Source organism: Protopterus annectens, chromosome 8.part0 (genome assembly GCF_019279795.1).
Source record: "Protopterus annectens isolate FY-2018-M chromosome 8.part0, PAN1.0, whole genome shotgun sequence".
Taxonomy (NCBI): domain Eukaryota; kingdom Metazoa; phylum Chordata; order Ceratodontiformes; family Protopteridae; genus Protopterus; species Protopterus annectens.
The window spans coordinates 422,860,023-423,148,380 of NC_056741.1; the positions used below are offsets into that span (position 1 = coordinate 422,860,023).

The following is a 288,358-nucleotide window of genomic DNA, read 5'->3' on the forward strand; positions in this document are numbered from 1 at the left end:
GCAAGGTTTAAGTTCTTAGATTTAATAGTTCTGGTGCTGTTTGTTTTATGAATTTGCAAAAGGTCCAACAGAGAGGGATCCAAGGATGCCTCATGTGCCAGGCATAACTCACCTCTCAGCAGTTTGTAGGAAACAAGAGTATGGAGATAGGGCTCTGAGGAAATCTGCAAAGGTCATTGTGTTTATGGCCTGTATTCTTTTGTGAGGAAATGTGTCCTCTGTAGACATTCCACTTGTTTCATTGCCTGGCCAGGTACATACCAAAGGGGATTTTATTCACCAGGTTCAGTAGACATGATCTGCCTTTGATGAAACCAAACTTGTCTTGGTCCAGGGTCTAAACATTTCCTATGTCATTGTTAATCATTTGCATTATAATACTTTCCAGGGCTTTGCATATGGGCCTAATCAGACTAATGGGTCTGTATTTCTCAGGATCCATTGATGGTCTGCCCTTGTACAGAGGGATGACCATTGTAGCCTTCCATTCATTTGGCATGAAGCTAAGCAGAAGCTATGGTTGAATAGTGACTCCAGTGACTCTGACAGATCATATTTCAGGCTATTTAGGAGGCATCCTGGGATATTATCAGGGCCCATTGAAGTTGCATTCTTAGCCTTAGAGAGCACAGGTGAGGGTGGGAGGTTGGTGTAATGTTTGAGATGTTTACCTTACAGACACAAGATACAGGGTTTGATTCTTACATGGGATAACTGGCTCAACTTAAAATGGCCCACAAGAGCAGTTAGCCTAGTACTAATTTATGAACCTATTGACATTTAAGACCTGCTCCCTACTGATAGTTGGAGGGGTTATATTAGATTGGATTTCCTGGGGGGGGGGGGTGGTTGGCTGGAAATTGGGGGTGTAAAGTTAGAGCTGATTTTTTCAGCCAGATGATTTGCTATATCTCCCGGTTCTATGAATGTGGCTTGATTTATCAACAATTTGGCACACTGTTGTGTGTTGCCTTAGAGGTTGCAAACATAACTAAAAGAAGGATTATGATTGTTCTTGGTCTGGGACACTGTCTTTACCTCAAAATTTGCTTTGCTGGATGCAATTAGTCCTCATAATTCTCTATTCTGTTTGATGAGAGAGTTTTTTTTTAGCAATTTTGATGTTACACTGCCTAGTTATAGCTTTGACTTTTTTTCTTTTGTTGTGTAATCTGTTTAATTTTGGATTCTATCAACGTGTTTTTTTTTTTTTTTTAGTTAGTTTTGGGCTTCCTTTTGGTAGGTACAACAGCCTCTGTTGAGTAATTGACATAGTTGTACAGATCTTCAGTGTTATCTGGGTTTGGAGGGGGCATGATATGTTGACAGGATATCACTTAATAGCAGGTAGTTTGAATTGGAGAAGTTTCTAACTGTTACAGGGTTTGCTGTAGTTACAGAATGAATTCTTATTTTGAAGAAGACTGCTTTGTGGTCTGATCTTACCTGAGAGGACATGACACCTTGGGGGTGGGGTGCAGTGTCCTCTCATATAAATAAGTACCTGGTTCATTATGTTTGTACCTGTAGTAGGAACATGCACTAACTAACTGGGTGTTTATGTTTACAAAGTCTAAGAATCTCTGTGCCTGCAAATTTGAGGTTATGTAAGATTCCAAGTTTATAGAAGGATAAGTAAAGTCCCCCATAAGTTTGGTATTTGGTTGAATGGTGAGTGTCTCCAATAGGTCTTAGTATGCGCTATGGGTTTCGTGGAATATAGAGGGTGACATATAGCTTGCTAGGATATGGTATGGAACTTTGTCTACAGTAATCTGAGAATTAAAGAACTCCAGTGCATCACTCTGTTTAACCAATCTAGAGGTATGCTTATTATTGATGTAGACTGAGATGCCTCCATCTTTAGTCCCTATCTCTGCAGTTGCTGTCTATTTATGTGGAAGGCACTGAAGCCTTGCACTGCTGGGGTACTCTCAGAGGCTTTAAACCATTTCTTGGCAACTGCACAGGTATTTTCGTTCTCCAAGGTGAGGACAGCTTGGAGGGAGTGAAGCTTCTTGTTTAGACTCCTGGCATTGATAAGTAACATTTTTAGATTTCCTTGGGTAGATTTTGCTATTTAGCAAGGTTTGCCAATTTAACATTGCCTAAAAAAGGTTCTTTTGGGGAGGACAAGATTTTAGCCAACACTTGAAAGCCTAGAAAGTATAGGTGCAGACCATTCTTGGCAAAGCAATGTCATTTATTAACCAAGTCCTCACATGTTGACAAATATTATATCCCCACAGAATGACACCAAAAATAAGGCAAATATCTTCACTTCATATTGTGGTATCATCCTTGGGGAAGGTAGGATGCTGCTCAATGCTAGGCTCATAGCCATAGTCCAAGTGCTCCATAGTGTCTCTCTTTATATAGTGCAGGAAGTCTCAGGTCATTTATACCTACATGAACTATGCCTGAATCCTACTAGTACCTGTGGTTCAATGACGCAAATGCATGTGCTGAATCATACTAGTACCTTTGCTGCAATGGCGTGAATGCATGTGTAACCTGGCACATCCTGGCCCCTGATAGGCAACTATCTGGTATTGTCCTCCTTGTTCAGCTTGGAAAGTGCAGCCTCAATACATTGTACAGTGGAATCCCCTACACCCCATGTCCTGGGTAGTGCATTGGCTTGCCTTGTGGGCATGGTAGTTGAGGCTCCACTGGATATCGCTGCGTGTGCAGTATTAGGTGTTTCTATTAAATGCTTTTGGGTTTGCTGAGGCTAATTTTTGCAGGTGGAATTTTTGAGAAGTCTTGAGCATTTGGAAAAGTTGCATTTAATGGCCTCAACATAAGTAGGTCTATGTGTGGGGTGTGTACTATGTGTAGTGAATGTAGCGTGTGTGTTTTTGACAGCCAGATTATTTTTATGAGGGATAGTACAAGAGAGTGTTGCCTCTAAAACCATTGTGTATATGCATCTCTCACATACTGCATTTCTTTTTTAAGCTTTAAATGGTTGTCAGTGAACATTAAGCAGCTGTTACATTGTCTCAGTATACTCATATCCACCAAACTGGCTGCAGAGAAATTGGTTAAGTGCATATACATGATGTCAGGTCCTTTACTGGGTGAGCTACAAGGGTGCAATGCACTAAAGGTTAATAGTGGGCTGACTAAGAGTGCTTTTGGAGGTAGAGACTATTTGAGACTATATAATACTAAATTCAAGGGCAGTGCTCCTCAACATGGAAATTAGTTACTCTGTGCTACCCAGTGCTCAAAATAGTTGCTCTATACTATCAAAGTTACTGGTGCAGTTTCACAGCTGGTTTTATTTGGGAAATACAGGGCACTGCTATGCACCACTGCATGATGGGTAGAGATGCACAAACACACCAAATTTATACAGCCACTTAAAACATAAGAAACTATCTTTTAAGCCCTCTGGCCAATAACACTCCTTCACACACCATGCAGGAACTGTCTGGTAGGCACGAGTAGATAGAAGCTGCCATTCCCTGGAATCTCCTCTGGAAATGTCATCACGCTCATGCGCACCAAAATGGAAACCTCTAAATCATACTTACAACACAATTTCAGAATCATGAGTATGTTCATTAGAGTGACACATGCTCCCATGCAGGTTTCCTGTACAAGCTAGTGGCCACAAACTGTCAAAGGCAAGCATAGGCTGCTGCATTTTAAGACCCAAATGTCTGGCAGCAGCCTATGCTTACTTTTGACATAATTTGCCTACATGCCTCAAAAAAGGGTATAGACTTGCATTGTTCTAGAGGTGCACTGCTCTTTCGTATACTACTTTACACAAAATTTGAAAATAATATATTTTGCAGCAGTGCTATGAGGAACAGCAGCATTATGTGTGTATAGGTAGTCTGAGGAAATACACAATACTTAGAAAGTGCGGTGCAAGCTGTTTCTGTCTTCATTATTTATTTGTTTGTTTGTTTATTTGTTTGCTTTTGTTTACCTGGAAAGTCCGACTGGTTCACACCGACCATTTCCAGTGTCAGTCAATCAAGAAAGAGTAGATATTCAGTATTACAAAGTTTAGACAAACTCTAAAGAAGGGATGGTATACAAAATATAAAGACATTTATTAAAATGGAATAAACAGGAACTATTATGCAAAGGCATAAAGTGTAGTAACATTACAGACATCACTGTAACAGAAAAGTGTCATGATCTATGTAGTAACATTACTAAGTGGTAGAGACTATCAAAACTATGGGTGCTAAAGTAATGTAATGTGTGTCTATATTCACGGTGATATGTTAGCTGATAGGTGGAGATTAATATATACATATCTCATGGGAGTAGTGCAATAAACTCATTTCAGTAATATATCCAAAAGCCAGTTTGGGAAGAAATTGTTTACTAAGTGAGAAGAGGGAATCTTGACTATTAGGTCATCATTAATCTGTAGGCTCAGAGTAGTTGCAGATTCTAGAGTGATTTAGATGTAGTTTGAGATTGGTTTTAAAAGCAGGGCTCTTTTTTGTTTATCTGAAGATGAAGGAATGCTTATTGAATATAAGCAGTCCCCATATGAGTTGCTGGAATTTTGGGTTTCTATTAGGTGTTGACGCATTGAGTGTAGTTTTTTTTTGGAGGGGGTACCATTTTATCAAATTAATGATGGATGTTTTTTTTTGAGGGATGGTAAAATATCTTATGTGCCATTATGAGTTGCTTATCTGATATTTGGTGTGCTAGTTCTAGCCATTTCAGGTTATGCAAGGGAATGCGCAAACTTACTTATTTTATCACTGTTCAAGGTCATTCATTAGTGTAGCTTGAATATTTTTGAAAACTGTAGATACATACAGCAGACTTGGAAATAAAACAGATGTTGCTATTACCTTCCACTGTGGTTAGAGAGATATGGCCTGGCTTTGTGATCTAGCCTTAATTTATGAAGGGTTTTTGGGCCAACACCATTGATGTGCTGGTCAGATTTAATTTTGTCTTCTGTGGTGACACTCAGTAACTTGATTTGGATGATTTTTTCTATTCTGGTATTGCTAGATGAGGCTATATTTTAGCTCATTGCTAGTTGGTGTGAGATAACTGGAGGGGAATTTGATTATTTTTCTGTGGAGGTGGGGTATTCAGGCATAGCTGTGATCATTCTAACCAGATCTCAATAGAGGACAACAAGTCTTGGGTGATTTTTTTGTAGCTGGGTTAGTGTTGAGGCTGAACGTATATGAGTTCATTTGTATTCAAATTCTACTATCTCTAGAAAATGGTGCTGCTCTATATTCTGAGTTCTTCAGCAGCTAAGCCACTGTTTGCAGGACATGAGCTAGTATGGAAGTTAGACAGCTATCTGCCTCAAATTTCAAGTCATGTTTAAAAAGAAAATCTGAGGGATTTAAAGACATTTCACATTTCTGAAACCTAATCAGAAGCTGTTATACAGCAAAGCAGTAAACCCTTTTTATCACATTCAGCAAAATGATAGCTAGCTATGCTTATGAAATGATTATTTTAAGTCACAATGGAACAATTTTAAATGAATTAAGTAAAAAAATGTATCATACTTTGCTGTTGTACTGTCATCATGTCCTCCCATTGGCAAAACAAGATTAAAGAATTCTCCTACCCTCAAGTTTCTCAAGGATTGAGTAGACACTGAATCAGTATGTATCTGATAATGACATTGCTTTGAAAGTGTGCACCTGTGTAACACGTTTAAATCAAGCCATATCAAAAACATTACTTGGATTCCTGTTTTTTCTGTACCCCTTCAAAAGTGATTAGGAGAGAATGATGGAAGTGTTAACAATTTTTGATACATCCTCTTCTGGTCAGTGTTCTTATGTTGTCAGGAATTTTCCAGGAGACCTTGCATTGTGAATCTGCATGTCTCTGTTCCCTCTGCTTGGTGCCAATTCTGGTATTTTTGAGTGTAAAGTAAACACATATGAATATGAGACAAATCAAAAAGTAATTTACATTTCTCAGAAGTAGTGCCTAGTTTAGTCTTCTTGGTGCAGATGTTAGAAAGAAATCTGGTGAACACCATACCTGCCAAATGGTTCATCTTTTGGGTTCAAGCAACGTTCTTTCAGTTTCGAGATGAGAATCTGTCCTGTCAGCTCATTCATGTCATATACCATGGAGAAACATTCAGAGAAGGAGGAGGTGTCATTGAAGAGCTTGCATAACTGACAACAGAAAGAGAAAACATTATTAGTGAGCATTTCAAATGGTGTCTAACAAAACAACATATGAACTTATCTGAACAATGCAGAGTACAATTTTCAAGGGGCTGCTGGAGATACAGTTTTGCAGGTAACCCCTCTGAAGAGATACTACTATGCAGACAAACTAATGGTTTCAAGATTTTTTCCACAAAACTGCTGATTTCTCTGCATGTACAGTATTATATAGCAGGTCAGTTACATGTTATGGATCTACAGTGATGTTGTTTGGACAGCACTATAAATTAGGGGGGAAAAGCCATGGATTACAATCTCCTTAAAACATTATCTCATTGATGGGAATGGTGAATTCCAGAATCTCCCATTATGCCATTTACCTGCTTCTGCTGCATGGTATGTGTAAAAAAGGAGGTGTCACACTGATGCTGCTGATGCTTATTAATTGTAATTCATTCTCTCAAGCTCTGTTAATAATAAGATCAGGGAAAAGAATTTTTGCAACAGATATTTTGCAATATTTGACAAACAGTAAACAGCTTTGTTGCAGGTCGAAAATTTAAAAGTTCACAGATAGCAACAATTGATGCATCTCTGATGGTTGTTAATGCTAGGAGCATTAATAATAAAGCCTTTTCATTGGAAAATTTGCTGCGTTTCCAGAAGATTGGTGTTATTATTGTTTGTGAAACATGGTAAAGAATAATGATTGGAAACCAGTTCTGTCAAGGTATAAATGTTTTTACTGTAACAGACACGCTAACAAAAAATCAGGTGGAGGTGTTATGATAAGGATTAAAGATTGTTATGAGACCTGTGATTATTACATGTTCAGTGATAACACTAATACTATAGACTGCGTAACTGTGATAATAAATACAACTCTGGAACATATAACAGTTTTGGAGTGCATAGAAAACCAAAGTCAAGTGCTGATGACCTAGAGAAATTCATACATTTCTTGCATAAAACACAGGAGGGAAAAATGATATTAGCTCGGGACTTAAATTTACCAGAAACTGACTGGAATAATATTGATTCAACAACATTAGTAAATAAATTATTCACAATGTATGTTCTGGAACAATTACTCCAGACTGTAAAAAACCTACCAGGGAATGGAACATACTAGACACTGTGTTTCAAAAAAAAAATTACTTTTATATCAAGTCAAGTTTTAACACAATTGATGTGCAGTGATCATGGGGTTATAAAGATTAATTTGTTGCTAGCTAATTCTGCCAAACTGAAATCTAAATCCAATGCACAGAAGATTAATAACAGATTATATGGAAGTAAAACAGTCACTTTGTAAAACATACTGGTGTGATGTGTTCAGTGGAAAAAACTGCAGATGGAATGTAAAAAGTTTTGAAAGAGAAATTATTTGAGTGCAAAAAATAAAAAAAGAGTTTAACATCAGGATCTAGGCAATACATTTTCATAAGAACAAAAAAATGTTGCTAGAATCTCCTTGTGTTCTGACAGAGTGTGCTTCTCAGCTGATACGTATATTTTGGCACTTTTTAACTGTTCAGCGTTGAATAAAACAATAATTGACCAGTTCAGAATACAGTTTGAATAAATTGCATTTATTTAAACTGTATTTGCTTTAATATTGCTACAGACTCAAGTGTGCTAGCTTACAGTGCACCTGAATTGTTTTAGTACTGTTTTAGCTGCTTTTCTGTAAAAAAAAAAAAAATAAATCTAAGCCTGTTTTCTGCCTTTCCTGTAACTAGTCTAGTCCAGATACAGATTTGCTGTATCCAGGACTGTTTGTAAGCTTTGAGCCCCCCCCCCAAGCTTTTATGTGTTGGAGGGAAGCCTTCTAGCTTATCAGTGGGAGAGGTAAGCACTAGGTAGCCTGTCTACCACAAGAGGAGTGGTTTCTGGTCCAGAAATTGTAGTTTATTGGCCGTTTGGGCAGTTTTTCCATCTCTTTCAACCTTCTGTTTTAAAAGCCCTTGTTTGCGTTTGTTTCCCGCCTTTCCTGTAGTCCAGATACAGATTTGCGGTATCCATGACTGTTTGTAAGCTTCTGAGCCACCCAAGCCTTTCTGTGTTGTAGGGAAGCCTTCTAGCTTATCAGTGGGAGTGGTAAGCACTAGGTAGCCTATCTACCACAAGAGGAGTGGTTTCTGGCCAAGAAATTGTAGTTTATTGACCATTTGGGCAGTTTTTTTCCATCTCTTTCAATGTTCTTGTTTAAAAGCCTGCATTTCCGCTTATTTCCCGCCTTCCTGTAACTAGTGTAGGCCAGATTTTCTGTATCTAGGACTGTCTGTAAGCTTCTGAGTGGTGCCAAAGTCTGCTCTTCAATTTTCCCTTTGATCTGCTAGTTCTCTTCTCTCCTGCACTTTTACTAGCTTATTAGTCTAGCACTTTACAAGACTTCTTGTAGCAATTATTGTAGCACACAAAAGTGCTACCATCACTAAACGTTCTACAAGGAAACAGTTCCAGTACTTATTATTAATGGTCACCCCTCCAGGCATGTCTAGAGGTCAGTTCCCTGTGCTTTCTCCTATTAACCTTGTGAACTTGGGCATCCTGAGGCAATGTAGCAACTGCCTCATGTACACCGACAACCCTCTCCTCTTACCTCCCAACACTCAGACTTGTGAGAGATGCACTTATATATCCAAATTGGAAGCCAAACACTCTCCAGCCAAGACCGGACTAGCTGGTCAGGAGGAGAAGGTCAACACTTGCAGCACACCACATGGAACACATAGCCCTCCAGAAGATACACCAGCACTGTCTTCACATAAAAACACAAACCACACACCCACCTTCATGGAGGCTCTCAATAAAAATCTACCTAATCAGCAGAGACCTCCAAGGCAGAAACACACTCGACCACCACAGCACAACACTAATCATGAGGCACATAACTCTCCTAAACAGTGTGACACTCAACCAAAGCCCCTAAGGCAAAACAGAATTTCCAACACACTAGTCATAGGTGACTCAATAGTGTGGCATGCTGATGTCCCACTCACTAGGCTGAATAAAGAGAACGTAACAGTCAGCTGCTTGTACTCTTTCCATCTGTCAACACACTCTCCTCACTTGTGAGTATGCTTCCCTCACTATCCTTTACCACTCTTACCTGCTGCACATATTTTCCAGCATGGTCCCCCTGTCTAACCAATCAGTACATGTCCTTTTCTCCCTCTTTAGTGTCCAACCTTTCATACAACTCTCCATATGCCTTATCCTTAGGCTTTGCCACATCTCTCTTTGCCATGCGCCTCATCTCCTTATGCTTCTGTCTACTTATTTCATCTCTTTGACAATCCAACCAGCCTCTTCCTCTGTATACTCTCCTGTACTTCCTCATTTCACCACCAGGTCTCCTTGACCTCCTTCCTCTGTCCAGATGTCACACCAAGCACCTTTCTAGCTGTCTCCCTTACCAGCTCTGCTGTAGTTACCCAGCTATTCGGTAACTCTTCACTGCCTGCCAGTGCCTGTCTTAACTCTTCCCTGAACTCCACCTCACAATCACCCTTTTTCAACTTCCACCATTTAATCCTTGGCACTGCTCTCACAATCCTCCTCCTCTTCTTGATTACCAATGTCATCCTACACACCACCATTCTTTGCTGCCTAACTACACTTTCCCCCATCACCAATTTACAGTCTCCAATCTCCTTCAGACTGGCCCTCCTGCATCAGATATAATCTACCTGTGTGCATCTTTCTCCACTCTTGTACCTCACCCTATGCTCCTCCCTCTTCTTAAAATGCGTATTCACCACAGCCATGTCCATCCTTTTTACAAAATCCAATATCATCTGACCTTCTGCATTCCTCTCCTTAACACCATACCTACCCATCACTTCCTCATCCCCTCCATTGCCTTCACCAACATGCCCATTGAAATCCACTCCACTCACCAATCTCTCACCCTTGGGTACACTCATAAGCTTCATCCAACTCACTCCAAAATTTTTCTTTCTCATCCATCGCACACCCAACTTGCACTATGCACTAACAGCATTCATCATTGCATCATCAATTTCCAGCTTCATAAACATCACTCTGTCACGCTGGAAATTGATGGTGTAATGATGAATGTGAGGTGAAGTTCAGGGAAGAGTTAAGACAGGCACTGGGGGGCAGTGAAGAGTTACCAAATAGCTGGGTAACTACAGCAGAGCTGGTAAGTGTGACAGCTAGAAAGGTGCTTGGTGTGACGTCTGGACAGAGGAAGGAGGTCAAGGAGACCTGGTGGTGGAATGAGGAAGTACAGGAGAGTATACAGAGGAAGAGGCTGGTGAAGAAGAAGTGGGATTGTCAAAGAGATGAAGAAAGTAGACAGGAGTATAAGCAGATGAGGCGCATTGCAAAGAGAGAGGTGGCAAAGGCTAAGGATAAGGCATATGGAGAGTTGTATGAAAGGTTGGACACTAAAGCAAGAGAAAAGAACCTGTACTGATTAGTTAGAGGGATTGAGCTGGGAAAGATATGCAGCAGGTAAGGGTGATAAAGGATAGTGAGGAAAACATACTCAAAAGCGAGGAGAGTGTATCGAGCAGATGGAAAGAGTACTTTGAGGGGCTGATGAATGAAGAGAATGAGAGTGAGAGAAGGTTGGATGATGTGGGGATAGTGAATCAGGAATTGAAACAGATTAGCAAGGAGGAAGTAAGGACAACTATTAAAAGAATGAAGAATGGAAAGGCTGTTGGCCCAGATGACATAACAGTGGAAGCATGGAGGTGCATAGGTAAATGGCAGTGGTGTTTTTAACCAGATTGTTTAATGAAATCTTGGAAAGTCAGAGGATACCTGAGGAGTGGAGAAAAAGTGTTTTGGTACCTATCTTTAAGAATAAAGGTGATCTGCAGAGCTGTAGTAACGACAGAGGGATAAAATTGATCAGTCACATCTTGAAGTTATGGGAAAGAGTAGTGGAAACTAGGTTAAGAAGAGAGGTGATGATTAGTGATCAGCAGTATGGGTTCATGCCAGGAAAGAGCGCTAAAGATGTGATGTTTGCTCTGAGAGTGTTGATTGAGAAATATAGAAAAGGTCAGAAGGAGTTACACTGTGTCTTTGTGGACTTAGAGAAAGCATATGACAGGGTACCTAGAGAGGAGTTGTGGTATTGTATGAGGAAGTCAAGAGTGGCAGAGAAGTATGTAAGAGTGGTACATGATATGTATAAGGGTAGTGTGACAGTGGTGAGATCTGCAGTGGGAGTGATGGATGCATTTAAGGTGGAGGTGGGATTACATCAAGGATCAGCTCTGAGCCATTTCTTATTTGCAATGGTGATGGACTATGATGTTTGCAGATGACATTATGATCTGTAGTGAGAGGAGGAACCAGGTTGAGGAGACCCTGGAGAGGTGGAGATATGCTCTAGAGAGGAGAGGAATGAAGGTCAGCAGGACTAAGATAGAATATATGTGTGTGAATGAGAGGGAGGATAGAGGAATGATGAGGATGCAGGGAGCAGAGTTGGTGAAGGTGGATGAGTTTAAGTACTTGGGATCAACAATTCAGACTAATGATGAGTGTGGAAGAGAGGTGAAGAAGAGAGTACAGGCAGAGTGGAATGGGTGGAGAAGAATGTCAGGAGTGATTTGTGACAAACAAGTACCAGTAAGAGTGAAAGGGAAGGTCTACAAGAGGGTAGTTAGTCCAGCTATGTTATATGGGTTGGAGATGGTGGCACTGACAAAAAGGCAGGTGTCAGAGCTGGATGTGGCAGAGTTAAAGATGTTAAGATTTGCACTGGGTGTGACGAGAATGGACAGGATTAGGAATCAGTATATTAGAGGGTCAGCTCAGGTTGGACGGTTTGGAGACAAAGCCAGAGAGGCGAGATTGCATTGGTTTGGACATGTGCTAAGGAGGGATGCTGGGTATATTGGGAAAAGGATGCTAAGGATGGAGCTGCCAGGTAAGAGGAAAATAGGAAGGCCTAAGATTAGGTTTATGGATGTGGTGAGATAGGACATGCAGGTGGTTGTTGTGGCAGAGCAAGATGCAGAGGACAGGAAGAAATGGAAACAGATGATCTGATGTGGTGACCCCTAAAGGGAACAGCCGAAAGAGAAGAAGAACAGTCAGCTGCCTGTCAGGTGCCAAGATCCACCACATAATGCATGCACTCAGGTCCCTCAACAACAGGTACAAATATGAATCTGTCCTTGTACATGTGGGTGTGAATGACCTGAGACGTACCTCCCTGGACTACATGAAAAGAGACATGGAGGAGCTCTCGGAATATGTAGCACAGGTGGGTATAAAGCTAGCCCTGAACAGCATCCTACAATAACCCAGAATGATACCACAGTACAAGCAGAAAATGACTGATTTCAACAATTAGCTAAGTTTCTGGTGTTATTCTAAGGGGATCCAGTATCTGTCTGCCTGGGATGACATGATTGACAGACCTTGATGCTTTGCCAGAGATGGCCTGCATCTGTCACCCCTGGGCTTACAGATACTGGCCAAGGTTCTTGCCACCCCTGTAGTGCCTTTTTTAGGTGGTGTTACAAAGACCAAATTACCACCATAACAGCTACAAACAAATGGAATCTGAGGGTCATGCTGTTCAATGCTAGAAGTCTAAATCTCAAAATGCACTCACTCGAAGCACTCCTTGAAATGGAGAACATTGACATTTGTGCTGTAACAGAGACCTGGTTCAAGGCAGCAGAAAGCACCCCTGCACTACCAGGCTATAAATCATTCCACACCTTTCGGCAGAACTTAGACTGAAGCTCCAAAAGCAGTGGTGTTTCCATACTTATAAAGGATGTGCACACCTCCAGACTGGTAGCCCAACATAATGCATCAGAGATACTTCAGGTGCAGCTAATACTGGGTGAGACAACATTTCTGGTCATAGTCTTCTATAGGTCCCCAACTATATCCCAAGACTCACACTCCATGTTCCTAAGCACCCTGGAGAAAATTAAGGTCCAACCTAACACTCCAAGAAAGGTCCCTGCTTGTGGGTAAATGCACAGCTCCAAAAACCAAAGTATCAAGGAAAAAATAAGCCAGCAACTGTAAGCTGTAACAAATATCAAAATATATTTATTAGATTACATAAAAAGAACAAAAAGAACAGACCAGTTTCAGCTAGAATGCTTTCTTAGCCTTCATCAGTGTTGAAAACAGAAGCATTCATTTGTTCGTTTTAAACAGTAATACAAATTAATTACATACCGTGATTGGTTGCCTCATAAATATTCATTTCGCCCGGGTGGAAAAAGTCCACCCAATTTAATGATCCATTTTTTCTCTTTTACATCCAATATAGAGTGCCATCCCACTTTATTAGATCTCTAACCCAATATTCTGTCAATAATCATAAAATTGAAAGAGACTGTAGGATGTTTCGTAGTATGCTTATACAAGGCATTGTTGTTCCTCTTGTGTTTAATGTCACTTAGATGCTCAGAGATCTGCAATCTAAGTGGCCAGGAAGTCTGTCCTATGTAAAATGCAGAACAACTGCATGAAGCCAAATAAACTAGCCAGTCACTGCTACAGTTGGCAAAGAAATCAGTATCGAAAACCACACCACAATGTCTACTAGAGAATTGTTTAGACTTGGTGACCTTATTAAAGTGGCTGCAATGACCACAGGACATGCATCCAGTCAATATGTCCCCTGAAATTGTTGTTTGAATGCTGTCTGTGAAAGACGTCCTGTGTGGTCATTTGTAATTACTCAAATGTGAACCCAGGTTCTTGCCTTTACGAAATGAGAAGTGACATATGTCTCCAAGATATTGTGTTAGGGTGTTATCAGCCAATAGCATGTTCCAATGTCTCCGTACAATGTCCATCAGTATATTAGTATTCCTACCATAAGTGGTCGTAAACCAGATGACATTGCCAGTGCCCCAATGCTTCTTATATTTGAGTAGATCCTCCCTGTTGAAATTATCAGCATAGTTGCTTGCTAGACTTCCAGGCCACTTAACATGCAGGTGTGTGTTTATATGTGTGTGTGTGAGTCTGTGCATGTGTGTTTGTGTGTGTGAGTACATGTGTGTGTGTGTGTGTGTGTGTGTGTGTGTGTGTGTGTGTGTGTGTGTGCGTGCACGGACACGCGCGCACGCCTGTGTGTGTGTGTGTGTGTGTGTGTGTGTGTGTGTGTGTGTGTGTGTGTGTGTGTGTGTGTGTGTGTGTGCATATGTGTGTGATACTTGTTCATATCACACTCCAGTTTGGAATTAAAAATAGGATTCCCTGCATCAAAAATCATTATTGTTGGCTGACTGGCACATCTTATTCTGTGTATACATTTTGGAAAAACTAGAATGTAACAGTCAGTCACAACTGTGCAGAAATAAGACCATCTCCAAATGTTGAAGATCATTAACAAAGTATCAGCATTGTGTGGTTCTGGGGTTCTTTCTTTTGCTGAAACACATGTCATCACACTGTACAAACATAAGAACTGTTTTGAATGGCATTCTTACACTTTAACAAGTGTACTTCATCAAAACCACATTTACTTAGATTCTGTGAGCCATTGATGCACTATAATGTTTTTCCCCTTTTCCATACTGTAGTGTGATCATGACATTGGTATGTATAAGTTAAGGGGTTTGGGGGATTGCTCCCCACATGAAAAGTGCAGGGAAGCTTCCCCTTCAAAACTTTGTGTTTTCAGCATTTTTGACTTACTTTTCTTCATACAGAAAAAATAATGTGCAGTCTGTGAAGAAATTCAACGCTGTCATCTGTGCTAGCATGTCTGGCTGAAGTTCTGTATATAATTTCAGATTAATAAGTGCATTATGTGCCAGCATGACTAGCTATTATATTGTAAATAAGTTCTTACATGTTGATTTATGATCCGTTTAAACAGAATGGTTTAAAAGACATGAACAGTGTCCTTTTACATTTCTAACTGCACATGTTTGTGAAGAGAGTTTTTAAAGGCAAACTGTCTCAGATTCAGCTGATCAGCAGATGATGCCATCAGAATGTTGACAGTTGCTATGTGTTACTGTCAGAAGCTGAAAGATAGGAAGGAACATTTAAAAAACAGCTGTTGGCTGAATTTAAAAAATATGAAGTGAAAATTAGAACTCAAACAGTTGACATTTAGGCTAGTCTATAAAAAGGCTGTTGTAGTCAGTTGTCAGTTGATCACAGATGTACTGTGCAGTGGATACCCAAAAAGGATTCACCAAGAACTGTAAGCATGCCTTTGCTCTGGTGTAGTAATGTAGTTTAGCTCAGGGACAGTGTTCTTTAGTTAGTTAAGAAATTATAACTAATCAGTTAGATCAGTTAGAGTTTTTTCTGAATGTTGGATTTCTATACTATAGTATTAATTTCATTTTTCTTGGTGACTGAGTTCTGATTGTTTATAGGAAATTACTATTTTATATTTATTTAATAATTTTGTCAGTATTAAATATTTTTATTAATTTACACTATGGCTGGACAATCAGTGTTTTGCTTTAGTGATTTGAGAGTGCTTATACCTGCTTTGATTACTTCCCGGGCCAATGAGAAAGCCTGATTGCTTAGGTCATTTGCTAGTATTTTTTAATATTTAATTTTCATAATTGGACACCCCTTTAGACAGGCATGAGGATACTCTGATTGGTGGCAGCATTTCAGTATTATTTCGGGAAAGGGACAGAGCTGGAAATTTGTGTCAGGCTTTCCCAGGAGTGTTTGAATGTGTGAGATTTAACTTATTTAAGTGTGAGTATGTCAGAGGTCTTAGATTGGGAAACATTGCTCTGAAGTGTGTAATAAGGAGTTGCATTAGAGGTGGACAGAAGTATACAGTCCAATCCCAGAAAAAAAATGCTTTGCTGTAATATTCCTGCCAATCAATTGTATACTTATGTAATTATTTTGTATTTCCACTTTTCTTGTGGACTATTTGTATAAATTTTTTTTTCTTTTATTGTCTCAAAGCTTTTCTCCTCGGGCCTCTACTGAAAATGGACATATATCCAATTAGTCTAGCCCGGTCAACAAATGTAAAATAAATAAATAAATAAATTATAGAGCATGTTCCTGTTGTGCTCTTATGGGAAAATTGTGAAATATTACTCCTGTTTAAGTGACAGTCTCATATTGAGGTCAGTAGTGGGGATTGAAGCTCCTTAGTTACTGACCCAGTATAGTAAGGGACATCACATTATCTGGTGGCATTTCAGGGGGATATTATCTGGATGTCACATTAATTGGTGGCAGTCTGATGAGATGTTAACTAGATGTCACACACAATCCATTTTGGAAGGGAAGGGAAACATTAAAATCTAGGCTCTAGGCATACCTCTGGTGCAAAAAATCTGGATGAAGCCAACAATAATGAGGGGGACAAATCCCCAAAAATAAGAACAAATTTTAAATATTGCTCTCATAAACTTTAAAAGTTGCTAGAATAAAAGGTATTGTGTCATGGTGCATTTTCTAAAGGATATGAAGTCTGAAACTCAAATGGTTGTCAGTATTTAGTGAATTTAATCCTCACTGACTTGCCACAAAAACCCAGAAAAACACAAATTTTATGAGGAAAAGACCAAAAATATGAGGCAAAAATCTGGACATTCTGTGAAAATCTGGACAGTTGAGAGGTATGCCTGTAGGCACCACCAAGCCGTGAACCATACCATCAGTACTTTTTTTGGTGACTACCACTACAGATACTATAACTTTTAAAATATGATTCCAATTGAATAACCAGCTCCTTGATTTCCTTATTTTGCGAAGCAGAAAAAAAAAATAATCTGTCAAAGACACCATAGCTCTTATCAAGATTATGTATTTTAGTTTACTGCCTTGCTTCACATTTATTTATTTCACACTTTAAACTTCATTTAGTAGACCTCACAAAATACCTTCCTCATCCATATAACATTTAGCACATTACAATACAATCCCTGCAAAATATCATTGTAGTATTTATAAATAAAAAGAGACTCAGGCTTTCAAGCTGTTCTATGTCCTACCTTACCTTAAGCACCACATACATTAAACAACTTCAAATTTCTATAAGTATTATGGAAATCAATAAATCTTAATCACCTATATCTTAATCAGTACCCTTATACTTCAATTAATATGACCCAAACCATCTTTTTTTGTCCTTCAAGCTTCTGTTGTATATATGTTGAGGGTTTTCTGTACTAGTAAAATACTAGAATGGTTGATAAGGGTATGTATGCCATGCTTTGATATGTGAACATTAAGTGTTTAATTGACAGCTCTTTAGTGGGGAGTGTATATTCCATTTTTTTCTCCTACTTTCATTTTACATTATCACTGGTTTTCATTTCCTAAGTACAGTGTTGTCCTCTTCCAAGAATGCAGATTAATTCTACTCCTGTACATTTTCTTAAGTGATTAAGAGTAATTAAATACAAAACATACAATTCACGTGGGAGGTGTTCTACTGAACTTGGTTCTTCAGAAGTATATACCAAGTACACTGATTTATTTTTTATTTATTTTTATCATGCGGATTAGTTTCAGAGAGTCCATCTTCTGTTTTCATGGAAGACCCAAAGTAGTATTTATACTGACTGGGAGTAACTTGGCTGAGATACTGGAAAAATATAAAATATTTGATTAGAAAAAGTAAAACAGCGAGAAAGAAAGTAAGACGAATAAGACAATGCCAATGAGTTGGTTTAAATAAAAAAGGAAGAAGAAAGTGAAAAAGATGAAGAGCAAGTGAACAAAAAAATGGGATGGGAAAGAAAGAGGAACTAGGGAAGAAAAGCATGACATATCGGTAGTTCCCCAAATAATGGTGAGAAGAAAACATTATGGGCAAGGAGATGAGAATAAGCATCACACATTGTAAGAGGAAGAATGTGAAAAAGATGAAGTGGTTGAAAAAAAGAAGGCAGGATGAGAAGAAAATAGAGATGGTTTATACAAACTGCTATTTAAGGACTGAAACTTCAAACGAAAACATGAAATATGAGAAGTATGAGCAATAAAATGGGTAAACATAAATCAGGATGATTTAGGAAATGATATATTAGGTTTTGCAAGAATTGTATATAGGCAAAATTCAAGGAAAATGAATATGTAATATACAGGAGGAACAAGTAATTGAATCAAGTAAGAAGAAGGAAAGTGGATAGTATAGCTATTTTGTAGCATGGCAAGGAGATACTGGTGAATAAGATAAGAGAAATTAGCTAAGAGGTCACTAGCAGTATAGAGTGAGAAGTATGCTTTCTTGCTAATTAATGTGTATGGAGAATTGAAAAAATACTATTAATTTGCCAGTGTGAGTTAGTAAAATGTTTCTTATTCTCAAGGAAATTCACAGAGTGAGGACTTTAATGCTCATATGGCAGGGAGAACACCAGAATTAAGGAAATACTATAGTGATGCTGCAATATTAAGGGACTACGTGGAAGATTTTTGTTTGAGGAATCTTCTTCTTCTTCTTTCGGCTGCTCCCGTCAGGGGTCGCCACAGCAGATCAACTGTTTCCATTTCTTCCTGTCCTCTGCATCTTGCTCTGTCACACCAACCACCTGCATGAACTCTCTCTCACCACATCCTTAAACCTTATCTTAGGCCTTCCTCTTTTCCTGTTACCTGGCAGCTTCATCCTTAGCATCTTTTTCCCAATATACTCTGCATCCCTCCTCAGCACATGTCCAAACCAACGTAATCTTGCCTCTCTGGCTTTGCCTCCAAGCCTTCCAACCTGGGCTGACCCTCTCCACTATCTCCAACCCATATAACATAGCTGGTCTCACTATCCTCTTGTAGACCTTCCCTTTCACTTTTACTGGTACTCGTCTGTCACAAATCACTCCTTACACTCTTCTCCACCCACTCCATCCTGCCTGTACTCTCTTCTTCACCTCTCTTCCACACTCACCATTACTCTGAACTGTTGATCCCAAGTATTTAAATTCATCCACCTTCGCCACCTCTACTCCCTGCATCCTCACCATTCCTCTATCCTCCCTCTCATTCACACACATATATTCTGTCTTAGTCCTACTGTCCTTCATTCCTCTAGAGCATATCTCCACCTCTCCAGGGTCTCCTCCACCTGTTCCCTACTCTCACTACAGATCACAATGTCATCTGCAAACATCATAGTTCACGGGGACTCCTGTCCGATCTCATCTGTCACCCTGTCCATCACCATTACAAATAACTTTAGTAACAAAGCTGTTAATGTGAATCTAAAGGTGTACACTGTAGGACATATACAGACTAGGTATATGTAAAAATAGAAGTGGAAAGTTCCAGAGTGTACATATAATTAAAGGTACCTTAGTGTTGACAGGTGGTATTTGGGAGACTGGAATATGGAAAAATAATTGCATGAAGCAATCTGAGTAAGTGATGTGCAAGAAACTAAAAGCATGGGTAGGTGAAGAGAAGTGAAAAACATAAATAATTATTGTAAAAATTGGAATTTGATGTAAAAAATGTAAGGGGAACAGAGTGAAAGAAATATATGGCAAGGGAGAAAAATTTGCAAGCGCTGTAGTGAAGAATTAATAAGAACTTGAGTCATGATGTTTTTAGAAATGTTACATTTTGGGAGGATTCCAGCTGAGATCTGGGATATAACATGGCTAGCAGTGAAAAAAAAATCTGAAGGCAAGTTGGTCTGGATGTTGAAACTGTATGTGTTTTAATATCTTTAAACTAGCTAGTTCTGATTATGTAAACAATGTATTAAAATTATGTAAAAACCTTATATGCAGGTATCCAGCTTTTAACAAATAGATGTTTTCAAATTTTCCCATCAATTTTATATCAGAAGTTATAGAAGGAATGCCATTAATCTTCTTCTTCTTCTTTCGGTTTTTCCCAGTTAAGGGTCGCCACAGCGGAACTCCAGTCTGCTAATGATTGGCACTAGATTTTTACGGTGCTGAGGTGCCAGCCCGACGCCAAACTTTCAACGAAGGCACGCCCATTCACGCATGTCTTTCAAACGCCACTTAACTGCAGGGAGGAAATGCAGACTCCACACAGTAGGTGCTCCAGCCGAGAATCGAATGGGAGAACCTCTTGCTGTGAGGCAACAACACTACCGCTGCACCACCGTGGCTTTGCCATTAATCAAAATGCTTAAATTAAAAAAAAAAAGAATTATTAAGGGGATGGTAGGATAGTGACAAGCCAGAGATGGAGAAAGGACCTCTAATGGTTAGAGCAGCGACAAGGCAAAGGGAAGAAATGATAATTTAATTTATTTATTTATTTATTTATTTATTTTGCATTTGTTTACTCAGATAGTCCGACTGGGCTAGTAGCCTGTTTTCAACCGAGGCCCAGGAAGAAAAGCTCCAGAATTAGTAATTAGTTATGCAAAGATAGAACATTGGTAGTTAAAGCAAAAACATAGATACCAAATGTTACACACACATTACAAAAAATAACAGCAGGTAGATAGTAGAACATGGTAGTATAAAGCTAAACCTTCCTAGAAAATATTACTCTCACATTACAGAATAACAGCAGGTACATACCTTTATCAAAATGGCAACTAAGACATGTAAGTACAGAACTGATATACAATGTTTGTGATTACATATGAACTACTGTAGGGAGTGAATGAGGCAAGCAAGGGAGGTGGAAGGAGATTATCCAGGGGTAATACAGGTGCATAGCCAGTTATTGAAGAGGTGTTCTTCGAGTAGTTGCTTAAATCTAATGTTGGTGGGGGTTGGGGTGAGTATGTTTTGTGGAACACAGTTCCAGATTTTAGCAATGTGATTAGCAAATAGAGCGTCACCCAAAGAATTACTAGATTTGTGGCTTTTTAGTAGCAGTTTATTGGATGAGCAAAGTGTATGGGAGGTGTAGTAGGGTTCATCTAGGATTTTTAGAGCTGGACAGGCATCTGGTTGATAAATGACATTATGAGCAATTGTCAGTTGGCTATGTGATAGAAGATGTGATAATTCTAGCCATTGGAGCTGTTTTAGGGCAGTGAAGTGGTATGTTCTATTAGGGAGGTTGGCAGCAATGCGAGCAATTTTGTGGTAGCAAGTATCTAGCTTGGAGAGTTGGTTAGTGAAGATGGAGGAGGCATACAGAAGTGTGGACAGAAGGTGGGTTCTAGCTAGGATCAATTTGGTGAGAGGGGTGAGGAGTGTTCTGGACCTATATAAGCAGCTGAGTTTAATGTGTATCTTCTTGACAGTAAGGGCTATGTGTTTGTCATATCTTAATGAGCTGTCTATTGTGACCCCTAGCAGTTTAATGTTATCTACTGGTTTGATTTTAGTACCGTTGGAGGAGAGGATGTAGAGACGGGAAGTGGGTTTTGAGGATTTATTATGTATAAATATCATAAGCTTTATTTTGTTGGGGTTTAATATGAGTTGGTTCTCCTTGAGATATAGTTCTGTATCTGAGAAGGCTTGATGGGTTTTGAGTTGTAGTTCTGGGTAGGAGGGGGCTGTGCAAATGACTGTGGAGTCATCTGCATATTGCACTATGGTAGGGTTTTAGTAGATTTGTAGTTTAGTCATGTACTGTCTCTTTGTTTCATGATATTAATTGTATCCTTGGTTAGCCATGGAGTTGGGGTGCTTTTGCAATGGGTTTTTCTGTTAGGGAAAGTGAGTTTAGGATATTTAAAAAATGACTTATTGAAATATTTAATGGCTTTGTCAAGGGGAAGGTGCCTTAAGGGGGACCAGTTGTGATGGTTGAGGAGGGAATTAAAAGTTTCAGCAGAAATGTTTTTTTTTTTGTTGTATGAATCTGTTTATAGATTGTGCTTTTGGTTGCATTAGCTTTTTGCCTAACTAGGTAGGTGGGAGAGTGATTGCTAAGTGCATTGGGGTACAGACATCAGGGTGGTTTGAGAGAGTCCAGTCTAGAATAGAGTGTTTATTATGTGTTTATCAATTATTGTAGGGGTGGTGATTAGTTGGGAGAAGCAAATGGGTTGACAAAGTTAGTTGGACTAGTGGAGATACATGTGGTCCAGTCTAGAACGAAATCACCTAAGATCAAGGTTTCGTGATTGAAGGTAGAGTTGGCCCTGCTAAGCAGATTTTCAATGGTAAGGTTATTGTTACCTGGGGGAGGTATATGGCTATAATTATAATAGACTTGTTTTTGTTGATGTGTAGATGAGAGACTATGATTTCAGAGTCAATAGTTACAGGGGCAGAAGTATCTAGTTGCTGGAGGGCAAGGTAGTATTTGTATAGGATTGCTAGACCACCGCAGCATTATGTTCTCTCTGTCTAATCTATGGATGTTATATCCTTGGGGAAAGAATTCATTGCTTTTATTCTGGTCTTTTAACCAGATTTCAGTAAGTATAGCTAAATCTGGAAAGTACAGGGTGAGTGTTGCTTGGAATTCTGGAATTTTGTTTACAATGCTTCTTAGATTAATATTTAAGATTAGCAGGTCAGAGGTGGAATGAGTAAGATAGTGGTAGCTGTGAGAGAGTTTAATATTTGGAAGGGGGTTCTGCAGATTTGTACAGGGCCAGGATTAGGATGTATGTCCCCACAATGATTATGCAGAGAGGGCTTGGGCAAGTGGTTGTGTGTGCCTTTATAGGTTGGTTTGCAGTCTTTGTGGATTAGGAGTGTAGGTTTTTGTGTGTGTGGGGGTATTTTAGTGGGAATAGGTGCATGTAATGTGTAGTTGAACAGTTGTGAGGATATGTAGATATTGGTCTTTAGCCAGGATCGTGGAGGGTGGTGAGTACTAATGTGTATGTGTGTGTGTGTGTGTGTGTGTGTGTGTGTGTGTGTGTGTGTGTGTGTGTGTGTGTGTGGGTGGGGGGGATGTTCAGGTGGTGATAGGAGGTGGAGTAGTAAGAGGATATGAGTAGTAGGATTAGCAAAGCTGCGAGTGATTGCATTGTGAGTAGTAGGGAAGGTGAGTGTGCAGTGTGTGTTAGGAGAAAATGTGGGTGTATGGTGAGTAGTGGGAGGAGAATAGGCAGGGTGGGGATTGTAGGAGAGTAGAGTGGGTGCAGTGTGTGAGTGTGATGCTGCAAGTGGTTGATGTGTGCAGGGTTGGGTTAGAGGTGGTGTAGGAAATGTGATTCGGTGAAAGAGCAGTGGGGTGTGGTTTGTATGAGTATAAGTGTAAGCAAAGAGGGGATGGGTGGGAATGGGGGTAGAGTAGGGGAGCGGAGTGAGCCTGGAGTGTAGCGGAGGGCAAACGGAGCAGGTTGTGCCAGATCTTGTGCATACTGGGATAGGAGAAAACCAGTAAAACCTTTCAAATAAACTATCTCCAACTTAGAAAGGCAGCAGGTAAGTAAAGTAGGGTAAGAGAGGATGTGCACAAAGTGAGAGGAGGTTGTGCCTGGGGAAGTAAATGTAGCTTAGTAGCTGCTGAATAGAAGAAGGCCATTTCCCTTGTACTGCTGCACTGCTGAAGGTTGCTGTGAGGGGATAATAGGGCTGAGAAAATCAGAAGGGTTAAGTTAAGTTTTTGAGTCTATCAGGCTGGGCAGGGCTGCTAGGATGTTAGACTAAGTAGAATTTCCATAAACTAGTATTTATTAGGCATATGCATATCTAAAAGAGCTATTAACTATTAGTAAGTTACACAACTAAAGAAGCTAAAGGGAGGGAAGATTTTGCAGCATACTGGATCTGATGAGTCAGGTATGTTAGAGGTGACCAAGTGGCCCTAACAGCATGCTCCCAACAAAAAAAACATAGGTCGATGAAAATAGTCAGTATAACAGCAAAAAACATACATCAGTTTTATTTCTTGGAGGGACTGTTTCTCGTGTTGTGGGAGTGGCAACTGTGCACTGGTAAAACAAAAGGCCAGAGCCTCTGGGAGTGATTCCTTGGACTTCAAGGGATAGCACAGCTGGAAAAAGGTTAAGATGAAATAAGTGGTTGATCGTGAGGCAGTAAAACTAGTTTATACAATACATCAGCATACAGGCACTACATACATAGTATTTACACATTCAACTAATTTATACTGTGGTGCTGTAACTCAGAAAGGTAAAACATTGTAGGCAGCAAATTAACTACATAACGGATAAACTACATTAGTGTAATGAGCACTACAGGTAAAAACTGTAGGCAGCAAATTAACTATAGTACAAGAAAAACTACATAAAAGTAATGAGCACTAGAGGTAACACAGTACTATATTATTGTATGAACCTGAAAACACCAACTAAGCACTGGCTCCAAGGCAATTGCAGATCAGGAAATTTTCACAACAGTATTCTAGAGCACCAGTTAAATGGCTTTATGTCTTTCACCAGTTATGGTGAGGAGTTAGCTAAGGATATACTTTATGGCATGTATACATTCAGGTAGCACAATTACAATGCAGAATACAGAATACCAGTAATACAGTCATTCTGTGGCATACAGTACAGGACCATCATATGTGATTACTCTTAAGTTGTAACAGTTATATGTTGCTTAGTTAACTGTTAAAATGCAGTAAGAAACTGTATAGATGCAGGTATCAGGTGCCCGGTAATGTAGGACTGAAGCAGTAAATGCCATGGGTGGAGCAGCTCAGTTAAGTTGTTCATATTTACTTAACAAGAATAACAGTGACCAAACTGCAGTACAGTTGTGATTACTGATGTAAATTACAGCATATTCAAGACGTACAAACCAATAGTAACTTACTGGGGAGCATGCTGGTGGGAGAAGCTCAGCACCGCGTGTATGTAGGATTTAAAAATGGCGCCCGTGGGTTCTCCAGGAATAAATAATTTTCAAAGGGAAATTGAGTGAACGGGAAATGGAAATGGGGGCAGGGTAGCCTATAGTAGGGAGGATAGGAATGCAATAATTGCACAAACCAAGCTCCAGATCTCGAGCAAACCGGGATAAACCAGTAAAACTTTTCAAATAGACGATCTCCAATTTATAAAGGCAGCAGGTAAGTAACGTAGGGTAAGAGAAGATGTGCACAAAGTGAGAGGAGGTTGTGTCCGGGGCAGTAAATGTAGTGTAGTAGACTGAATAGAAGAATGCTATATCCCCCGTACTGCTGCACTGTTGAAGGTTGCTGTAAGGGGATAATAGGGCTGAGAAACTCAGAAGGGTTAAGTTGAGTTTTTGAGTCTATCAGGTCGGGCAGGGCTGCTAGGATGTTAGACTAAGTGGACTTTCCATAAACTAGTATCTCTTAGGAGTGTGCATATCTAAAATAGCTATTAACTATTAGTAAGTTGCACAACTAAAGAAGCTAAGGGGAGGGAAGATTTTATAGCATACTGGGTCTGATGAGTCAGGTATGTTAGAGGGGACCAAGCGGTCCTAACAGCATGCTCCCAACAAAAAACCCCGAAGATTGATGAAAATAGCATAACAGCAAAAAACATACATCAGTTTTATTTCTTGGAGCGACTGTGTCCCGTGTTGTGGGCATAGCAACTAGGCACTGGTAAAAAAAAGGCCAGAGCCTCTTGGGGTGATTCATTGGACTTCAAGGGATAGCAGAGATCAGTTTTATTTCTTGGAGGGACTGTTTCCCACGTTGTGGGCATAGCAACTGTGCGCTGGTAAAAAAAAAAATATGTAAATAAGAACTTTTTAGATAGAAAATACTGAGAGCATGAAGAGATGTAAAAGGGCTATAGATGTATGTTATGCAATCATTTTGCTATGTGAAGAAAATAACTTAACTGTGCTATATATAAATAGTTATGCTATATGCTATAAAATATTAAATTATCCATTATCTGCAGGAATATTTTCAAGATACTGCTGAGAAGACTATAGAAAATGAACTGAGTGCTACTGAAGTGGAAGTGCTTCAGAGTGAAAAAGATAGGGACATGATGGCTGAGCTGTTTGTGTAGAACAAATGAATTCTAAGTTTTATTGTAGCTGGAAAGAAGTTGCAGACAACTCTGAAGCTGAGACTATTGCTTTATAGAAATTATCCCCAGGTTCTGTTGCTGAAAATGTGCCTGGAATGAATGGCATTTCTTCAAATGTAATTGTTGAAAAGAAATTACTGTAAGCCTATGTGGCAGGACATGAATATGCATGAAGTAGATGGTGACTTGTTGCATGGAATATGTTAGTAGGATGGCCTCCAGAGACTGCACTCAGCAATGCAGGATGGAACAAACTACCTGATCATAGAGAAAAGGAGTAGCTGGAATAATGTTGGTTTCTTCCACTTTACAACTGAAGGCTATTTCTGCAGAAAAGGTGAATACTAAGAGCTATCAGCAGCAATATTAAAAAAATATAAGATTTAAAGATGGCTTCCAAAATATTTCTTCAAGACTGGTATTTTAGCCCAGTAGATATTTGTGCAGTTTTGTACAACAATAGGAAAAATTAAGCAATAGTAATTTAATAATTATGAAGTGGTAAAGATACTGAGTAGTTTTTGATGTCATAGGACTTCTACAACCAAACGTTAAATTACAGACTGCTGTTTCCACTGCATTGGCCAAGGAAAGTATCTTTTGTTTGGGACAGAAATGTATTTTGTCAGACTTACCCTGACTTATACTTCTATGGTTTTGTGCTTTTGTCTTGTTATACTTTGTAAAAAAACAACGTATTAGGTTGTTGTACTGTGTATAATACAAGTTTCCTTACAAGTATTTATAACAAAAGAGAAACAAGAACATACTTCATCAGATCGAAGGTCCTGGATCTCAGCTGGAGGAAGAAACACCACATATCTTCCCATAATTCTGAAGAAATCCAGTGACATCCACTTTGCTGGTGGGGAACCACATTTTCCTAAAAGAAAAGAAAAAAAGAAGCATTTTTGCACATTTACTATTAAACTAGGAACAGAAACATAAAGAACTGGATTCAAAGATGGCTGCCATGCTGTAAACACTGCTAAACTGCAGCTCTTCAATTAACCCGAGGAAAATCTCTGATCTGAGTGGATATCAGGAGGTTTAAACATCAAATTGATGATAAAAAGTTGCATTTATACTGACCTAATCTAAAATCAGTTAAAAAAGTGAGAAAAAAAGTATTTATCCATCAGGATTACAAGTGATTACTTTGCTCTGAAGAGAGAAACAAACAAAGGACCGTGTGCTTTCTTTATTCTGCCTTTCTGCTTGGGGAAAGAAAAATCTTGCAACAAGGAAGAACCATGGAAACAACTACTACTAAGACAAAGTTGTCAGAACTACAGTCGCCAGTAAAGGATGGAACTGCGAAAAAACAAAGGATTACTAGACAGCAGGAACAACAGAAACCAGAAACTAGATCCAGGACTGATCAGCCACTAAACATGGAGGATATCAAGCACGCTTTACTACCTATACAGGAAGCTCTAAAGGACTTGACCTCACAAATACAAACATTTGGAGTTTTATGCAATCAATTGCTTCAGAGAATGGACAAAACTGAGACCAGAATTTCTGAAATAGAGGACAAAATTGACATGCTGGAGAAAAATCAAAGGTATGTGATGTGGATGTACAAGCCATGCAAAATAAACTTATTGATTTAGAAGCAAGGTCTAGAAGAAATAATATTATTATAAGAGGAATCCTGAAAACATCCAGTATGCAGAGCTAATACCAGCCATAACACAAATATTTGAAATACTGTTAAATGATGCTGATGGGGTGAAACAGATTGTAATAGAAAGGGCACACAGAGCTGAGAGAGGTACAAGCTTCTACTATGCCTAGACCTGTATATGTTAAGATATTGAACTTTCAAGATGTTAGCAAAATACTGTTTACTGCAAAAAAAAAAATGGTGGCTATGTTATGTGGAAAAATGTTAAAATATTTCTGGCTCAAGATTTACCATTACAAGTAAGGCAGGCTAGACAGTCTTTATCTGCTTACTGTAAATTTCTGATTGATAAACAAATTAAATTCCAGATGAAATACCCCAATATGCTTACATTTATGGTGGATGGCGCTAAATATTCTGTTTCCAATAAAAATCAGGCAAAAGGAGTGTTTCTGAAAGTTTTTAAAGTTCTACCTGCATCAGAGGGCTGAAAAGAACTTCAATTGAGACTGGCATGTTCCTGTAGTCAGATCCAGCATGTATTTTACCTCAAGGCTTTTCTAATCCTTTGTTTCTTCACTAAACTGTTCAGGCCTCTGAAAAAGCAATAAAACTGTTTGTTTATGCTAATCTGAGGGTCTGCTGTCTGGTTTCCAGACTTTTATGGCCTCCAAGGTCTATTTCCATTGTGTGGTAAACAGGAAATGCCTGGATTTCAACTGAGAGTGTAGATTTGGATGTAATACTTCTTGTGGTCCTGCTGTGAAAGAGGTCCCTTGTCGTGAGTATTTCTGATGGTTTCCTGGCTTGAAAAGACAAAGAGAACTGAAAATAATATGATAATGTTCTTTTTATAACTAAATAACATTACAGTATGTACTTAAAGTACATAATAACATGTACTTTTACTGTTTTTTTCTTCTTTTATAGGTGTGAACCAAAATTGTTTTTTTACTATATGCAGTGAGTGGCAGGCACTGTGTAGGGTACAGATCTAAAATGTAGGATGTATTTTTTTTTTCTCTCTCCTCTCTTCTGTAAAAAGTTTATGTACATAATGATTGCAACAAAACAGATACTTAAGGTAGGATAAAATAAGTACCCAATCTACTAAAACTTTCCTTTACACAGTACTAACCTTAGAAATGAGATTTGTTTAACTAATAGTTAAACCAAAGCTGTAGTTAAGTAGCGGTGTTTGGTAGGGAATGTGTAGTTTAGACTTTGATGTAGATATGCTAGAATATATAGGTTGTATGTTTAGGAAATGTTTTAAATGTTATTACCTGAAGTTTTTCAATGTGTTGGTGTGTTTAACCTTGTTTATATTTTCTCTTATACAAGACCTATATAAATCCTGGTCCAGGGGTAAAGTGGGTAAGCACTGGTTAGGGACGGGATGTAGGAAATGCTTCCAGATTAGATATAGTGTACAGTCAATACATGTCAATTTCATAATTCCCTCTTATATTGTTATTTGATACCAAGACCTGTGAATGTGGGAGTTGAACTCATGGAATGTTAAAGGGCTCCAGAACTTGAAGAAGAGAAAGCTGTTGCTACACATATTATTACAGGACAAAGCACTGTTTGTATTTCTACAGGAAACACATTTGATGAATGAACAATGGAATGATATTAGAAAAAAGAACTGGATTAGAAAGCTAGTGACATCAGAAGGTAAGACAAACAGTGCGGGAGTGGCTATAATTATCAAAACCCAATACAAAGATAGGATTTTAGACTCCAAAGTGGATCCAAATGGGCGATGGTGTTATGTGATTTTATCGGATAATGCATTTGATAAACCTATCCTACTTTTGAATATATATGCCCCATGCAATGATCAACACAGTTTCATAGCATCATTATATCCAATATTAACACAATATGATGGTTATTATTTTGTTGTGGGTGGGGACTGGAACACCTATCAAAATCCAAAGTTGGATAGGTCTTGTCCACAGAGAGCATTTAATAAGCAGGCCGGGATAGCATTAAATGATTTTAAGGAAGATTTTCAATTATATGACCCCTTTTCTTATTCACAAGATATTAATAATGCAAATAAATATACCTTCTATTCACCATGCCACAAAATGTGGGCTAGAATAGATTACTTTTGATATCTAAAGCACTAACGAATTTAGAACCAGTGGTGGTTATACATACTGCCATCTATCAGATCACTCAAAAATTTCAAGTAAAATTTTCTAAAGATTTAAAAGACACAAGAAGGCATAGGGGTTATAATTGATCACTCAACCCAAATCTTTTAAGTAAAAAAGAGATAGCAGATGGAATTATAAAATATTTGAAAGAATTTACAGATAGCTTGAAGCTCCAAAAACATACCCCTGACATTGAATGGGCAACAGCTAAAGCTCAAATTAGAGGATTTCTTATACAAAAAGCCTCATATTATAAGAAAATTCATAATAGCGATATTCAAAAACTAGAAATAAGAATAAAACAACTTGATAATGAGCTGATTCAGAATTTTAACGCTCAAACTGAGGAGGAAATGTTGAAGCTTCAAAGGGATCTCTTTTGCTTCATAATAATAAATTAACACTTCAAGAACATAGGTGTTTAGTGAAATATGCTAATAATGTTCAAATACCATCAAAAGCACTGGCAAGGATTATAAATCAATCAAAAACAACTGGATATATTTCGGAAATTCAGTATAACGACACAATATATTCTAAAACTGAGGATATTGTTGATGTTTTTGGGAAAATCTATACTAAGGTGTATGAGGGGCAAACTGATAGGTCTCTACATAACCAGAATAAAAGTTTTCTGCAAAATTAACTTTCCAGAATTAGAAGAGAGCCTGCAAAGTGACCTGATTAAACCTATTTCTAAAGAAGAAATAGTATATACAATTCAACATATGAAAGTACATAAGTCGCCAGGGCCTGATGGTATTACAGCTGAATTTTACAAAGAGTTTGCTGATAGTTTGGGAAAAGAATTGTCTCATGTATTTAATTATATAACTAAAAATAAAATTAGTGACCCCACCTCAATGCGTCAAAAACAATTTTCATACATAAAACCAATTCGGATCCCCTTAACCCAGATAATTACAGACCAATAGCACTAATGAATGTGGATATGAAAATTTTAACATCAATTATAGCATCGAGACTAAAGAAGGTTTTGATATATCTAATTTCTAAGGAACAAGCTGGATTTATGGCAACTAGACAAACCAGCGATAACACACTTACACTGCATAATATGATGACGTATGCTAAAAAAAAACAACTTTAATATCTATGCTCTTATAATAGATGCCCAGAAAGCATTTGATAGAGTAGACATAAATTTTTTGTTTGATGTGTTACCCTATTTTAACTTGCCCCAAGAATTCATTCAGATGCTACAAATATTATATAGTAATCCATACACTACGCTATACATCAATAGGACTTATTCTAACAGAATACAGATTAAAAATGGTACTTCGCCAGGGTTGTCCCATGTCCCCTTATTGTTTAACCTATATCTAGAACCCCTATTTTTATATATCAAGCAAAATTTGTATCATAATGCACCAATAATTTATAGGAATAAAATATTAATGTCAGCATTCGCCGATGATCTTATTATTTATTGTACAACCCCAATTTCAGACAGTGAAAAGATATTAAAGCTCATAAACGAATTTTCAGTAGTTTCTAATTATAAAATTAACTTACAGAAAACGAATATCTTCCCATTAAGAACCCCAAAGCCTTTTTCACTAATGGCCCTGATGGGGAAGTTAACATGTAAAGAAAATATTAAATATTTGGGTATCAACTTCTACGGATAATAAGGACTTTTATAACAATAATGTTAAACGAGTATGGGAACACATAATAGCTGATTGTGACAGATGGAAGAATTTAAAACTACCGGTATTAGCAAAAGTATCAATAGTGAAAATGAATATACTACCACCTAATGTTATACATATTTAGGTCTGCCCAATTATCAATTTCAAAAACAGTTTTAAACAAATGCATAAAGATCTAGCTAAATTTATCTGGAACCCAAAAGAACTAGAATATCTTATGAGAAATTAATGACCCTAAAACAAGAGGGGACTTGAACTACCAAATTTTGAAGCATATTATTTGATTGTAAACGCTAATAAAATTTTAAGAATTGCTAATTATGATGTAACGAATACAACATGGATACTAACTTGGGTGGTCTTGAATCATAAGCATATTTTGGATAGGAAAATAAATCCTAAAGCATTGCCCTTTATGGACAAAATTAGTCTGATAAAATATGGGGTCATGGACCACATAATAACCTGTGTCTCATCTTTGCAAACTTTATTTCAGTCCGTAGATTTATTGCAATATATGATGGTTCTTCAACCTTTCCACAGGAATCCTAATTTTAAACTAAATAATCAGCTGATCGATCTCAGCAAATTTCCATTAATACTTAATCTGACTCTATTTGATGTTTTTAATAAACTTGACTTATCGGCTTTACAAATTAGACAGGAAATGAATCTACCTAGAAGTTACATTGTTATAATGAGACAAGTTAAAGAACTTGCCTTGAGCTACTTTAGGAACTTTAAACCTGCAGCCGGATTTGTGGATAAGTGCTCTGAATTGTGGCAAGCTATCCAACAAGACACTAAATTTATAGCAACTGCATATAAATTAATTAAGGATTTGAAATTTCAGGACAAAATTTTGCTTTCAGAGTATTGGGTAAAAAAAGTAACAGTAACAGACAATCAGATATTAAAAGCAATTGATATAACTAGGAAATCAGTTTCTTTTCAAAACTGATTTACACGCAATTGATGATTTGGAACAATGCATATTACACACATCTTAGATTACATAAATTTAACCCTAGGAATTCTCCAATTTGTCCATACTGTGCAGATCAAACAGCGGATCTTCTTCATATGTTCTGAAGTTGTAAATGCGTATATAAACTTTGGAACTCTCTTAAAGTACAACTGCAAAAGATGGGTTATCAAAGTTCTACACTGTCATGGTAATTTATGATTCTACACATTCCTCCAAGAGAGCTTTCCAGATCGCAAACTATTATTTGTATGAATATTTTTTGCTGATGAAACTCTATATAGCCACAAATTGGCTAGAACCACATAAGACATCATGGAATAATTTTAAGCTTGTGGCTATAAAGCATATACTAGCACATAAATTACTTCTGAAACAAACTAACAAAAATATTAATAACCCGAAAATATGGGAAAAGGTCTTCAATATTATATTAGCATGATACTGATTTTAGGAATATATTAAATATAGGAAGCATTTCATGTAGATATTGTATAAATGGTTTGTAGTAGTTATAGTGTATTATGTGTGTGATGTTTATTTTATTTTTGTAATGTTTTTGGAAAATATATTTCAATAAAAATTTATTATGGAAAAAAAAAAAAAAAAAAAAAGAAACATAAAGAACTGAATTGTTATATATTTAGTACTGCTTTGCCTGCTTCCTATTCTCCATAGTTTGAAATCAGCAGTTCAGTTCTTTTACATAGTAACAGCATTTATAACTGATTAGGCTGAAGTTTTAAATAAAAAAAACATTTTTTCCAGAATTATGAAAAATAAAATCCATGCCCTAAACTCACATCTTGCAGAACCTGCATCTGTCTCCTCCTAATTGATGCATTATGCATGGCCTTAACATTCATTGTCTAGGCAGGTGTCATGAATTAGCTGCACATCACCAGCAGTGAATTGCAGATATTTTTTTCCTGCATTTCCTTAGCAGCAGAAAGAGATAGAAAGACAAAATTTTCCTTTTCAGTTCATTTAACGTTTGACCTTAACTCCATTCCTAACTTCCCCACTACACTTTTTCCATCTCTCCCATACCTTTTTGAATCTTTACATGTTTTCTCCACTATTCATTCTGGTGGTTCATTCCACAGGTCCATAAACCTGTATGTGAAAGCCGGGGAGTAGCTTGTGTCTACAGTTTGTTGCCTGTGCCTGGCAATTTTCTCTCTCTCCGTCTCTGTCTCTCTCCACCCAGTTTAAGATGACCCCTTCACATTTCTTTGATGTGATCTTGTCTTAATGATCATAACTGTAACTAGGGTTGTGCAAGATGGCAGCTGCCCTGGGCACAAGTGTTTTGGGATGGTGATTGACACTTGCCAATGGAGCATGAGTGCACTACAGACAATTATTTAAATAGTCATGAGTGATATTGTGGCTTCTTAAATGAACATATTTAGTAGCTTATCATGTTAGTAACTCCAACAGTGATCCAGGTATGCTGCTACAGTAAGTAATACATTTACGTCCTTTTGGAGTATTATTTTATTTTTTTTTTATTAAAGTTCCTGTTTGTTTGTAATTCGCATTTGTGGTCTGTTCTTCAGTTTGCTGTGCCTGACCCTGTAATGGTTTCCCTTTAGAGGGGAAGGTTGACAGAATGGTTAAGATATTTGCCTTGCAGACACAGGGTGCAAACTTTGATTCTCACATGGATTAACTGGCTAGATCTAAAATGGTCCACAACGGCAGTTAGCCTAGTACTAATCTATGAACCTATGAACCTCTGACCCCTCTTGATGTTGATTCAGCCGCTTAGAATTAACAGCAGTGAGAGGGTAGCAGAGCTTAACATTGTCCTTTTTCCATTCACAATCACTAATATCTTTGAGTGTCTCATGGGGCAGGAATTATATCTCTCAACTCCTTAGTGCAGGAAATTTGGACAAAGGCTAAAATAATGGGGGACAAATGCTAAAAATAGTGACAGGTTTTAAATACTGTTCTTATAAACTTAGAAAGTTGCAAGAATAACAGGTTTTGCATTATCATGCATTTCTGAAATATATGAAGTCTGAAAGTCAAGTATATGTCATTAGTGATTTGCCAGAAGACCAAAAATTTTATGAGGAACAGACCAAAAATATGAGGCAAAAATGTGGACTGCTGAGGGGTATAACAGGAATAAATCGAGCTTTGGTTTAATTTACTATTGACATAAGAGTGTATTGGCATTTCTGCTTCATCAGCCTCCTCATGGATTCTGTTCTGATTCACCTATCTGGATACTCCTGGGTAATTTCAACATCTGGGTCAATGCCAGTTCTGTGGTTCTTGCAAAATATTTTGTAGGCATTATGAAGGATGTGGATTTGTACAGGTTGTTATCTCTGCCATCAGTAAGCATGGGAATAGTCATCTTATATCTGGGTTTGGACCAGTCTCCTGATCTGATCAGCAGTTGGTCTGGTTCAGTCTTGAGCTACCCTTCCTTATCCCACCTGAAGCTGAGATAGTCAAGTTCAGAAATGTATCAGACATGACAACTAAAGTTTCATCTTCTGTCCTTGCCCAGCTCATCTTGGACTGTAGGCCAGATGATTCAGTGCTGTTGTTCACTGTAACACCTGTGGCATTTGCGCTTGAGTTTACTGCTATACGTCTACACCCATCTTCTATCACTACATGACTCTGAGCTCAAGTCTTTTCATAGGGCAGGATGATGGATTGACATTATTACAGTATTGGTTAGCGATCTTTCATAAGAATACACATTACTGGTAGAGGACAAAGTCTGCTGCAAGGAACTAAGCAGCTATGCACCCCTTAGTGATCAACAAGCAGAACAGTCCAGCCTATGTGGTCACTCTGAAGGATTTTAATTCCCATGGGAGTGAACTGCCTAATTCTTCACAGACAAGGTTGACTCCATTCAGCAGGGCATGCATTTGACCATGACAGTCACTTGCCAGACTGAACATGGGGGTGGGGGTGTGGGGTTCCATGACCTTGACTTTAAGAGTTCAGGTAGATACTTTGAAGTTTCTATGTTACTACATGTGAGTTGGATATTGGGTTAACCAGGTTATTTTTTTCTTCTCAAGAGATCTTGGCCCATCTTATTTTCAAACTGTTACAGCCACTCCAAAGACCTCTGTATTTCCATCTCTTTTAAGGTATGCCTTAAGTATACTAAAATCTAAATAATTCAAATCTGTACAGGGTTTTCTGAAAAGCTACTGCCATATCTCTCACCCTCTCTGGTTTAAAAATCATAGCAGGAGGCCTTCAAAAATCATAGCAAAAGGTCCAAAGTCACACTTACATATGCTTATGCCTACATTTGAACCTCTAGTGAAGGATGACACAATGCGGAAAATTCATTCCTCTAGGAGTGGGGCCATAATGCTTACATTTGTTCCCTTGGGGGATACCACCTGCAGAATTTGGATCCACATGGTTCTAAAAAATGTTTGACTACATAGCTGCACCAGAAATGCATCCTAACTGCATTGTCTTATTTTTAAGTTATACAAGCACACTTCAATACAGTACAAAATAGCAAAGTAAGATCTCTGCAATCAATAACCAACAGTCAATTCATCATAGTAAATAGAATGCAGACTGCATTTGATGTTTGTTGATTCAAAACCATTTCATAGGTTCATAGGTTCATAGGTTCATAGGTTCATAGGTTCATACTATCTGCAATCTCCCATCCATTGGTCAAGATTCCTCTTGAACAAGACCATCAAATCTGGGTTTGACATGGCCTTATATGTCAGGCACAGGTCACCTCTGAGCAGAGACCCTTTATCCTTTTGGTGAGGAACTTTATCCCTTCATGATCAGGTGGGTGATATAGAAGGTTTTCCTAACTACTTTAGCAACATGAGTGTCAAACTGACTTTTCTCTGTGCTCAGGATTGCCACCTATATGGTAGCTAGGAAAGGGTATGACTATGCATTTTTGCATGCTTAACTTCAGGCCATGGCTCTGGCACCAGTTATCCATTTCTGTGAGGCCCTTCTGGGAGGATATCTGTGTCAGATGTGTTTGAATTGTCTGGTGGCCTCTGCTGTTTTTTTAAATTTTTGATCAGAGCCTCCGAAAGTGTGTCTTTGTGTGAGTATGTATGATTTGAAGTTGTGATGGTACCATGTGTGACTGGGTATGTATTGTGTGTGGTTACCTTCTCCTCCTGTCTGGTCTTGCCAGTCCTATGTTGAGTTTTAAGGAAAATTGGAAATAAGGCAATGGATCAGTAACAGGAACTAAAACAAAGCCCAGGGATCAGCAACTCTGAAACTGGACTACTCTAGTTCAGTGTGCAATAAACAGTGTAAAATGCAGAAATCACTTAAATAACAGTGGGAAAGCCACAAAAATACTTTATATCTTGTAGAAAGTCACTTTAGCTCTCTGCTAGGATCTGTGCTGAGTTGGTACAAGCTGCTAGTTTCTGGCTGAAACTTCACCAAATCGGACAGAACCCACTGGTAAGCAAAGAAACTTCCCTCCTCCCTAATAAGGCAATGAATCAGTAACAGGAACTAAAAACAAATCCCAGGGATCAGCAACTCTGAAACTGGACTACTCTAGTTCAGTAAGGCAGGAAAACAAGAGATTTTTTTTTTGTTTTATTACAGAGACAAGGAAAAAAACAGACAGTAAATGCTATAAATGCTGTAAATCGGCTAGCGCACTTTAGTGTGTAGCCTACAGAAACAATTTGCAACAATTAGTAACTTAAAGTGCAATAAACAGTGTAAAATGCAGAAATCACTTAAAGTAGCAGTAAAACCAAATCTCATTGACTTGTTCAATATTTAAGTTTTCCTCACTCCTCCCTAGTAGGTCAGTAGCCATGGACATGCACTTCCCGACTCTCTCTGTGGTTAGTCTGGTAGAGATGGATATTCTGAGGCATTGTAGAAATTGCCTCATATATGCCAACAACCCACTTATTCTTAATAAAACAGATAGTGCATGTGAAAAATGTAAATACACTTAAATGCTGGGGGCAAAACTCTCTCTCATGCAACCATAACTAATCATATAGTGGTTGTCACTGACACTCGCACCATGCCTACTGCACAGGATAAAGACCCTACACATAAAACTACTTATGCTGAGGCACTTACAGGTAAGTTTCCTAAAACACAAAGACCTCCCGCACAGTACAATCAAAGAAAGGGGCATCACATAAACACTCCATTAAAACACCACCCACAGCTACACGTAGTAACACTGTATCCAATGTCTCCACTGCTAAGCCCTTAAGATAAACCAGCACAGAGCCAAATTTCCTGGTCATTGGTGATTTTATAGTGAGGCACACTGATGTCCCCCTCACCAGACCGAGTAAGGAGAGAATCACTGTTAGCTGCCTTTCTGGGCTAGTATTCGTCAAGTCACACAGACACTCAGATTATTGAACCACAGGTACCAGTATGATTGTGTTATAGTCCATGTGGGTGTTAATGACCTGAGATGTACCTCCCTTGACTATAGGAAGCAAGACATGATCAAGCTTGCTGATTTGTTTGCCAGGAGTGTCCAGCTGATCCAAAAGAAAGGCCTGTTTTCAGAGGAGGCCCGGGGGATAAATCCCCATGTTACATATAATAAGCAATGTAAACAATAGTATTTTAAAAAATAGGTTACATGGTAAACAATGACACACTTTCTACAAGTTTCATATAATAAACTGTGTAAACATAGACTTAAAAGGCAAGGTTGCATAGTAAAACAGTAATGAAAATTTCATAGAAAAAAATGATATAAATAGCAATGAAGACAAGAAAAAAAATAGAATAAGCAACACTAGTACATATAATCAGTAAGGATTGTTAGTCACATAGGCTGCACATTATAATTTCAGGTTTATGATGGAAACAGTTCCCCTTTATAATCTCAAAATACTGAAATCTCGAAATTTAGTATCTCAAAACCATAAAGCCGAGCGCTCAAAATCCCGAACCCCCAAAACCGTGAAACACAAAATGGCCAAAATTGACACATCATACACTACACAACACATACACCATCCAGAAAAAGACAACAAACTCACACCCAGACATTCTACAGTCCATCGCGCGCGCGTGCGTGCACACACACACACACACACACACACACACACACACACACACACACACACACACACACACACACACACACACACACACACACACACACATCCAACACTTACAAACAAATATTTTCACCTGCCTACCCTAACCCAAATGTAGAACTTACAAACACATACATTCAAACTCCTACCCAAAACCCTTTCAAAACACTCACTTACCTTAAACTGCACCTAAATCCACACACTACACCGGACACCATCCACACAAAACACCGCACGTAATGTAGCTTAAAGCCATGAATTTGAGATATTCGAATTCGAGATTATGTACTTTTGCTATTTTAAAAATTCGCCTTTATGGTCTTGAGATATTGAAATTTGAGATTTCAGTATTTTGAGATTATAAAGGGGAACCAATGGAAACACATAAGAAATGATACATTAATAAAGCTTCAGTGATATGTATATGTATGGTAGGTATGAGCCTAGCACTGAGCAGCATACTACCTTCTTCAAGGAAGATGCCACATTATCAAAAGAAAATGATTGATTTTAACAATTGTCTTAGCTTCTGGTGTCAATCCAGGGGGTTACAATATTTGACAGCTTGGGAGGACGTGGTTGACAGACCATACTGCTTTGCCAGGGATACTCTGCACTTATCCCCTCTAGGATTTCACATATTGGCAAAGACCTTTTCAACCCCCCCCATAGCCCCTTTTTTAGATAATGCCACACTGATAAACCTACCAACTTAACTGAACCTATGAAGGAATATCTGAAGGTGATACTCCTCAATGGTAGAAGTCTTAACAAGAAACTCCACTCCCTGTAAGCCTTCCTCTCCTTGGAGAGTGTAGACATCTGTGTAGTAACTGAGGCATAGTTTAAAGTTACTGAGAGTTCCCCAGCAATGCAAGGTTGTAATGATATCCACACCTTTTCAGCAGCTACCGCACAGGAGGGAACTAAAGGTAGAGGAGTGTCAGTCTAAATTAAGACTAATCTCACATCCAGACTAGTTAAAGTGTATAATTCACTGAAACTCATACATGTGCAACTCAGCATAAACAAGGGGCTGTACCATATCCTTACAAGATATAGGTCCTCTGCATGTCCCAGGAAACCTATACTACCTATCTCAATGTGAAAACAAGAACAGGATCACAGCAACTCACCAAAACACACAACACAGTGTAAAATATTGCGGCAAGTGCCATAAATATAAAACCAGGCAGCCACTCGTGTAATAAAGATAACCATACAAATAAGGCTGAAAATAGGTAAACGGACCATAAGAAAAACTTAGTCCAAGCCAAAGCAGTCAAAAAGGTACGACTTCTGTTGTACGTTTTGTAATAAATCCAAAATGGAACAAATGACATTAGCATAAAAAATCAAAATTAGTGAGCTTGTCTACAATACTAGCTAGGACCCAGGAGGTCAAAACAGGTGAGGCTACCTCCACCAAGAGGCCAGTCACTAATGGAGTCCCCAGGGCTCAGTATTTGACCCACTCCTTTTTGGCATCTCTTTCTCTAAAATGGAAGCAAATGCTGGATGTTTATGGCTGAGAAAGTTTGCAGATGATTGCAAGCTGAGGTTATCATCAACTCTCTTGTAGACACTAGCATTCTTTAAGAAGGCCTAACTATGACTAATAAATGGTGCCAAAGCCATGGTCTTAAACTCAACGCTTAGAAATGCATAATTGTACCTTTTGGGAAAGCAATACTGGCTAATTACCGTGTTGATAATACACCCCTAAGAGTCAAACAGTGGTCAGGGATCTGGGTACACATGTAGACAGTAATCTTACCTTCAACCACCATGTGGCCACATAGGTGAGGAAATCCTTTTATGCTGTGCAACTTATAAGTAAAGGCATGGCATCTAAGTGCAAAGAGGTCATTATCCCACTATACTCTGCCCTTATCAGACCAATCAGAGTACAAAGCTTCCTTTGGTATGTATATGAATAGGCATACGCAGCAACTAGAGTGACCTCAAAGGTTCCTTACAAAAAGAATACAAGAATACAAACTTGTCTTATGCAGAGTGGCATAAAGCCCTTTCCCTCTACTCAGTCTCCTATAGATAGCTGAATGGTGATCTATGCCTGGCTTACAAGGTATCTGGAAATCCCACACTTATGAATCTCCTACATATGTGTAAGTCAAAGAGTACCACAAATACAAGGTCTAAGGACCTGAATTTTGTCTGTGACATAAACAGAACATGCTAGAGAGACAGATATGTGTCCCAGAGACTGCCTCATGCTGGAGAGACAGATATGTGTCCCAGAGACTGCCCCTCCTGTGGAGCAGGCATCCAAGTGAGGCTGATTTCATTGATTACCCAGTGTCACTCGTCCTTCTATACACAGAAGATGAAGCAGGCAGGGTAGTTCATTTAAGAAGCTTTATTACATAGGAACACATCAGGATGGATAGCAGCATCATGAAATATAAACAAATTATTAACAGACAGACCTTACATACATGCATGCTTACATCTCAACAGTTTACTACAAAATAGCAGTCAGATTTGCACTTGCTCAGTATTTATACACTTGTGCAAGCCCTTGGATAGGTTCTTAAAGAGACATGACCACACTGATCTACATCCTCCCTCTTAAAAAGATTGTCCTTAAAATGGCATTGCAGTTTGACATGCATCAATATAGACATTAGAAACAAGCACAGTGTTCATGTCCATGTTCTCGTGTATCTGCAACATGGTCTGGAGATGCGACCAGATCTCGTAACATAACAATCAGGACTGTGTTTAACCACAGGGACAGTCTTTGGTGAACAATTTGTACCAGGAACTTCAAGACTCATCACAGGAATGGGAATATTCTCTGGAACTTCTTCTGGAACTGGAACACTGGACAACTCACTCTGAGATAAAAAGTCTTTCTCACAAGCTAGATGCTGTGGTATAGGCTTGGAAACCTGTATCAAATGTTTCCAGTTCCGCCAAAGTTGGCTCCTTATGATTCCACAATGTACAATTTCAGCTCTGGGCAGATGTTCTTCAGAACTCCAGTCTGATCATAACCTCTGGACATTTGCATCCTTTCTACTTCTTCCTTTCGTAATGGATTGAGCGGTTTGCTGGTCTTATCGTAATACGACTTCTAGGCTAAGCACTTCTTCAACAGATTGGTTTTCACTGACATGTTTTTGACACTTGGAGCCAACAATTGACTACTGATTGGCAATGTGATTCTGGTTTGTTACAACAGAAGTCGCTGAACAGGTAAACCAAGATGTTTATCACGAGGAATGTTTCTAAGATTTAAGAGATTCAGGAAAACATCACTATTGTCTTGTTTTGATTTCTCTAGTAACTGCTTTGCACTTTGAACGTTCTGCCAAACCATTTGATTGTGAATATGCTGGGCTACTCGTAACATGAGTAAAGTCCCACTCTTCGGCAAATCTTTTGAATTGCTGGCTTGTAAATTGTGTGCCATTGTCAGGAAATAACTTTGTGTGGACTATTGTGGAATGAAAAATGATGCTTCATCTTAGTAATGACAGTATTGGATACTAGATTGGGAAGTAGGTCAATCTCGATCCAATTTGAATAAGAGTCTACTAACACCAAATAATGTTGAGCATTCCACTCGAAAATATCAGTGGCTACTGTTGACCAAGGTAGTTCAAAAATCTAGTTCAGCTGAAATGGCTCTTTCTGTTGATATGGCTTTGTACTATTACACACAGAATAAGATGAAAGTACTCTCTCAATATCTTGTGACATAATAGGCCAAAATACTAGTGCTGTCACCCTTTTTTGGTAGTCTGCTCCTGGGTGACTTTGATGTAAGATAGTGATGTACTGTTGTTGCAAAGACTTTGGAACAATAACTTTATGACCTTTCATGACAATACCATTGTCTGACAAAATCTCATCTCTATATATAAATAAGGTTGTACTTCTTGAGGTAAACTAGATTGCTTTGATGGCCATCCTTTTTGAGTAAGTGGTTGAGCTTCTGTAAAACTGGATCTGTGGTTGTATGATCTCTCAGCCCATCAAGATGTGTGATATTTCAATCAAGTTTGGAATGAACTTTCCTAGGTAGTTAACCATGCCAAGAAAATGTTGCAGGGATTCACTTGTGAGTTTTCTGTCATGCTCTGCTTCACCATTACGTCCTACTAGTATGTCGTCTACTATAATAGCACAAGGATGCCCAAAAAAAATGTGTTCCATTACACATTGAAAGACTTCACTTACAGAAGTTATCCCAAATGGCATTCTCAGAAATCTGCACCTTCCAAAGGAGTACTGAATGTAGTTAGCAACGAAGATTTCTTGTCAAGCAAAATTGCCAAAATGAACTCTTTGCATCTAAGACAGAAGAAACAGTGGCATTTGGCATGAGAGTAATGACATTTATGACTGTACGGATTGGATGATGAGATGTTTTCAGTGCCTTGTTAAACTCTTGTGGGTCAATACATACTCTGATGTCATCTGAGATTTTCTTATGAGCTACCACCATGGAAGATACCCACTCAGTCAGTTCATCTACTGGACAAATCACACCCTGTCGCACCATTTTGTCTAGTTTGGCACTGACTCTGGTCTGCATAGCTATTGGAACATTTATGGCTGGCCTAATTACTTGGCTGACATCTGGATCTAACTTCATGGAATACACAACTGGAAGCTTGCCTAGTTTGTCTTCAAAACGATCAGCATAGGTAGAAAAAATATACCTGGCGAAATTATAATAATGGTCTTTTAAGCTAACATGATGGACTTCCTTGTTAAATGAAAACAGTCACATTTTTAAACCATCTCTGAGCCCTAGTAATGACTGGACATACCTCTTGACAACATAAAACAATAAGTTGTAGCTTCTCCCGGCAAAGTAACATAAAAGCATCACTGAGCCTTCGGTTTGAATCTCTTCACCACCATAAGCAACAAGCTTTATGCACTTTGTCAAATCAAGCCTTTCACCAGCACACACTCTAGCAAATGTTTCTGCAGACATAACATTACACTTTGAGTCAGTATCAGCTTTGAGCTCTACAGGTTTGCCATTTATGCGAACAGTACAAAATACTTCATTCTTGTCCATAAATCTACTGCATTGACTGCTTCACTAAGCACTCACACGCCCTCAACGTTACAGCTTTCTAACTGATCAACTAATTTCTTAAAATGTTCCTTTTTAAGAAAAGAATGTGTGGCTTTTGATTTACAAATTATTTTGAAATTATTCCATTTCTTACATTTGTGGCATTGTTGACCAAAATCTATGCATTTCTCTCTTTTAGATTCATGGCTGCTACCACAACTATGACAGTTGACAATGAAACTGGGTGCTGGCCCTTGCTTTGAGTTTGCTAACTCATTCTTATGCTTTACTGAGGCTGTGCAAACTCTGGAACTTGCTAGAAAGCTCTGTGGTTTACATGTGAGTGTTGCAGGGGCTACAGTTGCTACCATGTGCCTGGGCTTGTTTCTTTTAACCATGTGGTGCTTGCTTATCAACGTGAGCTTTAGAAGTTACTGGAAACATGCCTTTCTCACTTGTAAGCATATTTGTGTGCTTTTCTGTGAGCTCATACATCTGACAAATCTCAGTGGTCTTATTCAAAGTTATATCACTGTCATGAAGCAAAATCTTTCTCACAGCATCATCTTAATAACTCACACGTCTGTCTTTTATCAACTCATCCCTTAAATCACCAAATCTGCACATTTTAGCCTTATTTCTCAAGTCAGTTATATATGCTGCAAAAGTTTCACCAGGCTTTTGATTTCTTGTGTAAAATAAGTGCCTCTTCATTGTAATGTTTGTTTGGGGTTACACATTTCTCTAAATTTATGTTTTAAGCATTCATGATCCTCCCATGACTCAGCTGGTACAATAATATGATGGATTTCCCCTTGTCCAGCAAAAATAGCAGGAGCATACACATATGAGCATTCCCTTTCAATGGCTTCTGACCCAGTTAAATCAAGCAGACTAAATACTGCCTTTGTATGGTCATCTTTATCAGAAAATGCTGCCTCTATGAAAATTTTGTACTCTTGCTCAAACACACTCCAGTTCTCTGCAATATTTTTATTTATTTGACATTTGTTAACCGGGTTGGTCCAGCTAGGCCAGGAGCCTGTTTTCAGTGGAGACCCGAGGAGAAAAGCTCAGATTACAAAACAATTAGGATAACATAGGTAACAAAAAATAGAAAGTACCATAACCAAGCATAACCCCAAAACATATTAATACAAATATGACTCAAACATATTTAGATTACAGTAAGAGGGTTGTCTCAAAGAAATGAGTATATGAACCCCTATTTTTTTTATATATGTACAAACAAGTTATATATAAGTGATCAAACAAGTGATATACAAGTGAATCATAATTCTTGTCCAGGCTTTGCAGGAAGGTATAGGTGCTTTCAGGAGTTCAGAGGGAAGAAGCACCATTGTATAAAGGGGAAATATCAGGTAGGTTCTAAGCAGAGACATGATTTAGTGTTGAGAAGATAATGTTTGATTTCCTTTTTAAAGTGTGCAGGGTGAATGATGGAGCATATGTGTAGAGGAAGTTTGTTCCAAGTGTGGGCTATAGAGCAGTTATATTGTAGCTTGCCTGTGTTCTTCTTTGGATGATCTACATTCAGAAGTTGTTGGTTAGAGGTGCGGAGGGTTCTAGAAGGGGTATAGGTAGATAAAAGAGTAGTGAGAGCTGGACAGGATGAAGGCCTGTATAGAATGGAGTGAATAACTTGAAATTGAGAAAGTAGCAGCAGTTGAGGGAATTCAAGCCATTGTAAGGAGTTTAGGGACAGGCAGTGATGGGAGTTGCAGGGGGAGTTGGTAATGAATCTTGCGATTTTGTGATGTTTGTTGCAGTTTGTTCATGGTGGTATCATGTATGTTGGTTAGTATGGGAGCTGCGTAGAGAATTGTGGGCAAGAGGAAGGACTGTGCTAAGGTGAGTCTAGCATTTGGAGTAAGAAATCTTTTGTTACGATAGAGCAAGCCAGGTTTCTGGTGTGTTTTTTTTAATTCCTTCCATAGTTTCATAGTTTCATAGTTTAGTACTAGGCTATCTGCCCTGGGGCATTTGTAAGCCTAGCCATAGTGATGTGGCTTTTGCCACCCCATGAAATGGTACAAAAAATGCACAGAATAGATTTAGAATACTGTGCCTCTAACTAGTAGTGACACAGTGAAGGTCCCCTTATATAATAGAATTAGTTTACTGTGCCCCTGTCTAGTAGTGACACAGATGTGACCCCTGGGGTAAACTTACGATCTCCAATCCACTCATCAAGATTTCTCTTGAAGAGACAGTGAGGGGCTCTGCCTAACATGAACTGGGATCTTGTTCCAGAGCATGGGAAGCCTCTGGGTTATATATCTATCCCTCCAGCATGTCCTATTCATACTTGTGCTGAGGTTTAAGTCTTTAGCTCTCGTGGTTCTGATGGATTTGGATTTTTTGAGGTGGAGCATGTCCATCAGTTCCTGATTGGACATGGCCTTGTACGTCAGGCAGAGATCACCTCTGAGCATGCGGTATGCTACTGAATAGAGCTGGAGTTTCTTTAGTCTGGCAGAATAAGACATATGTTGGAGACCCTTGATCCTCTTGGTGAGGTACTTTTGTGGTCTCTCCAGCTGTTGCAAATGCCGGGTGAGGTACATACCAAATGGGGCATTGTACTCAATCATGGGTCTGATGAGGGAGGAGTATAGGGGTACAATGACATCCTTGGATCTGGATGTGAATCCCTTCATGATAAGGTGTGCAAGGTAGAATGTTTTTCTAACCACTTTGGCAACGTGGGTGTCAAATGAGAGGTCACTGTCGACTTGGGTCCCTAGGTCTCTGATTACTTTTTCCATACTCAGTGGGTTGCTGTCTATGTGATAATTTGTGGGTACTTTGTTTTTCCCAAAGGGGATGACTATACATTTTTTGGCATTTAGTTTAAGGCCATGACTCCGGCACCAGTTGTCCGTTTCTGTGAGGCCTTTTTGTAGGATGTATGTGTCCGCTGGTGTATCGACTATGGCGCCTAGTTTGCAGTCATCTGCGAACTTTGTCAGCCACAACCCTCCCATGTTTGCTTTAACATCTCAGAAATAAATGCCGAGCAAGAGGGGTCCCAGGAAAGATCCCTGTGGGACACCACTTGTGACTGGCTTTGAGTCTGACATTGCTCCAGTGATTTTAACTTTATGGGTTCTGTCCCTTAGCCAGTTTGTAACCCATCTAGTGACATAAGGGTTTACGTTTAAGCTGTTGAGCTTATCTATGATGCCTGAGTGGAGTATTGTGTCGAAGGCCTTAGCCAAGTCCAGGTAGGCTGTATGGACTGCTTTGCCCTCATCAATGGCTCTAGTGACTGTTTCAAAAAAGTCAACAAGGTTCAAAAGGCATAATCTGCCCTTTACAAAGCCGAACTGGGTAGGGTCAAGTGTCTGTAGGTCCCCAATGTCTCTGTTTATGAGTTCCATAATGATTCTTTCCATAGCTTTGCAAACTAGGCTGGTTAAGCTTATGGGGCGGTAGTTCCCAGGGTCTGTAGAGGTACCCCCTTTGTGGAGTGGGACCACTGTTGCTGTACGCCAGTGTTCAGGTACATATCCTGTAGTAAGGCTAAGGTTAAATAGCATTTTTATGTGCGGGTTTAGCTCCTTTTGGAGTTCACGTAGCACGCAACCCGGGATACCGTCAGTGTAATTAGCTGTGCAGATGGTGGTAGAATTTTCTGCGTACTGTAGTAAGTTAGTACTCTTAGAGTCCAGATCAAGGCCCATAACAAATCTGCTGCACAGGATAGGTCCCAGTATGGATTCTTGTGTGACCCCAATGAAAAGACGAGATGTCGGTGAGCCATTTTACTACCTGGAGTCTGTTAGAGAGGTAGGTAGAAAACCAGGATTGAGAGGAATTGTCAAAGTCTAGACTGAAGAGTTTTTGTAAGAGTATAGGGTGGGAGACAGTGTTGAAAGCTTTGGAAAGATCAAGAAAGAGCAGATGCAAGTTTATCATCATTTCTCTCTGTCTTAACAGTATTAGTGAAGTTAATGAGAGAGGTAGAGGTACTGTCGTGGGGAGAAAACCATGCTGTGAAGGAGAGAAAGGAGTGTATTCTGTGTAATATAATGTAGGAGTTGGGTCTGAATGCACTTATCAAGTATTTTTGATTGGCAGAGGATTGTGATGGGTCTATAACTGGTGACCTTGCTAGAATGACCACCTTTGTGGTAACATTTTTTAACAGTAAAGGTACATAGAGAAGTTTATTAGAAATGAGACAGGATAAGCTATGGTAGATTGTTGGGTGCTTCGTAGGTTTTAGTTTAAGTAATAGTTTCTTGATTATAGCAGTGGGGATTCTCTGGAGAAACAGAGTGTGGAATGTTATTGGAATTTGCGAAGTGTTCATACCATTGTTTTGTGTAGAGCTGTTGAGTAAGGAAGAGACTGATTTAATAAAGTTAGAATTAAATTCATTAGCAATGTCAACTGAGTTATTAGATTTGATTGTAGGTGAAGGCCAGGATTTAGAAACCGATTTATGGAAAACCAGAATAATTTGGGGTTATGATAATTTTTATTTTGGAGGTTGATATAATATGTTTTTTCTCTAATTTAGTGTGGTATTTGGCACTCTTTCTAAGTTCTTTGAATGTCTGACAGCTTGGCTAAATTTGGTTTGTGGTCCAAGTTTTACAGCTACCATCTCTAGGTTTCATGGAGATATTTTGTCCTGCATAGCCAGGGTCCAGAATTTGACTTAATTTTTTTTTCCTATGGTACATATGGTGTTTGAAATTTTGGAAATTCGATTATATGACATAGACCCAAACAGCACAGCTAAATAAACAAGTATAGTTTAATTTCTAAGTACTTTCAACTTTAGTAAAGGCATCATCAGAGATAAAAACAGATCACAGGAAGCAAATCTGTTTAACTATACCTCTCAAAAGGTATTTAACTAATAAAAACCCTTATCTAGAATAAGTGTAGCAGCATTTAAAGTGACAGTACATATCTACGAAGCACAAATAATCAAGATAAATCAAATCAAAAATAAAGAACAATCTCCCCACACCACTACGTAATATACCTAACGACAACAATTTCAAATCCATGCTTCTCTCCCATCTCTCCTCCAAGTGGGCATGCCCTTCACATGCACCCACCTAAATCTCCCACACTACTAACTCCACACCTAAATCATCATTTCTTTGCCTACTTTAACTTAATTCAGAGATCTTGCTCAGAACACCTTTTCATAAATCTTTTGCATGCATGCCTCTGGCCTACCTTACTCATATTCTCAAACTTTCATTGTTTGTTTTTCTTATCCATTGTACCCATAATATTGTTTTCCTCTGTAATATTGTTAATTTGTCTCTATTCGTATGTATTTGTATGTCTGTTTGGGGCTTTTCCCCTCGGGTCTCCACTGAAAAAGGGTAATTCTTACCCAGCTGGACCAACCCGGTTAACAAATGCAAATAAATAAATAAATAAATAAATAAATACAAATACATATAAAACAGGGATAAAAGACATAAAACAATACTATGCTACATAAAAGTGTAAACATACTTAAATATTTATTTTAATTTAGCAGCTCTTGCTTTTAAAATGCAGTTAAGTGATAACATATCATTTAATCTGGGATTATTAGTTGCATTTAACCAGATTGGCCAGTTTAATTCCTTTTGTTATAATAACAGTTCATTGTCTTCCCCTCTGTCCGACATACAAACTCTGTAAATAACCAAAAAAAGAAATCTCTTGAAATCTGGACAGTACATAGTATGTTTAAAAAGAGCATTTGTAGATTTGGATTTTTTTATATCATAAACATGTTTACAAATCCATTCTCTAAGGTTTCCAGTGGTTTTACTGATATTGAACGCACAGCAAAATTAACATGTAGCAAGGTAAACAACCATCTTTGTATTACAATCACATACCCCGGACATGAGAGAGTCTTTGCCATTGGATCCACAGGAGGCTTAAACATTTATTTTAATAATATATTTAAAAAACAAAAACCTTCTTATACCACGGTGGCAGCATCTTCTCCTTTAAACAGAACCATGTGTGCACCGCACGTACACCACCGTGGAAGTAAACACATTCAACACTTGCACTCTGAATTTAAACAAAGACATTTTGTTAAAGAAAAGGTAAGAGTGTGTGTGTGTGTGTGTGTGTGTGTGTATGTGTGTGTGTGTGTGTGTGTGTGTGTGTGTGTGTGTGTGTGTAATTTAAACTAGAGCGAAAGTGTGTGTGTGTGTGTGTGTGTGTGTGTGTGTGTGTGTGTGTGTGTGTGTGTGTGTGTGTGTGTGTGTGTGTGTGTGTGTGTGTGTGTGTGTGTGTGTGTGTGTGTGTAATTTAAACTAGCTGTTCTGTTCGTATGAGGGATAAAGTGTGGTGTATGTTGCTGTATGAGAGAAAAGGTGTGTATGTGTACGTGTGTTTGTGTGTGTGTGTGTGTGTGTGTGTGTGTGTGTGTGTGTGTGTGTGTGTGTGTGTGTGTGTGTGTGTGTGTGTAAAATTTAAACTAGTCATTCTTTGCTGTATGAGAGAGAAAGTGTGTTTTGCTGTGTGACAGAGTAGGTGTGTGTATGTGTGTTTTGTGGTGTGAGAATAAGAAAAAGTAGGTGTGTGTGGGTGTGTGCATGTGTTTAACATACCTTTCAACTGTCCAGATTTAGCCTCATAGTTTTGGTCTGTTTCTCATAAAATTTGTGGTTTTCTGACAATTCCAGGAGGTTTGAAGTCACTAAATAAGGACATATGTATGAGTTTCAGACTTCATAGCCTGCAGAAAATGCATGCCAACACAAATGTTGTTCTAGCAACTTTATAAGTTAAAAAGAGCAATATTTAAACTCTATTCCTGTTTTTGGGCAAGTGTATCTCCATTATTTTAGGCTTTGTCCAGATTTCTTGCACTATGCATACCTCTCAACTGTCCACATTTTTGCCTTATATTTTTGGCCTATTCCTCATAAAATGTGTGGTTTCCTGGCAAATTACTGAAGACTGAAATAATTAAATGTCATATATTTGAGTTTTGGACTTCATTTCCTTCAGAAAATGAATGCTAAGACAATTCTATAAGAGCAATATTTAAAATCTATACCTATTCTTGAGCCTTATTTTAGGCTTTGTCCAGATTCCATATGCTAAGAGGATGAGAGGTATAGTATGTAATGCCTAGCTTGGGGGGGGGGCAGGTTAGTCAAGTAACTTTATCAGGTTCGCCCTTTAATTTGGTTACAGAAGACACAAGCCTAAATCCTCTACACCAGCTACCAGACTGCTGACAGAATTGTGAGTTTGAGTTTCAGTACATTTTCAGGGAATTGTGATTTCCTGCACTCCTCCTTTGTATGAGATGCCTAGTAACTACAAACCTGTCTGTTAGTCATTCCTTATTGCAATATTACAGCTTATCAATTTATTTAGTTACATATACAATTAATTCTTCAAGGGCAGCAGGCACTGAATTTGCAGATGAAACACTGAAATGTAGTTGTTTGTCAGCAGCATCCTTTTCATTAGTTACAGTTCTCTTTAATGTGGAATTATATGGATGACGTTTACTTCTGTGGAGATTGTGCTTATTTACTGATATTGGTGGATTGTAATGACACATGTCTGAGTGGCCTTTTTATGATTGACATTTTCTGAAATGGGTAGTTTTGCCATTATTGGTTCAAACATTTTATTTCATTGCTTACTGGAGGAATGTTGAAAACTACAAATTTAAAACACATTCTAACAAGTGGTGCTGAACTATAATTTAGTACAATCAGGAAGGTGAATCAAAGAATACATACATGTATGCATGGCCCTAAAATGTGTGCAAGGAGCCTGTGGTTTGAAAACACCCGAACGGTAAACTTAGTCCTCCACTGACCAGATGCATTTTCTGTGAATGTGGGTTTTAATGCTGTTTCAATGAATGTGCGTTTCAAGTGCAGAGAAGTTTACTGCTCATGCTAAGCCTGTTTTCATTGCAAGACCGTATTGTCTGTTTAGCAAATGGCTATTAGTGTTTCTGTTATTTTATTTCAATATCTGTACTCATTGTAGAAGTAAATAAGAAAGCAGTATGCACACTGACAGGTTTGAACAGTGTTTATGGTAATTGGAGAGAAATAGCCATGTAGTGCAACACTGGAATGGCTGGGGAGGAAGCTGCTGACAAGAATGGAAAAAGAAATCAGGAGAGCAGAGTAAATGGGCAGGGTTCTGGGAGTTTTGAGGGGTGCGTCATTGGTCCGGCCCTTCAAAACAATCCCAGTTTCTCATGTGGTCCCTTGGGAAAATGAATTGCCTACCCCTGGTCTAAAGAGTGATAGGTTGCAAACTTTTTTTTTACCCAAAAAGTCAATTTCAAAACAACAAAAAAACATACCCGTAGTACAAAGGACGGTACTTTTTTGCACCTTTAAAAAAATAAATAAAAACATTCTATTTAGTTTTAGTTTTGGTTTTCTATTAACATTTAGGTGTTTCGAAGAAGAAACTGTGAATAACTTTTTATAACATAAAATATAAGAATAGGAAATAATCCTAAAATCTCAGGACATTTCATTTTTTTTTTTTTTTTTGCAGGACACAACCGCCCAAAGAGGGACTGTCCCTCGCAAAGTGGGACAGGTGGTAACCCTAGTGATAGGAAGGTTAGGGAGGTCAGAGGGTAGTTTATTAGTATGTCATTATATGACGACACCAATGAAATTCTTTTATATACATTCAATGTGTCATGTCATAACATAGCATTAGCTGATAAAATGTTATAAGAACACTGCAGACATGTAATTGGAGAAAGCACATCATGTGATTAAACACAACAGCTGACAGCAAGACATATAGCAATATAAAAGCAAATGGAAATTAAGGATTATAAACGTAAAATCTTGCAAGCAGAAAAATATATAGTACTGCACTACTTGTATGCAGTTTTTAGAAGACTTATGTGACCAACAATAATGTCACAACTTAGCAGATCTTACCTTTAAAACACTGTTTATTGACATATATCAGACCATTCACTTCCTGATGGGGAGAGTCACCTGAGAGGGGTTATCATCAAGGCAGCCATTAGGAGTGGTTCAAAGTTTTTTTTCCTGTTTTCCTCCATTCCTCATGGTGTTCTTATTCAGCAAGGTATTAGGGAGAAGCTGTGCAATGGGCTGGTGGTAGAGGACTTCCCCTCACGTTTGCAAGGGGTGTTCCTTCCATGCAGCCCTAACCCCTCCCCTGCAGCATAAGTAGTGGCCTCTCTGGTCTCCAACAAAGAGATGGCAACATCTTGTGTGCTTCCAAATGAAGACCAACCCCACCCACTCCTTGGAGAGATAAGCAGGCCACACCCTTTATCCCACCCTCTCCTTTCTAACCAAAGAGAAAGGCTAGGGATATACTTATGTTTACAACTAGTCCTCTCTTCAGAAATGACATTCAGAAACTACCATGGCCTGCAGCAGGCTCCCTTAACTGGAAAGTTGGGGCATGGTAGTAGGTATAAAATACTCAACTGTGGTACAGTACATTTTGTTGGAAGGAGAGACAGGGAAAAAGAGAGAGTCCCTCACTCTGTTGCTTATATGATGTCAATATGATGCCTGAATGGCAACCTGCTGTTTATTCTAATCCTCAGAGTCCACTGGCAAGACATGTTTTAGACTCTTCTTCTGCCCAACTATGTTATTTTGGGGTTACACTGGTTATTTAGGGGCTACACTGGTGGTTGAGGGGAAAGAACTGGCCAGTGGGAGAAAGGCGTCTCAAAGCTTGATGGCAGACAAAGGGTGAAGAGGAAACATTTTATAGCTGGGCTAAGTGAAGGACTGAGAGTGAATGAATGGCTTCAGTGAGATACAATGCCATATCTGTTTCAATTCAAGCATCATTATGTTACTATCGAACTGTAGGACAATGTTGCAGAAAATTACATACTGTTAATCTATGTAAAATTTTCTGTCTTAGACACTGTATATCAATATTATATTCCACTGAGTGTTCTGATTTACTTTCCTCAGCTATCATTTTATTTACTTAACCATTTCTTACCATTCGTGCCACTTGCAGCCATAGAACACTGAAGCTGTTTCTTCATCCAGTTGTAAATCTTCTCTCTGACATCTTGCTTTAGGTAAGAATAATGGCTACTGAAATGCTTCATGCTATGGAAGAGAGAAAACAAAAAGTAGTGAAACATGCTCAGGGTAAAGCAGAAATAAACTAATCCTTATTTTTATAGGACTTTTAAATAACGGTTATATTAAACTATGGCAAAGTCATACACAGTAGTATTGATGTAACACAAGAAGGAGAAAGAGAAGCAGATGTGTACCTTAAAACTGTAAATTTACTATACACATTATTTGTATTAAGGGGCAGTACTGCTCTCTCTTTCCCACCAAGTCTACATTTCAGACCTCTCAACTGTTCCTAATTTTGTAGGCCATCCCTGACTTTGCCTTTGATCTACTGGTAAATTACTAAGGATTACAGTCAGTCAATACTGCCAGATATTAAATTTTGTACTTGTTATTAAGAAAATGCATGTTAATGCAAAACCTACTGTTCTGTTAACATTTTAAGTGAATTATAGTTTTAAAATTTCCCTGATTTTGGACATTTGTCCCCACAGTTAGTTATTATTTTCAGATTCTTATATGCCTAGTATGTTGTCTAGGTTTTCTACTTTTTCTTATAAACAGTCACTCAATCTGGGGGAGTTATTTGGAATGTATTGATGTGGGAATTGAAATGTAATGTGTGCAGGTTGGAAGTGACATCTAGAAAAGTCAAGATTAATGGCAAGTTATTCAAAGCTAAACAGTGTTTTAATTGACAAAATTATATGGTAGTTTACGCAGTTAAATGCACATTTTCAGGTACCAAGTGGCATACAGGGCCAACTAAAAGGAAAGATACAAATACAAGAACATGTTAGAGATGTGAAAAGTGACTTCCCCACCAGCAGTGCTGATTTGCATATTAAAGAGATGCATGGTGGGGATGTTAACTCATTACGGTATTTGGTTTTAATCACTATTAGATCTTTAAAGGGTGGCTGTAGATGTGCTATGTTAAATTAAACGGAAACTTAATTGATTTTTAAATATAATATACTTTTTCACGAATGTCTGAATAAAGAAATTATGTGGTCACATTATTATGAAAGCAAATGTATTTTTCATTGTCTAGCACAACATTTTTTATGCTTATGGATTTCATTACACTAATTAGTTAATTGAAGTATAATTGATTGATTTATGAAACTATATGTTGAAGTTCTCTTTGGTTGACAAATCCTAGGGGTGGAATTTTATGTCAGGATGTCCAGATAGCTAAATGGTCACAATTGTTGACGGTATGTTTTGTTGAAACAGGGGAGTGGGGTTTGGAGGCGGTGAAAGTGTTTGTGCATGTTTGAGAGTTAGGTTTACTAGGGTCTGAGAAACATGAGGGTACATATGTTGCATTAAACACCACATCAACAGAAAATAACATTACATATCCAAGAAACAATACAATATGTGCAATGTTAATTTTGAAAAGGTACAGTTTGGAGTTGAATTATTGTATTACGTTATTTATTGCTGTTAATTGGTAGATGCTGTTAGGCTTATGAGTTTTTTTCAGAAGAGACTTCATTTGATACTTATACTAACTATGGCAAATTCTTCTAGGACACCATGGAATGTCCGTTGTTTTTTTCACTAGTTGACACTAGACAGCAGCTAGTTTTGTCCAGCAGTGGTTCTGTCTCTGAAATATAGAGCAAATTACTCTGAAATATAGAGCACACCTCCAGGTTAGTGGCAATGCACGAAGCATCGGAGACCATCCAGGTGCAATTAACCATAGGTAAAACTGCCCTACAGTTTGTAACATGCTACAGACCACCTTCTCAAACTCAGGAAACCCACACAGCCTTCCTGAAGACACTGGAGAGTATGAATGTCTCTCCAAACACCATCATATTGGGTGACTTCAACTACCCAAACATAGACTGGGAACATTACTCAAGCCCCAACACCCTAGCCCAAAGGTTCCTGGAGTTCATAAACTCAAATGCTATGGAACAACTAGTCACCATTCCCACAAGAGGAGAAAATATACTAGACCTGATCATCACAAACATGGGGACAAAATGCTCCACACCGAAGTATATCCCTCATTGGTGAGATCAGACCATAAATTAATCTCATTGGAGATCCACATCCCGCCCCCACCCCAGCAAAAGACCACAGTGAAGAACTTCTCAAAAGCAAACTTCACACTTCTTAAGACTGGAGTGGTATCCTTCAAGGCCCCGAGCCAGTGGAAACCACAACCCACGCTGCTGAAACCCTTACAAATGCCTTCTACGAGCACCTCCAGGAATGTATGGATCAAGCAATCCCTAATAAAATCAAGACCCTTTCCACCAAAGGCAGGCCCGGTCTGGTGGACCCCAGCCATAAACAAACTCTACAACAAGAGGAAAAGCTACTACATGACAGAGCAAAATCCCTAAAGGGAAGGCATCTCTGATCAATACTAGCAAAAAACTACGATCAGTCATAAAATCATCCAAGGCCAACTTTGAGAGAAAAATTGCTAATGACACAAAAGACAATCATAAGGCCTTCTTTAGCTATGTTAGAAACCTGGGTGGAAACTCCCAGATATGCTCACAATTAGTCCAAAATGATAAATAATTCACTGAACCCTCAGACATTGCCAACATACTGGCAGACAGGTTCAGTGCAAATTTCTCCCCTCCCTCCCCCCCAAAAGGAGAAATATCAATCCCACCGGAGTCTAGCCTCCCAAACATCTCAGATGCCCAGGTGAGAGCTGCTCTCTAAAAAACACAGCATCAATGGGACGACGGTGTCCCCGGCTGTGTGCTACACAAACTCAATGAGGAACTAAACCCACACATAAGGCTGCTGTTTAATCTTAGCCTTACTACAGGATCAAAGAATGGCGTACGGCAACTGTGGTCCCACACCACAAAGGCGGTGTTTCTACGGACCCTGGAAATTACCGCCCCATAAGCTTGATGAGCCTTGTCTGCAAAGCTATGGAGAGGATCATAATGGAACTCATAAATAAAGACATTGGGGACCTACAGACACTGGATCCTACCCAATTTGGCTTTGTCAAGGGCAGATCCTGCCTCTTGAACTTGGTCGACTTTTTCGAAACAGTCACTAAGGCCATTGATGAGGGTAAGGCAGTTCACACAGCCTACCTTGACCTAGCAAAAGCGTTTGACACAATACCCCACTCAGGCATCATAGAAAAGCTCACCAGCTTAGATGTAAACCCATATGTCACAAGATGGGTTGCAAACTGGCTCAAGGACAGAACACACAGGGTTAGAGTTGCTGGTGCCATGTCAGACTCTAAGTCGGTCACGAGCGGTGTCCCACAAGGCTCAGTCCTGGGCCCCCTCTTGTTCGGCATTTATTTTTCTGAAGTGCAGGCAAACATAGGGGGATTGTGGCTGACAAAATTTGCAGATGACTGCAAACTGGGCACCATAATTAACACTTCATCAGACACAGACATCCTCCAGAGAGGTCTCATAGAAATGGATAACTGGTGCCAGAGCCATGGCCTTAAGCTAAATGCCAAAAAATGTATAGTCATACCCTTTGGGAAAAACAAGGTAACCCCTAATTACCACATAGGTGGTAATCCATTAAACACGGAAGAAGTTATCAGGGACCTGGGGACCCAAGTTGACAGTAACCTCTATTTTGACACTCACATTGCCAAAGTGGTTAGGAAGACCTTCTACATTGCCCACCTGATCATGAAGGGATTCACATCCAGATCAGGAGAGGTCATTGTACCCCTGTACTCTTCACTTATCAGACCAATGATGGAGTACAATGCCCCATTCGGAATGTACCTTACCCGACACCTGCAGCAGTTGGAAAGACCCCAAAAGTTCCTCACCAAAAGGATAAAGGGGCTCAAACATATGTCATATGATGCCCGACTGAAGAAACTCCAGCTCTATTCAGTCGCATACCGTCTGCTCAGAGGTGATCTGTGCCTGACATACAAGGCAATGTCCAACCCGGAATTAAAGGACATGCTCCACCTCAAAAAATCCAAATCCACCAGAGCCACGACAGCAAGAGACTTAAACCTCAACACAGATATAAATAGAATGTGCTGGAGGGACAGATTCATCACCCAGAGACTCCCTACACTATGGAACAGAATCCAAGTCCATGTGAGGCAGAGCCCCTCACTGACTCTGTTCAAGAGAAATCTTGACGAGTGGATGGGAGATCGTAGGTTTACCCCGGGAATCATCTCTGTGTCACTGCTGGACAGAGTCACAGCAAACTAATGGGTATAGTATTCTCATCCTAAGGGGTGGTGAAAGCCACACACACTCTGGCTAGGCTTATAAATGCCCTAGGGCAGATAGCCTAGTATGAACCTATGAACCTATGATTACAAAGGAGGAAAAGTATGGTGTGTAGCTTGAAGATGTGCGATTTATACTCACTGAATACGGACTCTATAGATATTTTGCTGTGAATGTGAACTAAAGTGAATTCGAAAATGATGATGATAAATAACTGTGGTTCAGCCATATGGAAAGAGCCAGAAATGAAGAATATAATGAAAGAGGGATAAAAGGTGAATGTGCATCAACAGACAGTAAGGAGCAGTTAAAGAATTTTGCTTTCCACAAAAAAGCTATAATTTGACTGAAGGCAAACTGAAGTTAATAGGCAAGATTTTTTTTTTTTAATATTTTTAACCCCTCTGCCTGCAGACCATCTGTTTAATCGCAAAGACAACACCCATTCATTTCCTAACCAGGAGAAAGCCAATAACCCAAATCCAAAGCAGAAAATTCCCAAAGACCCAGCATGTGAACAAACCAAACTATGAAAAACACTGGCAGCTACAAAGGACGAACAGAACTGTCTGTAGCATAAAATATTTTATTCAGTGCTTTCGTCAACCAGACTTCATCAGAAAAACAAATGCATCTCACAAACAACCTTCTCAAATACTAAAATCCATCCAATGGTGTCTACACATTAATTAATCAATTAATTAGACATAATAAAACTATGTTAAGTTTTTCCAAAGCAATTCAACACTAAAATAAGTACATGTACTCTTAATCATTTGAAAAATAATAAAATATTAAATAGTCAAAAGGTCCATAATAGTGAGGCTGACACTCAGGCAGTTGCAAAAGGGTTATTGTTACCTGTGTACTGTCCCCACTGTGCATGCTTGCCAATGCTGAATTATTACACATACAGTGAGCTTGTTACTTTGTGACCCCACTGTGCATGCTTGCCAATGCTGAATTATTACACATACAGTGAGCTTGTTACCTTGTGACCCCACTGTGCATGCTTGCCAATGCTGAATTATTACGCATACAGTCAGCTTGTTACCTTGTGACCCCACTGTGCATGCTTGCCAATGCTGAATTATTATGCATACAGTGAACTTGTTACCTTGTGTCCCCACTGTGCATGCTTGCTAATGCTGAATTATTACACATACAGTGAGCTTGTTACCTTGTGACCCCACTGTGCATGCTTGCCAATGCTGAATTATTACGCATACAGTGAGCTTGTTACCTTGTGACCCCACTGTGCATGCTTGCCAATGCTGAATTATTACGCATACAGTGAGCTTGTTACCTTGTGACCCCACCGTGCATGCTTGCCAGCGCTGAATTATTACGCATACGGTGAAGCAGACTGAAAGGTTGTCATTCATTTCCATGAATGACATAATCCCTCGGAAGACTTTGTCTTCTTGCAATAAGGGCATCTCTGTGATATCCAGTCTCCACTGGGAGTTCTAGACTTGTGCATCCCACACTCACATATGAGACAGGTCAGAAGGTGTTGCCTCATCACTCTCCTTCCTCACCTGCCTTTTTCCTTCAATACCTGTACCACTAATCAAACCCAGGATGTCTGGGTCACATTCAAGGCTTTGCTGTCAATATCACAGAGGTGGCCTAGTAAGGAGGAGTTTACAGCTGGACATTCTCAAGTCACAGTAAATGGAAACTTACAGGATAAGGCAATGCTGAAAGAAGTTGGAAAAAGAATGATCATGTTTAGGACATTTGTAGCAGAAAAGTAGCAATATTTATTTGCACGAGTTCAGTGTATATATTTTGGAAAGACCCTCATACAGGTCAGATGATAGATCATGTGGGCAAGAGCTACTCAGCTGAAATTACAGATGTAGCTGAAATACAAGTTGATTGATGAGAAACTCTCAGTAGGGTATCCCTCACTACCCCATCAGAAAAGCAGACTGGGGTTTAATTATATTAGGTTGGGGTGAAGACTTCACTGCCTCTCAACATGGAGAGTGTAATATACTTTGCTATTCAACTCTGCTACAATCTTTACAGACTTCCAATACCAATTTCAGCTAATAAAGAAATGGCTCACAGATAAAAAAAGAAAAAAAAAACTCCCTGTAAATCCTGCCAAAGTATATACCATGCTCTTTGGTACTGTACATTAGCTGAGCCAGGCGTAGTCTATGACCATCCTCCACCCCACACATAGTCCTCTACCTAACGCTATCCAGCAACGATATCTAGGAGTCTGTTTAGACCAACACTTAAACTTTAATTCACCTTCACACTTATAGGCAGATAAACTACTGTCTCTGCTATATGATGCCTACAAAATGTATAACTTTCTTAGCCCAGAAGCTACACATGCAATAGTAACCAGCACCTTCAAACCAAGGCTAGGATGTGCTTTCCCCATAATTCTGTGACCTCACAAAATGCAACTTTGCTGCAATCTATTGAAAACAAGATATTGCACTTCATTCAATTTTTCAATCCCAAAGAAAACCACTGCACTACTCTAAAGAAAAGCAGTTGGCTACTTGTTACCATGAGCCCTAACTATTTATGAAATACACTTACTTATAAACTACTTAACTCAAGTTACTGAACACCAGTAAGAATGGACAGACACATTCACTCTGAAATGGCAGCTCATTCAAATAGTCAGACACTCCCTTTCAAACAAAATGCCACAGAAAATGCCTTTACAAAAATTGCCATCTGGAACAAAAGTCAAAAACAGTGAAAACCTATATCAGTTTAAGAAAAACCTAAAAAACACTCTATTAGAATAAAACAACTGCAGATGCTTCAGAGATACAGCATAACATAGTTTAAACATTATACAGTATATATTAAAATTATCCTCCTGCAACAAGAACAGATAACATACTGCATACTCTTCCTGCTCAGCAGAATCTCCTATTTATTTTATGTATACAGCTTTCTGCACATAGTCACTGCCTACTATTCATTCTGGAAGCTGCATCCTGTAGCTAGACTACGAGACTTATAATGTAGTATGGAAATTAACTGCAGATAGGATGTGAGAACTGAGTTTGTGATTTTAGCTTAATGGTGCCTACTAATTACTTTGCTAGCTACATCCTGAGATTTATTGTGTATTATGCTCCTGAACTGTAGATAGCATATCCGAATCTATTCTATGTTCAGTTTACCATGCATAAAATATGTAATCCTTGTATTTCATATATATGTATAGATTATGAGACTTGTGAGTTTAGCAAATGAACTGCAGATAGTATGTGTGAATCTATTATGATATTCATCTCAACCATGTATAAGGTCTATAATCTTGCTGTTTTATATAGCTCATAGGCAACCATTGCAGGAAGCACAAACATCTATTGCTCGGCAACAGAATCAGCCTTACAACAGCTTATGCATTTTGTTTGTGGAAGCTATGTAAATCTCTTCTTCCTGAACACTGTATAATGCTTGAATTGCTTTCATGATGTGTATGCTTTTATCTTCTTTTACTGGTTGTAGTTGTTTTCGCCTATGAGCACATGTCATAAAAGTCGCCAGTGTACCCTTCATCAGATCTGGATACCAGCTAGGTTGTCTGCCTCCCTCACAAATGCTTTGCCCCTCGGTTCGTTTCCTCTGGGTCGGGTAAGTTCATGTATGTACACGCCACCAAACTCAGTGTTTCTTGCAATGGCCCCCAGTTTCTATTGGTGCTTTTCATATTAAAAGTACCACAGAAGGTCCCAGGGAAGTAAAAGGCAAGGGAAAATGCTTGTATAAATGTACATATATCCAAACAGGTAGGAATAACACAGTACCCCAGCTGTCTAGACATATATACATACAACCTAAATAATACCACAACACCATAGGTGGGTTTGCACAGCTGGCTTATCACAAAAAGACACCAGTTAGGATGGAGGGTACAAGGAAGAAATCCTATTGGGAGTAACTCATCTGCAGTCAGTACAATGGGTAGAGTACCCGCGTTAGGAAAGGGGTATGCCGGCAAGGAATTAGTAGCAGTTAGGTAATAGACAAGACAGCATACTCACAATTAAAGCTGGGGTAGTGGCAAGAGTCAAGTACGTTGAATAATGCCACCGGGAGGTCCAAGTAGTCCAAATAGTAAGTTATGTGCAGCCTTATACTGTAGCCTAGTTTACTTTAAGGCTGTCTGTCCATGTCCTTGGTAGCCTCCCTGGTGGAATTTTAAGCCATGTCCTTCCCTTCCAGTTTTGGCTTGAGCTCCTATCCTGTCAGTTTTCATCTGTTGAGAAATCTGTTCAGGGTCAATTCCTGTCCACTAAGCATCTATCTGCTTGGAAGTTGCTCTATCTTAGTAAGTTGGATCCCTATGTAGCGAGACCTGCTCGTGTACCCTGCCTTGTTGGTAGTCTTGTAGAAGCTGGTGACACTGTGGATTGCAGGGTCTCTGGATATGGTGGTTTAGAGACACCTGGATGTCTCACCGTTCTCATGCCTGTAGGTTCTTAGTGGGAAAGATGTTTTGCAGGATGATGGATGAAGGCCTGTAGTTGTACTGCCATCTCATGACTCAGTTATCTTTTTGGAAGATGCTGAAGTAATGGCCAGTAGGGAGTTAATGAAGTCCTGCTGAAGTTAAGATGGAGTGCTGCTAATGGTCCGAAATGGAAAGAGGATTTGATTCCTGGCAGAAGATCTGCTGTATTCCTTGTTCGTTTCTGATAGAGGTTGGTTGACTAGCTAGATAGGACAGACCTAGCTGAGCATGTAGATCAATACTCAGGGAATAGGAAGTTTATATCTTTGAGGTATCTTGATGCATGCCTCTTGATGCAGGAATAGGACAGGCCTGTATTTCCAAGATCTGCCAACACCACTATCTAATGTTTCTTGAAGGCCTCTTTGAGACATCTTTTAATCTTTCACCTCTTCCAATGACTAACCTTTCCCATTTAATGCCATAGGGATATCTTGTTTAAGGTCTGCGGGATTTAACCCATTTGTCTTTATATGTGGTGTCTTGTTACATCAAGGTTCTATGGCCTGGTGTTGGATTTCAGACATTAGGAGTTTTCAGGGATAGTGTCTCATGTTGTTGCCTGAAGGGACTCAGTCATGATATCCATAGTTCCATGCTTTGATTTTCAGATGCTCAGCAATTTATACCAAAAGTTATCCTTGGAATTCTGGAGCTATCCCTTTATCCTCTGCTCATCAAGTCCACCTTGTGTGCATCTGTGCATCAAAGAAGAGGTGTTAATTTCCACTTGAGTCAGGCCTTCAACTGAAGGATAGAGAGAGTCCACCAAGGTGTGGTGGTATGTATATGTTGTGAGAGCCTTGATGGTGATTGATAGAGTCCACCTTCCAATTATTTGTGGTAGGTATGTCCTTATTTAAATTGACTTTGCTATGTGTCCGTTCGGCATGTGAATAGGGAGCATTTGAGTATTTTCTGCTTTTGTGATATTCTATTGTGTTTTCAGATTGTAGCATCCATTCGTGAGCATCCAGCCCATATAGCACATGATGTACATATTCCCTGTGGTCATGTCATTCACCTATCTTCAATGATGTGCCCCTTGTTGCTCATGTACCATGACGGTGGTGTAATGTACTGCCTCCATGGGTATGGAGTTTTCTTGCAGGTGGGGCTGGAAATACTGGATTGTTATTTTTGTTGATTTGTCCAACATGTGATTTATTCAGGTGCAGGTGGTCTGGTCCGTTGTGATTGAATGCATTGCCAGCACATCTTTTTGAAAACCTAGGTCTGGCCCGTTGTGATGGTTTGGCTTGCTTTGATCTTTGTGGAAGGACAAAAATAGTGGTTTTTGGGTTGGCAAGGGATGCCATGGTTTGTAGAATTCTTTTCCATTGGATGGTGGGTATTTGTTGGGTTTTCTGGCATGGCAATGTTGAGACCATTTCTTTAGGTACCAGCCCAGTTGTATGTTTATACTCCTTAAGACCAGGATGCGTTGCTTTATGGTTAAAGAGTAAAGGCAGTACTTTCTTAAATCTAGTTTGTTTTGTTCTTGTTGTTCTGCTGTGTTAAAGAGGAAGTAAAGACCTGTTTTTCTTTCCCTAGATGCAGTTAGTTTGTTTAAATTTGTTCTGTATGCAACTCCAAGAATTGTCTTGTTGGTCTGCTTTGTGAAGTTGAAATTTTTCTTGCTTCTGTATCCTAGGGTCCAAGGATGTGCAATTGTGGTTGTTCTTTCTTGTGTCTCTTTTTTCTTGCTTTGTAATTGTCTGTGTATCCAAATGCGGTAGACTCTTGTCTGGTGTCCCTGTAGCCTGAAGTAGCTTGCAATGAGCAAAAGGGCAATCGTGAACAAAAGCAAGAACTTAGATAAGCAAAATAGCATGCTGAGAATTGAGGTATGCTCTGATGCTGCAATGCCGCATGAGATCTTAGCTAATTTGGTCTGTGGGGATCGCAGCATGGTACCTGTTTGAAATCTAGGGTTACCTCAAAAGTTTCCTGCCCAGCATGACTTGTTTAGAGCCTCAGGTCGAAGTTAGCCTCCAACGATCTTTGCCCAGCATGGAAGGATTTGTTTCAGGTATAATCCTTTGAATTTTTCTTTTATCTTGTACTTTAAAGTCTCTGGTGAAAATCCCTTTGAGCGTTTCTGTTTTGGTACTTCTTCCTTTCTGTCTTTTGGTGGGTTAATTGTTGTCTGTTTTTGTGGTTGTCTTTTTTTCGTGGTGCTTTGCTTGTCACTTGATTTACAAAAATCTGTGGCATATTTGTTTATACTTGCCAGTTTTTGAAAATCATCAAAACTTGTGATATAGTTTGGTGCTTTTGAAAATTCCCTATGAGATGGTGTCAGTTGGGAAATTTGTGATTAAGGCGTTGCAGTGTGTTGAAAACTGTCTGTTCCTGTTTGGGGTGTAAGTTGTTGCACCTGTGTCTGCTGTATTTGGTTCCTGTGGATGTGTTTGTGCCTCCTCTGAGGTATTCCTTGATTTACTGCCTTGCTGGATTCTCTATTCCTGTCTCTTCCTGATAGAGAGGTATCTGAAGACCTCTTGGGGGCTAAACCTGGTGGAAATATTTGTAAGGGCCTGACAAACTTTTTCCTTGAGGCTGATTTTCTGAAGTGTTCTTGCTGTTACTTTCTAAGTAGACTACCTCTTCCTTATCCCTTTTCCACTTGTGCATCTAATTTTTCCATTTTTAACATGATCCGCCTACTTGACAGGCCCACCATGGCTTCTTTCAAGACTGCCTCCCATCATATATCAAACCCTGAACTCTCTGCATCCAGTAGTGCATTTTTGTGCATGGTTACACAACCTAAGAATATTTTCCAGTTCACCATTTAAAAATGGCATATTTCTTATGCAAGGAATCATCACAATTTCTTTTCTTTAGTTAACATCTGATAGGTTATTCTCTTGGGATTGGATCATATGAAACATTCAAAATAAACAGTTAGCTGAGAGGAAAGTGGAACTGGTGAAGCCTTTGCTCCCATAGTAGCATAGGCCCTTTCCCTTTCAGAAGGGCTGGGACAGTAGGGTGAGTCTAAGGCTTTGGGCTTCTGAGGGTGGAGGCTACTGGATCAGGCCCAGGGAGGAGCCTTGAGTAATGATGAGAGAGGTGATGTAAGAGGTGCCCTATCCCGGGGCTTTGCAGGGCTGGAGGTAAAGTATCAGGAGAAAGTGCTGCCATCCTGAATTGCAAGCATCACAACAGGAAACTGGAGAGGTAATAGCAAAGGAGGCCTATGTAGCGGTGCTATTAAGTGTTGGAAGAAAAGAAAGGATCTGTCCTAAGCTTGTCCCGCTGATTGTGAGAAATCTTGTCCTCATCATTCTTTTCATCTCCCCAAAGAGAAAAAAGTTTTCTGCAAAGGAAAATTCAGAGGTGGAAGGCAAATCTTCATAAGTGCTTCAGCATCGAAAGAGGTTCATCTGTATTGTCTGAATCTGAATCATCAGTCTGGTCCTGAGGATAGGAGAGTCATCAGGGGCTGCTCAGGTGTCTCTTTTCTCTGAGGTTGAGAGGCCTGGTGGTCCAGGCCCTGGGATCCCCTTATTTAAAGAGATGATCTCCTGAAGATGAGTAAGGTTGGGATGGGATCCGAACTGGGGGTAGGAAGGGGGGGCTTTACAGGTTTTTGGGCTAGCTGTTTTGGCTGCTTTAGCCCTGGGCCTTGCCTGCTGCCGGAGGCCTAGGGCGCAGAGGCCTAGCAGCACCACGTGCTGGGTAGAGACATCAAAGGGATGGTGTCGAAAGATCTGGTGTCCGGCAATTTTAAGGCCATTCCACATAGGTAATTAGGGGGTCGAGGGTAGCTGATCTTGGGCTGAGTGGTGATAATTGACCGGTTATTCGGCCTTTGCCGGATTGAATGCGGGTGGTTTGACACTGGCGGGTTTCGGCCGAAACGCGCGTGAGTGTAACCCTGTCTTCTTGCTTTTCGTCTTAACAATTTGAGTTTTGAGATTATTTAATGCACGCAAATGAGAGCCTGGCATAAAATGCTGCAAAGCAAACGCGAAAGGGCGCTCACGGGTTGAAGCGGACTCACAGGCGGTTAAGGCTGTGAGGCGCCGTGGGCTGCTACCTGGTGGTCTGGGCCTAAAAGTAAGGAAAAACAAGGTGAAAATCTTTATGAGGTATTTGTTTCACAGGTTAAACAGTTATTCATTCTTTTTCTGAGTAAGAAAGAGTTTTCAAAAGAGTCCCCAAAGAGAAATCTTTGAAGAGCTAGTAGGTATAGTTTTAGAAGTCTTGTCTGACCAACCGGCACCCTTGCGAGCAACAGCTTCGCTACTGCGAAAGGCAAGAGCGGCGAAGAAAATGGAGAGACTGGGCTGATGCCATGCCAAAAGATACCAGAAGACCCGTCAGAGTGACGCCGGTGAAGTGCGAAGCGAGCCCACACCCGAGGGAATCCGGAACCCGGCCCGAAGGGCTGCCTGACGACAGGACAACCCATTTGTAAGGACTGCAGATGCATCCTTGAAGGACATCTGAGAATTGTCTACAAAGCAGCTCACCTACCCAGTTTCCATGGTTTAGTTAGCTTGACTGGCTTCAGGCATGTTTAGGCCTGAAACCTCCTGTCAGATTAACTTAAACTCTCTGTTTTGTGACATTAATAAAAACAGTGAAAAGAAAACTACAGGAAGTTAAAGGAGTAGTACCTTTTTTTCAAAACAACATATGCTTTGAGCCTAAAAATAAAGGAAGTAGTGGAACCTGTATTTGATCAATTTGAAAAAATAAAGCAAGAGACTCCAGGAAATTTATTTGGTCTGTGTAATTTATCTTTGAACAGGTACCATAATATACAACTGATGTTAAGAAACATTTTGTGTTTAAACAAGGCTTAGCAAAAGGATACCAAAGCTATTTTTCTTTACAACAGATTAGAAAATGCCAGTGTAAAGACTTTGGCTATAAATGGGATAGGCTTGGTAATACACTTTTCTTTTTCTTTGAACACCAAAGAGGGAAGACTGTGTCACACACCACACCAAATACATAGAGCAACTATAGTACAGTTTGCATTATTAACACTAGTTTCCAAGTTTTGGCTCATACATTTAATAGATGAGTGATTTGTGTACTACAGGTGGTGTAAGAGAGAATGCAAGGGGTAGTTTAGAAGGTATAGAAGAGTGGTGATAAGCCGGTGTTCAGCTACGGGGCTATAAGAAGGAAGAGCATAATGAAGTAAATTTGATGAGGTGTGTGGGAGAGAAGATTTAATGGAGGGGGTAAGAGAAGGTATCTAGGATGGGTGGCTGGAGAGGATTTGTAGGTAAAGGGCAGATAGCCGAAGAGGAGAGGTTAAAGAATGTTCATCAGAATTATTTTGTGTGGACAGATATTTATGGTATTTGGAGAATGAGGGTTATTGGGTGTTAAGGAACTAGAGGGATTACCCTGATGAATATCATGAAAATGAGCTAAGTACATCAGATGTTGTTTAACATGTTGTTTAAAAGTTAATAGGTGATGGGTTTCTTTTAAGCTGAGTGGGATGGAGTTTCAGATTTTGGATATCTAGGAGGAATAAAGGGATTCACCTGCAGATTTACATACCTCTCAACCTCTTAGAGGAAGGAATCTGGACAAAGCCATAAAAAAGTGGTACAAATAGGGACAATTTTGAAATATTGATCTTACAAACTTGGAAAGTTGATAGAATAACAGGTTTTGCATTAGCATGAACTTTTTGAAGGGTATGAAGTCTAAAACTCAAATGTCTGTCATTATTTTCTAACTTCAGTCTTTAATGATTTGTCACTAATTTGCCAGACAGCCACAATTTTATGAAAAACAGACCAAAAATATAAGGCAAAAATCTAGACATTCTGCAAAAATCTGTACAGTTGAGAGGTATGCATATGTATTAGATTTTATGAGCAGTAATAGTTGCTTGTCTGTGGAGTGGTGTGTTCTTTTGTTAAAGCAGTGATGAATTAAGTTGCTGAAGCTGGGGCATTTATTTGATCTCTAGATTAAGTTGTGTGTAGTGATGATTGAGAAAAGGTTAGGGTTTGTTGATATTCAGTCCACTGAAGTTATTTTACACCTAAGCAGTGTCATGTTCTGTATGGCATATTAGCAAAACATTTCATTACATTATTATAACATTACTCATGTGGTGGGATTGGGTACCGTATAGATGGATGGGGATTAGAGGAGTTGTGGCAATTATTCTCCTAGTGTCATTTGTAAGGTACTGTAGGTTTTTGTCATATACAGGGCACCAGGTTTTTGATGTTTTTTTATTGCTTGTTTTAGACAAAAGTCAAATTTCACATTGTCATCAATTATGATCTCTAGAAGTTTCATATGTTACAGGTTCAGTTTTGGTGCAATTGGAAGAGGTTATGTTGAGGATATTCTTCTTGTGAGAGAATTGCTTGGGGGTAAATAGAACTAGCTTAGAATTTTGGGGGTTTAATAGCAAGTGTAAGTCAATGAGCCAACTTTAACTAGATGGCATGAATTCTTGGGTTATCTGTTGTAGTTTTCCAGATTCTTTGCAGAGCAGATTAAGACTGAATCATTTGCATACTGAATGATGGTAGCATGTTTACTTGTAGTGTGGAGGTTTTTCATAAATATGTTGAAAAGGACTGGGCCCAGAATAGATTCTTGGAAGATACCCATTGCCACAGTTAAAAAGGAGGAGATGTCTGTTTGCCATTTCATGGCCTGTTGTGTACCAGTAAGATAACTGTTAAAGCAGAAGATACCATGTGGGCCCTGTCCTAAGGAAGAGAGTAGTGGTAGATGGGGTATGGTATCAAAAGGCATGGACAAGTCTAGGAATACTGCAGATATGAGGTTGCATTAATTTCTGCTTTGGTTGAGGGAGGTGGTGAATTTAAGAAGGGCAGAAACAGGACTGCAATGTGAGAGAAATTGGCATTGGTTCATAGTGTGATGAAAACTGTAAGGATGACTTTCCTCCATTGTAGAAGTCGTACAACCCTAGGTGTAAAACCAATACATAGTTATTTGATTAATAGTGTACTGCTCTGGGATAACCATTATTTCTTAAGCTGAAGCTTCAATTTTGGCTAAAGGTTTTTAATTTATTTGGGGCTCTGCTTTGTCTATCCCAGAAGTTTTATTGGATTTATGGTTATTCATTAGACAATTAAATCTTATATATTTTTGCTAATGAAACTGATTTAGGTTGTACCATATTTTGGACTTATCAAGTACATGCCTGTATATATAAAGCAAAGTTTAAAAGCCAGTAAGGCTTTTTCCTCCTTTTGCATGTTGGGCACCCAATGTCTTTTATGATGTTGTTAAAAGAGATTTAATTAATTACATTGAAGGTCAAATATTTTATTAAGTACAATTTAATAAAAGAGGAGTGGTTAGCCATGACATATTCAATAAAAACTAGGATTTGGTTATAAAACCAGCAAAGAAAGGTGGTAACATAGTAGTTATGTCTAAGCAGTTTTATTTAAATAAGTATTATGAGTTATTGTTTAACATAGATTATGAAACTGTTTCATATGATTACTTAAAAATTACTTAGCAAGCTTTATTGCAGAATTTTAGACTTAGCAGTGGATCAAGGTATTTAATCAGACCAACTTGTTTTACAGCGGTTATTAAGCAATCCAAGAATGCCTTTATTTTATAGTTTACAAAAAGTACATAAAAATGTGGATAATCCTCCTGGAAGACCAACTGTTTCTCAAGGTGGGGATCCATTAGAAAGAGTAGGTATTGTGATTGATTTATCTTTACAGGTGTATGTTTCTTTCTTATCTTCAGTTAATAGGGATAGTCAACATTTAATGCAAAAATGCATTGTATTACTTGACATGATGGTTATTATTTTGTTACTGTTGATGTAACTAGTCTATATACTTCTATTTTACATAAAGATGGTCTGACTGCTATTGCTAGTATTTGTGATCTGCTCTTTAAAATCTTATTTATATTTTATTTTTCATTTTTATGGGAAATGTTATTTACAACTTAGGGGAGCAGTTATGGGGATTAGATTTGCCCCCAGGTATGCTAATTTATTTATGGAAATTTTATTCAGATTATTATTATTACAGGAATCAATTTTTATTCATGTTATAGTGATGATTTGTTTTTTATATAGTCAAAGGAACTAGATATGAGTTTATTAGTGTTTTGATCATATTTAAAATAACAGAATTTTACTTGTAATTGTCAGCAAAGTGTTATTAATTATTTAGATTTATTAATGCTAAAGACACAAAATAACTAAGATGCTTAGGAAATCTATAGCAGGTAATACTTTTCTTTTAGTCTCAAGTTCACAGCCCCCACATCTTTTAAAATCTTTGCCCTTTGGGGAGTTCTTTAGGGCTGACAGAATAGATGGATGAGGATTTTTTGGAGAGCTGCCTTAAATATTTGGCAACGTCTCTCAGATGGAAACTATAAAACTAGGTGTCTCTTTTTCTTTGCAGCAGGCCTATTCCTTTAATTTGGGTGAGATAAAACAGAGGTTTGGAAAGCAAAACATAAATAATGAGGGTCATACAAAGGAAGATATGTATTTTATTACCAGGTATGTTCCTTTTGTTGAGGGAATTTCTCCTATTATGGGACAGCATTCTTTAAGTGAGAACATTTTGTCTTTGACACTAAAAACAGCTTTAAAACATCATATAGAAATTCTGCTTCCGTAATGGACAATTTGATCCATTCAGGATTATTTTTGGATATTGGTTTGGAGTCCTCTAAATGTAAGCAATGTTCTGTCTGCCCTTATTGGGATTGTCCGCACATACAGTACATTCATGGTCATATAGATGAAATATTGAGTTATCAATGTTATCTGGTAGGGCAACTTACTTTATAAAGTACCCTTGGAATAAAAATTGATATTGGCCAAACACTTAGGATGGCTAGAATAAGACTTTTGGAACATATTAGAGGTATCAGTAATGTTTCTGAAACAAGTTCAGTAGCTCAACATTTTTTGAATGTCACGGTTCTGATGTTTCTTTTTTTAAATTCTTTTTACTACATGATTTTCCTGCAACCAGTCTGTTGGTGGATAAAACTGACTTTTTATTACAACTAGAAGCTAAGTATATTTTCATGCATAACACTTTGCAACCCTTAGGCCTAAATGATGAGTTGCACCATAAGTATTTAGTTCTGTGTGCTCATCCAGCTATAGTCATTTTTGGTAATTTTTTTAATTGGTAGGTGTAATTTCTTTCTTTTATCTGTTTTGTTGTTTAATCATGGAACGTGTTAAGCCAAACTGCTAGTCAATTTTAAGTAAAGAAAGCCTTTTTATATGACTCCATTAGAGCATTATTATGATGTCTGCCTCATAGAAATGCCACATATGAAGGTTGAATTTTTGTCCTGTGAGATTTCTGCATATTCAGATTGCCTGCATTTTTTTTTCTTAATAGCTATCTGGCTGAGAAGCCAACCTTGTGAATCTGCTTATAAAGCTTTTTCATCATCTGAGAGGGAGGATGTGTATGAAATTTGGTGATACATTTGATGACATCAAATATTCCTTTCATCAAGTCTTTACCATAATGCATTTAAAAGCTCTGGCTGTGGACAGACCCAAATTTTGTTGGGTAGAGTTTTCTTATATTTTCTTATATTGACTATGACGAGAGCATGGATATTATGACAGTCTTATACCTTGCCAGTTACGGATTGGACCACACATCAACAAGGCTGGTTAAATCTTGTCTTGAATTTTTGAGGGCCAATGATTTTCCAAATTGTTTTGGCTTCTCTCATGACTGTACATTTACCTAGATTTAAAAGCTCTTATGTGTTCTGATGAAACATTCTTGCGATCTTTATTTCTTCCAAGTCTCTAACCTTTTTACTAGTGAAGTTATAAAGAAGGCAGTATTATGTATTGCTTTACAAATATTTACCATTCTATGAGCTTCTTGAATCACAGGTCAAATGGTTTAGTGGTACATTGCTCTGGCTATAGTGTGCAGGGTCCTGGGTTTGAGACTTGGCAGTGCCGATTATCTATGGAATAGACTTCCCATCCATGTCAAACAGAGCAACTCACTGGCCCTCTTCAAGAGAAATCTTGATGAGTGGATGGGCAATAGAAAATTCATCTTGGGGATCACTCCAGTGGCTGTACTCAACAGAAGCACTGGGAACTAAGGTTGGGTGGCACGATGCCAGGGTAATCATATGGGATAGGCTTGTAAAGGCTCCAGAGCCATCAGCCTATTAACACCTATGACTCTATGACCCATACAAGGTCTGGTTATTAGATATTAACACAACAATTTGGCTGTTGTAATTTGAGTGGTAAATATCCTCTTAGCGGTGAGGAATCAAAGTTCTTATTTAAGCCTATGCCTCCATGATCATGTGCAGGAACTGAGACTGTAGGTCATGGCATTCTGATCAGCCCTCTGCATGGCTCCTCTGGTCTTACATCTGCAATATGCAAGTTGTTTCTCTCCTACCTCTCAGGTCACTCCCAATAAATGGTACTGGACACTAATTTTTCTGATAGTTTCCTGCTTGTGTGTGTGTGTGTGTGTGTGGTGCTGCATGGTTAGAGCCTTTGTTGTTCATGTTGTGTAAGCTAGCTTTTCTAGAATTCAAATATTTGTTATTATTATGTCAGCAACACTCAGTTATGTTTCTCCTCAGAAGGATATGTTAGATTTTTCTAACATTCAAGACTAGTTGGAGGCTAAACAACCATGAGTAGAATCCAGCTCTCTTATACTCGACCCTTCAAAAACTGAGGCTTTCCTGGTGCATGCTTATGTGTATCCATCACTGGCCCCTCTCACCTCTACTCTTGTCTTTTACAGTGAGAACAGAAAACATGTAGAAAGCAGGCGTGATGGCAGGCAGAGGATTGCTATAATTGTTAAGGTGTTTACTTCACAAAACAAGGTACAGAGTTTGATTCTCACCTTTGGCTACTGCCTGGATACTGTCTAGGCATATAGCAGTCTGCAGACTGATCGTATAATATTTAACTCTGAACTGTAAATAGACAGTTTGCTAGCTATTACAAATGAAGTGCCATGTGTTGTCAAATTATCTTGTTTCCATATGAAGAACAATTACAGCTAAAACAGTTGATCCCATCTTGACACAGTGATTTATGCAATTATTTATTCCTACTTAGGTCTACTGCAATGCACTTTACAGTGTCCTTACCAATAGTGATGCCATCTATCTTAGGTGGATGTAGAATTCCATGCCCACAGTATTGACTGGTGGTTCTTCAACCAACTGCAATACCCATGTGATATGGATATTACATTGCCTATATGCTACAATGAGGTTATTCTTTAAACTTTTAGTTTTGACTTATTGTGCTATTTATAGTCTGTGTCGTATCTATCTGGAAAAGCTCCTATATTCCTATGTCCCTGCCTAGAAATCATCAGGTGAGAGGATGCTGGTCATTCACAGAACTCAGTGTGAGACCTCAGGTAGGCAGTCCTTTGTCAACTTAATTAGAACAGATTGAAAGATTAATGATGATGGTAGTAAGCTGCAAGGCTGGTCATTTCCAAAACATGGCATAGAATGAGAAGGTGGATAAATCTAATGGAAAGGAGGAATGGCAAGACAGCTGTAAGACAAGAAAATATCTGCACAACTTTGCAGATTCAGTAGTGCATGAGGTGTTTTTCTGATACTGTCCTCATATGTGACTTTCTGAAGTTATGTGCCTATTTTGGTACCAGTATGCATCCAGTTTTAACCTACCAAATCTTGTTCTGTAGGTCTATTTGTACCTTAACTTTTTCCTCAGTTTTGCTTACATGTTCCTGCTTGGTTGTTTATTAATAGCAACCTTTCTTCTCCTTGTACACCATGGACATTTTAATCACAGGTATATATCCATGTCTAAATGTTTTACTGATCACTTTCAACAGAAATTTGCCATCATATTAATGTCTATAGAGTCTTTCCCATTTACCTGTAATTCAAAAAAAAGAACAAACTTGATCTTGTTACTATACGAAAATGACTATGCAGGGATTACTTACAGTATTTTAGCATTTGTATTGTTGGCGTTGAGGGGCAGAGATTCTAACTTCTCTGGAGTCACTCCATACATCAGGAAAGGTGTAGATGCCCATGCCAGGAGGTCCACCTCATCCACGGAACTAGTCTGAAAGAGACCGTTTGTCAGGATCTCCCATGCTTTTGGAGAGGCGAAGCTCTTCAATGCACATAAGTGAAAGGCACTGTCAGCCTGTTAACAGCAAACGAGAAGATAACTTTACATTTTCTATTAACATTTATATTTTCTGTGTCTTAAATGATTATAATCAGTGGTGTGGGAGATTAAATGCAAGGTAAGAATATTATTACAACACAGTTCGCCACTCAGAGGGCCTTGTGAAAAAAAAAAACCTTTAGTTACCCCTTTGAAATAATCATATTGCCTGTTTGTGTTTACATTTTGAAAAGAATGCTGACTTGACACTGGCCTTTAGTCAATATCCAAGGTAAGGTAGGGTAATTTGTACACCACAGGGAACGTGCATTGCTTAGTAGTTTTGCGACCATTATTAATTTCTTTTTCCCCATGACTCCAGTACCTTTTGGCCATCTGGTCCCACCATTATGACCATGTTTATTTATTCCCCATCACTGGATGAAATGCACTTGTGGCATGGGCATCATTGAGGCATACCTGAAAGACTTTCTACTTTTTCTGCCCCTAATCCCATCTCTAGTGGATGATATGCATACTAGGTAAGGGAAAGGTGTGCCAATGCCTTTCAGTATGTGTGTACACGATCTTACACACATTCAAGGAAGGCTAGTATGTGAACAGACCTTGAAAGATTCAGATACCTATCTCTTAACACATATGCCGCATGCTATACACCTCTGTCTCCAGTAGGTGGTGATACTGATACAGACCATCCCCTCTTCACAGATAGGACAAGCTAGTGACCCCAATCTGCCTTACCAGCTCCCTCAACACACAGTTCACTACCCAGTCCCAGGTTGTCTGGGCAACAGTAAGGACTTTGTCCCTCTGTATCACAGAGCTTACTACTGTCCATTTGTTATTTAATTTTGAGGTTCAAATAATACTGGAATGAAATATTCATTTTGTCGTGCCAGCTCTAGTTTCTGAGCCTACATAGCTATGAAAAATTATTGTAGGTATGACTCCAATGGGACTACAAACAGATAACAAGCAAGAAAATCTAGAATCACAAAACATCCAAGTGAAATAATGAAAATACATAGTTGGAAATGCCAGATGTTATGTTACACTAAAAGTGGATTGAAAATTATACCTGTTGCATAATAGCATACCTCAAAAGTAATTACCTGCTGTTGGTTTGGATAGAAATAATAAAGATTGCAAAAAGTTATGGACAATATTCATCTATTTCACCTCTTGCCATAATCATATTTTTATTCACTTAGTTCACCTCAAAACTTAAGATGGTATTTTTAAGATTCCACTTCTTTAGAGCACAAAATAAAAACAGTTTTACAAATGGCTCAGAAAGCAGTTTTGCAAATGCATTTTGGCCTGCGTATAGAAATGACAGCTGCTAAGTTCATGAGGCGCATTATTGGTTGAAAACATGTGGAAAGCTGTTAAAGTTATGAGACGTACACCAAAGTGATTATTTAGCAACCTTCAGTAGTTTTGCCCCTTTTTCACCAAAAAAATTCAACACATCAGTTAAGACACAAATACATGCACAGAGAAAATATATCATTTTAGAAAATATGATTTTGCACTATGATAATAGCATCATCTTTTGGGAGTAAACATTTTATGTTGGCTTGGCTCTGAGAAATTACAGCTGCTACATTTAAATTCAGGTCTGCAGAAAAAGTTATGTGTCGCTCATCTAGTCAGGATACAATAGACGGGTCTTTGTGGTTTCTGTTCAAGCAGCTTTATTATGTACAAACACATCAGGATTGAGGCTTAATAACTTTAACTTCAATAAACCTATAAACAAACTAGCTATTACACTCATACGTGCTGACTTTCTGGCTGCACTCACAAAAAGGCACTGAACTAGCATGTGCTGGCTATTTATATGCACATGCAGACCTTGAAATGCTTCTTAAAGGTACAACATATGCCTACTATTCTATATCCTCCCTGTTTGAGAAATAAGTTATGCAATGTTAATGACATTAATTGACATGCAATCAATACAAATAATTCTTTGTCATGCAATTATACAAAACTAAATACGTATAAACAATTATGTCCAGGTTGCTGTGTATTTCACATTAGGTCTGGAAATATGACCAAATCATGTGACATGGAAATAAAAATTAGGTCTAGCAACTGGGACTGTCTCTGCTGAATGTTCAACCTTAGGGACATCAGGAACATCATCAAGAATGGAAGAAGTTAAGACATGTTCTGCAACAGGAACATTGTCTGGATTGCTCTGAGATCTGGAATCTGTATCACAGGAACAATGCTGAGATATCAATTCTGGTACAGGAAGAAGATGTCTGCAATTTCTCCTATACTCCACATCCTCAGATTCTACGAAGTAGGATCTTGGCTTGGTATGTATACCTTTTAATTGACCAATCCGGTCGAAACCTTTCGGCGTTTGTATCCTTACTGTCTCTCCTTCTTTCAATGGATGAAGAAATCTGCTTGATTTATCATAGCTGGACTTTTGGAAAGAACACTTTCTGAATAGTTGAGCTTTAATTGTCCTGTTGTTCTTAGCTTTATGCCTCAACAAACTGGAACTAATAGGCCATGTTGTTCTGGTTTGCCTGGATAGAAGTCTCTGAGCAGGCAAGCCAAGTATATCATCACAGGGTATGTTTCTGAGATTAAGTAAATTCAAAAAGACATATGTGTTATCAAACTTTGACCTTTCAAGTAATTGCTTTGCACTCTGTACTGCATATTCAGCTTGTCCATTTGATTGTGGATATTCTGGACTACTGGTAATACGTATAAAGTCCCATTCTTTTGCAAATTTCTGAAACAACTGACTGATAAATTGGGTACCATTGTCAGAAATAACTTTGTGTGGACTACCACGGACTGAGAAGTGATGTTTCAACTTAGTGATAATAGCAGTGAACTTTAGGTTCGGTAGTAAATCAATCTCAAACCAGTTCGAATAAGACCCTACCAACACTAAGTAATGCTGATTGTTCCACTTGAATATATCAGTGGCTACTGTTGACCATGGTAGTTCAGGAACTTGACTTAGCTGAAGTGATTCTTTTTGCAAATGCGGTTTAGTACTATTGCATACTGAACAAGATAGAAAGTACTTTATCGATGTCTTTTACTAGAGAAGGCCAAAATACTAGTTCTCTCGGTTTTGGTAGATTTGGAACCTGGGTGACCACAATAAAAAATCTGGTTATATTCATGTTGTAAAGAAGCAGGAACAACAATTTTGGAAATTTGAAAATAATGCCATCTTCCTTCAACATCTCATCTCATCTCTGTAAGGAAAATAAGTTTGCATTTCAGGTGGTACAATAGATTGCCTTGATGGCCATCCAACATTAATGTAGTGGTTGAGCTTTTGCAAAATTGGATCAGTCTTTGAATGATGTCTCAGCTCATCAAGTCTCATGGTAGAAAAATTACATACTTTCCTGATGTCAAAGTAAAATTTTTCTGGATAAAGCTATTCCATTGTATTTCTGGGTGAACTGGATAAGGTATCAGCCAGATATAGAAGTCTGCCTTTTGTATAGACCATTTGAAGTTGTACTTTTGCAATTTGAGCATCATTCTTTGTAATCTTGCTGTTGCTGAATGCATAGGCTTCCTTAGAATAGTAACTAGAGGTTGGTGATCTGTTTCAATCTCAATAGCTTGACCATAGATATAATCATGAAACTTTGAAAATGCAAGTACTATTGCCAAAAGTTCTTTCTCAATTTGAGCATATTGCATTTCAGTTTGGGTAAGAGTCCTAGATACATAGGCTACTGGTGTACCTTAATGAAGACTACCTGTGCTAATACCAAATTTGAAGCATCACAGGAAAGAGTTACTGGTTTATTGACATCATAATATTGTAATGTAGGTGGGATGGCAATTTTCTGCTTAAGGTCTTCAAATGCTCTCTTGTGATTTTCCAGCCAAGACCTTATAACATTTTTGCACGTTAGCTCTCTCAAAGGTGCTGTCAACTCACTGAAGTCTGGTATAAACTTGCCTAAATAGTTGACCATACCAAGAAAATGTTGTAGAGCCTGAACATTATCCGGTGCTGGCATCTCAAGCATAGTTGCTTGCCTGGACTTATCTGGTCTCAAGTCAGTGCTAGTAAATAAATGACCTACATATGTAACTTCTGGTAGTCTGAATTTGCACTTCAGAGGACTGAGCTTTAACTTCACTTCACATGCTCTATCTAAAAGTTTCTCAAGTTTCGCTCATGCTGTGCTTCAGCATTGCCTCCAACCAATAAATAATCTACTATTATGGTACAAGGATAACCTGAAAAAAATTGCTCCATTGCACTCTGGAAGACTTCCCTTGCACAATTTATTCCAAATGGCATCCTGAATAATCTATATTTGCAAAATGGGGTACTGAAAGTAGTCAGTAATGATGATTTGATATCAAGCATCACTTGCCAAAATGAACTTTTTGCATCTAAGTTAGAAAAAACAGTGGCACTTGGTATTAGGGCTGTGACTTCCTTGACTGTACGGATTGGATGATGCAATCTCCTTAATGCTTTGTTCAAATCTCTTTGGTCAATACATATTTTGATTTCATCTGAGCCTTTTTTGTGGGCTGCTACTATGGATGACACACATTCAGTTGGTTCTGTAACTGGACAAACTACACCTCTCTGCACCATTTTATCCAGCTAAGCTTTGACTTTATCCTGCATAGCTATCAGAACTTTTCTTGCTGGTCTGACTACTGGACTGACCTCTGGGTCTAACTTCATGGAATACACAATTGGAATTTTGCTCAACTTGTCATTGAAAACATCAGTATACTCTGAGAAAATAGCTTTAGTGAAACTGGAATTAGGATATGTGCTTATATGATGAACTTCTTTGTTAAAAGAAAGCAAATTCATTCTCAAACTGTCACTGAAACCCAATAATGACTAAACAGGTCTTTGGACTACATGGAATAACAACCCGTAACAGTTCCTAGCCAAATAACATAAAAACACTACCAAGTCTTCGGTTTGGATTTCTTCACCTCCATAAGCAACAAGTTTCAAACAACTAGCCACATTGAGTTGTTCACCAGTTCTCACCTTAGCAAATGTGTCTGCTGACATAACATTACACTTTGAGCCAATGTCTACTTTAAGCTTGGTGGATTTACCATTGATCTGGACAGTACAAAACACTTTGCTCTTTGCTAACAAATTAACTGCATCAACCTTTTCACCAATTACTGATACACCATCTACATATAAAGTAGAATTGCAAATCTCTATATGATCAACTTGCTTTCTCAAGTTACCCTTCTTTATAACTGTGTGAGGTTTACGTGATTTGCAAAATCTTTGAAAATGGTTCCATTTTTTACACTTGTGGCATTGCTGACCAAATGCTAAGCATTTTTCTCTTTTATACTCCTGTAATTGTGACAGTTAACAATAAAGCTGGATTTGGGTTTTGCTGACTCACCCTTGTACTGTACTGCACATGTCCTTTTCTTAGAACTTGCTGGAAAACTACAGGGTTTCCCAGGTAAACCTGTAAGGGTGGCAGCTGCCATGTGCTTAGGCCTGCTTCTGTTAGCCATGTGTTGCATGCTGTCTATATTTGCTCTAGTCCCTGCTGAAACCAAGCTCTTATCACTTGCAAGCATACTTGTGTGCCTTTCTGTAACTTCACTGATTTGACAAATCTCAATAGGTTTGCTCAGCGTTAAATCACTGTCACGAAGCAAAATCTTTCTCACTGTAGCACTATTAATACCACACACAAGCCTGTCCTTTATCAACTCATCTTTTAAGTCACCAAACCGACACATTTTAGCTTTGTTTCTCAGGTCAGTTATATAAGCTGCAAAAGTTTCCCCAGGTTTTTGATCTCTTGCATAAAATAAATACCCCTCTAATGTAATATTTGTCTGGGGGTTACACATTTCCCTGAATTTGAGATTCAGACACTTGGGGTCTTTCCTTGATTCAGCCTGTACAACAATATGACAGTTTTCACCTCACCCATATACTGGTGGTGCATACACAAATGACCACTCTCTTTCAATGGCCTCTGACCCATCTAGGTTTAGCAAAATGAATGTCCTGGTGTATGTGACTTTGTCAGAATAAGCTGCTTGTATAAAAATACCATACTCTTGTTCAAATATTCTCAATGTCTCTGCAATATTCTGATCAAACACCAATGGTAAGGGTTTTCGAAATCCATCTGCCGTATTAACACATACTAGTGAAGGCTTTTGCAAGTATGTATGCACATACACACATATACATATGCCAGAAATGTATGCCAGTATTAATAACTATGCTCAATAGCACAACAATCCTCTGAATAACTGTACTTTGTGAAATAAGCCTCTTGAGCACTGTAATACTCTTGAAATCACTGTACTGTAAGAAATCACCTCTTAACAGTGTAAGAAACATTTCAAAGAAACTGCACTTTGGGAATAAACTGTACACAGTACACTGAAACTTCCCCAAAATGGCAGTACTTAGCTAAATAACTCTTTACAGTGCAAGAAACACTTTGTAATGGTGGCACTTTGCGAATAGACACACCCAGCACAAGAAACTTTTCAAAATGGCTGTAATTTGACTGTACTTTACGAAATAGTTCATAGGTTCATAGGAAGGTACTAGGCTATTGGCCCAAGAGCCTATGTAAGCCTAGCCAACAAGGTTCCCTGGCTTACGCCACCCAAGAAAGTTATTTCCTGTGCCACTGTCAAGTAGAGACACAGAAGTGATCCCCGGGGTGTATTTCCTATTTCCCATCCACTCATCAAGATTTTTCTTGAAGAATGCTAATGAAGAACTTTGCTTGACATAGATGGGTAGTCTGTTCCAGAGTATGGGAAGTCTCTGGGACAGGAATCTATCCCTCCAGCATGTCCTGTTTATTGTGGTGACAAGGTTTAGGTCCTTAGAGCATGTAGCTCAGAGGGATTGGGATTTCTTTAGGTGTAGCATGTCCAACAGCTCTGGGTTTGACATAGCTTTATATGTTAGGCAGCGATCACCTCGGAGTAGGCGATATGCTACGGAGTAAAGCTGGAGTTTTTTGAGGCGGTCAGTGTAGGGCATTTGTTTGAGGCCAGTAATCTTCTTTGTGAGGTACTTCTGTGGCCTTTCCATCTGCTGCAGATGTCTTGTGAGATACATTCCAAAAGGGGCATTGTACTCTATAATGGGTCTAATGAGTGTCAAGCAGAGGGATGAGAACCCTTTTATGATGAGGTGTGCCACATAGAAGGACTTCCTGACTACTGTGGTGATGTGACTATCAAAGGAGAGACTGCTGTCCACCTGGGTCCCAAGGTTTCTTATCACACATTCAGTGTTAAGTAGATTGCTGCCTATGTGGTAGTTCATGGGTACAGAGTTTTTACCAAAGGGAATGACACTGCACTTTCTGGCATTGAGCTTGAGGCCATGGCTCTGACACCAGGCATCTGTCTTAGTGAGGCCCTTCTGTAGGATGTCAACATCATTTGGTGACTTGACTATGGCTCCTAGTTTGCAGTCATCTGCACACTTCGTTAGCCAGAGGCCTTCTGTGTTAGCCTGTACTTCAGAGAAGTAGATATCAAAGAGGAGAGGTCCCAGGAAGCAACCTGTGTTACTCCACTTGTTATTGCTTAGAGGTCAGATTTGGAGTCTGCAACTTTTACAGTGTGGGTTCTGTCAGTGAGCCAGCTGGCGACCCATCTTGTGACGTAGGGATTTATACCTAGTTTAGTGAGTTTAGCTATAATTCCAGAATGGGGATGGTGTTGAAAGCCTTGGGGAGGTCAAGATAGGCTGTGTGAATCACCTTACCCTCATCTACGGCTTTGGTGACTACCTCAAAGAAGTCGATCAGGTTCAGAAGGCATGATCTGCCTTTCACAAAGCTGAACTGGGTGGGATCCAGAGTTTGGAGGTTACCAATGTCTTTGTTTATGAGTTCCATGATGATACATTCCATGGCCTTGCAGACCAGGCTCATCAGGCTAATAGGTCGATAGTTCCCGGGATCAGTCATGGCTCCCCCTTTGTGGAGTGGGATAACTGTTGCTGTGCACCATTCAGTGGGCACAAAGCCTGATGCGAGGCTATTATTGAACATGGTGCTTAAGTGGGGAGCCAATTTATTCTGCAGTTTGTGTAAAACGCCACCTGGGATGTTGCCCGGTCCCATGGATGCTGTGTTTTTGGCTTTAGAGAGTACAGCTTTTACCTTGCACTTTGCACACAAATAAAATCTTCAGAATAAATGCACAGTAATAAGCACACACTGTAAGCACTTTTGCACACTTTGAGATAATTCGCATAACTCTAGTTATGCCCTGAATACAATGCAAAATAATAGTTATGCCAAAACACAGCACTTTGCCAAAACATGCGGTTGCCTTGCTTTATTTATGCTTAATGGAACCTTTTTTGCCCTTTGTTATATTTGTTTTGCTAGTTTAATCTTTTCCCATGCCCATTATACTTTTCTTGTGCTTATTTTACTCTAAACATGCCTGTTTTGCTTAAACATGCTCATTTTGCAATTCCGTGGTAATTTCTGACCCTTTATGTGCTTTTGATAATTGTTTTATCAAATATCTTAATTTTAAACATTTCATTTAATTAATAAACTTGTTGTGCCTCTTGCTTGTTTAATAATGTGGTTTGTGCACTTGTAATGCTCCGCTTTATCTTTTTATAAAATAAATAATTTGTGAAAGCTTTCAGTACCTTTGGTTAATTTCTGGCCCTTTTTCATGCTTGTTTCTCTTAGTTTACCTTCACTGTTAACTCTGCACCTTGTATCTCTGAAAAGCAGTCTCTGGAATCCCAGTTCTGACACCATGTCACACGTCTAGTCAGGATAAAATAGCAAGTCTTTGTGGGTTCTGTTCAAGCAGCTTTATTATGTACAAACACATTATGATTCAGGCTTAATAACTTTAACTCAGATAAACTTATAAACAAACTAGCTATTAGATTCATACATGCTCGCTCTCTGGCTGCACTCACAAAATGGCACTGAAACTAGCTTGTGCTGGCTATTTATATGCATGTGCCAACCTTGAAACACTTCTTAAAGGTACAACATACACCCACTATTCTACACTATGGTCAAAATTTAGATCAATGTGGTGAAAATTTGCAAGGTTTGGAGATAAACTATGAAGTCATAATTATGGAATTATTTTTTTAATTTTTTGCTTAATATTTCACCATATCTATCTATAGATGTTAAGATTAGTCAAATGGAAACCAAGAAGTTTTACATAATAACTGTGGAATTACTTCATTGTAGGGCAGAAGTGTGCACAGATAGTGCTATATCCTATGAAAGCAGATAAAATGTGGGGTTCAAATATTGAAAACTAGAAACGTTACATACATGTGTTTACAAAACTAAATGGTGTTCATGCCTAGCTGCACATCCATAATGCCAAGTGATGTGACACAAGATCTTGTATCTCCATAATTGCCAGTTCCCATACAGATTTTGGTGAAAAACTGAGTCCCAGGGGCTCCATGGTAAAATAAGTGACTAGTTGAGCATTTTTTACTGGAAAAGTAACAGACAGATATTTCTTTAGTTTTGTTTGTACTCACCCAAATATATATATATTTTTAAGAAGGGGAGTGTAAGGGTTAAAGGGTTGACAGTCTCCTTTACAAATGGAATTAACCAAAAAAAAGGTATCAGAAACTGTCAGAATGTTACATAGGCAATGTTAGTCAAACTACAATGCCGCCATAACATTTTGAGATGTACAGAAAAGTATTGGTGAGGTCCAATGTTCTGTGTAGGTTTGTTAAGCATAAATAATGTTGGACCATGTTTGCAGAGTACTTATGCTATTGTAACATCCTGTGAGCTATGGAAATGTGATTGTGCAATTCTTTTGCAAAGGCAATTTAGTAGTCATTGGACAGAAAACTCATGTTTTAAGACAAAACTACAGAATGGCAGTTAATGTCATCTTATTTCATGAAGTAGGGTTTTATACTGCATGTTAAAATCTGGAAATAAAATACTGAAACTTGCCAGTTCTATGAGCAAGCATTTACAGCAATGAAATTAGGTTGATAGGCTTGGCAGTTATATTTCATTTTTGTTTAAAATATCAGACTATCCAACTTAGTTCAGCATGTCATGAATTATGGGGCTGCCACCCTACTGTTCTGCTGGGTAAAGCCACAGTTGTTATATAAATTAACTTGATTGATGGAACTGCATAATGACAGTATTATATCTCATTATGTGAGATTGTTTCAATGAAGGTAAAATGTGCATGCACATACAACATTTTTAAACAGGCTTGAATAATAAAAATAAAAAATAAAAACTGACTGACTGTCTTCCCATAATAAATAACAAACTGAGGAATCATAAAGATTTACTTTACAGTCTTCAGCAAAAATACATAGGGTACCATTGTTCCCTTCCTGCTGATAGATTTCAATACTGCAAATACAAAAAAAAAAATTAACCCAGTATTTTAATTTACATACATTCAGCCTGGGTCTGATAAAATTTTCTCAAATACACAAAAAGCTAAGTAATTTTTAAAACTACAAATATGTCAGATCCTATACTATTTTCTACCAACTTCTGCTGAAACAAAAAAAAAATCATACCTTTTAGTGATAGGTATTCTCATCCAGTAAACATGTATGTCAGCTTACAGACAATTGCAAGTACTACTAAGATAAGCGCTTACAATTTAACAACCTTTCTCATGCTTTCAGTTATAGCATTGTTTAAGGCATTATCAAAATGCCAAGATGACTATAAAGTAATGTAGTTAACAATAGTTTCATACCCATTTAAATTTAAAGGCTTAATGCTCAAAAATATTTACAGTAGCCTACCAGAAACTATACAACAAACTAAGAAGTGGCACACTATTCCTACAAGTTTTTCTCTGTTTGGTTGTAACCAGGCACAACAAGAAAGAAAGAACCAAAGAAAGGCATGAAAGAAGGAAAGAAGAAATAAAGAAAGAAAGAAAGAAAGAAAGAAAGAAAGAAAAAAAATCACATTTAAATAGCATCTCAAGCTAAGTATATTCAACACTCAATAAATGTTGGCATGTATGACTCCCTGACTAGGGTGAGAGCCAGCAGGCTAACCAAGCCATTCTGAGGCCAAGCAGAAGTTCTACAAAAATCATCAAAACTTGTCATTTCAATGCTTGCTCCTTCTTCCATCTGTCTTTTCTGAAGATTCTGTGACCATGCAGTGTGTGTGTGTGTGTGTGTGTGTGTGTGTGTGTGTGTGTGTGTGTGTGTGTGTGTGTGTGTGTGTGTGTGTGTGTGTGTGTGTGTGTGTGTGTGTGTGTGTGTGTGCGCGCACGCATGTGTGGTGGGTTACTGTTTGTAGGTTCCGTGTGTGTAAACTGTATGTGAATGTGAGTACTTATTTGTGAGTATGTGTGTATGTTTGCATGTGTGTATACATGAGTGTGTGTGTGTGTGTGTGTGTGTTTAATGTAAGTATGTGTTTGGGAATTTGCATTATGGTGACAGCAGTGTACCTGTATGTATGTGTGTGTGTGTGTGTGTGTGTGTGTGTGTGTGTGTGTGTGTGTGTGTGTGTGTGTGTGTGCGCGCACGCACGCGCGCATGTGTGCGTGCACTCGCCCACATATATATGCTTGTGTGGCATCAGAAACTCAATTACATAGCCCCCGACCAGAAGCAAAATTATTTCAGAAAACATATTTGTGCTGGCTAGTCACATTTCACCCTAGAAATCTATGGGGTGACTCTTGATCAAAGTAAATATAATCTATGAAATCATGGATGCCTATTGCTCTAAAAAATCAGTGGTACATATCTAGATTTTTAAATTTTCCTTAATTAAAATACATTTTTTCTGCATTCGTCCATAATGGAATTTAATTTCCAAATCCTTTAACAAACCGTAAACTAAATACAATGCTGACAATTTGAAACTCAATTTATGGCAACCTTTTCCTAATGATCAAGCTAAAAATAATCATAAACCTGCAAACAGACCATCAGATGTTTTCATCTCTTGACCCTTTTCCTGTTCTCATATTACTAATCAATATTTAGAATGTATCTCAGAGCAAGTATAGGTTCTGAAACAGATTGCACTGACACCATATTAGCTTATTAACTCACTGCTTTCTTCTTCTCACTAAATCTTAAGTTATATTTTATGAGGATGGCTGGTGTATCTGTGTGAGTGTGTATCTGCATGTGTCTGTGTGTGTATGTCTGTGTTTGTGTGGGATGATGAAACATGGCTTCCACCAAAAAATAGTAAAGTTGCAATACAGTACACGTGCCAACAAATCTAAACATTCTGCATACTTGATTGACCAGTATCTCTAACTGGAGTCTTTTCCAGCACTTACTAGAGTTATCTGCAGGACGGTTAGAAATTGGACAAGATCTGCTTGGATGAAGCTGAAGAATGGCTTTGGGGGACCCATGGTATCATTCTTCATAGGTTTAGTCTGAAAGAGAAATCAAATAGGATAAATTAGAGATAACGATGTAACGTGACTATTGTTATATGCATGTATAGACTAAGTGCTGTCTATTGTCTTTATGTAAATTTGAATGAAAAACTCCCATCCAGATTATATTCACATTTACCAACCTAGATTGTTTTGTCTTTTCACAAAAACTCCTTCTGTTTAGCTGGAGTATTTGGACCATACATGTATATTAAATTAAACATTATTTTTGTAACCACCATTAATCAAAATACATTTTTTTGGATATATAGGAATCAGACCCATAAACTCACTATTTTTATTTTTGTATTAACATCATGGCAACATAACATTTTTCTTTTGTCAATGCCTCTATCAGTGTACTTTGCCAAATTGCCTCAAGTTCAGCTCTTCATTCCATGCTTGGTATTCTAACATCTAATAAACATATCATAGCACATGTTAAAGTCCTACATGGCTAGTCTTCAGAGGAAATATCCTATAATATTCACATTTAAAGAAAGAATTGCATATATTGCCAATTTCTTCCTTGTTTTCTTTTTTAACATCTATAAAGGTTATTTTCTATTCCATGTATTATCCTGATTACCAATGGTTCCCCTTTTCCCGTGAATTTTCATTTTATGCTTGATCTATTTCTGAAACTACTTATGCGTTTGCAAGTAACATCATTTCATCACATAAAGATTTTGCGCTTGAAATTTTTGTTCATTTTATTACTTTCTGTATTCTCTAATATTTCGTCTTCTTGCTCTGTCACTTCATCTTTCTCCCCACAGACAAACCAAATGTTAGAATTACTTGCACATTTAGTTAATATTACTTAACAATTATGCTTGGTATGCCCTCTCCCCCCACATTGTTTACATCTTTTTTTTAGTGCAATGTGGAATTAAATCACCAAAGACCTACAAAAATAGCATGCTTTATGCTGCAAGAGTATATCTCAATGTGCCCCCCTAGAACCAATTAAATTTACTATATTATTCAAATGGACCAACTTATCTTTTGAATGTAAGGCAACCCATGCCTCCCATAATTTTCTTTGTCTTCCTCTTGTGCCCTATAACTTTTTAAAACTCACGCACAGTTTCATGGTACTCCTTTAGAAAACATTTTATGTTCACTACTTTCAAAACGTCAGCCTCCTAACTCTCAGGAAAACCCATTTTCTTCTTTGCAGATGTAGATGCAAATTTACATAGTCACACCATGGACCCTTAATGTATACTAGACATAAACAAGGACATAAACGTAACAGTCAGTTCAAATGATTTAGCCCCAATTTAAATTATTGTGCAAAGCATTAAATTCCCCAGAGTTGTATTCCATTGTTTCATGCACTTTAGTGATCAAAACCAAGCTGTTTTGTTTAGAATTTTTACCAACAGACCTTTGCACTCAAGAAAAGTAAGCTGCCCCTCTCTCTCATCAAAAACTCCTACAGCTGCAGAAGCTATTTCTATATGTGTTCTCTTCTGTATTGCACTTTTCTCCTTGTTGATCATTATGGATATTGACCCATACTGTTCTTGCATATTGCAGGAAATATTACCATTTGCATGACTGTCATCTATTCCCAGACACTATGGAAGAAACTAGTCCTGGAGTTGAGCAGACTGTACTAGCACATCTACATCATTATTCCTTTTTTTGCCATTTTGCATGACCCCTACCTCTCTCAGCTGACCATAAGCTCTTTGGCTGTGCCATTTTACATTAATTGTCCCCAGTACTATTCCCCAGGACTGCGAACACACTAATGATACTATGGGCAGGGGAAGTGTAGTGGAATAGCCTGCTGTGTCACATGTACTGGCTCTGTAAACAAGAATTTTTTTTTTATTTTTTGGTACAATCTAACTGGGAGGAGCTGGTGATGCCATGCATAACATTACATCCACACCCTTCAGTGCTGTAGTTTTACCATCAATCTTCCCCACAATTCTGGCACAGCTCCATCCCTAGGTATATATCTTCATTACAGGCAGACCTCCGCCTTCTTTCCCAGAGCTGGTGAAATGGTCCAAATCATTATTCTCCATGACAGCACTCCAATCCTTATTGTCAGCAGATTCCTTATCCCATTTATTTAACAAACTTCAAAATACTTCACCTGGCAATCCATTCTTAGACAGTCATAAATAATACCCCTGATTTTATGTTTTTTTTTTCTTTCGGTTTCCCTGAGTCAGCACAGCACTCTCACTTCATGTACCCATACTGCAGAGTAGGAGAATTTCCTCAGAATCTTGGACAAATTTTCCCTATGCAATATGAGTATCCCTTCTAGTTTCCTAAAAAGGTAGGCTACAAACCTAGTGGGATTAACCAGTCAACAAAATAAACATGAATACATACATAAATGCATGCATACATATTTAAGTAAATAAGTAAATAATAATTACATTTCACTGCATATTGATAGTTTAGATAGAGAACTAAAAGTTGTATGGTCTGTATGAGAGCTACAACAGACAGAGTTCTGGGTTAATTACCAATGTCATACTTTTGTTATGAAAAAGTATACACAGTACCATGCACCTAAAGGTGTGTAACTTCCTAATGTTGCTACAACTAGAAAGTAGTATTTATCCTCCAATGAATCATCTGGTACAAATTTCCCACTTCCCTATTGTACATAATCTTGCACAGGAAAAAAAGCATATACAATTTTACCACCTAAATGACACCTTTTCAACATGAAGCTTAAATTCCAGTGGAGAGAGCTGTGTCCTCTTGGTAATGTCAAATGCAGAATGCCTTTCAGAAATACCTTAACAGGTGGATGTGCCACTCTCTGCAGGAAGTAGCACACAAGTATATTTTACAGTGGCATACACGTTGAATGACTGGTACACAAAGGGTTTCTCAAAATTATGGTGAAGGTAGCTGTGTGGTTAAGGGAGTCAGGCATTTGGAACTTGACAATTTAAACAGCCAAATACTTTATAGGATGGCCAAGAAAACCATTGTCTTTTATTTATGAAGATAATATTTCTTTATATATACAGCCTTTTAGCTGCATCTACAATATTCTATATATGCCTAGGGATTAAAACAATGCTTCTCAAGATGGAAGATCAGGTTCCTGAAAATGTAGTGCAGTACACTTTTCTGCTGCTCAGTTAGAAAAGATTCAAGGGCATCATCTTGTTAAACTAGCCTGGAGTTATACTTTCTGCTAATGTAGATCAAGAGTCCTCTTCCTTTTGTCCCTGTCTGTACAGTTGATGGTCTAAATGTGTGGAAGGCACTGAAGCCTTGCACTGCCAGAGTACTATCTGCACTTGTCTTGGTAATGGCACTGATGTCTATATTCATCAAAGTGAGGAGAGCTTGTAAGGTGTGGAGTTTCTTGTTTAGGCTACCAGCATTCAGCAGTAACACCTTTAGGTTTCTTTGGATTTCATTTGCATGTCAGTAGGTTTGCCAGTTTGGCATTACCTAAAAAAGGCTCTAAGGGGTGGATAACGTTTTAGCCAATATTCAGAAGCTGGTGTGTGGGGGGGTGTAGGTGTATACCATCCTTTGCATAGCAAGGTAGCTTGTTAACCAAGTCCGCCCATGCTAACACATATTGAATCCCCTGGAAAGACACCAGAAACTAAGCCAATCATTGAAGTCAGTCATCTTTTGTTCATATTGCAGCATCATTCATGTGAAGGTAAAATGCTGCTCAATGCAAGGCACATCACTGCTTGAGACACATATCTAGAGAGATCAATAATGTCTCTCTTCATAGAGTCCAAGGATTATGTCTGAGGTCATTAATGCCAACATAGACTATGATAGAATCATTCTGGTACCTGAGTGGCTTGAGTGCATGTGTAACTTGGCTTATCCTCGCTCCAGATAAACAACTAACCTTTATCTTCTTGTTCAGATTGATGATTGGGGCATCTGTGCCATACAATAGAGTTCCCTATGACAAGAGTCCTGGGTAATGTGTTTGCTTGCCTTATGGGCTTTGCTTTTGGGGGTTAACTGGGTGTAGGCATATATGTGGTGTTTGTTTTTGCTTTTGGTGAGTGCTTTAGAGATTGTTGAGGATAGGCATTCCCATTTATAAACTTAGGAGGTCTTTGAGACTTGGGAAGTTTGCTTTTTACTGCCTAAGCACAAGTTGATCTATGTGTATGGTGGGCACTATATGTGGTGAATGTAGTATATGTGTGTGTTTTGACAACCTTGCTTGTATGCATTATTTTTTGCCTCCAGTAAAATTGTGCATGTGCATCTCTCATGTACTATGTTTCTTTCTTTAAGGATAAAATGGTTGTCTGTGAACATGAGACAATTGCTACATTGTCTCAGGATGCCATTATCTGCCAAGCTGGCTGTGAAGACATTTGAAAATTGAATATCCATGCTGTCCAGTCTTCTATTTGGGTGGGCTCCTGCAGTTTGTGGACTGGGTTATACAGAGATCTCCTTGGGTGGTCTCCAAGGATTAGCACTAGACTATGTTAGATTGTGCTAAGATTTGATATTAGTACTGGTCAACATACAGTCTAGCTGCCCTAAGTTTGTCTCCTTGCAATGGCTTTGTTTCAGCAACACTCAGTTACAAGTTTCAGTTCTAAGTAGTTTTATAGATTAAAATTTATTCAAGAGCAGTACTGGTTTGGAGGGTGGGCACTTACTATTATGGATGTATGGAAAACAATGGATGAGAAAAGTATTTAAACAGCTCACACAACAGACAATAGCAATGAAAGAGGGGAGTGAGGGACTTTGGAAGTTAGCTTACCAGAGGGGCAGAAGCCCGAGACATGTTGTTTTAAAACCACAACAGCAAAAGGAGTGGGGGAAAATTCAAGCTGCAAGAAGCAGAATTTACTAGAGTGGGATCCAATCAAATGAAGCTGGTATTGGAGCTCTAGTCCTGTGGTTACAATTTTAGAAACTTTAATTTTATGTCTTAGTTGGGTTGGGGGCAGACTCAAAGAAAAGGTGAAAGCAGTAGCAAAGTAAACAGAAAGACACTGAAATGCAACCTTAAGCAGGAAAATAATAAGCAGAATATAAGAATTTAGCAGAAAAAGTGGAATATAAACTAATAAAAATGTACTGAAGAAAAAGTCCTGGGGCAGAATTCACAATACTGCAATCCCTCCACAGACCAAGAAACCAGACTTTGCAAAAATTTATCTGTAACTCTGTTTATGGAAAAAGTACTGTATTAAATGAGCAAATGAGGCTCAAATCTGGAAGTAGTCAACAGCTCTGCCACATCTGTGAATGAAGTTACAGATGTAAGGCCCAGACAGGGTTCAAATACAAACAGCTAATTCTTATAAGTAATTCTACTTGTGGGGGAAGAATTGCAATATAATATATAAACAATGCTAAAATATTGCAATAATACACAATCTTCCCACCATTACAAATTAAGCTACAAGACTAAGGTCTAAAAACAAACTAAAAATGCAAACTGATAACTTTTTTGGCTAAATATGCAAAAACACATAAAAATATAAAGAAAAGTATCAGGACACAGGTCACAACGAGTGAATTAAAATATTTAAACAGATTTTAAATGCAACCTTTTTTCCTTCCTTTTGATGATTTTTTTCTCACACTTTAGGGATTTCCACACCTCTCAGAGTCTTGAATAAAAGATTTAGCTCCATAAATAAAATCCTTGTATTTGCTAAAGGATCTTCTATTGTGAAGAAATTCACCCATGGAAGTGAGGTAGTGGTGTATTGGGGATGGTAACTGTACCACAGAAAAATTGGAGACAGTGCTATCTTTATTATAAAGTTTAGTATGAATGTTTATTCATCTTAGCTTAAACATAAAATTAACACCAAACCTGTTATTTTTCCATTTAAAAAAAGTCAAAATGATGGGGGTACCCTGATATTCCAGAGTAAGCCGCATATAGTCCACATAACATTTTTATTCTAATAAGCTCAGGTTGTTGCATATTTCCTATTTATACAAGACCCATAAAAGGATTTGAATTGGGCATCACTAATGGTGCCCTAAAGTTGATGACAATACTCACCAAAAATGTAATTTATGCAAATATAAATACATTTCAAGAAAAAAATTGGGAGAAGTATGAATCATCTAAAAAGAATGCTGATGGTTGCAAAATCCATCTTAAGAGAGATTTTAGTATATAAATTTATTATATCATTGGTGACATAATACTACTAATTTGACCCCTCAGCCATCTTCAGTTTTAAAAGTAATCTCTCTGAGTCTCTTAGAATGGATTAATGTTTATCTACAAGGTGTGCAAGGTGGCAATTCAGAAACAGGTCCATTCCTTCACAATAACTATCACAATGTACAGTAACTTGATTTTCCTATTGGATTAATTATGCATTTATACAGTTTAGGAAGATAGTAGAAAGAGGCAATATTGTCATTATAGACTATAAGATCATTAGTATTTTTATCTGAAAAGAAAGCAACTCTCTCTCCTTGGTAATATATTTTCAATACTGTGGCTAAGGTTTTAAATTTCCTTTTACTGGAGGCTTAGTATGATCCTAATATTCTAAGAATCTATATGAACTGTTGAAAAGTAACTTTTGCATCAAGACTGTTTCTTTTATCTTTTCTCTGGTAAATATTCTCATCATGAAGATGTTCAAGACACATTTCATAATGCTGCAGCACATTCATAATTACAACATTCCGCCCTTTTTTGAAATGTTAAATAATAGTACATTTATCAAGTTCAAGTTCTTTTAATACAAATCACTTTTTTATTCACATGAAAAACAATATTATATTAGACTCATTAAATTTACAGTTATTTAAGGATAGGATGACATTTTTGAAAAGCAGTGTTTTAAATGGTGGCATAAAATCACTTTTTAGAAGAAGAAGAATATACTTTTTTTTTCCCCTACACCTGATTATAGGTGCCAAGGACACATAGATTTGTGCAGAAGACTATATAGGCACCCAAGATGGACAAAAAAATGAATAAATGAAGGGGAGGAAAGAGAAGTACAATGAAAGAAAAATGTAAATCTGACAAGTTTGATTTTTAGATAAGAACATTACGTTACATAACCTGATACAACTTACTGAGAAAATGTTTATAAATATGCTGTTTAAAAATACACTATCAGTAGGAATAAGTCACAAGTTAAAAACCATAAATGCTGTCCTCTAATTGCTACAACAATAAGCTGTGAGTACTGTACATCAACTGCATTAATCTAATGGTATATTACTTTCAAGGTTGAGACTAGGGATATGACTCAGCATTGTTTTTTGTAGAGAACTAGTTTGTTAAGCTTTGTCCATATTGTATATAGTAACATAAGGGGGACACCATGCTTTAAACCTTTACATAAAGTGAAAGCATATTTCAACATTAGAGGGATATTTATTGTACATACTAAATTCTCATTGTATTCCCCCATTTATTCCTGGTCCAGGGGTATGGTGGGTAGGCACAGAGTATGGACAGGACTATTTAGATGCTTTCCAATGACACTTTACAACAACACATGCAAAAACCACAAAACTAAACTAACATACAGATCAAGTAAAACAAGCAAATTTATCGCATAAATGTGGGAAATTGAGATGTGGAATGTTAAAGGGCTCCAAAATAAAGAAAAAAGGAAATTATTTTTGCATTTAGCTCTGAAATCCAAAGCTAATCTTATCTTAATACTGAACCTGTCTGCCAGGATGTAACCACAGAACAATGGACAGATATTGATAGAAAAAAGTGGATAAGACAAATGATAACTTCAGGAGACAAAACCAACAGTGCCAGGGTGGCTATAATAATCGAAAACCAATTTCAGGAAAAAAAATACTTGAAACTAAGGCTGATAAGGAGGGAAGATGGTGCTATGTAACTTTTACCAATATGGTATTCCCAAAACCCATAATGGTGTTAAATATATATGCACCTTGCAGTAATCAGCATCACTTTTTTTATGCCACTATACCCAATTCTAAATCATCTTGAAGACCACTATCTAATAATTGGTGGTGAATGGAATACATACCAAAATCCAGAAAAGGATAAATCCAACCCGACCAAACTACATAATAGACAAGCTACAATAGCTTTAAATGAAATTAAACAGGATTTTAAACTATATGACCCCTTCAAATATGAGGATAAAAATAACAAAACCAGCAAATTCACATACTATTCCCAATGCCATAAAATGTGGGCGAGTATAGACTTCTTTTTAATCTCTGACATATTATTAACTTGGACCCTACAATAGTCATACATACTAGATTTCTCTCGGATCATTCCAAAGTTACACTGAACATTAACTGGGACAAAAAATGGTTTCTAAACAATAAAGGTAATAATTGGTAATTAAATCCCAATCTGCTGTCAAAAATAGATGTAATAAAAGAGATGGAAGATATATTAAGAACATATCTTGCAAATATCCCTGACTCCCAAGTACCATGGGATATAGAATGGGCGGCAGCAAAGGCACAAATCAGAGGAACATTCATTAAAAAAGCAGCATATCATAAAAAAATCCAACTAAAAGAGGAACTTACAATAAAGGGGAAAATAGAACAACTTGAAAGGGAATTAATACATAACCCTAATAAGCAAACGGAAGTTGATCTCCTAAAACTACAAAGATACCTTTACAGGTTCGAAAACAGAAATGTATCTTTCTTATGAGACCAGGATGTTGGCCAATTACGCAGAAGAAGCCCAAATCCCATCTAGAGCTTTGGCCAGAAACATCTCTCAACATAAATCCTCCTCAGATATAATGGACGTAAACTATAGAGACAATAACTATACAAGAAATGAGGAAATTGTCAAAGTATTCGAACAAATATATACCCAAGCATATGGAGAACAAACTTTGTAAGCCTCTAAGGAAGATAGGGCTCTTTTTCTTCAAAAACTAAAATTTCCCAAACTAGATATAGATCAACAAAAAAAAAATAAATAACCAAACCCATTTCCATTAATGAGATAACCACAACAATTAAACAGCTAAAATCACATAAGGCCACAGGACCAGATGGTCTTACATCAGAATTTTATAAAGCCTTCAATCCACTGATTGCCAAATTACTATACAATGTGCTGAACTACATAATGAATAACAACATACATGATATTCATTTCAATGCCTCCAAAACTATTTTTATTTTAAAAGAACAGGCAGACGCCAAAAACCCAGATAGTTACAGACCCATCTCTCTTTTAAATATAGACACAAAGATCCTGATCACTATACTCACAACTAGATTAAAACATCTGATAGAGAAAATCATCTCTCCAGAACAATCTGGGTTTACACCATATAGACAAACCAGTGATAACATGCTAACACTGGAAGCATTGCTATCCTTTGCAAATCAGAGGAACATTAACATATTCGCAATGGTTGTAGATGCCCACAAAGACTTTGACAGGGTCAACCTGGAATTCTTACTGCAAACGTTACCTTATTTTGACATACCCAATAATTTCATACAGATCATCTAAATTCTTTATAGCAATCTATATACATCCCTATATATAAACAAAACATAGTCAAACAGAATTTTGATTAAAAATGCAACAAGACAAGGCTGCCCGTTATCACCTTGTCTCTTTAACCTATACCTAGAACCCTTATTCCTATATATAAAGCAAAATACATATCACAATCCCCCTTCAATACATAATTTCAAAGTTGATCTAAGTCGACCTTTACAGACTATCTAAACATATACTTTACTACACCAAACCCAGACATGACCAAATAAAAAATACAATTGAAATTCTCATACATGTCTAACTATAAATTAAATCTGAATAAAACTAATATATTTCCCTTACGGCCTCCCAGACTTATCTCTCTAATACCACTATTAGACAAAATAAAATTAAATGATGAAACTAAATACCTGGGGATTACTTTCTTTCAGAACAATAAGGAATTCTACCAGCATAATATAACCCTTAAATGACAAAACATAACACAAGACTGTACAAGATGGAACAACCTTAAGTTACCGTTTATGGCAAAAGTATCAATAATTAAAATGAACATATTACCTAGACTATTACACCTATTTATGACATCACAGATAACTATACATAATAAACTCTTCACACAAATTCATACCTTTCTAGCAAAATTTATATGGGAACCTAAAAAGACCTGAATATCCTACGAAAAACTAACACTTCCTAGGTACAAAGGGGGTCTGAATTTGCCAGATTTCAAAATCTACTACTCTATTATCAACACTAATAGAATACTAAGAATAGCAGAATATGACCCCTCAATAAAAACTTGGTCACTGGCTTGGGTGGCAATATACTATAGGTACATTAAAACATTAGACATCAATCCCAAAGTATTCCCCTTGCTAGACAAAAAAGACATACAAACCTACAATAATATAGACCCTCTAAAACATGCTATAAATATAACACAAAAACTTTTTCACTCCTTAAACTTCGGACAAGCTATGTTAATGCTACAACCCCTCCACAAAACTCCTAACCTAAACAAGTTGCTAAACCTAGATTCTTTCCCTAGGTTAAAGGACAAAAGAATCCAAGATATTTACCCTTTCCTCAACTGTACAATCCAAGAAATGAGAAGTAATCTAAATCTACCTAAAGCATATATAATAATTTTAAGACAAGTTAAAGAGTTGTGATCCAGTTACCTCCAAAACCTTACCATACTCAATACTGACATTGGAAACTGTGCCCTATTTTGGAAGACTATTCTAATGACAAGGAAAACTATAATGAACTCATACAAAATGATAGCTGATATCAAATTCCAGAAAGACCTTCTTTTCTCCAATTACTGGAAGACACAAAAACCAGACCTGAATGACCAGCAAATAGAAAGGGCAATCAATCTAACATTGACAAGTATACCACTTAAAAAACTCTCTTACACGCAGCTCATGATAAATAATAATGCATACTTCATCCCGGCAATTCTGCACAAATTCAAAGCATCAAAATCCCCATATTGCCTACACTGCATAGATTAGATAGCTGACCTAATGCATATATTCTGGAGTTGTAAATGCGTCTATAAGCTTTGGAATTCACTCAAGCTACAACTGCAAAAAATGGGGTATCAATCATCAACATTAACATGGGAATGTACACTCCTACATATTCCTCCATCTAACATATCAGGTAAACAAGCAAATTCACTCATAATGATTTTCTTACTAATGAAGCTATACATAACTCGCAAATGACTAGACCCTATAAGTATCTCTTGGAAGGAATTCAAGAAAATTGTGATCAAACATCTGTTAGCTCATAAAATAGTAATTGACAAAAGAAACAAAAACATGAAATCCCGAGCAAGCTGGGAACAGTCCTTTAACATCTTACTAGCATAAAACACCATCCACACCATACCTTAAGGGAACCAGAATTATACCCACAATTTCACAGCTTAACTATGGACTTGGAATAACTTGTGTATGTGCTGTTTTTATATTAACAAAAATAATTGGAAAGCATATTTGTGCATAATGTAAATAGGTATGTTGTATGACCTACATGTTTCTATATTATTTACAATATATAACACTCAAGTATGGTCATATTGTAAGTATAGAATGTATATGGTTTATAGAAATGCAAAACAAAAATAAAAATTGTTGAAAAAGAAGAATATATTTATCTAAACAGGCAGAGTCATTAAAATACCTTTTCATAACTATGTCTAAAAAAGAATTATCAATGTTAGAAAAATCAAACTCAGACAAATCATCACCTGAAAGTGACATATGATTAACAGTCTTATTGTTAACAGTTGAAGGTTCCTGATAAAAAGAGAAATGCAATTGAACATTCTATCATTTAATAATATTTGTAGGAACAAGCTTTAGTCCCAGTGATAACACAGTTAGTACATGCTGTCAAGATGTCCAATCCAGAAAGCCTAACTTTGCTATTGATATCACAGGTAAAGAAATCTCAGGCACAGCAACTTTCTTCTTATTGATAAAGTTCAGAGAAACATTCCTTAGTTGGATCTCCTATGTTTGTAGCCTGGTTACCCTCCTTATACTGTATAAAACAAGTTCCTACTCCATCCTTTCCCTTAGTAAAAAAAAAGAAGACTGGAGATATGTCGACACACTTCCAGGATAGTTTTTACTGTTAGAGATTATAGTTAGTAATAATAGTATAGTTACTGTTAGACTTGTTTCCATGGAGAAGGCATTAATAACCTCTGCATTGGCATCAGTGCTTTAATTAGGACTTTACATACCGCGTGTATCCCTTCTATAATGCTTCACATTATATTTCCTTCTTTTCAGAAACACAGTTTTAATTTCATTGAACATATTAACTAGGCATATAGAATTATGCAGGTGATTGTCAGAAATCTGATCTTTAAACCTAGTGTAAATTTCTTTAATTTCTCATAAAAGACATCTATTTTGATAGTGTCCCATTCATTAGAAATCTGCATCCACTTCAAAGCATGCCTATGCACAGGTAATGTGTTCCTTTTCTTAAAGCCAGCTGTTTAGTTCATCTTTTTCTACAGGCACTGAGTTGCTTTAAAAAGCATGCAGTTGCCATGAAACTATCTTAAATTCTTTATATTTCTTCAGTGTTGAAACATTAAATTAAACACTGGTGACCCAAGTCTCTCTCTCCAGCTTACTGATCAGTTCCTGCTATACCTTTATTATCTCTCAGTAACAACCTTGGCTAATAAAGTCCCCATCCAAAATCGTATCAGGCCCAGTCCGACTGGTAGACTCAGAAGTTGTATCAGTACAAGAAAACATTTAGACTGCTTTATATTACGAAATTCTTATTGTTTCTTAAAAGATGTGGAAATGTGGAAATTCCTGCAAAGGGTAAAAATCAAAACCATGATGTCTCTTTCTTTCAGTTTTGCTGTTACTGTGACTCATTGTTTTGCTGGCATGAGATGTTTTCATCTTGTATATCATAAAGGCTTATTTTCTGGTTGAGGTGGTCTTGATCATAGTATTATTATCATTACATGATAATGTAAGATGAGACAATCAATGGGTTCAGCACAAACTGAGCAGCTGGTACTTTTGAACGCCTCCAACAAGTCTCGGTGTCCTCATTAGCGATGAGTAGTAGAAAGTCTTTTCTGATGCATTGCTGCAGGATGAAGTATAATGCTGCTCCTTTAAACGATAACCTTTGTAATGACACGCTCATGTTAAGTATATTTGGCCAACATTAGAACATTGATGGAGTTCACCTTTCCTGCTTTTTCATTTGCATCAAATCTATTTCAAAGGTAGTGGCTGCATGATCCTTAAAGTCCCATTGTGCTAATGGATAATTATGTAAAAATGTGCTAACTTCCCAGAGATTGTGCAACCTTGTATAATGCTATTATAAGTAATGGAGTGGATTGTTGGGGGCTTTCTATACTCTTCACCCAGTACCATTAAGTTGTTTTTAAATATGGTGACATTTGACTAAATGTCTCTTTGATAAAATGGAAATTGATACAGGCCAGCATATCCTCTGAAATACAACCACACCTAGCACTAAAATCTCCAGTATAAAGGATCTTGTCTTCTTTTGAAGAGTTGGATGGTGAAGAAGATGGTGTAGAATTTAATACTGATATTTTCATCCATATCAAGTGTTAGATATACTGTGATAATAGTGACATCCTGAATTCTTGTGATCTTATGTCAGGGGATCATAACAGATTTGATGATGGCAAAAAGGATCTCTGTAAAATGGTTGCTTAGTTTGTTCTTAATGACAAAGACTGTTACTATAGTCGCGTCTGTTTTGTTCAGGCTTTCATTCCCAGAATACTGTGATTCATTCATACCTGTCTGACAATATTGTAGCAATGCTGTAATTACTTCCTGGACGTTCAGTAGTGAGAAGAATAGTAATTCTTTCTGAGAGGACATTATAGTGACTGTTTATAAGAATGGAAATATTTCATGTTGCATAAATAACCATTATTTTGTGTTTACCTCACAGAAAGAGAGAGAGAGTGTGTAATTATTTACAAAGTAGAAGGTGAGATTACCTTACGCTAGGGCACATTTTCTAGTCCTTTTATCCTTTAGTTTGAGAAAGATTATCCTAGAAAGGACAGTTGAGCCACATTAGCACCTGTAAATCTGAGCCCCTATCACAGTCTAGGTGCTAGACAAACAACAACGTACTGCTACCTGTCAACAGATTTATGGCCAAAAAATTGAGGGATGAGTGGTGCCTTTTCTTAACATCATTAGTCAGTCACATCACACCTTAAAGGTTTGTGGGGACAAGGTGAAAATGACTAAAACTTGTACCAAAACTGTTTTAATTTGGAGAAGCTGGTAAACAACAACTTAACAAACTAGAAATCATGAGCACAGTGACAAGGAAGGTCAAAGAGAAATGAGATCTCCATCAAGATGAAACCTTAATATACCTTTACAGTAACTAAGCTCACATGATATTTCACCTAATCCATCATTTATTTATTGGACAGTTGGACCATTCCAAGTCTAGGGCAGCCTGTTTACCACAAGTGACATTATCTAAGGTATGAGGGTCTAGATAATTTAGCCTCAAAGACCAATGGAGCACAAAGACCTCTCTTCCATGACAATGTCCTGGTCCAGCAAGAGGGTAAGAAGTACAAAAGGGTCTGTCTTTTCAGAAACTTCTGTTAATTCATAGGTTCATAAGTTGGTACTAGGCTATCGGCCCTAGGGCCTATACAATAATCATTACATTTCTACTGTTGTTCTGAAACTACATCTAATAGCCATAACAAGTATCATATTCATATTAGTCTTTCAGACTGCATATAAACTGAAGGATGTATCACATTTTTTGAAAATCTTATTCCTATTGCATATTAAAAGAGTTTATGGCAAATGCAAAACATTGCAAAAAGTGGATGTTGAATTGATTTAGAGATTCAGTTTACTGTCGTCAGAATAAATAAAATGTAAGTCACAATTTATTTAATAAACTAGGAAACAATGTTATAGATAATCTTATTTAGTTTTGGCAATACAAATTACCTATTATAATTACTAAACAACTCAAAGCTAGTAGCATACTGTTAAAAGTTATTCTGTGGGTAGGAACTAATTTCCCATAAGGAGTAAGCTAGCTGTTTCATTTCCCTTTGTTAGATATAATTGTGCAGCATGCTGTTGTTTTAGAATATGTTGACAAACACATGCATACACACAAACACACACATACACACACATGAACTGGCATGAACACACACACACACACACACACACACACACACACACACACACACACACACACACACACACACACACACACACACACACACACACACACACACACACACACAAACACACAACAGTACCAAATAAAAGCTACTAAGACTGTAGGCTTCTCAAAGTATTGCAAAACTTGCGTGGACTTTGTATTTCTTATAGCTTGTTAATGCTGTGCTTTTTACTATGGAAGTGGCCAAAGTAGTCAGCTGATGAGGGAGACTTCAATGTAATGACAATGTTGGTGTCTGAAGAATTTCTACTGCACAATCAATAGCATTCTTAAATTAAAAGCACTGAGTAGATAGATTAAGATTACGGTGATATGTATATTAGCAGTTCAGTCATTTTCAAGTTATTCATTAGATAAGTTATATTGTAGCATTAGGTTATATTTTAACAAATAATGGTTGATATATACATTTATTAGAAAGGGTTGCTGGTTTCATTTAATTTAATGTAATTATTTCATTCACATATTTATATACATTTTCTATTATTTGTCCATTTTATATTTGATACACATTTAACATATTTTATGCATAGACATTTACATCGACTTGCTTTTTTAAGCTGCAAAAAATTATTAATTATGGTTGTTTTACATCATTTCCAGTTTTACATCATTTCTTGTTTATGAATGAATTTGGCGGCAATTTTTAACTATTTAAATGTTAGTAGGGCAGAGTGAGTGCAATGTCTGAGGAAGTTTACTATTTCATGTAAATGAAAAGTGCTTAACGACAATAAATAAGACTTTTCATTATTTTTGACTGCCATCATTATTATTTTGTATTAGTTTGTCTAGTCTTTGGGTGTATGAGTGTCTTTGCATATGATCAGTATGATAATTATTCATCACAGATGCATTTGACAGTCAAACAGCGTTTTAAAATTGTAATGGAAGTTTTCTTTCACTTCTGAAATATTCCATCCATGAATATGTTGGGTAAATCTTGTTAATATAAAATGTAACAAAAACAAAAATGGTCATGCATTATGAAGGCATTGCTGCAAAGAGTTGTGATTTTATGGTTGACAGTACCTTCTGGAACATTTCTTGCATGAATATTCCTTTGCTTACATCTTACTTACTCTGTGCCACATAAAAATGGACAGGGACAATATTTACAACAAAGCAGTAATATGTAACAGGACATTAAATTCCAGGGTATGCAATTCCTCCAGAACTTCTATGTGCAAGACGTGCATCAGTCTTTTGCCCCAGCTTTATGATAGTGCCATGGAACATATTAAGATGAAATCTAGAACTACCACTTCAGAACAAAATTCTTAGGCTTCTGTTCCAAACTTGGTATATTCTATTTATCAACTTTTAATTGCATATATCTTGTCAACAGAAATTCCACATACAGATTCCTTATCATCATCATCTTCAACCCCCTCTTTTTCCCATTTTCTTCATGGAGTTGAGGTGCCGTGTAAACTTTTGCCATCTCTCTCAATTCAGTGCTTCTCTCCTACCCTCTCTGATGGTCATCCCTGATTGTCACAGGTTTTCTCACACACAATGCATTCACCTCTTTTCAGGATGCTCTCGTTTCTTCTTACCTTCATCCTGTCTCTTCCAAATCATCATCACCGGATTGTCTTCTGCTTTTCTGCACTTATTCCTGGACCACCTTAATTTGTTGTCTTTGACTGTCTCCGCAACTGGAGCTACTTTGCCTTCTGTTCTGATGCCTTCATTTTTCATCTGTCCCACTGTGTGCATCTTCTGACTGTCTTATGTACTTCATCTACATCATGTTTAGCACCCTCAACTGCTCTTCCCTCACTGCCCAGACTTCTGTATCGTACAGTATTTCTGTTTCTTTGGCATTCTTCTGTCACACACTACGTCAGACACACTGTGCCAGTTGCTTGCAGGTCCTCTGATTCTAGTGTTGACCTCCTCATTCAGACCTCCTTCTCCTTGACCACCCCTCCCAGATAGTTGAAGCTGTCATTCTGTTCCACTATTTTCCCTTCTACCTCAGTTTTTAGCTTTTCTGATTTCCTCCATTTACTGCCACAACAACTACCTTGTTTGAACTCATTTTCATCCCATGTGTCTTCAGTTTTGCATTCCATTCCCCTATCATTTGCTGAAGTTCTTGTTCAGAGCCTGCATGTAATGCCACATTTTCTGCATACTGCAGCTTTGTTAATCTGTTAATCTGTATAAAGATTCTGGGCACAAATTTCTGACTGTTGTCTATTAATATATGTTAGTATCTGGTATGAGACAAAAGAAAGTAACCCTTTACCTCACAACGTTATTGCAAAGATTCTAGACTGGTCATTCATGTTCTACAGAGAACTGAATAATGCTTTATTAAGGTAAAACGATATTCCAAGAACAGAATTAATTCTCCACATCAGACCAAACCTTCAGGAGTAGGACCTGAAATGTAATGTTTTATAACAAATGCTAATTCCATTAACTCTTCACAGCTAACGTGGTAGTCAGCAAGCACTCATTGGGTGAGATTTCTACACATAGATTTCAACTTTTCAACCTGAAATTGAGTAAGTGGGCTTAGCCATAGCAAATCCCTGCTGCTGTGATCTTTATGCACATGGCAGTTGTGATTCTTTGCAGTTTTTTTTCTTTTCTTTATGCAATCATGGAGTCAGTATATTTAACAGGTGTAGATGAGTGTATAGGGGTCTTGCCCCTCTGAAAAATGCTTTATTTTATATTTTTTCATCAGGTAGAGTTCCCCACAATTTCAAATCAGTGAGTTGTGTCTTTACCAGGTTGGAACCAGACAAAACAGAAGTGGTTTTCCTTTTACACAATCCACATCTCACATATTATAAATGCTTTTAGACTTTACAAGGGCATATAACAATCTCTAACTGGGTGTGTGCATGTTGACACCTGTTTAATTACCTCTCTGCAGGTTTCCATAATGTTCCTGTAAGTCCCGTGGTTGAGAGGTAATTGAAAATGTGGTATTCTAGAAGCAATGTTACTGTGTTGTGCATGTGAAGTGTACTGGAGGGCTGATAAGTATGGATGTTATGAGGGGAAATTGCATGGGGGTCTGGGGAAAGGGGATTTGGTGTTAAAAAGAGGCCAAGGCCAAATACTTTATTCCTTGTTTTTTAGAAATTTGAAGTGAAACTTCTAATAGTATTAATACAGTTTATTTTTAAATATGTATTTTAATCATTTTTGTCAAAGCTTAAATATATTAAGCAATGTTTTCATGTACTATGGAATGTCTGTGAATTATCTAGCTACTTTGTCATGCTTGTGACCTTTTTTCTAAAATCTTATCAATGGTGCCTCAGAAATAATTGTCTTTCTCATCTCATTTTCAGAATGCTGTATGTTACCCTTTTGTCTTCATCACTTCTCTCATTGTTGTTGTGTCTATGTCTTTCAGCTTTTCTGTAGCTAAGCCTTTTCAGTATCATTCACATGTGAACCTTCTGATATATTCTTGCCACACACCCACATCTAGCTTTGCTTTATTGGCAGTCAGTAAAGTGATTTCATTACCACTATATCCTCCATTTTGGTCTTTCTTTTTCAAGCATTAGTCAGGACTACTGTATGTACGACTTCATCTGCACATCAGTTTCTTCTGTAATGGAGCAGATTCCAGGTTTATACTGATCTCACATTACAGGCTTGAAATCTATAATAGATCATGCATCTTCCTGTAAAGGGAACGTCAGTATGTGTCATACATATTGGGCAGGATTCACGAAGCCTCTGTGTAAGAGATACAAGGCTTACACGGAGGCTGCAGTTTATTTATTTATTTATTTTACATTTGTTGACCGGGATAGTCCGACTGGATACATGTCCATTTTCAGCAGAGGCCCGGGGAGAAAAGCTCCACAAAGGTATGAGACAATATAGTTACAAAACAGTGAAATAGTAATAAAAATAAAAATAAAAGAAAGGAAAAATAGGAAAATACAAATTACATACAAATTAGTTATTATAACCTAACAGTTTAACTACAGTTCTTAGTGCAATTAGTAAAGTAGTACAATAGGAAAATTAAGACAGATTTTAAAATATGGTTATGGTGGTGAGCAGATAGTAGGCAGATGGATTAAAGGTCCCCTCTCAAGTTGTCCTAAAGGTTTTGGATTAGTTATGGAGTAAGTGAGGCCTATGTTTAATGGAGGGCATCTAATCTGGATATATGCATGGGCAGAGCCATTTCGCCTTAAAATATTGTTTTAGAGTCTTTTTAAATTGATCAAGGGAGGAAATTAGCTTAAGGTTGTTGGGGAGGGAATTCCATAGCATTCCAGTGGTGTTAGCAAAGAGAGCTTCACCACCCATATTGTTGGATTTGGTGGTGTGGAAAAGGTGTCTGTTGGAGGAGCGAAGGCAGCTTAGATTGGAGTAAGGAATAATTATATTACTCAGTGCAGGGGTTTTTTCAGGTTGTTTTAGGATTTTAAATGCTTCTGTGAGTTGATTCAACTTGAGAAGATTGGGTAGTTCTAACCAGTCAAGTTTTTTCAGATTAAGGCAATGATGTGTTCTAAAGGGCAATCCAGTTACAAATCTGGCTATGTGATTATAAGAAGCAGAGAGTTTGTTCAATTCACATTTGTTAAGGTAAGAAAGAACAGGAGAGGCATATAGGAGAGTAGAAAGAAGGTGAGTACGGGCAATGGCTAATTTGGCAAAAGGGGTTAGAAAGTTTGTTATTCTGTATAAGGATCCAAGTTTCTTATTTACAGTCTTAATGGTTTGATTGATATGCATGTCAAATCTAAGTTTGTTGTCAATGACAACTCCTAGTAGTTTTGTATAGGAGTCAGGTGTGACGTCAGCATGTCATGCATATGCATGAGGGCATGCTGAATCACACCTAAGGCTAACACGGTCCATGGAAGACAGTAGGGGCGTGTCCGTAGGCCGAGCCCTGCAAGTGGACTTGCCCCCAGAAGAGTAAAAGTGCCCAAAGTAAACACCCACGACAGAGTCCATGGAAATGTGAATAAACACAACACAACACATGCCCCCACAGACTATGAACATATAATATATAAATGAACATGTTATATAATTTTTTTTAAATCGTAAAGATGTTTGCCCGTGAGTGCGCTCGTTTGCACAGGCGTGCCCGTAGCTTAGCCACAGTTAGCAGTCAGTGGAAAAGCATATAAGAACTAAATATACAAAGTAAGCCAAGAAGCAGTAGCGTAGCGGTAGATACGTTGGCTGAAGAGCAGGCAGTCATTGTTTGAGCCCCCACAACATCAATATTTATTTTTAGTAAAATAAGCATGAAACAAGTCCCTGACAAACATGTACACATATAAAATTATATTTTATGTAAAATGTAATGAAATAGGCCATTTATTTTGAAGAAATGTGAGATAACAAAATAATAAAAAATGCCAGATGTGCCTATAGCTGAGCTACAGTTTAACAAGGTGAGTGCATCTGTCCGTAGGTGAGCAGTGGTTTAACAGGTGTAAAATGAGTGCCCGTAGGTGAGCAGTGGTTTAACACGCTGAAACTGTGTGCCCCTAGCTGAGCTGAGCGTAATATGCATGCTGACAGCCAAATGAAGCGTAAACCAGCGTAAACCATTTGCGCGGAGCTGCGCACCGTGCCAACAAGCTAACCGACAGGCAACGTTGAGCAAGCTGTAACAAAACTGCCTTTACACAGACACACCCCCTAGCCTGTCTAGACAGTCATAAAATATAAAACGCAGTGGCCAGGTTCGAACCCAGGATACCATGCACCATAGTCAAGGTACTGAACCACTAAGCCATGACAGCTGTACTTAGAAATGCAGTAATAGCAAATATATAGGAAAGAATAGAAAGTGGAGCATGACAAAGCAGGTTTTGTGAAGTTGATACAAATCCAAAATGGCCAATCACAGATAAGTGCGGGAAAAACGGCATATATAAGCCCCATAGGCGGGAATACACAGCATAAACGATTGTAGAACTAACTTGCAGCCAGAAAGTCAGGAGTAGGTGAGGGTAGTTGCTTTCGAGCACAGAGGTGGGGCATTGAGGAGTCCAGATACATGGTCTGGCTCCTAGTCCACAATCATGAGGCCCAACTCATGCAGGGCCAGGTCCTGTGGGGAGCATATAGGGCTGAGGCGTGGGACCGGTTGGCTCATGATCTCACCAGTGCCACAGGGATTCCAAGGACTGGTGAGCAGGTCTGTCACCACCATGCGGACCTGAAGAGACGGAAGCAGGACCAATTGAACCTTTGGATCCAGGAGGCCCGGTAAATGCCCAACGCCCCACTACTGAGTAAGTTACATTTAATTATGTATGTAAGAAATGAAACTAGCTGATATTATGGAGATGTGTATTCCAATATTACTTCATTTATATTACAGCTGCAGGTGTCCGTTCTGCGAACCGCAGAGCCTATGGCGATAGGCTGGTGCGGTTGCGCCACCAGGCAGGTCAGTAATCCACTCCCTGTAACTGTAAAAAAATATAAAAGTATGACAGTTAGCAAAAGAGTGCAGTGTAGTCACTAAGTAATAAAATGTGCAAGTAACAGTGTAAGAGTGTTTGCAAGTATTGTTTGATTACAAAAGTGTGTTGCAGTCTGTAATCCAAACAGAAAAATGAAAATGTCTGAAATAAAGTCTGAAATAAAGATGCCCCACCTGTAATATAATAGTACACAACCTGCAGCAGGCTGAAAAGTACAGCTGCAGAAGATGAGCAAATCACATGTGTGAAATATATCCCTGTTGAAATACTGAAACATGACAGAAGTGAGACTGCTGGAAAGGATTGTAATAACTACAGGTAAAACATGTCAATAAAGCCTAGAAGTAAGTACCATCCTGAATAGTAAAATGAAAACAAGTGAGAGAGTGTGAGAAAGAGTTATGAATCCACCAATAAAGTAGTAATAACCCCTGAATAAAGTATACTGTAGTCAGTACAGAATGAAATGAATGTGACAAGTAGAACCAAACTGCGAAATGTGTTCAAAGTGTTGCTGCAGCTGGAATGTGTATCCCAAAATCTGGATATGTTGCTCTCAGTCTGCAATATGCAGATAGTATGATTGTCTGAAATACCAAACATCCAGTTGTCTATAGCTATATAAAGCAAATGTAGCAGGATGATGTAGCTGAACAAAGCCAAATATGAATGTGTATGAATAACAATAACATGTATATTGATGTAGCAGTAACAGTCCTATCACCAAATTGAAGTAATTATCATATAGGAAACTGTAGTTAGAACAATAGTGTGTATATATCTGCAGCTATTAGAAATGTACAGCATATGTATTGGTATTCAAAGGTGTTAATAATATTTACTTCACCCCACCCTACAACCACATATAATCCATTCCACGTGAAATTGGTATGTGCAATCACAATTAACACCCCTGGACATTTGTCCTGTTGGGTCATAAATATTTGCATGCATGTTGATGCATCTGCCCTGTTCATACATCCAAACCTGATGGCCTGTTGCCATCAATCAACCCTGCATGTTGTTGGACTGTGTATTGCTGTTCAAATTATGCATGTGTTATGCTCACTGTTCAATGGTGTGAATATCTGGGTGTTTGGTTAATGGCGATACTAATGCATGCTGTTACAACTAATTGCGAATGGTATTGTATGTTACTAACCCAAACTGTCATGACATAATGCAAAACACAGGCAACAGGGAAGGCGGGTTCCAGCGAACCCACCTCTCCCACCTCAGCTGGCGAGTGCACCTGGCACTAGTGCCCAGTCTGGACCCTTCTCCAGTGGCCCTGTGCCACCTGCGGGTGGAGGCGCTGCAGGAGATGGGGCACATCCCCCCTCTGCAAGTGTGGCCGGAGGAGAACCACCACTCACCCTCCATAGCATCTGGACTGTGGTGCATATGGAGATCCGGGACTCTGTTCTTCGGCCCCTATGCCAGCTTGAGGCACAGGTGGCACAACTTATGGGCATGCCTGTTGCCCGGCCTACACAGCCCCCAGCACAGCCCCATCCTGGGCAGTGAAGGAACAGTGGCAACTGCCCATGGATGGGGATATCAGTTCCACTGTTGCCATCTGTGGGCTCATGGGCTCTGGATATCCAAACATCTGTCCCCGTCAATTGTGTAACCCCCCCCCACACGTGTCATACACCGCCCCTGTATGTGTCTTGTTTGTCTTGTCTGTTGACCTACCCAACCTACCTCCCCAGCTATACCGACTTCCTTCATCTGACATACCACTCTCACCTGAAAAACAACAACAAAAAAGGGCACTCTGTACCCACAAAAAATTACGCCCCATACATAGCTGCCCATTCCGCACACATGTCTGCTGGACATGGAAACTATCAATTACAATTGGCTGTACAACAAGTATTATTGTTGTCCTGACACCTCTCTCAGGGGTGGAAGGTTTCAAATGTCACACCAAATTACATACATATGCACAGCTGTTGCTGATGAAGAAATGGGCAGCTATGGGCCTTACCTACATCCCTCCTGCAAAACCCAAGCTTGTTTCTCTACTGTCTTACCCTCTTTGTGACCCCTTTTTCACCACTTTCCTGTCTTCCCATTTTCATTTCTTTCAAAGAAAATAGCGCGGGTGTACACCAGAGTAAGCACTGTTAAGCGGTTGTAAGCAGGTGTGCGCGGAGCTGAACGCCAGTGCGCCTCCGGGAGATCCACGCAAACCAGCTCTAACCCGGTTACAACTGCTTAAAAGTGCCTTAGTCACTCTGATTGACAAGTCCTGTAGTCAGTTCAAAAGCAAAATAAAATCCCACTGTCAGTCCCAAACCCAAGACCTTGGAAACAGTAGTCTGCATGACCTACCACTAAGCCATGACTGTTATACAAGAACACTGTGCTAAAATAAATATATCATGTAATAGTAGGAATGAATGTAAAGGGAATATAGGATGTGTAGTACACAAAGCATGTCATTTATACTTACTGTCAAAACTAGTGGATTTCCATAATAGTAGTGTGTGAACAGAAACAGCCATGCTAGTTGGTAGCTAGTAGGTAATAATGTCAGTTAATGTACATATATAAATGTATGTATATTTACATATATATATATATATATATATATATATATATATATATATATATATATATATATAGTTGTAGGTGTCAGTGTGCATACACACTTACTACAGGAAACAGGAGAGAGGAATGGAGAAATGTGAATCTACAACACAGCCTGAATCATGAGAGAGATACTAACCTTTACACTCACAGAACAGTGTCCACAGCATACCAGCATGGTCCCCGCCCTTACAATCTGAAAGGGCAATGCCTATCTCACATACCCTTTTATAGCACTGTCCTGAAATCACAGTGAGAACTGCAATCAGTACACAACTGGCTGCATGCAATTAGCAAATGCTGGCTTACAATTAGTGCAGAGGCCATCACATGGACTTATGCAGATACCTACAAAAGCATCCTGTACTCACACTCCACACATGCAATACTTTCATTGCACTGTCTTGAGGCAGACAGAGAGAGAGAGAGAGAGAGAGAGAGAGAGAGAGAGAGAGAGAGAGAGAAAAAAAATAAGAACACAAACAACAACACACGGTACACAAACTAAGTTGAAGCTGTCAGCAGTGTCAGTACCAAGCTGGGCCAGCAGCAGCAGGAAGCTGTAGTAGCGGTAACGCAACCAGCTGCGACAAACACAGGTAATGTAAGGTAACAAGTTAATAGTCTACATACTGTGAACTCTCCATATGTGTCATAGGTCTGTATCTATAGGTATGTCCATGTGATATGTTGTGTGCACGTAGTTCCACCCAAAGGGAATGACTATACATTACATGTCATTCAGTGTTAGGCCATGATCCTGGCACCAGTTTTCCATTTCACTGAGGCCTGTCTGTAGGATGTGTGTGTCAGCTGGTGTAACGACTATGGCGCTTAGTTTGCAGTCATCTGGGAACTTTGTCATCCACAACCCACACATGTTTGCTTTTACATCTGAGAAATAAATGCCAAACAAGAGGGGTCCTAGGACAGAGGCCTGTGAGATACCACATGTGACTGGCATTGAGTCTGACATGGCTCCTGCAATATTGATATTATGGATTCTGTATGTCAAACAGTGTGCAACCCATCATGTGACATATGTAGTAACATGTAAGCTAATGAGTTTGTCTATGATGCCTGAGTGGAGTACTGTGTTGAAGGCCTTAGGCAAGTCCAGGAAGGCTGTATGGATTGCGTTGCCCTCATCAATGGCTGTAATGACTGTTTTGAAAGGTCAACTAGGTTCAAAAGGCATGATCAGCCCATCACAAAGGCAAACTGGCTGGGAACAAGTGTCTGCAGGTACCCAATATCACTGTATATGCGTCCCATACTGAATCATTCCATAGCTTTGCAGACCAGGCTGGTTATGCTTATGGTGCGGTAGTTCCCAGGGTCAGTAGAGGTGCCTCCTTAGTGGAGTGGAACCACTGTTGCTGTATGCCAGTGTTCAGGTACATATCCCGTAGTACGGCCAAGGTTAAATATCAGTCTTATATGCGGTTGTATGTCCTCTTGGAGTTCACATAGCACACATCCAGGGATACCATCAGGTCACATTGATGCTGTGTGTTCTGCTTTGCTGAAGGCGGCCCTCACCTGGACATGTGAGATGGTAGGGAGGTTACATTCAGCTGTGATAAGTATTTCTAAGTGTGGGGGAGAAGGAGGGGGATACGTGCACCGAACCTGTCTGCAAGAATGTTGCTAATATCTGTGTGTTCGGTGAATGTTAAGTAGGTGTGTAGTAACTCAGAGCATATCTGAGGTGTTTGGTCCATATGTGTAACATAACTGAAGAAGGCCCTGTGGTTATCTATAGTGTTCGTGGCCATTTCCCTCCCAGAGTAGGCCGTGGATGTTGTTACGAGAGACCGTAGCTTATTACCAGTGCTGACCACAGATGCCTTCCCTTAATGTGAATCTGCTCTGTCCTGCAGTAGCCTCCTTCTGTCGTTATACAATCTGCCTTTGGCTGGGGTCCACCAGACAGGATACCTAACCTTTGTGCATAGGGTCTGGGTTAGAAATGTGTGTGCATGTCGCATGCATTCTTTGGGATGTCCGTGGGAAGCATTCGCAAAGGGGTCAGCAGTGTGGGTTGTGGCTTCCACTGGCCCAGTGGGCTGCATGGATACCATGTCAGTCCTAACAAGTGAATAACTGTCTAATCACATACATATCAAAGTAGTCTACTATGCTGGTGGTGGTGGGATATGTATATCCAGGCCGAGTAACTTGTGTCCAGATCACACTAGTGGATGGCGTGCCACATACAGTACCTTGGTATGAACCCCCAGAGTGAGGTTGTGCATTGGACCCGTCGCAGTGTGCTGACCGATGGGGCATGCTACTATGTTGTATGAAATGTGGCAGGTATTGTTGCACAGGTGTTGGCTGAGCACTGATATCTGGCCATGTACTTGTGTATCCACCAAGAGACACACACATGCTACATATGGGAGTAGTAGTATATCACTACAGTTGAGTATCATGTATAGTATGTGTGCCATATATTGCTGACATAGTCTGCTGATATCCTGTTTGTGTTCTCTTCCAGGGACATGGCACATCAGTGTAATCCTGCCTACTCTGCAGCAGAAGATGAGGAGATACACCACAGCCTGGTGCGGGATTATGACATACTGTTTTCCCGCACCAGCCAGAATTAGCAGGAGAGGGCTGCACTGTGGCAAGACCTTGTCCGTAGGGTAAATGACATTGGCATGCATAATAGGACATATGAGCAGGTATGACATCACTACAGTGATTTAATCAGAAATGTCCATCAGCATGCGTCGGATATCCACAGGCAACAGGTTGCCACAGGAGGTGGGGTGGCCACACATCCCCCCCTCACCAGACTGGAGGGGCTACTCCTAAGTGTTGTGGCTCCAGCCCCGGAACATCAACAGCAACACACCTGCATCATGATGGAGGCTGGAACCACACAGCAACATGACATGGAGCGTGCAGGTAATATGCCATATGTACACTTGACTGTTCTGTACACTGTTTATGCATGTGTAAGGTGTGTCCGTGGTATGTAGCTGTCAACATAGTATGTAATTGTGCAGGTGTGATATTGCCAATATCAGCAGCTGACGTGTGAAAGGCAACTGGTGTACTACTGCACTGTATCATATGCAGTATCAATGGCACAGTTGTGCCCACTGACATTAATCTCCTCATTTCTGCAGGTCCCTCTGGTGTTACAGCAAGGCAGCCCATCCATGCTAGTGAGTGTGTTTTAACAATAACTATAATAGTCCTGATAGTGCTAGTAATACTAGTGTAACTCAGTAGTGCTCTGTGTGAATACTGCGGGGTGTGCATGTGTGCATGTGTGCCTGTGTCCATGTGTGCATGTGTGCATGTGTGCCTGTGTCCACGTGTGCATGTGTGCATGTGTGCCTGTGTCCATGTGTGCATGTGTGCATGTGTGCCTGTCTCCACATGTGCATATGTGCATGTGTCCACATGTCCACATGTCCATGTGTGCACATGTCCACATGTGCACATGTGCACGTGTGCATGTGTGCATGTGTGCCTGTGTCCACGTGTGCATGTGTGCATGTGTGCAAGTGTACATGTGTGCATGTGTGCCTGTGTCCATGTGTGCATGTGTGCACATGTGCACATGTGCATGTGTGCATGTGTGCCTGTGTCCATGTGTGCATGTGTTCATGTGTGCATGTGTCCATGTGTGCATGTGTGCATGTGTGCATAAGTGCATCACTGGTAACATTGTGTAGACATTGTAAGCTGTGTTTTCTGTCTTCGTCCCACAGGTTCTGGTGCTGCTCTGGTGTCCTGCAGCAGGGAACCTGAATCTGGTGCCACAGGTACTGATAATGATGATATCTGTGTAATGGCACAGGACAATGTGTCAGGGTCCGTCATTGGTCAGCCAATTGACAGTACACAGCTGTCAACCCCATCATTGCGCACAGTGATGGACAGGATACAGTGGGCATTGACCAGGGTAATGTGGTATCTGTGTCACATGCTTCCCCACACAGCAGCCATGGGCAGGGTCCTGCGATGGTACCACACAGACAGTTTCCCATGGGTTCTCTTGGGAGCATCCATGGGCGTACTGCCTCTGGCAGACGTGCCCAAAGAGGTCTGTCAACCTCAGCTATGTTTCGGGCTGTCATGCAGGCACAGTCGCGTATGGAAAGGTACACCAGACAGAGTCTGAGGGAGCTGATAGCATGTCACACAGCCATGACTGACAGTATGCGTGACATCGCGGATGCTATCTGTAATTTCACCGATGTCATAGACAGACGTTGTGGGGATATATTACAGCAGTTCCACAACCACATGTCCATTAGCCAGGACAATGGTGGACGGTTGCGGCATCGACGTGGCAGTATACCAGCAACAGCTGCAGCTGGCAGTTGGCGCGGACGACAACAGGCCCGTGGATGCCCACATAGTGCCAGCAGCAGCCCCAGCAATGCTGGGTCTGTGCTGTCATCGGAACACCCCAGGAGACTACGTGCACGTGGCTCTGGACAGTCCCAACAGGGACCTGTGTCCAGTCAACACACTCCCGCTTCTGATGACAGTACCCAGTCTGGCTTAGTACTGGATACGGTCCGTAGCACCCCTGTCAGGCACAGGTACTGTGTCCATGCCCACAGACACTGATCTGTATGACCTGCCAGGTGCAGTCTGTGGCTGTCCACAAACTCCTGTATATGGCAGACATGAGGTGGAACTGTGTGCGTGCATACACACATGCGAAATGTTAACACCTAGGGCTACCACATACACGCACACACTGCACCAACAGTGTCCCACCCTGTACTGCTGTCCCTCACCAACACACATACACACACATGTCAATTGGTGGTATCAGTGGCAAACTCAGGCATACCTAATTCACACCCTGTGCATATGATGAAACTGTGCCACCTCCTGCAATCTCCAACATCAGTGCAGGAACAGGTAAACACGTTGCTGATGCACAGGGTGACTACATAGAAGTGTATTAGTAGTATCATGTTGGTAACAGTACAGTGTGCTGATATGACTGTGTGTATATCCCAGCATGCCTGATGCAGTAACCGTATGACTGTCCTGAATTGTTATCTACACCCATAGTAAGTACCATAGTGTAACAGCTGCACATTATTGCATAGCGGTGGTAAGGATGTCAACAGATAGCCACATACATAGGTAGCACAGGGGGGAAGCTAATGCAAGTAGTGATACGCAATGATGGACATGTACAGTAATGGTGGCAAGTTGCCCACAACGACTATGCAATGTGGATGTTTGCACATGTTGATATGTGTGCAGTACCAATGTAATACAAATCACAATTAACTATGACATAATATCAGTTCTACCATGGACATCTGAGCTGTGCATTCCTGGGTACATGTTGATAGTGCCTACATATTTGCACTGTTACCTACTGTTAGTGTTACCCCTTCTTTGTTGTACAATGGACTACTTCCAGCCCTGCTTAATGTAGCTTTGTTTGCATGCATGTTCGCTTGGGGTTCCCTGGAACACTGCTTCCACCTGCAATGCAGAGTTACAGTGCTTCTGTGGACTCCTAGTGACATCTGCATAGCGTACTATATGTATGTCAAGTTTCCACATGACAGAACATCACTGTCTGTCCTTTTCGCATGTACGTTGCCTGTGACACATTGCACATGACTTACCTGGCATTTACCCATGTGTGCAGTCATATATGCCAGTGCTATGAAATCAGTAGCAATACACCCACACATACACACCTTCAGTATGTTGTTCCCCATTGGCCCTATGTGTTGGTAATCACCATGGCAATCACACTACTATGGTAGCATGTGCAAAGGTAACCTGTGAATCACCTCAGTTGTGGTTTATGTGAGCCATGTGGCAATGCCACAGCTGCCACATGTATGCAGTCAACCCTCACCCCCGGCCAGGAATGTACAACACATGTGTGGGATGCCACCACATAGCCAATCTGGGGACTGAGCACTCTGAACCCAGTACTGCCATACCCTGTCAGGTGGCATGACATACTACAGTGACTACAATACCAGTCTGACATAGACCCACACTGACAGCAATCTGAACACACTGGGGCATACTTGGAGACTCAGAATAGCATCCTGCCTGAGCATCACACACCTCCACAGCTGGCACACAGGCATACGTTACGTCGGAAAAGAGCACATGCCACACATGGCACACACATCCCATGTGCCACACACTCACAGCCTGTAGGGCTACACAGCACACATGTTACAGATGTATCAGATACCTCTCTTGGCCGCTGCAGTGGGGTCCCGCTCAACAGGCTGTACATGGTGAAGGTCACAGTGATATGCCTGTGGGGCACTATGGTCCACCACAAAACACATGCATACAGGTCAGTCAGAGGCATGGACACATATGACTCAGTCATTGACCATGCCACTATGGATGACCTGAGACATATCTCCCTGGACTACATGATAGGGAACATAGAAGGGATCTCTCAGCATGTGGCATGGGCCAGTATGAGCCTGATCTTGGTTGCCATCATACCCTCACCAGGCATGCTACCTCAATATGTAGGAAGGGTGTTCTATGTATACATTCATAGGGTATCCACTGGCTGTCAACGTGTGCTTACATGCTAGGGAAGCCACAATGTTTTGCGAGGGGCAGCTTGCACGTGACACCCATGGGCCATTGTATATTGGCGAAGCCCCTTGATACACACATAGTGCCTTTTGCTGCAGGACACGAATTACATAGCCACCTCCGCAGGTATCACACAGGATAGGACACTAACAGTGATGCTACACAACACCAGCAGTGTACACCGCAAGATGCATGCACTGGACACTGTCCTCAGCACGGTGAACTGCAATATCTGTGCAGTACCAGATTCCTGATTCACGGCTCACAGGTGCAACCCATCACTGCCAGGTTATACCTCATACCATGCCTGTCATCCCCTACACATGTAACACACATGGACAGGGGGGTGGTATCCCATGGCACCACAGATACACACACTTCCAGGTTGTTGGCACAGCACAAAGCATCAGGGCCTATCCATGAGCAGCTAACAGTGTGTTGGACTGCCTTCTGGTTCATAGCTTGGCACACACAACCCTCCCATACACAGGAAACCCACCTATCCTCCCTAACAACACTGGCAATATGACAGTCTCAGGAAATGTCTTTATATGGCTGGACTGCGTCCAGCCAAACATTGTGTGTGAGCATTACTGCAGCTACAACACACTAGCTGAAAGGTTCCCAGCATGTGGTCACTGAATTGCAGTGGAATAACATATTACCACTCCCACAACAGGTGGGAACATGCAGCACCTGTTCATTGACTATATGTAGACTATATGGCCCAGACCAGATGTGTATCCCCTGCTGTAGGTATTATACCATATACAACCCACACTGTATAGACACATACCGCATGCGGCCCCTGCACAGTAAGACACAGTCATATTGTTATGCATTGCGAATACCATTTATCCACTTGAGGCATGTGTCAGACATGGTAACTACTGCAGGTCACAGGTATTTATGTGTATGTGTCACACACATACATCATGTGTGCATTGCCATTGCTGGTTTAGGCAGTGGCATGCATTGTTATGCACAACAACGCACACAAGGTCATATTGTGTGACACAACCACACGTGGCAGTTGTGGGTTTCCAAAACATACCTATCTGTGCTCTGACAATGGTAATAGACCCAGTAGCGGAGCGCACTATTGGCATTACTGGCCAAGTAGCCCTGTTTGGCTGTACTGATAGTGTGGTGACATCCCCTTTGTTTACTGGGGGAATATGCAGCATCTGGTGTATTGTAGTAGTTGCCAAAAGGATCTGTTCTCTCACACTTGCTATTACACACACCCTACTACCCCCCTCCCCACACACACACTTGCCGGATTCATACCCCTACCTAACTATGTCACGACATGTGAGAAAGACATATTAATGAATCTCACTATTCGGATTACTAGGAGGTTCTTCTTCTCCTGCTGTACTTATAGGGTGCTGACATCATCAGTGTTTGGAAAGGAGAATGTGCATCATGTAGTGTGATCTCCTGATTGCCAAAAAGCACATGTCTTTCATACAGAATTGCACACAAACAAACTCCCCACATCTAAACACACACACACTTGCCATTTGCAGGTTTCATACTCCTACCTAACTATGTTATGACACTTGAGAGAGACGCATTAGCAGAGTGTGCTACTTGGATTACTGGGAGGTGTCTTTTCTCCAGCTGTACTTATAGGGTGCTGACATCATCAGTGTTTGGAAAGGGTACTGTGCATCAAGTAGTGTGATCTCCTGATTGACAAAAAGCACATCTCTTTCATATAGAATTGCACACACACAAACTCCCCTCATCCAAGCACTCATACTTGCCATTTGCAGGTTTCAAGTCCCTACATAACTATATTATGACACTTGAGTAAGACGCATTAGTAGAGTGCGCTATTCGAATTACTGGGAAGTGTTCCTTCTCCTGCTGTACTTATAGGGTGCTGACATCATCAGTGCTTATAAAGGGGAATGTGCATCCTGTAGAGTGTTTTCCCAGTTGCCAAAAGGGACACTTCCCTCACACAGACTTACACACACACTAACCCCCCCTCCACACACACTGGGCGGTGGCAGGATTCAAACACTCATGACAGACACATTAGCGGAGTGCACTATTCGCATTACTGGGAGGTTTCCCTTCTCCTGCTGCACTTATAGGGTGCTGACATCATCAGTGCTTAGAAAGGGGAATGTGCATCCTGTAGAGTGTTTTCCCAGTTGCCAAAAGGGACACTTCCCTCACACAGACTTGCACACACATCAACCCCGCTCACCCCCACACACACACACTGAGCATTTGCATGGTTCAAACCCTTACCTAACTATATTATGGCACTTGAGGGAGACGCATTAGCAGAGCGCGCTATCCGAATTACTGGGCATGTGTTCTGCACCTGCAGTATTTATAGGGTGCTGACATCTTTATTTCTACAGAGGTATGTACATCTAGTACTACCTGTCAGGTGGGGGATAGCATATATATGCATTTGCAGCCACCTACTTCAGGGTCAGATATGCACATCGCACTGGCAGGTTATGTTTTATACCATGCTTCGTGACCACAGGACCTGTAACACACAACACAACCAGTCCAGAACACCACTCCCACATCCAGGACACACACTTTGCTTCCCTGGGAACAGTGCCGGGATATGCAGGTGTTCACATACACCATTCCAGTTGTTAACATCAGGTACAGGCATATTGTGTGCGGGAACTACTCAGGCCTCTACAACTTTACCCTACAGCCACTACAATTTGTGGGTCCATGTGCTATGGCAGAACCACTCACCACAGCCACATGGGGGAATACATATTGCACCTGTCCATCTGCAACATGGGTACTCACTGTTCCACACCAGAGGTAGACCCGCATGTCTTTCGAGGTGTGATTAAGTCTCAATTTATTCGAGTGAGTAGGCTCAACACAGACGATATTGTCTTTAATGAACAGTTAAATGATACATTTAAGGATTTTGTTGATTGTGGCTATGCATTGTCTATTTTAAATGAGATGAAGAATCAGGTATTTAACAACTGGCATTCATTATATGCCCCATATTTCAGGAATTATAATCTTACGAACCCTGATGTTGTGATAAATCAAGTTGTAAACCCTACTGTGCAAAGATTTAGATATGTGACTGGTTTTGCAAGTAAGGTCTCCCTTGTTAAGCACTATCTATAAGTATTGGCTATTTTAATGGCATCCCTGAACTTACAAAGTTGTTAGGTGATAAGCCATTCTTTAGCTTTAGGAATATGAAAACCCTCAAAAGTATGCTATGCTATAAAGATTTTCGCCTCCTTGAATTTATGCTTTGATAGACCCATCTACTCTACATCTAATTTTGGTACATATGCATGTCTAAACTGCTCCTGTTGTTCGGACTTGATCAGATATGTGGAATCTAATAGTTATGTGCATACGATCACATACCATACATATACATTTTCTGTAAGAGCTACTTGTACCACTACCAATGTGGTGTACATGGCGTCATGTTCTGTATGTCCTGCATACTACATTGGTAAGACTACGCTTAGACTTAAGGACAGGATTATTGAACACAAGTCAGAAATCAGGAGGCAGTATACTCAGAATGCCTTGTATAAGCATATTGAGACGTATGGGGACAGGCATACATTTAGATTTACAGTTATTGATTTGGTGATTCCCTCACTCAGATGTGGTGATATTAATAATTTTCTTGAAACTAAAGAATATCAATGGATAGTACGTTTGGGAGCTGATAGTCCTCCTGGCCTTAACAGTACAGTAAGCATTAAACCTATTCTTGTTGGATTACAACGTAGGTTGAAATGATATTTTTATCAACCTGTGCACATGAGCATGTTTATACATTGATGTTAATAAGTGCATCTGTTGTGTACATGTATGTGTACACCTATGTTTTAATGTTTTTAGAGTTTGTATTAAACATATAGGTATATATGTATATTTTAAATTTTTATAATTAAGCATATATATGTGCTAGATTTAGATTCATATTGCTTTGAAATTTGATCATATATATGCATATGTGTAGCTTCTTTTTTAACAAATGTTTTCTTGCAGTATGTTTCTTTAAATAATTTTTTAAACTGCACATTTAAATAGGTCATGTGACTTTGGCTGCAGTCACATGACTACTAGGCCTGTATAAAAGCAGTTGCTTTGTGTATATGTATGTATTTAGTATTGAGAAAGGGTTCATACCTGAAAGCTTTGCGTTATAAAGTGATTTGTTCTCAGCATTCCTTGTGTGACTTTTGATATCTGACCATACCCAGCTTTTCCTGGACATCCATATCCCATCCCCACCCCCAGGCAAGGTTGTCACTGCAAACAAACTGTATTTAGCACAAGCAGACTCTACACTTGTGAAGACTGGGGTGGACAACTTCAAAGGACCCATGCTGGGGGACTATACTGGCCACTCTGCATAATCCTTGACAGTTGCATTCTATGAGCATGTGTAAGGTTTGCATTGATCATGCTATCCCACATATACCCATGACTGCTCCACAACAAGACACCTGTCAGGTGTACACCAGCCATATATGAGCCGTCCAACAGACAGAGTGAGCTAATACATTGCAGAGCTGTAGCCCATAGAGGGAGGACATCTGTGAACAGTACTGGCACGACACTTCAATCCCACATAATCATCACAACACAGTGTTGACAGTGGAATTGTCCAGACAATGCAGATAGGGCTCTCCTCAGTCTGTTATTGATGCCCACTTACTGTTAGAGGTCCTCAGCAACCCTCTTCCAGCACACACCAACAACATGGATGTGGCTTAGCACATTCAAACCCTGGGATCTCCACTGTGCCCCTGCTTGACAGAGGCACAGCTCACTAGCCTCACACATTGCCTTATGTGACATACTTTACAGTGGCACAGTAGCCTACTGTACTGGGGATGCAGATGCCAAGCACACTCTGGCTAAGCTGTCATTCCCTAGGGCAAACAGCCTAGTATTGACCTCTACACCCATATGTTTAATTATCAGATGCACAATATTTGTTGCTGTTAGACTGTTTGCAGGTCTTTATTGCCATAGCATTCCCTGTTCCTATGAACAACTTATGTATCTGTGGAAGATGTTTGAATATGAGGGTGATCCACTATATCACTTATGTCTCTGTAGTCATTTACTGTGTGCACTGGGCAGATTGTTGTGTTGTGGTTGGTTCCTGGAATGACACGTACAAATTACCAGATATGTGTGGGCAACTGCTAAATGGAGATATGGCCTAAGTGTGTGAGCATGCCCAGTTCAGCCTTTCCATGGCATGTTGTCTGACATATGCCTCATTTATCAAAGTGTGCGAGCATGCCCAGTGTGAGCTTTCCATATGTTGAACTCTGCAGTCCACCACATATTTGAGTGTGTGTGAACTTCAACAATATCTCACATTTATGGTTGTGTGTTGGGTGTCATGTTGTGTACTTACTGGCCAACTGCTTCGTGTCTGCCACAACAGGGATTATACTGTGCATGCAGGGATTACATGGGATACTTTGCATACAGTTGTCAACATCCTTTCATAATGACCTAACACTGTAGTACCGTATAGTGTACTGGTTCAGTACTTTCACTGTGGTGGACAGTATCCTGGGCTTTAGTCCTATCACTGCTTGACATCTTCATAGTGAGCACAACAGACTGTGTAGGGGCCAGTTGTGCACATATGACCATGTTGCATTATGTTCAGATATGGACTACCTACACCAGGCTTGTCCAACATTGGTAGTGTATTCCACAACATAGGTGGACATTGGCAAACACTAGCGATGTTCCCTAGGCCATTTCTGATGCTAGTCACAGAGTGTGTTTGTCCTTCGACACACATTGTAACTGGAGTTTGCCATGACATATGTCATGGTTAGCATACTGTGCCTCCGTCTACCTCTGACATAACAGTGATACCCAGGGTTAACCTACCATCTCCCATCCACTCATCAGGATTCCTCTTAAGGGGTGTCGATAGGTGACTCTCTGGCTAACCTGTACTGGGAGTTTACTCAAGAGTGGGGGTGGCTTCTGTGTTATGGATCATTCAGTACAGCTTGCCCTATGTATGTCAGTGCTGGGGTTCAGGTCTCTCATGTGCATAGCTCACTGCCATTCAGATTGTACAAGGTGCAGCATGTTCCTTGATTCCAGCTTGGACATGGCTTCATACATCAGGCACAGCTTGCCTCTGGGTGGGCAGTATGGCAGTGTGTGGAGCTGCAGTTTGTTTAATCAGGCAACACATGGCATCTGTTCATGCTCTTTGCTACACCTGGTGGGGTACTTTTGTGGACTTTACAGTTGATGGAGGTGTCTGCTGAGGTATATCCCACAGGGGCTATTGTAGTCAATTGTGATGCTGATGAAGGATGACTGCAGAGCCACAGTGACCTCCCCTTATCTAGATCTGACAACCTTCATGATTGGGTGGGTATATGGTATGTTTCTGCGAACACTACAGCCACATGTTTGTCCAATGCAGGATATCTATCACCTTGTGTCCCCAAGTCTCTCATTACATGTTAGGTACGTAATGGGTTAACACCTGTGTGGTAATTGGTGGGCACTTACTGTATATCCGCAGTGGTTGTCTATACACATTTCTGCAATTAGCTTGCTGACATGGCTATGGCTCCAGTTGTCTGTTTCTATGTGGCCCTTTTGTGGGTTGCTTGTGTCAGCTGGGGGTCAGATATGGTGGACAGTTTGTACTCCTCTGCATACATGTTCAGTCACAGTCCTTCCATGTTGGCCTGTACCTATGGGACATATATACGGAACGGGGGAGGTCCCAGGACCAAGCCTTGTGGGATGCCACTCATATTTGCTTTGTAGTCTGACATGGATGCAGCATGTCTGACTATGTCAGTTCTGTCCTTGGTTTGGTTTGCAACCCCTCTACTGACATAGGGGTTTATATTTAAGCTGGTGAACATATCCATACTGAACTCATAGGGTATTGTCTGGAAGCATATGCACGGTCCAGCTACGCTGTGTGGACCACATTGCCCTCATCAATGACCTTAATGACTGTTTCAAATGGGTCAAACATGTTTAGGGGCAGGATCTGCACTTACGACAGCCACACTGGGTAGGGTCCAGTGTCAGTAGGTCCACGATAGCTTTATGTCTGCGGTACATACTGATCCTTTCCATAGCTGTGCAGACCAAGCTTGTCAGGATCCTGAGGTGGTAGTTTGCAGTATCCATTCAGGCAACACCTTTGTTGTGAAGGACCACTGTTGTTGTACACTGCTCTTTGGGTACATACCATGTGGTAAGGCTGACATTGGGCAGTAGTGTGATTTGGCATTCCATTCTTCTTGGAGTCCATGTTGGCCTCAGCCCAGGACACCATCACATACCTTTGCTGCTGTGTGTTTTGCTTTGTAGATGATGGCTGTTACCTCAGCATCTGCAATGTCAGGGGGCCAGCAGTCTGCTGGGATAGATATTTTGCATTCTGGGGGGGGGGTTTGCACTGCACCTGTCAGGTTGTATGTTGGCAATATGTGTGTGTGTGAGTTTGGTATGTTGTTTGTAATATCTGTGTGATTCGGAGCATATCTGTGAATTCCCAACATGGTTCCTACCATCAGTTGAGTAAGCCTTGTGATTATCCTTAGTGTCCTGTACAATTTGTATCTTCATAGGTTCATAGGTTCATACTAGGCTATCCACCCTAGGGCATTAGTAAGCCTAGCCAGAGTGTGTGTGTCTTTTGCCGCCCCTTGCTATGTGACTATTATGGCCATTTATGATTTTCTTTACTGTGCCTCTGTCTGGGCATGACACAGTGAAGACCCCCAGTGTACATCTACGATCATCCATCCACTTGGCAATATTCCTGTTGAGGGGTGTCAGTGTGGGGCTCTGCCTAACATGGATTGGGATCCTGTTCCTGGGTGTGGGGAGCCTCTGGGTTATGTATCTGTCCCTCCAGCACATCCTATTTCATTATGTGTTGAGGCTGACATCTGTCACTCTCACAGCTCCAATGGCTTTGATTTCCTGGGGTGGAGCATGTCCATTACTCCTGTGTTGGACATGGCCTTGTACAACAGACATACAATGCCTCTGTGTAGGCAGTCTGTGACTGCATTCAGCTGGGGTGTCTACAGCCAGGCAGCATATGACATATATTTGACACCCTTTATCTTCTTGGTGAGGTACCTTTGAGGTCTTCCTAACCTCTGCAGGTGTCAGGTACGGTACATCCCATATGAGTCATTGTACTAGATTATGGGTCTGATAAGGGAACAGTACAGGGGCACAGTGACCTCTGTTGATGTAGATGTGAATCCTTTCATGATACGGTGTCCAATATAGACAGTCTTCCTAGCCACATTGGCATTGTGAGTGTCACATGACAGGTTACTGTCGACTTGTGTCCCTAGGTCCCTGATTACTCCTTGCATACATAATGGTTTACCACCTATGTGGTAATTTGTGAGTACCTTGTCTGGTATTTGGTGGGACATTCACACTGTCCATTGTCTTCAGGATGTCTGGGTGGGGTTCCTGTGTGTGAGAGTGTTGTCTGTCGCATGCTACAGACTGTACAGCAGTTTTGACTACACTTAGGTGCACATGGGTGGTCTCCGCTGCTTCGTGCATTGTCAGTTACCTGGCCGTATGGGTGTCTGTGTTACATATGGATACTCCCCCTCCTTTGATGTTTTGGTCCAGGTGTTGGGGCCATAACGCATGATATGTGGTATAACCTGGTAGTGCTGGTGTGCTGTCAGTAGGCTTGCAGCAGGCTTCTGTCACTGCACAGACATCGATGTTCTCCATACTGGGTATTGCCTCAGGAGCATGCGTATTGCAGTTTACACATCTGGCATTGGTCAGCATTACCCTTATGTTTCTTACCACTTATGTTTTCTAGGGTGGTGGGTTAGTCTTTTTGGCCTTGCCTACGTACGGCTCTATGGAGGTGGCAAAGGCCTTATCCAGTATCCAGACACCCAGGGGTAACAGGTGCAAGCCATCCCTGGAACAGCAGCATGGCTTGTCATGCATGACATCTCTAGCAGACAGACATTAGACCCTCTTGAACTGACAGCTGTAACTGTGCCACCTGTTAAAGCTGATCATTCTGTGTTTGTACTGTGGCATCATTCTAGGTGAGGGTTGGATGCTGCAAATGGCCAGTGTCATACCGGCCTGGAGTACATACTCAGAGAGCTCATCCATGTCTCTTTTCATGTAGTCCAGGGAGGTACATCTCAGGTCATTCATACCAGCATGGACAATGAGTGCATCATATTTCTGCTTGCTTTGGGGTGACCTGCGTACTTGTGTTATGTGGCATATTGTGGCAGCCTAAAGGCAGCTTACTGTACCCTTTCCCTTGTTCAGTCTGGTGAGTGGGACAGCAGTGTGTCTGCCTATACAGACACCTATTACAACTGTATCAGGCATGTTGTTTCTCCTTCTGGCCTGTAACTGTTTGGCACACCAGCTTTGTGTACTATGTGTTGCATGTGCTATGTTTGGAGGTTGTGGTTGCTTGGTGTCTGCTTTGGAGGCCTCTGTTGGTATGGTGTGTTTGTAATTAGGGCCTCCGGGAATGTTTTTCTGTGTTTATGTGTTTCGTTTACAGTTGTGATAGGTCTATGTGGGACTGGGTTTGTGGTGTATGTGGTTACCTTCTCCTCCTGAATAGTTTTGACAGTACTGAGTTGGGGGAGCTCAGCCTCCGGTTTGGATAAATGGTTGCATCTCTCACATATATTTGTATTTATTGGGGGGAGTTGAGGGTTGTCTGTGTACTTGGGGCAGGTGTCACATTGCCTCTGGATTCACAGATTCTACTTGTTGTGGCTGGCCTTAGTGGACTGTATGTGTGGACATATTTTATTGCCATACTACTGATCAGTGATTACTTCCCTTTTTATGTTTGCTCTATCATGTAGTAGCTTCCTCATTCTCTTGCATGGTTTGGTAATGGCTGGAGACCAGCATGCCAGATGCCTGTGTGTATGGCATTGTGTCTTGTTGTTATTTGTGATTGCATAATCCAAGCATTCCTGGCTGTGTTCATGGAATGCCTGTATAACATGTTCTGCAGTGTGTCCCATATTCTGCACCTGCACAGGGCCTTTCGTGGATTTCACATCGGTTTGGAGGGGTGCAACTTATGCTTTGCACATGTTTTTCACTGTGGTTTTCTGGCCAGGGACTGTGGTCAGTATGTGTATATCCGGTGTGATTACTCTATGGTCCGGTCTTATCAGTGAGGGATACACTTCTCATCTTGCCATCCAGTACGCATGTTGCTGATTATCACATCCAGTATGCTTACCCCTCTTGTGGGAGTGGTACTTTGTTCCTGGGCATTTTGGTTTATGGATTCTGGGAACTTTTCCCCTACTGTGTTGGTGCTAGTATAATGCTCCCAGTGTATATCTGGGTATTTTCAGTCAACCAATATAATGTGGTTTGGGGGGCTTGATATATTCATGTATTCCAACATAGGCCAGGTGCAGTTCCTGGTATTAGGACAGTAGTCTGCAGCAGGCTATATACTGGGAGGCAGTTTTAGCCATTGGTATTTGACCATGGCTAATCCATGCTGCTTCTTGTTGTGGTACCAACATGGGGGTGTGGTTATCCTTGACATTTATTGCTAGTAACCCTCCTTTTGTAGCTTGTTCCATGTTTTGAGGCTGTACAGCACAGTATGAGGTGTAACCTGGTAGTGTTAGGGTGCTGATGTGAGCCTTGACCCAGTTTTCTATTACAGGACTGATATCAACATTCTCCATACTGTGTGCGTTTACACTGCACGCATCTTGCTGTTTAGACTTCTGGCATTGGGTAGCATTACATCTAGGTTCCTATCCCTTGTGGTACCTATGAAGGTGGGTTTGTGTTTTGAGACTTACCTATTCAGGGCATGCTGTGGGTACTGACAGCCTTTGCCAGTATCCATCGGGCCTGGACTGATAGGTGCACGCCACCCCTAGCAGGTGGTGCATCATGTCATGCTCAGCATGTCTTCCTAGGCTGAAGCACATTGGCTCCCCTTTGACTAACTGCATTACTTCAGCCAGTTATTGCAATTGATCATCCCATCTTCATTTTGTGGCTTCATGCTTGGTGAGGGTGGATGTTAGTCAGGGTCCTCAAGTGTGCATATAGTACATGGTGTTACATTACTTAACTCATGGCATTCATGCCTCGGGTGGTGCTGCAGGGCTGCGTCTCTTGGATGCACATATTAAACTCCCTGTACATGTTTGTGAGCAGGTCATGTCATTTTAGGCATCCCTGTTATTATTTGAGTGAGTCAGAGGGAGTATCATTCCCAGGGTTCCTACTGAGCAGTGTATGTGCTATGCGTTGCCTCTTTGCCAAGGCCAGGGAATACTGGGCATGCCTCCTTCTGCCTACTGGGGCAGGCTCAGGTTGTTCCTCCTCCGAGTCATGCTCTGCTTGTGATGGCCTTGGCAATGGTGGGGGGCTGTTTGGCCCGGCCCTATGCTGGTCCTGCTGCAGCTGTTTTCGCAAGATCATATTATGTAGCATAGCACATACCATGACAATTTGGGTATATGTTGTTGGTGAGTACTACAAGGCTCCACCAGATGTGTCCAGACACCAGAACCGTGACTTGAGCAGCCCAAACACACTCTCTATTACATTACGTGTTTCTGCGTGTGCCTCATTATGGTGTTCCTGTTCAGGTGTGTGTGCATTTCTGATGGGTGTCATCAGCCACGGCTCCAGTGCACAACCTGCATCCCCCACTAGGTGTCCGTGTGGGATGTCCCCATTGGCAAATGTCTGGTACAGCTGCGTCAAATGCCAGATGTGGGAATCATGGTAGCTCCCAGGGCAGCCAGCAGACACATTCATTATTATGCATTGGGCATCACACACGACCTTGTAGTTGATGGAGGGGAAGCCCTTGCGGTTAATGTAGGCCCTACCCCACTCATCGGCTGGTGCTTTGATGCATATATGCGTGCAGTCTATTGCACCCACTACCTCAGGGTATTCCGCTATTTGCTGGAAGAGACGCATATTGCTGGCCAATACCTCACGGGCATTGGGGAAATATACATGATCACCGACATGTGCTGCCATGGCATTCAGGAACTGGTGCAGTACCCTGGAGGCTGATGCCTGTGATATCCCCATCATATCACCGGTTGGTCTCTGGAAGGTACCTGTTGCTAGTATTCTTAGGCCAACACATACCTTGGTTTCCACTGGGATGGGTTCCCCTCTGTTGGTTCTGTGTGTGAGGCGTGGACTGCACAGCTCGACTATTTGCTGCAGCAGCTCTCTGTCCATTCTATAGCGCTCTACTATCTCCAGCTCATGTAACCCGTGGTAGGTGACCCTGGGCCTGTACACTCTTCTCCGTATCCTCACTGTGGGTTGTCTGGCACCATCTGCATTGTCACCACCCTCAGCAAGTCACCTATGTCTCCTTATGACAGCTATGGCAGCCCCTAGCATTTCTGCTCTGAGTTCAGCTTTTTCAGTTTTCACTTCTAATAGCTTACTCCTGTCTTGCAGTGTCTCTTGAGAGAAACATCCTGCACTGCTGTTTGCAGAGTTTTAACTGCTGGGCTGGGCTACTATTCTGCCTGTGTGATTGCCTGCTTCTAATTGTTTTCACCTGCTAGCTCCAGCAGTATTCCCTGCTAGCTTCCTACTAATTCTGTTGCTTCCTTTTTCCTTTCTGTTTCCTCAGGGGGGAGCAGCGTGCATACCAGCAGAAACACGCTCACAGTGGCTTACATGTGCGCACACATGCTTACACGGCTCAGGATCTGCGTATTTGGGTTAAAACGTGCGCACACTAGTGCAAACAGTGTTACAAATCTACCAACACGCTCCCACATGCTCAGCCTGTCTTACACGTGCGCACACTGCCCTACTCGCACTTCATGGCACGCACTCGTGTGCATGCACGCCCAGCAAGAAACTTTGGTGTAAGTAACAGTGTACACCTTCCATTTCTTGACTTTCCCATGCTTATCTTGTGGCACTCCTCTTTCCCTGATCTGTGTCTGTCATCTGTCATGTTACACTGACCTCCAACGAACTGCATTTCTTTCTACCATTCCCCCCTGTGATGTCACCTATCTCCTACTCTATTCCTCCCCCTTATGTATCTCTTACACTACTCAGACTGTGCTCATTTGCTATGTGACTGTGGGATTCAGTATCCTAAACCTCATTTACATGAGATGGCCTACTAATGCTTAGTTACATGTCTTAGACTCAGCTTCCCCCCTTAGCAACCACTACACGGTAGCCATGTTGTTTTTGGTCTGCTAGTCCCTGCATTGTCATTCCATGTATTGCATAAAACCCACATTTGTGGGTTTATAACCTTCATTTTTATGTTTTATACAGCGCAGCCTGTTTGCGCAGGGCTGCGCTGCATTTAAACATCGGCGATCGCCGAAGAAAAAAAATTATATTTTTTTTATATTTGCATCGGGTTACCTTGCCAATGGCCACATATTTGGCCATTGGCATGCTGCCTGACACATATGCACCCTTTATTTGGAGCTGACATGGCTCCATTGTGATTTTTGCAGAAACGTACTCAGTTGTCAACTGAGTACATTTCTGCAGCTAAAACGGCTCTTACAAGGGCGTGTTTCTGCTTCGTGGATCGTTAATATACCTCATTTGCATACCTTTCAGCTGCAAGTGAGGTATTTAGCATATCCACACCCAGTCCGTGTAAGAGACGTTTTATCTGGTCTCTTACACGGAGTTTTGGGCTGTTCCTGGATCGCGAGGCTTGCATGGAGTGTTACACGTATCTTACACTCCGTGCAAGCCTTCGTGAATCCTGCCCATTATCTTTTTATTGTGTTTCTTTTTATGCATTCTTCTTATTGTCGTTTAATGTTACACAAAGCAGTTGCTAACATTATTTGATTTTGCAAAAACCTTGTATGCAATTGTGTGAAACATTGTTATATGACTTAAACTTTTGTTTTTTTGGAGCTTTTCTTCCCAGGTCCACTCTGTAAATAGAATCTGGCCAGTAAGGCTAACATAGTCAACAAAATATCAGGAAACAAATAAACAAACAATTAAACACATAAATATTACACTGAATATATCTGCCAATAAGATAAATGGACTGATCAGTCACTGATGCTTTTTCATCATTGCTAAAAATGTATTTGTTTCACTCTTTCCCTCCACAACTATCAACCCTTAATTGTCTATCAGACAATTCCTATCCCTTGATTCCTCCCATTATAGGGAGATGGAGGCACAGCGAGGGATACCATCCATCACCCAATGTGAGTTAGGATTTTTTAAAGTGCTGTACAGTGCCTACCAGTCTATTTAAGTGTGGCCACATGCTTCTGTTTCCAGTGATTTTCCCCCTTGGCAGGTTCATGCTCCATAACATCCTAATGCATAATCTGGTATTTGGAACTTTCTCCTAAATGGACCACTGTGATGGGATTCCACCATCTCCCTCCTATTATAATATGTGAGCTAGCACTGGACACTCACTCCCATCCAACTAGGCTGTATGGACTATCTTACCATCTTACCATTATCCGCATTTTGTGTGACTTTTTGAAAAAATGTACTTGGTTAAGCAGGCATGATCCACCCTTAAAAGAGCCATACTGTTGGGGGTCTGGATGGAGAGGTTAAATCATTGCAAAAAAGACAGGTTTTGTTTTGAAATGAAATCATTCTCAAGCTGTGGTATATACCTTCACATGGTAGACCCATTGTTTACTAAATCCCATCTAGGTGACACTGATATATATGGTTGGGTGCACTCATCCCAGGATAAAAAAAAGTGCCCAGCCCTGGCACTATGACCAGGGCTGGTAGAAAAAAAATGCAACGTACTCCAAGAATGAAAGAGATCTTGCTGCTGCACTAGGTCCTGATACAACAAATGATATGAGAGGCCCCACCGTGGTAATAAAAAAAACAAAAAGTTAAAAAACTGACCAGCCAGAAAGATGCCTGAAGATGGAAAAATGGAAACTTGAGGACAAAAAAGAAATTATGTTATTTTTCTTCTCTGCAACTTACCCAGAGTTTCCAAAAAGTTATAGTGAAAGAGCAAGGAAAAATAGAGAAGAGGAAAATCATTGAAATAGAAAAAAATGTCAAACATTACAGAAGCAAAAATTAAGTATTAAGACAGAAAGAAAAAAAACACAGCGGTAATTGCGACATTAAAGATGTGTGACGTCATATTTTTCAGCTTATACACAGATGAACAACCACTTACGCCATCCCTGGTCATTAGCTTTTAATAATATCTGTCATCCACTGTCTCAAAATCAACAACCAGCATGCATTTTGAGGATGATTGTGGTCATTCATCTTCCTGTAGCACAGGATCTCCACAATGATAAAGATGCCAAACTAGACTGAAAGACATTTTACACCTGAAGATGTCAGACAGACAGAAAATAATACTGTCAAAGTCCATCCATTTCTTGAATCACTTAAGGTGGGTATCACTTTGGAACCAAACTGAGCAAGGTATCCCCTGAAACAGTTTCTAACTCATCATGTGATATCCTAGATGTCCCCAACAGATGCTACTATCCTTTTAAATTTCTTTGGATGGGTCTGAAACCATCTGTCAGTGGGCAATGACTAGTAGACCTCCTATGGGAGGTGTCCAGGAGGCAACCTTACAAGCTGCTGAACTATGACTACTGTTTGTACTGTGAAATATTCTTGGGTTGCCATATTTATCACTCTCTAATGGAATGTGGTTCTAACTACCCTATAAAAATATGATCATTTTTATCAGTTTTAGCTAAGCTGATGTCCTTTCAGCCATCACTCAAAGCTTTCAATTACAGATGAGAATGGAAACAATAATTGACCAGTACATGGAGAAAGTCATATTATGGCTAAGTTCTTTCATTACTACCAAAGGGTGTGGTATGATTTCTGCATTTTTGCCATCATTACAACTAAACACTGGTCAGTATTTTGAGTTTCTTTACCTTCACTCAGAGCAAGACCCGACGTTACTTATATTCCTCCACCTGAAGTAGCTGGTCTACCCAAACACTCCAAGAGTCTTCACCTAAGAGAGTGCCATGACTGATGTGTTACTATTAATTTTCTCTGCAAGAGCTTTACAATAAGCACTGAACTGCACCAGTGCAGACAGGAGATGCGTTTTACTCTCAGCTCTGAACTACCCTGGTGGACATGGGAGCTTGGTCTTACACTCAGCACTGAACTGCTCCAGTACACATAGGGGATAGATTTAAAACTCAGTACTGAATTGCATCAGTGCACACTGTAGATAGGTCTTACACTCAGTACTGAACTACCCCAGTGCACATAGAGGATAAGTGTTACACTCAGCACTGAAGTGCGCCAGTGCATATGGGAGATAAGAACACTCAGCACTGAACTGCACCAGTGCACACCATGGATAATTCTTGCACTCAACAATGAACTACCCCACTGCACATGGGGATAAGTGTAACACTCAGCACTGAACTGCTCCAGTACACATGAGGGAATAGGTGTGACACTCAGCACTGAACTACTCCAGTACACACTGGGATAATTGTAACACTCAGCACTGTACTACACTAGTGCACATGAGGATAAATGTAACACACAGCACTGAACTGTACCAGTGCATAAGGGGATAAGTGCAACACTCAGCACTGAACTGCACCAGTGCACATGGGGATAAGTTTAACAGACAGCACTGAACAGCACCAGTGCACATAGTGGAAAATGTTTGCACACAGCACTGAACTGCTCCAGTGCACATCAGGGATAAGTCAGACACTCAGTATTGAACTGCTCCAGTGCACATAGGGGATAGATTTAAAACTCAGCATTGAATTGCATCAGTGCACACCGTGGATAAGTCTTACACTCAGCACTGAACTGCACCAGTGCACATGGGAGATAAGTCTTACACTCAGCACTGAACTACCCCAGTGCACATGGGGGATAAGTGTAACACTCAGCACTGAACTGCTCCAGTACACATGGGGATAAGTGTAACACACAGCACTGAACTGCACCAGTGCACATAGTGAAAAACTCTTACACACAGCACTGAACTGCTTCAGTGAACATCGGGGACAAGTGTAACACTTAGCACTGAACTACCCCAGTGCACATGGTGGGTTAGTGTAACACTCAACACTGAACTGCTCCAGTGCACATCAGGGATAAGTCGGACCCTCAGCACTGAACTGCTCCAATGCACATAGGGGATAGATTTAAAACTCAGCATTGAATTGCATCAGTACACACTGTGGATAGGTCTTACACTCAGCACTGAACTGCAAGTCTAACACTCAGCACTGAACTGCACCAGCGCACATGGGAGATAAGTCTTATACTCAGCACTGTACTACCCCAGTGCACATGGGGGATAAGTGTAACACTCAGCACTGAACTGCTCCAGTACACATGGGGATAGGTGTAACACATAACACTGAACTGCACCAGTGTACACTGGGGATAAGTGTAACATATAGCACTGAACTACCCCAGTGCACAAACTCAAACCATCTACTTGCGAATACCTTAAAATAGCTGCTGATAGCATTGCCCACCCTGTCGCAATCCCTATAAACAGGTCAATCCAGGAATTCTATGTTCCTTCTCTCTGGAAAAAGTCACACATTATCCCGCTACACAAAGGACTGACTTTAGACCTACAGCAATCTTATACTACTTCCCCAAAATACTTGAAAGATGTATTCAAAAACAATTGCTAAACTATATCCTGCAGGAAGAAATGCTATCCACCACACAACATGGTTTACATCCTTCCCATGGTACTAACACTACACTTCTAACCTATATAGATACTGTCAGTAAAGCTAAAGATAATGGCAAACTACTTACTTCATTTCTAGACTTGTCTAAAGCCTTCAATACAGTTTGTCACAACAAACTTCTACTGTAAATGTCCTCATTAGGTCTTTCTCAGACCACCCTTCTATGGGTCAAAGGTTACCTATCCAATAGGTAACAGTCAGTAAAATGGCACTCCACCATTTCTCCATATCTCCCAGTCACATTGATGTACCACAAGGCTCTATCCTTGGTCCCCTCCTCTTTAGCATTCTCACTAACATCCTCCACACATCCACACAGCAGACCTCCAATATAGTATAGGATAACTCCACACTCATTTGCATATCTGACAATATGACACACCTCCAAAAGATTACTCAGGAGCCTTTAACAGCAACTGAAGCATGCCTTTGTAACTCAACTCATGCTCAACCCTAAAAAAAACACGCTACAATTCTTTTTTCCCAAATCCCTCTCCCATGAAAAAAACAACATTTAAAAACCTCTCTTGATAGTGCAATCATTGAAATAAATCTATTATAATTGTAAATTACTAGGGATGGTAGTGAGAAACTTACATTTGACCTGCTTATACAAAATTGCATGAGAAAAACTCATCAAGAACTAGGGGTGCCAAAAAACTTTCTTAGTAATGCAACTAAAGGTACACTTACCACTACTTTTCTCCTCCCTGAACTTCTTTTTGGTGCTGCCATCTTACTAACCTTCAGACATCACAAAAATCAAAACTTGAGCAATCCTATGACAAAGTTGCTAAATTTGTAGCAAACTCACCACTAAAAAGCCTAAATTGGTTAGAACTACCCCATCAACTAACATATATACAGCTTTTTACCACCTATAAAATTATCCAGAATCCATCTGCTTGTCCAGCACTAAATAAAATTTAACACAACTATGTTCCTAGTTGGTCATTATGATCCAGTGACCAAAAACTCCTTATCTGTCCACAGACCTATTAATTTGGTAGGGCATTGTCTGTACTTGTATGATGTTGTAAAGTTTGGAACTCTTTACATCTATCCAGCAGGTCAATACCCTCTCGCCCATCCTTCAAAACCATTCTGGAAGACTTTCTAGCCAAAAACTGGTTATTATCTTGCTCAACACAATGATAAGCTATATCCTTAAATGTGGACAAACATCTGTTTATGTCTTACATCTCCTTACTCTGCCTTATTTACTCACTTCCTTACTTCTATCAATTTTTCTTCCCAGACTTTCTGTCTAAATATACCATAAGCCTGTTTTTCTCTCACTTCATATTGCAATCCCTGTTTGTATTATACTAACTTATCTTTAATTTCTCTATAACTGGCTAACATGTCTCTGTTAAATAACCATCATGTAACTTGTATCTATTCTTAACCAATGTTTTCATATTATGTCTAATTTGGTATAATTATTTAAACTGTATTTTTTTGTATTATTTTCAAAGACTGTAAAATTATTATTCTTAAAATGTTTTGCAAGACCTTGGAGCTTTTCTCCCCAGTCATCCATTGAAAATGGGCTCCTACCCAGATGGAATTTTCCAGTAATCAAATGTCAATAAATAAATACATGATTTTACCATTGTAGCTTTAAGTGAAAACATATTTTGAACTTTGTTTAATGTCAAGCTGTTTGTATACTATAAAATGAAAGCACAGACCCAAAGCTTCTCTCCAGTGATACCAATTAATGAGTAAGTATCTTCATCATTACCATAGTCATGCCATTGGTGTTGTTTTGCATCGTGGTATTGTTGCTCATCATATTGCCTGGATTGCTTTGCGTTGCATTGGCGGTTTTGTTTGACATTGCAGTAGGAGATGGTAATGATGGTAAACTGGAATTTTGAGGTGGTAAACTGGAATTCTGAGGTGGTAAACTGGAGTTTTGCATAGGTGGCAAACTGGCATTTTGCATAGGTGGTGGATTGAAGTTTTCACCGGGTGGATACATTGGAGGCCTCATCATCTCCATCATCTTCATTATCATATCCAAAGCACTATGGGAAACAAAGAAACTTAGTAAAGTTCAATATTGTACCAAGTATCCATCCAACCTTTGTTATTTACATTCATTTAAATGTGTAAAGACAAAGTATTTCTATGGTTTTCCTAAATGACTGCAGAAGAAATATATCTAGGAATTCATGACTGAGTAAAAAAAATTGGTTGTGAATGATTATTTTTAGGATTTTATCTTCTTAATAACAATGTTTACAAGCTGTAGTTGTTAGTACAATAAAGTAAGCATTTAGAAAACAACCATGAAGAATAAATGTGGGGTTTCAATCTATGGATTTGATCCAGATAGGCTAATGCAAAATTTGCATAAAATAATGAATATGATTTGCTGCTGGCTGAAAAGCATTAGTGCAGCATTTAGAAATAAACGTAAGAAGTAAAGGAAAAGCACTGTCTGGGCAGAATTATGAACTTTTTGTCAGGCTAAAGTCTCAGAAGGGGAGAATTCTAATTACCAGGTGAATGTTGTCAAAAGAGGTACAGATTATACCTGATCGGAGTTTTAACCTCATGTCTGAGAAATTCAAAGTGTATAGCAGTCCTGCATTATAGTTAATTAAGTCTAAAACATCTAGTTGAAGAAGACTGTAGCATGGAGAGTTCGAAGCTTTAGACCGTGTAAATTAATTATTTACATATTGTGTCATATGTAGGGTCAAACAAGCTAATATCGAGAGTATATGCCATGAATGCTGTACCAGAGTTAAAACTGGTAGAAAGCAGCAAGAACCATGCATCTTAAAGTCAGCAAGTAAAACCTAAGGTGACAGTTCAATGAGTGCAACAAAAACTAATTGTAAGAAGAAAAATATAATGAAAACTAGTTTTAAGGAGAAAGGCAAGTATCTCTTTATGAACACAGAGATAACAGTAACAGTACAGTGAAGTCAATGACAGCAGTAGACAGTGTAAGTAAAGCAGAAGCCTGTGAGAAAAGTGCTTTGGAAGGACAGCTAGTGATGTTCATTAAGGTTATCCAGGCAGGTAGTATGCAAGATAAAATACAGATGGTGCGCACAGCATTCTCTAGGGGATAAAACAACTGTAGAGAGATATCAATTAACAGATTTGATATTAAGGAAGTGGCTGTTTTTGTGTATCTGTACACTTTGCTGGAGACCCTTGAAAGGGGGAAAATCGCATTTAAAAGAGGCATAAACAACTTACAAGAGCAGTTGAAAGGGGTAAATCCCAGAACACATACACCAATTAAAGGGAAGTTTCTGTTAGGGAGCAGGATGTAGTGATAAGATGGATTAAAAGAAGCGACACAAAGCACACAAACCAGTACAGATGGAAGTTTTACTTAGGGAGCAAAACAGTGCAATGCTAATACAGTTCATTAACAAGTTATACTGTTTCAGAAGGGAAGTTTATGTTGAGGTCTTATAGGATACCCAAATCCAGAAGATGGGCTGTACAGAAAACAGTGGAAGAGTGCTTCAAGGGAGTCATAGTGGAAAATTCTGACTACTGTGCAAAGGATATAGTATCCCTACAACTGTTGCTAAGGCATTAGATGGGTCAACTTAGGACTGGCAAGACCAGACAGGAGGAGAAGGCAACTACACACACCACAAAACCAGCCTCACATAATGCTACCACACCACTGAATCAAACACATAAACACACAAAGACATACTCGGAGGCTCTGAGTAAAAATTTACCTAAACAGCAGAGGCCTCCAAAGCAGACACCCAAACAACTGCTACCTCAAGACACCCCACAAGCAACACATAAACCACAAAAGCAGTGTGCAAAGCAGTCACAGCCCTTAAGGCCAAATACAACACCAAACATACTTGTCATAGGTGACTCCATAGTCAGACACACTGACGTCCCACTCACCAGGCTGAACAAGGAGAGGGTCACAGTAAGCTGCCTATCGGGTGCTAGAATCCGCCACATAACACAAGCACTCTGGTCACTCCACGGCAAGTACAAATATGACACAGTCATTCTCCATGCTGGTGTGAACGACCTGAGACGTACCTCCCTGGACTACATGAAAAGAGACATAGAGGAGCTCTCTGATTATGTAGCCCAGGCAGGTATGACCCTGACCCTGAGCAGTATCCTTCCTTCACCAAGAATGATGCCACAATATAGAGACAAGATGATCAGCTTTAACAATTGGCTTAATGTCTGGTGTCATTCAAAGGGGATCCAGTGTCTGTCTGCCTGGGATGACATGCTTGACAAGCCACGCTGCTTCGCAAGGGACGGCTTGCACCTGTCACCCCTGGGATTCCGGATATTGGCTAAGGCTCTTGCCACCCCCATAGTGCCTTTTTTAGGCAAGGCTGAAATTCTAAACCTACCACCCTAGAAAACAAAAATGGGAAGAAACTGAGGGTAATGCTGCTCAATGCCACAAGTCTAAATCTCAAAATGCACACACTCGAGGCCCTTCTCAGTATGGAGAACATCGATGTCTGTTCTGTAACTGAAACCTGGTTCAAGGCTCCTGAGAGCACCCCAGCACTATTAGGTTTTACCTCATATCATGCGTTCCGGCCCCAAAACCCGGACCACACCATAAAAGGAGGGGGTGTATCCATATTCATAAAGGATACCCACACCTCCAGGTTGGTGGCAACGCACGAAGCTTTGGAAACCATCCAGGTGCAACTAACCATAGGAAAAACTGCTCTACAAATTGTAGCATACTACAGGCCACCCTCTCAAACTCAGGAACCCCACACAGCCTTCCTGAAGACACTGGATGGTATAAATGTATCTCCAAACACCATCATATTGGGTGACTTCAACTACCCGAATATAGACTGGGAACATTACTCAAGCCCTAACTTTCTAGCCCAGCGGTTCCTGGAGTTCATAAATTCAAATGCCATGGAACAGCTAGTCACTGTTCCCACGAGAGGAGAAAATATACTAGATCTCATTATCACAAACATGGGGACAAAATGCTCCACACCGGAAGTATATCCCTCATTGGTGAGATCTGATCATAAACTAATCTCACTGGAAATCCACATCCCGCCCCCACCCCAAACAAAAAAGACCACAGTGAAGAACTTCTCTAAAGCAAACTTCACACTACTCAAGACTGGTGTGGTATCCTTCAAGGCCCCTGAGTCAGTGGAAACCACAACCCAAGCTGTGGAAGCCCTTACAAATGCCTTCTATGAACACCTCCAGGACTGCATGGATCAGGCAATCCCAAATAAAACCAAGACTCTTTCCACAAAGGGCAAACGTCCAGTCTGGTGGAACCCAGCCATTAACAAACTTTACAATAAGAGGAGAAAGCTATTACATGATAGAACAAAATCCATAAAAGGGAAGTCACCCCTGATCATTATTAGTAAAAAAAATACGAGCACTCATAAAATCAACTAAGGCCAATTTTGAGAGAAAAATTGCCATGGATTCAAAGGACAATCATAAGGCCTTTTTCAGCTATATTAGGAACCTGGGTGGAAACTCCCAGATATGCTCAGAATTAGTCCAAAATGATACAAAAATCACTGAACCCACAGACATTGCCAACATACTGGCAGACAGGTTCATTGCAAACTTCACCCCCTCTGCACCCCTAAAGGAGAGATAACTATCCCAGCAGAGTGTAGCCTCCCAGACATCTCAAATGCGCAGGTGAAAGCTGCTCTCTCTAAAGCTAAAAACACAGCATCAATGGGACCGGATGGTGTCCCTGGCTGTGTGCTACACGAGCTAAATGAGGAATTAAACCCGCACATAAGGCAGCTGTTTAATCTCAGCCTTACCACAGGATACGTGCCCAAGGAGTGGCGTACGGCAACTGTGGTCCCACTCCACAAAGGCAGTGCCTCTACGGACCCTGGTAATTACCGCCCCATAAGCTTAACAAGTCTAGTCTGCAAAGCTATGGAGAGGATCATAATGGAACTCATAAACTCATAAACAAAGATATAGGGGACTTGCAGACATTGGACCCAACCCAGTTTGGCTTCGTCAAGGGCAGATCATGCCTTTTGAACTTGGTCGACTTCTTCAAAACAGTCACCAAGGCCATTGATGAGGGAAAGGCAGTCCATACAGCCTACCTTGACCTTGCAAAGGCCTTCGACACAATACCCCACTCGGGTATTGTAGAAAAACTTACCAGCTTAAATGTAAACCCATATGTCACAAGATGGGTTGCAAACTGGCTTAAGGACAGAACCCACAGGGTTAGAGTTGCTGGCGCTATGTCAGACTCCAAGCCGGTCACAAGTGGTGTCCCACAGGGCTCGGTCCTTGGCCCCTATTGTTCGGCATCTACTTCTCAGAAGTACAGGCCAACATGGGAGGACTTTGGCTGACAAAGTTTGCAGACGACTGCAAACTGGGCCATAGTGGAAAGTGCATCGGACACGGATATCCTTCAGAAGGGACTCACGGAAACAGATAGCTGGTGCCAGAGCCATGGCCTGAAGTTAAACGCCAAAAATGTATAGTCATACCCTTCGGGAAAAACAAGGTAACCCCAAGCTACCATATAGGTGGCAATCCACTAAGCACAGAAGAGGTTATCAGGGACCTGGGGACCCAGGTTGACAGTGGCCTTTCTTTTGACACTCACGTTGCTAAAGTGGTTAGAAAGACCTTCTACATTGCCCACCTGATCATGAAGGGATTCACATCCAGATCTAGTGAGGTCATTGTTCCCCTGTACTCATCACTTATCAGACCAATGATCGAGTACAATGCCCCTTTCGGGATGTATCTCACCCGACATCTGCAGCAATTGGAGAGACCCCAAAAGTTCCTCACCAAAAGGATAAAGGGACTCCAAAATCTGTCATATGCTGCCAGATTGAAGAAACTCCAGCTCTATTCAGTTGCATACCGTCTGCTCAGAGGTGACATATGCCTGACATACAAGGCCATGTCCAACCCGGAATTAATGGACATGCTCCACCTCAAAAAATCCAAATCCACCAAAACCACTAGAGCAAGCGACTTAAACCTTAGCACGGATATAAATAGGATGTGCTGGAGGGATAGATTTATCACTCAGAGACAATCTATGCTGTGGAATAAAATCCCGGTCCATGTGAGGCAGAGCACCTCGCTGGCTCTGTTCAAGAGAAATCTTGACCTGTGGATGGGAGATCGTAGGTTTATCCCGGGAATCATCTCTGTGTCACTGCTGGACAGAGGCACAACAAACTAATGGGCACAGTATTTTTTCATATAAGGGGTGGCGTAAGCCACAAAAATTTGGGCTAGGCTTATAAATGCCTTAGGGCAGATAGCCTAGTATAAACCTATGAACCTATGAACCTATAAGAACTGACTATATATTAAGAGCATTGGAAGGACCATTGGGGAAGTACTGAAAAAAGACCTGAAAGTGTGGACTGAGGGAAGGCCCACCCAGGACTAACCTATGGGGTGCAACTTGCCTGAAGAGGAGTTATATTCTCCTTAATAGAATGTTTTACATGGGGCAAATCCTTCCACACAGTACACAGGAGACTGTAATCCTAGGTGCCCTTTATTAATAATAATCCAGTTTGAGGTCACTGAATGCTGGGGAACATGGACATTTCAATAATTGTAGTGAACACAGTTAATGAAGAGTTGCAAAAGTGGTATTTGCTCTACTATTCTGTTCAGTACATTCAGTGCTGCACGACTACCCTGATACTGATGAGTTTGCTAGATTCATTTGTTGCACTTTTCCACCTCTGCACACAGTGTGAATGGATTTTGGAGTAGATCTTGTATGGTAGTAACTGTGTTGTGGTATCATCTGTGTCACTGGGTTTTTAGAATGCAGCAATAGGGGTGAAAGTGTTGCAGAGTCTGTAGGAACAATTTGGGTCTTCTGATTAAGTGATGAAGAGAAGGAACCCCCAATATTCTGCACTTTATTTGTTAATGTAGTTGTTTATAAACTGACTGATGTCTAATAAAGAAATTCCAAGGCAACTACAGCATGTTTTATTAAATGTAACATATACATAGAAAGGTTATGTTCCAGTGGATTTAAAATAGTTGTGATTCCTGGACTTATTTAATTCTCTTTTGGTTGAACAGCCCCTTAATAAAATATCTGCATAATTCTCCTCATTATCTTTTGACTTAGCTTTTATCAAGGATGAACTATGAAATTAAATCATCTATTGTGTATCTTACCAGAATATCACACTAGTTGGAATAGTTCACGTTACTCATTTAACAAATTCTGTGATTCATAGACAGGCCAGAGGTTAATGCTTATGAATAGTATGAGCTGTATTAACAAATGTAAAATGCTGCATTTAAATTTGTAGAGTATGCAGAGTACATGACCCTGAAACACATGATTACATTTATTAAAGCTGCATTCATCATTCATAAGATGCCGGTCCTCTGCAATAATCAATGTCTAGTTTTCACTTCAGGGCCCTTATCGTACCTCTCAACCTCTTAGTATAAGAAATCTGGACAAAGTCTGACAAAATGGGGGGACAAAGCCCAAAAATAGGGATGATTTTAAATATTGCTCTTATAAACTCAGAAAGTTGATAGAGTAACAGAGTTTGTTTAACATACATTTTCTGAAGGATTTGAAGTCTGAAATTCAAATGTATGCCATTATTTAGTGACTTCAATCCTCAGATCATCCTAGTGATTTGTTAGAAAATCATAACGTTTATGATGAATAGGCCAAAAATGTGAGGCAAAAATCTGGACATTCTGCGAAAATCTGGAGAGTTGAGAGATATTACCCAGAAAGGATACAGCACAGGGAGATGTATGATAAATTGTTCCCCTAATCAAGGCAGACACCTTTCTTCATAACACCAACCAATAAGATGCCCTTTGAGGAATTTTTCTGTGAGCTGAGCATAATGATACACAGAAGACAGATATCACTGACACCTAGAATAGTATGACAAGTTTTTATTCTCCTATGAAATTCACTGTAGAAGGCTATGGCTGCATTTATCTGTTCATTTATCTGGAACTCCCTAGGATTTTTTTCAGTTAAAAGCACTTTAGACAAAAGTTAAACACGTTTCAGTAAAAAGCAGAACTATGTTTGGCCATCAAAGCTTAGAAGAAATATGTGAAGTCAACTATGATCTGATCCTGCAAAACTGTTCCTTGCTGCTTTGTATCTGTGTGCTACTGTGCAATACACTAATTACAATGTGTATTTCTTAATGTTTTATGATCTTAATTATATCAGGGAAAGACCACTTTTTACAAGTAAAGTCAGTGGGCAAACAAAGTGTAAATGAATGTAAAAGTAAATAATTATTTTTTGGTCCCTCCTTTTGGTCATTGTTGCTGGTCTGGCACCCATGCCCCATCTGCCCTAGGTCTACCAACTAACTCATTGTCCCCACGGACTTATTCTGGTATTGCTGGAGCCAGTCACTGATCCTAAGCAATGGAGTCTAGGCACATCTGAGCATCCATTCAGTTGGGGGGTTGCATGACCTATCCATTTCCCCTTTCCTTTTATGGAAATGTGGTTTGGTCCAGTGTGGGCATTAAGCACAGATGGCGTATTGTCTCATAATCTAGAGCAGCTCAGTCCGACCCACTTCATACTTTCTAATCATGTCTCCTCTAATGACTAACACAAGTAAAACAAAAGCCAAAAAGGCAAACACACTAGAAAACCAAAACAAAATAGAGGTTGTGGTTTTATTTTATTTTGTTTTGGTCTCCTCTAATGATGCCCCTGAAATCCACCAGCGATCATCACCAAGAGATGGCCATATACCCCCAGGATGGTCAAGTTCATCCCTCCCTGCTAGTCCATCAATTGCCCCAGCTGCTAATAGAACCTGGGGTATGTAAGATGTATTCATGGCTTTAGACATGATGTCATGAATTTCCTGCTCTACAAAGACAAAAACTGAAAGATGTTTCATCTGTTTTTCAAGTGCCTCACCATCCTTCCACCAAAATGGTAGTTGACAGCATCACTGCTTTTTTAATCAATTCTTCTAGAATTGGGGTGCAAATTCCATCAGGTCACTTTGTCTTCCTTGGTGACGCCTGTATGATCATTTATGTATTCCTTTCCTTGCTGAAAAGACTGGTATCAATACTTCTTTGTAATGTTCCTGTTAATGCGGTGAGAGAAAGGTTGGAAGCTACAAATTATTAGGGTCCGATTTCCTTTGGTTTGTACAGATCTGCTTTACTGATTAGATTGCTTTTTCCTACCCTTTGTTCTTAAGCTCTACTTATCACTGGATCTAGGGTTTACTGTTGTCCTCCATGACTAGCCTGGAATAAGGTTACTTCTGTAGATACATTTTTAAACAAAAAGAAAATGTTCTAAGTATCTCTACACCAGGAAAGTAAAAATTGCATTGCACTCGATTTAGTCTAATATTCTGTCAGAATGTTTTTTATAACATTTTACTGTAAGTGGATTATTTTGTTCTTAAACTAAAACAGTTTGTTCAGCCAGCTAGTTTGTTTGTTTGTGTCTTTCAGCTTTTCCCGGTTAGGGGTCGCCACAGCGGAACTCCGGTCCGCTAATGATTGGTAGTTGATTTTTACGTGCCGAGTTACCAGCCCTAGTATTATCTGTAAATAAAGCACCACACTTTAGAACAGACCAGACCTCACACCACAAGTTCCAGGCCAGATGAATTCACTTAGTTTAGTACACAGACTGATTTATTAAAATAAAAAAATAACTTCTGCAGTAAAAGATAGCAGCAAAACTTCAAACTCTAATACCATTAAGAGCAAATAACACTTCTCTGGTGCCTTATTTTCAGAAAAGCCTCAGGTACTCTGAAAAGGCTTTTCTGAAAGCCAAGGTGCCAGAGAAGTGTTATTTGCTCTTAATGGTATTAGAGTTTGAAGTTTTGCTGTTACTGAGGCTTTTCTGAAAGCCGAGGTGCCAGAGAAGTGTTATTTGCTCTTAATGGTATTAGAGTTTGAAGGTGTGGTGTTAACTTTTACTGCAGAAGTTATTTTTTATTTTAATAAATCAGTCTGTGTACTAAACTGAGTAAATTCATCTGGCCTGGAACTTGTGGTGTGAAGTATTGTCTGTAGGTCATTGCCTGTCACTGTTTAATTTCTTCAAGTGGTTTAATAATACCATGATGGGAATGAACCCCATTCCTAAATCAGGGTACAGTTAGAGTTGATGAAATTAGTATTGTTTCCATCTTTGATATTAGCGAGTGCTCTTCTCAGCATCTGCAATGATCCCATATTGCCTCCTTTTGTAATTGATATCAGGTTACATGCGTTGGTAACATATTTAAGTACAATTGTAAATTCTGTTTTATTAGACCAGTTGCTCCTACTACTGTTGGAACTGGCTGGGTGTCTTTCTTACATTTTTCTGTCATTTCTGCTTGCAAGTCCTGGTATTTTATGACTCTGTGTCAATCTGTGCATAAGACACTGTAATCACTGGGTGTAGCAATTTCAATGAACAATGCTACGTTTGTCCTTTTTTCATGGACTACTATAAGCAGTTTTCTTCCGTCTATGTTTGAACTGTTGGTAATGGGTGATTCTTGTGAGATGTACTTCATTATTCTCTGTAATGCTTTGTGGTTCATGTTTCCTGTGATTCTGGACTATATCCATTTTGTAGTGTTTGCATAACCCCAGTGCAAGAGTCTTGCCACATTATTCTGTCTTTCAGTATATAGACGCTCTGCTATAAGTTTATCACAGGTTACATTCTTAATGCCAGATGGCAAAAAAGGCCAAATTTGAAAATGCCAGTGAGATCGCAGTACAGTGGGGATTGGTGTTTTCCCCTTTTCCCACTGTAGTGTGACCTCAGAGTTGGTATGTGTAATTAGCAGGGGGTGTGGGTGGGTTCTAGGGGGATTGTCCCCATGCATAGAATGTGAACTAAGTTTCTCAACAATGTCAGTTTTGACCTTTTCTGATTCAAGTAATACAGTTCACCATTTCAATCATTCATTATTACGAATCTGTTATATGAATCACACCAAACAACAAGATATGCAATTGTTTCCAGTTCTGTTTTACACACCCTACATGTATCTGTTTCTTCAACATTTTCAATGGACTTTGTACGCCAGCGTGCATGTAGTCCACTATCCTGTGCAGCCATTATTAACCTATCATCCTTTGGTTTTAATTTGCCTCTTCTTAACCATTGCTGTGTCAAATGTTGGTCAATATGAGGTTGCCCCAGAAGATTGCTCTACTAGATTGGTGGAGTTTCCATTTTTCCCTGATTATTTGATTCTTTCCTTATATGCTTTTTTTTTTTTGAGGGGGGGGGGGCACATTCACTTGCTGTCCAATTTTTGTCTACTTCTGGTTCGATTTCCATTCCTGCTTTATTTCAAAATGCTTCTACTAAACTAAGCAGTCATGTTTGACTTCTCCTTCACTGGGTTTGTTTGTATCTGTTCAGGTTAGGTTAGGTGATATATGTATGCATTTCCAGAACTGCAGATCTATACATGTAGTCAGTTTTGAGGAGGCCCATACTTCCTTTAGAGTAAGGTATATATGATCATGGTATATACTGATTTTACACATCTTTCGATAAGTATGAAACATTTTTCTTGCTTTTGTGCCCATTCGATCCAGTACTTTTTCCGGCCAATCAATCACCCTAAAGCTGTAAGTTAGAACAGCAGGAGCTAATTGATTTATTGCTTGGACTTTATTCATAGATATCAAGGCAGATTTTAATATTAATTTTATTCTTTTGAAGTATTTCTTACTGTGCTTTTTTCTCATTTGTTCATGTTTTATTGCTGTCCCTTTATCTATTCCCAGATAGTTATATCACAGTCCTGACTTAGGTTAATATTTTTCTTGGTGTTGCAGTTTTCCTTTTTTAAATGTTGCTTTTGCAAAACCAAATGCCATTCTTATACCATCTAAAAAATTCTAACCATTTGTAGTTGTGCTTTTAACTCCTCATCTTATGAACTACACAGTTTTAGACCATCTACAAAAAAGTAATGCCTTGGTGAGAGAAAGGCTGTGTACTACATGTTTTTAGTTTCTGATTTCATCTCTAGCTTGTTACAGTTCTGTTGATCCCCCCCCCCCCACACACACCCTGATCTGACTGTAAAAGACATTGTCTCTGTTGTTTTCAGATCCTTATGGTAATATGACTACCCAAATCCTCCCCTTCTCTTTCATTGCTAATGTCAGTAAGTACAAATTTGTCAGTTGTGTAAGCTATTTAAATTCTTTTACAGTCCCATTGTATTGCATGGATCCATAATACTGACTGCTCAACCCAGCCAACCAATGTTGCTCTTAAGCTGCCTTCCAGTTACTATAAATTACCTATGGAAGTTACTCCCAGTCTCATCTCCTCTGCTTATACTTGTGAGCACTATCACATCAGACTGGAAGTCCCTCCCCTTCGCCTGGTAACACTCCGTTTACACTTTTTCTTCTTATCTTCCTGCTGCTTGGTACACATTGCACTAACTAGAAAGTTTAATGCATTTTTCATATTGATTTTAAAATCTGTTCATCCTAGCGTTCTGGTATACAGACCCTTCCTACAAATTCAGTTTATTAGCTCTCATTAGTACTCTTTTTCTTCAATATCGTGAAGCCGCAGTTTACCTCACAGTCTTTTGCCAGCCTGATAGCAATGGGGACACTAAGGGAATGCAAGATCTGACTTATGCTTACAGACAGCTGTTTAATTCTTTCTATAAACAATCCATACTTGAGAGGTGCAAGTATCTACTAAACTTGGAGGACAACCTCTATTCAAAGGATATAGTCTGTAACCAGCATGTTATCAGTTCTGACATCTAGCTCACACATCCATACCCACTATGTCCTAGACAAACAAAAAGCCTTCTTACGGTAAGGTGCCTAAAAAAGTCTCAGTCTAAATAACAAAGGCTTCCTCGAGGAAGGTTTGGTATACAGGACACACAACATCACACTAACAGGCGAACAGCATACACAGACATTACTGAAAGCACAACTACAAAAAGAAGTTACTCAGTGGACAGGCTGAAGCCCTTAAGGTAGCAAGGCACAGCCAGCACATCAGTAGATGTCTTAGTTATATGTGACTCCATACTCAGGTACACAGATGCACCACTTATCAGAGTGAGGAAACAGAGAGTGATGGTTAGCTTTCTCTCAGGTGTCAGGATCTGCATCCTTTTTAGGGCCCTCATGTCTCTTTACCTTAACAAATATATGACATGGTCATTGTGCTCATGGGAGTGAATGGTTTGAGACATACCTTCCTGGAGCATATGAGGAGAATATGCGTCTGAAATTTTTATGAAACTGGTATTGACCAGTATCCTATCATTGCCAAGGATGATGCCACAATATAAACAAAAAGTAATGGACTTCATTAGCTTAGCTACTGTTGTCATTCTAATATATATCAGCCTGGGAGGAGACAATCAAAAACCCTGAGTGAGTTGCTAGTGATGGTCTGAACCTCTCCTTCTTCATGATTTCTGTATATTGCCCAGGACCTATTCCTACTCCATGCTGCCTTTTTTAGGATAAGTCATTCTCCTGAAATTACAAACATAGCTAATAAAACTCAAACTATATAAAGGTAGTACTGCTCAATTCTAGAAGTCTAAACAAGACATTTCACTTTTTACAGGCATTCTTAACTCTTGAAAGTACAGCTATGAAACATGGCAGAACAGTGAGAGCATCCCCCTCAAAGTGTAGGGTTTCAGTGTCTACCACTCTTTCTGACCCAATGAGTAAACTCACAGTGTTATTGGTGGGTCTGTGTCTGTATTCTTAAGAAGCCATTTGACCTCCAGACTCTTAAGCCAGGACAAAGGCCTTGAACTACTCCATGTCCTTTTCATGATAAACAGAACTCCACACCATATTGAAGCCAGCTATCATATCCCCTTCCATGTCACTTGGATCCCACAATGCATGTCTAAACAAACTGATGTCTCTCCCTATGGAGCTTAATTCTCTTCACTTGGGTGGCTTCAACTATCTCTCCATTTTCTGGGAAACCTACAACACCTCAAATGAATACACATAAAGATTTTTGGACTTTGTTTATGTTAGCTCCAAAGACCAACTGGTTCTAGTCCCAGCTAGGGAATCAAAAATATTAGAACTGGACCTCATCAATATTGCCATCCTATGCTCAACACCTATGGTTACAATGTCACTAATCAAATCTGACTTCACTCAGTACCATTAACTGTAAGTGTAAAACTTGACTTGCCACAAAACAAATACAAAAAATAAGCAAACATTTGTCAAGAATGTGCCCTATCATTGTTCAGCTGTTATAGTGAAACTTACTGTTATTTTAATATCAAAGTCTGAATGCAAAAGATAGCAACTTTTATATCCATAAAAACCTCTGAAGGAATTTCTGCTTTGTAAGTTTGGGTTAAAATGAAGTCACTCTGTATAACATTAAATTTCCAAAATCAAAATTGTACTTATAACTTTAGTGGCTTGGAATATTTTTTATTACAATTTCCAATAGAATATTCTAATGATCCTTTTCACAAATAAACTTAATAAATTCTTGCTTTTTTCAAATATACATTATATCAAAGCTATGGTCACCCAGCCTCTTACTTTGAGAAATTTGAATGTTTAGCATTATGATAAAATCTCCAGTTACCCAAGAGGAAGAAATAGTAACTATTCAAAGTCAGCTGCTCCTAACTGGAGGGAAAGCATTTCTTCTTCCAAATGTTTTGCTTGCTGTACTTAATGAATAAGCTGTGTGTGTGTGTGTGTGTGTGTGTGTGTGTGTGTGTGTGTGTGTGTGCATGTGCATGTAAGCCCGCACGTGTGTCTGTTAATATATGTATGTACGTGTGTGTATGTGTATCAGCTCAAGTGTGTGTGTGCATGTAAGCCCACACGTGTATCTGTTAACATATGTATGTACGTGTGTGTATGTGTATCAGCTCAAGTGTGTGTGTGTGTGTGTGTGCATGTAAGCCCGCACATGTGTCTGTTAACATATGTATGTACATGTGTGTGTATGTGTATTAGCTCAAGTGTGTGTGTGTGTGTGTGTGTGTGTGGGTGTGTGTGTGTGTGTGTGTGCGTGTGTGTGTGTGTGTGTGTGTGTGTGTGTGTGTGTGTGTGTGTGTGTGTGTGTGTGTGTGTGTGCACGAGCATGTGAGGCTGTCAATATATGTACGTGCATGTGTGTATGAGTATCAGCTTGAGTGTGTGCATGAGTGGTAACATGCTATTTTAAAATTATTTATTGCAGGAATTGTCTAATATACTGTATGGTTGCATGAAACATATGATATGTCTAGGTTCCCTACCTGCAGTATTCTAGTATTTTTAATTACATAACTTGGCACTGTGACTACCTTGTCTGCTTGAACAGTTAGTATCAATTTGATATCCCATGTGTAATATTTACAGCTATGTGGTTTTCCTGAGAAACAACTCAGAAATTCAACAGGTAAATGAAAGCAGATAGCATTCCTGTTTACAAACTATGAAAAGAATAACCATCTCAAATCAGTGTTTCCTGACTAAAGAAATAAATCACAAAATAGCATAGTATGTAAACTTAAAAATAATAAAAACGCTGCATCAGTAATCCCAGCCAAACATTTATTCACCACAGTTTTAGCTCTTTTGTTCCAAAACACAGGATCTTCATCACAAACTGTAAAAAAAAAGTAACTCCCTTCCTTTTTAAAACCTCAGAAAAAGGCACCATGCCTAGACCAGCAGCATTTTAAGGAACACACACTTGCAAATACACACTTAAAAGTAACACTAAAAATTCACACTTACAAAATACTTGCATAGAATATACTCACATGAAATATGTTGCATAAAATAAATATATGTCAATAAATGTTTCTTCAAATAATTTAACTCTAAAAAGTTGTTTAAAAACTTTCCTAAAAATAATTTAAGAAAAAGTTGGTGGATGTCATAAAAAGTATTCTGCCATAAAATGTTCATGTAAAGGTATTAAAAATTGCAAATATCCTTGACCTTGCAATATTATGACAGACAATTAGATTTGATTTTTAAAACAGGCTTAATAGATACTAAATCACTGATGCCGGGGGGTGGCATTCAATAAAATTTTACAGTTGTGTTCTCTCTTTTCAACAAATGTTTCCCCAGTCACCACCTCTTTCAGGGTGTTCCACTTTTTCCAAAATAGTGAAAATAAATTTTTTGAAATCACCAGACTGCATCGAAAGTTTGTAAAGGGCATTAAATTGATGTGCCTTACTGATGGCATATACATGCTGGTAAAATCTTAAAGGGCCAACAGTCTTCCCAACATAAAATGCTGGGCAAGATGAACAGAAGGCAACATACACAACCCCTTTTGTGTTACAGTCAAATCTGCCTTTGACTGTAATCAGTCTTAAAAAACATGTACTGGTAAACTAATGCCTTCTAGAATGAACATTACTTGCACGCTCCACACTGTTTCATCCCCCAGTTTTTGGTAAATTTACTTGTACAGCTTCCACTGGATTCAAATAATGTTTTGAATTTTTTGTTGTTCTTAAAATCAAATCTGGGCTGCTCTCGCAGTCTGTTGGTTAGCCTAAGACTTCCAAAGACAGCACACCAATGACTACTTATAACATTCTTTAAAGAGTGAATGTCTCTACTGTATGGTAAAACGCGTGCCTGTGAGTGATCACCCAGACTTAAACTGATGCTTTGCTCATTGATATTCCTTGTATTCATCATATGTTTAGACTGCTTAATAATGGGACCACAGCTAGAATTTCGATGTTCCAAAACAAATCGACCAACATTGTCCAACATATTCTGGGGGTAACCCCTGTTTCTGAACATATCACACAATACGTTGACCTCTATTTAAAATTGTGTGTCATCAGAAACCAATCTGCTGAGTCTAATTAATTGGCCCCTCACTAAGCTCTGTTTTTGCCAGATAGGGTGTTGACTGTCAAACTGCCAATATGCATTTGAAAAAGTGTTCTTTCTAAATATGTTGTATTCATACCTAAGTTTTGATATAATGTGATATCAAGAAAGTCTGTGGTCTGTTTATCATATCAATGGGTAAATTCTAAGAAGTCAGTAGAGTGATTTAGATAATCCATAAATGATTTAAACTCTTCTAAGTCACCCTTCCACAGAGTTAAAATATCATTCAGGTACCTTAAATAGGCTTCCAACTTGAAAGAAAAGGATGAGTTCAAAACCATAGAGGTTTCCCAAAAACATAAAACCATATCAGCAAAAATAGCGGCTGAAACTGCCCCCATAGCCACACCTCTGTGTTGTTTGTAATATTCACCCTCGTATGTAATTGTTTTTTAATTTTTTAACGTTTTTGTAATTATTTGTCAGCACTAACTGCATAAATTGTAGTATCAGACTAATTTCTGTCTTGCTGAGGTTGATACCTCGAACCGTTGCTTGGTGCAACCAAATCCAACTCATCCTCATGAGGGGTTCTAGAAATAAGTCTTTGATATCAATAGTGACAAATAAAGCCTCTTTACCAAACGTAACTTCAGAGATGGTCTTGAGAAAATGCCAGGAGTCCTTAAATAAGTGATGTTTGTCCTCAGGGAATGATTTGAGTTTGTAGTCTACAAATTTGGCTAGAGGTTCTGTTTTGGACCCCACGGATATGACAATGGGCCTTAGGGGATGGTCAGTGACCAATTTATGGATCTTCGGAATCCCATACATCCCTGGGATTCTTCATTTGTTGATCACTAGAAACTCCCTCAGGGTCAAAGGCAGGTCATAAGTGACAAAAATATCCTCCGGTAATAGATCAGTGGCATGGTATGCAATGTTAATTTCATTGCAAGATACTTCAATGGACAATTTTACATTATGCAAATAGTCCAACATCTTGGAGGAATAAAGGTGTTTGTCCATTATAACCACTCTCTCACCCTTATCCAGTTTCATAATACATAAGTTCTTGTCATAGGCCAATACATGTAACAAATCTCTCTCTCCTCATTAGTGTTATAAAACGTAGGTTATCTATTTCTGTTGCACCATTCCCTCATACGTCCTTCACACAATTGCTCAAATAAGTATATACTGGGTAGGACTGGAGGATTGAATGTGCTAGTTCTCCTTAGGCAAGAATTACATGCACTGTCTTCTCTGGGTGCCAAAATACAGTTTAAATTCAGCTTCCTAGTAAACAATTTAAGTTCACTTATAAGTTCTACCATATCAGGGTGCCTAGATGGCAGATATTTAAATCCTTTTTGAAATAATGTACCAAGGGTGTTAGTAACAGTGAGGGTAGAAAAACTGTTATCTTACAAGGTCCAAAATTGAAAAATAAAATACCTTGGTCTCCATCAATTGATGGTGTTGAAGAAACTACTTCCTGTACGGTCTGTTTTGATAAGTGGTCCTCTGAAATGGTGTTGAAGAAACCACTTCCAGTACGGTCTGTTTTGATAAGTGGTCCCCTGAAAATCCTGGATGTAATGACTTCCACCAGAATTGGAGACAATGTTCGCCTGTCTTTCCTTCCTTTCCTGCAATCTATTCAATCTTTGGGGACCATTAATATCCTCCACATGTGCCTCGTATGTTTCGTCTGAATTATGGTTGGAAAGCCCACTACTGTTTTCTTTAAATTCACTTCATCTTTGTGGGCTAGGGTAGACCTTTTTAGCCTTGTAATCATTAATGTCTCTTCTAATCTTTGTTTGCTTCCCCTTAAAAGAAGCTGCTTTGTACTCAGTAACTTTGTTTAAAACTGCCTGGAAATCATCCAGTTTGTGTTCAAACAACAAATGTTTTTTTTAATTTCCAGGTTCAACTTCTGAATCTCCTTTTCTAAAAAATGAAGCTGTCTCAAGTTATCTTGCACAATAATGTTCATATACTCGATGCTTATAGGGTCAAAAAATTCCACCAACGCCATATGAAAAACAGAACCATGTGTTACCCCATTGGGGTATTTCCAGATTCGTAAATCCTTTGGTACATGTTTATTGGCAATGCGAAATTTAAAAAAAATAATTGTCCATCTGTAAAGATTTATACTTGGTCAGTAACTTCTCAAACTGAATGATTCTGTTTCCAAAAGTAAGTTCACAGTCATTAGTATGTGCATTGCTCATTTCCACCTTCTGAACTGTTTCCTCCTCAAACAAATATTTTGGTGTAAATCAGTCCTGCATGTTAAAACAACCTCTTGATGTAGAGGCAACATTCACTCCACCTGGGGTATTGTTATTATTACATCCTGCGACAATCAGACCATTAGCACAAACTGCAGCATAAGTTGTAGTGTTTGCCATATCTGGACTGCTTCTACTGTTGTCAGCAACATTAATTCCATTGCCAGTGCTGCTGAAACTTGCAACCAATGAGTCAACACATTCTTTCAGCTGTGTATACACTGCAAAAGTATTGGAAGGTCCACAAGTGTATCATTGTGACTAAAAGGATAGAACTGGCCTCTGAACCGGAAAAAAGATTAGCTTGAGACATAAACTTTGAAAAGAGTAACCATCCCAAATCAGTGTTTCTTGACTAAGTAAAAAGATTGGTCCCTTTTATTGACATTTGGCAATTTCACTAAAATATTAGGTTGCATTGGTTGCATTGTTGTGTTTTTCTTTTGTGAATTAGTAAACATTTGTTGATCTCAGCTTTATAGACCATATAGTTACACCTTTAAGAAAACAAGCACAACTTTTCTTACCCCTTGTGAATATGTTAAAATATCTGCATAAGACCTTGAACAAATGACTTTTTATACCAAATGGCATCTTTAATTCAGTGATAAATGGTTCCTTAACTACCCTTATATGTATATCATTTTAGCAACTGCTAGTGATAAAGCTGTCAATTTTCAAAGTATTTTTGTTAGTATTCATAATGCCTTAAAGTTGAGAGCTCCTAGGCTGTAACATGTATGCTAAGAAATGGAGTGTTTATAATGACAATAAACTGTATTATTGTTTATATATTATGTGCATTTTAAGTGAATAGATTTTTTTTTTAATATTTTTAAATATGCGTAAGTTTGCACAGGCTATGTATGTTTCTTTAAGAAATTTTTTTTTGTCATCTGATTGACAGTTGGTTTAAACTTCTAAGTAGGTTTGATGTTTTGTTCTAGGTTCTGATGAAGTCCATTTAAGGAAGAAAGTGCTAAAACCAGCTCTCTGGATAGTAAAATTCTACCTTTTGAGAAGGCATTTCTTGTCTTTTTTTTTCTGATAAGATATTTCCTCATCCTATCTTTAATAGGCCAGTTAACTAAGACCAGCTTTCATGGGGTTGCTATGTTGAGTGATCAGAGCTGCACAGTTTACTATGATAAGATTCAGACAGTAGCACTTAGGCACACTGCAAGGTTTAGGTTTCTCATTGTTTACTACAGAAATATGTCATGTATGGCAACAGAACGTATCCCAACCTCTTTTTATTGCACAACTGAATTTTGTTGCAGCAAGTGTGTTTCATCCCATAACTCCTGCCAGGTATTTGATCCTGGAGAGAAACTTCCCTTCTTAGGATGACATATTTAATAGCACTGCCTTTACTAGAGACAAATCATCAGCACAAGAACTGTGGAAAGGTTTTTAGATAAGTACTAAGCTAGCTGCCCTTGGTGGCCATTTTAAGCCTAGCCAATTTTCCTTTCAAAGGTGAGAATCAAACCCTGTACTTTGTGTTTGTCAAACAGACACCTTAACCATTATACTAACTTCCAACCTACTAAGTACTAGACTAACAGCCAACATCCAGAGGTAAGAATCAAACCATGTACCTTGTTAGCTGTATGGCAAACCCTTAACCATTATGCCAGCCCTATTCCATAAGTCTTAAACAAATGCAGCATATAATCATTTTAGGCTTTCCTCTTTCAGAGTAAATGACACCATTGTGATTAAATGAAGCATTAGTCACACCAAGTCACGCTATATTGTTTAAACATAGGGCATTATTTTAAGAATGCGATTAAGTTTTCACTTCTATATAAATTACAGCTCTTAAATCTATGACGTGCCAGATGAATGGCATTGTCTTAAATGTAAGGCTAAGGGATTAAAACCTGCCAGTGTTACAAAGCTGCATTTGCAAGTTAAGTACCTTTTGAATAATTTGGCATCAGATTTTTAGCATACTTTTTATAGCACTACATCATGAACGAAAATGCATTTAACATCTAAAGAGGAAGCTATTTTTTTCAATAAAAAGTACAGAAATTATTTAGGGCAGAGACAAGTATATTTTGACCTGGAAAAAAAGACATCTAATATTTTAATCAGCAATACTGACAGAATGGCTTTTATGAGCAATGTTTACAAAATGGGTATAGTTAAATGATGGTATATTTAGAATTTCTATATTTCAAGCTTCATTCAAAATATTATATACCATCAAATGAGTGAGGGAATGTTTACAAATGAAACAGGCAGTTAATATTACATATACACTTGATTTTTTACCCAATATTTTCAAATTATTCATCTTATTTCTCCACTTCATCAACCTAATGGGTTAACATTGACATACTGCCTGGAAGCTGTTTATAGGCAGTGTAAAGTGCATTATTCTTTGGTTCAGACTTGTGCAATGATAGCACCAAGCTTGATAAGCCTGGGCTTGACTGTTAAAAAATAGCAAAGTTATGGCCATGAGCCACAACATAGATTTGGAACAGGCACAACTAGCCTCAGGGAAGAGAAGATGCAAAATGTTTTATAGGTTCATAGGTTCATAGGTTCATAGGTTCATAGGTTCATAGGTGGGTACTAGACTATCAGCCTTGGGACTTATATAAGCCTAGCCAAAAAGGTTCCCTGGCTTTCGCCACCCAAGGTTTTTCTTAAAGAGGGCCAATGAGGAGCTTTGCTTGACATGAATGTATGCCTCCAGCATGTTCTGTTTATTGTGGTGACAAGGTTTAGGTCCCTGGAGCGTGTGGTTCAGAGAAATTGGGATTTCTTTAAGTGTAGCACTTCCAACAGCTCTGGGTTTGACATAGCTTTGTATGTTAGGCAGAGATTGTCTCTGAGTAGGCGATATGTGATGGAGTAGAGCTGGAGTTTTTTGAGACAGTCTGCCTATGGCATCTGTTTGAGGCAGATAATCCTCTTAGTGAAGTATCTCTGTGGCCTTTCCAATTGTTGTAGGTGTCTTGTGAGATACATGCCAAATGGGGCATTGTACTCTATAATGGGTCTGATGAGGGATGAGTAGAGAGGAACAATGACCTCTTTTTTTCTAGAGGAGAAACCTTTTGTGATGAGGTGTGCCACATAAAAGGATTTCCTGACTACTATGGCAATGTGGTTGTCAAAGGAGAGACTACTGTCCACCTGTGTTCCGAGGTCTCTTATCAGACTTTTGGTATTTAGTGAGCTACCACCTATGTGGTAGTTCATGGATACCGAGTTTTTCCCAAAGGGGATGACAGTGCACTTCTTGGCATTGAGCTTCCCTCAGGCTAGTTGTGCCTGTTCCAAGGATTTCCTGACTACTGTGGTGATGTGGTTATCAAAGGAGAGACAACTGTCCACCTGTGTCCCGAGGTCTCTTATCACACTTTCAGTGTTTAGTGAGCTACTGCCTATGTGGTAGTTCATGGATATCGAGATTTTCCCAAAGGGGATGACAGTGCACTTCTTGGCACTGAGCTTAAAGCCATGACTTTGACACCAAGCATTTGTCTCTGTGAGGCCCTTTTGTAGAGTGTCTACATCATTATGTGATTCTATTATGGCTCCCAGTTTGCAGTCATCAGTGAACTTTGTTAGCCAAAGACCTTCTGTGCTGGCCTGCACTTAAGAGAAGTAGATGCCGAACAGGAGAGGACCCAGGACCTCGTCACTGGTCTGGACTCAGACTTTACTGTGTGGGTTCTGTCAGTGAGCCAGTTGGCCAACCATCTTGTGACATAGGGAGTTATGCCCTGTTTAGTGAGTTTATCTATAATTCCAGAGTGGGGATGGTATTGAAAGCTTTGGCGTGGTCAAGATAGGCTGTGTGCACTACCTTGCCCTTGTCTACTGCTCTAGTGACTGCTTCAAAGAAGTCTATCAGGTTTAGTAGACATGATCTACCTTTTACAAACCCAAACTGAGTGGGGTCCAGGGTTTGGAGGTTACCTATATCTTTGTTTTGTTACCAGTTGTCACAGTACAGGTAGCAGCTGACCTTTCACTGACAGTGACACATTAAACTTGGAATCCTTGGTTAAGAACTCTGCTGCAATGAATTTCTACTGGAGAAGCTTGTAACTCTTTCAGAGTTATTAGCTTACAGCTATGATCTCACGTACGCACTTCACATCATCACTTCTAGAGGATTATGACTGTTTAGGAAGACTAAAACTGTGAACTTCCCCTCAAGGCAGCAAGATAAAGTAGTTATTCATTTGTGCCAGGTGGAAAGGAGTAAACTGAAACAAGTTATCTTGTAAATGTCGGATTTGTTCTTTCAACTCTCAGGCATGATAACATGAAACATTTCTCCATTACAGACAAGGGATGAGTTTGATGCCGTGCATTTTGTTTTGCTTTTAATTGAAATGGCCAAAGAAATGCACTGAATCTGAAAATCCCCTACAAATATGCATCATATTTTTCAGAGAAGTCCATGTTTAGTTTCTGAAGGGTGAAGATATATCTGAAGATAGAAGGAGGTCATGTTCCTTCTGCATGAAAGGGAAAGAGTGGGGAAAGGAAAATTCCAGGTTGTGGTCCTACAGAAGAACAATTGGGAGGTCAAACAGACTATCTTGTTAAATTTATGAAGGAAATAATGGGTTTTCTTTATTTCTTCAGTTATATTATGGATTAGAATTTTAGGCAATAGTTGGATAATGAGGAAAGTTGATGAATAAAGGTAAACTGTTATTTATGCTGAATGGAATTTTCTTTACCAAAGGTACTGCACGCAGGTGGAATGGGCAGCCACCTACATTCCAAAATGGGACATTAGACATTGAGATTAGACACAGAGAGTGGCATTTTAAAGTCTTAATCAATGTCGGTTTACAGTCCCATTGAGAGGTCATCCCGACAGAATTCTCATCATAATTCAGGTCACAAATGGTCAACAGTAACTGGTGGAATTCTAATTCTGACAAAATACGTACTTACTTTTCCCTGTATTTGTGTGGCTGTTTAGTTGGAATTACTATATATATTAAGGGATGTGACATTCCACATAGGATATATGGGGCTTGTTCCACGCAAAACCACTATCAGCTACAAAATGTGTGTCGTTTTCAGGTAAATCAAATTATGACAAGCCATATGGAAATTTTTATGCACTGATGTGGAGCTAGTTGAAAGTTATCCCACTTTTCAGTGAGATAGGGACCTCATACAGCTCAAACTTGTAATTTTCTGATGGAGAAGACATTTTTCTTTATTTTAGGTACTGGTGAATGAATGGATTGGTACCCTAGATGTAATGCTGAAAATAGAAGACTGGGTGTACAGATGCATCTTTTGAGCAGAAATATCTTATGCCCTTTGGAGCACAACTCATGAGCCCTGCCACTCTTGGTACCTTCAAGAGTCATAACCATGTAGCAGGTCATAATCAAGAAAAAAACTGTAGTCCTCTCACATCCACATGTGTTGCTACTGTCAAGATGGGATGTGCATCTTTGAACTCCTCAATGGTGTGACAAATCATGGTGCTATCATTGCTTGGCAAGACCATACATGGCAAGGCAGGATGGTATTAGAGTGTGAAATATGACACAGAATTAGTGTACCAACAGCACAGAACCTACATATGCTTCTATATCTGTACTATAGCACCTCTACAAGCCATAATATGATAATAATTTTCCCCACATTCTCTCCAGGGTCATTGACCCTCTCACTTATACTTGAAATGCTTTTCTGGTGCTCACGACAGTGGATGTTGAAGCAACACATCCTAGGTGAGACAAAAGTGTGATATAGGAAAACTCACTTTAAATAGACTCATTAGCATAATGTGTACCATAACAGCATTGAAACTGCATGATAAAAACCTCCACATCCATTACTGTGCTCAACGTACTGCAGAAGTTTATCACAGAGCAATCTGTAGAGTGAGGAATTGTTAAAGGAAATAGAAAATATGTTACACACACAAGATCCCAAAAGAGGTAAGCAACTGGGGAGATGTTGATCAGTGGGAGGGAAATCTGCTGGGCCTAAGCACCAGCACGCATTTGAGGAATAATATGATGTAATTCACCACACTTGTAATCATCAACAGTTTAGACAGAGACAGTATGTTTGCCACTGTGGCCTATAGACATTTAGAAGTCATGAGCTGTCCCAGATACATCTGTGTTTCTGCAAGGTTCCCTATTCAGAGTAATGTGGTCACCTGCTACATGTAAAAGTTACACCAAGAAAAATAACATACATATTGTTACCACACAGATGACAGCAGTACATATGGCTCATCCCATATCACGTGTGGCTTGTAAAATGGGACATATCAACACTGGGCATTCTTGTCTGTAAATGAGGTAGGGTTATACTGTGTATGACATGACACCAGCTTGAACATATATTCCTTTGCTATTTTAGGTTGATATGCAAGATGGTGAGTATTACAGCAATGGAAAATTCTCTCAGGCAGAGAATGCTATCCTGCTGCTGGCCCTCTGTGAGCATGGGTGATGGATGCTCCAGAATGAGATTGGATCTTCTGTAAGCATATCTGATGAGACCTTTTATCAGAGATCAGAGCTGTCAGTTGCCAAAACAGGGTGTATAAACGGGACTTTAAAAGGGTTGCTGACATGATTGTGATGCATGCACCTAGGCGACCTATCTGGCACAGAAGTGGAGAGTCACAGGTTGGGGGGGGGGGGTCTACTCACAGAGTCATCATTGATGTACATGAAAAAGTTCCTGGCATCTCTGTCTTGACGTCCAGGCAGTTCCAGTATCTGTGGGAGAATTCTGAGCTTGGGTGGTGAACTACGCAGAGTGTCTCAAACATCAGCCTGTGATGACCCAGTTGAGTATGTTGTAACTTGCTGTATTGTCCATACTTTCCATCTGACCGAGGGTCATACAATGGAGTACAACTACAATGTTAGTCTGCTGAAATATATTACCATGTAGTCTACATAGCACTCTGTTGTAGGATTACTTGCAATGTGCTACAGACATTGGTGAAGGGTTCATCCATATAGTGGGTTATGCTTAAGTATTTGCATGGTGCTCAAGTAATTGCATAGTGCTGTGCTCCCAAATTCCACCAGAGTGAATATAGGCAAACATGATGCCAGAGAACTGTCTGGGCCACTAATGATAGTAGCCAAATCCTGGCACATTTGGAAGTCATAATTCATTGGTAGACAGAGGTAATAGGATGGTCATACTCACACCCCTTCCATGGAACCAGCTCCTGTGATAATACAACCCACCACTTGGACCCAAGATGCTACTATAGGAAAGGATGTGGTCAACAGAATTGCTCAAGGAGTGTCCTCATCACCTATGGCAGAGTGACTCTTGGCTGCCACAAGTTCTCTTGATTGAGAAGAAACCCTTAGGGAGTTGGAGTACTGGTGAGCAGCCATGCCATGGATACTGTCCCCTCCTGATTTAAGTGTCGCTATGACCACCACTCAGTCAGTGTGCAAGTCATTATACAGGGACAGGCAGAAATCAATGTGGCCATAACTGAGATGGTCAGGGTTATATATGGTCTGTATGATGACCTACAGGAATGTCTGGGCCATATATAGAGCATTATGGAAAGGCTCCATAGAAAGCCTGTTTGCTGCAGCTGCCCCTTTGTGGCCATCCATCATGGCCACTGCTCTTCATGTGGCCAATCCACCATTACGTCCAGTGGTGAAATCTACTGCAGGAGGGAGGGGGTGCAGTCTAAAACCCATAATACCACAACCTCCAGACCATCATCCAGTATTGAGGGTACTGTGGGACACTGTAGACAAAGACATGGATGGGGAGTTTGTGCTGAGACCACCCATAGCGCATCCTGCTATTCATGGGTAATAACCATTCCATCCTCTGTGAGTGAACTGCATTGTGTCTGTGACCTTCCCATGAGAGGCCAGATTGATGTCTGCATATTCCCATTGCATGGTGAGAGCCCTCTGCAACACCTATTTTAATATAATAAATTTTACAGTTACTGTATTTGAGTTAAAAAAAACGGAAACTTAAAATGGACGATATTTGCTTAAGTGCATTTCAGATGAGTAGTCAGGAGTGAAGCTAGTACTACACTTCAGTCCTAAGTCATGTGACAGGAGCATCTTTCACAGAAATGTTGTATATCCCAGAACATATATGCATTTCACTCTAGGCTGCACAAATCTAAACACATTGAGTATGCTGTTAAGTATCCTCAGCAAGTCTTGTTTCATCAAAACAAAATTTAAATATAGCTAAAATTAAATACTTGTTTAGCATGGCTGTGGTGATGATGGTGAAGGGTTGGGGGTAAGGCTCTGTGCACAAACAGCAGGGCTTTGATCCCTACATCCTTTATTTAATATAACATACTTTGAGGCCATACAACTTTTTGGGTAGGTTGTGAACTTTTGAAAAAGCAGAACAGAGTTAAGTGGCATGGAATCAACTAAATACCATTGCACACAAGCATACAAATTTGCTGTACACCAGACTGCATATTCCCATATAGCTGTACAATACAATAGGATAAAGATGTAATGAGCGTGACTCTACACACTTACCCGCAGATGCCCTGCACACTTCCCTGCAACATAGCACGCATATGTACTGCACACAAGTCAATATAGTTCAGCAGTTCCACAAGCTTTCTTATAGGTGTATGGCATACTAATGTAATATGTTTATGCACCAGTGTTTTAAATAGCAGTCAACATGTAATATAATGACTTGACATGCTTCTACACAGATGCACTGTTAACAAGTGTACATGTGCACTGTATATCCATGTACACACTGTTAGCAAATATATTGCATGTTAGAAAGTTGATGTAGTGTGCACCATTTTATAGTACTGCACACAGGCACAATGTATACCACAGATATATGTACTGTACACAGTCTGTACTCCATGTATGTCCACCTAGATGAACCATACATAGGTACCTAAAGATTTGCATTTCATTGTATTACCAATACACATATGCATGAATGCATAGTAAAAACAGGCATTTATTGTTCCCAATATACTTGACATTTAAAACAAAGACACCTCTACATTTACCTTTTAAGAATATCTTCAAATTTCTGTCCTGGACTTTGATCTACAAAAAAGATAAAAAGAAATGAAATTAGGAAAAAAATCATCTAGATCAAATTAATGAATGCATATGCACACCCATACACAATGAAGCACACATGCACACACACACACACACACATATGCATATTGATCTGTAAGAATGGTTATATTACTTAACATGTTCATCTGTTCATCATTAATTATTTTAGACATATTTATTAGGCCATCCTTAAAAAAAACATGATGGAACCCCACTCCTAAAAATGAAATAATAATTCACTTAACAAATGGATGTAACTACTAGTAACAAATGGATGTAACTACATCTTCTTTCACGTTAACTCAAAACTAGGTACAGCACGCAGTAAGACAATAACATTGAATATAACTAGTCAGCCATTATATGTTCAATAAACCTATATAGCCTTATATTTTAAGTGGGAAGAAAAACTCACAGGAATTATAAAATAAAATGTATGTTTGCAAGCTACTGTGCAGAAATACGTCTTTGACTTAGTGAATGTGATTATGAAATTGCAAAGAAAACATTTAAAGACATTGAATGTAAAATGTGCAGTAAATCTCTTACAGTTACCGTTACAAGAAAAAGAAAGAGAAGAGCATCCACGGTTAACAATAAGCACAAGCAATTGTTTGACGGTTAACAATAAGCACAAGCAATTGTTTGACCTAATTTTGCCATATTTAAGATTGCTTACTTTAGTCAGGTTATATGATTCCAAGCAGACATGTTTTAAATGCTGAATGCATATCCCAGAATCATAAGAAAATTTAGCCTTTGACTACATACCTCAGCGCAAGGGTTTTCTTCATATATCCTTGCATTTGTTTACCCCGGGTTGTTGATATTTAACTTTTTTTTTACTGTAATATGTCTTTTTAAGCAAACATGATGGAACCCCACTACTAAAAGTGAAATAAAAGATTTTTAGATTCCCAAACCTGCAGCTTATAATTTTAAACATGGAATTTCCCAACTTGAAAAAATATTTTATTTTCATAACCTTAATAACAATTATCCAGAATTCATTAAAACATATCTTGGTTTTACATGAAAATGGGATTAAAGGATACAGTTTATATTTGGGAAGATAGGTCATATATTCCTAATTACTTGATCTCTATATTAATATGTGACACATTACTTTTAAGGTATGGATGAGAAACAGGAATGCCTCAAGCATACAATTAGATTTGAATGGGTTCTAACTTTAAGAAATACAGAAATAGTGGAAGATAAAGTTACAGTGCTACAATGAATAATGTACAATGTTGTGGGATTGCTGAGTCACAAATTTAGAGTCTGTGAAGGAGACTCTGTAAGAACTTCTGTCTGTTTTTTTTTTTCCTAGACTGCAGTGTTGGATTACCAGCAACTTGATCCATCTTGTTCTTAAACCCACTTAAAGATCCAATATTTAATACAAAGATAAGAGTATGGAACTCTTGGGGAGCAGACTATAACAAATATAAACCTACACTTGCCAGGTACGAAAAAAAAATAATTTCCAGCAGGACTTGACAGGATCCCAGGCCAACAATTTATCATTATTTCTTGCACCAAATCAGTGGGTCTGGCAACATGCTCATCTGTTCATCATTAACTATTTAGACATATTTATTAGGCCAGCCTTAAAAAAGTTGATAGCATACTGATTACGAAAGCAAGTTTTTAACATTTGGAATATTCGGAAACCCAATGCCTGAGAATTCCTTTTATGAAACATCTCTGGACATATTTCTGTTCCTGTATGCTCAATGTAGACTGTATGTAGAATGAATCATTATATTCCAAAACTGGCCCGACAGGACACAGAGGAAAATAAAAAAATGTGGCATTTCTAGATGACATAACTTTATATATAGATAAAATAATTTTTGATAACGGGGGATAATTTTAGATTTGATCACAAGTTTGTTGTCAATGTGAAAAGATTGTTATACTCATTCTAAACAGGAGCAAAATTTTGGTCTAAAGTCTAAGACCAAAGTGCATAGTATTTATTAATTTGCTTGTTTTTATTTGTTAACTAGAGTAGAACACTGATCTGCCTAGAATAACTCATGAACTTACATTCACTAATATAAGAAACATACCTCACTTTGTATATCTAAGTCTTAATGTCTGCTTCCTCTGTTTTGCTTAATGTATATTCTGAACATATGTGAGCTTGGTGATTTAGCTGAGGTGAAATATGTATCCTCAGAAATAAAGTTTTATGGCTAGCTATATTCTTGGTAATCACATATAGGACATACAAAATACAGAAAAAATGATGCTTCCATGGCACAACAGTAAAAAATGGTCAACACCAGTGACCTGAGCCAACCTGGTTCATTTAGCATCTCAAGCAGCACTCATTGTTTTTGGTGCCTCAGCAGAGCAGAAGGACATGTCATAAGGCATAGTCATCTTATCTTTCATGGATATGAGTGGGTATGCTGCCTGTTTCTCTCTAGAAAATTGGAACTTATCATTAACGGCCTTGTTACCCCATGAAAATAAAGCAACTTCAGCAAGTCTTAGTCTCCAGAAAGGAGAGTGCTGAGCATTATCTGTCTCTTTCCCTCCCTTGCTATTCTTGGCCAGCTCCTCCATTGCCTAGGCCATTAACTGAATCCATGTCAGTTGGATCATATTCAGAGCTTCAACTCACTACACCATAGAGCTAGCATTAATCATTTCCCATAGTTCATTTGCTTCATGGTCTGCTCACCATGATTTCCAAAATGTTATCCTTATGCTAGCATTTGGTTGGATCAGCATGGACCACTGTGTGTTGGTGTGCATTGCCTCTTGTAGCTGCCCTACTCACAATTTGGCCTGCAAGATTTAATGTGACACCTGAGATTAACTCCATATGCACTAAGCATCTCTGTCCACCCAAATGTCCCACCCAGTTTCTCTGACATGACAGCACCCACTAATATGTTCCTTCCTCTCATGGCCTTCTAATTATCTTCATCCTTCTTCACCTCCTTGGCTGATTTGAATACTTTTTTCATCTGCCCGGCTAAGTCTTCTTATCCTTCCACTTCTTATTTGGTTTTTGGTTTTGCTACCCTCCTCCCTAAGTATGCCACATCTCCACTGGCATCATAAACTTTCTTTACCACTTTTGTGGTCTTTTTTTCTTCTTATACCACCGTTGTTTTTGTTCTCTTTTCCCCTTCAGCCTTTTGCACTGCCTTTTCTTGATCATCCCCTTCATCCTCTCCATACTATTCACTGACAACATTTTGCCTGTCCTGTTCACTTGACTTGCTGCTCTTCATTCTTGGTGGCTAGTTGTATCCTCCTTCCAGCCTTGCTTCTCACATTGTCACTCCTCTGACTATTTCTCCCTGTGTTCTATGCTGGGTACTTTCTCAGTTATTGCCCTTTTCCTGTGACTGCTCTCATCTAATTTCCCTTATTTCTGTTTCCCCCTCATCATTTTCTATGCAATCCCCTTTCTTTGGTCCTCTGTTCTGGATTACCATACTCTTCAGTACTCTAACTAGCTGTTCTAGCTCCTGAAATTGCCACTGCAATCCACCCAGTTTTCTAGCATACCCACTTTACCACAGATCTATAAGCTATTACTGCCTCCCATGGCCACTGCACCTAACCCATCTGTTCTCTTCTCCCTTTTAACCTTGCTCCTTCTTCCCTCCATTATTCTACTGTTTTATTACTCTATGTCACATATGTTCTTGCTAATTTACTGTACTTAGTTTTCCTGCAAAGCAGTATGTGTATGAGGAATGCTTGTGAGTCTTAAGCAGGTTTTAATAATTTAGAAAAGATGATCCCTTGTAATGGCTGTTAGCACTGTTCTCTGGCTCCTGCTGTGCTGTCTTATTCCAGGTGGTATCTGCCTTATGCTATAATCAGGCAGACAGATTGATGGCATACCTCTGTAAGTCCCACTGTTAAAAGTTATTATGCTTTGCTGTATCAGTGTCAACATAGTTAAGAATGCAATATTCATTGTTTTTGTATTTCTCTTTTCCCACCCTCTTTGTCACTATCCTCTCGCTTTTAAAGATTTATTTTGTTAATCATTTTTTCTCTCCATTTCTGTTAGTGTTATACACAGCAGCACAACAATCTGCACCTGAGCCACTGCCAAGGCTTGTCATCCTCCCACAGGAGGCAGCAGCATTGCTGCCTCCACCATCACTAGGGACAGCCAGCACCTCTGAGGCCTAACCTGTTACAGTTGTCTCCACACATTCTATCCTATCCACACCTTCTGCAGCTCTGCCTTAGGTAGCCCTGCACTGATGGGTAGTACAGTGGCACTCAATGGTAGCAGTCCAAGTGCAGATGACAATTTTGTCCCCATATTTGTGGGAGTGTTAGTAGACAGGAAGTTGGATGTCTGCATAGGCTGCATGGACACCATGGTCCAGTGACCCATTGAAATGGATCCCTGCCTAGCACTGACTTTACCTTCTGAGGCAGGAACCAGTGGTGACAATTTCCAGGGTGACAAGTAATCTCCCACTGGTTTAAGATGGCAGAGACTGCATCTTCAAACACCCAGTCATATTCCCCAACCTCATGTTTCCCCTCCCTTTTTGTTTGTGCCCATTCCTGTATGTTGTACAATCCTTCCTTCACCATTGTCTTCCCTCTGTTTGTCCTATGTCTCCTTAACCATGATGTATCCCCACATTCTGTTACATCACGCTCTATCAGCCATGTGTTCTTTCCCCTTGCTACCTAACCTTGAAATACAAAAATATAGTGTTTGTAACCACAAACAACCTAAAAATGTAAACACTATATATAGGATGCCTGAAGGAAGATGCTCACTCGCACCTGCTATAATACAACCTGTTTAATGTTTGAATAATAACACAAAATTTTAAAAAGTATGGATCTAGCGCTTTCATCAACTACAATGTGGACTTCTTCAGAATCCAATGTTGGTTATACCCTGTATTTTTTTGGTGAGAATCCTCTGAGGACACTCCAGATGTTGTAGGTCTGTGATGAGGGACATGCTAAAGACTGCATTGTTCTTGATTATTGGTCTGATGAGGGCTGGGTACAGTGGAACTATGGCAACCTTAGATCTGGATGCCATGCCCTTACTTATAAGCTGAGCCAGATAGAAGGATTTCCTCACTACCATGGACACATGGTGGTCAAAGTTCAGATTACTGTCTGCGTATCCAGATCTCTCACCACTCAGACAGTTCTTGGGGGGGGGGTTGCTATCAATTTTATAATTTGCAGGGATATTTGATTTCCAGAAAGGTATTATTATTATTATGCACTTCCTGGCATTTAGTTTGAGGCCATGGCCCTGATACCAATCATTAGTATCTACCCACCTTTCTAAATCCTCTTTATTTTCTTCTTGCACTCAAAAAAAAAAGAAAAAAAAATGGAACACCTGTTATTGTCTTACAAGTATTCTGTAATTATAGTTTACTACTCTGTTTTTGTGCATGTCTTTGTATCCTATAATTGTAGTTTACTGCTCTGTTTTTGTGCATGTCTTTTTATGGAGCTTTTCTCCCCGGGCCTCTACTGAAAATGGACATATATCCAGTTAGACTAGCCCGGTCAACAAATGTAAAATAAATAAATAAACAAATAAATAATAAATTAGTCTGTGTCAGACCTTTCTGTATAATATCAACATAATTTGGGGGGGGTCAATTATTTCCCCTAGCCTGCAGTCATCAGAAAACTTGGTCAGCCAAAGGCTATCTACATTTTTTCTTGACATCTGAGAAAAATATTCCAAACAGGAGGGAGCCCAACAATGAGCCCGGTGGTTGTCCACTATTGATTGGCCTCTTGCTGGATGTAGATTCCCCGATTCCCCTACTCTAACAACATGGGTCCTATCTGTGAGTCATTTAGCTATGTGTCTGGTGGCATACAGGGACAGTTATATCTCACAAGGGATACCACTGCTGTGGAACAGACACACCATCCACATAAAATAAAGATCATTCCTGTCCATATTCAAGCTCAACTTAGATCTATGGATGGGAAACAGAAATTTACTCTAGGACTACATCCTGTACTACAAATGAACAGAAGCAGCTCCTAAATCCTTTATCCAGTGCATGGGTCCCCTCAAATTATCTATGGCTTGATCCTAGTTATTCTCATTAGATGTAATACATAATCATTCCCATGGGATAGGATGGGTAAAAATAATATATATCCAGTTGGACAGGTTATTGTAGGCACAAAAAGGGAAATTGCTTAGGCTTACCAATCAACCTATGCACTTGTTAGGACAATTTAGTTGTAAATCTCTACTTATAATGCTAAAATTATTTAATAATATGATTAAGATATCCCTTGAGTATTCTGCAGCATTCTGGAGTCCATAGAGATGAATTATTTGAAAAGAATGTAAGAAAGATGGATCAAAAATATAACTGATATGATCAAGGTGAGATATTAAAATAGACTTTAAAACTTGGTCATTGCTCTATTTCTTCACTGGACTTGATTATCAAGACTACATGAATGAATGTGAATGGAGTCTTAAAGATTGGATTCCTATTAAAGAAAGTTGACTCAAAGGTTGTAATAGTTTTTCTGACAAGGGCATTATTTCCTGTAAAGCTCTGTCAGAAAGTTGTAGGAACTCTGAGTCAACTTTATGATTCAAAAGCAGCCTTGATACATTTATGAGGGAACAGATTGTGGGCAAATAAGCAAGTGGAAGACATCTCAGAAATCGTGTTGTACTTATGCATGCATGAATACGTTTCACATCATTATCATTCACACTTTATTTTCTGAACACCAGATAACCCCTTTAGAAGTGGCCCTTATAGTAGTATATGATAAATACACAGTTCCACCTGACTGCATCTAAGTATTGCAGACAACAATTTTTGTAAGGATATCAGCAGCTCACCTGTTTTAAAACTAATTTCACAGGAGTTATCTGAGATGACAAGTACAAAACAAAAGAAATCTGGGCTAATACATAATAAGAGAATTAGGATACCATTTAGCATAAATCTCTATATAGGGAGTGCTTCCAAACCTGACCTATACCTCACACTTTCATGATTTATCCTATGTGCTATAAGCTTCTCTTGGAGTCTATTTTCCATTTGCACACACGTTCCCTTTTTGTGCTTTGATCCCAGACTAGCTGTTTGCCTTTATTAATATCATCCATCGTTTCTGGTACTTTTTTCTCTGTTTTTCATTATGTCAGCCACCTCAAAGGAAGTTCCTGGATCTCACTGGTGATCTCCTGTTGTTCACCATATAGCACTTTCAGTGCTCAGAATATAACATATTACTTTGCCATCCTTTGGGATCCTTTCTTCAGCATCATTTAACCAACATCGTATCTTCCTTTTTTGATTTAGGATCCATTTCATGCTATTCTGCTACTTGCTGCATGTTTCTCACCATACCTCTCAAACTTTTAGCATAAGAAATCTGGACAAAGCCAAAAATAATGGGGGACAAAGGCCCAGAAACATGGACAATTTTTAAATATTACTCTTAGAAACTTAGAAAGTTACTAGAATAATAGTTTTTTTGTTACCATGCATTTCCTGAAGGATATGACATCTGAAATTCAAATGTTTGTCATTATTTGGTGAATTCAATCTTCACTGATTTGCCAGAAAACCACACTTTTTATGGGGAACAGTCTAAAAATATGAGGCAAAAATCTGGACATTCTACAACAATCTGGAGAGCTGAGAGGTATGTTACTCACTGATGCAGTATATGCTACCATTTCTTTAAGAATGAGGAATGATGCTGTTGAGGAAAACAAATTACATGGCCTTTCCTGCAGTACTTTTCAGTCACGGTATAGACCTAACAGAAGCTCAAATGCATCCACAGTGTACATTTCATTTATGAGTATTTTAGTAAATATTATAAATTTTCATGAGCTTGGATACACAGACAAATAGTGCAACATGTAGCACTAATTAGTGTGTGCACAGACCATGTGAATTTTGTGGGTGATTCTAAGCTAATGCATACTGTATGTGTTCTTCACTGTGAGCTGTTTCACACTGTGAACTAGAGTATTAGCACTATGTAAGTACTTGGAGCTCATCTATGATTCCCACACGTGCTGCCAGAAAGTAACACATGTATTTGTTTTTAAGTGGCTGACCAGTCAGAAGGTCAGGAATATAATTTATACTTTGAAATATATTCATCTTTTCAAACAATGCACAATGTTTATTTTGACTTGTGTAACTTGGCAGAAGCCCTCAGCATATTTATTTCTTTGTGCAAAGATGGTTTAATTGCAAACATCATGAATTCACTCACTGCAAGACAATTTTTCAGGAAATAGGAAGCTAAGTCTCAAGAAATTTGATTTATTCCTCCTAGTAAACAAAATAGGAGAGAAACTTGAAAACATACACTGCTCCACTTTTCTGCATGTGGTACAGGGAGAAGCATTGAAGGCATTCAATATGCGTGCCTTTCAAGAATCGACAAAGGCAAAATAGCAACAATAATGGAAACGTTTAGGAACTGGGGTCTAGAAAAATATAATCAGTAATCAAACAGTAAGCTAAAAGCTTACTGTTTGATTACTGCTTTGGCTTAGAGTTCAGTAATATGGCAAATGAAGCTACTGCTTCTGGATCTAGCTTTATGTCACTGCCTGCTTGATGTCTTTTAAATGACACTCTGGATGGTTCCTTCATTGTAAATCAAGAAGGGACAGCAATTACATCTATTGTAAGACACAGTACTATGAGTGCTGGGAGCAACATGAGTGATGAAGTACTTTTAGGTTGCCTGGCACCACCCATGAATCCATTTCAGAATAAAGAAAACAGCAGAAATGACGTTCATAACTTTTACTTGATTGATGCTTTTTTGCAGTTAGAAAAAGACTTAAGTAAGCTCAAATGGCTTCAATGGGAAAATATTTATTTTGAAAACAGTCTTAGAACTCAAATGGTACCAAAAGGTTTGAAGGTGACAAAATTACCCACCAGAAATGATTATACCAAAGAATTTATGGACAAATAGCTAGATATTAATCAGAAAGCCGGTTTGCAATATATGGAGCTTCTTATTTCTTTAAATAGAAACAATGTAGTTATTTTAAATGAAAAATACTCTCTGATTTCAACAAACTTATACAGACTACTTCATTTGACAATTTTGAAACAAAGATGTGTGCCATACAAGATCGTTTAATTAAACTTAATGAAGCTTTGTGTAAAATGAAAACTAAAAAGTATGAGAGACTGTGCTGATTATGAAGGAGGCGTGGCTTCTGCATGCAGCCTTGTTGTTCAGAATTAGGCTGAAGGGAGGTAGGAGCAACTAGATGTGGAAAATGGCAGCAGTGAAGCAAATGAAGTTAGGAGATCAGAATGTTTGTTGTATAAACAAAGGAACCAAGAGAAGACATTATCATGTGCCTCATACTCATAAACATCAAAATAAAAAGAAAAATGCTGCTGTGACAAAAATAAGTGGGGAAAATAGCAGTAATTCACAAGAAACAGCAGTTAGAAAAGAAAGTGATTTACTGGTAACTATGGATATAAAATCATTGTATACAGTAAATTTAAATTTAATTTAACAACAATAAATTTCTTGGATGTCACTGTCTTTAAGGATAAGAGCAAATTAGGAACATTTTTTTTTAAAAAAGATGTCCAAAATAATACGTACTTACATTATAGTAGCATACACCCCAAGAAGATCAAAGAAAATATAGTAAAAGGACAGTTAAGGATCAGCAACCTGACAGAAAGGGAAGAAGATTTTGGTATAGAAAGTGACAATTTTTGTGAAAAACTTTATCAAAGAGGTTATAGGTTCATAGGTTCATAGGTTTATACTAGGCTATCTGCCCTAAGGCATTTATAAGCCTAGCCCAAAGTTTTGTGGCTTACGCCACCCCTTATATGAAAAAATACTGTGCCCATTAGTTTGTTGTGCCTCTGTCCAGCAGTGACACAGAGATTATTCCTGGGGTAAACCTACGATCTATATAGAATATACAAATGAAGAACACCAATTGCTGTGCGTTTGAAATTTTAATTCTGGTACCTCGGCCTTCGCCTTCTCCTGGAATACGATCTCCCATCCACAGGTCAAGATTTCTCTTGAACAGAGCCAGCGAGGTGCTCTGCCTCACATGGACCGGGATTTTATTCCACAGCATAGGGAGTCTCTGAGTGATAAATCTATCCCTCCAGCACGTCCTATTTATATCCGTGCTAAGGTTTAAGTCGCTTGCTCTAGTGGTTTTGGTGGATTTGGATTTTTTGAGGTGGAGCATGTCCATTAATTCCGGGTTGGACATGGCCTTGTATGTCATTCACATGTCACCTCTGAGCAGATGGTATGCGACTGAATAGAGCTGGAGTTTCTTCAATCTGGCAGCATATGACAGATTTTGGAGTCCCTTTATCCTTTTGGTGAGGAACTTTTGGGGTCTCTCCAATTGCTGCAGATGTCGGGTGAGATACATCCCGAATGGGGCATTGTACTCGATCATTGGTCTGATAAGTGAAGAGTACAGGGAACAATGACCTCACTAGATCTGGATGTGAATCCCTTCATGATCAGGTGGGCAATGTAGAAGGTCTTTCTAACCACTTTAGCAATGTGAGTGTCAAAAGAAAGGCCACTGTCAACCTGGGTCCCCAGGTCCCTGATAACCTCTTCTGTGCTTAGTGGATTGCCACCTATATGGTAGCTTGGGGTTATCTTGTTTTTCCTGAAGGGTATGACTATACATTTTTTGGCGTTTAACTTCAGGCCATGGCTCTGGCACCAGCTATCTGTTTCCGTGAGTCCCTTCTGAAGGATATCCGTGTCCGATGCACTTTCCACTATGGCGCCCAGTTTGCAGTCGTCTGCAAACTTTGTCAGCCAATGTCCTCCCATGTTGGCCTGTACTTCTGAGAAGTAGATGCCGAACAATAGGGGGCCAAGGACCGAGCCCTGTGAGACACCACTTGTGACCGGCTTGGAGTCTGACATAGCGCCACCAACTCTAACCCTGTGGGTTCTGTCCTTAAGCCAGTTTGCAACCCATCTTGTGACATATGGGTTTACGTTTAAGCTGGTAAGTTTTTCTACAATACCCGAGTGGGGTATTGTGTCGAAAGCCTTTGCAAGGTCAAGGTAGGCTGTATGGACTGCCTTTCCCTCATCAATGGCCTTGGTGACTGTTTCGAAGAAGTCAACCAAGTTCAAAAGGCATGATCTGCCCTTGACGAAGCCAAACTGGGTCGGGTCCAATGTCTGCAAGTCCCCTATATCTTTGTTTATGAGCTCCATTATGATCCTCTCCATAGCTTTGCAGACTAGACTTGTTAAGCTTATGGGCGGTAATTACCAGGGTCCGTAGAGGCACCGCCTTTGTGGAGTGGGACCACAGTTGCCGTCACCACTCCTTGGGCACGTATCCTGTGGTAAGGCTGAGATTAAACAGCTGCCTTATGTGCGGGTTTAATTCCTCATTTAGCTCGTGTAGCACACAGCCGGGGACACCATCCGGTCCCATTGATGCTGTGTTTTTAGCTTTAGAGAGAGCAGCTTTCACCTGCGCATTTGAGATGTCTGGGAGGCTACACTCCGCTGGGATAGTTATCTCTCCTTTAGGGGAGAGGGGTGAAGTTTGCACTGAACCTGTCTGCCAGTATGTTGGCAATGTCTGTGGGTTCAGTGATTTTTGTATCATTTTGGACTAATTCTGAGCATATCTGGGAGTTTCCACCCAGGTTCCTAACATAGCTGAAGAAGGCCTTATGATTGTCCTTTGAATCCATGGCAATTTTTCTCTCAAAATTGGCCTTAGTTGATTTTATGAGTGCTCGTATTTTTTTACTAATAATGATCAGGGGTGACTTCCCTTTTATGGATTTTGTTCTACCATGTAATAGCTTTCTCCTCTTATTGTAAAGTTTGTTAATGGCTGGGGTCCACCAGACTGGACGTTTGCCCTTTGTGGAAAGAGTCTTGGTTGTATTTGGGATTGCCTGATCCATGCAGTCCTGGAGGTGTTCATAGAAGGCAACTGTAAGGGCTTCCACAGCTTGGGTTGTGGTTTCCACTGGCTCAGGGGGCCTTGAAGGATACCACACCAGTCTTGAGTAGTGTGAAGTTTGCTTTAGAGAAGTTCTTCACTGTGGTCTTTTTTGTTTGGGGTGGGGCGGATGTGGATTTCCAGTGAGATTAGTTTATGATCAGATCTCACCAATGAGGGATATACTTCCGGTGTGGAGCATTTTGTCCCCATGTTTGTGATAATGAGATCTAGTATATTTTCTCCTCTCGTGGGAACAGTGACTAGCTGTTCCATGGCATTTGAATTTATGAACTCCAGGAACCGTTGGGCTAGAAAGTTAGGGCTTGAGTAATGTTCCCAGTCTATATTCGGGTAGTTGAAGTCACCCAATATGATGGTGTTTGGAGATACATTTATGCCCTCCAGTGTCTTCAGGAAGGTTGTGTGGGGTTCCTGAGTTTGAGAGGGTGGCCTGTAGCATGCTACAATTTGTAGAGCAGTTTTGCCTATGGTTAGCTGCACCTGGATGGTTTCCGAAGCTTCATGCGTTGCCACCAACCTGGAGGTGTGGGTATCCTTTATGAATATGGATACACCCCCTCCTTTTGTGGTGTGGTCCGGGTTTTGGGGTCGGAACGCATGATATGAGGTAAAACCTAATAGTGCCGGGGTGCTCTCAGGAGCCTTGAACCAGGTTTCAGTTACAGCACAGACATCGATGTTCTCCATACTGAGAAGGGCCTCGGGTGCGTGCATTTTGAGATTTAGACTTCTGGCATTGAGCAGCATTACCCTCAGTTTCTTCCCATTTTTGTTTTCTAGGGTGGTAGGTTTAGAATTTGAGCCTTGCCTAAAAAAGGCACTATGGGGGTGGCAAGAGCCTTAGCCAATATCCGGAATCCCAGGGGTGACAGGTGTAAGCCGTCCCTTGCGAAGCAGCGTGGCTTGTCAAGCATGTCATCCCAGGCAGACAGACACTGGATCCCCTTTGAATAACACCAGACATTAAGCCAATTGTTAAAGCTGATCATCTTGTCTCTATATTGTGGCATCATTCTTGGTGAAGGAAGGATACTGCTCAGGGTCAGGGTCATACCTGCCTGGGCTACATAATCAGAGAGCTCCTCTATGTCACTTTTCATGTAGTCCAGGGAGGTGCGTCTCAGGTCGTTCACACCAGCATGGACAATGACTGTGTCATATTTGTACTTGCCGTGGAGTGACCCGAGTGCTTGTGTTATGTGGCGGATTCTAGTGCCCGATAGGCAGCTTACTGTGACCCTCTCCTTGTTCAGCCTGGTGAGTGGGACGTCAGTGTGTCTGACTATGGAGTCACCTATGACAAGTATGTTTGGTGTTGTATTTGGCCTTAAGGGCTGTGACTGCTTTGCACACTAATTTTGTGGTTTATGTGTTGCTTGTGGGGTGTCTTGAGGTAGCAGTTTTTTGGGTGTCTGCTTTGGAGGCCTCTGCTGTTTAGGTAAATTTTTACTCAGAGCCTCCGAGTATGTCTTTGTGTGTTTATGTGTTTGATTCAGTGGTGTGGTAGCATTATGTGAGGCTGGTTTTGTGGTGTGTGTAGTTGCCTTCTCCTCCTGTCTGGTCTTGCCAGTCCTGAGTTGAGAGAGCTCAGCCTCCAGTTTGGCTAAATAGCTGCATCTCTCGCAAGTATTTGTGTTATGTGGGAGGAGGAGAGGGTTGTCTGTGTACATGAGGCAGTTATAACATTGCCTCAAGATTCCCAGATTCACCAGCTGGACCGGAGAGGAGATTGACAACTGACCTTTGGACATGCTAGAATAATATTGGGAATTCCTTAATAATTGAAAACAAGGGCCAGTGGGGAGTGATGGTGTAGTGCTTTTAATTTTTAGTGCTGACTTATATAATTGCTTTAGTGAGCAAGTGCCAGGTAACTTGAGTGCAATGTGTTACAAGTAACTAAATGCAAAAATGACAAACAGTAACTTTCTTTCAAGTGAAACAAGGAAATAAGTACAGTAAGCAATGCAGATACCACTAGTGATCCACAGAAGCGCTGAGAAGCCGTGTATTAGGTGGAATTAGCGTTCCAGGGAAATAACAAGCAAACAAACAACAAGCATATAAACAAAGCTAGATTCAGCAGGCCTGGATCTAGTCTATGCTACAGCAAACAAGGTGTACCAATTTCAGTAAGATACAGTTCAAATATTCAGGCACTATAAACCTTTAACCAGAAATTCCCAGCTCAGAAGGGCAGAGTCCAGCCTCTTCTCCCACAAGAGTGCAGACCACGAACCTTCTTAATGTAAAATAACTGGCCTGAAGCCCAAGTGCTTAAACCAGAACTAATACACTTGGACACTGGGCTCTCAATCAGCAGTTCCCAACTTAGAAGGATGAAAGCTACCTGTCCTGCCACCACAGTGCTTGACACAAACCTTCCTAATGTAAAACAACTGGTCTGAAGCCCAAGTGCTTAATACAAAAGACTTAGAATGGTAGCTACACTTTAATCAAGTTACAACCAAGCAGTAATAAATACAATTGAATACTTTAGAGAATGTCTGGATTAGTGCTCAAGTTACACAAACAAAGCTAGATCCAGCAGGCCCGAATCCAGTCTATGCCACAGCAAACAAGGCGCACCAACTTCAGTAAGAAGCAGTTTAGATATGCATGCACTATAAGCCTTTAACCAGAAATTCACAGCTCAGAAGGGCAGAGTCCAGCCTCTCCTCCCACAAGAGTGCAGACCACGAACCCTCTTAATGTAAAATAACTGGCCTGAAAGCCCAAGTGCTTAAACCAGAATTAATACACTTTTAGAATAACAGACACTGAGCCCTCAATCAGCAGTTCCCAACTTAGAAAGATGTAAGCTACCTGTTCTGCCACTACAGTGCAGACCACAAACCCTCTCAGTGCAAAACAACTGGTCCGAAGCCCAAGTGTTTAAACCAAAAGGCTTAGAATGAGTTACACCAAGCAGTAATAAATACAATTTAGTATTTTTAAGATGATGCAAAAGTAAAATGAAGTAGGTAGAACACAAGTACAGTAAAAGCAGATGAAATTTTTTTTTTTTTTTTAAATCTTAACAAGTGCTGAGATCAAAGAAACAGATTTGAGTGCTGAAACTAGAAAACTGGCTAGTTATAAGAAAAAAACAAGCTAGAAGGCTTCCCTCAAACACAGAAGGGCTTGGGGGCTCAGAAGCCTACAAATAGTCTATACCACTTAACAGGAAAGGCAGGAAATAAGCTTAATTTTTTTTTGCCTGTTTCCCAGATGCTCTCTTTGTACACAGTAGGACTGCCTGAAATCAGAATATGATCTCACTGCACTCAGTTGAGTGAGCAAATGAGATGGGCCCAGAGGCAGGCTGAGGGGCGGGCAGTTTCAAGGCCACTAAGATTAACACCAAAACAAAAACAGGGAGGGTGGGTGGGAATAACTGAAGAGCAGAGTTTAAAACTGCCAGTTCAGTTAAATTTTCTACAACACAGTTTAAATCAAATTAAATGCTGTATTTTTTTTAAAAAAAAGTGCAGATAAAGGTACTTAAATTCTCTTATACGTCCAGTTGAATATAACCAAGTTCTTAGCTGGCCATTTATAAAAAAACATTAGTCACAGATATTAGAACTAAAGCTACAACTCAGAGTGGTACAAGAAATAGAAAAGAAGGTAGAGTAAATAAAAAAATAAAAACAAAGTAAGAATGCCTATTGTGAATAGTTTGGACTCAGGGAGAATAAAAGAAATAATAACAAATAATTTGAAATTGTTTGGGGGACAAACTGAGTTACTAGAAACTATAGGGCATAAGCCTCTCTTTACACAAAAAAGAGGGAAAAGTTTCAAAAACTTCTTTCAAAGTAAGTTGACTATACCAATAGTCAGGTCAGACAGAAATTGAATGGTTAAGTGTTACAACTGTAACGTGTAACTATTTGTTCACGGAAAAAACAGAATGCACTTTGAATAATGTTAAAATAACTGTCAATGTTTTTTTTTCATGCAAATCTAAGTATGTAATTTATGTCACTTTTTACTTAGAATGTAAATCTTTTTATGTAGGAAGAACTACAAGAGAATTGTACAAAAGAATATATGAACATAAATACACACTTTCTACTGGCTTACTGACAGAACCCACACTGTAAAAGTAGCCGACTCCAAATCCAGCTCCAGACAAGTGACAAGTGGAATACCTCAGGGTTCAGTCCTGGGACCGCTCTTGTTTGGCATCTATTTCACTGAAGTACAGGCCAACACTAAGGGACTCTGGATAACAAAGTTTGCAGATGACTGCAAACTGGGAGCCATTATTGAATCCCCAAATGATGTGGATACTCTACAAAAGGGCCTTACAGAAACAGATGCTTGGTGCCAGAGCCATGGGCTCAAGCTCAATGCCAAGAAATGTATAGTTATCCCCTTTGGGAAAAAACATGTATCCGTGAATTACCATATAGGTGGCAGTACACTAAACACCGAAAGTTTGATAAGAGAATTAGGGACACAGGTGGACAGTGGTCTCACCTTTGATAACCACATCGCCACAACAGTCAGGAAATCCTTCTGTGTGGCACACCTCATCACTAAGGGCTTTTCATCCAGGAAAAAGGAGGTCATTGTCCCACTGTACTCATCCCTCATTAGACCCATTATAGAATACAATGCCCCGTTTGGTATGTACCTCTCAAGACATCTGCAACAACTGGAAAGGCCACAGAAATACCTCACTAAAAGAATCACAGGCCTAAAGCAGATGCCCTACGCTGACCTCCTTAAAAAAACTCTAGCTATACTCTGTCGCATATCGTCTACTCAGAGGCGATCTTTGCTTAACATACAAGGCCATGTCAAACCCAGAGCTGTTGGACATGCTCCACTTAAAGAAATCCCAATCCCTCAGAGCCATACGCTCCAGGGATCTAAACCTTGTCATCACAATAAACAAAACATGCTGGAGGGATAGGTTCCTGACCCAGAGACTCCCCAGACTCTGGAATAGATTGCCCATAGATGTCAAGCAGAGTGCCTCTTTGGTCCTCTTCAAAAGGAACCTTGATGATTGGATGGGAGAAAAGAAATTCACCCCAGGGATCACGTCAGTCACCCTGCTAGACAGGGGTCCAGGGAAGTAAATAGTGTGGGAAGAAATAGCCAGGGAATTGTTATGGCTAGGCTTGTATAGGCCCTAGGGCTGATAGCCTAGTACCAACCTATGAACCTATGAAGTGAATGCCCTGGGGGAAGCATTATAAACATGGTTCATGTAAAGTTAACTTTAAATTCCTTGTAGTGGACAGTCTTAAAAATGTAGAAGATTCATTTAATCCAGAAGATGACTTGGGGTGGCTGGAATATAGTTGGCAGGTTAGACTCAATGCTTGCTACCCCCATGGTTTGAGCAATAGAGAAGATTTTATTATGTATCTTAAACATAAAGGGTTAAAACACCAAGTATCTGGTCATGTTATTTTTAAAGTATTTAAATGTGTGTTTTTGAATGTTAACTTCCAGTCTGAAGAAGTTTTATTACAGATGAAAGCACTTACTGGAATTATTTACTGTGGAATTGTCCTTGGATTTTATTAAAGCAGCTTGATTTCCTTTGGTTTTGTTTTTTGGTCTAGAAAAATAAGCCAGTTCTGTATTATTTCTCTTTTACAACAAGCACAATATACGGATGTGTTACTAAGGTAAAGAATTAACCAAAGGCTGTGAGTTTGTTATCTTGTACGATTTGCTGGTATGATAGAGAACAGTTTATGGCATAACAATTTAGCTTTTAAAAGATGCAGAGCTGACCTTATAAGAAGTCATTAATTTACGCAGAGTAAATGAAATCACAAGTACACACTCTTAAAGGAATGAAATAATATGGGAATGGTATTTTGTATGGTCCAACTGATTCAAGTATTAAACTGAGAATGACGTATAAAGTGATAATGAATTGCATCAGTAATGGTGATGATAAAGACAGCCATAAAATGCATAGGATGAATGACTTGAAATTCAAGTCTCATGTATTAGTGGTGACTAGGCATGAGAGGAAAAAGCATCCATCATTTAATCAGTTCTGTAGTAGCTGAGGTAGAACAAATAATTTCAGAAAATAGCTAACATATGTAAAAGAAAAAAAATAAGTGTCTTCAAAGAAAGTTGCATATTATTGTATCAAAATAAGAAACTACTCATATATTGGCTTCAGGGCTAGCCATACGCATAAGCAAACTAGGCAACCACATAGAGTACAGTGATGTAGGAGCTATCTTTCCCCGTTATTTTTTACAGCAATGTTTCTTTAGACTAAAAATAAAAAAATAAATGAAATACCCCTGCAAAAAATGTACCCACAGTACAGGGAATGCTTCATGGTGGTGATGTGTCAGGTGACAACACATTTAAGTCAGGTCATATCACCTTCACTTTAAACACTGAAAGGGCATGAGAGTACAGAGCTTGCAATGTTCAAGTGAAGGTACAAAGATGCCTGAAGGAGTTTCAAGAGATGTAAGAGAAATTGCTTTAGTTGGTTATTGAGAGAAAAATCTGACTAGTTTGAAGAAATGTGATAATATTAGAAGCAACATGATGTAATGATCACATCAATGGGTAAGGATATGAAATTCTTGGAGGATAAATTGTGCTAACAAGTTTAGCTGAGTCAGGGGCCATGGTGGCAGAACACATATAGGCATTAATGAGATTTCTAGGAATTCTGCAGTATTCTACTTAATTTGTACTTAATATTGTCTGTGATAACTATGCTTTTAGAAAGCTCTTTGAACAAGATGCAACCTAAAAATGGAGCTATGAATGGGAAAAGTTTTGAAAATGTTCAGGAAAGTATTAATTGGAGTACCTCATTTGAATTATTATGATTTAAAAAAGCCAGTTGTGTTGCAAACAGATGTCAAAGAATGAAAAATGAGCTATGATCTTACATGAAGATAAATTAGTATTTTGTGAGTCAAGAGCAGTTCTATATGTCCAGAAGTGATGCAGATTTGCTAGCAAAAGCATATTGATGAGATAAATTTATTGAATGTATTTATGGAAAAGAAGAACCAGTGGAGACAAAACATAAACTAATAGTTTATTTTCCATTGCTGAGACTTTCTTGTGGAACCAGTCAAATACTAAAAAATAAATCTCTAGCCCACCACATGATGCCCTGCATTCATAAGCAATCATATATTAGACCCCTCCAAAAACACCCACACCTTCCTCCATCTCATACTTTTGCCTCAAATCCATCTTGCCTTCTCTTGGCAAAATATTTGAAAAATTAATTTACATCCAGTTATATGACCACCTCCAAGAATCCTGTCATCTAGACAATATGGCTTTTGGACCCTCTGAAGCATCTACACTGCTATATACACACACACACAGATGATATCATAGGTAGGTACTAGGCTGTCGGCGCAAGGGCCTATGTAAGAGTAGCCAACAAGGTTCCCTGGCTTACGCCACCCAAGAAAGTTACTTTCCTGTGCCATTGTCGAGCAGAGACACAGAAGTGATCCCCGGGGTGAATTTCCTATTTCCAATCCACTCATCAAGATTTTTCTTGAAGAGTGCTAATGAAGAACTTTGCTTGACATAGATGGGTAGCCTGTTCCAGAGTATGGGAAGTCATCTTAAACTTTGACAAAATAAACTTAATGCGAGCTTTCTTCATTGACCTGACAAAAGCCTTCAATTTTCTTGACCATCCCCTCACACCTTGCTCACTTTTCACTGTAGGAATTAGAAACTATGTTCTCCAATGGTTTAAAAGCTTCCTATCTGACAGACAGTAAACTCAGATGTACTATGAGGTTCAATCCTTTCAACCCTGCATTTTTCTGTTTTCTAAAATACTCTGCTGACACACTTACCTAATATACTTTTTTCCAGTGATAAAGTGATCAATAGAGCTCATCTCTCCTGGTATGTAATCAGAAAATAATTACAAGAAGATACATCCCAAACGTTCTAACCAGCTAACAGAAAAATACTGATAAACAAAAAAAACCCCACAAAAATATTTAATATTCAGAGCCAGATTCAGGCTTGACATAGTCCCCAGCAACTGGCATATATCGTTCAACAATCTAATCCACCACCAAAAAGTTCCACAACCTAGGAATTTAGTTAGATCAACATTTTGGCTTTCAATTTCATGTACAAGTAAACAAAGCAAAAATCACCTAACAACTGTTCTGGGTAGTTACAATTTCCAACTTTCACTTTCTTGAAGTTTGGGTAGCATTGAGAAAGGGGTCCTTCTTTCACAACTCAAACATGAACTACCTCTGGTGACATCAGACTCCAAGAAAAAACTTCTCTTTACAAACCTCTGACAATGTACTACACTCTCGCAAGACATAACATCACTGCCAGTTTCTTGCTAAAACTTATTGGCTGCTGACCTGTCATACGATAAAGTGTGGAAAGTAAATATTGTGGGAAGAAATAGCCAGAGAATTATGGCTAGGCTTGTACAGACCGATAGTCGAGTACCATCCTATGAACCTAATCCTATGATAGGCTCCCCACTTTTCAAATTTGTCAATCTTTTTTTTTTTTGTAGACTCTGCTATGTACCTCAGACTGCAACTTTAGATCTTTTTACCCCAATCATAACCACTCTCCAAAAAAAAAAACCTGAACTACTCAGGACCATGGCTTCTCCAACCCAAGACTACCAGTCTGGAAATCCCTTCCAACCTCTTTTAAAGAATACGGCTGCTTTGAAGTATTCAGAAAAGAACGGAAACATTTCCTCTTTAAATATGCCTCTTGCATCTGTTATATAATGGTTACAATCATCTAATTCTCCCACTCTTCCATTTCATCTCTTAGTCGTCAGTGTTTGGATACACTAAACCTCTGTAAATAACATTCAGGACTTAAGCTGTATATATGATGCACATAGGCAAAACTAATTTCTCCCACACACCCTACTATCCCTGTTGGTGATAGGTTCATAGGTTCATAGGTTTATACTAGGCTATCTGCCCTAAGGCATTTATAAGCCTAGCCCAAAGTTTTGTGGCTTATGCCACCCCTTATGTTAAAAAATACTGTGCCCATTAGTTTGTTGTGCCTCTGTCCAACAGTGACACAGAGATGATTTCCGGGGTAAACCTACGATCTCCCATCCACCGGTCAAGATTTCTCTTGAACAGAGCCAGCGAGGTGCTCTGCCTCACATGGACTGGGATTTTATTCCACAGCATAGGGAGTCTCTGGGTGACAAATCTATCCCTCCAGCATGTCCTATTTATATCCGTGCTAAGGTTTAAGTTGCTTGCTCTAGTGGATCTGGTAGATTTGGATTTTTTGAGGTGGAGCATGTCCATTAATTCCGGGTTGGACATGGCCTTGTATGTCAGGCACAGGCCACCTCTGAGCAGGCGGTATGCGACTGAATAGAGCTGGAGTTTCTTCAGTCTGGCAGCATATGACAGATTTTGGAGTCCCTTTATCCTTTGGGTGAGGAACTTTTGGGGTATCTCCAATTGCTGCAGGTGTCGGGTGAGATACATCCCGAATGGGGCATTGTACTCGATCATTGGTCTGATAAGTGAAGAGTACAGGGTACAATGACCTCACTTGATCTGGATGTGAATCCCTTCATGATCAGGTGGGCGATGTAGAAGGTCTTTCTAACCACTTTAGTAATGTGAGTGTCAAAAGAAAGGCCACTGTCAACCTGGGTCCCCAGGTCCCTGATAACCTCTTCTGTGCTTAATGGGTTGCCACCTATATGGTAGCTTGGGGTTACCTTGTTTTTCCCGAAGGGTATGACTATACATTTTTTGGCATTTAACTTCAGGCCATGGCTCTGGCACCAGCTATCAGTTTCCATGAGACCCCTCTGAAGGATATCTGTGTCCGATGTACTTTCCACTATGGCGCCCAGTTTGCAGTCATCTGCAAACTTTGTCAGCCATAGTCCTCCTATGTTTGCCTGTACTTCTGAGAAGTAGATGCCGAACAACAGGGGGCCAAGGACTGAGCCCTGTGGGACACCACTTGTGACCGTCTTGGAGTCTGACATGGCGCCAGCAACTCTAACCCTGTGGGTTCTGTCCTTTAGCCAGTTTGCAACCCATCTTGTGACATATGGGTTTACATTTAAGCTGGTAAGTTTCTCTATAATACCAGAGTGGGGTATTGTGTCGAAAGATTTTGCAAGGTCAAGGTAGGCTGTATGGACTGCCTTTCCCTCATCAATGGCTTGGTGACTGTTTCGAAGAAGTCGACCAAGTTCAAAAGGCATGATCTGCCCTTGACAAAGCCAAACTGGGTCGGGTCCAATGTCTGCAAGTCCCCTATGTCTTTGTTTATGAGTTCCATTATGATCCTCTCCATAGCTTTGCAGACCAGGCTTGTTAAGCTTATGGGGCGGTAATTACCAGGGTCCGTAGAGGCACCGCCTTTGTGGAGTGGGACCACAGTTGCCGTACGCCACTCCTTGGGCACGTATCCTGTGGTAAGGCTAAGATTAAACAGCTGCCTTATATGCGGGTTTAGTTCCTCATTGAGTTAGTGTAGCACACAGCCGGGGACACCATCCGGTCCCATTGATGCTGTGTTTTAGCTTTAGAGAGAGCAGCTTTCACCTGCGCATTTGAGATGTCTGGGAGGCTACACTCCGCTGGGATAGTTATCTCTCCTTTTGGGGGGAAGAGGGGGGTGAAGTTTGCACTGAACCTGTCTGCCAGTATGTTGGCAATGTCTGTGGGTTCAGTGATTTTTGTATCATTTTGGACTAATTCTGCACATATCTGGGAGTTTCCACCCAGGTTTCTAACATAGCTGAAGAAGGCCTTATGATTGTCTTTTGAATCTATGGCAATTTTTCTCTCAAAGTTGGCCTTGGATGATTTTATGAGTGCTTGTATTTTTTTACTAATAATGATCAAGGGTGTCTTCTCTTTTATGAATTTTGCTCTATCATGTAACAGCTTTCTCCTCTTATTGTAAAGTTTGTTTATGGCTGGGGTCCACCAGACTGGACGTTTGCCCTTGGTGAAAAGAGTCTTGGTTTTATTAGGGATTGCCTGATCCATGCAGTCCTGGAGGTGTTCGTAGAAGGATATCGCTTTACCTCTCTACTCTCATAATGACAATTTCTCATCTCCTTCCTATCTTTATTGTTTCAGGTTGAATTTGCATTATGTCTACTAATTGTCTGTTACTTTTTTGACACAGTGCATGCTGTAATAACAATTTATATTCTGTATTTTATTGTATTTTGTATTTTAATCTGCCAGGTTAAACCTATAAACACCCCAAAGAGACCTGTGTTCTACCCTAGTTAACAAATGAATGCATAAACCTTTGTAAAGTTAAAGCAAAAAAAAAGTAATTTAAGGTATAAAGACTCTTCTGAAATTAAAGTGGATGTCAATCTGCAGAATTATGACATGGAAGTGAATGTAGACCAAACAGAGAACTACATAGAGCTGATATGCTGAGTGGAGTAGAGGAAAGATCTTTTTTTGTAGTATGACTGTCGCCAATGACAGAAAAAAGTAAAATGTGGAATAACACCAAAAAAAAAAATGAAGGAACTGAAAGGAATCATAATGGAAGGGTGGCCAGTTCAAAAATCATTGGCCAGATCAAAAATGATTGGTCAGAAAGGAAATCCAATGCTACTTTTTATTCAAAGAAGAAACACTTTCTGTGCAAAGTTTCATGTTCAAAGCCAACACAATTATTTTACTCAGCCAGTTCAGATAGTGGATATTTGAGAAAATACGTCAGTTACAACATGGAGTACAGAATTGTGAGGAAACAGCTAAGTATATAATATAATGGACAAAAATGTTTACACGGAATAAATTACATAAATCTGCAATGTGTTCAGTTCATGTCATGAAAATAAAACGGGAGCCTATGAAATACCACCTCTTTGAAGGAACGCGCTGGACACAGATGTTTTATTTTAAAAAAGCAGTACATTAAATGTATGTACATTATTATTTCAAATACCTTTAAGTTATTACATTTACAGATAGTGAATGTTCTGGTGAAATATATGTATTCAAGTCCATATTTTCAAGGTAAGGCATACTTGATATTGTCATACATGATATATGGTCTACAATATGTGGATCAGAAATGTAAAGGTCTGCATGAGAAGTGGCACTGAAGCTCATAGCTTCAGATTTGTGTTACCCACAATGAAATGAACAGGTACTGGGATCTATTCCAGCAATGAAGATCCTGATGAAAAAAAGAACCTCAACAACAGCTATGGCATTTGTTAATCTGCAATTAGTAAATAATAGGAATACAATAGTACCGTGACATCGTTGGCATAATGGCTGAGAGCTAAGGTCTTTGCCTCACATTCACAAAGTACAGGGTTTGAGCCTAACTTCTCATCACTGTCGGAGAGGAGTTTACATGTTCCCTCAGTGTCTGAACTGGGTTCGTCCCACTTCTCAAAACATGCTGGGTGTTACTTGAAGGACAGAAGGTGTTAGGTTCAAATCCACATTTCCAGTTGAACTTGAGATATATCACTAGAGTCCACCAGGGTAGTGGCACAGAATAAAGGTGGTACCTATAGGATGAAGAATTTTGTAGAACTGCTTTTGGAATCAACTGTGATGCACAGTATCCTTTATAAAGGAGCTCACAGACAGTGGACCAGGTCAGAGCTAGCCAAGCTGCAGCTCTAGGCATAGCTGTCAACTGTACAGATTTGAACGGAATGTCTAGAGTTTCACCTCATATTTTCGGTCTGTTCCTCATAAATTTATGGTTTTCAAGCAATTCACTGGGATGATCTCTGGACTGAAGTCACTAAATAATTGCATACATTTGAGTTTCAGACTTTATATCTTTCAGAAAAATGCATGCTAACAGAAATCCTGTTATTCTAACAACTGTCTAAGTTTATAAGGGCAATGTTTAAAATCTCTCTATATTTTTGGCCCTTGTCTCACCATTATGACAGGCTTTGTCCAGATCTCTTCTGCTAAGAGGTTGAGAGGTATGATTCTAGGTGATTTGATCATGTTAACTGATGCCACAAAAATCAGCATGGGTATTTGCCAGTGCTAAGTGAGTTGAGGACCTGGGCTACTCTAAGGGTTGAAGGGTTTTATGTTTCCCTATTGGCCAGTGCCCATCATAAATCCCAGCAGCCCTGGCTGGTGTCCAGTTTCCAGCCTGGATTACATGGGATAGTTCTGTTGAGCAAAGGATACTTCCCAAAAATAAATATTGGTTCATTGACAGGATGCAGCTTGGGAGTGGATGACCTGATGGTAAGGATGAGACTGGATATTCTGTATGTCCAGTAAACAAGGAAAAAGGGTAGTGCAGCAAAGACACTTGGCTTGGGATCAAGAGCCCAGAACAAAAAACGTACTACTCAGAGGGAGGACAGTGACAATAGTGACAAACTTATAGCAATTAGACCCCAGTGCAAAGACAGGGTAGTATTCATAATCTCAGCCTGTGCCTCACATCAGGGATGTGATGACAAAGTAATGAGTGCATTCAGGCAGCAGGTGCAGACCCTACTAGATAAAATGGGATAAAATCTGTTAGCGTTACTAATGGGGGAATCTGAATGCTCATACTGGGACAGACAGAACAGGATATGATGACTGCCTGGTTTCACATGGGTAGGACAAATGGAAAAAAAGGAGAGGGTTCTAGGGTTCTGTCTCCTCCTAGTAAGAAAAGGGAATGGAGATGGAATCGGGGATTGCAAAGTTATTCTCAGTGATACTGTCAACTCCAGTCATAGAACCCCTCATAATTAGCTGCAAGCAGTGATCAAGGAAAGGATATAAGGAAATTGACTGGAGTAAAATCACAGGAAAAAAAACAGTGGCTCAAGGCATCATGTGTGAAGTCTATTGAAGAGATATGCAGCCCAGTCAGGAATGGAAATAAGGTACATTATGAAAGTTGGTGATGGAAGGCAGAAGTCCAGGAAATTATCAAAGGAAAGAAGGAGTGCAGGAAAATGTGTGGAGATAGAAGAGATGGAACAGGTTAAAAAGGAATAATGGTTGTCTAATAGAGAGACTAAGTGTGCAGCTGCAATGACAAAAAAACAGAGTCACAGAATATTTACCAACTTCTTGAAAGTTGTTTAACAGATGGCACAGAGAAAGTCTATCAAGGCAAAGACAGAAAGATAAGATAGTTATCAGGCACCATTCATAAGGTATGAATGGCTGGACATTCTTGTCTGCAACAATCATCTGACCAGTATGGAGGATATCAAATGCAGATAGAAAGGATACTTCCAGCAGTTTCTGACAAGAAAAATCTACACAAGCTGTATTGCTCCATGCACTGCCTTTAATGAAAGAGGAAGAAGAACCCATTCTAGAAAAAAGTAAGAAAACAGTATTAAGGAAATTGAAGTCATGCTCAGATGAAGTCATGGCAGATATAATGAAGATGTTGGGTGAGTTAGGAGAAATGACCCCTGAGGGAACTCATCTCTGTATGTAGAAAAAGCAGTAACCCAGATGACTGGAGAATAAATATTCTATTGCCAATGTACACCAACAATGGGGGCATTCACAACTTTGGAATGTACAGATGTATCAAACTCCTTTCACAAATTAATGTGGTGTAGACAGTGAGCAGTAAATGAATATGCAGTGTAGTAGAAAGTAATATGGGAGATGAATAGATCTTCAGATCAGGATACAGCACAACCAAACAAATGTTTCCACTGAGATAGTGGAGAAGAAGTTGGAGATGAGGAAAGAGCCCAAAAGGACATTCCTACACTTGGAGAAAACATTTGACAGCATCCCAAGAAAGCTGATTTCAGCAGTCCAGCAAACACTAGTAACATTAGTGTAGCTTATGTACAAGGTTAAGTAATGCAAAGTACAAACAGTGTGCAGGATCACTGACATCTTCCCAGTTTGAGTGGGTGTGCATCCAGTTTCAGTTTGGAGCCCACTACTGTTTATACCAGTGACAGACTACATTAGCAAAGTGATCAGAAGGTACAGACTAACAAAGATGTTGTATGTAGATGATATGACACTACAAAAAGATACTGAGAAGGTTCTTCAGTAAATGATTGGGAACTAAATGAAAAACTGAAAGCACATGGGATGAAACTGAGTACAGACAAGATAGTTGTCTGTTAGCAAAGGGAGGAAATCAGAGGAAGCTGAAAACTGAGATAGAAGAGAATATTCAGGAACAGGTTAATGGCTTCAAGTACCTGGGATGGATGGTTGAGAAGATGGAAAATCTAAATGAGGAAGTCAAAGCTAGATTCAGAGGTGCAGCTGCTACATGGCACAGAGTGTCAGAGGATTATCTTTGACAGAAGAATGCCAAAGAAGCTGAAAAGTAAGGTGTACCAAACGACAATATGGCCAGGACTTCTGTATGACATAAAAACATGGGCAGAGAAAGCAGAGCATGTGAGGAAGCTTGAGGTGATGGAGATGAAGTGGTTGATATATATATATATATATATATATATATATATATATATATATATATATATATATATATATATATAATCTCAAGATGCACACTGTGGGATAGACAAATAAATGGAGACATCAGGAGCAGAAATCACAGTAGTCCAATTGCAGATAAACTCAAGTAGAACATATTACAATGGTTCAGTCAAATGTGCAGGAAAGCAGAAAGTGATTTGGTGAAGAAGATTTGAGAAAGATAGAAGGAAGAGTGGACAAAAATGTCCAGACAATAGATGGATGGAGTGAGGGAAGACCTGTGACAGTCAGACATAACTACCAAGGAAGCTAGTAGAGTGGCAGTGAACTGAGAGAGTTGGCAAGACTCCTCTCCCCACGTAGAAACATGGTATAAAGGATGTCAATGATGACGATTATTATGAGTCGTGCACAAACTCAACTGCTAATAGGAAGAAGGATTAAGAATAAGTTACCATTTTTTAAAGAATAAGTTAACAATATCAACACTTTTGTTGTTGCCTGAGTATCAAGCTAGCATCAAAGAAATTGTGGAAAGGAGTAAAAAAAAAAAAAAAAAAAAAAATCTTGCGATACACATTCCAGGAAATTATCTGATTCAAAGAATGACAACAGTATTCCAAGTACCTTTAAGTTATTACTCTTACAGATGCTGACAATTCCAGTATAATGTATGCATTCGGGTCTAAATTTCCAAAATAAGACATGCCTGATGTTGTCATATCTTACAATGGTCCACACAACATATGAGATAAGAATTTAAAGCTTTGAATGAGAACGAGCATTTAAGTGCATATCTTCAAATCTCTTACCCAAAATAAAATGGGCAGGTAGAGAGAACTATTCCAGCAATGAAGAGTCTAATGGAAAAGATCAGTAGCAATAATTATGGCATTCGTATCCTGCAAGTTTGAAATATAAGAATACAATAATGTAGGAACGCAGTTGTGTGCAAATTTATCTATTAATAGGAAGAAGGCTAAAGAATAAACTACTAATATCAACTTCCCTATTAAAACCTGAGAATTAAGCTTGAGTCAAAGAAATTGTGGAAAGGAATCAGAAAACACAGAAACAGTGTTATAGACACTCCAGGAAATTATCTGATCTTAAGAAAGTAAACGGTTATAATTCATCAGTCATGGAAAGATTAGCAAACAGGAGCACTAGTGATCTTTGAAGTCCCTGATATTCATGGAGGGATGAAAGTGCTTAAATGCAATACAGTTTCTTGGTGTTTCTTATGTTGTTTTTTAATTTTTCACCTGGATGGTGTTTTAAACTTACTTGAGCAGCTGTGAAATTTGCTAGGTTGTCGCAAGTTGCAGTCGCTGCCTCTTAGCTATGCTAAAGAAAGCACTGGTGATTGGTAAGGCAGCAAAGCCCACATAATTTACTACTCATAGAATTGATGGAAAGTTTTACAGAAAGAATGAAAGACATATGCTGAAGACAAATATGTGCAAGAAAGAGGAAACATAACCATAGAGAAGTGTCTCACCATGAAAAATAGCACCATGAGCAGTCAAAAGAAAAAACCTGAAATTATATCAAACTATCAGAGCATGAAGGTATGGAAGACAACCCAATATATGGACAGAAATTCATATGGTACTAATGTTTCTTTTGCCTATGTCCCATTCAGAAACTGCATGAGAGACAAATGCCTCCTTAAATTAAAAGACTTATGTAATTATTATGTTGACATAGTTTACTGCAGTTACAAATAGCAAAACTCAGCTCACATATATTACAACACACCTAACCACTACTGTTTATTTAATGTTGGGCATCAAGAATCTATTGAATAAAATAATATGTTATGGCCTAACTTTGATTAAAATTAGGTTATACCATCTGACAATAAGAACAGCAGCCTTAGTCTTACTGTTATGACCCTTAACTCTTTATGTGGAGAGTATATAAATAAATACCTACGGGTATTTATAGTTCTGTTGTACTACCTGCTTGCACACATTAACTAGATTAGACTTGGTTTGCTCTGAAAGCTGCTCTCAGGTTTTAGTAACTGACTCCTTTTGCTTTTGCTAACCTATGGTCTGCCACAATAAGCGTGGCACCTGTGAAATGTATCTCCGAGTGGGGTTCTAGTTGATTTTACACTATTTACATATCTGATGCGCTTAACTTGCATGCTGACTCTACCTCCTTTATATGGCTGTTTTGTCAGGTTTAAGGGGGTTAGGCAAGTGATTTAGGTCACCGTTACAATATTTTTTTTCCTGCTTGCTAAACTTGTGTTAGTTATCATGAGTCTACTGTTTTTTTTCTCCTGGCTAAGTTGACTATATCCTGGGCATTGAGTATTGTTTTAGCGTATCAAACCAAAGTATCGGTTGCAAGTTTTATACTGATACTAATAAAGTTTGTAGCGACATTTGTTTAATTAATGTTAAGTACTGCCCTAATAATCACTGACCATTACTTAGCAAGTTGATAATTCCTGTTGAACCAAATCAGGATTGCTAGCTGCATTTCTTTTTTTTGTGAAATATTTTATAAGAAAGGGATTACCTGCGGAATTAACTCTTAACGTCTGTGTGTATTGAATTTTACTGTATGCATTCCTATTTCCTGAACTGCTAGCCTTATATCTCTCTTTTTTTTCCATTTGTTTCTTACATTTAACAGCACTGTGTTCCTGCCTGTCCCAGCTCTAATCTACCTGAATGTACCCTGCAGGAAGCCAAAAAATTTGAGTCCTGAATAGTGACATAATCAACCTGCTCCCTGAGAATTTATTCCCTGAAAAGAATATAGTGAAAGTATGTCTTCAAATGGTACTATTGCCTGTTGACTACTACTGCTAGGTAAAACAAGCATCCCAGCCAGGTTAGCTAGCAGCCAAATCTTCCCCTATTAACCTTCTCAACCCGTACTTTCAACTTATAACCCCTTATTCCGAAGTAGGATTTCTCCCTACTGTAACCTAGTCTCTTATCCCCCTTAGGGGACCTTTTTCTTTTTCTCCTGTTGCAATTACATAACTGGCTACAAGGTAGTAGTCTAAATACAGCTAACTGCCCTGTATTTATTCGCCTTCTTCTCTACAGTTTTCTTCCTTATTTGAGCGCCGAGCCTTTCCTGCTGTCTTCTTTACCCTATAATTTGTCCCAGGAGATTCTTATCCCATAGAACTCTCTTCTATTTAGCCTAATCTGTCCCTGCTACCCTCTTTACTATTCTCCTCAATTCTACACGCTTACTCCCTTTCCTTCACACTGTACTGATTGTTCTCCTTGAACTTTTTTCCCCTCTCTGGCTCTACCCACTCCATTCGCCCTGCAGGCTCACTCCGCTTCCCTACCCTACCCCCAATTCCCACCAACCCCCAGTGGTCCTACACTTTTACATCACAAACCACATCCCTCCCCTAATTATCCACTTACCAATCCAATTTTTCTCCTGAAACTTCATTTACATACAGACCTATACTGTCATAACTCTTCATAATATCTACCCGAATATCCTATTTCTTACTCCAGTCTGAATCCATCCTCCTCATTAATTAGGCATACTTCATACTGGTACTATATCTTTCTTTATTAAAATGCCCTTATCTTACCAATCTAAACTAACAAATCCTGTTCACCTACTCACTGCTTTATCTATTCTATCTATATCCTTTGTTCTGACCTCATATGAAAATCTACATTTTAAGTAATTTCTCCATCCCCTAACACAAACACAGCCTCCAAATCAACTGAGCTCTCATAGCCATGCTAACATCACCTCTACCTCACACTACCTCTCCCTAAGTATCATAGATTAGTCCATATTTCCTTGCAACAAACTCGAAAGTCTCAAAATAATCTCTACAAACTCCTAACATTCTTGCTTATCCCTCATCAATACCCTTTACTTCATGGTGACATTCATCCCAACCCTGGTCCATACAACACCCCCCCACTCAAGCTCTACCAACCCCAGGCTACCACCCCTTTCACATCTACTAAAACTCCAAACACATTTCTTATAGGTCATCTCAACATCCAGAGCTTAAATAATAAAACCAGCCAACTCCATGCTCTACTAGACACCTACTTCTTTGATATCCTATGTCTAACAGAAACCTGGTTTAAACCAGTAACAAAGGATAATGAAATTATCCCACCAGGGTATAATATAATAAGATCAGACCATACTACCAAAACAAGTGGAGGGGTAGCAATCCTGTTTTAAGTCCAGCCTACAGGTTTCCTCAGTAGATATACAACTACCTATAGGTAGTAACACTGAAATCCTTATCTCTAAACTTCAGATCAATGCTAGTAAGTCCATCTGTATAATATGCTCCTACCTACCTCCTGGCAATAATATCAACATCCTTGAATCTATCCTCTGCTGGCTTTTCACATCCTTCTTACAAGAAACCATAGTTCTTGGTGATTTTAATATTGATTGGAATAGCTGTACCTCATCCAAACCTACACTCCATATAAATCTCTATAGCTTCTCTCAAATTATCACCACCCCTTCCAGAATCCATAAGCCTAGTAAAAAAGAAAGTACTTTAGACTGAATCCTAGTAAATGTTATCCCTTCTCTTACAAAGCAGATACCCTTCCTGACGATATAAGTGATCATTTCCTTACTTACATAATCGGGGAAAAAAAATCTTCATTCAGCACCAAACTCTCTCTAAAACTATTCGGAACAAAAAAGACTTTAATTCGACTAGCTTCCAAGCAGAGCTGCAAGCCTGCAACTGGTCTCTCTTAACTCCCCCTTGAAGAAGCAGTATGCTATTTCAACTCTAAATTCCTACAAATCCTGGACTACCATGCCCCCACTAGATCTATAAGAACTAGTAGTAAAGCCGCTCCATGACTCACTAAAGAAACTAGACAAAAAATCCTAATAAGAAATAAGATTTGGTCTAAATGGAGGAATACCAAAAACCTAACTGACCACCAGAACTACAAACAGTTAAGAAATGCCACAAAATAATCAATACTCCATGATAAAAGAAACTACTACTTTAAACTCCAGCACAAGCATCAACAAAAACCTCAAACTTTCTGGTCAGCTATAAATAAACTTTTACACCCAAGCCACACCAAGACTCCAGCCCCCGCAGGTCTCTCCTTAAACTCCCCTAATGATATTGCCAATGACCTAAATACCTTCTTTACAGAAACTGTTCAATCTCTTGCTAACTCCTTACCTCCTGGTAGCTCAACCCTCCCCTCTTCCCTTACTAAAACACCCCCTACCTTTCACTTAAAGTCAGTTCCTACATCTCTCATCTTTAAACTACTTACCAAGCATAAACTATGCTCCCCCTCTGCCAATCACCTACCAGATGAATACCTACAAACTGCAGCAAAAGTACTGTCCTACCCTGTCTCCATACTAATTAATAGAACTATTACCGAAGGCTCCATCCCATCTCTCTGGAAAATCTCTCAATTAATCCCACTCCATAAGGGTGGTAACTCAACAGAACTTTCTAACTATTGCCCCATAGCCCTACTATCCCCTCTTGCCAAAGTAATGGAAAAATGTATTCATCAACAACTACTTGATCACCGTCTCCAAAATAACCCACTTGCAGACTGTCAACATGGCTTCAGGCCCTTTCATAGTACTACTACTACTCTCTTATCTTTCTCTGATTGCATCAACAAACATCGTAACAATAATAACCTCTCTGCTGTAATCTTTATAGACCTCTCAAAAGCCTTTGATATGGTGAACCGTCAAATACTTTTAGACATACTAAAATCACTCTCATTCACCTCACAGGCACTTCAATGGTTCAAATCCTATTTAGGAAATAGACAGCAAGCTGTCGTCTGGGACAACAACCTTTCTACTCCTCTTTCTGTTGCACTAGGGGTCCCACAAGGCTCAATCCTGGGACCTCTCCTCTTCTCAGTATTCATTAATGATCTACACTTACACATTCCCCAAGCCACCAGCATTTAATATGCAGATGACTCGACACTAGTCTGTACTGCCCCCTCACCAGCTGCGCTTAAAACCATTACTCAAACTGTATTTAACTCAGTTGAAAATTGGTTTCTACAATGATGCCTCCTATTAAAAGCCAAAAAACTAAATTACTGCTTTTCACTCCAACACTAAAGTCCTCTCCCATTGACCTCACCATCAAGGCCAATAATGGTACTATTATTAAACCAGACCCATCCACTAAACTATTAGGCATAACAATTGATCAACACGTTAACTTTGACCAGCATATCAACTCGACTATCAAAACTATTAACAGAAAACTTGGCTCTCTCTACAGAATAAAATCTTTCCTAACCCCTGAAACCAGAACCACTATTGCCCATACCCACCTCATCTCTACCTTTTTGTATGCCTTATCTATATATATCAATCTTTTTAAAAGTAACCTTAATAAACTGGCAACCTGCTATAACAACATTGCCAGATTTTCCACAGGCTCACCTTTTAGAACCCACCACTGTTAAACAGCTAGGATGGCTAGAGCTACAAAATCAGCTAACATTTCAACGACTTACCATGACTCATAAGATACAATATCAGCCTATTCTCAATACTCTTATTACCCCCTATAGAAATCTTACTACCCTTCACTCAGCAAATAAATTACTGACAACTAGCCAGAAATCCAATAATAAAGCAGGTGACTCCCTTTTCTCCAATTCTGTAGGGAAAATCTGGAACAGGCTTCCCAGTAATCTTTAATTATTGTCATCCCTACCGCTCTTCAAAAAGCAACTAAAATTACTCCTTAAAGCACAATGGCTATGGCCATGCACTAACCCAGATTAAAACTAATTCTTCAGCATTACTTGTCTTTTACAACCTTTTTCTGCTCTCTCAGCCTCTTTAATGTTTTATTATTTTTGCAAGCCTCATTTTGCCTGCAAGCTTCCTTGAAGTACTTACAATTTGTTAACTTACCCCTGCTGCATGCACCCACTTCATAGCTTTGAATGTATGTTATCTGTTCCCCTTGAGTGTATAGCTTCCAAACAAACCTATAGTGAATTTCTATCTTACTTTGCCTACTCTCCCTTGTCATTTGTCAACCCTTTAACCTGTATATCCTCCATCTGCAACTACTGTATTTACTTTACAGTATACCCATGATTCTTAGCATGATGTTTGTATAATGCTAGCCTATACTAATGCTTGTTTCTCTCTGTGTACACACATGTCATGTTGTTTCTATAATGTTAGCCTATACTTTAATGTATTTCTTTTTTTAATGTTCTTTAGTTTTGGTCTGTTCTATGGTGTCTATCATTGTGTACTACTGTTATATTAAACAGATTGGAAACAAAAACATACACAGGAACAGTCCACCAAGTAAAATTCATTCTTGAATTAAACAGATTGGAGCTTTTCTCCCCGTGCCTCTACAGAAAATGGACATGTATCCAGCTAGACTAGCCCGGTCAACAAATGTAAAATAAAAATAAAATAAATAAAAAATATTATTCCACTTATAAATCCATTCTCTTGGGGCGCTTTTTTCCTCAGACCTCCACTGAAATTCAACCATAACTCAGCTGAACACACTGATTATTTGAAAATAAATAAATACCTAACATACATGCTTACATACGCAGTTACATAACTATTGGCAAGGACTAAAAATTGCAAAAAAGTAATACTTGAAATCTGTAGGTTTTACAATATATGAATGCAAGTGATGTTCTAGAGCAGAAGATTTGCTAAATATATGACATGCATGAGAATTAATTTATAACCACCACATAAACAAATGATTATTTTTTTTTTCTAAAAAAAGTTGTGCTATAGTATATGCTGGTATATCTTTAAAAATAAGATCTAATGCAACAGTGGAATATGTGTTACATATGTACATAGTCTATCCACTATCACATATCACAGCAAAGACCCCATAGAAATTCATAGCACATCCAGAGTGTCTGTCTCCTTTATCAGTATCCTTATAAATATTATAAATGTTGCAAATCCTTTGTAGTCCAAGAAGTGCAACAAATTTGCACCAAAACTGGGAAAAGGAAGTCATAATGGTGCTTAATAAGCTAGATCATAAAAGTGGTCAATGCTGGTCATCACTGAACAGCTGCAGAATATAATAACTTTAAATAAAAAGTGAAAGCTGGGAGTGGTATGCCACTTACACTTCTTTATTATCACTAGTTTAGTGCTTTCATCCAGGTAAAACTGACTTCATCAGAACACATACAAATTCAAACTGCCACAATTTATATACCTCACAGTAAAAACACATGACCCCACTAATCAATTAACTCATCTAATGTCAAAGAAACAATCCGTCTATAATTGCATAAAAACCTTATCAGTACAAGTATTATACTTTTCACATTCAGATATCAAAATATAAAAAACAAAATTGTTACATGAGACCATCCATGAAATATACATAAAACATAATACTATCTAATAAATATTGAGATCCCCCTAAAAAGGGCTACTTGCAGCTGTAAAACACTACTAATGGAAGTCATATAATTCAAACCTGGAGACATGGTTGCATTCAATTTCAATTGCCATTTAAGATCCTTCAGCTCTAGGAAATCATCAGATGCCACCCCCCAGCTCCCCAATTCCACAAGATTGATGATATAAAACCCAAACTTATGGGAACTAAAGGAAGCAATGTATTTAAATTAGGCATTGTGATCATCTTGTTTTTTTATATCATAACAATGACAATAAATCCTTGCTCTCAATGGTTGTCTTGTTTTACCAATGTAAATACATGTGCATTGCAGGCACTGTGCCACACAAACCACTGCGGTGCTAAAAGAGTAGTACTTGTAACACAGTTTTACATTCCCATATCCATGTATATGGAAAGTAGACCCTTCCATGATGCATTTCCATTGGGTAATTAACTTGGTCATATCAATAATTCATAGTAAATTAAAAAAAAAACAGTAGCTGTGTGTGTGTATATACTGAAAAAATTATTCAATCTATGAATTGTGCCTGTCCAAAATGTCAGTATATCATCTAGAAATCTCCCATACAGGGACCAATTGTTCTTAAATTTGGAAGAAAGAAATGCACATATCTTCTCAACAGGCCAGAGCCAGGTTGGCAAAAATGAGAGCACGTGATGCTCCCACTGCCACAGCTTGACATTGCCCAAATAACTCACCTTCAAAAGTAACAAGTTGTTCTCTAATACAACCTCTATTAAACATCTTAGTGTTTTGATTTTGGTGTGCTCAATATGTATCTTAAAACATAAATATTCATAAAACCATTCTAAGCTAATATCATGTGGGATAACAGAATATAAATCCTGAATATCAATAGTGACAAATATTAACTCATCCACATACAAATCATCATATTATCTAAATAAAAAATCCCAGGAATCCTTATAAAGGTGACTGATGTCCCTGACCATATCCTTTCAATTAATGATCAATTTTTTTTTATGTATATTTTATGGTTGGTATTATGTGGCGATTTTGTTTTTTGTCTTTTGTACTTTGATGTTTGTGTGTGAAAAATATAGTACTTGCACTGATGAGTTTTTTTATGTAATTATATATGGATTGTTTCTTTAAAATTAGATGAGTTAATTGATTGGTGGGGTCGTGTGTTTTTACTGCGAGAGACAGAAATTGTGGCACTTTGAATTTGCATGTGTTCTAATGAAATCCATTTAACCTGGACAAAAGAGCTAAGCTAGTAATAATAAAGTAGTGTAAGTGGCATTCTGCTCCCGGCTTTCTTGTTTTCTTTAATCAGAAGGTATGGTAGAGTGAAGTGTTTAACAGCTTTTAAAACCATTAGTTCTTTAAAGGGACACTTTGCTACTGCCTGCTATCTGTAGCAGCAGTAACTGTTTTGGGGCTTTTAAAGCCATACATCCTTCACAATCATATATTTTCTTATTTGCAACTGGTAGTACATGGGGCAGATAAGGCACCATGCACCACGCACTTCATTTCTTGAACTTTGCTTCACCTTGATGTCCATGTGAATTTCTTACATCCATGTCTCAAATACATAATAAGTTAGTTATGACTGGAAACCCTGTTATAATCTCCTATGGGGTTTTCTAACATACCAACAAATTAGGAACCCTCAAGTTCGTTGTCATCAGATTTTATGTTTTTATATTTTAATTTTTTCAAACCATCTGGCAGCTCTTTAGAAAAGAATAAGAGTGGTAAAACAAGTTGATAACAAACTACTTCTTTATCTGCTACAACCAAATGCTGTGAGTTGGGCAGTTTTGCACTGATCTTCATTCTCTTAATTCAGTTTTCTATTTTTTGTCTTTTCTCTTGGATTGTATCCCGTTCCTTATTCATAGATAGATTCAACCAAGAACTGCATATTTTTACTACAGCCTTTGTAAAATGTATATACTTCTTTGGGTCTCCTCCTAATCAATAAAATTCAATAAACAACTAAACACTGTCATCAGAGCATTACAAACTAAACATCATGATGTATAATCATAATAATAATAGTAAATTAATTAAAATAAGCAAAACCAAGCAAAAGATTCGCCTCAGACAAAAATGTAGGAATGGCATATGAAGTGCTGGAAGGTTTAGTAATTACAAAACAAGAAAATAACCTGGATACAGTTCCGTCCATCCTGCATGGATGAAAGTACATGAACACAGGTACAAACCAGTCAAAAATCATGTCTGACATCAAAATGCTGTAACTCATTTTTTTGAGATGTAGCACTACTCTCACCCCTTAAGCAAATGGTTGTCCCCTGTGGACCCCCTCCTCTAATGCATTCATTTCCAAGGTTGCTGCATCTCATGGGAGATGGAAAGAACCCATTTATGTTTCAACTGCAGGCAGAGTCTTTTAGCTGACTTGAGCTTTTGTCCTTATTACATTCATCCAAGCAGCTTGGTCTAGTAAAAGCCACATGTGATCATCTAAATGGTGACAAATAGTAGAGACAATGCAATGAAAAGATTTAACAGGACACATGGTTGCATACTGTGTCAGCACTGCTGCAAAGGCTTTATTATGAAATGCTAAAGGTTCTCATTATGCATGTCTGGAGATATGATAAGGAGGCAAAAAAGAAAGTACTTCAGAAAAAAAGAGTGGCTGCACTGAAACAATTATGACTATTGGCATATTAAGAATAAAAATAATCCCTTTTATGATGAAGACTCAAGCTTACAATTGAGGTATATGGCTCATTTTTAATAGGTGACTGATATTTAAAAGTTTGCCTAATTTTATTTAACTTTAGTGAGTTTCTTTTTGTGCTGTATAGTGGAGATTAATATGAATGTTGTATTCAGTAATGTAATACAGAAGGTAACCATTGGAAATGTTGGGATGCACTAGAGTGAATCTCAAAACATGGAGACGGAATGGCTAAAAAAGCTGATTCACATATACCAAGATGGAAATTTTCTGAAATATTGCCTTTTCTCTGAGGCATGGCAATCTTGGAGTTGGTATATATAAGTTTGGGAGTGTGAATAGTTTTCATCCCACATTGAGAGTGCAGGGTGCTTGCTCCCCTACAAAAAAGAAGTTTAAAGGAGAGAAGAGCAATCTCTGAGATTCAGTCCAATTCTGAGTTTTTGATCTTTTTTTTTCCGGCTTGCCAGCACTTGGCATTGTGAGTGCCAACATCTGGCAGCGCTTCAGAAAAGAATTATAGCGGTAACACAACTTGGTAACCCTAATTTCCTCCTGCGGTCATGAAATCATTGTGTTACTGAGCTTCTGCTTCAAAAAGAGCAATATGAAGTCTTTTCTAGCCAGTAAAGAGTGAATCAACAATGTGTGCATGCACAGATATTGTAGGAACCGTGGAAGCTTGCCAACATGGTCTACTTGCATTTTGAGGGCCTAAAAAGGCGGATAACCATGTATCCTGGAATGAATTAGGGGATGTGTTATAAAAATATGGATCACACGATCACAGAATATATAAGATAGTAAGACTGTGTCTTGCCATTAACCACCTTCAAGCCCAAGCACTTTTTACTTTTAGGGTAAGGCGTATAAGTTCCTGGGCAAATTTAAGGGTATCTATCCAGTTGTCAAAACTATGCCTAAAGATGACATGGAGTCGCATTGCTTGACATGTAGGGGAAGCCTATTCCCAAGCAAGAGAAGGAGCTGGGTGATGAACCTATACCTTCATCTTGTTTTATTTATTTATTTCCTGATGTATGTTGAGATCTCTGATAATACTACTGACTGCATTATTAAACTTATCAAGATAAAGGAGGTCAAATATAACAGGATCTCTAAATGCATGGTAACCGAGACACGGATCTCCCTTCAGGAGGCTATACACACAGAGTACATGGACAAGGATTCCAGCCTCTTCTGGTAGCTAAGAGTTTTGAGACCAGAGATTTTTTTTTTGTTAGGAACCTCTGTGGCTTTCCAACTTTTTTTATTATGTCCAGCTAGATTCATGACAAAGCATGCATTAAATTCTTTGATGGATTGGACTAGGGCAGAGATGTATTTGGCAATTAGTTGTGAGATATAGAAGGATTTCCCAACTATAATTGCCACATACTCAAAGGAAAGGGAGCTATCAACCCATGTGCCCAGATCTCTATTTATTTTGTAGCTTGGAAATGGGGCCTTGTCAGTACACTAGGATGCAGTATATTGATGTTTCCCATAGGGGGTGATACTATATTTCTAGGCATTTAGTTTAAGCCCTTTTTCTTCCACCAGGTGTTGACTCATGTTAATTCATTTTGAAGGGTATGTATATCTTCAATAGACTTAACAACTAGATACAGTTTGCTGTCAATAGCAAATCTGGTCAACCTGAGATCATTATTATCAGTTTTGAGGCCAGAAAAATAAATGCTAACAGGAGGGGGTCCCAAAACAGATTCATAGGAGACACCATTACTTATCTTCTGATTTGACTGAGGAGGTGTCGCCTACTTGGATAACACATTCTTCTCTTGAGTCAGCTAGATATCATTTGTACTACAGTGAGAGAGCTATCCTTAAGGCCATTAGTTTAGTTACAATTCCAGCATGTGGAATGGTGTTGAATGCCAGATAACACTGTCGACCATCTGAGTGACCTCCTTAAAGACTTTAAGATATCTGACATTATGATTAATGATGTACACCCTAACTTTACAGATAACACTTGTGAGGCAGATGAACTGTATAGTTTCCTGGGTCAGTGATAGGTCCACTCTTGTGGAGGATTATCACTACAGCAACAAGCCAGGTTTCAGGGACATAGCCTGCAGCTAGGCATAGTTTAAACAGTTTACGGAGGAGATCGATCAGTACTGTTGTGATCCATGAAAGAAGTGTTTATGGTCTTTGAGGGTACTTTAAGAATATGATCCTTAGTGATGGGGGAGAGGGACTTAGGGATGACTGTTGTTAGGGTTGTAGTTTCAGGGGAAAAACTGGCAGCAATCTTATTTGCCAGTATGTTTGCTATGTCTTTTGGATTAGAGTGGGGTCTAAGTTGGGAACAGTGTTGTGAATTATTTTTTAATTTTTCTAATGAAACAGAAGAAGAACTTATAGCTATCCTTTGTTTCAGTTGCTAACTATAGTTTGTGGGATGCTTTGAGGGTCTTTTAGTTACTTTCAGTTTCTTAGTGAGTATTTTCAAACACATTTTATGCTGAGGGGTTGTGACCCTACGTGATACCTTGAGGAGTTTCTTCTTTCTGTTATACAGTTATTTATAGCATCTAAAGGCAGGATTTTTTTTTTTTTAATTTTTCTCAATATTTGAATCTGGTAGTGACTACTTGGCCGATGCATTTGTCTGAATCTGCATAAACATCTTTATTATCACTGGTTAAATATTCTATTTAAGATATGGAATTTTCATGAGAAAATTTAGGGATTTTGTCACATAATTGTATGATATTTGCCTTTTCAAAGTCTCTAAGCAAGGTGGGGCTGTTTTCTGGGAGGCACGGAAGTCTTGAGGTTATTGGTGACCATTTGGCAGTCTGATTTAACTAACAAGGGCCAGCCTAGGAGAACCAGGTCAAGAATGCTCCTGCTACTGTTGAGTGTAAGTACATGTTGATGTGGAGCTTTTGTGTTTACTCAATCCAAGAATCGGTGTGCATTCCATATATTGGAAGTCTAGGTACTCCAATCTATGGAGGGAATAGCTGAAATTGCCAAACGGATTAATGAGCCATTCTGAATAGGTATACCTTCCTGGAATATCAGGACATCTCGTGGTTATCTGGGGGCAATGGAAGTGGATCAATACCAACCTATAAGTTGGAGGTTTGACTTTCTTTAGATGAGCTGGAGGTCTATGAGCGTAATGGGAGGTCTCTGGGTATCCTGTTTGAAAGGATACCATCTCTGATAAACAACAAGAGTCCGACACAGTTTGCAATGGGCTTAAATGTGTGGATAGGCATAAAACCAATGCATGAAAGAGGGCACTTTCTTTGAATTCAATCCATGTTTTGATAACAACACATAGATGAACATGCTCCAGATACAGAAGGGCTTCTAAACAAGACAGTTTATTGATACTCCTATCACTGAAAAGAGACACATTGATGCTTTCTAATTTGGTATTTTATGTGTTAGTTAAATTAGGATGTTTATTAAATAAACTCTGCCTAAAAAGGCACAATGGGTCAAAAAAGACTTTGGCAAGTATGTAGAAACCCTTGAATGAGAGGTGTAGACCATATTTTGCAAAGCAAATTAGTTAGTCACCTTGCCCCAGGGCAATACAAACTGGATCCCCAAGGAATGATCCCAGTTACTTTGTTGAACCTAATGATGTTTCCTTGAATCTAGGTATTATTCTCGGTGAAGGTAGATTAATACTCAGAGCAAGAGTCTTACCCCTGAGGTCTTAGCACAGCTGTGGCATACCAGAGGAAGAGATGTATCTGCATTACTGTCCTTAAACTTAATATATTCAAGACAGGTATAGGATTTTGTTAAAGGTGTGGCTTGTTCCTCCTTCTCCATGATTTTCATGAACAGTATATCAAGATGGAGCTAGGATCTAGTTAGCATGAGGATGTGAGGGACGTATCTTTATTGTTAGCATATACTCTAGCCTCAAGTAACCGTATTATCAGATGTACAAAGAAATGGAATACTGCTGCATGATGGATTAGTATCTCCAGAGCAATAGCCATTGCTGTAATCCAGAAAAAAAGAGGATTTCTTTCTGCATGGGAAACAAATATACCACATCAAGGAATTTAATTACAAGACACCAGGAGATTGTCCCTCTGGTGAGTACAGCATTGGTTGTGCATAAGACTGTGGTGATAAAATAAAGGCTAAGCCATAGAGGAAAGCTCTCAATTTAGTAATCAAGCTATCTTCCTACCCTCTCCAATGGTCACTAACTTTGTCTTGTGACTGAAAGTTTGAGGTCACAAAAACAAGCAGTGGAAATGAGGATATTTTATAGGATAATTTTGCTCACTCTGGGGGGGTCTTGGTAAACTGTGACTATCTTGGACTTGAGACATTGCTCCTTTAGGCTTACAGGATTCAGTTGAGGTTGTTTAGGCACTTAGTGTTTCCTTGGGCATCTCCCATTACAGCTGGACCAAACACAGCCCACTTGCATGAATTCCTGAATCAGACTCAGGATATGCTAGAGAGATTGAATTTCTTATCTTTCAGGAAACACCAAGGGATCCCCTGGGATTAGCTGGGATTATTGCTCTGGAAACAGTAGTCTGTTCTGCTCACTCAGCTTGTTACCTTTGTAATTTTCACAAAGATAAGCAAGGATAAATTTATTAGTAGATAGGTGGGTGGACTGATGGATGGAACAATGGGTACTTGGGTGGATGGATGGAAGGATGGGTGCTTGTGTGTACAGATGGATGGAAGGATGGGTGCTTGGGTGGATGGAAGGATGGGTGCTTGTGTGGACATATGGATGGAAAGATGGGTTCTTGGGTGCATGGATGGCAATGCAACAATTTAATGTGTTTTTATTAGTTATCTTTCTTGTCCAGCACACACTAGGTTTCAACAGGTACAAAATATAACATTACTGTTATCCTGATATGGTTTCCAAATTGCTACGAAGAAAATAATTCGGTATACCATCAGGAACATTTCTGTGAGCCAAAGAAAAAAGTTGCAAGTATCTTGTGTTGAACTTGTATTCAAACCACCTATGTTTTTTTGTTGACTGTGTTAACAAGCCATACTGCATTTCCAACTAAAACCACGAGTGCCCCTGTATAGAATATACTTCCTAATGCACGACATGATGGTAAGCAAACAATAAAAGTCACATTCCCAAGAGAAATGCATGCAGTTATGAAACATATAATACCACTGGGAGAAATGGGTACATACTTTGCTGAAGACTTGAACTCTGGCTGCTAGTAATACTTTCTGGCTTTACCAGCTAGATGCAGCTGCAAGGCAGATGAAACCTGGTGTGACTACACTTACTGATTTTTTTTTCTCTTGTACTTTGCATTTCTACCCCCTTCACTGATCAGGACCTAAGCAAATGTATGACACACAGAGCAAGATATACCCAGTGTCATATGAAGTGATTATAAACAGAAGCACATAATATAACACGTTTTGAATGTCCCTTGTGTCACGAATATTTGACAAAACAAATAACATTTTAGAGTTTCTCAAAAAATATAATGTCTTACCTTTTCCTATGCACTTTGACACCTAAAATTGCAAGAGACAAAAAGACATTGTATTAGTTGTTTTCCCACATAAGCTCACTTCAATCATTGCAGTATTTGCTGTGATTCAATGCTTGAGGCTAGGAAAATTACATTTACCATATAGTTAGATGTTGTGCTGTCAGTAGGAGTGGACAGTGAGCTTAAAGTTAATTTACATGGCATTATGAGCTGTGCTTTTTCCATGAGGATATTATAGGCCAGATTCAGAAAGGCCTGCCACCCATTGTAAGCCCTCACACACACTGTAAACACTGGCAGCCATTTCTGATTCATAGACAGGCCGACTGCAGTCATCCTACATGGTCTGTAGAATAATTGCAGTAGGCCATCTTTGTGGCCAAGGTATATGTTAATAAGGTATTCCTGGGGAGCAGCTAATGCTAATTGACCATATGTTTTCCCCAGAAAATACCTGCAGTAAGGTATTTATGCAGCTGAGTGATTCAGACATTTGCTTAGCTGTGTGTGTTAGCACAGCTGGTCACGTTAGTTAACTTGACCAAAAGTTTGCATTCAGTCATTACTAAAATCATTTTAGAGGTAAATACCAGGGAGTTTAGCAGACAGGTAGTGGTGATGGGTTTTGTGTGTAAGTGTATGCAGAGGTATGAGTGCTCTTTGGTAAGTGTGTGTCTGTGTGGAGGTGTGTGTGACTGCCTTGGTGGTCACAGGAGGGGGGTTAGTCAGTGGAATAGGTAGGGTAGGTGTGTGTGGGTGAATATGCGTATGTGTTACTGAGGTGGATTGGGTGGGGAGGACTGTGTGTGTGTGTGTGTGTGTGTGTGTGTGTGTGTGTGTGTGTGTGTGTGTGTGTGTCTGTGCATGGGTGCTGTTATATATCTAAACTACTCTGAACTTATGGCCAAATCCTGCAATATTTGATGAGGGGCACAAAGCACCAGGGAAGTGTCACTATTACTCTAATGGTACTTAAAATGTTCTCAGAACTACAGCTTTCCTGCATGAAAGATGTACAAGATGGGGGAAATCTAGACACCAAGAGTATTTTATAAATTATACTCTAATGTCACTTAAAATGTTAATAGAATAGTGCTGCAGTATGAAATTTTAAAACATATGGGGGAGTTAACACTAGACACTAGGGGCACTCATTAATATTACCCTAACACATTAAAAAACAAACAGGGATTGAACCCTGTACCATTGTATTGTCATTCCTCTGTACTAACCCTAACAACCAGGGTACTCTTCAAATTTTACCATAAGTCAGTTAAAAAAAAAAAAAAGAAAAAAAATGAAAGTGGAAGGTCAAAAAAGGTTTTAAACCCCATACCCTTGGCTCAGGGAGCACAGGATTAAGATTAACTGTGGGTTACTGCTCTGCACTATAGAGCAGCTTTAGTAGTTAGATATACGTTAAGTAATAAGTATGAAATACTAATTTGGAAATATCTCTGAAAGGTTGAAATCCAGACTTTTGGACAAAGCCAGGAAAAACACTAGATGACACCAGGGAGAATTGTTTAAATATTAGTCCTGGAACCTTGAGAAGTTAATAAAGCAACAGTTCCAGTATCAGGATGCATTTTCCGTGCAATGAGAAGAATGAAGTTCTGATGTCTGGCATTACTGGCTGACTGCATTCAACTGTGATTTACAGGGGGGTAAGAGGATACATCAGCCATGTTTCATCAATTCAAGTAAGAGATATGTGTGTGTGTGTGTGTGTGTGTGTGTGTGTGTGTGTGTGTGTGTGTGTGTGTGTGTGTGTGTGTGTGTGTGTGTGTGTGTGTGTGTATATACCTGTGTATATGTGCGTGTGTATGTGTGTGTGTATACCTGTGTAGGTTTACTATTAAATAGCCGAACGCACTTCGTTTGAACGGCCACCCCACCGACGTGATTGCGCGAACCGAAACTGCGAATGGTGTTCGCTAGCGAACTGAAACTACGACTACTGTTCGCTATCGAAACCCATTCGGCTTTCAACATTACCGGCCGCGCAACACCTCCACACCCATGCTACCATGGGTTGAACAGGGGCGAGGTTTTGCCGTTCGCACATCTGGGAGTCGGTGTAGTGATGATCGCATTTCTGGGTTCGTTCACGTCGAGTCGCACATGTCAGGGTCGACAATTCAATAGTAAACCACCTGTGTATATGTATTCATGTATACCTGTGTATATGTATGTATGTATGTGTGTGTGTATACCTGTGTATATGTATGTATGTATGCATGTGTGTATGTGTGTATATACCTGTGTATATGTGTGTGTGTATACCTGTGTATATGTATGTATGTATACCTGTGTATATGTATGTATGTATGTGTGTGTGTATACCTGTGTATATGTATGTATGTATGCGTGTGTGTGTGTGTGTGTGTGTGTGTGTGTGTGTGTATGTGTATGTATTTGAATGCGTGCATGTTAGCGGGAGAATGATTAAATGAGTGCCTGTGACAACATGAGGCAGATGTACTTGCTGCAGGAAAGTAGTGATTAGCACTAACAAGTATCACATGAGTAAGAGACATGCAAATTAGCCAATAACGAGGTCCTTCCTCATTGTGGTTAATGTGTCTGTGAACTGCATTTTTTGAAGATTGTTGGTTACAGCTCTTACATTTGGTGGGATTCTTTCTGAATGCCAGAGCTTGCTATGTTCATTCCAAGCAGTGCCATTGTACATGAGCCTGTCTTGGAAGTAATGATCAGTAGAGTACTGCCTTCCTTCATTCTTTCTTTTATCTTCCTCTACTAGAAATGCATTCATTTGTCTGGCACTTTAATATATTATTGTCTGGAAGTCACCACAAAGGATGCCTTTGTGCTGTTAATGGTTACTTCCTGTAGTCAGAGATACAATGATTCCATCCATGTCCATTTGCCTGCTGTGTGACTTGTAACAAGTCACTTAAGTAGACAATGTTCCTGGGTCACCCCTGAAAAGAGGCATCTGCCCAGTGAGCTTTCCTGTGTACCAATTGCATAAAAAAAAAAAAATGTGTGCCCGTCATGTCATATTGTAACTGGAATCTGAGCTGTAGTTAGGTCATCTGGTGTTCTGTCTTAATTTTAAAGCAAACCACTCACTACAAATATAAAAGTGACTTGCTACAATTAAAGTACCAAGTACTTAGGCCACACCCTCCCAAATACAGTATCACTGTTCTGTACTTCTGCATCATTGTCATATGATGATTGTGCCCCCTAAGACCTTGTGCTCAGGGCAGCTGCCCCCTTCACCTTACCTTAGCTAAGCCGGTGACTGCAATGCAACATAATTTCACAGCAAGAACTTTTGCTGTATTTTTAGCAAACAACAGACATTCAGTTTATCAGCTGTAAATCAATAGGAAGGACTAATGCCTCAAAACTTAGACAAAGAATTTAGGGTTGTGCAGTACACTGTTCAAGGAGAGCCTATCTACTATCCTGCTATGGATATATATCCTCAATAAATATGTGTTTTGATGAGTACTTATTCATATTTCTTCACTTTGAAGACTCAAACCATTGCTGTAGTATTTGGATAAGCCATGCACACTACATCAAGGATGTAGTCAGTAGCTCTTTATATTAGATACTACACTATAACCTGTCATACATTAGACTGCATTACCCAACTTTTAATAGCCTAATACATCTCTTTGTAGGCAGCTTTTAATATACATGTTTGGATATTTTATGCAAACCCTCATCTATCAATACTTAGTTTACCTTTATTATATATTGTACAGGCTCCCCTTTTCAACATCAGGTAGTTAGCTAGCCTTCTTTTGGCTCAGTTAACTGAATGTTTTCTATCCCACAATATTCTGAGCAATTAAAACCCACTCAGTTCACCATTGCTCTGCTTGAGTTCGGTCCTGCCCCCTTCCCCCACTCACACCCATCCCCCTTACTCTAAATTTAAACCCCCCTATCTCCACCAACCTCAGAGCTCAACCAGTCCTAGTTTATAACACCTGCACACATTATCTGCAGTCCCTCCCATATTTCTTTTAAAACCCCTTCTGCTGTCCAGCTCTCTCCCTTCTGTCCTGTATATCATAACATATTCCCTGTCCTCTTACTTAGCAACACTTCAACACCATATTGTTTCACAATGCAGCACATCACCCCCTGTTTTTCCACCCCTTCCACTATCCCTAAACTTGTCAAAATATCATTCTACAACTAACCACCAATGAGTTGAGTCCATAGCTCTCAACTGTCCAGATATTCACAGAATGTTTGGCTCCTACTTTAGGTCTGTTACTCTTAAAATTTGTGGTTTTCTGACAAATCAGAGTTGAATTCACTAAACAATGACAGCCATTTAATTTTCAGTTTTCCTATCTTTCTGGGAATGCAAGGTAACACAAAACATTTTATTCTAGCAACTTTCTAAGATTATACAAGCAATGTTTAAAATGTGTCCTTGGTTTTTGGCCTTTGTCCCCCTCCCCAATAAATTTTGGGTTTTCCAGATTTCTTGTGCTGCAAAATTGAGAGATATAGTTGAATGTCAAGTGAATTTTACAAGGAGCTGAGTGCTTCATGGGAAGAGAAGTTTATTGCTGCTTATGCCAAGTCTGTTTGTGTTGTTGGTAGCACAACAGCTAGTATACTTGCCTTTTGATGCAAAAGGCTGTGGGTTCTACTCCCACTCTATGCAGATGGATTGCTGATACTGTACTGTGTTGCACTATAAAGGGAATGGATGCTACAGTCTTGAGAATGTTCTCCTCTGGAGGCGATACCTTTTAACCCGTTGTCAGTTTCCCCATCCACTCCCTATTGCAATATTACTAGCTTATAATTTTTAATGTAACAAATGGAGTTTATTCTTAAAGGGCAACAGGCACTTTGTAGATGAAACAATGAAGTACAAAGCTGTTTGCTAGCAGCAATCTCTTCATTAGTTACATGGTGGGAGGGTGGCATAATGGTTAAGGTGTTTGCCTTACAAACACAAGGTGCAGGGTTTGATTCTCACATGGGGTAATTGGCTTGGCTTAAAATGGCCCATAAGGGCAGTTAGCCTAGTACTAACCTATGAACCTATACCTCTTTAATGTGGAATTATTTAGATGGCATTTACTTCTGCAGAGATTGTGCACATTTACAGTTATTGGTGGATTGTAATGACAGACATTTGAGTAGACTTTTATGATGAAAATGTTCTGAATTGGGCAATTTTGCCATTATTGGTTCATACATTTTATTTCATTGTTTATTAAAAGAATGTTTAAAACTATAAATTGAAAACACATTCTAACAAGTGGTGCTGTATTATACAAGGAATATAATTGAATACAATCAGGAAGGTGACCAGATGCATTTTCTATGGATGTGGGTTTTTTTGCTATTTCAAAGAATGTGAGTTTCAAGGGGAGAGAAGTTTACTGCTCATGCTAAGTCTGCTAAGTCTGTTTTCATTGTAAGACTGCATTGTTTGTTTAGCAAATAGCTATCTGTTTGTGCTATTTTATTTCAATATCTGTAACTGTAGAAGCAAACAAGAGAACAGTATGCGCACTGATAGATTTGAACAGTGTGTATGGTAACTGGTGAGAAATAGCCAAATAATGGAATGACTGAGAAGGAGGCTGCTGCTTTGGGGGGTAGGGGGTTGCTGCAGGAGGGACTGCTCTGGGGGGACGGTCTGTTACCCTGCCTTGGGCCCTATTTGACCATGATCTGGCTCTGATATTTAAAGGAGGAAATATGTACGCAAAGGTAGTTGCAGTTTAACTACATTACAAGGTATCTTTTTCTTCCTATGCGTTTAAATAATTTAAGGAAATGACTGGAGTGGCTTTCTTGGGGAGTAACTTACCTGTGGGTGTGGCTCAAAAAGGGGTGTTTCATGAGTATGGTGTGGGTGGCGCTTAGGGGCACCAAACCACTACTTCACCTAGTGCGCTATTTCTGCTAAGGCCGGCCCTGCTCACAATACCACACAGCCCATCACCATCATCCTAGCTGTACTATCTAACATGCTGCTGCATACTCAGCCCTTAATTCACCCAAGTTAGCATACAACTTATACTCTCCCAATACAACAGACTTTTTCAAACACAGCCTATACTTACATAACCACATAATTCATAAGCTAAAATAAAAATTTTAAATTAAAAAGAAATGCTTATCCTTCAACAAACATATCTTCCTCAAACTAAAATTTGGGTTGCAACATCCATCCAAATGTTGACTAGCTACATCTCTGAATCACGACAAACCACAGCCCTCCAATACAACATAACACTAGTTCTTCCCTTAACATCACACATATAAACATTGGAAGCATTTACAATAAAATACTACAGTTCCATGCCTGGCCTAACCTACATGTTACAGACATAGTAGTACTAACTGAAACCTGGCTGAAAAAATTAAACAAAAAATAATGAAATTCTGCCCCCAAACTCAAATTAAGTTAGACAAAAAAAACAAAAAACTGCACTGACCTGCAATGTAATCCCAACACATGCTGGTCCTCTATAAACTGGCTGTTTAATCCCAGCCACACTATTCAACCATCTCCTAGAGTTAAGATTAACAACAACTCTACCAACTGTGCTTTCAACTTTCATTTCATTCAGCCAGTCTTATCACTACTTCAAAACTCCCCTAATACCAACAACCATACAACAGCACCGAGATCCATTTCACCTCATAACCTATTCTAACAGTCAGCCAATTTAATATTACTTAAATTGAAACCCAACCTCTACCACCTTACTTAGTTTCACCAGTATGGTAAACACAAATATGAATGATAGAAACCTAGTGTTTTCCCTCATTCTTGATTTATCCAAAGCCTTTGACAGGGTAACTCACTCTTTTCTCCTACACAAACTTCATAACAAAGGTCATGACACCACTGCTGTATCATGATTTCATAGCTACCTCCAAAATCGAGCTCAAGCTGTCAAGTGGCAAAAAGACATAGGTTCATAGGAAGTTACTAGAGTCCTAGGGCCCTTACAAGCCTAGCCAAGCTCTGGCCTTGTTTTCACAATCAGCACCTATTGCCCCTGTCCAAGAGAGAGACAGGTAGAACCCCGGGGTGAATTTATGGTTACCCATCCAAATCAGCCAGATTGCTCTTGAAGAGGAGCAAAGAAATGCTCTGCTTTACATGAATTTGGTGTCTGTTCACATATGTGGTAATGTTACATACCAAGTTAATGTCTTTAGAGTAACCCATGAGCCACTGGACTTACAGATATGCAGAATTTTCAGTAAAGCAGAGTCAGAGATTGCCTTATACGCAAGGCAAAGATCACCTCTGAGTAATCTGTATGAAACAGAGTAAAGTGACAGTGAATTCAGCCAATCAACATAGAAGAGATGTGAAGACCTTGAATTCTCCTTGTGAGGAACCTTTGTGGTCTCTCCTATTGCTCTAGGTACTTGGAAAGGTACATACTAAAAGGGGTGTTGTACTCAATTATTTGCCTGATGAGGGGAGACTACAGTGAGGGTATAACTTCTTTTTATCCTGGAGGTAATTCCTTTACTTATGAGATGAGCAATATAGAATGCCCTTCTTACCACAATAGAGACATGGTGATTAAAGGTAAGGTTGCTGTCAACATGTGTGCCCACGTTTCTCACCACTGAGTGCATGCTTAGGGTGTTTCTATTGATGCGGTAGTTAGCTGGAACATCGGTCTTACCAAAAGGGATGACAATACTTTTTTTTTTACATTGAGTTTAAGGCTGTGACTTTGGCATCTGTCATTTGTTTGTGTAAGACCCTTTTGTAGGATGTTGACATTGTGTGGGAATTCTGTGACCTCTTCCAGTTTGCAGTCATCAGCAAACATTGTGAGCCACAGACCTTTAGTTTTTTCTTATACTGTGGAGAAATAGATTCCAAACAGTAGAGGTCCCAGGACTGATCTCTGTGGAGCACCACTGGTTATGGGTCTGCTGCTAGAGGTAGATTTTGACTGTATGGGCTCTATCGATGAGACAATTAGCGACTCACCTAACAATATAAGGGTTGATACCTAACTGTGTGAGTTTGTCAATAATGTTTGAATGGGAATAGTGTCAAAAGCCTTGGCCAAGTCCATGTAGGCTGTATGCGCAGTTTTCCCTTTGTCCAGGGCTCTGGTGACTGTCTTGAAGAAGTCCATCAGGTTTAAAAGACATGATCTCCTTTTGACAAATCTAAACTGAGTAGAGTCAAGTGTTTGGAGATTACCTATATTTTTGTTGATAAGGTCCATGATGATTCACTCCATGGCCTTGCAGATAAGGCTAGTTATGCTAATAGGACTATAGCTCTTGGGGTCAGTGGAAGCACCACCTTGTGCAAGGGGATAACGGTGGCCATTTTCCGTTCAGCTGGGTTGAAGCTGGGTTGAAGTCGGTGCTTGGAGTATGATTGAAAATAGTTCCCAATTTTTTTGCTAGCTCTTGCTGGAGCCCATGTAGGATGAAGCCTGGGATGTTATCAGGTCCCATAGATGCTGTATTTTTGGCTTTAGAGAGGGCATATACGATGTATGACCTGCTCTTTAGAGATACAAGGTGGTGGACAGGTGAAAGGAATGTCATGGGGTATATGTGGTGGGGACAGGGGAGTGAAGTTTTCACACAACCTGCTGGCTAACAGGTTTGCTATGTCCACAGGCTCAGTGTATTTGGTATCATTAACTACCAGTTTGTCGCAAATCTGGGTCTTACCTTTTAGGCTACAAATGTAACTAAAGAACGTATTATGGTTGTCCTTAGTTGAGGAAGCTAATTTGGATTCATAATTTGCTTTAGAGGACTTTACAAGAAGTCTTATTTGCTTGTTTAAGCCAAAGAGGAAGTGTTTCCTGTTTAGTGCATGCTCCCTCTTACTTTTGGATAAAATTCCTTCCTGTTATTGTAGAGCCTGTTAATGGCAGTTGTCCAACAGGCATGCTTGCTCTATCTTGAAGAGCTTGTTTTGGTCCCATCAGGTATAGCTGCATTGATGCAGTTATACAGGTGTTTGTAAAAAGCATTGGTGTAGGACTTGACATAGTTGCCAGTTCCATCTGAGGGGGGAGGTGCAGTGGGACTAGTTATACCATCCCTTATAAAGATATAATTTGCTCTGGAGAAGTTTTTTAGTTTATTTGTTGCTGGGGATGGGGGGGGGGGTCAAGTGAGATAGTTACTTCAAATGAGACTGATTTGTCGTCAGATCTGACAAGGGAAGACCTCACAGTGGAGGTGTTACAATGGTCCCCCATATTGGTAAGCACCAGACTCAGGATGTTGGCACCCCTTGTTGGGGTGTCGACCAGCAGGTCCAGGGTATTGGAATTAATGAACTCAAGGAACCTTTTGGCAAGTGAGTTTGAGCATGAGTAATTTACCCAGTCAATGGATGGGAATTAAAATCACCCAGAGCCATGGTGTTTGGATGTATCTTGATGGATTCCAGTAGATATGAGTAGGGTAGAATGGGTGGCCAGTGGCTGGCAATGACTTGAATAGTTGTCCTACCAACAGCTAGTTACATCTGAGGTATCTCTAGGGAATCATAATGTTTAACCAATTATTAATACACCACCTCCTTTAGTTTTCATGCTTTCCATTCATGGTTTGAGTGTGTAGTGGGAGGTGTAACCCACTATTGCTGGGGTGCTTTCTACAGCCTTGACTGCACAGATGTCAGTGTCTTCCAAGGTGAGGACTGCTTTCAGTGAGTGCAGTATCATGCTAAGACTCCTAGTGTTTATCAGCATAACCTGAGGTTGTTTTTTGATGACATTTTTAGGCTGGGAATTTTGTCCTTGTGACATTGCCCAAAAAAGGCACTATGGGGGTGGCAAGAGCTATGCCAGTAGCCGAAATCCCAGGGATAACAGATGAAGACCATCTCTGGCAAAGCATTAAGGTCTATCAATCATGTCATCCCAAGCTGAGCAAAACTGGATCACCTTAGAATGATACCAGAAACTAAGCCAATTATTGAAGTCAATGATTTTCTGTTTATATTGTGGTATCATCCTAGGCGAGGGTAATATGCTGCTTAAGGCTAGGGACATACCTTCCTGTAACACATAATCAGAGAGCTCAATCATGTCTCTCTTCATGTAGTCCATGGAGGTATGTATCAGGTACTATGACTGAATCATAATGGTACTTCTTGTTTAGAAACTTGAGTCCCTGTGTGATCTGCCGAATCCTGGCACCAGAAAGACAGTTGACCGTGACTTTCTCCTTGTTCAAGTCTGCTGAAGGAGATGTCTGTGTGTCTCACTATAGAGTCTCCTATGACTAAGATATTTGTTGTGGATGTGCGTTGCCTTATGGGCTTTGATGGTGAGACACTTGTGCTTATGTCATTATGTGTATTTTCTGTTTTGAGTGTTATGGTTGGTTTAGTATGTATGTGTTTTGGAGTTCTCTGGTGTTTAGGCAGATTTTTTTGTGAGTACCTCCGCATATATTGGTCTATGTTTATGTTGTGTGTCATGAGTAGAAGTTGTGGTAGGTAGGCTGGCAACCTGCTCTGTATTGCTGTGTATTGCATGATTGATAATGTAGGTGCATATCCTACAAATGGTACAGGAATGATTTAGAAGTAGGGGACTGTCAGTGTACATGAGGCAGTTGCTATACTGCATCAGTAGACCCATGTCAACTAGGCTAATAGGAGGAAAAGGAGGGAAACTGACAGTTCATGGTCCTAGGAATGATCTTGGTCTGGCTATAACAGTTGAAGATGGAATACAGCAGGATAAGGTATTAGTAGGTTTAGGCATGAAGAGCTGTGGTTTAGGTAATATTTACGAGGCTAGAGAGCAGGTGTCTGTAACCATCATTTCCTTTGTGCAGTAGTGTGCGATGCACAAACAGGCACAAGCAAGCACATTTTAAAGCAGAAAAACAGGAAACAGACAAAGTTCATATAATCCAATCAAATACCTAGACAGAGCCCTGCAACAGTAACTCAGTTCAATTTCAGTTTCAAATTAAATTAGCAGACAATCTAAAAAATGCAGTAAAATACAGCTACACAGTTTAAAACAAACAGATATGCAGCAAATATTGTTTTAGTTAATCAGTGCAGAAAACAGTTTAAAATAAGCAGTTAACATCCGTAGTCTCTCAGCAAGTATTTGGAAAACAGTAGAGCAAAGGCCGAAGGCCTATCTCATTGCAGCATTTAGCAAAGAAGCACAAACTGGTTCAAAAACAAGCTTTTTAAAGCAGTAAAACATGAAACAGCAAAAGTACAAATTATATAATCAAAATGCCCCAAACAGAGCACTGCAACAGTAACTCTATCTAGATCAGTCCAAACTATAACTTCCTGCCACAAAGGTACATGGGGCCTCTCCACACAAAAGATTAACTGTTTTACGAGCTCCAAAGGTCATAAACTGTACCAGATTCAGCAGGAACCTGTACGTAGTCTATGCTAGTGTTTTTCAAGTGTAATAAACAAGTAAAATGAGCAAAACAAGCAGATGAACAGTAATTAGGGTTGTAAGAAGGATTCAATTAGCAAACAATCTAAAAATGCAGTAAAATACAGTTGCACAGTTTAAACAAACAAATATGCAACAAATATTGTTTTAGTGAAGCAGAAAGTGCAGAAACCAGTTGAAAGTAAACACTTATCATTTGTAGTCTCTCAGTAGTAGTTTGGAAAACAGTATAGCAAGGGAAGAAGGTCTAACTCACTGCGACTTCCTCCCTGTCCTAGTCGGTGTACCACAAGATTCGATCTTGAGACCCAGCCATGACCTACACAAAGTCTGTAAAACTGCATTCCTAGTACAGTATGCAGATGATTTATTTATTTTATTTTATTTATTTAAATTTGTTGACCGGGAGTGTCCGACTGGATGTAGGTCCATTTTCAGCGGAGGCCCGGGGAGAAAAGCTCCACAGTTAAAATAAACAGACAGTATATACATTGGATTACATAGTGAATAACAATTTACATAGCAATTACACACATGATGCCATTTATGATGCCACAGAAAATGTCAAGAAACTACAAGAACTTACCCAGGAGTCCATCTCCCCTATAGAAACTTGGCTGAAAACTGCCCAGCTATTCCTTAACCCAAGTAAATCCAAACTAATCCTATTTACTCCCTCTCAGTCACCTCATCCAATGAAACAAAAATTGAACTGTCTCACATACTAAACTGCTAGGCATCTATGTAGATGAAAACATAAAATTTGACACACACATCCAAAATATAGTGAAAAAAAATTACACTTAAAAACTACATTCTCTATATAGAGCTAAACTCTTCCTCTCAGACACTATTAAGAAAGCAACCACTCAAAAACGGTCTTGAAAAATAGCCGAGCTGGATCCTGCGCCCACTGTCGTCTCGTATGGAATGAGCAAGAGAATTAAATTTGAAAATGTATTTTGCTAAACAGGACTGTTCAACATTGTATTATACCCCTAAGTTGAAAAGGAAAAGTACATTCATTCCTCCATCTAATGTTAACATTCACCTCTTCGAACAAATATGTGAAACATTCTTGAGAAGACATTTCAAGTCCAATTATAAGTATAAAGATAACCTTACACAGGGTGAAAGGTTTTGTTTACAGGAACTTACTTCCACCAATGTGTATAGAGTTATGAAGCCAGATAAGGGAGGGGGGGTAGTGATCATGAACACCACTGATTACAGTAGTAGTATGTTGGAATTGCTTAATGATACATCTACATATCTTAGAGTTTCCAAGTATGATGTGTACAAAGCATACACAAAAATAGATTGGCAGATTTATGAATGGTACTTGGAGGGTATTCTAGATAAGGATGAACATGAATTCCTTGTGGTGAATTCTCCGGTTATTCCATCCATATTTGGCATACCAAAAATACATAAATCTGTGACAAACCCCCCCTTCCGTCCGATAGTTTCAGCAAAAAGATCTAAGACAGAGACACTGGCAGCATATATTGACTTTCATTGTAAAAACATTTATGAAAGAGCTTCTCAAGTGTTAAAGGATTCTTGGCACTGTTTGGACATTATTAGGAACTCTACGTGGGATGACAATTATATTTTTCTAACCATTGATGTAGTTAATTTATTTACTGTCATCCCCAATGATATAGGGTTGCAAATGTTCAGAAACAGTTTGTATAAACTATCTACACATCACATAGTGAAACAAAATCTATTAGTAGATCTTCTTGAAATGGTCTTGAACAATAATTTTGTCAGCTTTGAAGGGGACTACTTTAAACAAAATACGGGTGTGGCAATGGGGGCGAAATGTGCCCCATTATATGCCAACCTCGTTTTAATAGATTGGGAAAAGGAACATGTGATGTCATCCAGATTTTATAAAGATATAGCGTTATATGTACGCTTTTTGGATGACATTTTAATTTTTTGGAAGGGTAAAGAAGATGACATTGCCTATTTTGTGGAATCTCTAAATAAAAGTACATCATTCCTTAAGTTTACGTACAATGTGCAGCAAGACAGATGTGAATTTCTTGATATTATGTTATTAAAGGACAAGGAAAACAATACCCTTATTTCTAGCATTTTTCGTAAAAAAACATACTCAAATTCCTTTCTTCATTTTGACAGTTGTCATCCAAAAGGACAGATGGTAAGATTATCCAGGTTAATTAGTGACAACAGTTTATATGAGAGTGAAATAAACAAATTGATTGACATGTTTCAGGAAAGAGGGTACCCTCATGATATCTTGGTTAGAATTAAAGATGAGATTGCTGTCAAGAGATACACAATATACAAACCAATATTGACAGCAGGGTTAACTGTTGAGAACAAGAATGAGGCACCTAATAGGCCTGGTCATTCTATGATTCTGCCATTTAATGAGGACAGTTACAACATTATGCATATTGTTCAAGATATTTGGATAGGGTCCCTTCCAATGGATATTACCAACATACTTGGAGTCTTACCTTCCTTTACATTCAGTAGGGGTAGAAATTTAAAACAACTAATGGAAAGTGTTAATTTTCAACATTCATACAAACATTGTATGATGAACAAATGTGGGTTTTGTAGTACTTGTAAGTACATCAATAATGGACCTTACGTTACAGTACATAATTATAACAAAACGATAGCTAGTCCTGGTCATGTTAATTGTAATACCAAGATGGTGGTGTATTTGGCCACCTGTTTGTCCTGTACTACTTTCAAAACCATTAGAAAATTGAGATTGAGAATCTTGGAGCACGTTAGGGACATCAAAAATAAGAAAACAACGAATGCATTATATACACACAGTACAAGATGTAAGGATTTCAAGAGATTTTTGTTTTTCATTATTGACAGGATCCCATACAGAGATAATGGGGGTGATGAGAACATTTTACTTGAGGTAAAGGAGTGTATCTGGCAGCTTAGGCTTAATGCCTCTAGACCACCAGGTATTAATGAACATGTATCACTGTCTAGTTTGTTAAAATACAGGGCATTGTTAATATGAATATGAATTTATAGATTTTTTTGCCCTGTGGTATAAGTACATGTATTACTGTTTTGGGCTGGTTGTCACAACACAGGCTGTTTAGTTAGATGGTTTATATTTTTATATTATGTATATTTTAAGTGGTATACATTTGTTTTTTATCTAGGTTAGAATAAGATTTTGTATGTTTTTAATTTTGTAGTATAATTTTTGAGTACATATATTTTGAAAGAATTTACCTTTAACTATAAGCATTTTTATGTAACAATGTACACTGGAACTTTAAATGCTTGAAATGTAGGATATTGATTGGTGTATTTAGGAGGGTGTGTTTTAAGTGGTGTTATTTAAACTTTTACCGCGTTTTTTTACACAACTCTGATGATGCCCTTATATGTAGGGAGAAAGCGCTAAGTTGGTTGTGTTTCAAGCTTCTATGCTGTTATTTTACCATTGTAATAAACTACGCCTTATTGTGCTGAATAGCTTTGTGGTTTGGCTGCTCATTCCATACGAGACGACAGTGGGCGCAGGATCCAGCTCAGCTATTTTTCAAGACTATTAAGAAAGCACATTGCCTTTTCTCTCCTCTTGCCTACATTAATGTATTCTGCTTCTATCCTTAACAGCATCCAAGTGACCCTGCTAAACAAACTTAAACAATGTTACTACAAAATAACACGTTTCGCTGCCAACCTTCCAAGTAGAACCAACCAGTGTGCCACCCTAAGGGAATTACAGTGGTTGAAATTCCCATATTATCTACCCTGCTCACAATGTTCACAAATCCACAACATTGTGTAGAAATCTAACAACTGTCCATCCATTTCCTCCTACTAATATGCAACCCTTCTAGTCCACTACATTCAGTGGCCAAGTTTCTATTACATGCATCCAAACTCAACTATTCTGCTGGCAAATCACTACTCTCCTACCTTGTCACTAAAACCTAGAACTCCATCCCATTAGCAATACAACAAGAATATTTGTAGCTTCCTTCTCCTCCTGCTAGTAAGTTTGCCATCTTGGTGACCTCAACATTTTTGCAGGCCATGGGCTCATACTGATAGTCAGCTGATTACTGAAAATGTGGTGTAAGAAGTCCTCCTACTTCCACAAGAAAAACTGTCAGAATCTTCAAATAAAAATGTGTATTCATTAATACAACAGATTTGTGAAAAACAGTATATAGATTGAGAAACATTGATCTGTTTGGAAAAAGAAGCATCTGAGAAGTGTAAAAATATAAACAAAAAAACCTACCCCCGGATTCACGAAACCTCCGTGCAAGACATATGTCTTACTTGGAGGCTGCAGTTGAATGGTATGACGTCAGCGTGCCATGAATATTTATGAAGGCACGCTGACTCATCCGTAACTTACACGGACTGAGTAGGCAAGCAGGGGGCATGTCCGACTGCCGAGCAGTCTAAAAGCCCACGCCCCTGCAAGGTTTTAAAAAGCATAATGTCAACAGACAAGAACGAGTCCGCGCAAATGTACTTGCACCAAGCACCACACTCCCTGACACTGTAAACCCCCATCACAGTTATAATATGTAAAATATTAATTTTATTTTTTTTAAATCCATGATATAGCTGCCCGTATTTGCACTTGTATGCGTGGGTGTGCCCATTGCTTAACCACAGTTAGCAATTGTGACATTGAAGAGCATATAAGAACTACTTATGCAAATTAATCCAAATAGCAATAGCATAATGGTAGAGCGTATGCTCAAAGAGAAGGCATTCGCAGTTAGAGTCCCACCACTCCCCTTCTTATTTATGTTTTAAATCAGTATTTGAAATAATACCAGACATATGATTAAAATTTTATTAAAAGCAGTGACATGGCCAATGTATCAGTGAACAAAATATATATTTTTAAAGGACCCAGATTTATAATAGCCTGCTGTTAAGCAACGTTTTACACAGCTAAACACAGGTGCCCATAATTTAATAGCACTTTACCCAGCTAAACAGAGTTGCCCATAGTTTAATAGCGCTTCACCCAGCTAAACAGAGTTGCCCATAGTGTAATAGTGCTTTACCCAGCACAATAGAGTTGCCCAAAGTTTAAAAGCGCTTTACCCAGCGCAATGTGTTTGCGCAGACGTGTGCGCCATGCTAACCAGGGCACCTGGGAGCAACGTAGAGCTAAGTTGCTTAAACGCAGCCACACCCCCTAGCCTGTCTAGACAGTATTAAAATAAAAGAATGACAAGGTTCGAACCCAGGACCCTTTGCATCATAATCAAAGTACAGAACACTAAGCCATGACAACACAGGGGAAGCAGCCACTATTAACATTCATAAACTTATGAATGGTAGTTTAACCATTACTAAGCAGGTCTGCAGTCAGCCGAGAAATTTACAAAATGGCCAATCACAAAAAAGTGCTGGAAATGCGGCATATTTAAGCCCCATAGGCGGGAATACATGCCATAACTGATTATAGCTCACATTTGCAGACAGAATGGCAGGTGCAGGAGAGGGTTCATGCTTCCGAGTGCAACGTTGGGGCATCGAGAAGTCCAAATACATGGTTTGGCTCCTTGTCCACCGTCACGAGACAAGACTCCTGCAGGGCCAGTTCCAAGGGACGGAGTACAAGGCAGAGGCTTGGAACCAGTTAGCTTGTGACCTCACCAGTGCCACAGGCATTCCTCGGACTGGTGAGCAGGTCCATCACCACCATGCAGACCTGAAGAGATGAAAGCAGGACCACCTGAACCAGTGGATACAGGAGGCCCGTGGGATGCAGAATGCCCCACAACTGAGTATGTAGCCATGGAATGCAGTATGTAAGAATTGATAATGGAGTATGTATAACGGATAGGTATGTCTCAATATCCCTTCATTTACTTTACAGCTGCAGGTGACCGTGCTGTGAATCACCAAGCCTATGCTGATAGGCTGCTAAGGTTGCGCCACCAGGCAGGTTAGTGATTATTCTGCATGTATTGTTATATAAAATATGGGAGGGAGCATGAAAGAATGTGTTGTAGTACAACAAAACAGCCATAGAATTGCCTGAATAAGTCCTCTGCATATACTGTCAGATAAAAACATCAGAGAGGCACAAAAAGAGTGTAGTAACCCATTGAGAAAGGTAACATATGTCTGGAATAGGTAACATATGTCTGGAATAGTATCCCTGCAGGTACCGTCATATAACATAAGTGAGTGAGCCTGAAAAAAGAATGTTCTAACCTATTAATAAAGGTATAATATGTCTTGAACATGTCTGCCATAAACACCGTTAAAACAAATAAAGGAGTGAGCCTGTGGAAAAGTGTGCAATGTCATTAATAAAGGTCTAAAACCCAGAGTGTGTCTGTGTCACAGAGTCTGAAATGTTGTTGTACCTTTGCATTATACAAACAGTACTGTTTGAAAATGTGCTGGCAACCCAGAGTTATGCAGTCCCATATAAAGTGGGTGATGGAAGTGTTAGTAGCTGTGAAACATATATACAGTCCACAATAGTCAGTTACTGGCTGGCATGAATAAGTAAACCTGGCACACGTGTAAGTTTCATAGTTTCATAGTTTCATAGGTTAGTACTAAGCTAACTGCCCTTGCAAGCCATTTTAAGCCTAGCCAATTATCCCTTGAGAGACTCAAACCCTGCACCTTATGTTTGTAAGGCAAACATCTTAACCATTAGGCCACCCTCCCATGTAATTATTCACCAGAAATGTGACTGTGTGTCAAGAAATGCAGGGTTCTGTGCAAATCGAAGTGAAAATGCCATGTGAAAACATCCCAGATATGTAGATAAAGAAATATAAATGCAAACAAGAAATATGTAGCAGTAACATCTGCATCCTGGACAGTTAGTATGTCAGATATAGGTCAGGCATATATTGAACTAGCCAACTCATGACACAACCTAATGTATGGTGGCAAGTGTAATAATACAGGTAGGGGATATAGACTTGCAGTCACTGGGAATGTAGTGTAGACTAAAAGGTCATTATAAGATGTTAACCGAGGTTTTTTCTACACCCTACCATATGTGTATAAACCATGCAATTCCACACCCCAATGGGTATGTGTAACCTTAAATATTTGTTGGGACATATGTCCTATTGTTTTATAAATATTTGCATTGATGTTAATGCATGTGCCCTGTTCAAACACCACGTTCATGGTGGCCTGTTGCTACCAAACATCCCTGCATGCTGCTGGAATATCCACTGTTGTTCAATATATGCATGTCTTATACTTGCTGTTCAACTGTTGGAAACTTGGTGTGTTGGGTTAATGGGAATATTACTGCATGCTGTTACAACTAATTTGGAATGCTGTTGTTTATGTTGTAATTAAACAAACCTAATCACAGAATGTATGGGAAGGCCGGTCCCAGCGGACCCACCTGTCCCTCCTCAGTTGGCGAGTGCACCTGGCACCAGCAGCTCCAGTGCTCAGCCCGGGCTGCCCTCCTCCATTGGTCCTGTGCCACCTTTGGGGGGAAATGCTGCTGGGGATGGGGCATGTCCCCCCCGTGCAAGCGTGGGCAGAGAAGGGTCACCTGTCACCCTTTGAAGGGTCCGGGCTGTGGTGCGTAGGGAGATCCAGCTTTCAGTCGCTGATCCCCTATGCCAACTTGAGGTGAGAGTGGTGCGTCTCTTGGGTGAGCCTGCCCATCCTACTCAGCCCCCAGCACAGCCACCCACGGGGCTGTGAAGGTGCAGTGGTGACTGCCCATGGGTGGGGATCTCAGTTCCACTGTTACCATCTGTGGGCTCATGGGCTTGCAATTTCCAAACAACCTTCCCCGTCAATTGTGTTCACCCACCCCATGTGTCAAACTCCGCCCCTGTATGCGTCTTGTTTGTCTTGTCTGTTTACCTCCCCAACCTACCTCCCCAAATATACCTACATCCTCTACCTCACATTCCACTCTCACCTGAAAAAAAAAAATTATAAAAAAGGGCAATCTGTTCCCACAAAATAATTACGTCCCATACATAGCTACCCAGTTCGCAAACATGTCCGCTGGATATGTAAACTGATAATTCTAATTGGCAGTACAATATATTTTGTTGTCCTCATCCCTCTCTCAGGGGTGGAAGGTTTCAAATTTCACACCAAAATTCAAACATATGCACAGCTGTTGCTGGTAAAGAAATGGGCAGCTATGGACCTTCCCTACACCCATCCTGCACATCCTGAGCTGGTTTCCCCTACTGTCTTTCCCTCTCTGTGCCCCCTTTTTCACCACTTTCCTATCTCCCCATTTTCTTTTCTTTAAAAGAAATTAGCATGGGGGTTAGTGGGAGTAAGCACTTTTAAGCAGTAGTTAGCGGGGGTGAGCGGGTGTGAGCTTGTGTGCGCTTAGCTAAGGATTGCTAAGCGTCTCGCCAACCCACACAAACCCACTTACAACTGCTTAAAAGTGCCTTAGTCACTCTGTATGACAAGGCCCTTGTACTGCTCAGCAGCAAAATAAAATACCCTTGTCAGTCTCAAACACGGGACCTTGGATTCACCAGTCTGCATGAAGTACCACTACACCACAGCAGATATACAATAGCTTAGTGCTGAAAGCAATATATCATGCATTACCATGAGTGAATGTAAAGGGAAAATAGGAATGGCATAACACAAATCTTGTTCTGTGGGCCTTAACCAGCAGGTGTTGTTGAATTGCATGACATGACTGTGAAAAGAGAATCAGCCATGCTAGTAGGGAATAAGGTCACAGTAGCAGCTTACAAACTCCACACAGTATCAGAGCAGGATAAACACTGGCATATTTGCATAGGTCACAGGCCAGACCTCCCAACAGTGACTGCTCTACAGTGATGACCTTGATTTGTAAACAAATGTTAGCTGTGCCCCTCTGACTCCCTGTGAAATGTACTAACAGTAGGCAGAAAGGTGTTGAATCTCACTTAATGACAAATGTCAATAAGTGAGCATAGACACCACTTGCACGTCTGAAAAGGTGTAGTAATAGATATGCTCTGAATCCCCCAAAGTCTGAACTGCAAAATGTCTGAACTATATGACAGGTGTATCTCAGTTATATGTACCTTTCCCTGAGGCTGTTCAAATATATATGTGAGGGTATCTGAGGCCTAGAAGAGTCAGACACACACAGGCATATCAGCTTGTTTGCTGTTACCCACTCTGCAAATAGTTGTAGAATGAATCTCACAATAATGCCCTTATGTAGAAGTACAACACAGAAATATCAAAGGATGTAGCCATGTACTGCTAGCAACCACCTGTGACAATGCCATTGTTCAGGTGTTGAAAGCTACTGCTGTGGTGCACAGTCAAAGAATACTAGGCTGACCTCTGTCTACCATCTGGATATGTCCACAGGTGGGAGCTACTCAGACAGACTACAAGCCTTCATAGACTTACAGGTACACAGCAACTCTGCATGTTCAGTAAGATAAACATCACACGATAATAAATAATGCACTCTGCAGTTCTGCACCCCTACCCAAAGGTACTATATACCCATGTAGGTAGGCATACACATACACAGTACAGAAATATGTCCAGTTGTCCTGAGCAGACTGTGCTAATGTCAACACAAACTGTTCAGAAGTCAGTAATGTACTAATGACAGTATAGCAGTTCACAAACAGTACATGTGCCTGATATTCATAACTGGTAGTGCAACATACTTAGTTGTCCTCACCCCTCTCTCAGGGGTGGAAGGTTTCAAATATCCCACCTAATGTATTGCATATGCACAGCTGTTGCTGGTAAAGAAATGGGCAGCTATGGACCTTTTCCACACCCATCGTGTACATCCCAAGCTGGTTTCCCAACTGTCTTCCCCTCTTTGTCCACCCTTTATCACCACATTCCTATCTCCCCATTTACTTTTCTGTCAAAGAAATGATCGTGGGGGTTAGCAGGAGTGAGCACTTGTAAACAGTAGTAAGCATGTTTGCACCAGTGTGCGCATGTGTGCGCTTAGCTTAGCATTGCTAAGATATGATAAGCTACGCCAAGCTTAGCTTAGTATTGCTAACATAAAATAAGCTAAGCTAAGGTTAGCTTAGCATCGCTAAGCATCGCGCAAACCCGCTTACAACTGCTTAAAAGTGCCTTAGTCACTCTGTATGACAAGGCCCTTGTACTGCTCAGCAGCAAAATAAAATACACTTGTCAGTCTCAAACCCCACACCTTGGACTCACCAGTCTGCATGATGTATCACTAAGCCACATCAGATATGCAATAACTTGATGCTGAAAGAAATATAACATGCATTACAAGGAGTGAATGTAAAGGGAAAATAGGAAAGCCATAGGAATACATAGCAATAAAGAAATATAACCTGCATTACAAGGAGTGAATGCAAAGGGAAAATAGGAAAGACATAGGAATACATTGCAATAACTACTGCAGTATGCCAGTTAATCCCCCAATTCCAAAAGAAAGTACATACTCCCATGTATCCAGTGTTAGCATTAGGAGGTGTGAGTAAACTTACACACTGAGAAGAGTGTACTGGAAGAAGCAACAGTCAGGTTTCAGTGCAACATGCATTTCACTGGCTACAGCCCAGCTCCAGATATGAGACATATACCAACCTTCTGACTGACACAACAGTGTCCACAGCAAACAAGCATGGTCCCCACCTTGCAAAACTGAAAGGCCTATACCTACCTAACCTATCATTTTATGGCAGTGTCCTGAAATCACAGTGAGAACTGCAATTACCACACAGTAGGCTACATGCAATTACTAAATGGTGGGCACCAACTGGTGCAGAGGCCATCACATGCACATGGGCAGATACCTACAAAAGCAGCCTGTACTTGCTGTCCACACATGCAATCATATCATTGCAGCAACTGAACAGAGAGAGAGCAAGAGAGACAGACAGACAAACAAACAGAGGCAGTTGGAGACACCAAACCAAAAAAAAAAAAAAAAAAAAAAAAACACGTCAACAGGTACAACAGACAGAGGTGAGAAATTCAAAGGTAAGGTATGTAACAAAGATGTATTTGCTGGCATTCGAATGATGTGTCTGAAGGGTACTCTACATACTGTGAACCCTCCATATGTGGTAGCAGTCCGTATCTATATGTATATGCAGATGTGCATAGGGCAAGGGATATACTGTAACTGTTAGTGAAGGCTGGACATATCTATGTAGTTTGAAGGTTGCTATGTGCACATATCTATGTATGTTGTAGTGTGTGGCATTGAAAACAGCAAGCAGTGCAGGTATATGCCATGTGGTGGTTAAATGCTGTGGGACTGAGTTATAGCCAGTGAGGTCTGCTACAGCTATACGGCTTGAGGACAGCGAAATGCATTCTGCACAACACTGTGCAATATTATTACATAATTGTATGTCTCACAATTGTTTCATAATTGATATTCCCACCATGAAAGGTGGGCAGTATATGTGACTATATGTGCATGTATATGTACAGCAATGGATGTTTACAAGTATGTGTATATGTATATATATATATATATATATATATATATATATATATATATATATATATATATAATGTATGTATATATATATATATATATATATATGCATGTGTATATATATATATATATATATATATATATATATAAATGTGTGTGTGTGTGTGTGTGTGTGTGTGTGTGTATATATATATATATATATATATATGTGTATATATACATACATATATATATACATATATATATATATATATATAGATATATATCTATCTATATATATATATATATATATATATATATATATATATATATATATATAGACACACATATATACACATATCTAGATATATAGATATGTAGATATATATATATATATATATATATACAGATATATACATATAGAGATATACATATATACAGAGATAGATATATACAGAGATATAGATATATACATATATAGAGATATAGATATATACCATATATATATGATATATATGGATATATATATATATATATATATATATATATATATATATATATATATATATATATAGTGAGAGAGGGAGACACGGGGTCAGATGTATTGCAAAAGGTGCCTGGTGACCAAGGCATGGACTGAACACCAGTGTTGATACTGCAGTGCCATACCCTATTCCAAAACACTTTACCCACTACCTACCAGATAGGTGGTTGCCTGCCTAACACTGAAGGTGTCAGAAGGGAACATGGGACACAGGTGGACAGTAGCCTCCCCTTTGATATTCACAGTGCCGCACTAGTCTTATAATCTGTCTACGTGGTGCATGTCATCACAAACGTTGTGTCATGTACGGAAATATAGGTCAGTGTTCCCCTGTACCCATCACAATGCCCCATGTGGTATGTACCTCACATGACAACTACAGCAAGCGGAAAGGCCACAGACATACCTCACAAAGAGTAATACTGCCCTCAAACACATACCCTATGCAGAATTACTGACATAACCACAGCTACAGTGCATTGCATATCGCCCACCCAGAGGTTACCTTTGCCGAACATACAGAGGTATGTCACACCCATAGCAGTCAGGCAACCACTATGTCAACACTTCACAATCCCATCGGGCTACACGGCCGAGGACCCTAATCCCAGCCACCTCATTAAACAGCACATGCTGGAGCGATAGGCTCCTATTGTTAAATATGCTACTCTGGAGTAAATCACTCCAGACATTAACAAGACTCCTCAGTAGCAGATGTCATACATACCCCTGATGATTGTCTGGGGGATAGGTACCATGCCCTGGGAATCACGTCTGTGTATCCGGTTGATAGGAGCAAGTGAAATCAAATTACATTTGTGTTAAAGGCCAGGGTAGCATATGGCTAGGCTGTTGTAGGCCCTAGGGCCAATAGCGTTACATTTTACCTATGACACAATGCACACACATGTACTCAGTGCAATACCTGCTAGGTGTGAGGTGGAATGAGTGTGACAGTGAATGTGCAAGGTCTGTAATGGTGTGATAGCTTAGTGTGAGGTTGTTTCTGTCATGGTCATTTGTGTCCTAGGTGTGAGGCCAGAGAAAGATGTGCCAGTTATTGGGATGCAGACATAGTAGGATGGCATATGTTGTGACGTAGTTCCTTGTGTACGACTGTGGTGTGTCCCATCGTAGGCTGAAGCAATACATGTATGCTCAGTAAGTGGTACTGCTGGTGAATCCAGCTGATATTTGAACTGTTGTACTACCTGAAGCTGTAGGCCTAAACAGCACAGTATGGTGTATGTTCGCATTCTCTGGTAACACTGTCTTGTGTGTTTCCTGTAGTCTGCACTGATTACATACCTCAGGCATAGGTATCTGCAAGTAGGGGCACACAGTACTGTAAGGTACACAGGAAATGCTCATCTGTGTCAGCATACATTTGTGTGTTGTATGAATGTCTGATGGGTGTGTAATGATGCCTGTACCATGTCCGCAATCACATGTGTTTTGCAGGGTTTACGTGTGTACCTAGCAACATGTATACTCTGTTACAGCAGTATGCCAGCTATATTAACAACTGTGCACATATGGTAGGTAGGGGTATGGCATCAACGACTAGGGTGGGTTACTGGTTATAATGTAACTGTACTTCACATTCATTGCAATGGATGACATATTTCTTCATGCATTAGCTTGATATGTACCCCCGTGGCGAGGCTGTGCATTGGATCCCAAACAGTGTGCCGAGTACTGGTGTATACTGGTTTGTTATATGGAGTGTGGCAGGCACTGTCAGCCAGTTGTGGAGCTGAGTAATTGATATATGGTATTGAATGTGGTGTATCCTCTGACAGGCGAACAGATGCTATATGGCAGTTAACTGATATCTGTACTGTATAATGTTAAGTGTGCCACATGATTTGCTCACACATATCATTTACTTGTCTTGCAGGCTTATTGCTCATCAAAGAAATCCCTCCTACACAGCCACAGAAAAACAGGAAATCCACCACAGCCTGGTTCAGCACTATACCCTGCTGTTTTCCAGGGTCAGTCAACACCAGCATGAGCGTACTGCACTGTGGCAAGAACTTGTTAGTCGGGTAAATAACATAGGCATGCATAACCGGACATATGAGCAGGTACGCCATCACTGCAGTGATTTAATTAGACATGTCTGGCGGCATGCGTCTGATATCCATAGACAACAGCTTGCCACAGGTGATGGGGTGGCCATGTCATCCCCTCACCAGAGTGGAGGAACTGCCCTAATTGTGGTGGCTCTTGGCCTACAGCAGCAACAACATCACACATGTGTCATCATGGAGGCCAGAGCCACCCAGCATGGTAACATGGAGCATGCAGGTAACATGCCCTAACTGTAGACTACTGTTACCTGTATTGTTAGATTATGCATATGTGAGATGTGTACTGTGTTTAGCAGTTGTGCTGCCTATTGTGTGCAATACTGATATTTTGAATAGTATCCACACCTTTCTTTTTTTACTTGTTTGTTCAACCCAAATTTTAAAAGGCAACACCCCCACAGAGGGCAATTGGGGGCCCCAAAAAAAAAAAAAAAAGGGGGAGGGGGGGGGTTTTTTTGGGGCCCCAACTGAAAAAAACCCCGGGGTGTCCATTATTCTTTTTGTTTTGGTCCCTCTGGTGTGCAGCCCCCGGGCCAGGGGGGGGTACATGGGGGTGGTTTGAGTTGGTGTTTTAACACCCCTTAAATTTGGGGTTAAAATCAAAAAACCCATCAAAATCAGGGGTTACAGCCCCATTGGGAAAACACCATTCAACTGGGGGGTCAAAAGATTCGGGGCAGGTGGGTCCTTTTACATGAAATAAATATCGATTTTTCACCCAGTTTTTTTAAAAAACATACTAAAAAAATTATCGCTTTGGGTTTGGTTAAATTTTAAAAAGGATTTTGTCCTAAATTTGGATTTGAATGTTTTTTCCTTTGGATTAAATTCCCACTTGGTTGGGGTTTTAAAATTTTTCCCTGGGGTTTTTTAAAAAAAACCCCCTTCCATTCCTGTTTGTTTCATTTTTGCCCATTGTGCATTTTGAAAGGAAAACCTGTTTTAATTTGGGAAGAAAACCCCCAGGTCCTGAAGCACGCCATGAATTTTTTAAGGAAAAAGGGTTTTTTGGGGGAAAAGTTTGGCATTTTCAGGGACCAAATCACAACAAATTAAAACCCATTTGCCCACTCATCTTGTCAAAAAATTTCCTCCACGGGGGCCCCAAACCCACCCACCTTTTTTTTGGATTTGGGGGTTTTGGTCATGGGACTAGGTGCCTTGTAGGCCCCTGGGGGGGGGTTTCGGGAAAAAGGTAAATTTTCTGCCCCCTTCACAGGTCTAGGGGGGCCCCCCGGAATGCGGGGGGAATTTTGGATTTCGGGGGGTTTAGGGCGAGGGCACAACCACTTCCCCTTTTTCCCCCCCCCGGAAAAAATTTCAAAGGGGGGGGCCCCCCCCCGGAACCAAAGGGAACCCTAAAAAGGGTTTCCGGGCCAGGCTTTTGGGGGGGCCCCGGCATGGGGAACCCAGAGGGTTTGGGGCAGGGGCATAGGAAAAAACCCAGCCGCCCAGGCTTACCGCCCGAAGCTGGGGCCCGGCCCCCCCTTTGACCGGGGGAGCCCCACGGGCCCGGGCCGGGCCAGGGGGTTCCCCCCCCTTGGAAACCCCGCAGGGTGGCGCCCCTTGACCCCAGGAAGGGGGCCCCTGGGGAAGGGTCCGCCACCCCCTTTAAGGCCCCAGGGGGTGGACAATACCTTTCGAACAACGGTTCGAACCCCCTTCCCCTAGGGCCCCCAAAAAAAACCCAACAAACATTGGCCCAAAAAACTTTTTTTCCCCAAAAAAACCCAAACACACACAAAACAAAAACCCAAAAAACCACACATTCTTTATGGGCAATGTGGTCCAAACAAAAAAACCCCCAAAAAACCCCCCAAAAAGGGAAGGCAAAGGGTCACCCGGGGGACACAAGCTGTGCAATAATTTAAACGGAATGTAACAATTTGAGGAACTAAATTATGCAAAAAGCCTTTTGAAATGTAGCATTTTTAACCCAGTTGGTCAAATTATCCACCCTGTGATTGGCGAATTAAAGGGTTTAGCTTGTTGTAGGGGACATTGTTTATTGTGTCGATTAGAATGTCACTGTGAACTGGTGGGGATGTTGGATGCGTATAGTGGACAATGGGAATGTGGCATCCCCGTTACAATTTTTAACATTTTAAAATTTTTTTGGGCCGTTGATTTACTCATTATGACAACATGGGAAAATGTGATCGGGGTTGACACATTGTTAACCTTTAATATCTTCAATGGGGTTTTGGGATTACAATAACACATGAAAAAGAATTTGGGATGATGCCTGACAAATCCCCGTGGGGAAACCCCATAAAATTGGGATTTGGTCCTATAACACAACCAGGGAATGCCCCAAACCCACCCTTGAAATTTTTGGGCAATACCCCTTAGGACTCAGAACATGGGTTTTCCCATCCAAACTAAATCATGGAGGGCCACAATCTTCCCTGGGGGGAATACCCCAAAGGGTACATCAACAATATTTTGTCATCACTGAAGCTGGATTGGCTAACCCTCTGATAAAACCATATCCACACAGGGGTCCCCTCAACAGTATGTTGGGCCCAATTGAAATACAAACCCAATGCTTTGGCCCTTTGGGTATACTATATATTTTAGTCCCAAGGTGTTAAACATTAGGGCCAATGCATACCAAAGGCAGGTCCCTTAAAACTTCCATTTTCAGTTTTGGGGTTTTTGAAACCATATACCCCCCCACTCCCTACTCTTAAGTAACTGTCTTTTTTCCAAAGGATTGGCCCTGCATACATACATACATATGTGACCTAGACGGAAAACCCCGGGACAATTAAATGGAAAAAAATTACATGTATATGGGCTTACCCCTTTTATAGGGGGGACGCAAAAATTATTTCCCAGAAATCCCTGTGTTCAATCATTACTTTGTAAAACACAACCATGAAAACAAAACCACATAACCCTAACCCACACATTTAGGTTTCAAACCCATAACTTGTTATTCTAAAGGGCTTCCCCTTTTTTTGGGGTTTTTTTCCCTCGTTTTTAGGAGGGAATACTTTTTAAAAGGGGTTCCTTTTTGGGCCCTCCCCAAAAGGAAACTCCAAAAAACCACAAACACATCAACAAACCCAAACCAACTGTTTGCAGGATTCAAACCCCCTTTTGTTTTACTAAAAGGGTTCCCCCTATTTTTTTAGGGGGCCCTTCTCGTTTTTTAGGAGGTGCCCTTCGCTAAATGTTTTTTTTTTTTTCCAAAAAAAAATTAAAATTCAGTTCCCCATTTTTCACGGGGAAAATTCTTTCCTTTTCAAATAATTTTTTTTGGGAATGTGTCGGGAAATTGAAAAAGGGGTTTCAAATTGCACATGTTTTATTGTGTTTGGGGGTCCCTTCAAACAGATTTTGGGGAAATACCCACATGAACATACCACGGTTGGTAGGGTTGTGTATATGTCAGCTTCCAATAGCTCTGTTGATGACTGCAACCATGATGGACTCCATGACCTTGCAGATCAGACTTCATAGGCGTACTGGACTTGACTTCCCATGGTGTGTTGTGCACCAACCCTTGTGGGGCGTGCCATATGTAGCTGTGACACATTCAACGGTTCCACATCCTGTGTAGGGGGTGAGGCTCAGCTGACTGTTCAGGTGCATGATCAGTTTGTTCTGTAGTTTGTGCATGACACATATTGGGAATCAATGTATTCCACTTGCTGCCATGCTTTTGGAAGTGGGGGTAGCTGCTCATCCATTCTACATGTGATATCTCCTGGTATGATGATGTGGACTATTGTCAGTGGGACATGGGTATGTACATATGGGCCTGTCTGTCATGATGTTGGCATTGTCACTCCGGTACAGTTGGCCCTGACTCAGGACATATATGGGTGTACATTGCTATTGATGACATAGCTGAAAGAGGTGTCATGATTCAGTCTGGACTCCTTCTCAGCTACTCTTTACAAACCACCAACGAACATGAGCACTAATCCCTATTATACTCTTTTACACGCTTAGCACCCTACTGATCCTTTGTGATCAGGCTACAGAGTATGTCATGATAATATCCTGGCATGTCCAGGGGTCGGTTTTGTGTGTACACTTCAGTCCAGCTGGTGGATATTGTGATATTGACACAATGTCACATCTGCCTCATGTACACAGACAACCCTCTCCTCCTCCAGACAAACTCAGATATATGTGTGAGATGCACCTATATAGACATACAGGGTGCTGAACTCTCTTGACCCATGACTGGCACAGTCTATCAGGTGGTGAAGGTAACCACACACATCACATATCAGTCTCACATATCCTGTAGCAACAGCACTCAAACCACATTATCATACATAGACATACTCGGATGCTGTAAATGTACTCTACCTAAGCAGCAGAGACCTCCAAAGCAGACACACACACACCTGCTACCCCACTACAATACCCACATATCACATAGTTCACAATGTCAGTGTGCCACACAGTCACTTCCCTTCGGGCTAAACAACACACCTAATACACTTGTAATAGGCAACACTTATTGTCAGACACACTGATGTACCACTCACCAGCCCTAACAAGGGAATAGTCACTTTGGGCTGTCTGTTGGGTGCCAGGATCTGCCGCATAACACAGGCAGTCAGGTCACTCCAAAGCAAGTACAGGACTGGCACCATCATTGTCCATGCTGGTGTGTACAACCTCAGATGTTACTCCCTGGACCGCATGACATGATACATGGAGGAACACTCTGATCATGTAGACCAGGCCAGTATGACCCTGACCTTGTCTAGCATCTTACACCCACGAAGTATAATGTCACAGTATATGGACACACATATCACATTTAACAGTTTCCTAACAGATTTGTTTTATTCATAGGGGATACAGTGTCTGTCAGCCTATGGTGACATGCTCAACATGCCACGTAGCTTCACTATGGACAGCTTGCACCTGTCACCCTTGGACTTTGGAATGCTGGCTAAGGCTCTTGCTACCACCATAGTGCCTTTTTTAAGCAGGGCTCAGAAGACAAACACACCTCCATAGACATTACAGGTTAAATGAAACTAAGAGTAATGCTGCTCAACAACAGTCGTGTTAACCTAATATTGCGGCCACTGAGGACTCTCCTCAGTATGGAGGATAGCGATATCTGTGCACTGACAGACTCCTGGTTCAGGCCCGCTTATGCACACCAGCACTACCAGGTTATGTTTCATACCATGCTATCTGACAACAAGACTTGGAACAGACAACACAACTAGGGTGAGTATCCATATACATCACAGATACACACACCTCCAGGTTAGTAGCACTGCACAAAGCATCACAGACCATACATATACAACTACCATTGTGCAATACTGCCTTTCAGTTTGTTGCCTGCTACAGAACACACTCCCAAACTCAGGGACCACTCTCAGCTTTAATGGGAACTATGGAGAATATGACGGTCTCCACAGACACCATTATATTGTGTGTCTTCATATACACAAATATTGACTGGGCATACTACTCAAGCCCCGACACCCTCACCCAACAGTCGCTATAATTTGTAGACTCATATGCTATGGCACAACCAGTCAGCACAGCCACAAGGGGGAATACATATTGGACCTGATCATCACCAACATGGGGACTCTATGTTCCACACCAGCGATATACCCCTCATTGGTAAGGTCAGAACATACATGTATCTCACTGGATATACATATACCCTCCACACACCCATCCTGGGTAATCTTGGTGAACTTCTCATGAGCCAATGTCTCACATCACCGAAGCAAGGTGGTATCCTTCAGAGACCCTGAGACAGTGTCAAATATGGCTCACACTGCTGCATCCTTTACATACACATTCTATGGACACCTACCGGACTGCATGGATTGTGCTATCCCAAATAACAACAGGAATCACTACTCCAATGGCTGGGGACCTGTGGGGTAGACCCCAGCCATTAATAAGCTGTACAACATCAGGAGGAAGCTACTACATGATAGAGCACAATCCCGGACTGGGAAGGCATCTGTGATATGTACTAGCAGACAGCTATGATCACTTATGAACTTTTCTAAGAGCCGCTTCTACCAGACAATTGCAACAGACACATAGGACTATCACACGGCCTTCTTCAGTTATGTCAGGAACCTGGGTGAACACTCACTGATATGCTGTGAGTTACTGCATACTGACTAAACCTACCCTGAACCCACTGGCATTGCCAACATCCTGGCAAACAGGCTCAGTGCAGATGTCTCCCACCCATCCCCCCTAAGGAGCAACTATCCATCCCAACAGAGTATAACCTCCCTGACATCACACAGTAACAGGTGAGTGCTGCCCTCCCCGGCACATCACAGTATCAATGTGACCAGATGGTGTCCCAGCCTGCATCTTGCACGAGCATCATGACAGACGCAACCCTCACATTACATCACTGTTCAATATCGGAGTTACCAGAGGATATGTACCCAAGGAATGGCATACAGCAAGAGTGGTCCTGCTCCACACAGGTGGTGCCACAATGGACCACAGACAATATTGCCCTATAGGCCTAAGTAGCCTGTTCTGCAAAGCTATGGAGCCTATTGTCATGGGACTCATACACATAGACATCGGGAACCTACAGACACTGTGTCCTTCACATTTCAGCGTTGTTGTGGGCAGATCTTGCCTCTTGAACCTGTTTGTATTCTTTGAAGGGTTGGGAGGGTGGCCTAATGGTTAAGGTGTTTGCCTTACAAACACAAGGTGCAGGGTTTGAGTCTCACAAGGGATAATTGGCTGGCTTAAGGGCATGGCTTAGTACTAATCTATGAACCTATAAATGGCTAACAGGTCCATTGACATAGGGACAGCTGTCCACACAGCCTACCTGAACCCTGCAAAACCCTTCAACACAATAACCCACTGGACCATTATGTATAGGCTCACCAGTGTCGATATGGACACATATCTCACACGATGGATTGATACCTGGATCAGGGATAGCACCCACATGGTCAGAATTGCAGGTGCCATGTCTGTCTATACACCAGTTACACGTGGCATCCCACATGGCTCGGTCCTGGGACCTCTCTTGATCAGTATATATTTGTCTGACGTACAGGCTACCACAGGGGAAATATGGTTGAACATGTTTGCATTTGACTGCAAACTGGGTGCCATGATCAACTCTCCAGCTGCCACATGCATACTCAAACAGGGTCTCACAGAGATGGATGACTGGTGCCTGAGCCATGGGCTACAGCTAAATGCCATTAGTTGCATAGTCATACCCTTTGGGAATAACAACATGCCCACACATTACCACATAAGTAGTACTCCATTACATATGGTAGGAGTTGTTAGGGGTTTGGGGAATTAATAAGAAATGTGATGTGTTCCATTTATTTGATAGTTAGGTACTGTTTTTTTAAATTGGTTTTAAATTAATAATTTTAATGAGTATGATAATTGCTTAATTGATTATATATATAAATAGGAGGTTATGTGTAAGTGAATGCATTCTGATGAAGTCGTGAGATGAAAGCGTGTATTAAAGAGATTTGTACGCTATTTTGACTGGATTCTACATTTTTTATCGTACCAGAGGTCCGTTGAATTACTTTTGCTTTTGCCATACCGTTGGTGACTGATTTATTGGTTTTTTGCTCTTATTCTTGGATTTATTTGTGCATTTTGTGGTGTGGCATGGCGGAAGCTGTTGATGAGTCTTTACTCAATTTGTCCATACATCCGACACCTTCGGCGATGGGTGACAATATAAATAATGTACTTTTAACAACATTATTGGATATACAAGCTTCTTTAAAAGTTTTAATTACTAAATCTGATAGACATGAGGCAGTTGGTCGTACGTCAAGTCCCGTAACATCATTTCATGAAGAGGACACGGTGATTGACCTCGGAAGTCCAACACCGAAAAGCAACGGATGAGGAGCAAAGAACAAACGTTTGCAGTTTCCCGTCCGTAGTACAGCAGGAGCATGCTGTGAACAGCTATTATGTGGGAATGATAATCCGTTCAACAACTTAAAGGATGTAGCAAGTAATGGCAGTTCTGGATCGATAGCTGCACAACGAGAACATCTTTTAAAGTTACTGAAAAGGTACAAATCATTGCAGCTTGAAAATTGCTACTTTTTAAAATGTATTGAGCTTGGTATAGTTCCGAAAGGTCTACGGTTCTTCAAGTGCCCCAATGGGGTTGGCTTGGGAAATCCCATGTTTGAGACTTTGGTGTCATTCTTTAATGAAGCAGGACTAAATTTTCTGAAATTGTTAAGCGACAATAACAAACAGAAAATGGAACTGTTAAGAACTGAAATTAATGACATTGAGGTTAACGTTAAAAGCAAGTTAGCCGTTGAAAATTTTGAATAATTGTTTAATGCTCTATCGCATGAGGTGAACACACATGCTATAGAAGTTATTAATAGGAAACATTCCAAGTTAACACGAGACATGACTGCATATAAAAATAAGAATGCATATAACAACTTTGCCCTTAATATTAGAGGTAATAATGTTACTGAGAATAAAACGCATATGAATGAAAAAGTTAATCAGCGTTCTTTTAGTGAGGTTGTTGGTACTGCTGATTCAGGGCAAATGTATGTACTGAGAACAAAGAGATTAGTAACAAAGGAAGAAAAGTTAATATTGTTCAAAATACAGCAAGGACTGATATCCCAAGTGATAACAATTTAAGTAATTGTAATTGTGATTCTGTGACTAAACAGCAAAGAACACTTACAACTGGGTTATCACCAGCTAATATACAACAAGGGAATAGTGTTAAACAAAAAACTATCAATGAAGCTTTAATGACAAAAAGAAATCAATTTAGTAATGGTAATAAGTCAACGGTTTTGACTCGTAGTCGTACTTTTTTGGGGTCGAATTCATCGGGGGACGAGGCATAATGAATGATATTGACTGTTTTAATATTATTAATCTAACAGAACATGTTTTTTCTGATGAAGAATTGAAATTGTTAAAATATGGTTTTAATTTTGTTCCCTATTATAAGGCTAATTACAGTAAAACTGTGATAGATGTAAAAAAGTTTGTTAGAAATTTGAATTTAACGTACTTAATGCATGATGTTCCCCAATTAGATAAGGCTTTAATTAAACCATCAACTTTTTCACCTAGATTACATCACACTATTGAAGTTTTTGAACAAGTATGTATTGAGGATATCAACAAATTGTTAAATAATAAAAGGAAGAATGGTGATAATTTGAATAAAGAAGAAAGAAGTGCCTTGGAACATCTTAAAACTTTAAGAAGTACTTTAAGATTTATGAAAAGTGATAAGGGCTCTAACATAGTGATTATGGAACAAGTATACCATGCAAACATGTTAGAAATCTTAAACAAGCAGGATGAATATGAACAAATAAATTTATTTGACATCTATAAAAAGTTTAGATTTATTGATTCATATTTGTATGATGCACTTATGTCTGGTTATATTAATATAGAATTATATAATTTCTGTTCTGTACAGCAGCCTAAAATTGGGGTGATTTTTGGAATCCCAAAAATACATAAAGATTCCAAAAATCCCCCTTTTAGACCTGTGGTGTCGTCCCCCCATTCTAGTACTGAAGGTATTTCTTTAGTTATAGATGCCGTTTTAGGTCCTATATTATATGATACGTCATCCTATGTAAAAGATTCGTGGCATTTTTTAGAAAAGTTAAAAAATTATGCAAAAAATAAGAATTTTGATCCCAAGAAATACATCATTTTTACTTTGGATGTCATATCACTGTATACATGTATCCCACATGCTAAGGGAATTGAAGCCGTACGTAGTTATTTAGTTAGAAGAAAATTATTCTCTAATGACATTATTTCAACTGTTTGTAGTTTTTTAGAAATTGTGTTGGAAAACAATTTCTTTATGTTTGATAACCAATATTATAGGCAGAGAAAGGGAATTGCCATGGGGTCATCTGCTGCCCCTTCATTTGCTAATACGGTTATGGCATGGTGGGAGTTGGAAATATTAACAGTATTAAAAGATGAATTTGGTATTGAGTTTTATTGTAGATTTATCGACAATTTAATTTTTATAATTGAAGGAGATGTATCGACGGTTCAAAATTTTCTATTAAAAATCAATGAAAGTTCAGATTTTTTAAAGTTCACTTTAGGTGATGTTGGGTTGATGGTGAATTTTCTGGACATTTGTTTTTGGTGGGATCTTAATGAAAATAGATTCCACAGTAAAATCCATAGGAAACGTACTTTTACTAATGGATATTTACATTATAATAGTAATCATCCAAAACATACTATCAAAAATATACCAAGAGGTCAATTTATAAGAGCAAGTCGTATGACCAGTAAAAATGAAGACTTAATCAAGGAATTTCAGTTTATAACATCTTTATTCATTGATAGGGGTTATGATGTTAATGTATTAATAACCAACGGAAATGAAATTTTTAATAAACATCAGTCTCTATTTCCAGCAATATTAAATGAACCTATTAATGAAAGTATAGTAAAACATTCTAGAACCACATGTTTAAATGTTGAGGCAATATGTTCATTTGACATAAGTGGAGATATGAATGAGATAGCATCGATTCTTACAAAAAATTGGAGAATCATTCAAGGTAATCATGATATTACACAAATATTGGGGAATAAACCTTATTTTGTTTTTAGGAATTCTAATAATTTTAAGAGAATGTTAGAATATAATAGTTATGAATCTAGGAAGGTTAGTACAAATAAAAAAGGTATGTTTTCTTGTCAAAATTGTAAAATCTTTCGTTTTATCTCTGTAGGCTCTAGTATTTCTATAGCAAACAGTGAAAGAATATTTGAGGTTCCAGGTTTTGCAAATTGTAATTCATGTGGGGTAGTATATGTAGGCATGTGCACAGCATGTCCTGCTTTCTATGTGGGAATGATGACACGTAGTTTAAGTACCCGCATTAAAGAACATTTATATAGTATAAAATGCAAGGATGACAAAAATGCCTTATATAAACATTCAGTAATATGTCATTGTTTTAAGAAATTTGTATTCTCTGTTTTAGAAATATGTGAACCTGACAATAGAGCTGGTGATTTTAAAAATTATTTGGAACAGAGGGAAACAATATGGCAAGTTAGGTTAAATTCTGACAAATTTCCTGGTTTAAATGAAACAATAAATGTTAGATGTTTTTTGAAATATAGGAAACTAGGAATAAATAAGAAATGTGATGTGTTCCATTTATTTGATAGTTAGGTACTGTTTTTTTAAATTGGTTTTAAATTAATAATTTTAATGAGTATGATAATTGCTTAACTGATTATATATATAAATAGGAGGTTATGTGTAAGTGAATGTATTCTGATGAAGTCGTGAGATGAAAGCGTGTATTAAAGAGATTTGTACGCTATTTTGACTGGATTCTACATTTTTTATCGTACCAGAGGTCCGTTGAATTACTTTTGCTTTTGCCATACCGTTGGTGACTGATTTATTGTTTGGGGACATGACTTGTTCGTACTGTCGCCTTTGACATTCACGTTGCCAAAGTGGTTGGACACACCTTCTATGTGGGCCACCTTATCCCATATAGTTTCACATCTAGATCGAGTGAGGTCATTGTGCCCCTATACTCATCACATCCATGCTTGGTTACAATGCCACATTTGGGGTGTACCTTACCCGATACCTGCAGCAACTGTACTGGCCACGGAAGCAGATCTAGGGACTCACACAGATGCCTTGCACAGTTCAGATGCAGTAACTCCAGCCCTAGTCAGTCACTTAACACCTACTCGGATATGATGTGTGCCTGTTGTTTACAGATATACCCAACCCAGAATTACTGGACATGCTCCACCTCAGGATATCTGACTCCCTTGGAGCTACACACTCCAGGGACGTATACCTCAGCACAGATGTTAATAGGACATTGTGGTGGGACAGATTCTTATCCCAGAGGATCCACTCACTCCAGAATGTACTCCCAGTTTCACATAGGCAGAGCCACCCACTAACCACCTACTGGAGACATCTTGACGACTGTATGGGTGATCGTATGTTTACCCCTGGGATATCTTCTGTGTCCCTGCTAGACAGAGGCACACTAGCCTAAACGTACATGGGCTATCTTGTGTGACCTACTATTCACACCCACAGTGTAGTAATCTGACAGGGTTGTGAATGCCAAACACACTCTGGCTAGGCTTGTACATGCCCTAGGGTAGATAGCCTAGTATGGACCTCTGAACCTATGCTAATGTTCAAGATGCACAATGTTTATTGCTGATACTGTTTGCAGGTCTTTATCATGTTTGCTTTACCAGTTTCTATGGACAACTTCAGTATCTGCAGAACATATTTGATTATGACAGGGTTCCACTATATTATAGATGTCTGTTTTCATATGACTGTGTGCACAGGGTGGATTGCTGTATAGTGGCAGGTTTCTGGGTTAACACATGCAACTGCCAGATATGTGTGGCCCACTGCTGCACTCAGACATGGCCTAAGTGTGTGAGCATGCCCAGTTCTGCCATTCCGTGTTTTGTTGCCTGACATTTGTCTCATTTATTCAAGTGTGTGAGCATGCCCAGTGTGAGCTTTCAGTATGTTGCTGTCTGAGGTCCACTACATTGGTTGATGAGTGCGAACATGACCAATATTAACATTTATACTGTGTGTGTTGGAAGTCAGGTTCTGTTCTCATTGCATAACTCAACAAGGATTATGCTGTGCCTGCAAGGTTTCCATGAAATACTTTGCATAGATTTATCAACATTCCTTCATACAGGCTGACCACTGCAATACTGTCATGGTTTAGTGGTTCAGTACTTTGGCTATAGTGCACAGTATCCTGGGTTCAAGGCCCATCACTGCTTTATATTTTCATACTGAGCAGACCAGACTGCTTAAGGGCCCATTAAGCAAATATGAGCATGTTGGCTTTTGTTCAGCTATGCCCTACTTAGACCAGGCTTGTCCGACATTGCTCAATATTCACCAACATTGCTGGACGTTGCCCAATATTACTGAACATTGACCACAGTTGTGCTAGTTGGTGTGTGCGATTTTGTTTGCATATACTACATGGTGGTAAATGCTGTTTAGCACTGCTTTATATTGCTTAACACATGGCAATCATGCCTTAGGTGGTACTGCAGGGCTGCCTATGTCGGATGCACATACTACACTCCCTGTACATGTTTGAAAGCAGGTAGTGGCAACTTAGGCATCCCTTTTACTATATGTGCGAGTCAGAGAGCAGTATCATTTACAGAGTTCCTACTGAGCCAGTGTATGTGCTATGCATTGCCTCTTTGGCAAGGCCAAAGCATACTGGGCACGCCTACTTCTGCCTACTGGGGCAGGCTCAGGTTGTTCCTCCTCCAAGTCACGCTCTGCCTGTGATGACCTTGGCAATGGTGGGGGGCTGTTTGGCCCAGGCCTATGCTGGTCCTGCTGCAGCTGTTTTTGCAGGATCATATTATGTAGCATAGCACATACCATGACAATTTGGGTACATGTAGTTGGTGAGTACTGCAAGGCTCCACCAGATGTGTCCAGGCACCGGAACCATGACTTGAGCAGCCCAAACACACGCTCTATTACATTACGTGTTTGTGCGTGTGTCTCATTATGGCATTCCTGTTCAGGTGTGTGTGTGTTTCTGATGGGTGTCATCAGCCACGGCTCCAGTGCATAACCAGCATCCCCCACTAGGTGACCATGTGGGATGTCCCCATTGGCAAATGTCTGGTACAGCTGCGTTAGATGCCAGTTATGGGAATCATGGTAGCTTCCAGGGCAGCCTGCACACACACATTCATTATTATGCCCTGGGCATCACACACGACCTGGAAGTTGATGGAGGGGAAGCCCTTGCAGTTGAAGTAGACCCTACCCCACTCACCGGCTGGTGCTTTGATGTGTATGTGTGTGCAGTCTATTGCACCCACTACCTCAGGGTATTCCACTATTTGCTGGAAGAGACGCATATTGCTGGCCAATACCTCACGAGAATTGGGGAAATATACATGATCACCGACATGTGCTGACATGTTATCCAGGAACTGGTGTAGTACCCTGGATGCTGATGCCTGTGATATCCCCATCATATCACCAGTTGGTCACAGGAAGGTACCTGTTGCTAATATTCTTAGGCCAACACATACCTTGGTTTCCACTGTGATGGGTTCCCCTCTGTTGGTTCTGTGTGTGAGACATGGCCTGCAGAGATCAACAATTTGCTGCAGGAGGTCTCTGTCCACTCTATAGAGCTCCACTATCTTCAGCTCATGTAGCCCCTGGTAGGTTACCCTGGGCCTGTACACTCTTCTCCGTCTCCTCACTGTGGGTTGTCCAGCAGCATTTCCATTGTCACCACCCTCAGCATGCTGCATATGTCACCGTATAACAGCAATGGCAGCCCCTAACATTTCTTTGTCTCAGTAAAGCTTTTTCAGTTTTCACTTCTATTAGCTTACTGCAGTGTCTGTTGTGAGAAACATACTGGATTGTTGTTTGCAGAGTTTTAAGTGCTAGGCTGGACTGGGCTAGTGTACTGCCTGTGTAATTGCCTGATTCTGATTGTTTTCACCTGCTAGCTCTGCTAGTACTCCCTGGTAGCTTCCTACTATTTGTTGTGCTTCCTTTTTCCTTTCTGTTTCTTCAGGGGGAGGGAGCGCCACGCACACAAGTGCAAACACGCGCACAGCAGCTAACATGCGTGCACACATGCTTACATGGACTAAAACTTGCTTATTCGGGTTAAAACGCGTGCACACCAGTGCAAATGCCCTTACAACTCTTTAAACAGTCTTATACATCCTTACTCCGGCTTAAACGCGCACACTCATGCTTACACGCACTCTGTCTTACTCTGGTTTACACGCACACACACGCGCGCATACCTGTTCAGCAAGAAACTTTGGTGTTATCCACGGCATACACCTTCCATTTCTTGGCTTTCCCTAGCCTACCTGTTGACACACCTCTTTCCATGATGTATAAATTACAGCTGACACATGCCACTCGGCTCCAATGAGCTTCACTTCTTTCATACATACCCCCCTCATGATGTCACCTATCTTCTACTCTGTTACTTCCCATATCCTACTCCTACACTCCACTGACTGTGCTCATTTGCTATGTAAACTTGCAATTCACTATCCTAACACTCATTTACATAGGATTGCCTACTGATGCTTGGTTACATGTCTTAGACTGAGCTTCCCCCCTTAGCAACCTCTACTCGGTGGCCATGTTGTGTTCAGCCTGCCATTCCCTTGCATTGTACATTAACAATTTCAATAAAATCCACATTTGTGGGTTTTAATTTTTAGTATTCTGGGTTTTAGAGCGCAGCCTATTTGCGCGGCGCTGGGCTACGCTTAAACATCAGAAATCGGCGAAAAAAACATTTTTTATTTTCATACTGCATCAGGAAACATTTCCAATGGCCATATATTTGGCCATTGGCATGCTTCCTGCACTGGATGTAACCTGTATTTGGAGCTGTCATGGCTCCGTTTTGCTATTTGCAGAACGGTACTCAGTTGTCAACTGAGTACATTTCTGCAAAACACACTGCTCTTACTCGGACAGGTTCGGGTTTACTGAATCGCAAATCTACCTCATTTGCATGCCTTTCGCCTGCAATTGAGGTCATTTGCATATCCCAGCCCTGTCCGTGTAAGAGCCGTTTTAGGAGCTCTCTTACACGCTCCTGCAGGCTGTTCCTGGATCGCTTGTTGGACATGATGGCTGCATGGAGTCTTACTCTACTCTAAGACTCCGTGCAAGCCTTCGTGAATCCGGCCCCTAGAGAGTTTTGAAAATTATGAAAAATAAATACGGACATAGGAAAGAGAGAGATTTGATATGGTACAATATTTATGCAAAGGAGAAAGCCAAATAATCAATATGAAGAAAACTGCCCCAAAGATATTTGAAGAGAAATACAGGCAAAGGCATCCAGATATGGAAAATTTCACAATAAAGGAAAGAAATATCACAAAGAGGGAATGTAGAAAAGAAGATTAGTAAAGTAGAAGTTAAAAAGATAGATGGTGAAGTTTTGGAGTGCCTGCGGAGTGAAGGATTTGGTGTAGAAGGTCAAACGCAGGTTACATCAAAGCAAGATGGAACGAGACCACAAAGTAAGGAGAAGCAGGAAGATCAGGAGACATCTGAAGAAGAAATGTGGACATGGGAAAGGAAAAGAGATTTAATATAGTGTGATATTTATGGAAAGGAGAAAGCAAAACTAACCAATTCAAAAAGCACCAAAGATATTCGAAGAACCTTGCCACCACAATTAACAGAACATGCTGGAGGGATAGATTCCTGTCCCAGAAACTTCCCATACTCTGTAACAAACTACCTATCCATATCATACAAAGCTCCTCATTAGCACTCTTCAAGAAAAATCTTCATGATTGGATGGGAGATAGGAAATTCACCCCGGGATCACTTCTGTGGCTCTGCTCGACAGGGGCACAGGAAAATAAATTTCTTGGGTGGCGAAAGTCAGGGTACCTTTTGGCCAGGCTTATATAGGCCCTAGGGCCAATAGCCTAGTATCTACCTATGAACCTATGAAGAAAAATACAGGCAAAGGAATCCAGATATGGAAAACTTTACAACACAAAAAATACGAAGACAAAGAGGAAAATGAGATTAGTAATGGAGAAGTTAAAGAAATAGAAACTGAGGTTATGGATTACCTGTGAAGGATTCAGTGTAGTAAATAGAGTTCAGAAAGCACCACAACAGGATAGAGCAATTAATATCCAAATTAAGGAGAAACCAGTGGAATGGGAAGCAATTGGTCAGGTGCCATATGAAGATATTTGGAGCGTTCCACAGGAAACCAATATAAACGTCCACTTGAAGGTGGATAGCAAGGGATAGAACAGGAAACTGTGGAAACTCTGACGTAGTCAATGTTGAGAAGTGACAGGCAAGTAAGTTCCAATATGACAGAGCAACAGATGGCACGCAATGAAATTGAAAAGAATCTGCCACAGGAAGATGCTATAGAAATTTCTATAGAATGCCCACAGGAAATGGAAAATAAAAAATGTGCCCTCAGGTTAGAAGAAAATGAGCTAAAAGAAGAGTTCCTTGATTTAATAGAGATAGACATATTAAGAACAATGAAAGAGAGACTGCAGAAGGTCAATAAAACCCAAATTATATTACTGTGCAGCTAAATTAATAAATGATAAAGTCCTACTGCAAGAACACAGGGTAGTGAAGGAAAGGAAGGGGAAAAATCGAATACCATCATGGAAGTATTGAATAGAGAAAACTATAAAGCAATTAAGACAAGAAGTGTCACTGTTAGAAGACTATAGGAGAGGGAACAGATCAACAAAAATACTAAGAAAGATAGATATAATAAAAGCAAAGTGCATCTATCATGCACCATCGCAAATAAGCTAATAATCTCAGCACAGGTGGAAAAAACTTGGAAGATGCACAAATAAATATAAAGGAAAAGTACAAAATAACCAATTTCTTTATGATCCAAAAATGTTTTATAGAGAGTTGGGAAACATGGTAAAATTAATTGAAAGACCACCAAAAAAGAAGAAATAGACACAGTTTGGAGAAGTATTCATGAAGATCCTGTGGAACATAACAAAGATGCTAAATGGATAGAAAAAATAAGAAGTCTAAAGGTACAGGATATGAAATGGGTTGAAGTAGCAGCCAGAGAAATTGAAACAAAGTTAAGAAAAGCTTCCAATTGGAAAACCCCAGGCCCATATGCAGCGTCTAACATTTGGTTAAATGTATTAACATCTTTGCATGAAGATTTAGCTATGAGTAAGAACTATTTATATGCGCACCCTGAACAGACACCAACCTGGTTAACAACAGGAAAAACAATGCTACTACTTAAGAGTGAACCTGCAAGCTACCCTAAAAACTATAGAGCAATAACTTGCCTTCCGATGACATATAAACTATACATGGGAACTGATGCCGACAGAGTTTGTAGTCATTTAGAAGGAAACTCAATTATGGCAGTAAAACAAAAGGGCAATAAAATAGTCATATGGAACAAAGGATCATTTGTTTTTAACTGAGAAAACTACTCATGTACCAACTCTTTTGCTCAACGTTTTCTGGAATTCATAAATTTCAACACCTTGGATCAACTTATCTACACCCCCACCAGGGGCAGCAACATCCTAGACCTGGTCATTACCAACATGGGCAACCGGTGTTCCACAACAGAGGTCAATTCCTCGTTGGTCAGATCCGACCACAAGCTAATCACCCTAGACATCCTCATCCCACCCCCAACCCCCATTAGGGAAACTACCATAAAAAATTTCTCCAAAGCCAACTTCACGCTTCTTAAGACAGAAGTGGCAAACTTCACGACACCCATGCAGACAGACAATAGAGTTATAACTGCTGAATCTTACACAAAAGCACTTATATGAGTGCATGGATCGTGCTAACCCTAACAGAACTAAGATGTTATCCTCCAAAAAAAGGAAGCCACTCTGGTGGTCCCCTGCCATAAACAAACTCTACCACAGAAGAAAGAAACTGTTGCAAAAAAGAGTAAAATCCCATGATTGGAGGAACTCCATGGTCAGCATCAGTAAGAAGCTGAGATCCCTCATAAAATCCTCCAAAGCTAGTTGCAAAAACAAAATTGCCACTGATTCTAAAGACAACCACAAAGCATTCTATAGCTATTTCAAGAATCTCAATGGCAACACTCTGATCTGCTCTGAGTTACAGCACAATGGCACTAAATATACAGAACCAACTGATACTGCCAACATCCTGGCAGATAGGTTCAGAACTAACTTTACCCCCCTCACACCCCCTAAAGGGCCCATCTCTATACCGGAAGAATGCAAAGTTCCTGTAATCATGGCTGCACAGGTAAAAACACACTCTCCAAAGCCAAGAACACAGCATCTATGGGACCTGACAACATACCAGGCTACATTCTACAAGAACTACAGAATGAACTGGCACCCCACCTAAGCACCATGTTCAAGCATAGCCTCACCTCAGGCTTTGTGCCCACTGAATGGCGCACAGAGATGGTTATCCCACTCAACAAAGGGGAGCCACCATGGACCCTGGGAACTATCGCCCATTAACCTCATGAGCCTGGTCTGCAGGGCCATGGAACATATCATCATGGAACTTATAAACAAAGACATTGGTAATCTCCAAACTCTGGACCCCACCCAGTTTGGTTTTGTAAAAGGCAGATCATGACTCCTAAACCTGAGAGACTTCTTTGAAGCAGTCAACAAAGCTGTAGATGAGAGTAAGGTGGTTCACACAGCCTATCTAGATCTCACCAAGGCTTTTGACACCATCCCCCACTCTGGAATTATAGATAAACTGACTAAACTAGGTATAAATCCCTATGTCACAAGATGGGTTGCAAAATGGATCACTGACAGAACCCACACTGTGAAAGTAGCAGACTCCAAATCCAACTTCAGACCAGTGACAAGTGGAGTACCTCAGGGTTCAGTCCTGGGTCCTCTCATGTTTGGTATCTGCTATTCTGAAGTACAGGCTAACACAGAAGGTCTTTGGCTAATGAAGTACGCAGATCACTGCAAACTAGGCGGCATAATCAAAACTTCTAATGATGTGGGCATCCTACAAAAAGGCCTCATTGGGACAGATGCCTGGTGCTATAGCCATGGCCTCAAGCTCAATGCCAATAAGTGCATTGTCATTCCCTTTGGTAAAAACTCTGTACCCGTGAGCTGCCACATAGATGGTAGTCTACTTAACACCGAAAGTGTGATGAGACCTTGGGACACAGGTGGACAGTAGTCTCTCCTTTGATGATCACATCACCACAGTAGTCGGAAATCCTTCTACGTGACACACCTCATCTCAAAAGGTTTCTCATCCAGGAAAAAAGAGGTCATTGTTCCCCTCTACGCATCACTCATTAGACCCATTATAGAGTACAATGCCCCTTTTCGTATGTACCTCACAAGACATCTACAGCAACTGGAAAGGTTGCAGAAATACCTCACAAAGAGGATTACCGGCCTCATACAGATGGCCTACGCACACCGTCTCAAAAAACTCCAGCTTTACTCCATCGCATATCGCCTACTCAGAGGCAATCTCTGCCTAACGTACAAAGCTATGTCAAACCCAGAGCTGTTGGACATGCTCCACTTAAAGAAATCCCAATCCCTCCGAGTTAAACGTTCTAGGGACCTATACCTTGTCACTACAATAAACAGAACATGCTGGAGGGATAGATTCCTGTCCCAGAGACTTCCCATACTTTGAAACAAACTACCTATCTATATCAAACAAAGCTCCTCATTAGCACTCTTCAAGAAAAATCTTGATGATTAGATGGGAAATAGGAAATTCACCCTGGGGATCACCTCTGTAGCTCTGCTTGACATGGGCACAGGAAAATAATTTTCGTGGGTGGTGAAAGCCAGGGTACCATTTTGGCTAGGCTTATATAGGCCCTAGGGCCAGTAGCATAGTACCTACCTGTGAAACTATAAACTCATAGTAGAGAACTGTAAAAAGGGGAAGAATCTAAGTATGGCATGGATTGACTACAAAGCAGCATTTGATAGTATCCCACATTCATGGATAAAAGAGTGCTTAAAAATGTATAAGATACACCCTACACTGATCAACTACATTACAGTGGCCATGAAAGAGTGGCAAACCACTTTACAATTAAGCCATGATAAAGGACAAATTATTATTCCAGGGATAAAAATCCAAAGGGGGATATTCCAGGGTGACTGTATGACACTGTTATTCTGTCTTGCCCTTAACCTGTTAAGCTGTCTACTTAACAGCTTAGGCCATGCCTATAATTTGGCTCCTAGAAAATGACAAATTGTAAAGACTTCTGATCTTCTTTTTGTCAATGATTTAAAACTGTATAGCTCATCAGAAGAGGAACTGAAAGCACAACTGCAAGTTGTCAAAACTTTTTCAGATGATATAAGAATAAAAGTAAAAAACAACACTGCGGCTGATAAGCAAAGAACCTTCCGCACAGCAAAAACGAAAAATATATAGAAAAAATACAGAAGGTAGCACCACAGGAAAACTCGCCTCTTGTTGTAATAATCCACAAACGTCTTTATTTAAGAAAAAGTAAGCGCTTTCACGTAGTAAACACTACGCTTCATCAGACATAAAACACAATAAATATAATCCAGTTTATATACTAGTTTTGGCACTCAAAACCATGTCAATTATTCAATTAAATCAAATTCTTAATGATTATTTAAAAAGACCTAGTTTAATTTAGTTAAAATGTATATAAAAATCTATATGAAAATACATTTATATAATGATAAAAAATTCATCTTATAATACGCTGTGGTTTATAGAGAATATATGTAAAGTATAAAGTATAAATCAGCATTTATACAGAGATAAACAAATGAAATAAATACACGTTAACTTGCATTTACATATGAATCAGTATATGTGCAACTTTAAATAGCATTAAATAACTCTGAAAGAGATTGCGCAGATCAACTCATATCTCACAGATTATCTTAAAATGCAAAGTTCAAGATAATAATAAAATAAAATAAAACCTGTAAATAAATAATATATATACATGTATCTATAAAGATATCTGTAGAATGTTATCTTGCCTTATCTTAAATGCAAAAAAGCAAATTTATGTTTTGTTTAAATGCACTAAAACACGCTGAAAGAAGCACGCTAAAAAGAAGTACTGTGTAACAAATCCCTCAGTAGAAGCACATGACTAAAACAATCTGACCATGATTTTTTAGTGTGCAATCTCCTCAAAGCTGTATATATACTGTGTCTGAAATACTTTATAATTCAATATTGATAATTTATTTGTGGTGACACCTTGGATGTAAAATATTATCTCGCTACATCTCAAACACAAGAAAACAAATTCATATACTATTTGAATAAAGACATATAAAACATATAAACAATATGCTGAAAGGGAGCGCTTTGCAAAGGATCTCATGGCAAAAGCATATGGCATAAACAATCTGAGCCTGATTTTTGGTGTGCAAAACTATGTACATATTATATTTGAGATGCTATATAGTTCAATATTAATAATTTGTTTATGATGACACCTTAGATGATCAACAAAAACCTAACTGCCTTCAATCTAAGAGAGCTTAAAAAGTAATATTAACTGTAGTAATTGAATGTTACACAATGAAGTTAATTTAAAGATATTAGTTCCTATAATTTTCTATTGTCAAGAACAGGTTTAATAGATACATATTGATTAAGTCCTGTATTTTCATGTGCTCTCAGGTTCAAAATCCATTTCAACTCCACATTTGCCAAATGATTCATCCTATCGCCTCGTCTAGAATTGGGGGTAACCATTTGTAAGGTCCTGAAACTAAAATTATGACTATTATAGACTTATATGTGTTTTGCTAAGACATTCAATTCAATGCCTTTTCTTATATCATACAAATGATTGTATATCCTGTCTCTTAGTCTACATTTAGTTAGGCCTACATAAAAAACAGGACAGTCATCACAGCTTGCTAAATAAATTAAATTAGTACTATCACAATTAGAACAAAAATTAGGTTTAAAACTGTATAGGCCGTTAGGATGTATAAAACTCTGTGTATGAGAAATATATGGGCACATATGGCAATGGCCACATGGATAAGTTTCTAACTGAGGATCTCCACTATTATTGATGTTAAACCTTCTTTCAATGCATAAAATCTGCTTCAAGTTGTCACAGTTCTTAAAAGTGAACTTAGGATATTCTCCTCCTAACAAACGGGTGTCATTATCCATGGTAAAAACATTCCAATTTTTTTGTACTATCTGTTTCATTATTTGCACATCACTAGTATATTTCAAAGTATAAGTAATCTTGTCCCTACGTGATAGTATTTTATATGTACTTGTGGAGTAGAACCTATTGACAGGTGTTTGAGATATATATCTGTCTGATTCTTTGTTACCTATTGTTTGTAGTTTATATCTATTGACCATATGACCATTGTATCCTCTTTCTATAAATAGGGATACCATATTATTAGCTTCAGTAAACAGAGTGTCAAAATCCTTACAAAGTTTGGTTAGTCAAGTAAATTGACCTCTAACAATCCCAGAAAATGTATGTCTGGGATGCATGCTGTCAAATTTTAACAATGTGTTCTTCCATGTTGGTTTCCTGTAAAGGGAAGGAATAATCATACCTTGTTCTGATAGTTTGAGAGTTAGATCCAAGAAATGGATGCTCTCTTGAAACATTTCCATAGTGAACTTTAAAAAAGTTGTAGTGGATTCCAAATATTTAAGAAAATTATCAAACTCTGTCTTAGTACCATCGCATATAATAAGAACATCATCCACAAATCTCCTAAAAAGTCTTATTTTCTTATATGAAGGATGACTGAATAAAAAACATTTCTCCCAGTAGTAGACTACCAAATTGGCGTAAGTGTTTGCACAGGGGGTGCCCATGGCAACCTCCCATTTTTGTAAATAATAACTATCTCTAAACATAAAGACATTATTATTTAGGACTAAACCTAATAATTGGTCTTATTGATAGTGGTGATTTCCTGTTGGATCTGAAGTGCCTTTTTCAGAAACAGGGTTTACAATTAATAGAGTTATTAGTTAAACAGTACTCTTTGTGTATTGACAACTTGACAAAAGAAGTATGTGCTTTAGATGAAGAAATCAAGACTAATGCTGCTTTTTCTAAATTTTCTTTTGATTATGCACGTATTTTCTCCAGTATTGACACATATTTGGTTAAAATCAAGACTAATAAATCAAAAAAGTTACACAGGAATAGGTTGGCATATTCAAATGACAGGGCTTATCCCAAGTTAATTAGAAATAAACAGGTTGTAAATGCTGATGATTTACCTACACATTCAGATGGGGAAGAAATGGAATCTTTTTCCAATAACAACTTTGACAACTCTAATATTGAAGGCCAACGGCCTTTAAGGAGAAGTAATAGAAATAAGGAGAGACAAGGAAACAACAAGGGTGGGCATATTGTTCTACCTACTGCTAGTAATAATCCAGGCACTTCTAGAAACTCAAATCCTGACAACTCTTTTTTAGAGAACAGCAACAACAAATCTCGTCAGAGAGGGAACAGGAATTGGAAGCATTGAACTCGCCTGAAAAGGCGGTTATTAACGATTTACCCACTATTTTGTTAAATGCAAATGGTGATTTTAAGATCTATAATTTTTCTGCTCTCTCACTTGAGCCAGAGCTTGTTGAGCTTCTAGCATTAGGCAATACTTTTGTTCCATCTAGTAGATGTGATGTTGCTAGGGTTTTGTTAGATTTAAAATGTTATGTTAGGAAATTAAATCTAAAACTATTATTTAATGACATTACAGGCGGTGGCAATCTGAAATTAAAATTGCCTGGTGTATTTAATCCACCTTTACATGTGGCCTTAAAATGTTTGAATGTGCTTGTGAATTAGACATTAGGCACATGGATAAGGTCTCTAGTTTGAAGTCTAGTAATGTTTTTAACATCTCTAAAGAACAATTGTCAGCTCTAAATAAATTACGGTCTTCTGCTGTCAGGATTATAAAACCTGACAAAGGGGGTGGGTTGGCCATTTTTGAACAGACTGATTATGTGGAAAGAATGTATAAGGTCCTTGATTCCCCGGCTTATGAAGCCTCTTCCTTAAATGAAATGAACATTTGTTCAAGTAGAATAAGGGGTTATTTCAGGGACCTGTTCATAAGTGGTAGAATTGACATGGACACTTTTAAATATATTGACATTCTGAATTCTAAAACACCTGTCATGTTTGGGATACCCAAAGTCCACAAAAATCTGGCCAGCCCTCCAATGAGAGCATTAATAGATGGTAGGTCATCTATTTCTTACCCCTGCTCTAAGTATGTTGACTCTTTGCTTTCTAAGTATGTCAAACTCATCCCTAGCATCTGTAAAGATTCCTGGTCCTTTCTTTCTAACTTGAATGGTGTTATATTAGAAGAGACTACAAATTTTCTTACCATCGACGTAGTCGATCTATATACATCTATTCCCCACCAGGAAGCACTTGAATGGGTTGAACTCCTTCTAATTGAGTTGGATGCCCCCAAGAATGACATTAATAACATCACTGAGTTATTGGATATCATCCTGTCTTCAAACTTTTTCGTGTTTGATAACGAAATCTTCGTCCAGAAACAGGGTGTAGCTATGGGCTCACCCTGTGGTGTGGCTTTGGCCAATTTATTTATGGCCTATTGGGAAAGGCACTTTGTATTTAACAATAAAGTTTGGAATGACAGGTTGATTTATTATACACGCTTCCTAGATGACGTTTTTATATTATTTAAGGGTGACTCATCAATGGCACACTCCTTTGTTGAGTATTTGAATTCAACAACAACCTTTTTGAAATTCACTTACCGTTTTGATACTAATTCGACCGATTATCTTGATGTTAGCTTGTCAAGACTTCCAATGTCTGGCCAGCTTAAATCGGTCATTTTTAGAAAGGCTACATATGTGAACTCCTTTCTTCATTTTACTAGCTCTCACCCATTTAAACAAAAAAGAGCTATAGTAAAAGGCCAACTGGTGAGGGCGGCAAGAATGTGTAGTGAGGTGAGTAAATTCTTTTTGGAAGTAGCATGCCTGAAGGAGTTTTTCTTACACCGTGGCTACCCACTGTGTTTAGTGGACGATCTCATTAATGAAGTGTCCACTAAGAGAAGGGATGGTTTTTACAAACCCCTTCTTTCTGTGTCACCTATAGTGGAGGTGGATTCTGGGCATGTAGCCAGTGATATCTTACCCTTATCACAAGGCTGTGTTACAAACTCTGTCATAGTAAATCCACCACAGGAGCTCAATTGTAGTTTTGTTACGACATTTAATTTAAACTCTGATGCTATTTTGGATATTTTAACCAAGAATTGGTATTTTATTTCTACACATGCGTTGTTATCTGACAAATTAGGTGTCAAACCACGTATTGTCTACAGGAGAGGTAGGAACATGAAGGACTTACTACAATGCACTCCCTTGAGTGACTCCTTTAATAGGATTAAGGGGTCATTCCCTTGTGGCCTGTGTAATTGGTGTAATCTTATTAAGTCAGGCAGTTCATTTGACATCTCAGATAGAAAATACCTTATCAAGTATAGGATTTGTTGTGATACAAAATCTATAATTTACCTGGCTTTTTGTACATGCTGCCCTGCTTTCTACGTCGGTAAGACGGATAGAAAATTTAGGGAGCGCATTTACCAGCATTGCTATGCAATTAAAAACAACAAATGCGAAAATGCATTGGCTAAGCATGTTTTTAACAATCCTGGCCATGCATTTTTGTTCATGGGTATTGACCATGTGGCTCCTTCCATCAGGGGTGGCCCTACCTCTCTTTTACTTGAAATACGTGAGCTTTTATGGCAGTTAAATTTAGACTCTTTCAATACACCGGGGCTTAATGAAAGTTGTAATATAGCCCCAGTGTTAAAGTATAAATCATACTTGAGATGAGACCCAATATTTTAAAACTTTTCGGGTCTAATGTTTAACTATTTGGTTTTGTTTTTTCTGATTTATTGGGTACTGTTTAGTGCTCACAATTATATAATTGTTTATGTTATAAGCTATTTGGTGTACATTCAGTTCATACACACCCTTGATTTAGGGTGTGTTATTGTTGTACTTACACATACACTTGTACAGCTAGTTGCTTTTATCAAAACAACAGCATTATAGCCAAAGGAAGTCTGCGATGTTATCATCGCTGAGCTTGTGTGCACTTTTAAGATTATATTATCTTAATGTTTTATTTTGTTGTTTTATAAATACATATTTTCTACTGTTTTAGGGTTTGTTTGAGTGAATTTCATGGTGTCATTTCCTTAGACACCTATTTTTGAATTCATTATATATTCGTTTTAGAGTGCAATTCTTGTTTTAGACTGTTTTATATGCATACATTTGTTTGCACTTGTCTTGTTTGTATTTATATAGCATATACAAAAGATTCTTTGCATTTGCAAAGCACTTATATTCATCATCTGGATTGCCCTTTTAAGGTGTAATTGCACCAGCAATTGAGGTTTTTGAGCGGGCTTTTTAATTAAGTAATCTGTAATTCCTGTATAAAAGGAGTTCATTTCCTGTATGTTTTAAAATCCTCTGAAGAAGCTACACTGTGTTTGTGGCGAAAACGCTACTTTTATTTGTCTATTTAATAAAAACGCGTTAAGGAAAGAACTCTTGGGCTTGGTGTTCCTGTTGGTCTGGAGCTTTTTCGCTTGTTCGTTTTCTGGTTTCTGGCATTTTGTAGGTCTTTTTAAATAATCATTAAGAATTTGATTTAATTGAACAATTGACATGGTTTTGAGCGCCAAAACCAGTATATAAACTGGATTATATTTATTGTGTTTTACGTCTGATGAAGCGTTGTGTTTACTACGTGAAAGCGCTTACTTTTTCTTAAATAAAGACGTTTGTGGATTATTACAACAAGAGGCGAGTTTTCCTGTGGTGCTACCTTCTGTATTTTTTCTATATATGATATAAGAATAGCATTTGGTCTTGATTAATGTGCAAAATCAGCCTTTAAAGGAGGAAAACTGCAACACCAAGAAGACATCAGTTTGGGACAAGACTGTGATATAAAAGAACTTAAGCAAGAGGGAGTGTATAAATATTTGGGAATTGCTGAAGTATCAACAATAAAACATGAACCATTGTGAATAAAACTTAGTAAGGAATACTTTATAAAGCTTAAATTATTCCTGAAAACAGCATTGACATCTAGAAACAAAATCCAAGCCTTAAACAAATTTCCTGTTCCTGTCCTAATGTACAGTTTTGGGGTGACTGACTGGCCCCAAAACATGTTATTTCTCACAATGTAGAAACTCATCAGTGTGAGTCAATCAAGTTCCTATAGGCCTTCCTGTGCTTTCTGCATTTTCTGTCATGTCTGTTGCATTGGACTTGTGTTCTCTGGACTTAACTAAGTAGGTGAAAGACCATACCATTTGGAAATGTAACCTGATACCATCACACAGGTCCCTGCTTAAGCTTCTTGCTTGCTAGGACCACCTCTTTTGTGCACTGCTTTTCATGCTAGGCATTAGTTACTTTCCCCTAATCAGACTTATGTCTCCCAGCTCATGATTGCTTTGTGAAAAGGGAGCAGGCTGTCTCTTCAAGGTGCTAATGGCAGATAATTGCCCCACAACACACTCGTCATACTAGAGAGGAGAATCTCTGGGCCTGTTTTTAAGATAGGAAAGGAAATCAATATGGCGCCTGCTTCTATTAAGCTACAGGATGACTCTTCCTTCTCAGAAACTCTTGAGCATATGGAGTCACAGTCTATACTCTACATTCCCTCTTCTTTCTTTTCAGAAGGAATTGAAGAAGGTACTTGGGAAGATGGATTAGGAGAAGCTGGGTTTTCCAGTCCATGGAACCCTATTTGAAGCATGTTTTTTTTTGTTGCCTCGCAGCACATGTACACCTATTCTTCAACCCCCTAAAAAGCAGATGTGTTGTGGTTACTCCTAGCTGGGCAGTATGCCATGATCTGTAAGCACCTCAGGACATATTTATATTTTATCTCTTCAGCTCAGCATAGGCTTCAGACATAACACCTTATGGGGCTCCTATTGAGCAAGAAGTCAAAAGCTTTGATCAGGCTTGGTAAAAGAGTGTTTTTCTCTGTTACATTGTAACTAACAGTTTAAAATATCACAGATTCAGGTGTGTCTCATGGATCATACATGGAAAAATCGGAGAGAGAGTACATAGATTCCGGGTTCAAGTAGTCTGTAGAAAAAAAAAGTTATGGTCTTGTTCCACACTTCCCACTACAATTACAATTATATTGAATTTGTAAGTAGAGTGACAACCATCAGTTCAAGTCTGTACAGGCTGGCATGGCTTAAGATCTTGTCAAACTAGGATAAGCTTCACCAGGTTATTCTAGGTGCCTTTCATTCTGTTTAAGTCTTGATGGATATGGATGGTGTAGCTTCAGATGCTACAGTCTATAGATGCTCTGGGTATCTTTCTGATACAAGTCACAAAGGTTCTATCTAAATGAGTCTGCAAACAGCTGCAGTTCACTGCTTGTTTGCAGCGGTAGAGATCCATTGATTCCACTGGATCTTCTAGCTCATGTCTCGGATTGATTCCACTGGATCTTCCAGCTGATGTCTTGGAGGTTCTAGAAGCTATCAGGAAATCATCCATTAGGCAAACTTATTCTGCATCTGGAAGTGTTTTTTTTTTCATTGGAAAAGTATCCACCACTACTACAGTTAGCGAACTTGTAGATTTAATTGGTCTCTATAAGTCTCTTAGACACCAGATTGAATTGGGCCCAAGTTTTCCATAATAAATTTGTTTATTTCCTCCATCTGTCTCCATCATAAGCTAATATAAGCTCTGGTTCTGGCTCAACACAGTGTTGTCAAGCAGTTCCCGAAAGGGGATGCTCCATACCTGGTCTGTTTTAAATAACTCCACTCCTCCTTAGACTTGAATTCATAACTGACAGAGTTTTCCAAATGCTTTTTGAGCTAAACAGCTTAGTGAACTTGAAGATGGTGTCTTAAAAAATATTATTTTTGGTGGACATCATTCTTGTTGGTGGGTCTCTGCTCATATCCTATATGGTCTTTCTCAGTGACTGTGTTTCCTTAGGATGAGGCTTTGCTTTCAACCAAAAGTAGATTTGGAGCTATCTCTTTATCAATCCAATTGTCTAATTGCATGTGGGTGCAAGACATCAGGAAGCTCCCTTTGCCACTAGTAAAGAGAAAGGCAATAGCCAGATATATGCTTTCCAAATGAAATGACTATGTTTGTGTATTATGTCACTGGCTCGCCAGCCATCTGCTCGACAAGATGACCAAAGTTCCCTCCACTACTAGAATTGATTTTTCTTCCACTTAAATTGCTGCTTGCAGTACCTGTTTCAAAAATGTACTTACTGGGGACATCTGTTTTGTGGCAGATGAATTATGGATTATGGATGCATACATTCACCCAACATTATTAGCTGGAATTTTATTCCTTCAGTCAAACTTTCATTCGTTTCTCTGTATTCCAGGACTACCTCTTCTGAGTCTTCCTTGGTTATTCTGTCTCTGAGATTGTTACTGCTTGGAATTCTTCTCAACTGTCAGCCACTGCAGAGAACTCTTCACAGTAACCTTCTCCTATATTGATTCTAAACACTGGCAGTTCAAAGATGCCCTCATAACCTATCTGTCAGCAGCCCATTTCTCTGGCACAAAACTGAGCTTTATAATTCCTCAGTGTTGATCAGCGAAGTGCTTAAAAACAAGGTTAAATATCATCTCCAGCACCTTTGCTTTTTTACTAAACAGGAGATTGACTAGTAGTAGGATCAGAACAAAATATAAGGAATTGAATATTTACACATCTGTTGATGTTTTAACTTTTCAGATAGTATAATAAAATAGAGTAAAATAGTAAAATAATATGTTGACAGTGTTTAGATTATATGGCTGATTCACAGGTTATTAAAATAATAACCATCTTTATTTATATCTCACACAAAAATAGTTCTTTGCCTATTATTAAGATATATACACCATGAAAAGTAATATTAGGATAATGTGATCAGTTAGGCAAAATACTGGTTATGGGAAATAAAAAGACTATCAGTTAAATAATATAGACACACAGGAAATGGTCAATGAGTTATCCTCACTTAACATTTTATTATTGAAATAATCTGTTAATCCACTATATATGACTAAATATCTGTAACATTCTCACCAGTGTCTGTGCCATCATCCTGTAACTAGCTGGCATTCCCTCCAACAATGAAGATATATCCATTTTGGAGATCATCTGTCCAGGGCCACCCTGCTGTGGCCCCTGATGTGTCCCCATTCCTGGCATCTGAGCAGAAAGAACTAAAAAAAAGAACACAATTTTTGTTTAGAACATGTTCACTGTGCATTCTCTACTAATATTAGGATACAAAAAGAATGTGGAATTTAATGGCAAAAATGTCATGTTCCTCTATCCATATGGTATTCCTCATGATATCATAATAACTTATAAATTATTTAAGTACTTGGGAGTTACAATAAACAGTATTTTTAGCTTACTCATTCATGTGAACTGCAAATTATCAGTAAACGTTTGCATACTATCATCTCTCATCAAAATTAAGTTTCAATTACACTATCTAAGAGTCTTGTACAACTCTTGATTGAATATAGAATAGGTTTTTGTGGTTATTCATTTAAATCTATCCAGAGGCATTCGATGACTTCAAATCAAGTGTGTGGGGTTGCAGGAAGCAACTGATTGGCTAGGGCTAATTGAAAGGGATGGGGCTATACTATGACAGATAAATAATGTAATCAAACAAGAGATACAGTCATTTGCTTTCATTCACGGAGTGCTTCGGTACCCACTCGTTATGGCCACTTTATTGACTACATATGGGCTCCCTATACCTCCCCAGTACCCGCCCTTATATTTCGCCCTCATACTGGATCCTCAACATCCAGATAGATTACTTCTTTCTTGTTTGTTCAGACTTTGTCTTATGGTTTAGCTTTTCTCCTATTCTTTTGCTTAAGTATACTTACAAATGTGTTCAAATAAACAGCATGCTTCTTCTGAAGCCTCATGTATAAAACTCAAATGTTTGCAGTTATTTAGGTGACTGCAGTACTCATTGGTTTGCCAGAAAAAATACAAACTTTGCAAAGAGCAGACCAAAGTATGAGGCAAATAAACAGGGACATTCTGCAACATCAAGGAGAGTTAAGAGCATCTGTGCCCCCCAAAACATACACAGACACTCAGATATCATGATCAATCACAGCCACTCTTAAATGATTGTGACTGTACAACTCAGATGTTTGATTCCAACCAAGTGAGTGAATAAATATGTAAATAACTGACACACAGGAATTTATATTCTCCTGTCACTACTGTCGGAATCTAGAGTGCAACCCATTGCAACTCCCTAAATACTTCTCAACATCTTACCAGGGAGAAAGTTAAAACAACAATGGTGGCATGCCTTTTTCTGAAGGCTATTAAGTCTGAAACTCAAATATCTGTCATTATTTGGTGGCTGTAATAGCTACTGATTTGACAGAAAACCACAAATATTACATGAAACAGACCAACATCTGATGAAAATTGAGGACATTTGCTACCACCATAAGCAAACGTGTACACACACACACACACACACACACACACACACACACACACACACACACACACACACACACACACACACACACACACACACACACACACACACACCTCGCTCAGACTCTGCCATACATTACTGAGAGGTAAAGGTTAGTTTGTTTTTGCTTTCTTGTATTTTGTATTGCTTCATTGCCTTGTTCTATTTTCTATATTGTGGCTTATTCTCTTTACATTGTGTTTGACTAGTATAGTACTTTTAGCTGCATATTTAAACCAGGAAAGAGATCACCAGAAGCAAAACAGTAGTACCAATCTCATGATATGAAGCAGGCCACAGGCAATTTGGTGATCAACTGTCTTGTCTCAGATGATGCAAGGGTCTGTAGCCTTGAAGTGCAACCGGACAAATCAGAAAGGTCCAACACAGACGAACTCTCACAGCCTAATCAGAAACAGTTAGGAATCAATGCACTCTGCTCCTTCTCTCGCCTGGTGAGAGAAGAAGCAGAGGAGCATTGTATCCCAGCTTGAAGCTGTGTTGAGACAAGCACTGGTAGTAGAAGGGCAGCAGCCAATCAGATGAATCCCATCTTTTCATCATTCTTGACAAAGCTAATTCTTTCTTTTCAGTAAGTACTGTGTAACCTAACTTCAGAATATCTCCCTAAATACTTCATCAATAAATCATTAGGGTCTACTTATGAGTTTCCCCCCCAAGTGTTCGGCAGTACCTTGTACAGATGCAGACACCCTGAGTTAACATTTTTCCTGTAAAAGTACCCTTGAAATTTTACCAATACTAGTAGGGCAACCAGTTTGCAGTGACAAGCACTGCCCCCAGAATTGCAAACCAGACACTCCTGGCATTACTTTATAGTCTCAATGCAACCATCTAATCAACAGAAAGTGCCTATTGCCATGGATATGAACTTTCCCACTATCTCTGTTACTAGCTTGACAGACATGGCCATCCTGAGGCAGCATACAAATCGCCACATGTTTACTCACAACAACTTAATTCTGAAACAAACTGATATGGTACATGGGAGATGCCTTTACACAGTGTCACTGTTGGCAAAGCTCTGACATAAAAGCACTCACAATGTCAATCAGGTTGTCAGTAGTACACAAGCTGCACCCATCACACAGAGTTCAAAGCAGACACATAGACCCACTATGTTTAGGCACTTAAATGCAACCTTCCTAAACCCCAAAGACCACCTAGGCAAAGTACACTCTTTCAAATCAACCCCCACACCAACACTTACAACCATATCTCATGGAGCCTCTCCTTCTAATCACATAAGGCAAGCCACCACGCAATCCATCATTCTGGTCAATGGAGACTCTGTTGTGAGACACACTGATATCCCTCTCACCATATCCCAGAGACTACCCTTTTTCTGGGACAGGCTTCCCATCCATGTGAAGCAGAGTTCCTCCCTAACCCAATTCAAGGCTAACTTGGACAATTGCATAGGGACAGGAAAGTCATCCTTGGTTTGCCACCTATGTCTCTAATAAACACAAGTCAGCCTGCAAATGGTTCATTTCCAAGGGCTCTGCTTGTAAATATTTCATCTTTCAAGCCCCTCCTTATACTATATCAAGGGTACCAGAACTTGTCAGAGATTTGGGATTCCTGGCTAGGCTTAAAAAGGCTGTTATGGTTGTTAGCCTAGTACACACCTATGAAACTATGAACTACATTGCAAATCAGGTATACTGTAATGATGACCTCAGAAAAAAGCTTAATCATGGCATGTATATAGCTAGTGGGGTTTGACTTTACTGTCTTGAAGACACCAGTAAAGACTTAAGTAAAAATAAAAAGTCATGGATATTCAGAAGCTGCGTTGGTGAAATACTGGTATGTCCTTAAGGGGTCAGGCCTCCTTTGTTGTATCTTTCTTGTAATTTTTACTAAATGGCTTGTCTGTGTGACCTTTTTTATACTTTGGTATATATATATATATATATATATATATATATATATATATATATATATATAAATAATACACACACACACACACACACACACATACACACATATGTATATACATAACCATATACATATATCTATATATACACATTCACATACATACAAACTATCCCTTGCAAAATACAGCTTCATCTGGAAGCAGGATGTAAAGCAAGTGCTAGCAGTTTGTTGTTCTAGCTGAATTCCAGTTTAGTAATTCTTTTTTTTTATAAGTTTTATAGACAATGAGCAAGACCGATCAGTATTTTGAAGACCTTGCATTTAATGAAACACACAAAGTAATAAGGCGCCTTTATGACTGCTCATGAGGTCCTGAATTGTCTTTACATTGTAACAGTGTGACACACATACATGCCAACACAGACTGAAAATTCTCTGCCTCCTGATGTCACAGTCAAATGAGAACAATGGAGCATACTATATCAGCTAACAACCATCACTGTACTGAAGAAAACTTGGATCTGTTATATTTAAGTGTCAGAGTGTTGCCACCTTTTAGCAAATTACACTCTGAAGTATGTGACATGCACCCTCCAGAGTGTTCTTCCTCAGGCCCCCAATTTACAATGTCAGTTTCACAAATTACAGAAAGATTTGCTCACATTCCACTGTGCAGTACCTCGTGCAGTTTATGACATGTTGTGAAACTGAACTAGCATTCATTCCTTTTGCCTGTGCAAATAGCTCCATTATTTCCTGGCCCAATAGCCTTAATAACATACATAAAAAGGAAAAGTATGTGTTTTAGAAGAAAATGTTGAAAAAGTCTGAATGTGGGCCTCCAACAGAAAATGCAACTGCATTCTCCCCACCTAGTCCTATAATTCTCTCTCCACCTCTAAACCCCTCTCAAGCTATGATTACTAGCCTCTCTAGCTATAATCTATAGGCTACCACACACATGTACATATTGTAAATATCAAATTTGTACCATGTGCCTAAGAATTTACACCTGCTCTCTAACATGAAATGTAACTGTAAATTGTTCATTAATAATATTGTGTCTGTATCTAAAGGTAACATGTACCTAAGAAATTACACCTGCTCTCTAGCATGAAACATAATTGTAAATTGTTCTTCTTTTCTATATTATATCTGTATCTAAACTTTATAACATGGAGCTTTTCTCCCTGGGCCTCCACTGAAAACAGGCTCCCTGAGCCCAGTGGACATCCCCGGTCATCAAACTGGAAATAAATAAATAGGTCCTACATCTTGAACTGTGCCATTGTCATTCTGGGGTATAATTTGATAACTGGTATGTGAAACTATATTCTGGGAATGAAGTATGTAATAAAAGCACCACATTTCATGTCTGGATGGTGTTCACTACTGAAATGCAGATGCAGCTGATGACAAGTCATTCATTTGTACTTCAGCAAGAAGGTTTTGGCACCTGATTGTAACAACCTGGAGTGACTAACACATAAGGATTAGTCACCTGCTAGTTCCATTCTATGAACTTTTGCAGGGTGGACAATACACAATTAATTTCATTTGGAATATGCAGCCATAGCTGCTGTATCATTTAGTGAGTGACAAAAATAAAAAGGAAATGTTATACTGCACTAATGTTTGCATTCTTGTTTTTCTGTGCTAGCAGCCTCTTCCCAATACATTTTTGCATGATACTGGATAAGGGTCATTATAGTGCAGCTGTTTATCACTAATGCATTCAGTGCATTCATTAATGGCAGTGTGCAGGACAACCTTAACATGTGAACTGTAGTGTACCTGTATTACAGCTTTGTAGGGTTGCCACATGATAACCCTAAGGTGAAAGCAAATGTGCAGTTCTCCTCGTGAAACAATGGAATCTTTCCCAGTTAGGGGTTGCCACAGCGGAACGCCAGTCCACTAATAATTGGCAGTTGATTTTTACGGTGCCGAGGTGCCAACCCAATGCCCAACCTTCAACGAAGGCACGCCCATTCAAGCATGTCTTTTGAACGCCACTCGACCGTGGGGAGGACATGCAGACTCCACACAGAAGGAGCTCCAGCCAAGAATCGAATGGGAGAACCTCTTGCAGTGAAGCGACAACGCTACCCCTGCACCACCGTGGCAACGCTACCACTGCGGCTTGAAGTACAGAAGCAGTAGTACATTGAAAAAGTGTTAGCAGTTCATCTTTATTTCAGATAATTGTGGAAGCTTCTTTGAGTGCAAAAATGTAGTCAGTTTGACAGAGTTCATTATCATAGGTGCATAAGACTCTGAGATGATCATATTATTAAAGCAGGTGGAGTGTTCACAGCCTGCATTTGGATTGTGAGGGCATTCAAGACTGCAGCTTTTGAATTTTACTACAAACAAATGTTTACATGGCAACACAAACTGAAAGCTTCTTTGCCTTCAAATCAGCAAACCCAAAAAACATAATTCAGAATGCGCGTGTTCAACAGTTTTTAAATTTGTATCCAAAGAATTACCCTGAACACAACTGACATTTACTGATCTTCCATTGCAGAAATGATACTTTTTTGTTTTCATGCCAAATCTTACTTTATGTATAATTATTATAAATTATCCTCATTATTCTCATTGCTGATGGTCTCATGATAAATGCTCACCAAATGTGGTTTATAGGCTATTATACTAGGGATCAAATTGTTTAGCCAAAACAGTGATTATGTGTCGGTGGAATAAAGTTTGTTACAATCATTCTGGAATGGGACTTTGCTGCTGAAACAAACATCATAGTTAGAATGGATCATTTAATAAACTAATACTGCTCATACAGTAGATTGGTTAATGAATCAGAAAGCGTCAGCACTCTTAATAAAACCTTTCCTGCTAGCAATCAACCTTAGCTCCTTACTGTTAAGAACAATTCCTATCAAAGCCCTCCTTACATGTACTATTGCTACCCATATCCCTCAACTCCGCTTAATTTTGTCTCATATTTTTGCATTGCCCCTCATAAACTGTTTGAATTTTCTGATAAATCACTGACGGTTACAGTTAGTCAATAATGCCAGACATTAGAGTTTCGTATTTTTTGTTGTTCTGGCAATGCATGCTGTTATAGAACCTGTTATTCTATTGAATTTTTAGATTAGTTACAGTAATGTCTAAAAAAAGTTTGAGTAATGCAACAGAATTCACTGCAGAATACTTTGTAAAACAAAATAATTATTGCATGTTAGGAAGATACCACTAAGCATCATTTGATATACAGCTGTTGCATTATTTGAACAAAATAAGAAAGAGATATTTATTAAACTGGGATTCTGAATGCCATACTTCTGTTGTCAGTTTGTCTATTATAGTGGCATATATAAGTGACAAATGGTGTTGTTTTGGGAGGGCCAAGTCTTTTAACAATGTTGTAAGAGTTTAGAGTAATGAGTAAAATAAAATGTTAAATGAAATGCAAGAATTATTTTTCAAAGTATATTGATATGCAAAATAAATGGAAACCAGAAGAGAAAGGAATGAAAATAATAAAGCTAATTTCTTAGCCAAGGCTTTGATGGCAATAGTTAAAAATGGGAAGTGGGTTGTGCAGTATTTGCCTACTTGTATATTTGTTGGATCGTTCCGACCCCTGCCTGTAGACTAAATCCAGCAGCTGTCGGTAAATAAAAACATCCACACATAGAATACTCAGCACATCAAAGTTTATTGTATTCTTTATTGGAAAGGCCACTTGGTGGTGCAGTGGTTGGGTGGTGCAGTGGTGTGCATTGCCTCACAGCAAGGATCTCTCTCGTTCGGTGCTCGGCTGGGGTGCCTTCTGTGTCATGTCCTCCCTGTGGGGTTTTCTCCTCCGTGGGTGCTCGGGTGCTCACTCCCCAAAGAACATTATGCTGCAGGTGGATTGTGGATTCTAAATTGGCCCTAGGTGTGTGTGTGTGTGCCTTCTGTGAAGGTCAAAGGCGGGCTGGCAACTCGACACACAAAAAACCACTGCCCAATCAATTGGGACAAGGTGATCCGCTGTGCTGACCTTCCTAACCGAAAAAGAAGAAGAAGAAGAAGAATTGGAAAGGCCACTCGTGAAAATATATAGATTATTATAGACTGGTTTTGTTTACAATGACCTTCTGTAGTATATAATACATCTGGCCAATTGCTTGTTTGCTGTTTGGAGACAAAGATAACGGGCTTTGTTTCACTGGTTATGCAGAAAATGTGGACTCTGGTTCTGTTTCCTATGACATGATTTCTATTAATAAGGCTTAATGCATTCCATCCAGTTGTGTTTTCAAGAAGCCTTATACCTCCTGTGCAGCATTTGAGATATTTAAAATCTTGTATCTCACCTGATATGGTACCCCATGACTTATAGGTTCTTTAGCCAGAGGAATATTTAAATGACTATTTTTAAACAAATTGTGTTTGGGTTAACATACATCATATATATATATATATATATATATATATATATATATATATATATATATATATATATATATTGATATCTATACCTGTTAAGTATTATGAATACTGTGTCTCTGATTTAAACAAACTGGTTCAAGATTGTTGAAGCAAGATACAACAATATGAAAATCTTTATGATAAATCCTAAAAGCCATGAATAAACTTGAGACTAAACTGCAAGCTATGATAATAAAAATATATCCAAGGTAAAGAGGTACAGGGAGTTTAATTGGTTCAAATATAAATTCTCATTACAGTTTACTCAATTTACTAAAAACAATGAACAATCTCACATTTGCAAAAAGCAAATATAATGGTCAACTGCTTTTGATTCTTCATTATCAGGTATAGGGGCAATACCAATGATCCATTTTTCGTTATAGGTACAGGCTTTGATAAAGAGGACAACATACACTCTGCTAAGCATTCATTTGTTAGTTCTCAGACTTTGTTTCATGAAGAAAGGATACCTTTGGAACCAGAAAGGACAGTAGGAAGCACAGACACAAAAAGATGTGTTTTTGCCTTGGATGTACTAATGCCAAAGAAATAGTACACAATGAAGACAACACTAATTTAGTTATTAGTATTTCATCACATTTTTGCCTAAAGATTGAATGTTTATATTAAATAATCTCTATTAAATAAAGGGTTGAATCTTATACCTACTTGCATTACATACTTAAATTCAACTTATGTTAGACCTTCTAGTTGAAGGATAGAAACAATCAGGAAGAGCTTTTGGTACCTAATACTGTTAGCAACAGTAAATTTTATTAATCATCTTTTAAGCCTCCTTACTATCTCCACAGTAGTACCATTTGAGAATGTAATCCTATATGATTTGCATAGCAACTCTAATTGTTTCAGGAGGTACTATCACAATCTATCTAAGAATGAACAGGTCGCTTAAAGAATTATTTAAAAAAATGGAGTCTGCCATGTGGATAAAGGTGGTGGCATTGTGGTTTGGGAACATTGGACTAATGATTTTAAAGTTCATACTCAGCGGATTAATTTGGACTTTTATGTTCCTTTATGATATGACACTACTTTACATTTAGGGATGTTACTTATCCCTTTTTGTGGGAATTTGTTGAAAAAGGGGTTATTGAAAAAGGGGTTATACCTGACTTTAAATGTGGAAAGCTTTTTGTTAAAGACCTCATGGTACACAAGTAATCACCCCCCCACACACACACACACACACACAAATGTTCTGTTGTATTTGGGTGTGGCTCTGTTACTCAGCTTTTATATGAATTTCTGTAAGTTTCCTTGCAGCACTTGTTGAGTCTTAGAGCATGTATAAAAGATATTACCTAATTTCTCCAGCTTATGGCTAATATAGACCATACCTGGTACATGTGTACACATGACATGACCTCTCTTTATACTAGTATTTCCAATACAGCTTACTTGGCAGCATTAGAGTACCGCTTGGAATTTTCATAGTGAACAACTTCCTGTTATGTCTATGGATGGCTTTGCAGAAATAATGTTTTTACTTTGGTAGTGAGTGTTATCTTTAATTGCAGGCCATCACAATGGATGCTTGATTTGCAACTATATATGCTGATCCCCTTTTTTGGTTAGCAATGACATATAGCATGGTTATTTGGATGACTACTTGTTGGTTTGGAAAGGAGATCAACTGAAGCTCAAACTACTCTTGGATTATTTGAATGCAAATAAATTTGGTATTCATTTTTCCTTAAAATGAGTTATATTGGTTTTCTTAATGCTTATATGACTAGAGCTCTGGATAGTTCCACTGTTACTAATTTATACAGGAAACTTTTTTTCACACTACTTGTTTGCCATCATCAGTCATCTTAAACATGTTATTAGAAACAACCACAGGACACAGGTAACCAATAATAAAAAACAATAATGAACAATACTGATCGACTAAACTGGAACTTTTAATGCACACAAAAAATACTGAGCTAAAGAAATGTCTTAGTGATGTAGCTGTGAGTACGTATTTTAGAGGAAGGAACATTAAGGAGATACTAGAATCAGGGTCCAGGAAAATTACTTTGGGCCACAGCCGCATGCAAAAATGTGGCTCATGTAAATGGTGCAGATTTATTCATGAAGGGCCTTATAACGTTGTCCACAATTATATGACTATTCCCTGTCCTGGCAAAGTAAATTGTAATGCAACTCATTTAGTTAATTTGACTTTGTGCAATTCCTGTAATGCATTCTACATGGGTAAAACTAAGAGGAATAAGAGATAGGATTAGAGAACATATCTATGATATTAAAAAAAAAAAGTGAAAACCACTAATGTGTTATAAACTTTGCTTAGAATTTAGTAAATTCATAATTTTTGTACTTGGCCAGGTAGTTGTGACCCCCTTTTGTGGAGACTCTGGAATTCAATTAGAATGTAAAGAACTACATTGGCAGTAAAGGCTTAATGCCTCATGTGTCCCTGGGATTAATGAAACAATCTCTATTTCCAGTAACTTGAAAGATAGAGCTGGTATTATTTAATGCCACCGTGCATCCTCATGGCCATATTTAGTTATATAATTTATTTATTTATATATACATTCATTCTTATTTTTATTTATGCATTTGCTTCTGTATTTTTATAGCACTTTATCTGTTGTTTAATTTTGGTATTGGTCTGTCTGCATTGTCTAGAATTAGTTAGCTTTACACACATCTATGCATTGTACTGTTACGGTAGGTTTCTTTAGCATGTTTTTATTTGCTAGATAGGGCTCTTTAATTCACATTCATTTTGAGGATGTATTAAATGATTTTATTTCATGATTGGTTCACTATTTGTATATGTGTTTTTTAACATGGGTGGTTTCTCCATTTTTGTTATTCTGAAGAAGTCTTTTAAACAAAAGTGCTCAGTATTTTTTGTATGCATTAAAAGACCTGATTTAGTGGATCTGGGGTATTCATTAGTTTTTATGTTATTAAAAATATGCCTAAATCTCAAATCTTACATCAGAATTAGTAGTTCTGATGATGACTGTGAGATGCTTTCCATGGATTCCATTTGATGCATCACTTTTCACCACTGGGGTTAAACTGCCACGTGATGAACTTTTGTAATATTGATCATTCGGGTTATGAAAGAACTGTTTGGGGACCCCTGTTCATCACCACATATAACTATATTTTTTTCAAGATATATCAGGTTATAGGTCAGCTCAGCATTACTTGATTCTGATAAAGGACAGTTAATTAGATAATATTTTGCCTGGCAACTGCTACTATACTTTCCATAAAAGGCAGACTATTTCACATTTTTTTTAGTCAGCACAAATGGTTTAGTTCTTATGTGCTCATTTGATCTTTCTTGGGATCTAGACCCATGGGCTCACAGCCATGTGGTAATTGCAAACATTCCAAATTCATCTGTAAAACTAAACATGTTTCTACTTACTAACTAACAAGGGTTTTTTTTCAAATCTAATTTGCAGGCATTGTTAGATATTACTGACCAAAAAGGCATGTCATTTTTAAATTAATACTTATAAAGTTTCATAGTAATATTTTTTATGTTGGCCTTCTCTTTTTAATGTGTTTATTTGCATTATATAATTGCCATTTTAATACAGATAAACCTTTTGACATAGGATAGCTATTTAATGCAAACATATTTGATTTGTTGCAGTCTATTCATTTGAGTAGATACAGTTCAGTTATTTATTTGTTATGTATTCTAGTTATTTAATAATGTAAGTTTCTTCCTTGCCACCAAAGTTGTTTACTTCATTATAGCTTATGTATTGCATTCTAGTCTTTTTAATATTGTAAGGGTTCATCCTTGTCACAAAGGATTTTCCCTATTTTGTGATATGCTATATATTATAATACATTTACTCAATATGTATTGATCTTTTCAAGCCACTTGAGTTTATTTCTTGATTTATTTTATTTATTTTTTATTTTATTTTTATTTTACATTTGTTGATATTTTTTACTACTGACATTTTTGTATTCTCATGACAGTGTTTTGCTAGTTCAGTTTTTAGTTTCAGTCCTCAGGTGCTTCCATTTTGGAATTTGGAATGTGTGAATGTTTTACTGTATGTGAAAAGTGTGTATGTGTATGTCTGTGTGAGTGTATGAGGGTCTTGTATAGCAGCACAGCTAGGCAAAGGGCATTCTGTAAGGTAATATGTGAGGTTGTGGTTAGGGACAATGACAGGGTTAGGGTTAAGCATATATGACTAAGAAAGTACACGGTGAGAACCTAGATACGATGTTCCAGCAATTTTCAGATGCTGGATGAAACACATTTCCCAAAAAAGGTTTGTGTAAGAACTTACAAACATGAACTTCTTCACACTCATGTCAGAAAAATAGACTTTTACAATGATTGAGAATAAATGTATGTATATAATATGTTATAATATGATTACAATAGTCAGCTAGGGATGGCATTTCCATTGAGCCTCTTCTAATTTATTTGAAAGTACAGATCAAGAGCCTAATCATAGTCACTAGCGGCTCTTTTTAGGTCCACAAAACAATTAGTTGGAATAAGTCGCAGTCAAGAAATACTTGGAGAAATTGGGAGTCAGTGAATCAAAGCCTACATGATTAAATCAAAATATGCTAGGCATCCTGGAGATTTGTGATGCTGCAGTGTCTATTATCTTGGAAAACAACAAAGCTATGTAAATACATGTTTTAACACCTCACACTGTAAATATCCTCAAAGAAAATGGCTAATGCAGAGCTCTAGTCTGATAAAATAAGTTGCACAGGAGAGACCAGGGGGGTAAGTAGGTTCCAATGAAGTTTGTAATATTGTTGAATGAAAGTCCTGAGTCTTTTTTTATTAAATGAGATTTTGAAGTACATACCATGTGGTAATTTTTTTTTCTGTTTTTAAATTATTCATTTTCATACCAGTTTTGGAGAATTATTTGGTTATTTGTTTAAACATGAGAATTGGGTGAGAACAAGAAAATGAGAAATCCTCAAAGATGTTGATGTCTTAACTATAGTCAAAATGGGGAAACGGGAACTTAACTGCCTCAGACCTAAATAAATCAGTACAAACCCATTGCCAAAGTACTCACCCATGTCGAAAATGAAATGAAAAATAAAAAAATTATAATTAAACATGAGGAAAAGGCTCCCCCAGACTTCTTACACTTTACCCAGCTTCCCAGCTTCTTTAGCTTTCTCATTATGCACTAGTTAGTCTGCTGAGTAAAGGGGAGTGATTATGTGCTGCACCATACATCCCCCAGATGACTAGAGATACTCCTCAAACTCAACCAACAATAAAAGGGGAATAAGAATGCATTGTGGAGGAAAGGGGGGAAGCTACACTTGATGGCAAAGGGTTTAGGATTACATTAATGAGTTCAAACCTCTGGATACACTAAAGTGGGGCCCTAGGACTGTTAAAGAATTAAACTGAGGAGGGCAAGATAAATTGCAAATTTAAGAGAAACTTCTAGAAACAGAGGGGCAATGTGCCCAATCCACTTATACCTAATCTCACCACAAATCTGTAGAAGGGCATATATTATGTATACCTCCTATCCCTTGGACAGACTGTCAAATGATAATAATAATAATAAGACTGTTACAAGAAAATAAGTAAAAACTTCTATAACCAAATAGCATAGCTGCCTTTACTATGGGCTTAACCCTGAATATATCAGCCATTCTCTTGTTTCAGATAAACCAGTACCCTACCTTCTTAGCGCAGTGAGACTAAAGCTGAGAGGAGCTTGGAGAAGGAACTGCAAGTAAAACAGGACTCGCTAACCAGTTATTCAAAAAAAAAATGCCCAAAGCATGCTCAACTAATGGAAATCTAGAAAGTAAGTGCTGATGGTTCACCCTTGGTATTTTCAGTATTATGGTAAAGAAACATAACCCTAGAAATGTTTTTTAATAATGTACAAAGCATCGAGCATCACAGACATAGTTCTCAATTCCTTTGCTCAAGATTCAGTGACATATCAAAAAATAATGGGGAACAAAGGCTCAAAATCAGGGATAATTTTTAAATATTACCTAAAAAGTTAATTATTCAAAAGGTTTTGCATTAGCATGCATATTCTGAACAGTAAGAAAGTCTACCATTAGGTTTTATTGACTGACTGTATTCCTTAGTCATTTACTAGAAAGCTAAATATTTTTTGAGGGACATGGAAAAATATGAGGTATAATCAGGGATGTTATACAAAGTCAAGCTGTGAGCCAAAGGTGTAGGCTTGGGTAATCAAACCTAAAACACCCATACCTAAAGAAAGAGTATGGTTTCCTTAACAGCAAAAACAAGATTAAAAGGGTGTGCACACCAAAGAGATCTTAGACGAGAAAAGAGCCAAAAGTCAAAGATGTTGCCAGAAATTCAGTACCTAAGGGAGAATGAAGACCAAACAAAAAACAAAGTCAAGCTGAGAGAAAACCAAGCAACCTTAAGAAGAGAAGGGGACATAATGAATAAATCATGATAACCATGTTTCTCCATAACTTAAAACACTGTTTAGAGTAAATAACACAACTAGGAGTATCCATCCATCTGGAATCACAAAAGGAAGATTGGTGAAGTTCAATGCCACCCCAAAGAGTTTGAGCCAGAATCTAACTCCTTCATACTGTTACGTCTTGCATCATGTGATAGCATTCTTTAAATGGAAATGTTTTGTCTTTAAAACTGTAAAGAAAGACAGCAAGAAATAAGGAAACTGAGCAATACTCGGAGTCCGAATCAGATATCTGTGGAGAAGCCCTTGAATGTGTCCCTTCATCTTCCTGTCCCGATTCAGAATCTGGACTCTCTTCAGGAAAAGAGGTATCCCTATTTCTATATGAGAAACTATTTTATAAGAAGGATCAGTTGCCTAAATTATAACCAGAACCAGTAAACTCCTGTCTAAGGAAATTTGAGGAGGAGTAGATACATGCTTAGTTTTCTATTTCTTTTTGACAGGAAAAATGGGACCAACCGTGTTATCAATGGCAACAGCTGCACAGGGATGGGCACAACATTCTCACAAAACAGGGAAGTCTTCCCTGTTTCATCTCCTAGGACTGACAGGAGTGGCTCTCTCTTGCCCACTGAGGGGACCCGCACAGTTCATAGTGGCTGCTGTTGTAAATCAGAGGGATCCAGGGTAAAAGATGAGTGGTCTGAGGTACTACTAGTGGCCACAGCAGTGTCAATCACCCTGTGGCTGAGGCAAATTGCAAGCCTTCTGTCGTGGCAAATACTGTTTGCTTAACTTTTTCTTTTTGTTGCTGGGAAAGGGGCCAATGTTTTTTTGCTTGGTCAAGCTGAAAATGGAGCTTCTTTCTCGGGGAAAACAAGCAGCAAAAGCCGGTAAAATTTAAGTCTTTACAAATCCCTTTTCTCACACAGTAAAAAGTACTTTAAAAGACTTTGTCAGCCCAAAGAAGTAAAAGAAACATAATTTATCCACAGAAGAAATATTTTTAAATACTTTAAACAACCTAAACTGAATGGAAAAAAGAGCACTCACATTTAAAAGTACAATGCAGTCTTGTTATAGTTCGTTAGAAAACAAATTCCTACAAAAATACTGAATTTAATACACGTCAGGGTGCTGGCTTTAATGACATCAGTAGTCACCTGGACAAATTTGATTGTAAACCCCTAAAAATAAGGAAATTACAAGTGGATAATCTATATTTTATTGAATGTATTCCAAACAGCTGAGTCCTGAAAGGACTGCACTTGTGGAGTTACCCAACAGGATTGGAGAAGGACTCATCTGTACATAAGGAGTTGTTAAATATGTTCAACCATCAAGGGTACAAATATATGAACCTTTTGGTCAAACATAACAACAGCACCATTGAGAGACTAATGAGTAAGACCAGAAATTTAGACAAGCAAATCACTAGTGACCTTGACTACCCAAGATTTCTATACGATTATGCTAGAATTTTTACTGCCATTGATGTAAGAGTAGGGCAGATGAAAAAACAAAAAATTAAGAAACTGGAAAGGGACCACAATGAATATTTAAACAGTACAGCGTATCCAGTCCCACCCCCTTCACAGACATGAGGAAAGAGGAATTTTTACCATTCATCATACCCGAATCAGTATAACCAACCCCCTGGTGGATACAACATAATAGCATTTAATGGACAAACTGACCCACTGAATAGGGACCAGAGGGAATCCACCTTTTCTAACAACCCATCGGATTTTCCACCTTTGAGGAGATCTGATAGAATAAAATAGAAAAACAAGGGGGAGCAACAATGGCAGAGAAACAGTCCACCACCCCACAAACAGAACCAATGAAGGAGGTCAAACTGGACACACTCTGGAGTCCTGATCCAATTCAAATGGTAGAAACCGACAACTCTGCAATTTCCTATGGACACAATATTGTTCATCACAATGATGATGGGGGTTGTGGTCCTCCTTGCAATATGGTCATTAATACCACCAAGGACTTTAAGATCTATACCTTTACTCATTTTTTATTGATGGTAAATTAGCAGACTTACTTTTAAAAGGTATTGACATTTGTTCCTGCTAAAAAAGCCTACATAGCTAACGTACTAATTGATTTAAAACATTTTGCTCATAAATTGAATTTTAATATCATGTTCAATGAAATGCAGCCTGCAATGGGCAGCTTGCACATTTCTAGAACATTTAGTCCTCCCCTACACCCAGGTATCTAGTTATACGAGAGAATGTGTGAGTTGGACCTGAGGAATATTGTAGGTAAATTAAGTCTAGCAACAAATAGAACTTGACTAGGGAAGAATCCCAGAAATTGGATGAATTTATAAAACAGGGTTGCAGAATAATGAGATCAGATAAAGGGAGGGTGGGGGTTAGTAGTTATGGAAAAACAGGAATATAATGCTAGAATGATAAAAGTATTGACCAAAGACACCTAGAAGTAGCTCATAGGTTCATAGGTTAGTACTAAGCTAACTGCCCTTGTGAGCCATTTTAAGCCTAGCCAATTATCCCTTGGGAGACTCAAACCCTGCACCTTGTGTTTGTAAGGCAAACACCCTAACCATTAGGCCACCCTCCCAACTAGCTCTCCTTGAATGAAATGAACCAAGCCTACAGAAGGATTAGGGGGCTAATTAATGACATTTTCAGAGAAGGGAGGAGCAGTATAGATGAACTGAACTACTTAAACATGATTACGCCAGTTACACCCACTTTGTTTGGTATCCCAAAAATACACAAGGGGATCCAAAACCCTCCTATGCACCCTATAATAGACAGAGGGGCTCCATCACTAATGCCTGCAGAAAATATCATGATTCTAAAATAAAAGTCCTTTAAGGGATGAAATCCAGGTATGCAGGGATTCATGGCATTTTTTTAAATAAAATCAACCATCTATATTTTGAGGAGAATGGCATGTTCTTCACTATAGATGCAAAAGATCTATATACAGTGATACCTCACAACATAGGAGTACAATGTTTCCATGAATTTCTTGTTGGTAAAAATGTCAGCCAAGATAGTATTAACTTATATGAGGAACTGAAGGGAGATAATACCATCAAATAAAATGGGTAGGAATGGGGGCTGGTTGTGGATCAGTCTGTGCCAACATTGTTTTGGTATTTTGGGAAAAACAAGACATACTTGACGGCCCCTATAAAAACTCTTAACGACTCTGCATGAGATATTTGAATTATATGTTTCTGGAGTGAAAGAAGTCCAAGGAAAGGTTTGAAGAATTTATTAGTTACACTAATAACAGTGCAAGTTTTTTTTTAAATTTACACACCAAATAGATATTGACAATATCCCCTACCTTGATGTACAATTAGAGAAGGATACAGTACTAAGAAAGTACAATTCACGAATTTACCACAAAACTACGTATTCCAACTCATTCTTCCATTTATCAAGTTCACACCCATTTACCCTTAAGTAGTCCATGGTCAAAGAACAATTTGTGAGAGTCGCAAGAATGGTTTCTGTGGATGTGCAGTTCACTGAGGAGTGTAATCTGTTAGAAAAAAATGTTTGGGAGTAGGGCCTACTCATGGGACTTTGTAAATGAAATAAAACAAGAGGTTATTGTAAAATGAAGAAACAAATTTTATGCCCCATTACTGAACCCTCAGACCCAGAATTTGGGCAGAATTGATCAGACTAGTATTAATGAGAACATTAACTACCAGTGTTATTTTACAACTACATTTGACATTGAAAGTGACATCATTAGATTTACACTAATGAAGAACTGGATAATTATAAAAAAGGATGGTGAATTGAAAGAGCACACAGAAGAAAACATAGTGTGGTATTTAGAAGGGGCATCAACCTAAAAAAATATGTTACAGAGATCATCCAAACAGTGTAGAGTTAGGAACAACACATACATGGGAAAGAATGGGTGCTACAGTTTTTGTAATTGAATACAAACAGGAAGCAGCTACACAATAAAAGAGAAGACATATATAGTATCAATGGTAATTATAACTGTTGCAGTAAATGTGTGGTCTATTCAGCTATTTGCCAACATTGTAAGTGTTTTTACACTGGCAAAACAGAGAGAATGTTCAAGGAAAGAATTTATGAGAATTCATATGAAATATGAAAAGGCAAAATCACTAATGCACTAGCAAAACACATTTGAACAGCCGGGTCATGAAATTAAGTTTGTAATAATTGAGAAAATGGAGCACATTGAGAGGGGTAATCCATTCCATTTACAATTTGAAAAACAGGGGATGTATTGGCAATTGACCTTGAATGCCAGTCATTGACCTGGACTGAATGAACTTTGCACCATTGCATGTTTATTGAAGTTAAAATCCCTCTCCAGATGATGTATGGACCGGAGGGTTGGTTATGCATTATCTGTTTTTCACCATCAGTATACTAAATGTCTGCACACTTATTGTCATTTGTCGCATGTCAGATACAATTCATTTATCTATTAATGTGGTTATAATGTTTTAAAAGTTCCCGAAAGGGAAGAGTGGTTTGTTGGAGACATCATTAAGTTAGGGGCTTGTCTTTAGGATATGATCTGATTGGTTAACGCACAATGTTTAAGTTTATATTTAAACAACTGATGTATGGGGTTGAATTATCTGATGAAGTTCTGTATAATACCTGACAAAAGTGCTTATCTGTTTTTATATTTGTGTTATTTCAAAGCCATTTTGTGTTTAGTAAAGATCTGTTATTAGATTTGTGTAATCTCAAAGCCATTTGGCGTGTCCTGCTTTGTGTTTTCTTTACCACTGTTGCCGTGGGAGTGTATTTGTTTTAATCCTTTGGCATTCCCGATTTTTCATAAAGTGTTATCAAACAAACTTTTTTTTTTAAAAGAAGGAAATTTTTTTTCCCTGAAGGGAACTTATCTGCCCAGCAGAGGAACAGCACAAGCTGACCGTCAATCCTCAAAAGCCTCAGAGGAGCATAATCTTCAGTGGCAGAAAAGGTCTGAAGAGCTTGGTGCCCAAATCAATCTTTTTAGTTAGCTCAGCTTGAGCTTGAGCTAACTAATGGTTTAGACATGTGGACGGTGGCCTGAAGCTTTGGAAGGTAGATTGCTGTTATATTCTTGCAGCATATAAGCCATATAGCTTAGGTTATTTCAGCAGTGATCAATATGAAAAACATGTATAAATATTAATCGTGCACACACTTACTTTGAGAATAGTTGTCCAACTGTGAAAATGATTTGTACATTTCTGAACATGAAATGCCCTTATGTGACCGATTCATCAAACTGAAGTTTAATTATAGAAATTAGAGACTACAATCTTAAGACTACTGTAACATCCAGTGAAACAGATGCAGCTGTACCCACCAGGAAGAAGTACAGAACTAACTCAAAAAACAAGCCACCCTGGTGGAATCACATCATCAATAGGCTGTATAACAGAAGGAGAAAAATCAGGCAAAAATTAGGAGGTGCAGCACTCAGCAGGATAAAAGCACTCTCATCAAACTAAACAAACAATTCAGGGACAAATAGTCTACCAAAACTTAATTTGAGGTAAATTTGGCCTTCCGGGCCAGGGACAACCACAAGGCATTCTTCAGCTATGTCCACCACCTCAAAGGCAATGCACAATTGTGTGCAGAGCTTATTGCAAATGGAACCACCTATACTGAGGCAGAAGATATAGCAAACCTACTGGCCAACAAATTTAGCTCTAGCTTTACACCTCTCTTCCCCTCAACCTTCCATCAGGAAATACCATCAAATATAACTCCTGCTATCACTAGGGAACAGGTCCTCAATGCTCTCTCTAAAGCCAAGAACACTGTCAGTGGGCCCAGACAATATTCCAGGATGCCTTCTAAATAGCATGAAACATGACCTATCAGGCCCTCTCGAATTCTATTTAACTATAGTCTCCAAATTGGCTTTGTACCTCATGAATGGAGAACAGCAACAGTTATCCCTCTGCACAAAGTGGGGACATCTACAGACCCTGGAAACTACAGACCCATAAGCCTCACTAGTCTCATATGTAAAGCCATGGAAAGAATTATCATGGAAATTATCAGTAATGACACAGGAAACCTCCAGACCTTGGATCCAACCCAGTTTGGTTTCATCAGGTGGAGGTCATGCCTACTCAACCTGGTGGACATCTTTGAGAAGGTCAGCAAAAGAATGGATTAGGGAAAAATGGTTCACACTGCCTACCTTGACCTGGCCAAGGCATTTCACACAATATCCCACTCAGGCATTGTTGACAGACTTAAGAGGTTAGGTACAAACCCTTATGTAACCAGGTGGATAACCAGCTGGCTCATTGACAGGACCCAGGAAGTTAGGATTGGGGAGTCCACCTCTAAAAAAAGGTCAGTCACAAGTGGAGTCCCTCAGGTTTCGGTCCTGGAACTGTTCCGTTTTAGCATTTACTTATCTGAAGTCAATGTCAATGGCCTCTAGCTGACTAAATTTACTGATGATTGCAAATTAGGAGCTGTCATTGAATCCTACACTGACACAAATGTTTTTCAGGAAGGGCTGACATAGACAAACAACTGTTGTCAGAGTCATGGAGTAAAACTAAATGCCAAGAAATGCATAGTAGTGTACCTCTGGAAGTCATCCACCCTTTGTAACTATCATATTGACAACATACCCCAAGATCTGACCCGGAAGTTAGGGATTGGGCACACATAGACAGTAATCTAGCCTTTGACCATCACATTTCTACAGTAATGAGGAAATCAGTCTATGTTGTGCAACTTATAGACAAAGGTATGGCATCTAGGTCCAGGCAAGTCATTGTTCCACTGTATTTGGAATTCATCACACCTGTTGTTGAGTACAATGCCCTCTTTTGTATGTACCTACCCAAGCATATACAGCAACTGGAATGTCCACAGAGGTTCCTCACTAAAAGAATTCATGGTGTAAGTAACATGTCCTATGCAGGCTTCCAAAAGGCCCTATACTTGATCTGTCTCCTACAGGCTGTTGATGGGAGATCTATGCATGGCATATAAGGCATTGTCAGACCCCACTCTGATGGACCTCCTGCATATCTGCAAAACAAACAGCACCAGAATTACCCTTATAAAGACTTAAACCTTGCCTGTAATATAAATAGGACATGCTGGAGAGGCAGGTATTTATCCCAGACACTACCCCTTTTCTGGAACAGGTTCCCCATCCATGTGAAACAGAGTTCCTCCCTAAGCTAATTAAAGTATAACTTGGGCAGTTGGATGGGGAACAGGAAATTCATCCCTGGTTTCACACCTATGTCTCTAATGGACACAGGCAACTTGTAAATAGTTCATCTCCCTCAACCCTGACTGTAAATGTTTCACCTCCTAATTCCCTGCTTACACTTATAAAGGCTAGCAGAACTTGTCAGTGATTTGGGATGCATGGCTAGGCTTAAAAAAGTCAATTGTGTTTGTTAGTCTAGTAAACACCTATGAACCTATGGAGCTGCAAACATAGGACTATATGTTATGCAAATAGAGAACACCAATGAGCAGTGACAGTATTAGGACAACAGACAGCAAGCATCGGCTGGGCACCATAAAAGGAAGCAGGACATGGACAACCTATGGTTTCAATGCAGCTTGTAGGAATACCATATGCAAAATAAATGGATAGAAAAAGTAGATAACTCATGTATCAGGATGACACAAGAAACATACAGTGCAAGAGAGGGAAAAGTAAGCAACACAAACATACGCATGACCACTGTTATGAGGATCTGCACCATATATGTGCACCCTCACATGTATCTCTTGCATTTCAACTTGTATATCCTCTTCTTTTTACTGTAGCTGACCTCCACCCATGCATCTGCACTTCCTGGAAAAGGTGACTTTTCTGTGGTACTCCTTCAAGTACAGATAGCCTATGTGGATTCACAACCTCTCCCATATGTCTCGTCATTAGCACACTCCTTGCTCTCCGTGTTCATGCGTCACTGCAGCCTCTTCTGCTACTATGTTGTCTGTGTGTTCCTTCTATGTACTTTCAGAGAAGTGTTTCTGCATCTCCACTCCATTCCCAGTCTCATGAAACATCAGAACTAGTGAACACTGTATAAAATGTCCTTCACGCATGTTGCCTGTACAGTTCTGTTAAGCTGTTCCCCAATATATGCTTTTTTTGTCAACTATGTTACAGACATACTGCTATCAGTTGTGCCTTCATTAAATGCTTAATATCTCCAAAAAAACTCACATAAGGTCTAGCTCTGCCAACTTTTAACCATTGCCTTTATTGTTCTTCACTGTACTGTTTGTCATATCAGCCAGTGATTCCGCAGAGAAAGGCATATGTACCTGTTCTGCTTATATGATGCTCAATAGTCATTAAATTACTTCCAAAAGCTTTATATTATATCCTTTTACTGTTAGTCTGCTTCTATAACTCACATCACAGAGTAGCTGTAGGTTTGTTTTGGTAATTTCTTCTTCTTCTAGTTTCAAAGTGCAACGGAGTTTACTTTATGCTCTACTTGTAGCTTGCTCTTCTCCACTACAGAGCATCATATGATTATAAAAGGCATATCCTGAGCATGCCTCATCTGAGTTTCACAGTTGTTCATTGCTGAATGCATACCTGCTTCTCTGTTTCAGTTGCTTCCACTTACAGCACTCTACCTTCCTGTATTATATGTTTACTATGATTTGCTGACAGATCCATGTATTTAAACTTGCACACAATGGTCTTCTCCCAAACATATTAAGTTCATAGGTACTTACTAGGCTATTGATCTATGAGGATCTTAAGAAGCCTATCTTTACATTCACATGGTAGTTTTAAGCCCTTATATTTTGCATACAAATAAACCAGACATGGACCGAATAACGAAATTTTGGGACATGTACATGTTTATCCTATTTGTGAGGGA

The 288,358-nt window shown here is 39.3% G+C and overlaps 2 protein-coding genes across 2 annotated transcripts in view; both read right to left on the reverse strand.

The window, feature by feature from the left end:
* LOC122808243 overlaps positions 1-34,947 on the reverse strand; it is a 163,554-nt gene extending 128,607 nt beyond the window's left edge. The window contains exons 1-3 of the mRNA XM_044079206.1: positions 34,869-34,947; positions 26,718-26,830; positions 6,010-6,149 (exon numbers count right to left, since the gene is read on the reverse strand). Coding sequence (XP_043935141.1) covers positions 6,010-6,149; positions 26,718-26,830; positions 34,869-34,947 — 332 coding nt within the window. The remainder of the gene's footprint in view (positions 1-6,009; positions 6,150-26,717; positions 26,831-34,868) is intronic.
* Positions 34,948-86,865: 51,918 nt separating this feature from the next.
* Positions 86,866-220,997, reverse strand: LOC122808244 (proline-rich receptor-like protein kinase PERK12). Its single transcript, XM_044079207.1, has 5 exons — positions 220,986-220,997; positions 208,977-208,998; positions 164,844-164,883; positions 137,410-137,695; positions 86,866-86,994 (listed from the first exon to the last, which is right to left on the reverse strand). The coding sequence occupies exons 1-5, from the start codon at positions 220,995-220,997 to the stop codon at positions 86,866-86,868; spliced, it is 489 nt and encodes a 162-aa protein (XP_043935142.1).
* Between the last annotated feature and the right edge of the window lie 67,361 nt (positions 220,998-288,358).

Bases quoted from the DNA above. Each gene is read 5' to 3' on its own strand.
- LOC122808244 (XM_044079207.1), bottom strand. The intron at 164,884-208,976 runs GTAAGACATTAT...TCTTTTTTGTAG, and splicing joins GTCAAAGTGCATAGGAAAAG to ATCAAAGTCCAGGACAGAAA. The intron at 137,696-164,843 runs GTAAATGTAGAG...TGTTTCCCATAG, and splicing joins TTTGAAGATATTCTTAAAAG to TGCTTTGGATATGATAATGA.